The following is a 241,455-nucleotide window of genomic DNA, read 5'->3' on the forward strand; positions in this document are numbered from 1 at the left end:
GTGCAAAATCATTATTCACTAAAAGGAGAGGCAGAGCCACACTTTTGCCCTCATAAGCTGGAACATTTTGCTCTTGCAGCATAATCAGATTTTCCAAGCAAAACTCTTGGTTATTTCAGTCACATTTATGCAGCTGTACAAGGCCTTGGCAAAATTCAAGTACTGCAGAGCATGTTAACATTTCAAAGTATAAAATTTAGATCAATATCATATAGTTAAATTTTAAAAGCCAAATTAAAGAATACGTATGTTGTGCCCACAAAACATGCATACAGGTTTGATTGCATTTTCCATGCACTGAGTGTACAATCTACAATACTGTAGGGAGAACCTGCAACAGTGATATCCAGAATTGAAATGGATCTATTTGGCATGCCTTCATTTCCTGGCAGGTTTTGGCTTGTGTTTTGGACGTGCAAAGGTTTTAGATCAAATCTTTAAAAGAAGGGAGAATAATTTAGAAACAAAAGACTCCAGAAAAATTTGTACCAGAGATGTTATTTTCCAACACACATTTTTTTCCAATATTGTTTGGGACTTGATGTTAAAATAATTGATTAAATGAAACGATGGAACTGCATATGTTGTTGTGAAGTGTAACTGCAGGCTCAGAGCACAAGGGTGAATGCAGTACAGTCCTTGGGAGCCTGGCTCAGTTAAAGGATAAAAGCCTAATTATATGAACTGAATGTCAAATTCATGCCATCTTGGTACCACGTTCAGAATTTCTCCATGCATCTTTACCTTTCACACCAGCTCTCCTGCCTGTCCATTGCTTGTTCTGCTTTATGGGCTGGAACAGTGTGTGCCTGTGCTGTGCAGGATCTGAGTAAAAACCTGAGGTATAATCACATTTCTGCCACTCATTTCCTCAGACATTTAACTCCTTACTGTCCCCACCTGTAAAATGGGGAGAGATGTCTATATGCATGGTTGTGTCTTTCCTAGGGCTAATCACCACAGCGTCTCCATGAATGTTTGTAAAACACTCTGAAGATGAAAATTGCCAAAGAAGTGCTAGGGATGATTATTATAAGTTAATGAACAAATTTCAACTTGTATTAAATTGCCAGGTAATTCAAATGGGAACCACCAGCCCTTCCCTCTCTTCGAAGAAAAGTTGACAGTCAGCTAGTTGCTAATTAGCACTCAACTGAAATGCCTCCAAAGCTGAGTGCTCCCAGTTGAGTCCTTTAAAAAGTAAGCTTTCAACTAATTGAAATATGCTGAAAGTTGAACAGTGGGTGAGGTGGGTAACAGGTAAATCAGGACTGTGGAATTAGGGACGTTTAAAAAATATTCAGCTTCTCCAGGTAGAGACTTCTAGGGAAACACTGGCCAGAATGAGCAGCATGCTCATGTTCACACACCTGTTCCCTTTCTCAGGCCTAGTTTGTAATCTGCAAGACGTGTTATCCTGCCATGTGGTTGTGAGAGCAAGTTAGGGTTGCTTAAAAATGGTGCTGAAGTATGGTGCTGCTTATCTATTAGAATATATGGAGGGGTGGTTATAGTGATTCTTGCTTGGGGCTGGAGCAGACTTAGGAAATTGTGAAAAACACATCGCTTAATATGCTAGATCTGAGTTGAACATGCCACTGGGAGGTGGCTGCAAGAGGCAAACGACAGGAGTTTCATCCTTTTCTTTTTCCTTCCTGACTGCTCTGGATTCACCATCCTCAAACAAGCTCCTCAACCTTTCCTCAGGGAAAACACACTCCTACTTGTTGAGCACTTTGGATGAAGAGCACCAATTGCTTCAAATAGCATTTGGTAGCATCAGCCTCCAGTATGATCCTACACCAATCTTCAGTAAGGATATGGGAGGTAAGAGTGAAAGATTAGGTGGAGTGAGAAACTGAAGGCAGTTGTTTAGACATTCAGAGAAAAGGAACTCTGGAAAGGGGCTCTGGGCAGGTATGAATGAAGGAAAATGAGAGAAATGGAGTTAACATTGAAACAGGAGCAAGTAGAACAAAACAAGACAGAAGTGTTGTTGAAGCTGCTGGCTTCTGGAGAGCAGACTGTGGTATGCTCAGAGATGCAGCATACCAAGGTAAATAAATTCTCTTTGGTGTTTCACCAGTCTGGAAGATGATCTGGTTCTGTCAAGTGGCAGAAGTTCTGTGGTACCCTGGATGTCAAGGACTCAATCACAGAATCACAGAATACTCTGAGTTGGAAGGGACACATAAAGATTACTGAGCCCAACTCTTGGCTCCACGCAGGAGCACCCAAAACCCTGTGTCTGAGAGCACTGTCCAAACACTCCATTAACTCTGGCAGCTCGGGTCCATGCCCACTGCCCTGGGCAGCCGCTCCATGCCCACCGCCTGCTGGTGCAGACCCTTTCCCTCACCCCCAGCTGCCCCTCCCCTGACACAGCTCCATGCCGTTCCCTCGGGCCCTGTGAGGAAGCTGAGAGATGGGCTGACTCCTCAAAGACTGTGTTCAATTGAGCATTCAGAAAATTCAAAGACAAAATTGAAAATCTTTTTTGATTAGGGACAAAGACCTTGTGTGTACTGCAGAACTGAGAAATATTTAAAATCTCTTCTGTGTTCTGATCTGTTCAGAGGTACTTCCAGCATCATTGGTGCGTGCTGCGGCTATAACTTAAAATCATATTTACTAGCATTAAGCAGATGAAGAGAATCCTTAGAAATGTCATATGTAAAGAATTATCATTATATGTAATTTATGCAAGTTAGACTTGAGTTTGTGAACAGCCTGAAGCATTTAAAAGAGGTGAACCCTTCATGCTGCACCGTAAACTTTGAAACATGCTGGTTTTGGTGGGCTCTACTAAGGGAATTATGAAAGATATTTATGAAAAAAGCATTGTGTCATTTATTAATGACAGAAAAGGACATTAGCCATGACCAGAAGAAAAAAAGCCTACATGGAAAAAGACAAGAAGTGGCTATGGAGCCTGGCAAATAGTTTTAGTGATAGATTCAAGAAATGTATTTATTTTCCTGTCCACAAATTGTCTGTGAAGGGCCAGTATTTTCCCATATATGTTTTTTATTTCAATATATTAATATTTAATGCAAACAAATTACAGCTTCTAGATTTCTTATAAATTGCAAGCATCTGCTATATTACATCCTATGGCTGTAGAAATTAAAGGCAGCACACAGCTCTGAAACTTGCCAAAATCCTGTGTTTGAGCTCGGTGATACTGTGCTGCGTGTGATGGGCTGTTGTTGGTGATTCTCTCTCGAACATCCCAAATTTTGATGAGCACGTTTCATTTGAGTCACTCATGAGCACTCCAGGAAAAACAGCTTTGTTCTCTTACCTAAGGTCACTCTGCAAATATAAAGTCTTTACTGCCATCTGTATAAGCAAAGGACAATCTGAAATTTGGTCAGTTTTTTCCTGAAATTCATATTTATTTGAGTGTTCTCAAGAAACCTCATTTCAAATACCCCTTATAATTAGTTATTCACTTTCTGTGTATCTCTAGCTGAGATCATTCTCTCCTTTTCCAGTCTTCTCAGCAGCTACAAAGCATCTTAAATGTATCCTCACAAACCCGATTACTGAGGGAGGCCAACAACCAATGCATACCAGGGATAAATACAGCAATTACACCTATTTACAGCTGTATCTCTTTTCTGCATTATTATTATTACTAAGTGGTTATTAAAAATAGTGCAGCCTCCAGAGCTGCTTGTCAGCCCTGCACAGCAGGGGCTGTGCCTTGGTTGCGCAGTGCGGGGCCATGGGTGTTGTCTGGTGCCAAAAGGATCCTTGGGCTCCAGCCACGGTCACAGTCAGAAGGCAGCACCCGGCCCCATGAGGGCACAAGCAGGGGGACAGATGAAGGAGCTGTCCCACTTTACCCCTTCTGGCTTTCTGCTTGCATCCTGGGAAAAGTTTCCACCATTGGTTTTTTTGAGTGCTTGAACAGTCCTGCTGTTGTCGCACATCATGGCTATGTGGAGGCACTGAGGGTTCCATATTGGTGGGTACAGATGAAGAAAAAATCCCAAATCAGCCACACTTCTACCTGTAATGAAGGGAAATTGTTCTCAAAAGCTGACAGAGTGGAGGAGTCCTTGACTCCTGTGGGTCCTTCTGCTTCTGCCCAGGAGAGGGCAATATGGCACCCAGACATCAGCCAGCACCCAGTTCCACCCCTTTATGTGACCGAGGCCAGTAGAATTCTGGGCAGAGGGACACGAAACATGGCTTCATCTTCACTTCAGTGAGCTAATGCCCACTGTGTCCTCGGCGGGCATGGCTCATATGTTAGGTGCCACGTGAGTGTTTGCTGTATGGAGCTTTGAGGATGGGGAGACCAAGATGCTGTAGCCCTCCCTTCTGGTAAGGATCTCTGCTTGGAGGTGCAGAGGTATCCACATGTGTATACACCCATGTAAATGCAACCTGCACACACATTTGTTCTCTTGGATATGTAGCCATGCATAGACAGGCACATGAATGCACTCATTTTCTGGTTTGGGAAGACCAACTAATTCCTTCCTCTTGCTTTCCTCCACCTCCTTTTCACTAAACTCATTTTCCAGACTAAGCAGCCCAATTTAGGTTACCCTAAATCTCAGGCCAGGTGTCTGTCTTGGATCCCAGCTCCACTTGCAGAACAGCTCCTTCCCCAGCCCAGGCAGCACTGAGCTGCGCTCCTGCAGAGCTGCTGGGCTTTAAAGGCAGCAGATCCAAGCGGGAACTGAGCTGACACTGCCAGGGTCCCTGTAACTTTATTTCCCTTTGATTTCACCTTCTGTTTTTCTGTTCCATGCATCACGCTGGTCTAGATGATAACAGGTAACTGGAAGTGCTGCTGGAGCCTGTAATTAGCCAGCCCCTACCCTGGGACTTGGTTCTTGCCGGTGGGCTTTAGGTGTACGATAATTTGCCAGTTAATCAATGGGAATTATTAAAATCTCACTGCTTTTTTTTTTTTTTTTTTTTTTTTTTTTTTGGCTTAGCAGAAGAGCTGAACACATAGGCTCCTGTGTGGGGGACTATCTGGGGTTGCAAATCACGAAAGTGAATCGTCCTTCTCATCCAATATTTGGAGTTTGTTGTGGTTTTTATCTTTCTTAAAGCAAGCTCTTCCCCTCCGTTCCCCCCCAAAAGGAAACTATACTAATTTAATTGCCAGGTTTAACTTCTCAAGACAGTGGAATTTCAGCATGGTCAAAAAGTCCTTTAAGCAGACACCATTCTGCAACTGTGCAAAATTTCACCATCTTAATTACAAAAAAAAAAAAAAAAAAAAGCAACAACAACACAATGCATCCTGTCTTTGGAAAATATATTTGACTGCAAGCTTGCTTTGCAAACAAAACAGAATCCACAGTTTGGTAGGTTTTTGTTTTTATATTAAGTAGGTGATATTCAAAATAATTTTTAAAATGTGCATATTGGTTCTGTAATTCTGTAATTTCCCCATTATTTTGGTTTCAGTCTCAAAGGTAGCTGGGCGGGGTTTGTAGGAACACAGGCGGGAAGCCCCAGGGCAGCCCTCTCGCAGGCATGCAGCCACGTTGCAGGCTGCTGAGCTGCCAGCAAACACTGGCAGGACATTGGCAGTGGCACTGCAGCACCACGGGGCTGGGTGTGCTGTTTGTTAGGCTCCGCTGTGGCTGGAACAGGCCTGGAGCAACCATACATCATTGCTGCATAGCTAGGGCACGTAGGATCTGCTGGCTCCGTGTTCAGTGGCAGGCAGAAACTGTGGGAAGGCTATGAAACAGCTCAGTACGTCACTTCTTCTGAAAGCTGTTGCTCCGCAAGAGTGTATGGAAAGAGTTCTACTAAGCAGCAATGGGTACTTCGAAGATAAATTGTGATTGTGATCAGCGGTCAGTGGAAGAAAGTGATTTAGCTCAGTATGGAAATGGAGAAAGCCAATGGAAATTGGGATTTTTCAAATCTGTCTCTAAATATTCCTACTTTCAGTAGGATTGACATTAAGTTTTTTGGCAGTGGGTGAAGCCATACAGGGCTGCTGAATGTTTGGGGATCAGTCAATGTAGAGCACGATACATATGGGCCGTGTTGTGGCTCCCCACCCGCGGGACGGGCTGCACGCAGCCCCACAGCCATTCCGTTTGTCACATCAGCTAACGGAATCCGTTCCTAGAGTGGCTCCATTTGCTTGAATGAACGTACTTAAGAGATGAATTCAGCGCTGTTCATGGTCTGTACGCCAGTTCGGGGGCTGCTCCCCCTCGGAGCCCGCACACTGAGCAGCCCCGTGCCGTACCCTCACGCCTCAGCGCCGTGAGGAGCCCCGTGCTGTCCCCGTGCCGTCCGGGGCTCCTCGTGCACGTGACGAGCACTTCCACGCCGCTCTGATCCGACCGATAAAGTTCCCCCCGCACCTCCGTGGGCCCCGTGCGGTTCTGGGTCCCGCGTTGTTTCACCCCAACAGAGGCAGGACGGGCGCACGGGCTGCTGCTGACGGCCGCGGCCGGCCCCTCGCGCTGAGCCGCCCCGGGGACGGCGGGGCCCCGCGGGCAGCCACGCACCCCGCGGCTCCGCGCCAGTCCCGCCGGGGCTCCGTGCCGGGGAGGCCCCGCGCTCCCCTCGGCGCCCCACGCGCGGAGAGGCCCCGCGCCCTCCGCCCCCGGCCCCGCGCGGACTCAGGCAGCGTTAAAACCAGCTATATGCTAACGAGCCCCGCCGCCGGGCTCCTCAGGGGTCCTGGCGGGGAGACGCCGAGCGGAGCCCCGCACCTCCGCGGGGCCGCCAGAGGAAAATGCCGCCGGCGAGGCGCTCCCACGGCGCGAACAGGAAATGACCCCCTCGGCAGCCGCCGCTTTAAAGCGGAGCGGCGCTGCCCGCGGCCCCCCGCTCCCCGCGCCCACTGCCGCCCGCCCCGGCGCGCCCCGCGCCCCCCCCGCCGCCGCCCGCGCTGAGGGCTCGCAGGCAGCTCCCCGGCAGCTCCCCGCCCGCATGTGTGCGTGTGCGCCTGCCGCTACTTTGTGCCGCGGAGAGCGCGCAGCCCATGTGCTCTGCATGGAGGTTGGCGGTACTCTGTGTCGCTTGAACCTCCGCGAGCAGGCAAGATGTCCAGCGCACCACATGACCCTTTCTATTCTTCTCCTTTTGGCCCGTTCTACAGGAGGCACACGCCGTACATGGTGCAGCCGGAGTACCGAATCTACGAAATGAACAAGCGGCTGCAGGCGCGGAGTGAGGTGAGTCCGCGCGGCTCCGTCCCGCTCGGCGGCGCGGGTGCGCGGCGCAGCCCTCGTTAACCGGGCACTTTAATTGGGCGATCCCTCGTTATGTCTCCGTGCGGAGCAACTCTCGGGGTCGGCGCCCGCTCGGGCTGAGCGGCGGCGTTGCGGCGCGGCACTTCGGGAGGCACTGCGGGGCTCTCCAGCCCCAGCCGCGCGCTGGGGGTCCGTCCGGCTGCTCCGGGGCGAGGCGCCGCCACGGAACCCGCGGGGAAAGGTGCGGGGGGGAGCTGAGCCTCGATCCGCTCCGCACCTGGAAACTCGTTACAAAGGGAAAGGAATGGCAGCGGCGAACAGGCGCGGAGTTTTGCAAACTTGCGCCCCGGCTGCGCTCGCGGAACGCGTGTCCGGGGGACGGACAGCCGCGCTCACGCCGGGTGCCGCGGGCGGGCGATGCCTCCCCGCCCCGCCGCGCGCTGTCAAAGTGCCGCGGGACGGGAACTCCGCGGGTGCTGCCCGCGCTGGGCGCAGTGTGGGCGCCGTGCGGCCGGCCCGGCGCGGGGCAGCTGCCACGGAGCGGAGTGCTGCACGGAGAGGGGACGTTCGGCCGCTCGGGGGAAGAGCGGGGGAGGCTGCAGCCTGTTGTTCGCGTGGTTAACACGGCGCGCTTCTGCCTGCCGAAGTGCAGCGTGGCCGGGATCGGGCTGCAGTGCTGCCATGTGGCTGTGTTTGGGCAGCAGACCGTCCTGGCGCTGGGATTTTTGCGATACTTTGCCGGCGGTGCCGCGCAAACACTTTTACAAAGTACCCATCTTGTGTAATTAAGAGCTTCGTACAGACACCCGTGTCTGCTCAATCGGTGGCGAAGGATTTTGGACCGACCCGTTTGTTATAATGTAGTTCCTGGAAAGAACCAGAGGTCACAACAAAATAAAGCACGCATGCATGCCCGACTGTCAGCCGAGCCATGGAGGCAGTGCCGCTCAGTGTACACAGTGCACACACGAGCGGTGACCTGCTTTCTGATTGGCCGCCGCTCCCGGCGCTGGGCTCTGCCACTGCTGCTCCCGCTCGCTGCTGTGGGGTTCGGTGCCTCTCAGTGCTGGCGGGGAGCTTGCAGCAGCCCCCAGAACCACGGGGACTGCTCTGCACTTCTGCCCCAGCTATTGGTGCCCCTTGGTCTCGGCCGTTTGGGTGTCGGTGGAGTGGTTCTATGTGTTTTTTTTCTATTCTGCAACTGTTTGTCAGTGTCTCGCAACTCTGTTCTTACATTCCTGTACATACCGGCATTGTAGTTTCTAGACTTTGTCAAGCAGCAGAAATCTGTATTGTTCAGAGATTCCTTTAGGATTCTATTATCGAAGCCACTCCGACATGCAGTCAGTGTTCATTTTGCTATTTTACATATTATTTCAGCAACACTTTTAAAATTGGGCCACAGCTTCTAATTGCAACCCCCTTACAGATGTTCCACTCAAAAAGTTTTGGAGGGACTCATAAAGCAGCCCCTCCTGCACCGTGCTGAGAGCCCACTGTGTTGGAGGGCACCTACTATGAGATGGTGGGTGGGGGACAAGCAGGAGCCCCCCTGTAGTGCTGCCATGGGTTCCAGCACGATCTGACTGACAGATAGTGCTCTGTTAATAAAGGACTTATGCTCAAGCATTTATTATTATTATTATTTTTTAATTTGCTCGGAGTTTTGCATTGTGGTCGTTCAGTGTTTCCATTCTGGTTGTCTGTTTTTTAATTTCTCTGCTCCGTGCTGTAAGTATTGTTGTTTGTTGACATGCATTTTCTAGCTAGCTTCATGTCGTCTCTTTTATACCCCACTTTAAACCCCTTCCCTAATAAAGAAAATAATAATATTAAAAAAAACAGATGAGTTTCCCGGGCCACTCACAGATGCAGACACCCTGCGAGGAATCCTGCTGCCTCCTCAGGCAGGTGGGGAGCAGAAGTTTCACATTAATGTCCCCTTCTTTCAAGTGTGTTTGTGCTCAGGAGCTGAAGACTTCTGGAGCATATGTGAGTGGCTCTGAATTTCTCCAATCCAGCCCCATGGAGTCCCACATGCCACGGGAGGTGCTTGTGCTTTGGGTGATGCTGGCGTGCCATGTTAGCATTTCTCTTTGGGCAGCCTTTGGGATAATGTAGACACTGCTCTCTAGAGGAGCCCCAGGGGGTAGGTGAGTGCAAGGAAAGCAGCTTAAGGGGAAAGGAGTAACAAAGAAACTGCCCAAAGGCTGGGGTAGCATGATGTCAGATTCTGCTCATACCCAACTTCTGGAGAGCTAGTGAGCATTTGTTCTAAAAAAAGAAGGAGAATCCTACAGCTCTTATTCCTTCTCCCATCTCAAATGTGTGCCTGGAAGCCTCAGGGATTGTGTCGCTTTCTTAAAAAATTAAAGTGTTTCTAATAATCTTCTAGAGTTGGGTCCTCTGCCATCCCTCACAGCAGTGGAAGTTCTAAGGCAGAGCGTGTGTGTAATGAATGAAGTTGTGCACAGGATGGAAGGAGTGTCTGTATGTCATGTCTGTCCCTTTCCTTCCCTCCATCTGCAGAGCCTCCCTTTGCAGTGAACTCCTGCAACTTCTGAATGAAGCTTGCAGGTGGGAGAAAGTGATTATAACGAAGCTCAGGGCTGGTAGGGCTGCAGTTGGGGCAGGTGCATGCTACGTCTGCTGCCATCAGGGTGAGTGCAGGGTGAGTGGTGCACAGGGGCAGTGGTGCCCTCAGAGCTGCTCTGCTTTCAAGGACCCTCCCTGAGAGCTGTGCCAGCATTGGGTGGGAAGGGGTACATAGGCCCTATAAGGGCTGTGCTGACCAGACAGAGTACCCAGTGGTAAATAAATAAAGGTCATTTAGATGCAGTGTGGATGTCTTCGTCACTCCTGTTTTCTTTAGGAAGAAAAGGTAGCGAGGAAAGTAAGGAATTAACAGCTGCAGCCTGTGCTGGATGTGCAAACTTGTGCTCTCCGAACTTGTTACAACTTTCTGGGGAGAAACTACAGCTCCTGTTTGAATCCAGGGTCAGACCTGGGCGAGGAATTCCAATCACACCCAGGCAGGAGGTGGCTGTGTGATGTAAGGACTGGCAGGAGGCCACCACCCAGCTAATTCTTGTGTCATCTGAAGTAACGCGGGGAGCCTGCCTTGTGAGCTGGCGGACAGGAACACCTCAGCTTCCTTACAAGTGGTTCGAAGAAACCTCATCTCGTAGTGCTTTTCTCTAGTGGAAATAAATACATGATTTCTTAATAATTCTTGGGCTTGCCTAGTGCCAGTTTGTAATGTATCAACAGTCCGGACTTGAAATGTTTAATAATCTCCGGCAGATATAAAAATAAACCTTATGCACTTCTCTCACAGTTAGCTAACTTTCTGGGTAACTGCAATACAGATGTTCCCTTGCTGTGTTTGTGGTTTAAGGATTTCATGATCGCTCACTCAAGCTCAGTTTATCTTAATATTTTTGTATCTGCATTGTTTGAACATTTCAGGAGAGCGGGGCTGTTGTGGTGTATTCAGCAGTTTCTCAAGTCCTAGGTAGTACGCAGTGCAGGCAAATTAGCTTCAGTATTTTCTCTGTTCTTTATTAAACCCTATGTTAAAAAAATAAAAAAAAAAAAAGCACCTCTTTTCCTCTTTGATGTTTTGATGTTGTAAATCCTTTTCCATTGTAATATTCAATCATTTGAAATTGCTCACTCTTAAAAGAAAACAAAAGGTGATTATATCTTGTAGATAATTATTTTTCAGCAGCAGTGCGCTGTGGATGGAGCACTTAAAGTTGCTGACAGTTTAAAGTTTGAGGCGTTGCTTTATTGCCAATAATCAGAGCAACATATCGAGCCTCTCACGGGTTTGTTTAGTTCCCTGTATTTGCAAAACTTCTGTCTGTCACAGTGTATGGAATTTGCCTGTGTCTTTCTGCTGCAGGAGAGCAGAGCCCTCCTGGCTGGGAGGGCAGTGTTGTAAGGGTGACTACAGAACTTGATTAGCAGCGTGTTTGTTTTAATGACAGTTAGCTTAATCAAACCATATTAAACCCCTTTGAAACGTGATAGTGAATTTTCAAAAGCAGAGATTTCACGATGGAAGAAAATTTAAAGAAAATTAAAAGGAAAAATAAAGGAGGATGTTACGATCATTTAGAAGGTACCAAATGAGCTGGAAGCTCACACAGACATTGGGATCCAAGCAAATATTTAAAGTGAAGCAAATCACAGCAAAGCAAAACAAAATTCTGCAGTTAAATGAAAGTCTCTTATTTTACTTCCCCGCATTGCTATCTGATGAAATAAGCTTTTCCTCTTCTTCTGAAAGCGTTTTTAATAGATTAGTCATAAAAATATCTGTTGTGACATCACGTTTGTTCACATAGCAACTTCGTATCGCAAACAGATCTCTGATGTTGTATACATAGATTTGGGCTCGTCTGATGAGTTTGTTTTGTTGGGAGAAAACATAAACTTCTGTCTCAGAGTAGTTTTGAGGAAATAGCCATTCGTCCACAACCACACCAATAGTACGCAGCAATTCTAGGAACATCAGTAAAGGATTTTCAGTAACTACTTCTAAAATCCTGCTTTGCTGAAGTTGAGGTCAGTTTTAAAAGAACCCCTTGAACTCATTTTGGCAGACATGGTCTTCAGGATGAATTCAGGACTCATTTTCCTGATTGTCTTTTATTTCATAGAATCTTTTTCATCCCTTAGAAAAAAAAAAGCACACAAAAACGTTGCAGCTGTTTTCAATTAAAATTTTTACAAACTAACAATACTTATGAGGCTGGGAAAGAAATAAAAGACAGCTTCCTTTCCGTGCTGATCCATAGCTTACAGTTGGAGATGTCTTGCTGCATTTTTTTTTTTCTTCCCTTGTAGTTATAACATAAACTCCGTGCTTAAGAGACAGGGAGCTTTTGGGGCAGGGGTTGGTGAGTGGGGAAGGGGAGAGTCAATAAGAAATACAGAGGCTGGTTCCCCCTGTAAGTTATTGTGATGCTTGCTAGATCATTTTCTATAAATAAATCTTTTCAATCCTTTCTTTTTTTCTTTTTTTGTTCTTTATTCTTTAAACCACAAATCCACTTTAAAAAAAAATCCCTTAAACTCAGTCTTTCTCTGATATAAACAAGATTTACTGTGCAGATCCAGTCTAACAAATAGCAGCCTCTGGATGGTGAAGGCAACAAAGCAGGGACCTTGACAAGGTCCCAGCCCTGTGTCTCACTTCAGCTAGAGTTCTGCCTGATGTTGGATTGCAAGATCAGATTTAAAAAATAATTTGGTTTTGGTGTATATACTTCCTTTGTTTATAGAAAAAGTATATGGATGGATTGCTAAACACATTGCAATATTTTTTAGCTGGACTTTTTGCTTCAAATGATATTTGTTCATATCTTTTTGCCAAAAGTTGCATATCTGCTGTAAACAGGCATTCCGACCAAGCTGATACTTTGTGTGTTTGCTTCCTCCCGAGCAAGGCTTGCTTTCCTGGCTGCACTGTGTAAACAAGCCGGCGTACATCCTCCGTCTGCTGAGTGCTCTTTTCCAAAAGTGGCTCCTGGTCTGCTCAGGGCCTCGGGGTGACCCTGGTGGGACACAGTGGCAGATGGTTTGTGGCTTCCAGAAATGGCTGGGGTAGGATAGTGCCTGTTGGCTTCATATAATAGCCAGAAATAATGGAAGAAACCTCTCTGAGACCCTGGCTGAAATCTCCTTAGGACTGTGTGTTTATTTCCCAGTATGTTCTTGCTGGCCTTGGTTGTCGTCTAAGTTCAGGGCAGACAGAAAATGCTTCATAGCCAGAATACTATTTCCATTTCTGTTACATTCTGAAGGACAGCTGTGTCCTCCTACACTCAAACCCAGTTACTCATCTGAGTCAAAGGGTACTCTTGGTGTTTCTGAGGTAAGTGGGGATCAGCTAGAGTCACCTGTGGGCAACAAACATTGGGGTGGGATCAGCTGATGCTTCTGAGCCAACTCTGTCTCTTCTGTGCCTATGGGGCTAGTGAAAAATCACTGACCTGGAAATACAAGACCTCTGCAGAAATAAAATGCTTGGTTTTAGTGGCCAAAGTTTGTTGGTGATGTAGAGTCCTTTCAGCAGCTATAAATTTTACAGGGGCAGGCTGTCCTGTCCACAAGACATGGGCTCCCTGGGCACTGCCTTGCTGCTCCATCGACAAGAAGCCACATGGTGAGCCTGCTGGCTGAACTGCTGTTCCTTTCTGCAGCATGCGGCACTGAAGCACAAGGTTGAGTGTAGCTGCTTTGTTTTTTTTTAATAAGTCATCAGTATTTTTCATAACTCTGCAGCCTGTGTAGGTATCAGATGAGACCTGCTCCTTAAGGTCTTTCTGATGTCAGTAGTCATATCCAAGTACTTACCCAGGGTAGTCACAAACTCACAACTGACACACCAAAGCCATAACTTTACATGGGTTTCTAACTGTGCTTAAACTCTGCTGCCTGAGTATCTGCAAACTGAATAGAGGGATTGCTGTATCCTTCCGAGTATTTGATGAATTAGAACATTGCTGCAATAGCTCTCAGGGTGATCTGCAGTACTTGCTGGTAGCCTTTGTGCCACAGTCAGCTTGCCAAGCCTGGTTAGATGAACAGAAAGTAGTTATGATCTATCTGTGCCATTTGTGTGTGTGGTTCAAAATGGAAGGTGGAAATGTGATCTCCGAGTACAGTTTTGTGATCAGGTTGGTCAAGTACAGCAGATTTAATACCTGTCCAGATCCTACCCATGATACAACTGCTGGCTGCAGACTTGAGCATCCTTCATGACTGTGCAAGAGGGTTGCACAGATTAGTTGCATGACCTTGTCTGTTGCATTCATAGAAACATTGAATGTGTATAACAGCGATCATGTTTGGACACCCCTGCTTAATAAGACCCAAGGATGGGCTGAGTCATAAACCCACTGTGCTCATTCTTCAGAAACTTAATAAATGAGTGGACCAAATGTCCTTGTTGGAGTTTTACCACATGCTGTTTTCCAGCATACTTTTTTTCTTTGGACTTTCAAACACTTGTCTTTTCTAATTACTTTTTTTATTAGGTTATTTGGTGAAGTAGTAAATTGATTGGGAGAGTTAAGACTTTCTCAATACATTGCATATTTGCATTATTTCATGTATCTTATTGTGATTCGTGTTCTAGCTGTGTAGTTTTGCTTCAGCCATTAGCAGAACATTGTATCAGAGAAAGACTTGCCATCTGTTCTAGAGCAGGGTACAAAGAGATTTCTGAAATATTAATAACCACATTATACAAAAAGAAACATTCTAAATCTTTAACTACAGCAGTCACATGGAGAGAAGAAAAAGCTCAGAAAACAGAAAAGAGTGAAACTTTCTTGTGTTATTATTTAAGCTGGAGCACTCTCACTTTATCCTTCAGGAAGACAACCAGCAGCACTGGCATTCCTGACATCTTCTTTTCTAAGGAGTAAAGGACCTGCAAGGCAAGTGTGAAACCTGTTTTGCCCTTAGGTTTGCAAGCTGGATATATATATATGTATATGTGTATTTACAACTGATGAAAGGGAATACAAAGTGCTGCGTGCTCAGTCCCTCATGTTCTAACAGTAACGTGCCACTGTTACCGTCTTCATAATTCTTGTTTCTACTTTAAGCGCTGAAAATCTTTTCATGTTATTCCATTTCACATCACAATACTGTTATTGTGGCTGCTAACCATCATTAAGTAAAGTAGTTCCTCTGCAGCAAATGAAAATTCTTCCTGTTGAAGTCACCCAGCATCTTGCAGGACCCTCTTTCCTTTGGTACTTGGCCAACATTTATTCACCATTCTTTTTTGCCATACCACAATGATAAAAACATTCACAGCTTACAGATTCTATATGTGCCTTTGCAACCATATTGCTTGCTTCAGTGGTTAAAGGCAACACAATGGCTCGCTCACTTCTACCTAGACTTAATCACTGGAGTATCAGTTAACCCTTAGGGTAATTGGGTAATAATGTTGTTGATGTGATCTGAAGTATCATTTTAAGCAATTAGAAGTTCATATATAATGTGCTGCAATTATGCATTATATAGCGCATCTATCTGTTTTACAGAGCAAAAATTACCATATGTTTTGTGGGAAGGTTGGCATTTTGCACCGACCGGCGTTCTGCTTGTATTTACGAACAGCATGCCTGTAAACTGTGGTAATAACTCTTTGAAGGCCACACCTATGCACGCTGTCGATTATGTTAAAAAGCAAAGGCTCATTTTAATGAATGTGTTGGCATGAATAATGGGACATGAAAAGCCAGCACACTGGGTAAAGGTTCATTACCTGAGCGCAACAAATGCTTCATGCAGAATTTCCATGACTATGCACTGCAGTTTAGCAGTGAATTTTCTTTGGCTGTGCTTGCGCTCTTTATGTGTTTGTGTGAATGTTTGATCACCGATGTTTTATTCTCACGAATAATTGCAGAATGCAAATTTCAAGTTGTTAAGCAGTCTGGATAGAAGTTGTTTGTTTTACATGGGCTCAGCTGAAAAGCGCTTTTCTGTTTCTAGTTTCCAGAGCCTTCAAGATAGAGCCATGATCTTTAGCAATTTGATACACCAGAGACAAATATCCCATTGCTTTGCAGTGATAACTGACTGGTGTATGCATATAAAGCAAATAAATGTCAATGAGTGGTGGCAATGGGAAAATTGCCACCAGATCAGGAAATATGATGTACTTGCAGATTTTCTTTTTTTAAGGCAAGGTACTATTTACATTTTTAAAGTAACTGCACGGTAATAAGGAAAAATAGGTGAAAAAATGAGAAGCTTCCCAACATTTTCAGCTCCATCTCTGCTCCTCTAGGCGAGGATGAGAAATAGAAACACGTGATGTATGACCACTTGCAGTGTATATATTTAATATAATATTACATGCATACAGCAGACAATCTTATGAAAGACAGGCAAATATATGTCTTAAATTTGAATAATTAATGCATTCAAGTAAGTTGTCATTAATTCCTAGCAACTCTGAGTAAAAAGAAGAGTAGAATTCACAAAAATTGTTCTTTGATATGAATGATTAGCTCAGCTCTTTTCAGTACCTCTTCACACTGTGGCAGGATTAATAATGCAAAGTAAAAAGATCGGTCAAGACACCAGAACACTGAGTACATCTCTCCTGTGGCAGTTCCACAGGATTATTTAACACCCACATCAAGAGCATCCGAGTTACCCCATGACTGATTGTTTCATCCAGAGGATGGTTTTCGTTGAAATATTCAGTGTCACCGACTTCCTCATGCAGGTGGTGTGAACTCTGGTCTGTAACCTGAAGCCACAACTTGCATGTATAGATGGACAAGAGCCCCTCCATTGAGCCACTGTGACACCTGGTGGCATAGGAAGTAGCACAGGCAGCCCCAAACTAACAGGTAGAATCCAGAGATCAGTGGTTATTAATAAATGCCCTCTCTTATGAGTATCAACAGAAGTCTCGTGGCAGGATTACTCTACTCCGTTTCCTTGATATAGTTAAGTTAATCATTACTGGGCTCATTTCTCTTCATGGTCTTCATAACACATATTTGAAGTGTTGTAACATAGGACATCACAAAGTCTATCTGCTTTTATCTCCAGTGCTGTGATGTTTGCATGTCATTCAGATTACATAGAGAAACACAGTAATGGCTGCAGTACAGAGCTGATATTTTATTCATTCGCAGCCATTAATTTGGTTAACCAGGAAAATGCTTGAAAGGGAGTAAGGTACGTTTTGGTGCTGGGTACTTTTGTACAATGAAGTTGAATGGAAAATATGGCAAGCATTTGGCACAGAGCTCTGTAATACCCTGAATTTGAGGTGTTTCATCTGTGGATAATTCAATAACAACAAAGTTATATTTTTATGAGTTATTCTTGATAAACTTAAAATTGGACCAATATGATGTCAAGCTGAGGTGGAGCTCCATAGCTGTAAAAGCTCAGGACTTCACAGTACCTCACTACCTGACTGTGCTCTCTGTTGGTCACTTCTTGCATCTTCAAACAACTACATCCATGGTTGTTTGGGATCATCTATGATGATCCCAAATATTTGAGAGGAGTTCCCAAAAAGTCATACATTAACTCATACAGTACTTTCCTTTACCCCAATACTTGTAAAAAACTTGTCAGGAATTGGGCTGAAATGGCAGGGGGACTCCATCCTTCTGTTCCCCATTACCTTCTGGTATGTCCACAATGCTGTCACTTGAACTGCAGTTAGACAGTACATGCCCAAAGTTGTACTGAACTATCTGCAGTGGGAAGTGAGCAGCTCAGTGCTCAGTGCATGCTATCTATCTTATTTCACATGGAGATATTTGGATTCTTTGCCAAGCACTTGAAGTTGAGGGTGGCTACTGATGTTCATCCACACCCCTGTCTTCATTATATTTATTATAATGTGTATTTATATTATAAATATGTCTATTATAATATTTAATTATAAGATTTTTGGGGCTGGGACCATCTTCTCGGTTCTGGTACAGTGCTAACACAGTGGAATTGTGGTTGTATATTCCATTTCTCTTTGGTGCTTTGTTGTATATTGTAAGTAACTGAAGGCTGAAAGTAGATAGTAGTATTTAAAATTCTTTCAACCCAAATTTAAAAATAGCACATTCATTTTGATTTTATAAATCAAATGCTTTAATTGATATTACATGTATTTATGCACCACAAAGAATTATCTGACTAGAAATGCCATTATACAGCAAGTTCTTGGAAAATGACTGTTTAATGTTATTAACACATTTCATTACTTCTCAAGTAATTCAGCATGCTTGTGCAAACCTACTGGCTTTGCCAAGAAAGTACAAATGTATTTTAGGGTAGTGTTCGGATGGTTGATTTGTACATCCGATACTGTTATTAAATCTATTCCTTTTAAAGTGTGATTCTTCAGTAGTTTTGTGTCAATCAGAGAAGCTCATTCCAAGCCCATTTTTTCGTAACAGTGGAAGAACAACTTATCATGAATTCCTCAAGAAAGGCATATTCTTCTCAGTGAGGACTGGTATTGGGTTATATGTATGTTATTTGAAAAGGATTTGGGGTAGAAATATTATAACGTCTTGTTAGAACCAGAGAGGTTGTTCTATGGAAGAAAGGCAACAATTATTTTTTTTCTTTTATTGTTTGCACTCTACTGATTTAATTAGCCAGTGAGAACAAACCCCCTTTGAATATTAAAAAGACAAAATTAACTTTCCCCTCCCCCTTCCCCACATCTGTTGCCTTTTGGAGGCAGCTCACAGTACCAAAACTACCCAGTGCCTAATGGATTTTGCTGTCTAACAGACATTACCTGTATTTGTTTGCAAATAAGGGAGCTGGTTGTAAATTTTTTATTCCACTTGTGAGGGAAAGAGGCTGTTTAAATTGTCTGTTGGAAAAAGTGGGCTATCTTAAGCAGAACTGGGTCTGTCTTGGTGTGTTAGACAAATGAAGGTAGTTACAGTTACAGATGCATTTCTGGATGGTGATCTAATAGCAATCTTAATGATTACCACACTATAGAAACATAAGTTGTTCCTGAGGCTGCTTCAGGTTGAGAAGAGTCCTGTGAGGAGTTATGTGTTAGTCAGGAGCAGGACAGCATGGGTGGGTAAAAACTGCTGAAATGATCTCTGCTATATTTCATCATGCTCCTGCTTTCTGCAGTGTGAATTAGGAGGAGTGAATTTCAATAAGGAAGGGAAGCAGTGAACTGCACCTCTGCAGGGCGAGGCACAACCTGTGCACAGGAGCCCTCCTGCTATCCAGTCTGGGGTGTGAATATTAATGTCTCATCCTGGGTTGTGGTCCTACAGAGCCAAAAGATGCTACTCCTGCTCAGCCCCCACCCTGGTTTGGGCTCTTTTACCCTCTGCAGACCCGAGAACTCTTTTAGTTTTGTTAACATCTTAAGACAGCAGCGAAAAGAGTGTAATTTTTAATAGTTTTCTTCTCACCGTTTTTTAATGGCAGTATTTTTAATGGCACTGTTTTATTAAAACATTTTTTCCTGTGGAGAGGAAAGAGCCCTCCAGATTTTGCTGAAGGTGGCCTTTTACAAACACAATTACCTATATAATTTTCAAGATTATTATTAGGAAGTATATGACACTATTAGGACCATGGAAAGTTGGACAAACCCACCTGGTGTGCAAATTTTGTTAGCAGAATAGCTAGGCTAAGCTTGAGAACGCCGAGTGTGATTATAAGAGTCAACTGAGAAATATAAATTGAGTGCTCAGCCCAGCAGTCTTTCCCTTCCTTAGAGATTGATGGCACACAGATGCATGATTGCAAATAACGTACTGTTTGTGGGCCAGTGGTACTGGTTTGATTTTTTATTTTGTTTTGCTTTGTGTTTTTGTTTTGTTTTGTTTTTGTTTGTTTTCTTTCTTAATCTGTTTTTCTCTCTCACAAGCTTCCTAGGTTTATTTCAGGCACTTCTTCCTGCTTTGTAACTGTAGTGTCTTATCCCAAGCAAAGTTTTCCTGTTTACAGCAGTGAAACTAGCATTCAGCCCAGTGTCTGGATGTGCCAGATTCATCACTGCCATTTTTTTTCAGGAGCTGATTCAGTAAAAATTTGGGTTTGAGACCTACGTGTTCTAATAGTAAACAATTTTAGGGGACTCAGATATGAGTTTGACGCATCTTAAATGATCAGGAGGGCGTATGCATCTTTTAAGTGTGATCTGTAGTTGTCTGTGTGATAACGTTGTGTGTTCAGGGGCTTAGATTATGTTTGCACTTATCATTTCACAAATGCCAAAGGTATAACAGAAAGTATCGTTAAAAACAGCAGCACTATCAGGGAATATTGAGAAGCAAAGCAAATAACAAGAAAGGGGGGAAGTCTTCAATGAGAAGTTTAACTGGAGAGAGAGATGAATGGCACATAATTCAGCAGAATAACAGATCTGGCAAGCTGTAGAAAATAAATCATTTAGCTGAGCTTATCCGCATTCTTTGAAAGTGGACTCCAAAGTCTACATTGTTAGATGTATTAATAAATAACCAATTTTAAAAGATTTGTTATTAGCCTTCTTCTTCATTTGTTTGGTTTCAGTGCCAGTCAAAAGCAAATCCTGGACATCCATAGTTAATGTTTTTCAGTGTTTTTCTCGAACAGCTGCTTTACTGAGAAGGGGAAAGAAGGCAATTAAATGAAATTCATGGCCTTTTAGGGTCTGATCAGCCTGAAATGGGCAGCATGTGTGGTTTGTGGCTGATGAACTGGCAGACTTGCAGCTTTGTTGTGACGTCAAGTGCACACATCACAGATTTGTGTGAGCTATATGTGGGCTTTCACATCCCATCCCTCTCTTGGTTGCCATTATTTGGGGGCTGTGGAGTTCTCCCTGTAAAAATCAGACTGAAAGAATTCAGCCCCTCATTACTATTACGAACGTGTGCTTGGCAGCATGGCCTTAGTAACTCAATTCAGTAGCTTTTTTTTTGTAGATGCATTTTCTGTACAGTCTTGATTTGTCTGGTACAGTAAACAGTAACTTATTGCTTTAATAAGTGACAAATGGATGCAGCTAGCAAATGTTAGTTCTGCTGAAGTAAACAGCAAATTCTTCATTAGTTTCAACAGCACCAGCACATTATATTTACCTTAGAATATGTGTTCCTTCAGCTTGTTGTTTGTATGAGCCTTTGGAATTATTTTGCTGAAAAAAAAAAAAAAAAAAGAGAGATTGAAATAATTACCTCTATAGGATTTTCTATATGCTGACAGATTGTTACTGTTATCCTATAGTTGCATTTAAAACCTGTGGATGCATTTCAGGTCATAAAGTAAGTTTGCAGAAGTGCAGCCACTTACATTCATGCTTGTCTCCCTTGCATCTACTTTATGATTTATTAATTTGTAGAAATTGCATTTGAAATTTCCAGACATCTGAACCTTTTTCAGCATCAAACTGACCACTGATCTTAAAAAAAATCATCTACCTCAGCACCAACTCAATCATTGACAAGGGCTGGAGGAAATTAAACATCTGGGATCTGTTAAGATTTTTATTTATGCTTTTAAATATTGAAGTGTGTATTGCTGCCTGCCTTTTACACTTCGAGCATGAATCCATTAAAGAATGCTCTCAAAACACCAGCAGTTGTATAGTGAAGTGATTTGGGCTAGAAAGCTGGACACAGCTATGTAGGTGTGGAGGAATCGCAAGGAAGTCAGTGACGGTGGTGAGCACTGATTGATTTATTTATTGCTGGCATTGAAAACATTGCCAGGTTCTTCCCAAATATAGCAGACTTAAATTCCTAAGTGGCTTCTTGCCAAAAAGGCTTTGCACTTGCATTTATCTGTTTTCCATGCTCTGCACCTTTGAGGTGCAAACCTGTTGGAGTTCCCAGTCTTCCATGGAAGAATGATGGCCTCAAACTTTCTCACTATCACAGTTTCAAATAATCCCCTCCTTACACCCTCACCAACAGGCCTCTTGAGACAGTTTCCTTAGCTTTGCCAATTTTCATGCCAAGCTGCCCACGCTTGAGGCAAACTCCACTAAATCCCTTCAGCTCCTCTGTGAGGGCACAGGTTTAGCAAGTTAGGGCCTCTGAGGTGGTTCTGTCACCACAGGAACAGGGAGATAGTAAATATATTGCTGAACACCAACAGGAAATGCTGCTGTTGGGCTTTTGGGAAGCTGAGTTGAGGAAAGGTGTGGAGTACTGTTAGATTTTCAGCAGTAAAGCCTTGCATCTGAACTGGAACTTCCAATGGTAGCATCGCTCAGATGTGTTCTTGTGTTTTGGCCTAAATTTTCCAGATTACAGGCTGTTTGTGTTTTTCTACATCAACTTCTCCGCCTCACTCCTCTTTAAACTGATACTTTCGGAAAGCTATGTAGGCTGTGATTTTGCTAACCAAGTAGTTGAAATGCCCCTGACATAAAAGAGGAAACCCTGGCTAGATTGGTGGATCTGGGAGCCCATTGGCAGCTTCCTTTAGGGTGTTTGAACTGAGCCAAAGCTGTCTATGGGCAGGCACCTCAACCAACAGCATGCTCAACACTGGGATCATCAGCATCAAAACCTTAAGAAATGGCTCATGTTAACTCTCATTAAGTTATTGTAGCTTATTCTCACTGGAAACAGTCACTAGAGGGGAGGGAGATCTTGTGTGTTAACCTGGAGTGCTACAGGTGTTTTCGAGGGAGATTATAAATCCTGTTTGTAGTGATCGATGGAAAAAGGAGCTCATTATCAGGTAGCAATCCTTCTGGAATGTCTGAGTCTCTTCCAACCAATGGAACAACCCTCATAAAATGTATTCAGAATTTAGTAGATGGCTTGCTGGTTATACTGGAAACTTTGAACATACTGACTGCAAGGGATTAATTGGAAACCATGTCCTTTTGTGGGAAGTAAAAGGAAAAAGGATGCATACATGTACATAACTGGTGCATTCAATGTATGCTTCCCATAATAGGTTTCATGAGAATTTTCCATTCTTCACGTTTGTATTCAGGGAAATAGGAGAATACTACAGTAAACGCTGAAAGTTAGCTTTAGGAAGGGAAGGGAAAGTTTTCAGAAATGGCTTGCCAGCAAATGTGGCAGGCTTGATTGCCTCTGAGCAAAATGATTGCTTAAATAATTTGGAGGGTACACCAAAAGGGCTTGCTGATGCAATGTACAGTTCCTTTAAAAGAACATCTTGAATTTTTTGGGGACCTGATTGAAAGTTCAAGATTTTATAAATTCCTGAGAGAAGATGATTTTCTTAGTTAACCTCTACACCCTTAATGAACTTTGTTTAAAACTTGCGTAGGATGTATCTAAAAGAATATAACGAAGAAATAACTCAGTAAAAAGCTAATACATTGTTTACCTACAGTTATTCACTGGGTTACAAGGATTTGAATATTGTTCAGGATTCCCCTTTGGTTGTTGGCTTCACCTATACATGCAAGTGTTAGCCATGTCAGCATAAAAACTTAAAGAAATTAGTTGGAAGTTTCTGCCAGAACCTTCATCACTGATGTAGAGAGTAAATACAAATAATTCCACTACTGATAATCATTCAAAATCTCAGTGTTGCGGGTTTGTTGGTTTTTGTGTTGTTTTTTTTTTTAAAGTGACATTGTGAGATTTTTTTGACAATTGAAATTGGCATTTCTCATTCATGGAAACAGTTGCAGTGTTCTGATAGCTGACAACCTTAATGTATGCTGTGAATGAAAAAGACCTTTTAAAAAATCTTGGAGCCAGATCATAGCACAGAAATTCTGCGAAAGCAGACTTTGCTGAGCAGTTAGTTGCAGCACTCTTACTAAGTGTGCTTCAATTCACTTTTTGTCACGGAGAAATAGAGAAATAGGTGCCTTATTAAAGGAGACTACATCCTTTTATGCAAATTTAATGCTCTTGGCAGATTCATCATGATAAATGGTCAGGATGATATAGTTCATGATGTATCTCTAATCTCTTCTGCGAAGATGTTCGTGTCTTGCAGGAAGCAGCCTCTTGAGGGATCAAATCTTTAGAAGTATGTGGCAGATGGTGATGTCTGCAGAGCCTCATAGATTGCTTTGAAGTCCCTCCAAATGTTGCCCACAGTTAGTGTGTCTGAGCTTTTGCAAGTTCTCTTGCTTCATCTCTCCTTCACTGTCACCTCTCCTCCTTCCTAAACTTGTGTCCTCAAGTTGTTGTATTGGGAACACACACCGCATTCCTACAGTGTCTCTCTTCTCACTCCCCAGTCCTGTCATATCATTGCCTGCAAAGTTGTTCTTCCATTAGGCATCTTGCATATTTTAAGTGCAGTGGTTTACAACAGGAAAACAATAAAACAGAACAAGTGTCTTAGAAAAGCCTATCTATCATTCATGCTTTGTGCTTAGTTTCTAAGTGAATCTTTGGAACCAGCACCAGCATCATGTTAAGTAATCAATTATAATCATTTACCTATATTAATTGGGCTAACTTGTCTTTAAATCAGCAAAAAGAAATGGTTAAGGTTTAGTGCTGCTGCAGTGAATCTGAGCAAATTGACCAATACAATAAAATAAAATAAAAATGCTGCAAAGCTTTGGAAGGTGAAAACGTAATTTAATAGGATACAGCCAAAGAAATGGTCACAGTGTAGAAGTATAAAAATACAGGTTGCGGATCTGAACAGTTGCATATTTTCTGAATATTACTGTTTTATTCCGTGAGTCTTTGCTGATCTGAATGTTGCTGGGCACTCGCTTTTTGTGTGAAATCCAGTGCCGTATTTTGTGTAAAATTTTATACCTGTCATGCTCTCTTGTAAAGTTCACATTTCAGAATCAGTCTCCTGAAGTATTTTTGTTACCTTCTTCACTCAACATAATTTCTGTGTATGAGATTGTAGTATTTTTGTATCTAGGAACTTTCTTGGCATTACTTCTCTCTCAAATGCAATTGCCGCAACTTGATCCTTCTAAAACATCTGCATATTTAATCCTTTTTCCGTCATGGCCTAATGATTTGTGCTAAAAACATCTAAAAATCATGTTTTAATATTTCAAGTAATAATTTCAAATTACTGTGCTATTCCTCAGTCTACTATTTTTTAATGAAAAAGAAGCATTTAGAACTCTACCAAAGGTCCGGCTCAGATGCCGATGATCTAGAAAGGAGTTTTATGGACTTTAAATATTCCTTGTTAAAATTCTGTTAGTGACTTAAGGAAAAGATTGTGGTGCCTTTTCTATCTCTGTAACATTCTGTTTGTTTCTGGGTATTGCTATATCATTTCATCCCACAGGGATTTATGGAATCACTTAGAATGATTCCAGACTTATAAGAATTGATTTGTAGAGTAGGCTTTCTGCCTTTAGAATGGAAAAAGAAGGTATCAATGATAGTTGCAGTTTTTAATTTTTATATTCTCATGCTTAATTGGTACTTTACAACATGGTCTATCAAAATACTTCTCACCCCTCCACAAATCATTCTTGCTGTTCTCATCCAGTCCCAACAAACACTTTAATAGTGATGTATTCTTGTACTATATTTTAATAAATAATGGGGTTGAATACAAAGTTAGATTAACCTGAACTCAGAGTGCTTGGCTGAAATGCTGCCCTTAAGTTTCTTCCCCCTCCCACTGAACTGGCAAACCATTGGAACATGTAAATGAAATCATAAATATTTCCCTGCATCCTGCTTTTTTCATGAGCACAGATTTTTCTGGATGAATATGAGACAGATCTGGCAGTTGATTCCATCCACCTTTGGCACATGTCAAAGAGACTGTCAGTACCAAAGAGTTGCTGTGCTATACCATGGGTGATATAAAAGCTTAATTGACAGGACCACAGGAGGCAGTCAGGCTCCTGAAGAGGCTATTATCAGAAGATTCAATTGTTAAAATTTAACCTGTTTTCCAAACCAGCTGTTAGAAATTTGTCTGGTTCTCCATGTTTTAGGCTTTCTAGAAGAGCACCTCAAAGACCAATTTGACCAATCTGAATTTGCAATTACCTGCAACCTGGTCAAGGGAGCCTGCTTTGTCAGGGGGGTTGGACCAGACAATCTCTAGAGGTCCCTTCCATCACCAACAATTCTATGATTCTGTGAATTTTCCAACTTTGATGTTAATTTTATCATAGATTTTTTTTTAAATAATAGCAGAATAAGAAACTTAGTTCAGTATTAAGCTGATAATCATCATCATATAACCATGCCGCAAACACATATGTAGTAGAGTGGTATCGATCAAGAAACCTGTGTGAGCAGAATGTCCTGAATAGTACATCCAGCACAAACACCTTTTATCTAGGGCATCTTTTAACTTTGCAGGTGCATGAATTGCTCTCTTCTCAGCGATCTTTAGAGGAGAAAAGCTGCTTAATTGAGGGCCAAAAAAAGTAGGAAGATGTGTTGAAAGCAGATCATGACATCACACTAAATGCTTCGCCAGTAGCTAATAGCTGTGTCCACACAGCAGCTGTGTCCACCTAAGGGAGCAGCATGAAGCCACAACACGGGAGGTTCAGGTTGGATATCAGGAAAAGGTTCTTCACCAAGAGATGGTTTGGCATTTAGAACTGCCTCCTCTGAGCAGAGGTCATGGCTCCAAGCTGTGAGAGCTCAGAGTGTATGGATAATGCTGAGAGACATGGTCTGATTTTCAGATGGCGCTGCATGGAGCCAGTAGTTGAGTAGATGATTCTTATGGGCCCCTTTCAATTCAGGATATTCTATGATTCTATGATACTACTTTTTAATCAATAATGTGTACTGATAAGAAGAAGGCTATGTGTTCCACTGTGGAAAACTCAAAATATTTACTCAGATGTCTGTTTTCTTTTATAGTAGCAACCAATCTGGACCTTTATTTGCAAACTGCGAACAAAAACGAAGCACTAAATCAGCTGTGAAATTTCCTTTTTAAAAACAATTTCTTTCTTTTTGGGATATCTTTCCCAAAACTGTTGGTTCAGTAAAGGAACACATTTTTAAACTTTAAGCATCACACATGGTAGCTGTATGTACTATTTAGAGTCATTTTACTTGCAAGAATGCCAAGAAATCTTTGAGGGATAAAGCAGACCCTAAAGCAAGCTTTAGCTGTCCTGGCTGTTTGGGCACAGACATGGAGATCCAGTGCCATCACTTGGCCAGATTGCCTGGGAAGAGAGATCAGCAAAGTGGCAGACTGGCATAGACCATCATGCTCTGTTCCTGGGAACACTGTGGAAAAACAACAACAACAACAACAACAACAACAAAAAACAGATTAAAACCCAATGATACTGTGGGCCAGCTAGAAGAATAAGGAAAATATTGGCAAAACAGTTTTAGAACAAGCCAGAGACTTTTTTTCCCCACTTCCATTAGGCAGTAATATATGCAGTTTGGAATAGTCAGCTTTAATGCTCTCATTCAAATGCTGTGGATCCCTTCGAGTAAATCTCAGTTTCTTATTCATAGAGGAATCTTCTCCAGGACTTAACAGATGAATTAAGAAGGATCACTTAAGAAGGATCCTCCTCTTAAGCAAAAGAGTAATTTTTGGTTTTTCAGGAACATCGTTTAGTCGTGAGTGTGTGCAATTGGCCTTTGAGACCGTCACGTTTATAAAGAGCCCAGAACAGATAAATGACTCCAAATATGTAACTTGACCATTTTCCACGAGCTCTAATACAGGGAGGAGAAGGTGAAGGACTGAATTTACAGATATATCTGTAAAAGGAACGATTCTGTCTCCCCCCCCCCATGTAGGAAAATAGCATATAGATGAAAGAAAGCAAAAGGTCAAAAGCTTCTGGGTTGGTCTGCAGCCAAAAAGTGGCAATTCTAGTTACTGAAATAGAATAGGCAGTGTGTTCTTAAGTGCAGAATTTCACCAAAAGGAGCAACTGAATACATATTCTATAAAAAGTATGCTTTTGAGGTCCTGTGAATTTCTTGCAGTTGAATCCCGTATCGCTTTAGGAGAGCTTATGCAAAACCAAAATCCAGAAAATTCTCGTCACTTCTCCATCCACACTCTCCATCTGATTTTGTCTAAGACTCTTATTTGAAATTTTAGTTAAAAATAATACTGTCAGCTATACAAAAATAAAAAAGTGAGAAACCAGAAATGCTTGTCAGTAGTGCCATAACTAAAATATAGATATATTTTTAATGATCCGATTTACTTAGCACCGTTTTTTATGTAACATTCAATTTGCATAGTGTTTTCTACCTGGTATTGAAAATCTTATTAATTCCGTTTTGTTTTTTTTTGGCCTGTGATTGACAGACTTCTGGGAGGGATTTTCTGGGTCTGATTGACCTGCAGGAGAACTTGTAAGGGTTTCAGGAAAGGTAACCAACTAGGAAGAGCGAACTCCCTGTTGGCAGCCTTTTATTTGCCTTATAGGGGTTGTATGTTGTGTTTAAAATTTGTTAGTGTCTGCACATCAAAAAAGATTGAAAAAATGTTTGGTTTCCTTGTCGTATTTTAAACATGAGCTCCATTGTGTAGTGTCTGGATTACAAAGAAACTCATCGTAGTCCTCCCCTTTTGTCTTAATGCATGGACTCAGAGGTCTTGACAACGACCCATTGAAGTTCATTAGCTCTGACTGCAAGTTCAGTAGTCTGTTTGCTAATTGATTAAAAAATACTAGTCAAAGCCTTAAATGATCATCTTTCCCCTCACTAACAAATAAATAAATAAATGAAAGAGTTAAAAGGAACAGACCTGGATGCCAGAGCCGAACTGCTAGACATTATCTGCTTAAATTCTCAAAGATAGTGAGATGTACAAAGAAACTCAGAAAGAGCATCCATAGACTGAAAATGTTCTCACATGCCAGTGCTCTCGCAGGCTGGCATGTCACAAGAGGTGTTGCAGTTTTGATTTTTAGGGTGTCACGAGCTAACACAAGCATGCAAGACTTCAGCGTTGCATGAGATTTGAAGAAAATCTTATCCTCTCAGATAAGAACGTGAAGGAACCAGGGAAATTCTGCTGTTTCTCCTCCATCTGTCCTGCATCTTGCTCCTGTTCAAAGAGCAATATTTAGATGGAAAGTTCACACCTCAAACATTCTCTCACATATAAAATGTTTTGAAAGATTCATCTGGGGTGGGGTTGTGTGCTGTGTTCTTACAGACCTTCACCTCTAACACTATCTACCCTTGAGAAGCTCTGCACGCACACACAGTCTTTGGGTAGGCTGCCTGACTTTGCTGCAAGTGGTTTTATCAGCACAGATTGACACAGTGAAGATAACTTTTGCAGTTGTTTTTTATTGTGCTTGAGATTTTAGAAGCCTTTCCCTTTTCTGTACCTCTGCGTTCATCCAACTTCATTGTTTCATTTGAAATCAGCTAATATAAGGATGAAGTTTGGTGACTGGACAAATGGAAGAATTGGAGCTCTCAAGACTGCCAGTGAATCTTCAGCATACAAACTACATGCTTCTTCCTTCCACCTTTTCTGCTTTTTAATGCCCCCAAGTGGAGCTCATCAATGGGCTGGCATATCTGTCTTACAGTGAAACAACTTTCTGAGAGCCTCTCCTAGTGTGAATGTCACAAGCATGATATGAACACTACTTGCCATTGCAACCAAGCACTTCCCAGGTGTCAGAAGAACAATGCTATCTCTCTTCCTTCCCTGCCGCCGATGGAAACAGTTAGTTTGTCCTTTTCTAGTACAGGAATGTCAGTGGGGTCAGAGAGCTGGGATGGTTTACAATAAGGTTTTGTACCTCAGCTGACTGGGTGGACTTTGTACCCATTGTTGTTTTCTTCCTGCTTGGTGGTGGCTCCTTGCTTGCCAGCTTCCCTTCGCGGTCATTGGCACCGCTCAGAAAGGAAAAAGGAAAGGAAGGCCACAAGTGGCCGGCTACAGGCATGGGGCTGGGGAGAGGTGAGAAGTTGCATGAAGCAGACTGATAAGGAAGAGGCTTGATGACACAGTCTGATAGAGGAGCTGAAAAAAGTTGTAAGCAGATCTGTTGAGAAGTATTTATCGCCTCACTAAGAGGACATGCAGTTTTCTCTATGTGAAAAGCCTAAAAGCAAGGAATGGCAGTTGGTGCTGTGCCACAGACCAACAGAGACGGTCATATATGGAGCTATGCAGGCAAACATACATGCTGGGTGTTATAGCTGGGAGCAGGCTGCAGTTTTTGCTGCAAATGGGGGCTGTCTAGGATCTCCTCCCAAAGGCAACAAACTTAGCAGGGTCCTTTTAACAGATAGGTCATGCTGCCAGCAAGCAACTCCAAAAACACTGCTGAAAATAAATAAATAGACCCACTGATGATAATTTGCTCCTGGCTGAAGGTTTCATTTATTTATTTAGATCCAAAACATTTAGCAGTGAACTATACCCTTTGCATGGCAGATCTGAGGGATTTCATCCCTGACTCCTTTGGATGGGCTTGATGGCAGAAGGGAATCACCAGCAGGAGAAGATGGTGCTGGCAGTGTATGAAATGCTGATATTTCCATGTGCCATATGCCCACACCAGTCCTCTGTACAGGAAGCTACAATGGCATGAGTTGGTGTAACATCCCAGGATTAGGCCTGGTGTTTCCACATTGTTCACCTATGGTCAGAAATCCTGCAGGATTCTGGACAGAGAGAGCATTTACGGACCACCACCATGCTGTTACTGGAACAGTAAGCAGCAAAGTGCTGACACTACCAAGGGTCAAAGTGTGCTACTGGGCTAAATCTGAGAACTGTCTTAGAGTTAGGGTTGCTCCATCATGCACGACCAGTTTACCGAGATATCTATCTGTGAGCACTTTGTCTTCTCGGTTTTTGTAGTACAGGATTCCCTTAGACCTACCGTATTTCTTTTTGGAATGAAAGTTGCATAGCTTCTGAGATCTCTTCCTTTCCCTCTCATTTCTTCTTTTATTTTCAATCCTTGTTTTTTCTCACCTTTGGTTTGCAGAAGCTGATGTCCTTTGTAGCTGCCAGTGCACAGGATGCCCGGCGATAGCTGGTGATTGATTGGTCCTTTGCTGACCCCATGTTGTCTTTCTACATCCCCTTCCCTTTCCGTGTTTCATTTCTGTTTCCTCTCCACTGCGCAGTAGCTTCCAAACTGGATGTATTTGGAACTGCTTTGTTTTTAAAAATACTTCAAATTTACATGTGTAGGGAGTTTTGGAAAGGAAAGAATGGTGGTTGGTGACTTTTGTGTGCCTCTTATTTCTGCTGGAGTTTGAACTTTCTGGAATTCCCAGAGGAAAGAGAACAACTTTCACAAGGAATAGCTTTGCCAGATGAACTGGGAGTTGGATCTTGGGGATTTGCATACCTACTCACTTGTGATGTGCATCCAGCAGTCAGAGTATCTCCTTTAATCTACTTCGTATTGCAATTCAGAGGTATTCATTCAGACTGCAAAAAACTGTTTAGTGCAGTATCACTGAAGTATCACAGGAGCTACCCACCTCTTAATGGGCTTTTAAAGTTGCCACGTAATGAAAAACTTTCCTTCTTGTAGCTGCTGCTGCAGTGCTGTTATCTCTTGCCTTTGCTGAGAACTGTGCTGTTTAGGAGGGCTCTGCACAGCTTATATGAGGGATATTTTTCAGTAGGCATCTTAAGTGTCAGTTTTGTTTGCTAGACTTTACTCTCTTCTCCCATTTTCTTTTCGACTTTGGATTTGGTTCATATCCTCGTTCTTCCATAAAGTGTAGCCAGAATATCAGATGCAATTCTTTCCACATCACTCCCTGTGACTCTAACTGGTTGGCTGGCAAAATCCTTCATCTGACAATCATTTGCAATTGTTTGGTTTATGCTACACAAATCTCTATAAACAACTTCCACAAACCCAAGGTTTGGATGTTTGCTACATTTTCTGTTGAACTCTGCACTGTTCAAACTTGAAACTCTCATGTGCTGATGAGATGCCCCGGGAATGCAAAAGGTTTTAAGGCAACCCATCTCTGCCTCCATACTTCTAAATGATAGCTTGAAAGGAATGGAAAGCTGATTTATAAAGCTGGAGAAAGATTTACTTTTGTGTAGAAATCTGTGTGTGGCTGTGGTAGTAGAGAATTGGTGCAGGAGCATGCTCTAGCTGTAATGGCCACCTAAGCTGTGTTCTGGGGAAAACTGTAAAAGGCAGAAAAAGAGAAGTGTCTCCTGACCATTGTTATCATGTGGCAGAAAGCCACGTTGCCTGTGACTGTTGACTAAGGTGCTGTCCTGATTCTTTTGGCCTTGGAAAGCAAGAATAGAAGTACCAAGAATTTATCATAGATCCGTTAGAAGCAATTACTTGCAATCCTCAGTAACACAATCTAGACAGCTTTTTCTCCATATCTACATATTAGCTTTGGCTTAATAGTTCAGGAGGATGTTCCAGAAAATAGCTCTCATGCTGTAATAATTTCAGCAAATGTTTATTTATGTTCCAGGAATTGAGTGCAGACTGAAGCTCACTCAAATAATAAATATCATTCCCTTACACATGCGCTTATGTTTTCTAGAATCTATGATATTTATTAGCAAGTGTATTTAAAATAACACTACACAGAAATGCTATTCCAGGCTTTTTGTCTTGGGCACAGTCCAGCTTAACCCTTCTCTCCCACGCCATTCCCACAGGACTTCCTCTCTTGAGAGCTATCATAACCTCTACAACCATCATGGTAAGCTAGCCAGCTCCCCAACAGTTCCTAACATCCTCGAACTATAGACTATCCCAAATTGGAAGGAATCCACAAGGATCATCAAGCCCAACTCCTGGCTCCACACAGGACCACCCAAAACCCAAATCCTATGTCTGGGAGCGTTGTCCAAACACTCCTTGAACTCCAGCAGCCCAGGGCCATGACCATTCAGCATTTTCCATGTGGAACAGCACCTGTTAATGTAGGTGTGGGAATAGGAAACAAAACCACTCCTGCTGGCCTGTGACGATAAATGATGTTTTGTTAGATTTAAGATTAGTCTCCTAAAACATACAACGAACGGAGGAAAAGTCTGGGTATATGGCTACTAAACACGCTTGTCTTAGTCTGCATCAACAGAGCTGATAAATGATGATGTTATGCTTGCATTATTAAATAGAGAATGTGTGTGACCTATTAAGAAAAGAAAAGGACTTGCCACTCAGGAGCATTCAGAATTCAGCTTCCATCTTCAGGACTGAATTTCACTTTTAGGAGACAGAGAGTGTAGATAAGGTGAGGGCTGACCCTCTGTACTCCAGATTTGCATGACATGGGATAGAATACAACAGCAAAGATTTTTCAGTCTAGTTAGCAGTTTCTATAATGTGCCTTACCTTGAATTTGTGTTGGGCTAACAGTAAGCAGGCTGAATGGCAGCAACTCTTTTGGTCTGAGCCTCAGATCATGTAGCAGGAGTGGTCTTTGTTTAGGGACTGGGTTGAAAACAGGGTTTCCTAAGGGCATTTCTTACAATTATTCTGCTTAAGACTCTCTGAGAAAGATTCCTCAATACTGTGGTGAACAGGGGTTAGTTTAAAACAGAAAATAAAAAACATATGTATGAAAAAGTAACATTATCCATTAGATAAAAAGCACAGCTTTGGAGCCTGAGGAAAGAATAAACACGTCTGGCCCTTGTTGCTCTCATGGCCCTATTTTCAATCTTAAAATTCAGTTTGAAAATTCCAGTCCATAATTGATTTTTACAAGTCTAAATAGTATCTCCCCAAATATATTTTTCTTGCATTATTCATATAGTGAAAGTAGAGTTTATTCTTCCTTCATCTGTCTTTGTTGTATTCTTCCTTCACATGAGAAAAATTGGAGAAAACGTAGCATTGCCCACATGATCCTGTGTGTGTTAAGCAATCCAACGAAGAAGCAAGAGGCTGTGTTTTGTACATCTTCTCCCAGGCATTCCTGCTTAAGTCTCGTGCCTGCTGGTCGAGGCAGGGAGATGCCAGGACTGGAGAGCTGTTCCACTCCACGCCAGTTTGCTTTCAGCTTCCTCTGCCTCTGGATCGTGCCAGTTGGTTTTGTTAGTGTACTCTGTTGTTTTGTTTTGTTTTGAAACAGGCCACTTTCATTTAAAGTGTGTAATACAGATTTAGCAACGTAAGAATCGACAGTCAGATTCAAATATCTTGGCCATAATGTTCATACTGCACTGAAATATTGAATCTGTTCTCACTAACGAGGCAGTTTTTCACACATTGAAGGAATATGTCTAATGTTGGATCTGTTATATTCTTGAGGAGTGTTGGATCTCTCTCCTCTCCAAGCAGCAGTCCTCATCATTGCAATTCAACAGTAAAATCTTGAAACAGTATTGAATCAAATGGCTTCTTTCCATGCTTTAGTCTCATAAAATGCTGGAAACAAAGCTCAATTGGTCCCTTGAGCCTGAAATGATAATTCATCAATGCTGCTAAAAGAGAATGTATCTTAAAGTGCTAGCATAATTTTTTAGCATACTATGACCACTGCAAATATTATTGGGAGGAAAAAAAAACCAAACAGCCCAAAATAAGTGTATATAATATGCACTGCCTAATTCTTCCCTTTATCTTTTCAGGTTTACTGTATGGCACTGTCCATGTCTCTGCAGAGAGTTTGTTTAAAAGCAACATGCCTATTAGGTTTCCTTAAACCCTGTTTATACGCCCTCCTGTACCTCTGCAGGAGGAATTGAATTCAGTGATAAATACTAAAGCTATTTTCTAGCTAAATGGTGGAATTCTGTCCTTCAGTAAAACTGAGGTAACAACACAAATCTTGACTAAAAAGTGGGGTAGTTGGTACTTAAACATACCAGGTGGAAAAAATAAGACTACATAAAATAGAATTTCTGGTGAGAAAGCAGACAGTGCTGTAACAGAAATGTTTAAAATGCAGCATTACTGGGTGATGAGCATTTTCCTTTTTGTATAGTTAACAGCACTGTGTTGCACATGTATGTTGATGCAGTTTTCACAGTCAGTAAATAGCACATTGACTCCTGTATGGAAAGAGGATGTTGCAGAAATAATTATGACACGATGCGATAACCCCTTCTTAAAAATAATTTTAAAAAAGAAGGAAAGAAAGCACAGCAGAACAATACTGCAGTGTTCTGGCCATCAGGAAACAACGACAATGCTCCCACCTTTTTCCTGTGACTTACCCAGAGTTCCTTCCAGGCGACACAGATAACTGATAATGCTGTGGACCGAGTCCTGTGCCAAATGAAAATGGAGCAATTTTTTTTTTTTTTTGGTTAAATTTATATCTGATTTAAAATGGATCTAAGCAACACCCTTTCCATGCAGCTTTACAGCTCCTCTGGATAAAATATTTCTTTGTGACTTGAAGCACTGCATCATTTCCTAGTGTGCTATTTCAGCAGTGGGCAAGCATGAAAAATTATTTTACTTTGTAAATTCATATCACAGAAGTTAACTATGTTTGAATAAGAAGGTTGTTCCTCCCTTTGGAGTAACAATTTCTGGTTCTCAGGGACTTGAGTATTGCTGAAGTGGCTGGATTTAGCAGTGATGCTTCTCAAAGTGCACGTGGCATGGGGAAGGTCTCTCACTTCGCAGTAGTTCAAGTGCAGATGCAACCTGTGGTTGTCCATGTGTCTTTTTGGGTACCCTACACCATGTGCAGGCAGGCTGGGTGCTTTGCTATCTCCCCCTACACCTTGCAGGTTCACTTTTTGCCAACTAAAGCAGGGCTGCTTCTCTTCTGCTCAGATTTGGGGTTTAGGTGAAACCATCAGCTCTGCAACCCCAGGAGAGAAGGGGACTTGCTGTGTTGGCTTGGGGTCCATGGGACTCACACTGATTCCCATCAGCATATACCTGTGTGTCTCTCATTCTCTCCATTCTGGTAGGGAACTTTAATCCCTCATTTTGAGCTCTGTTCACTCAGTTAATTTCCTCAGGCAGTTTGCAGGGTTATTCATCCTTCAGCCTGTATGTAGCAGCCAAATTTTCTTCTGGCTGCTTACTAATGAAGAGTAAGTCAATTTATCCTCATCAGTTAAATTACAAATACAGTGAAAACAGAGTAAAAATGTCACCGCAAGGAGATGGCTTCTCCTTTTTCCATTCCCTAAATCCTAGCTTATATAAACTGAGATAAATATTTATAAAAAATGCTGGGCACAGTAACCCTCATTTTCAAACTATTTGGATTAGCTTGTGAGATGGAGCTATTGATAACACAGTTTGGTACCTCTGTAAATAGATTCCTTTTGTACAGTTAGGTCTTCCACCAGGGTTTCAAGCAAGTGCTGTTTTTTACTTGAGCTGTGTAAAAAAGAAGTTTATGAACCACCTAAAGATAAAAGACATCAAAAGAAGTTTCGTTTTCATAGTATATGTTGTGCTTTAAAAAAAAAACAACAAGAGAATGCTTACAGGGCAAAACTTCATCTCAGACCAAATGTAATTAAAGGGGACAGATAGAAGAGACTTCCATGCATGGGTTTTCAGTGCCCCCAAAACACATGCAGGATGCTACAGGTACCTCAAGGGTGCCTTTCTCAGAGAGGCTGATCCTGCTCCTGCTGAAATCACTGCCAGGGCTTCCCCATACTTCAAAGAAATACGCCCTGGAAGCCGTGCTGTAGTTTGATCTCTTTGTGCCATCCCACGTTGCAATTATTGCTTCTGCTGCAGTGAGCGTGCAAAACAGAGGAGTTTGTATGTTTCTTTTCTTTTCCAAAAAATATAGTGAAGAATTTCAGCATTTTTTGAAGTTTTTAATAATTAATTGTCAGAAAAGACAACAAAAATAGATAGAACATTAAAGCAAATTTGCAAGTCATTGAAGTAAAGAGCTGCAAATAGAAGCAATGCCTGTATTCTACCTTCAGCTATCACTATAAAACTCATCAAAGTAAACCACTTTTATTTAGACATCTGGAAAATGTACTTTGACAAACATCCACTTGATGACTGTCAGTGTCTTATAAGGAGACTTTGATATCAAAGATCCTCTGAAACTGTCAGAATAAATCATATATTTTTTTATGACAGAAGAATGTTTCCTAGCTGTGATTTCTATTGTCTGGTTGATATGTTTTTAGTATCTTAATACAAAGGATTATTTTTACAAATGTTTTTGTACCTATTTGTGCAAAATAACATTATATTAAGAAGATGTCTTCAGAAGTTAAGCAAAGTAGAAAAGCAGGCTCTGTATTCGTGCTCCTCCCAGCACTCTTAATTGTTTTGTTCCCGAGGTTAATGGATAGCAACTTTAAGACTTTGTAGTTGCAGTAGACCCATAGATAGGTAATCTGTCAGAAAACCTTTTCAAACAGATGAAGAGAATGAATCATGCACTTCGCATGGTATTGTTTTTTTGCATTTATGCTACTGAAATATATAGGAACAGGGCAAAATACAGTTAGTTCATTCTGTTACAAATTCTACCCTTTCTAGGAATGGCTTTTCATCAGATGTATGCAGCATACCTCATCTTAGATACAAAGAAGATAATTAGTCACTGAACAGTTTAAGGCTGTAGGCATGACTGCAGATACTCTTTTTTTTTTTTTTTTCCTGCAAATAATTATATATATTTTTATTCCAGAAAGGAGGTGTTGCCTCACAGTACTGCTGGAGGTACTGAATACATTAAAAGGGAAGATGAGAGGAATGCCTTGTGGGGACTTCTTGTAAACATGCAGCATGACTGCTTTTTGTTGGGGAAGGCATTTTTGCGACATTCTGTGCAGGGCTGTAGTGCCATATTAAATTGAAAATGCTATGAAAGCCTTAACTATTTAATTCTCATAATCCATCTGCGAGCACTAAGTGATTAGTTGCAGTTTATCCCAGTGTGGAATATGCATAAGGCCCTGCAAGGTCCTGCTGGGGATGGCCCAGCTTTCTTGTTGTTGGCAAAGCTGTGAGAGCAGGATTTGGGCAACCTGGTGAACAGGAAGCTTTGCAAGAGTTCAGCAGTTGAGTCTGCTTGGAGAATTAACTGACAGTAGTGGCTTGATGGCTACAAACATGCTCACACTGCTTCATTTTAAGCACCAAATTCAGTGTAGTTCTCTGCTTTATCAGTAGGGACAGGAGGCTCCTCACATAGGTGAATTGGAGCAAGAGGCAAACTGAAGTTTAGATTAATAGGCACATCTCTAGACTCTGCTTTTCAGCCTCCCTTGGATAGTCTGACTCCTCCTCTGCAGGACTCTACTTGGGAAGTATTCAATAAAATGTAGACTTCTGCACATACCCTTTTCTGGTACCAAAAAGACATGGTAGCATATCTCAGCATCCCTGCCTCGGGAGAATTCTTTGTTTCCAGAAGGGCATTTTACAGGCAGATAAAAGGAATCCAAGGATCTTGAAACAGTTTGTTTTAGGAAGGCAGGCTCCCTTGGGGTGGATATCCTGTATGGAGTCAGGAAGGTATAGGAGGGGACAGGGGACGCTGTGCTTGCAGTGGCTTTAGATCTAGAAATGGATAACGGGGAGGGAAAGGAGGAGCTAATCGCTCCATCTCTCACTTAGGCTATTTTTCTCTAAGAAATATCATTCAATCAGCATTGTAAAGTGGTTCTCCTGAGAAAATGAGGTGTTTTCAAGTTTGTTTTGTTTGCTGCAGAGCTCCAGAAAGTTGGAGCAGCTTTATCACAAAATGAAGTGTCCGTATTATTTCATTATTTACCTGCTAGATGGCTAAACAAGGATTCAGTTCATTTCTGAAACACTGAGCTATTTCAGAATGATTGCTCATGATACAGGCAATTACATGTTACAGCTTCCTTGTAGAAGAATGGCCGTGGAGGGAATCACAGATACCAGCCTTCTGGAACACAGCATTGATGCCACCTGCACATGTTCAGATGTAAATACCAGCAACAGCTATGGCATTGCAAGTTAGAAGGGGATTATTTCTGGTTTTCTTAGATAGCTTTTTGAGTATCCTTCCATGTTTTGGATCAACCTCAGTGTTCCATTGCAACCAACTTCAGCTTGACTTCTGAACCGAAGGATACCTTCCCAGGATCCCCACTGTTACTTACTATGTATGGGTTCTTACAGGTCCACAGAATGGTTAGAATTGCTTGAGGAAATGGAAAGGAATCATCAGAACCTTAGATTTTACTGTAATGTGGCAAAGCATACTTAGCAAGGAGCTACAGAATCACTGCAAATAAGTGTATGCAGCTAAAGTTCATCCTGCAAGGCAGTATCACTAACTGTTTTGACTAGAGGGAAAAGTCTCTAAAGGTGAGGTTCCACAGAAATACCTTGTGTCCTTGTGATAGTTGGGTCCTGATATGTATTCACTGGTGTGTTTCCATGACTATTAGTACTTGAGCTCAGTCCTTGTATTCAAACAAGGAGTTCCTCTTGACTTTGGCTCAGTCACTTCCTTGACCAAAGGATGATGGTCTTCTTCCCTACCTGCATGTGCCTGCCTGGACTTTTCAAGTCATTTTTTTCTCTGAACATGGGAGACAGAGAGCTGGTTTCCTTTCTTATTTGTATTATTTGTTCTTTCCTCCAGAAATGATCCTCAGTTGTTTGTTTTGGCAAATGATTTCTGAGAAGGGATCCGTGAGAGAGATTGCTGATATTAGCTTCCTCTAACTTCTATCTTCTCCCTCTGTCTCCCCTCAACAAAGTCACCTCCTTTTCCTGCTTTTCCTCTTCTTGAATATTCCCCCTTTTATTTCCTTTGTGCATGCTGTTTTGTTGTAGCTACCTGAATATTTCTTTTTGTGGTCCTTTCAGTTACAATTTTTTCTGCCGTCAACTTGGGGCTATTCTAAACCAGGCCAAGAAAGCGAAATAGGTTGCACGTATCCCTGTTTAGCCATGCAGAGACTTAAAATGTTCACGTTTCTCTCTGGTTTGTCAGCCTGTTATCAGCTCTTATTCCGTACTAATAGCCTTTCCAAATTCCAATTCTGGGAGACTTGTTTTCCCACCTTTAGGTTTGATTCCTGGGAGATAGGCTGAATTAGGCAGAATAAAATCTTGGCTTCACTGCATGCTCTTTGCTACAGAGAAGTGCCCACACTTTTCATCCATGACTCATATTGTACAAAATTAGTGCCTGCAGAGCTCTAAGATCAGGGAGAAGCTGCAGTTCCCGTAAACATTCTTAGCAGGCGTAAGCCACTGCTGTCACTGAAGATGGTGACTCTCTTTTTTGGGCTTGTTCCTGTTGCACACTGCCTTTCTTATGCCAGAAGAAGCGTTTGTGTAACTTTCCAAATGGGAGAAAGATCTCAAGTAAAACAAATGCGGAATAGAGAAAGCCAGGTTTGATACTTTTGTGTCAGATTTTTTTAATTATTATTTGATTTGATCCTTCTTTTAAGGAACTTCCATTAATTTTTTTTTTTTCATCTTTTCGTAAGTGCTGTGATGATGGAGAATGCTTAAATCCCCTGTTCACTGTTGCAAAATGCCAGAGAAATTGTGCAACATTTTGCATTATAGATCTCTCCAAGCCTTCCTATGGTAGCCAGAGACCTTAAATAGTTTTTCTTCAGAAAACACAGATTCCCTGGGAATTTCCCCAGCCTTCCATAGACACACAAACTCACACCAGCTGCAAATGTCCTTAAAAAACAAACAAAAAAAAACCAACAAAGTTTTTTTTTCTTTCTGTTTGTTTTTTAGCTTTTACCACAATGTTGTGGAGACAAAAGTTACTATCTTACAAGAATTCTCTGTTGAAAACTGTTTCGATCTCAAGTGGAAAATGAGAAGCTTGACATGCTCAAAGCATTATGTCAGCAGCTATTCCTAAATATTTTTAAAAATACTTTAAGAAGAGAATAGAAGTTAACATAGATTTTTACATCTAAGCCCAAACTGGTCTCCTTATTTGAGTGAACTTTCAGAACAGTTACAGTTTCTAATAACTGTACATCTGATCTGAGTTCTTGTACTAAGTGACTGTCATCCAGAAAGTGGAAACATTACAGTTAGTACAACTAAAAATATTTAGGAATCCAAAGAGGTACATTTTCAGTTTTTGATTGAGCAATATATATACATATGTACATATACACATGTATAACCCTTTCCTGGACATAGTTAACAGCATGATCTAATGCTACGTTAAAAAGCAAAACAACCCAGTAGAACAAAGAGTGTAATCAGGCTGTACTAATCTAAAAGAAATCATCTGAGAAAGCTGAGGTGACCATGTTTCATTCAAATGTGCATAATTCTGCCTATTTTAGAATTATGACATAAGAGAAATATACATTTATCACCACAGTGTGTTGAATTCAGTCATGTTTTTAACACTTGAATCAATGTGTAGCGTTCTCCTTTGTTTAGTGATGTTTTCCTGAAGATTTAAGCATGCTCCTAAATGCTAATGCAAGAGCTAGTTATACTTGAGTTGAATGTTAACAAGTGTTTGATGGCGCATATTTATGAAATAAAATTCAGAGTAACATTCCCGTGTACTTGCTTTGCCATGTTGTATCTGAAGTATATCTTACAGGTTCTAGGGGTAGAGAAGAGCAAGCCGAAATTAGTCAGGCTGGGCGGTGTTGTTTGAAGTTCAGTGCTACATAGGACTGAAGATCTCCATCACTCCTCCTTTCCAGCTGGCACAAACTAAGGCTAGACACGCGGGGATGCCCAGGTTAGCCCTGTCCCGCCTGGAAGCAGCCCCACCTGCAGCTGATCCAGAATAAATGGGTCACGCTTGAGCTCCTCCAGGAGGAGGCCTGTTCATCTCTGCTCGCTCCTTAGTTTTCCCTGAAATGAGGATGGCTTCTGGTGTTGGGGGAATCAGTTCAGAGAAGTGTGTGCCAGGCACTTCTTTTGGTTGTAAGGATTCACTTTAGTCTACAGGGAAGCACTTGTCTATGTTTGGGACTGTTGGCCCGACCCCTTATCTTCTTTACTCACTCTTCTTTGAACACGGTGCTGGTGGTGAGGAAGTTCCTTGGTTCTCTTGCTCCCTATGGTACCAGAGAGCTGTATCCATGCTTACCAGGCAGGACAGAGTTGCACAAGGACTTGAGGCCACCTGCTGGGCTATGGGGTGCTTTTGCCTAGAAGACGAAAATCTGGATTCCAGCCTGGCTGCCAGCACAGCAGCCACCTGGTTGTGGCAGGCTTCCGCAAAAATGAGGGATGGAATTCACCTGACCAAATGTGTATATGTGGCTTGGCTACCTCAAAGTTACATTTCTAGTCTCTGTTTATAATAACGAGAGAAAAACATGTCCTCATAGCAAACAGTTTTTCTCCTTCTAATATAGACATTTAAAACAGATCAGGTGAATTGCAGCCTCAGAGCATCTCTGTCCCTCCACTGACTGCAAGGAATTTACAGAAGAGGCTTATGTGTAGATGGATGGCTACACTGGAGGAGCCTGGTTAGTTGAGATAAATCTTAAGAGATTCAATGGGTATTTTGAAAACAGCACTTTATAATTCTATTGCCTGAATTTTCCTTTTGGCATCTAAGTCATTTAGTGATGTCATGTCACCCTACAGGATGGGACCTTTGTTTCCTGAAATGTGATGTTTTTCATGTCCAAAAGTGCACTACATGTTGCAGAGTCTGGTGGAATTTACAGAAAAAACAAAACCAACAAAACAAAAAAACAACAACAAAACATAAACAACAAAACAGAAAGAGATATTAAATGGCAGAGAATAATTGTCTGCTGACTTAAACAGCGGGCAGATTTTATTTTGTGCAAGTCTTTGTCAACCTTTTCATATCATTAAGATGCATATGTTATTTAGATTGGGAAAAAAAATGCACACAGATCAGTAGTCTTGTAGCCACAAAGCTGGGGTAATATTTGCAGTGTCTATCAAGTCATTATTTCCTTTGAAATACTGCAGCCTGATCTTGTGAATTACAAAAACAATTTTGTTTCCAGACTGGGAAAATAATGGCTGATCATAGTGCACACGCCTTCCCACCAGCAGAAATGTAGCTGTAGCACACTAGGAGCAAGTTCTTCCCTTGCAAGCTGCTGAGCTGCTGCACACTGGGTCATAAAGAGGCGTACTTAGAGAAAAAGGGGAAAAAAATAAGGAAAGAGGAAGAATAACTGCCTGCTATCCAAGCACTTTGGCTGTAACTCTGAAACTAAAGGTGTGGTGAAGTTATTGTGCCATTTTCTTAAATAATACCTGAATTTACTTCTGGCTTTATTTGTGTGTTATAGACCTCGTATGGAAATTATGCTTCTGCTCAAGAAGAAATGAGAGAATTAAAACTATGAAAAAGTGAGCTTGGAAAAATATTTTTACGTTGCTGATTGTAGCTCAGTTCTGTTTCCCTGATATGGCTGTGCCATGTCCTGCGACATTCCTGTACAGAATTCCAAATCATAGAATTTCTCCTATTTCAAATCATAAAATTAGTATTAGGATACTCATTTTTCTAAAATTTGTAAAGTGATGTGAGTCTTGAAGGTCTATAGAGGTTTGTTTTCACTGGAGCCGATCTAATAGATGCTAATTTGGCTGCAGAAAGGCAAACATAAAACATTTCACTGTAGAAAAACATCCCCATATCCATGTAACAGGTGTGATCATAGGATTGGTCCTCTGCAACTTTGTGTCAATGACTTGCATATCAGTAAGCGTTACACAGGGCCAAATAGGACTGGTGATTAGAGACCTCTCTCTTCTCCATAGATTATCAAAAGGCTTTGTTGAAGTGTAGATTGTCACTTCTTTTGTGATATGTGATGGCATTGTTGTGATATGTTATCATTGGTGTCATTCGCAAATTCAGAACTTAGGTCTAAAATCAACATCTTTATTTTTCATTGAAACAGTGATAGCTGAGTAAAAATGGGCTTGCAGTTTTAAGGAAGACAGGTAGCCATTACTACAACCATCTGAATAAAATGGATTTACGATCAATTAATCACATTTCAGTATTCTGTATATGTTTGTCACAGAGTCAAGGACTGCAGTCCCCTTGAATCCAAGAATAGTCCCTTTATTAGGGCTGTAGTACTCATCATATTGAATCAACAGGTGAAAAATATGGTCATTTAATTAATTAAACCTCAAGAATGAATTCTCCCTGTATTTGAGTCATTGTTTTGGGAAAGAATAACAGAAAAGTTCTTTTTGTTATTGGAAGTTGGTCCTGTGTAGTGGCTTTGTTTTATCCTTTTTTTTTTTTTTTTTTTAATTACTATTTTCTAAGCTTCACACAGCGATTTGATTCTGATTTTGTTAATGCTCAGCCTATTCAGAAGGGTAAAATTACCGGGGTGAGCTTTATTGCTGTAATGGAGGTCTTGAGAAATTGAAATTGAGAAGCATTCTAATGCATCTCTGTAGAATATTATCTGCCTCGCTGCCGAATGCTTTGCTACCTTGTGCAGAACATGGCACTTAAGTGGCTTTTGGGGCTTGATGCGTTTATGCAAGTGTTTTTCCTTTCTGTCTCCTAACACAACAAAAAGACACTTGAAGCCTCTTCTTGGGGCTTATTTTTATTGTTAGCTTAAATGCAGAGAGACTAACGTCCACCACAGTGCGCCTGTAGGTGTTTTTTTTCTAATGTAGACCTTTTGATGATTTTCACTGAGAAATTCTCTTGCTGAATAAATAATTGTTGAAATGAAGGTTTGTAAAAATCTATTGTTGTAGATGGAGTCAAGATTAAATTAAACAAAATTAATTTTGCAACTTGTTGTAGATGGAAATTGTGTGTAAGCTTATATTAGTCAGTCAAGGAACATAAATTTGATCGTGTGCTTTAGCCAGCTGATCCAGAGTGCAAATGTTGAACTGCATCTAATGGATAATCTAAGGAATATACTCTGAACAGTTGCAAACTTTGTATGTTGAGATCTGTTCCATGCACTGTTTGTTGAGCAACTCTGAAGAGTAATGGCAATAGTAATTATAGGAGCCTGTTTGCAGATGGTTTCTCAAGCAGGAAAATGGCTAAATGCTCCTGTTAAATTATTCCTTATTTGCCTTGTCATACTGTGTGGTAACAGTTAATAATATAATGCATTTTAGTAATGGGTTGGGTCGGGGGGTTTTGCTGTATTACTTCCTCTGGCCAGACCATTCTCTTCCATTAGCCCATTCTCAGTGGTTTCTTTGTTTGTGAATTCCATCCAGTGATTGTAGGCTGAATTCAAACTCGGCTTTCCTACTACATCCAAGTGATTAAATAATGTCTTTTTGAGGACACTTTTCCAGTAGATCTACTCGTGGAGGGTTTTGTTGCTATTTAGTTGAGTCTTGGCCCAAAAGCTTGGTAAAAAGCTATGCTGAAACTCAAAGTTGGAGATGGATATGGGTATCCATTCCATGTTTTTCAGAGAATTTCTGAGCTCCTTTTCTGACCTTTCAATGCTATAAAACACTTTAACAAATATTGTGATTGAGCTATTCAAATAATCAGATTTAGGATAGTATTAAGACAGTTTAAAAATACATCAGTTTTGTAGTTCAAATATGAGACTTTACACCTCACTAAGCTTTCCTATTTGTATTTAACTCATATATTACTTTCTGCCGAAGAAAATATTTAAGGAAGTTGTAAAAAATTGTATCTGTTCTTAGCTGCTTATTACAAGCTGATTGATGTAACGTATTCCAAATAATGAGATACTCAGGGTTTTTTAAACTAATACCGTCAGTTTGCGTCAGACTTTATAAAAATGCTTGAGACAGAAAGATTATTCAGATATGTCCATCTGAAAGCAGAGAAACAATGTGCATTAGAGTGAAGCAAGAGGAATTTCAGTGTATGCAGTGGATACTGCCGCTTGCATAACAATTCCCTTCCCTCCCTTGCTAGTGAATATTCATATTCCTGTAGTAGGGTTCTTTGTATTTACTGTTCTGTGTGAGATGGCATCCAAGCCCTCTAGCGTTTTAACAGAGTAGACATGTCATTTGAAATGTTTTTCTGAGCCTTCTTAAACAGAACAAGCTGAGATGAGCAATATTCTTGTACACCTCTCCTAAAACTCCTTAAAATGAAAGCGTAACACTACTGACTCATATACAGCTTCCTTATTCTGTAAAATCAATTAGATGAGCTGGACTTTGCATAGAAGTGAAGGCGAGGAGGAAGGGGAGTGTGGTTCTCAGCACGTATTTGTAGTCCAGCAAGCGAACTCCAAGAATGATGTGTATCAGAAGAATAGTTTTCGGTATAATAGCATGCAGAAGGGGAATGTTACACAGAAAGCAAATTATATATTTTATAGGAAATCCCATTTAAGGGTCCTGGTTATAGTATAGCTGGAGCTCAAACTTGCAGTAGCCATCGCTCTCTGCCTGAAGCACAGCCTGTAGCTTTGAGTTATAACTGCTTATAAAATATGTAATCAGTGTGATTCCTAGTAGTCTGTCCTGCTCAGCTCCTGCACCCTTGCCTTCAGGGCACTTTCCTTGCTCCATATGCCTTCCTTCCTACCTCCACTCCTGACTGAGCTTCCTTTCCCTCCTGTTACTGCATGCCAGCAACTCCTCACCTTGGCAGGTGAAACGACACCCAGGAGTTGCATGCAAATTTTGGCACACTTTATATACAGCTGAATTTGCTACATTCCTCTAAGGCAGACTCCACAAGTGATCCGGACCCAAACCAGAGAAGTGCTGGTCTACTCCCTGGCTTTGCAGGGCCACTGGCCACTCTGGCATGGCCAAGCTGCAGTTCTGCAGGCAGAAGTCTGGTCCCTCCTGAACCCAGACCCAGGCTTGAGGCATGTATACAGCAGCCCTGAGTGCTGTGTCTCAGAACAGATGTAAATACCTTCTTCTGCACTGAAGGGGAGGCAAACCCACCTGCATAGCCTTTATCAGCTGCCTCCTTCTTAAGCAGTTAGCTGCAACAATGTTTGTGTGCAAACAGTGCTTTGAAGTGATCAGGCAGCATAATTAAGCAAAACTGTGTTTTCGAAGCACAAAGCAAGTTTCCTCTTAAGCTGGTGGGAAAGGAGGAAGCAGCCATCACACTTGAGCACATCAGAGGCTCATGTCTTCTGCAGCCACTCTACATCAGCCATCTAATCAAGACATTTTCTTTCCATCTCGCAGTTGGTGCAAACCCTTGACAGGCCCCAGTGCACTGCAGGGACAGGAAAAGCAAATAGGGAAGTTATAGGGTGTTCTGATAGGTTTTGTGTGCTCCTGCTGGTGGTGCAACCACCACTGTGAGGTCAGTGAACATATGGGGTCAGAGATGGGCACTGGAAGGTCCACTTCTTAACAGTATGGGAGCTTTCAGGGGGTTTGGAGCACAAAACACTTATCTTGTGCCATGGGGGAAAGCTTCGGAGCTGAGGCAGAGCTGAACCATACAGGACCTTACGATGAGGTCTTCACCAGGATTCAGAGCTTATAGTGGACCCAGCTAGATACTAGGCCACTTTTCTGTGCTGCCTATGTATATTAATTTTCTTTGGTACAGAAAGGCAGAGTTTTTGTTCTCAGTTTAGAATCCCACAGGTGACTTTCAGGCACTGCTTGCCCTTCCAGCAGTCAGTATGTTCAGGCTGCAACACGCCATATGTTTCCTAGGTCATCATCCAGGGCCCATTTCCTGATAAAACCCCATTGCTATGTGTTTCAGTCAGGACAGGGGACATTCAGAGCAACAAATGGGACCTGACCATCTCATTGCTGTTGGATTTCCTTGGCTTTCGAGTATCAGGAACATGGGCATCCTTTTTCTTGGTGTAGTTGACATACAGGGTTGAAAGGATTGACTTTGCTGTGAGTGTTGTCAATAAAGGTAATTTTAACCATTATCTTTCTATAACCTTATCTTAGCTGTTCATTGTGGCAGGATTACATTTGCTATTTATTGCCATCTCTGTTAATTCAAATCTGATTTTTGATGCTTTATTGCAGTATTCAGCAGCCATTGTATTTTACAAATATAAATGACTTATGATTTGAAACACTTGAGTGGGACGTTATAACTTGTTCTGTATTTTAAAAATCACATTTTCATTATTTTGTCAGGCAAACAAACAAAAATTGCCTCTACTGGCAAATGAACAGAATGATTTACCTGGCTGGCAGCTCTGAGGTTATTGAATGAGCCAGCTGAAATGCCTGCTTTGAGCATTTTACACAGGCAGTGCTCCTATCAGAAGTAATCACTCTTAGAAGCACCCTGTCATGGTGCTGTGTTTCTTTTTTCCCCTCAACACATCAGCAGATACAAGAACTTATTTTAGAGATGTATGTGTAGAGGTGGTGTAAGGATAGGGTATGTTTCAGATGGCACCAGCTGTCTCTGATGCAAGAGGAGGGGAATGCAATTACTTCTGTGGAAGTCTGTACATATTTGCCAGAATTTATAAATGTTTACAAGTAACTGGTCTTCACATAAGCAGGGCCCTCAGGGAGTGCTAGGCCCCCATCTGCTGGAGAGTTTTATGTCAATTCTGGTGATTTTTAGGTTATTTTCCCTGCATTTTTCTCTAAGAATTATCATCACTTGGCTTTCTTATTTAAATTTTGATAGTGCCTGAAGAGGCAAAGGCCTGATTGTTCAAAGTACTCTGCGTACATATGGTGAGAGACAGTTACTCTCCCAACAAGTTTTCTATCTAAACAAACAAGGTTAATGGAGCTGGGGAGAAGCAGCAACTAACTCCTCATTTCACAGAGGAAGCACTAGAAAGTGAGAGGAGCTGAGCACTGAGCCCCAATCCTGACAGACTTCGAACGCTCCTAGCGAGGGCAGAGGTTTGTGGAAAACATTTTCAAGTTGAAAACAGTTGAAAACGTACTTCAAGAAAAATAAACATTACGGTCTGCTTGTGTAGCTAAGGAGGAGAGGCACAGAGCTTGGCATCCCAGAGGTTGTAAGGACTTGCAGCTACTTTTTTACTCTTTGGGGGCTATTCTGTGGCTTCCTCAGTAAGTTTGGTCATTTGGGAGCTTAATTTACAGCATTTCCACGTTGTGGTGCTGCGTAGAGCCGTGCTGTTGACTGGAGTCTCACACTGGAACTCAGAACAAATCCTTGCTGTGATGAGGCTATGACCATGAAGTGCTTCATTCCTCAGTGGCTGTGAGAACCCTGAGATGTCTGCCTCCCTGTTACTGGGGCAGCTGGGGCAGGCTTGGTCAAGGAGATTTCCACATGGCTGCAGTAGAACAAGTGGGAACTCCTAGGATGTGGCTTTTCTTCTAGGCACTGTTAGCTGGGATGGAGGAGAATGGTGTAGGAGGAGGTAACTGGGACACACTCAGCAGTCAGGCTGATACAGAATTTTCCTCCTCTGTCCCCTCTTTCTCTCAGTGTCAACACTGCAAAAAACAGCAGTGGAAGTTTTCCTGAGACCTCCTTTGCAGCTTCCATGTGCCAGCTCACTGCAATGTGTTGCAGTGGTAGAAACAAGATTAACTGTACACTTGAATTTTGCACACATCTTCAACAGATTTTGGAATTCTTTATAAAATCTGCTGTTTCTCCGTGACAGTGACATGAATCTAGTCTCAAATTGTCTAATCTAGTACTGTGAAAAGTAGTTAAAGTTCATCACAAAGAGTAGTTTGAACAGCCCATCAGTGCTTTGGATATAACTGCCAGGTTATAATGTTGGACTGATTCGCAAAGTAAATGAATCATATGCAGGTAGAATCCCACTTACTGCTGCAAATCACAGTCACTTTGAAAGTGGCTGGATTCGCCTGGTTCTTCTGAAGTCCTGCTTTTATTTTGTGACCCAGTGTGGTATAGAAAGGATCAAACAATCTCTGTATATTTTGGGGTGGAAAAAAGGAGAGAAACTGTACTCAAACCATGAAAGGGTTTTGGTTTCTTCAAAAGAAGAAAGACAGTCTTGCTGTAAGTTTGGTAAACTGCATTTTTGATGCTTATGCCCACTGGTTTAGCTTGTAACAGGGAAATGTGCTGTGTTTAAATAAATATCCAGGAGTCTGGAAGACAGATCTGTCCTGATAGCTTGTCACTTACCCAAATGGGTAGTGATAATTGGACATAGGAGGCACTGTCAGGCTGGCCTGTAGTGACAGTGCTGATGGTTACTGAAAACATCAAACATCTCATGGTGGAACTTCAGTGCTTTTTCCTCTGATCAGCCTGGATGATATCCCTAGCAAATGCCATATGCACCATTCCTTACTACATTTTATCAAGATATTCTCAGAGTAATCAATTTCTCATTTTTTAATGTATTGTACAACTGTGTGCATATTAAAATGTACAAAATATTAATGAAATTGGAGAGGTATAAGATAGGGATGGATAAACCCATCCTTCAGAGATTGCCTCTAGCTCTGATGTCTCTGGCCAGTGGTGCAGCAGGCATATTAATTACATCCCTGGTTTAAACCTGTTTTTCAAACCTCGCTGCCCTTGATCAGCATTATACCACTAATGTGTAGCTTTTAGCTGCCCCTTTGGTATTCTGCACCATAGGACTGCTCTGGTGGAGTGGAATGAGATGAAGAAGAGAATAACTTCTTCAAAGAGCAAAAAGTCACAACAGAGCATTCAGCTCCAGAAAGCCTCCCAATCTTTATTAATTATAACATTTTCATTTGTATTGCTTCTGGGTGCCACTTGCTGCGACTTTTTTTTTTTTATTTACTTAATGCTTTTAAAAAAAATGTTTAATACAAGGTCTGCTCTGAAAGTATTGCCTCCTGTTATATTATGTCAGCCCATGATGTCTGAGGCCAATGTCTGTGTTAGGGCAGTAGAGATTGTAGCTTTCCACCAATATTCTGTTAGGTGTCATTGCTGTGTGACAGATTGCAGCAGAGGGGCAGTCTGACAAAATGGGCTCTGACATAGAAGTGACAATGGAGCAAAGCTGTGTCACTTCATGTGGAAAAAATGGCACCCAGTGACATTTGTTGATACTTGCTGAACATTTATGGAAACCAAATAGTGGATGCCAGCACTGGGAAGTGGTGGATGGTATATTTCAGCAGTGGCAACAGCAATATAAAAGACAAGCCATGTTCCAGACAGCCATGCACAGCTGTCACCGTGAAATGAAGAGCATCTTGATCAGCTCATTCACACAAATTGCCTGATTATGATCAGAGAACGGTATGGAACCAAATATCAGCTTCAGTGCACTGGAAATGATGGTGGCAATGTTGAAAAACTGCGAAGTTTGTGCCAGGTGAGTTCCAAGAATGCTTACACAGGAACAGAAAGAACACCGTGTTAAAGTTTGCCAGGACCTATGGAACCAATATGAAGCTGAAGGTGACAGTTTCCTGGATCACATCATTACTGGTGACGAGACATGGTGTCACCACTACAAGCCAGAGTCAAAACAGTAGTAGAGTGGCAATACATGAATTCCCATCAAGGATAAAGCTCAAGACGCAGTCCTCAGTGGGTAAAGTGATATGCACTGTCTTTTGGGATAGGAAAGGGGTGACCCTTTGGATTTCCTGGAACCCAAACTAACCTTCAACTCTGGACACTACTGTGATGCTGATTAAGCTGAAAACTTGAACATTCCAAATCAGGCCAGAGAAGATGGCAGCATTTCTCTTGGCAGCACAGTAACACCAGACCCCATATCAGTTTGAAGACCATGGAACACATTGCCAGTCTTGGCTGGACTGTCCTACCAAATTCAGGATATAGTTTGGATTCAATACATTCTGACTTCCATCTTTTTGAGCCAATGAAAGATGGACTGTGTGGATAACATATTCCAAGCAACAATGCCATCATTGCAGCTGTGAAACAGTGGGTCACCTTTGTTGCTGCAGATTTTTAATAGAGCAGCCTGCAGGCTCTTCTTCATTGTTTGCAAAAGTGCATAGCTAATGGTGGTGACTATGTTGAAAAACAATGTTTTGTAGCTGAGAATTGTTGTGTTCTTTGTTGTATTTTCTATGCAAAAAATAAGAAGCATTATTTTTGGAGTGACCTACATATTATTGTAGGGTTCTGCACACAACTACAATAAAACAATAGAAATCTTGGGGAAAAAAAGTCTTACATCATTCTGTCAAGTAACTTATGAGATATTTTTTTCTTCTTTTTTTTTTTTTTTTTTTTTACAGCTTTTGGCGTGGTTGAGTGCCACATCATAGATGCAAGGTTCCCATCTCACCTGCAGTGCCTTTTCTACTATTTGACCTAGTCCTTTCTCTGCTTCTATCACAGGATACGCAAACCTCTGCAATGACTGCCCAGGTTGCTTATTTGTAAAACTAGGAAGCCTAAAGAGCTGCTGAAAGTGATATTCAGATGAAGCTAAGTTGCTGCTAAATATTGAATTGAGCAGTACATGATGAAGTCCCATGTGGTATTTTATTATTAATCACATCAGGAGGTTGTAAAGAACAATACAGATAATTAGTCAGCCTTCTAACCTCACAAAACAGTCTATTCGTTATGCTACTCTTCATAGATAACATAACAATGTTTTGTTAAGAACATCCTGTTGTCTTCATCATATTTTGTGGCATTTGATGTATGGAGTCTGGATCTTAATAGAAGTATGAATTAATTTATACAATTTGACTAAATGGGTACCATGAAGTTTATAGCAATTAAAAATACTAAGGTCTAAATCAGTATTCAGTAGGTTAGTGTGTGTAATGTGAAGGGTAAATTTTTGTTTCAGAAATGAGATCTCGGATTAATGGATGATAGAAAGATTTAAGAACTTACTGCACTTTTGCTTATGTGGTTACCCTAGATATAAGATAATCAGGCTGCATGTTATATTCATATCCACTGCTTCTAAGACAGATGACCTGAATGTAGCAAAAAGGTAATTCTAAAATGTAATGGTAAGAATTTGTGAGACCATTAGCAAGCCTACAGTGAAGGTTCTTTTTGGGAAGGAATCCTTGTACAAAAGAGCTATTAAGATCTGCTGAAGTAAACGGAATTTAGGCATATACATAATATTAAACACATTATTAATCATAATCAGAAAGTTTATCAGAAAGGATCAGCAAGTTAGTAAGTTGAGTCAAGAAAACATGCGTGAATATGTTCCCCTTGACATGCCGTGGCTTCAGTATTTGATATGTTGCAATTGCATCATTTTCCCAAAACTATCTGGGAGTAGAAGAGCCAGGGAAGTTCAGTAATGGAGGCTGGCTCAAATTCTCAAAGCTTAATTTTCCATTTTTTTTTCGAACTCAAGGAGAGAGAGGTTTTTGTTTTCATTGTGGTTTTAGTTTGTTTGCTTTTTTCCTGAGAATGTTTTTTTCTACATCTGCAATGCTGAGCTGTAGTAGAGTCTCTTAGGTGTCTGATAGGCATTCAAAAGGATTGTAAGCTATAGTTATTATTTGTGTAAGACGCAAAGATAATGGAATTAGTCAGTAATGTTCTCTATACACATACTGCATTTCCCTAGTTCTACACAAGTATAAATGGAAATTTTGCTTACTATTTAACTAATATTTAACCCACTGTATTTGTTCTGGGTATTGATTTTATACCAGGAGTAAATTCAGTCAATCTTTTTGTAACTGTTTTTCTCTTTTCTTGTTGGTAGATAATAAAATTATGGCAGGGCCATTCAGCTGCCAGAAATGAGCACACAACATAATGAGAATTCTTTTACCTCCAAATTCCTTGCAGACATTGGATGAGAGTCTGATCTGCATACCTACATGTATATAATAGTTGAATTCTGTACAAGCTGAAAATAAGAATCTTCTGACAGCACAGTCAGGTGTCTGAATGTGGAGTAAGATGCCCACTGAACAGCCCCAACGAGGAATCATCCAGGAGGACAGTGCAACCATCATTAACTACCCTGTGACTTAAATTGAGTTAGAGACGTGTAAAGACACATGAAAGCACTGTAGGGTAAAGGACATGGATGTGAACCTGTGCAAGCTCCATCTGAAGTTATTAAGTCAGAGAGCTGACATTTTCTTCTGCGAGTGAGCATTGTTCCTGGGGTGGAGGGGCAGGAAATGGTAAAGAAAAGCATGCTTGGAGCATTGCTGGTTAGGAGTGATGTCCCGCTGCTCATTTAGATCATTAACTGTTTGTCAATACAACAATTAGTGGGCTAAAGATTCCATTGACCACATGACAAGAATCAATATACACAGTGCTTGTTAGTTATTTACCACAGAGTGTATTAAAGCCTATGGATTCACCATAAATCCTTTAAAGCTATCCTGCTATGATCCTTGCCACAACATGCATTGACACATCAATAAATCCTTTTGACAAGGGCGATATGTGAAAATCAATACCAGTTTATCAGCTATTTCCATGTAGTCTTTTCTACAAAGGTTTAAAGATCTTTTCCCAAAGCTGTGTATCTGACAAGGTGTAGGGACAGATCTTGTACCCAATAGTGACCTTGATTAATGCTGTTCACTGAAGGAATTTTATAAATCCCATACAAAGGACATAAAACTGTTGTGATGAGGTTCACGGATTGGAAAGTGCTTTTCAAAGCTATTTCTAAAACTATTTTTGTTGTAAAAGTGATTGAACTTTCTGTATGCACACAGAATGAATTTGGCTTTTTTTCTTGAAGATTCTTCTGCTGATACATTTTTTTTCCAAGTATTTCCTTTTCACTAAGCCATTTTCTACACGTGAAGGCCATCAGCAAAGGCTGTGCTGTATACTTATTCTGCTATACAAACCCTGTTGAATTATAAAAATAGATTTGAGACATATATGAGTAATGTAAAAGCATACAGTTCAGGCAGAGTAAACCTTTTCAGCTGTTTCTTCTTTAGCATTTAAGGAACTGTGAGCTGATCCATCTGATTTCAGGCGTCAAGCAATCTTTTAAAAATGAGGCTCCATAGTGGTTAGCTTTCCTGTCTAAGTAACAGATTATTTAGATGTGTGCAGTGCTTGTGCCCATGCATGCTTTCCTCCAAACTTATTCAGTTGTTTTATCCTGGAGATGTGCACATGAATTGTTTTGCTACCAAGTTCTAATTGTCCCAGAGAACGTACTGACACTGGATTACTGGAAAAAAGGAATCTCCCTTTAAACAGGGAACAGTACCTACCTTAATAACATTGTAATTCATTTTCAAACTTTCTTTTCCCTCCATTTCTTGCACAAGGAATGAACAGTTTGTATTCCAAAGCAGGAAAAATATTTAATTAGTTCTGTATCTTGCATTCAGGGGCATATAAGTCATGCAGCAGCTTAAAAAGCATCTCAAACCGCACAGAGAGGAAAGGATAAGGAAGCCTATTACATGGCTCTTTGGGAGTACCTCTGCCAAAGTCAGCTTTGATATAAGCAAATCCAACTCCCACTTCAGTCAACGGGAGCTGGCGTTGCTAATGGTAGGGTTCAATTCTGCCCCTGTTGTATAATTTTTTGCTATGAAAGCTGAATGTATTGTGCATTACAACTGGGCGCAAATGTTTCCTGAAAAGTGCTCTGCAGAGATACTGGCCCTGAAGGAAGGAGTGATAATGCCTTAACATAACTTGTGATGATTTTAAACTGATGCAAAAGAGCTGTAACGCTCGTGATGGGAGATGGTGCTCTTTCAGTCTCTGCACTCCATGCTATGCAGCATTTTCTGTAAAAATCTTACCTAAAGCCTCCGCTCTAAAATCTCCATTATTCTGCTACACATATCATATAATAATCTAATACGTTGCATTATCTGCCTTTTTTTCTCCCTTTATTTTCCTGACCTCCTCTTTATTTTTCCTTCATGTTGTTCCCTCTGATGAATCTCTAAGTACTGATGAATGTCTTGTATTAAATGGCAGTAAAGTACAGGGAAAGCTGTGCATTGTGTAACTGCCTTGTTTATTGTGATAAAGCCATTTGAATGGCATCCCCCTCCTGGATTGAATACACGACCTACCCTTAAAAATTACTGCAGAAATTTTTAACTTTTTATGAAGGGTTTGTTAAAACATTCTCTCCTTCTTTCTGTCTTTTAGGGAGGAAAACTGCATTTTAATTCAGGGCTGCTCTATCTCATTAGGGTAGTCAGGATTCCACAGCACACAGCCAGGATGGGCTTCTGGTATGTGCTGTAGGGACTGTGAGCTGGAAAGGGAGCAAAGAATGAAGAAATGGGTGGAATAAAATCCACATAAACAACCGAAGAACAATGATCCCTGAATGAAAAACAAGGTAGAGTAGCCTCAGGCAACAGATAACCCGAGCTGGAGCTGACCTTGGCAGCGTGACAGGGTCTTTACATAAGGACAGAATCCTCCAGCAATTTCATCAAGTTTGCCCCAGTGTAAACCTTGCACGTATTGTTATTTTACATCTTCTTTTCTTTTTTCCTGCTCAAGTGTATTTATTCCTCAAGTGTGTTTATTACGGCTAATGCAAGAAACTCGCTAAGTATGCTTGAGCTCTCACAAGTCTCTCAAACTCCAGAGTACTGATGAAATTCAGGACTTTTTGTTGTTGTTGTTTCAAAACTCTTGAACCAGGGAAAATTAGCTACTAGTTCTGCACCAGCAGGGTTGAATTTTGGGCATGGGAGCGGTCTTGCTTTTCATTTTGGCATAGGAATGGAGTATATCTTTCGCCCTTTCTGCTGTGAAAGTGCAGTGAAACTAACAGCAGAGGGTGGAAAGGCAGCCGTCTCAAGCATGTCAGTTGGCAGCAGCAAGACCTTAAGCATGAACAGATTTGTTGAGGCAGCTTTCCCAGCCTATTCAGTAAAGGCAACCAATTCTGAGCCTTGTGTACTGGGAGCTGATGGAGTCTATTAAATATCCTCGCATGAAACATGCCGTGGCCAGTGTAAGGGAAAGAAAGAAGTATTCATTCACAGACCCATGATCAAAACTGTCAACAGTTGTATCACAACAAGGCTACTTGTTTGACTATTCATTTGCAAAGGGTGCATCTTACTTTAGAATTGTTGAGGCTGCATGAGATTTTTGTATTACAATAACTTCGCTGTTTCTTTGCTTATAAGAAATGATTATGCTGCTTCATCCATGGCTGATTAGTAGAGATGAAATTCTGCCCAGCTAAGAGACAAAGATGGCTTGGTGCTGGCTTTTTACAGAATTCCAGGTACCCTCCACACCTGTGTACTTGTTGCATTAGAAAGACTTTTAAAAGTGACAGTATATTAGCAAAGCCAAATGCTGGTGAACTAAGCTGCAGAGGATAAAAACATGTTACTGCAGTAGAATATCGTTTGATGTTTTAGCAGTTTTAAATGTTAATATCACTGGAGGGAGTGAGTTGTAAATTAATTGTTGGCTGTAGAAGCAGCATTTCTAGCATTTGAAGCATATTGTATACATCACTATTTAAGACAGATTAACCAATTTCCAATATGTTTGTTTCTGAAAGAATGAGTCCTATAGCTTTAAAAAGCAAGCTGGTGAAAATACTATTAATTTGCAATGGTGCTGAAAATAGAGGTCTTTTGGTTGCATCGTTAGAAGGACTGTTGTCATATAGCTAGACTGATGAGTTACTGCATGGAGTGCTGTTTGGTGTTTTCAAGAGCAGAGAGAGATGTTGTCAGTGTTCTGCTGATTGCACCCATCTTGATCAGATGTGTTCCAGATTCTGCAGCACAGGAGGTGCAGTGGCAGAAATCTGTGTGAAAAACAGCTCTAGGAAATATTGCTGCATGAATTCAGGCAGAGAACCACCAGGCCCATTCAGAAAATGATGGTTCCTATAGCCAACAATTTGGGTTAGAAGTTTGAACAAACAAATAAATAGCAAAGAGCAAGAAAGAGGATTTCAGAGGCAGGATTTGTTTGGTAGTGAGGAAGATAGTTTTATTCCTGCCATCCAATCTGACCTACTTTCTTTGCTTTAGTTGTTTCACTCCTTTTGCATGAACAGTGATCTCGCATGTGTGTTAAATAAGTAGCAGTTGTGGCAAGCAGAGGTTATGTTTCAGTAGAAAGACTTGAGAGAGTTTGTAAATCCACTAATAAACATACCTGAAGTTTGAAGTCTGACAAAGCTGCATGGATATTTAACTGGTTTAATGAAAAGGTGTAAAAGCACACCAGTCATGACGTGGGAGGCAAAGTGAGTGTTTTGTTTTCAGCATAACTTCAATTGTTGCACAACAAAAGCAAACCACCATTTTTCAATTTGTGTCGGCACAGTGGGATGACGGAATATTTTGCTTCTTTCCAAATATATGAAGGTAGAGTGCTAAAAAAAAAAAGAAAAAGCCTTTTTCCTCTAGAAGCAATATTTCCTCAGCTTCTAAGATCGTAAAAAAAAACAGATGCGAAAAAAATAAAAACAACCCAGCAAAAATCTTGATGTAGTCTAGGCTCTGTATGCAGTCTGCCCATCACTTGTGTTTGTTCAATGTGTGGGATTGACATATTCCCAGCATCCTGACATCCCTTCCACGCTCTGAGACATAGCAGGTATGTTGGAGAGGGGAAGGGCTGACTTTTAAAGCAAGGTTTGAGGTTCTCTCAGGCATCTAAAGGACTTTGGGAGGTGCCGTTCAGCAGTGTTAGTAAAGCTGTATCCTTGTGTTTAAGCTGCTTGGATGCCAGTGCAGAGGAGGGACAGCCGTCAATCACTCCTAAACTCTTCCCTGCCCTTTCTGGAAGAAACTGATGTCACAATTCGTCCTTGCATGAGGCAGTGCTCGTGTTTCCCTGCTGTTTTATGCCTCGACGCAGGAGGAATTTCTTTGTTTTCTCTCCCCTCATGCTCTCTCCTTGCAGTCCCATGCAGGGCTCAATGCAATCTGGCCCTTGGTGGAGATTTGGAAACCATTTGCTTGCTCTTGTACAGCTTTCAAGGCTTGCCAGCAATACTGTGGGACGCCTGGAAAAAATTAAAGCGTTACTCTATCCTGAAACTTGTCTCTACAGAAATGCTATTCTGGGCTCCCATGTTTATTGTTTCTCCATAATACTCTGTGTGAAATTGGATGAGTTTGAAAAGAGGGGACCAAAAAAAGAAAAGGAATAAAAAAGGAAAAAGAAGAGGCAGAACCCCTAATTACCTGTCCAGCAGCCTCTCAATGAGCAGTGTGCCTTGATAACCGAGCTACAACAGGCTTCAGCGTATCCTTTGATAGCTATTTCAACCACACCACTAAATAAAAATACCTCTGGTAAACACTGGTAGTATGCACTGCTGGTATAAGGAGTCAAAAACAGCTGAGAAGGTCTCTACTGTACCTGAGTTTAAAACTTTTTTCAGCTGAAAAACCTGAAGCTACTTGACAGCACATTCCCAGAGCAAGCCTATTTGTAAAGGTCAGTATATTGACTGGTTCATAGAGGAAAGCTGAGGTCTGTGAAGTGTGGGGCGAGGGGAGTGATCTTGAGTACTTTCTTCAACTGTGTTTCAGCATCATTATCCAGCCTGCAGTAACTTCTCCTGTGCAGACTGCAGAGCAGTTCTCCACTGAGCCCCCTCATGGCAGCCCATGTCACCCCCATGCTTAGTTCATTTGTAGTGAGCCTCTGGAGATTTCAGTGTTTTCTCTCTTTAAAATTCAGTGAAGTTCATCACAAACTTTCCTTTAGAAGCTCTGTATACACTCAGAGAAAATGCATGGCACATAGCTTGGCTTTGTTATTTTGGCACATGGCAGAGAAGTTGTGCCCTGCTGAAGGAGTCCCTGTGCAATCAATGCAGACAGGTACATCCCAGCGCCTGATGTGAGGGATGTGTGCCAGAATTCTTCATTAAGCTCAGCAGATTCATTAATGGTCAGACTTTGCAATGTGCTGAGGAGCCTTTGAATCTCTAGAAAAATGTTCTGATTCTGTTTACAAGCAGAAGTCAAACAAGTGAACTTAATCACTTCTCCTTGATCTGTGGAAAAAAAAAGAACTTCCAACCTACATAACAATGGAGACCTTTGAGGTACTTCCCAGGGAGCTAGGAGTTAGATAGCTTGGGATTGTACTTATCTCCTTAAATATAATTCATAAAAGAGATCAAATTCAATGCACTTAATATTTGTTTTGAGCATGGAAAAGTCAGCAAACTCTGAAGTCACAGAGGTGAGGCACTGGAACAGGTTACCCAGTGATGTGGTTGATGCCCCATCCCTGGAGACTTTCAAGGTGAGACTGGATAAGGCCTTGGGCAGTCTGATCTTGCTGTGGTGTCCCTGTTCATTGCAGGGGAGTTGCACTAGGTGGTCTTTCGAGGTCCCTTCCAACTACAAGGATTCTGTGATCTTTTATTCTTCTGATTGCTCCTGTACAGAGTATGGTAGGCTTCTGGGACAGGACATTTTGTTCCTAGGACCTGGCCTCATGCCTTGGTCTCTGAGCCATGGCAGGGGCTGAGCTGTGGGCATGGAGTGTGTCGGGCAGCCCTGCTACAGCCCTGAAGCTGGAGCTCTCTGTGAGGATGAGGTGTGTGGCTTTGCTCCATGCAGCAGGGAACCTACTGCCTCAGGCCTTGCTCAATCTGAGCTGTGAGCCCCTTTGCCCATCTTGCTGTTAGCAAGGTACCACTGAAATGTGGATCCTTTCCCCATTTTTGAACATCAGTTACAATATAGTCACTGAATTTGTGGCTACTTGCAAATAAACAGAATTACAGGGCATAATTTCTTACAGTCATTGGTAGTGCTGATATGCTCATTACTTCTAGTTTTAAAAGTCTCTTGGCCCCATGTCAAAAGGATTTTTTCAATTTGATGACATACTGCAAAATAAAATAATGCACTCTTAAAATACTGTGCAGTGAGACGACTGAGTCTATCACAGAAGGGTATGCTTTCACAATATCAGAAGCATCCGTAATCATGTTTTGCGCCATGTTTGTGCTCTTTGGTGGTGTAATAGAAGAGATTTTACTAAAATTTCTTGACGTTCTCCATTGTAGCACTGTTTGAAGCTGCCGATACCTTTGCCAGACTTTAACCATTTGGCATCCTCATGAGCTGGACCTTTCCATGTTAGACTTCTCCTTGGTTAAATCTGTTTTGGAAAATCTCAGCAAAAGTAATTCAAATATTTCCAGGCATGAGGCAAGGGGAAAATATATTTGTTTTGACCACACCGAAAAGCTCTGGCAAACCTTGCTCTGAATAGCTGTAGCTTCCCCCCCTCCCTTTGTCCTCATTCTATTGTTTTGGAATAAGGATCTGAAATTTGGCAGGGGAGTAACTTTAGTCTTTTAACACTTTTATGAAAGGCATTACATTGGACAAAGTTATAAATCTTTGAGAAAGTTTAATGAAGGCAGGTGGAGTTAGTTGAGAAAAGAAATAGTGCTATCTATGTTTGCTGCCATTAGGAAACAAAAGGGAAAGGGATATGAGGAGAGAAACAGTTGTTGGGGAATGAGACACTGATATTAAGCTAGAAAAAGAGAGTATGATAAGATTTGGTATTTCCTAAGCAGAAGGCTGGGACTTGGAGTCTTTATTTGTAGAAGAAAAGATCTGGGGAAGGAGATGTCTGCTGTCCTGTCACCAGCAACAGATGCTTTGGGGAAAGACAAATGGGACAAACAAGGAAACAATGAACCACTTTTTACTGATGCATCAGCTCATCCTGAGCTGGAGGTTGCACCTGCAGCACTGTGTTTAGGCACTACCAAGGCACTCTGCCTCCACTGAGATAAGTTTTAAAATTTGTTTATGCTTGTGACTTCTACAAAGCTCACAGCAGTGAGTTCTGCAGTTTGTGCATTGAATGAAAAATTACTTCTTACCGAGTTTAAAACTGAGTGCTAATTTTATTAGGTGTCCTCAGGTTTTTTCAAAAACTTTTTTTTTTTTTTTTTTTGCCATTTATTCATTACAGTGATGATTATTATACTGAAAAAGAATTCACAATCACAGTTAAGAAAGTTCAGAACTTTTAAGTCTTATAAACCTCAGTTGTACCCATCTCCAGTTGTCTCTTTTCCAAGCTGAAAGCATGTGGTTGGCCTTTTTATAACTGCTTATCATTAAGCCAATATTTCCATGGAATTATCCATAATGGCTCCAAGATTTTTGTGCTGAGTGATAATAGCCAAGGTCCGTTGTGGTTTAGATCTAATTAGGATTGTTTTCCCTCATATGCATTACTTTGCATTCATCAATACCCTCTGCTGTTTTATTGTTTTGTATTTCAAAGCTCTCACAACTCCTTGCATTAATATTGACTATCTCTATGCATGGCAAACTTTTTCATGCTAGTATCCATCTTCTCTTCAAAATCCTGAAAGAATACACCTATCATCTCAGGTCTTTGGGAGATCAGTAGATTTCTCTTTTTGTGAAGGTGGGCCAGTTATTTCTACCCTTTGTTTGCAATCTTTTAATGATTTATTAATCTAGTCTTCAGTTTTCCTTTATTAAAACTTAACAGCTTTTCGTAAAGAACTTCAACATTGCCAGTTAGAAACTTGGAGATGCAGTAATTCAATTGGTCTATGAAACTTCAGTGGCACCTTTTAGCTTCTATTAAATTCTTTAGTGAATTATCACACAATATCTTTTAATTCCTGCTTGCTTCAGTGCCTGGCATGACTCTATTAGGAACAAGTCAGGGTAAGAGTGGAAGAGATTGTTGTCTGGATAACTCAATAATCTTATTGTGAATAAAATTAAGAAAAAATGTCCCCCAGCTAAGATGGTTAAACACTAGGCACTCCACACAGGTTTTCATAGTATCCAAGACCTTTGCTGGGTTATAAACTGGCTATAAACTACAACAATTTTACAAGATTCAAGTATTGAATGTTGTGTTGTTCTCCAAGGAGGTCCAAGTGAAAGTAGACACACATAGGTAAATGGACAGATAAATTAATGCATGTGAGATCCTTCTTCTGAGTATTATTCAGAATTGTGTTGTTATTACTATTATTGGAAAATTGCTTCTTTTCCAGGTGGCAGCAGAGCCACTGTCCACTCTAGTACAGAACAATTGCTTGCAAATGATGAGGCTTAAACGTTCACAAAATAATATCTAAACTCTCAAGACAACCCTGGTGTTTATAAATCAACACCAGCTGTGCCTGTTTGTGCAATGCTTTGTAAAAATAAAAGAATAAAGTAGAATCCAGTATGACAGCTCATATACCAAGACTCAGCTTTCTGCAAAAACCAACCAGGCCATTAAAAATGTGGGGTTTATTTTGGATTCTAACAGAGCCAAGTGGTCTCAGGATAATAAATGTAACTATGTTTCACTAATGCCTTTAGGCATATGGCAGCTACTTGGCAAAGAGATTTCTAAAGTTCAGCCATTAGAGATGTTCTCTTCCTGTCCCTCTGGAAAAGCAAGGAGGAGACCCTCTCATACACAGCACCTGTCAAGCATCTCTTAGTCATATCAGGTTCAAAATCGTCCAAAAAGCCAAATTCTGATTTCTGTCACACAGGTTCTGTCACAAAATATGACAAGATTGTGTGAAGTTGCTGAGGTTGCTTTGGTGGAATTGCCCTCAGGACTTAGCCCTCAAATCTCTCTCACGAGCTGGGTGTGCAATTCTGTTGAAATATTACTCCTTGCATAATTGAAAGCTCTTGGGTTACTTATTTTGGTGATTATTTCTCATGTGTGGAGTGACCCAGCTGACACAGTTAGCTGGAATCAGTTAAGTGGAAAAAAGTGTAAGATTTAGTCCTCCCACAGTTAGGTGTCTGGCCCCCGGAACAGGACAAACAAGCTGGGAGGTTCCATATAAAGTGTATGTGAAAGCCCGATGTCTCAGAGCATAGTTTCTAACAACAGATTTGCTAAGCTCACACTGCTAAGCTCATAGTGGGGTGGTCTTTAGCAGGGGGGGGATTATTTCCTGTTTTGTTATGAAAGCTCAGCACTTCTCTAGAGCTGGGCCTCAACCAGGCACAGCTTTCCACCCCTGAGGATGGGAATCTGAAATTCTCTTCTCAGAAACTGAGCAGAGAAGTGAGTGCTAATTTTCCTTTTGAACTTCTGGAAAAGATAATAGGGACTGTGTCATTCCCTCTGCTAGCAGTTTGCACTGGATTGCCTCTGGTGAAGCAAAATACTTGGATGTCTCCACTTAAATGCACGTTGGGTCACATTGCAAAGCAGTCATGGCACTTGTGAGTTGGATTCATGTCCAGATAAATACTCCAGGAGAACATCCAACAGTGTCCTACTGCTCTTCAGCATTCAGTCTGCGAGCTTGTTGAAAATAAACTCTTCTCCCCTCTCACTCCCAGAAATCTCTGTATTGTGGCAATGGATCATCAGCATCAGCTGATTTGCTCCCACTGGAACTTGCTAATGTGGATGTGCCTACAGAGCTTCTGTATCAAAAGCTCTTGGTTAGTGTGGATGAGGGTGTACTTTATTTGACCCAGTCTCATTTAGGTGATAAAGGCATTCTTTGGATCTGGCTTCCTACTCTTTTTAGATAGCATACCTGTGAGTTTTACATTCATGAGTTGTTCAAAAGCAGATCTTAAATTTTGTGACTGCTTTTGGAAATTGTTCACTTAAGTGTTGTATCTTACCATTTATTGTTCATGTTACAAATTTCCTGTCTCTGTTCAGCATTGCTGCCCTAGCTTTATGGTTGGTCACCTTTATTCTTAATCTCCTAGCTTTTTTTAAAGCAAAGAGAAATCCCAACAGAACTCCCATAATGTGGCAGAATAAGTAGTAGCAGTAGTAGGCTATCATGCTGTTTTTCCTAATCCTTAATTCTGCAGTGTCTTTCTTTATAAGCTACCTCTGTCTCTGCTGGAAATAAATTTAACTTAATCAGAAAATGATTTTTTCTTTTGATGATTGCATTCATCTTGGCAAAATGCCCCTAAATTCATTGTTCACAAACATTTGCATGAACTAAACTTTGGTTGCAGAAATATACAGAAACAAATGAAATTGAGACCAGATTTGTAACCTCAGTAATTTCCTACAATAAAATTTCCTACAATAAAATTTTTACATTATTCAGTCACTACTCCTATTGACTATTACACTACAGAAAACTACCTGTAGATCTGCCATCAGCGTGGTGGTTAAACAAGGCATTAAGCTGAATAGTTGATAAGCGGGATATGCCTTCTCTGCCTGAATTTCATGGACCTTGACTTGATTGAACTGTTCTCAGATTATTTATTGTTCAAATGCCACTTTCATTTCTGAATAGTATATAGCAGTAATTGTATACAAAAGAATACCATAATTTTTGGAGGGAAGAGTTTGCTTGATGTTTGTCGAGTGAGTTTAAGTGAAGCAAAAGGGCTGGATAAAATAAAAGTACTGTTCTGTTAGCAGAAGCTTGGTCCCAGGGTGGAACAGAAGAGCTCACCTATGATGGCCCTCCTACTGAGTTATGTGAAATATCTGGAGGGCAAAGACAAAAAAAAAAATTGTGAGATCTCAACTTTGCTGTTTGGAGATTTTCTGGGGCATGATTTTATAGACTAAACAAAACACATTATTTTGGAACTCTATTTTTAGCTTATTTATTTACTACTTGGCAGACTCCTAGTCAAGAGGGGATAACTCTGGCCCTTGTGATAAGTTTTAACAACTGCATGTTTATGCACCAGTAGGTATCAGGAGGTCAGTCATAAAAACCTGTCAGTTTGTATTACTTCTCTGACTTCCTATCAAAACATGAAGGAAGGAGAGCTACCATCTTTCTTTTACTGGGGTTGGGTGGTTTGCATGAATTAGATAAAATAAACTATTTTTTCTCATGTTGTTGTAAAATGTTCCATCTTTGAGAACTGTAGAAAAGAAATTCTCTGTGCTTTGCAGTGAAACAGAGATGTTTTTCAGTGTGAAAGCACTAGAAATAATGTAAGAGACTTACTTCTTCTGGTGCTTTTTAGAAACACATAGAAGTGCTCTGAAATGCTTGTGATGTTTAGCATTGAATTCTGATCAGGTCTCTCTAAAGAAGATCTGTTTGGATATTAATTAGCTGTTAATTTTTAAGTCATATGCAAGAGGGAATACTGGAAATTGCATCGTCTTCAATGTGCTCAGGTCACTTTCTTTTGATACCAATGCTGAAATCAAAGAATCTGTATGAGAAAAAGTGATATCAAAGATGATCACAATTTCTTCTGCTCCAAATGAAAAATCTGTACTCTTTAACACACTGCCTCCAAGTAAGCTTCCATTTTCCTAATTGTCCATGAGAATGAACATCTGCTATCACAACAGGAAAGTCACTCAGTCATTCTACCTAAAGCAAAGCCAAGCTCTGAAGGATCATGTGATTGGCTTAAGTGTCATCCTATTAACAAAGAAAAATAGTCTGGAATTCCCTTTTTTCCTTTGCTTACATTTAAATGCATAGCTACCATTAAGGTAGGCTACAGCTCTCAAGAAAAATAACACACTTTGGTATCTACCGACAGGACCTCAGATCTTAGATTCCAAATTATCTTTTAGATAGGAGAAGCTACAGAGTGCAGATCTACAGAAGAATAGAAGACCTAGTTATTCTGGTCTTGTAGCAAGAGAGCAGATCCTGAAGACCGACTCTTTAAAATGTTAAGCTACAGTGTCTAACCAGTTACTCTTACCATTGTGCCATGCAGGATGGAGACTGCTGCATCTCATGTGGCACCAGTTGATGTGTAGTAATTTCTTTGGAGGTATTTACAGTAGCAGTAGTCAAAGTGAATAACTTGTATCAGTGCTTCTCTTTATTTCATTTTGGGGGATGTTACTTCGGGGTTTTTCTTTCTCAAACTGACAGAATAGAGGCCCTAAGTTTTGACTTACTCAGAAGTACAAAAGTACTTTGATTAAATCGAAGGTCACCTAGCAAGAGGACAGTTTCTGGGAATGAAAGTCTTTCAAGTATGAAAAATCAATTCTGAGAAAGTGGTTACTTCGTCCAGTACCACCTTTTCACCTTACATTTTTAGGAGACGTTTTGTATGCCCAGCTGCTATGCTTATTATCACAGGAACACTGTGGAACATCATGTTCCCATTTATGTTTGCAGGGCACTGCTGCTGCTGGTGTGATAGGTTACATATTTCCATATATGTGAGATTCATCCTGTGTGACTGAAAAAATGCTTCTTCCTTCACATCCCATCCTGAGCACTGGAAATAAATGCTGAGCCTTACTGAGCTAGAACATATTGGGGAGTCTGAACAAGGAGTTTCTTGCTTCATACAAATCACATTTGATCTTCTTACACTCTTCTGCTCTTGGTGATGTGTGCTGGATGCATAGTGGGCTCTGTGTTGCCCCAGCAGTTTTCTGCTGGGCCTCTTGCAGCTCTCAGACATCAACGTTGAGGAGGTTATAAAAAGATCATGTTCGTTCTAGACTGCTCCAGACCTAAAACATGATTTTAAGAGGCAAATATCCTGATCCAGCGGACACTACTGGAAGAGCTAAGAGTATCAGCAGAAATGTGAATGCACGCACGTATCAATGTATCTGCTTGTAGAAAAAAACTTCCAAATCAGAAAGTGGAAGGAGAAAGAAAAAGGAATTTTTTCTGGAGCAGACAGGTGATCCTTTGGTGGGTCTCACAGAAATCAGGTGTGAACATCAAACTGATTGTGGAGAAACCTATGTGGAAAAGGAGAATGCTAAGATTTTTGAACACTGAGCATACAAACCCAGCACCCTCAGAAGGGTCACATGAGATTTTGATAAAGTCTTTTATTGGAGGACCTAGATAGAGCTGTAATTAATTTTATAGGCTCTCAATAAAAAGCACACAGAAACATCTCACAGTGGTTGTCGCTGCAGTGGTAGAAAGCAAGTCTGGATCCTTATGAGATCCCTTCCAACCTTAACCATGCTGTTTTTCTGTGATATTCTATGGGTTGGGCTCCTCTAGTTAAGAAGACATTAGCACTGAATCTTTTCTTTTTTTTTTTCTCACTTTCATATGACAGCTCCTCTGGCAGTTTCACATTCCCAGGAATGGGATGGTGCAGTTTCTTGGCTTTGTCAAGGGTACTGCTGTTTTTTCAGGCTGTTCAGCAGTCTGAACACAAATCTGCCCAGAAAAGCTCTGAAATTGTAAATGCTCTGGGTTTACAGCACTCTTGAGAACCACATAATACTAGGAAAAAAAAAAAAAAAAATAGGGTTCTGAACACAATTATTACTTATTTTAGCTAGAAATACAGAGCTTTAGCAAACCAGACCAAAGCATAGTTAAAAAATAACCTAAAACCAAGCCCCACGCAATATACTTTTGTTAAGAAATTAGGATTTAGATCTTTGAAAATAGGTCTGAGCTGCCTGAGAAGTTCATTCTTATACAAAGCTGCTTTAAATTATTTCACTCTCCTCTGCAGCAATTCTGTGCATGATTCACCATGTTATGCAAAAACGTTTTCTATCTTAAAATAGTTCTCTGTGTGTTTGAGATTTCTCCCAGGTTTCATATTCTTTATGGCTTTAAAATATCAACACTGATATTTTTATTTGGACTAAGATATGCACCATGTCTCTAGATCCTGTTCATTGAAGAAAGTGGAGAGGAAGGGAATTGGTGTTCCCAAAGCTCTGCTTTCTCCTGTCAGAAGATGCTTTCACCTGGAAGGCAACAAGGGTAAAAATCCACATCAACAATCCTATGTGTCACTCACTCGGTTCTCAGATTAATGTGAAAGTTATAAGAAAGAAAGACAGGTTAGTTTTCGCAATCACTTAGTTTATTGGCTGACATAAGTGCACCAAGAGAGTTCATATTCTCAAGGAAATTCAGAAGCTTTCCATAATCAAGGCTTCCAAATTGTCACATGCTGTCATCCTTTTTTATTCTGCTTGATAACCTAGGATTTTAATCAAATAAATTTAAAAAGAATTAGAAAAATAGAGAAGGCCAAACACTGTCTATCAAAAGCTAAGAAATCTCAACTGAATCAGTGTTAGTGGTAATCTAACAGGTCCACAAAGTCGGAGGTGATAAGTTGTAGCTCATACGAGGCTGCTGCCATGATGAAAAGACGTTTAAAATTTCATTAGATGTTTATAGACCCAAAGGTGAGGACCCATTGTATCATAATAAACAGCACAAACAATTTTATTTTTTTAAATAAAGGATTAAATTCTGACCTGTTGTGATCTTTTGACTAAACCATACCAGGTCTCAATTACAAGGATAACCTTAGGGGGTGATTTCCCTGACATACATAGTTCACACTTGGCATTGCTTTCTTAGTTTAAATTTAGATTTATACATTTTTCATATTAAAGAAGTACAGTAGCTAGTAACTCGACATTCTCAGTAAATAACTGCTTGTGTTGCTACTAGTTGACTGACAGCAAATGAAATCCTACAAGGTTTTTCATACATTTTGGTGGTAGTGATACAGCTAAGTGGCCTCTTGGTAGGTAAGAGCTTTGTTTGTCTAGGGTTTTAGCATAATCATTAAATCACAGCTTTCTCTAATTGCTTCAGCAACAGCCAAACTCACTTGGATGGGATTCTACAGCAAATGGAATTCTGTCACATTCAATGTTGGTGTTTGCTTTATTAAATAGCATTTCTCCAGGGACCCACATAGTCTTTTCAGAGTTTTTAATTTGTTACAATATGTAGTAGCTGGCTTCTGTGAAGGAATTGTTCACATACTGAGTTCTCATTATTACTACTGATGCCTTTTTACTTTAAATGAGCTTGACAAGATAAGATACGCCATTTAGAAGAAAGCTGTACTTACTTTGCTCAGTGCAGTTTTGAAGGAGAGCACTTCTTGGTGTGCATAAATTTTGTTTTTTCTTTGAAGTGAAAATTTAAAGTTAATAATTAAAACAAACATACAAAACCACTCTGTTATCTCAGCTCTGAGTTTCCCACCATGTGCTTCATTCTCTCTGTTTTTCTAAACTAAATATCCAGTAGTTCAGCCACCATAACGCTGTGGTCAGTTATCAGTTACACTACTCTTCAGTATTACAACAGCAATAACAGTAAAAGTTTTCATTCTAAGTATTATTTTTATTGTAAGCAGGTGAATCAGATATCTCCGTTTGAATCAGAGTTTTAGTTCATAAACGCAAATGCCAATTTAAAGTTCACTGCCCTGTATTAATGCTTCTCAGGACGGAAACTTTTGAACATGCTGGGAATCTGTGACTGCATGGCACTCCCATCCTTATCTGTGCAACTTGCACTCCTGATTTTTGTTTCTTCATTAACCAGCTGTGACTGTCACGTGCCTGTTGGTGTAATGTGCTTCAGAAGGGTAGTGCTCACAACTAAAGCAAGGAGTGACCAAGTGATCCAGTGGTGGCAGAAAAGTACATGAGATATGGCATTATTTTATTTTTGTTGTCTTGATTAAGGATTTCCTTATATTTCAGGTTTCCAAGACTGTAGAAAGATATATCTGAACAATTCTTCCTCTAACTTAACTGTATTTCATGTAGGAATTTCTAATCCAAAGGCAGGGTAAGATAAAATGCAGGACCTGGGGGCTTTTATTGGCAACTGTGGCTAGCTGGGGAGTGAACTTAGGAAGCCAGGCAAATAATCACATCTTCATTTGAAACATTTCATACTGGCAGAAATCTTTAACCAGTGCTCCAACTTCTGTCTGCCACTCGGAGCTTTTTATATGAAACAGCGGGAGCCTGGCAGCCTGGAGAGCTTTGAGCGTTACAAGCTAAAAACTTGAACATCATTTATAGGTTTGCCTGCCAAGACTCTGAAAACCTAAACAACGTAGATACGGTTGTTTCACCCGCTTTCCACTTACGTTTTGCCTTTGCTTTGTAAGCTCCCAAAACCTCAACTAGTTTTCTTCCTGAATTTCAAATTCTTGGTAGTATGTAGAATAGGATTTGTCTTACCTATCTTTATCCCTGTAAAAGTTACATGGCTAGACTGAACTATTCTCTGCTCCCTCTACAGCCGGTGAACAGACAGATATCTCCAGGAGGCTTTTTGTCTCGTATGAATTTAGACAACCATCTTGGGGTGAAATGAATCCCAGCCCTGCTGTCATCCTCCAGCTTTGATTTAGCTAACAGTAACAAGTTCAATTTCCATGCTGGGATTTTGAGTGCTGCACAGAATGTTCCAACATCTGATTTTCTAATGGAAAATGGGTGCATAAGTCTGAAAATCTCATCTTAATGTTTGAATAAGTTTGAATTCATATACATTTGTACATGTATTTCTCTTTCAAACTTTTTTGGTAATTCCCACAGATTCCCGCAGTGAGTTTTGCTCAAAGAATATGTACTGTTTATGCAGCAAAGATATTCTATATTATTAATATGTAACAACACAATTTTTGTGTTTAGATATTTCTTAAATACGTCTCTTAAATAAGTGTTCTTATTTTTTCTGACTAGTTATTGCTAAATTAGGCTTCTGTGCATGAGATTACACATATGATACACTGGATTTTTGCTATTTCGTCTCTGTTCCAAAGAAATAACAGTTGTTTGGTTAGACAGACCTGTCCAACATAGTGATGTGTTCCTAACTAATTTGCAAAGCTTAATAGGAGGTAATAATTTTTAATTAATTTGACTTACTAGCTAACAAAAGCATACATGGATCCCAGTCCAGCAAACCATTTAAGCATATCCTTAATTTTAAAACTCTTTTGTCTGAGTTTCAGCAAGAGTTTTCTTAAAAACATATATCTCACCACCTGTATGTCTTTTCAACTCATTTAATCTCAACTTAGGATAAATTGCAGCAATTCTTTGCCCTGTCACCACTTGATTCTTCTCCAGTAAAATGGAATGTAATGAAGAAGCATGGCTTGTTCTGGGCTTCTTTACCTGATTTGTAGAAGGCTAAATGCAGTATGTTTTCTTAACTGAAGAACTATTTCTTACATTTCAAAATATAATCTTCTATACTGAGACCTCTGAAGTCCCCCTGTCATATTGCCTGCGGTCTTTGAGGAGCTCCTCCAGAGAGATTTCATAGAACAAAGACAGGGAAGAGTCCAGTCAATAACAGAGGTGCCAAGGACTTGTCTTTGGTGTGTTCCCATTGTGCATCAGTGAAGTAATTAAATGTCATCAGTAATAATTTCACTTTCATTGTAGAACTGATCAAGGCATTTGTGTTCACTAAATTTTAGTGCCTTGGGATTTGGTGTAGTTGAGTAGGTAGACCCAGAGGGACTCTGTTACTAATGTTGCTCAGAATATGACTTCTTCATCTGCCCTCCTGACATATGATGTTTGATGTTCTGTATTCACTGATAGCAATACTAGCTATTGCCTTTTCATTGGGATATATGGCATAGTAGCTTCCATTTACTCACGCAGATGGAAGTAAACAAGGTAAAAAAGAAGCCGTGTCAAAATGTCAGCGTAAAATAAGAACATTTGTACGACTAACAGTAGTACAATAGATAATAGACACATTTAATATTCCATCTCGATAAACCATTCTCAAAGGCTGAGGCTATGGAGCATTCTTCTGCAGAACAGAGAAGTGTAACTGCAGCTCATTTTTGATAAACACAAAACTCAAGCTAGTGATTTGTCTGCAGTGATTGTGGATGGAGAATACTACTAAGAAACTAAATTTCTGTTCTTGGCCAGCTAGAGACATTCACATGTCTATTGAAAAGAGGTCTCAAATTTAAAACGGCTTTAGGAATGGATTTAACATGCAGTATATATATACCAAGGCCAAACAGATACTGCACTGGGGGTAGAAGTGTCTATTTCTGTTAACAACTGCACTACAATCATAATTTGTAATGCCTAGGTTTTTTGTTCGTGCAACCAGAATATAGGTCTTGCCTCTAGGGACCAAGTGCAATCTTATCCCATATACTTAAAAAGGATGAAAGGGCATCCTCTGCTAATTATTGATAATCTTGCTGTGAAATATCAAGGATGATGCCATGGCAGCAATAGGGAATTGGCAGTAGAATATGCCTTCTTGAGCCCAGCTTCATTGCTTTTTCCTTTTCTCCCCCCCTTTTTTTTTTTCTTTTTTCTTTCCTATCCATTCTTATGTGCAGGTTTCAGGAGTAAAAATAATGAATTCAAATTAAAGAAGCAGCGAAATGACATGTAGCATAAATTAACCCTCCTGCTTTGTCCTGCTTACAGTGTATTATTAAACTCTGCAATCTGTGTATTTGCTGCAGTTGAACAGTGAAACATGCACAGAGTGAATATTTAGGGATTCATTTCTCTTTTATCCACAAGCTGCACTAAAACTGAAACAATGATAAATAATAGGTTTCAGACTTGACATTCTTTTTTGATTCTGATATTAGACTGAAGCAGATAGCTTGCTATCTTATCCTTTCCTGATAACTTAAGTTTGAAAATCTCACTAATTTTAAGGACTAATTTTAAGAGGATATTCAACTTGAAATACACATAGCATCTTGTAGATGGAAAAATAGAGTGGCTTAAATGTAATGGGATAATTATACTTTTATAGCTGTGTGTAGACTGGTCTTGCTATTTGCCAGCCTAGCAAGCAGTTGCCACAACCACTCTAACAAAAATTGCTACTTCAGGCATACGTTAATGGCCAAATAAAAAGGAAGAGGACAATCATCCTTCTGAACATAAGGAAAATACTTATTTCTTCATATCAATGTCATCGTATTTTGGTTAGTCTGAACCTCTGGTGTCCTTGTCCAATGTGGACTTGCCATTTTAGAATCTAAGTGAAACTGTCTCAGAGTGGTGTATCTACAAAGCTGAATTGTATGGCCAGAATCAGCGCAGTGTATTTGTTTTGCTGTAGTGACGCCAATTCCCAGATTCCCTGGTTCAGAAGAAAAGTGCTTGAATCACTTTGCATATTTTGCAAAGCTTCCTTGCTCCCTTTTTTGTGTGTGTTTCTCTCACTTTCATCTGGAATCAAATAATTAATGTTTGATTTTCACAGTTCTCCAATAAGAACATAAGCTGTTAGTGCTTTCTTTTTTCCTGTGCTTTGTTGCCTCATAGAGTAGTGATATTGTGAGCCTTCTAGGCAACAAAAGGAGAATCCTAGATGTAGCATGAATTTCCAGTGAATCAGTAAGAATAGCTTTCTGTTACAAGGTTGTTTTTTTGTTTGTTTGTTTGTTTTTCCTGTAATTCTGCTGGATTCTTTAAGTTACTTCGGATTTACATGAGAAGCAGAGACCTTGCCCCCCTTTTGCACAGGAGCCAGTCTCTCTGTGGCAGTGCTGCTGTCTGCTTTTGTTGCAGAACTGTATTCTGTCTTTTCAATAAAACAGAAACTTGGTCTTGTTTCTTTACTGTAAAAACCAAGATAAGTTCCAAAGTGGAATGTAAACAATAATTTAATTAATTAATAAGTAATCTGAAGAAACTGATATGTTTTGAGCACTGAGTAGAATTTTGGCAAAAGCTGCAAATATGTAATGGAACAGAAAAGTACTTGTGACCAAAGCCAAGTCTTAAAATCTTTCTGCCAGTTTTACTACGCATTGTTTGAGAGATGGCATCCAGCCACACTAGTAACTGAAATAAAAGCAAGCAACACCATTAAAACTGTGAGTATGTGTGAAATAACAAATGGAAGTAATAGAGTCGGGCATTTCTGGCTGGGGGAAGGGAGCTGGAGATTCTGTAAGAAAGATCTGGTTAGTTGCAAGATTAATTTAATGCTATTTAAAATCATAGAATCATAGAATTGCTCAGATTGGAAAAGACCTTAAAGATCATCGAGTCCAACCACAACCTAACCATACTACCCTAACTCTAACAACCCTCTGCTAAATCACGTCCCTGAGCACCACATCCAAATGTTTTTTAAACACATCCTGGGATGGTGATTCAAACACCTTCCTGGGGAGCCTATTCCAGTGCTTAACAACCCTTTCTGTAAAGAAGTGTTTTGATATCCAACCTAAACTTACCCTGGCACAACTTGAGGCCATTTCCCCTCATCCTGTCACCTGTCACCAGTGAGAAGAGACCAACCTGCTCTTGCTGTAAGCACCTTTCAGATACTGGAAGAGAGCAATAAGGTCTCCCCTCAGCCTCCCTTTCCCCAGACTGAACAGTCCCAGTTCCTTCAGTCGCTTCTCACAGGACATTAAAACATGCTTTATGTTTAAAATAAGAGAAAAAGATAACAAGTTTCAAAAGCAACAGGAGTAGTCCTTATAAACTAGTTTTGGGCAAGTAGATCAAATCTCTTTTCTCAGGTACTGTCCAAAGTACTACAGACTGCTACGAAGAATGCCCCAGCTGTAAGATAGGCGTGAATCTTCTTGTACCTGCATGATGACAGATGGCCATGTGACTGTATAGGTTTCTCACCTATGTACTGTACATGACTAATGCACTTTCAGTCCGTTCATACCGCTCCTAGAAAATAATTCAAGGCTCAGAATATCAATATTTCACGCAGAATTTATACAAATAGCAAAAAAATAAAAATAAAAATAAAAATAAAATAAAAAAACCCACCCAAACAAACCTATGCCAAATCATAAAAACATTGTGCATCACAGGGATAGACCTCCAGCTCTGTTCTCAGATGGCAAAATCTATAAAATTAAGATACACAGATCCCTGTTAATTTGTTACTCCTGTGAAATTCATATCAGAACCATGAATATGCTGGGTAGACTCAAGGCGAGTCTAATTTAGAGCTAATAGGGAAAGTTACTGGTTTCTTGTATTCTGGCATTCTGTTTTTAATGGTCTGTCAGTGTGCTCTGAGTATAAAAACATTAGTGTCAGAATTTTTATGATACTTTATCTTGTGAGTTTCATAATTTGTAATGGCTGTGCGGCTTTTACAGGTGTATTTAATGGCAAAATTTTATCTTGAACTGCATTTTAAAAGCTCAAGTGTAGTTTGATTTGCTGGGAATGGGGGGAAGGGTGGAATAATATTCTTTCCTTGGAGAGACAGCAGTTTCCTTGTGCAGCATTAACTTGAAAGAATATGAAAAGCGTGCACGTTGCCAACAGGCGTGTGGATGTATAGAGTTCTGAAAATAGTAAGTGTCAATAGGGAAGGGTTGCAGGTGCCAGCAGAAAAATGTAAGCTCCCAGGGGAACTATCTCTTTTTATTTTTGCCTTGTCCAATGCCAAGCCACAGAGGTTGGTGTTTAAAATTCAGTTCTTCCCTGAAAAGTGATTACATAGAAAAAGTCCCACTTCAGAACAGATGTGCTTCCGAGGTGTATTCAGAATCACATTTATTTGTTTTCATGATCATCTTTTCATACACTCTTTACACCTGCTATATGTTGAGCAACCAAAAGCAATGTGAGGGAGAAACCGTAACTCTGCCTGAGACCAGCAGGCAGTGCAGCTCTCCTGGACCTCGACACCCACTTACCTATAAAATTAAGATACACAGATCCCTGTTAATTTGTTATCCTGTGAAATTCATATCAGAACCATGAATATGCTGGGTAGACTCAAGGCGAGTCTAATTTAAAGCTAATAGGGAAAGTTAATGGTTTCTTGTATTCTGGCATTCTGTTTTTAATGGTCTGTCAGTGTGCTCTGAGTATAAACATTAGTGTCAGAATTTTTATGATATGGCAGCACTCTGGGGGTCTTTCCTCTCTGCAACAACAGAAGGCTACGGACCTGTAACGAGATTATATCTCCTAACCCACAGTGGCAGCACACCAAGCCGTATCTCTTCTTCCACCCTTGTTAGCCATAGAGGAGTGATTGGTCTCCTCTTTGCACTAGTCTTTTCACATAGTTGAACACCATCATCATATTCCCTGCGAGCTTCTTTGTGGCACCAAATACAACCACACCCTTCTGACTTGCTTGGTGTGACTCACTTAGGTTGTATTTGATTGTGTCTTTAAACTCTGTGATTCCTCTTGTTCTCAACTAAATTCCTAAAACTAGTCCACAACAAGTAATTGGCCCAGACATGGAAGAGTGTTCCAGAAGTGGATTGACTATTCCAGCTGAAGTCTTTCCAGAGATGTGCTTGTTAGAGTAGAAGAGAATTATGTTTTAGACATTTATCTCATATGCAGGAGCAGTGGATTGCTGACGTATTTCCTTTATGATCTGGACCTTTTTCTACTGTTCTGCTTAGCCTTTTATCCCTTATTTTGTATTTGTGCTTTTATCACTTTGCATTATTGAATGTCATCTTCATTTCACATCATTTCTGCAATTTATCAAAATAATTTTGAATTCCAGTTGTGTTCTGCAAAGTATCTGCATCCTATCCTGAGCATAGTTTCAATTTTTGACTTTTTACACGAACTCTGCCTTCTAAGTCATTAAATGAAAATAAAGGAATTTGGAAAAAATAGGCTCCACTTGCCTTATTTTCCAGTTGCAAGACCAGTTCAGCAATCACCATCACAGGCAAGGAGAAAAGGCTCATTTGGCTTTCAGACTCTTAATCATGTAAGACTGTAAGGTGTAAAGAAGAACCCAGCTTGACTCTCACATCACACAGTGAATATGTGGGACTACTAAATGGAAGGGGGAAAAGAACATCATTGTACTTCAAATGTGATTACTTTTGCCAAAGAAATCAGAGTCAGGAAAAAATATTGAAACCCTAGGACTCCATTTACTTGGAGATCCTATTCAGAGTTGAGCCATGCTTCAAATTACAAATAATACCGAGGGTGGAACTGGGAGGAACAATGACAGTTGTGGCAGAAGGCATTCGCTGCTTGGGTAGCTGGATACATCACTGTGCCTCTTCACTCCTGACCCAACTCTCAGGCTGCCTCTGTCCTTTTCTCTCCTTTGTCCCATTCCTTAAGCTTATTTTAATACAAAATATTTTAAAAGTATTAATTTTTTTTTTTTTTTGTTATGTTTAGGCCATTATTTCAATGTTTGAGCGTGTGAGTGCACTACGTGAAAGGAGGTTGCCATGGTAATTTCTCATTATTGTTGAATAGAAAAATAATTACTCTGGCAAAATCCCCCGTAACCTGTCAGAGCATAAGTTAAAGATGCCTGGGGGCAGCCTTGCCTTCACCATCCCCTTTCTGAAAAAAAAAAAAAAAAAAAAAAAAGGGTGATTTTATTCCTTTTTTTTTTTTTTTTCTTTTTTTTTTAGAGTAACTGGATCCTTTTTCAGTTTGGCTAGGGAGACCTCATTTGTTTTTGTTCACCATTTGGCTGTGAGAGTAGTTGGGCCCACCTGTGATGAGGTGGAGCAGAGAATTAATCAGCAGAGCATAGCCAAGCCCAACAGAGGATTTATATATTTTATTAAGATGGTTTTTTTCTTAAGGGTGGAAAAAAGGTTGGTGGTGTATTTTCTGTTTTTTCTTCTTCTTGAAATAAACTATGCAAAAACATGAGATAAAAACCTTGGACTGTGTTCAAACTGTGACAGGGTCTGGATATTTCATTTATCTGGGGAGAGAATCCACAGTAATTCAGTCTCCACATTTTTCTAGTCCTCAGACTTCTTGGAAGCAAGCAAGAGTGCAAATATGTGTGGTTTTGAGGTGAGGCACCACAGTCTTCCTGTTCTACTCTTGTTTCCTGTGTACATTTGCATCATAAGGATGCTTTGGTTTTCACCCTCACATTGCTGGGTATTGCATGAGTAGCTCAGGTAATGCCAGGCTACCAAGATACCAACAGCTTTTCAACAACAGAGCTGGAACTGTTCTGTGCACTGTTCTTTAAAGCCTTTCCTCCCCTCTTGTTTTGCTGATACAAGAAGTATGTCCCAAAGATCCTGGTGAAATAATGCTGCAGACTCTCTTTTGGCAAGTGGCAGAGTGCAGTAGCTAGTAATTATTGCTTGGGCAGGACATTTGAAAGGTGTTGTTAATCACCCAAATGCCTTGTTCAACCACTGAAGGCAACAACCACCATTGTGATGTATTGGTGTATGCTTTAAGTGGAATACTGTGTTAATATTTGCTATTAATTATTATGTTCCATAACTATTATGTTTTGACTATGCATGTTAATGCATGTCTAAGTATACACAGGCCATTTAAAATATTGTTTTCACTTCATGTATCACATTGATAAGTAAAGATTTCTCACAACAGTTACATTTAAGTAACTAGCTGGTATTTAATTAACCTGGAGTAGCATTGTATTTTATATTAAATGCATTGGAGGGGAATGGCTATTACATTTAGTTTCTAAATAACTTTCTTGTCAACTCATGCTGATAATCGGGTTATGTGGCATTACAGAATTAAGTACTGAGGTTTTCTCATGATTAGGACCAGGAATTTGAGATACGCAGCCCAGAGACAGAGTTGGGAGGCAGGGGGTGGAGTCATAATTGATATATTTGCAACTGATTTATGAAAGTATTTAAGTTTACAGAAGAGCATGTGTTTATGAGAATGAAAGTTGTCACATGCTTAGTATGCTGGACAAAATGGAAGACAGTTTATTGTGTTACAAACTAAATGTTTCAGCTCTTTCCTTAAATTAACACTCAAAACTTATCTAAGAAAAATAGTTTGAAATACCTCAGACATCTAAACCCACAAATTAGGGGAAGACATGCAAACTGTGTGTGATCCTTTGGAATTTCTATTTTAAAAAGATGAAAATATTTTCATTTTGCCTCCTGTTAAGTGAATGATCTGTTACTTCCTAGGATAGTGACAACCTCTGGTGGGATGCCTTTGCAACTGAATTTTTTGAAGATGATGCAACCTTAACCCTTTCCTTTTGTTTGGAAGATGGACCAAAGCGATACAGTAAGAGATACATTTTTTGTTATCAGTTTTAGCCTGAGTTTCTATACATGTTTTATCTGTAGAAACAGATGTAAAGCTGGCAATGAAAAAGCCACTTGTCTGTATTCAGTGACCATCAAGTTCATATAATATAATCTTTATATTTTTGTAAATTAATTTGCTTTGGCTGTGCTTGCATGCTTTGTTAATTTAGTTTCCACAAACATTCAAGTGTTGAATCTTGTGGGTGAAACTGTTCACAGAAAGGGAACTTTGCAGCAGTTGTCAGCACTTTTGCTGGAAGGGCTTCTGGATTTAAACAGGGACCAGAAGAATTACCCAAATAAGTATCCGTGGTGGTGTAGATAATCACTGTTCCATTAGCTACGTGGGTCTATACTGTTTGCACACATTAAGGACCTGCTGTTGTTAGTGTCTGACCAGTCAGAGCTAACCAGAAGTAGCCTAGAATACTCTCAATCAAGCACTAAATGCAAGCTTGAATAAAATGAAGCAGTGAATAAATCTGATGGCATTGGTTATCCATTGCCCACCTATTCTGAGCAGGAGAATAGAGGTAAAATTCATCGAATAAATTGTTTGAAGTGAATAATTCACTCAGCTTTAGCACTAAGCAACAGGGAGATAAGTAAACACTGAGAAACGGCGTCGCCAATTGTTTCACTCCATTCAGAATGACCCCTGCTTCACAGTGACAGCTTGTGCTCTGTGCTTAATGCGCTGAATCTTGCGAGGTTCTTATTTTTCTTGAGAGTGACTGGTTGTCAGTGTATCACTCACATACTTCTAATTCCTTTTATCAATTATCTCAGGTATTTATTTGACAAGTGAAGAAAAAATAACAGCCACTCTGAATGCACGTTCTGGGGTTACTGCTGACAGAATTACAGTTTCTTGCCTTTCAGAGCAAGTGATAAGTCTGTAAAGGTCCTCAAATTACAGCCTATAGCAATGTTGGTAACAGCTGATCTGTCCTGATTAGGTTGAATCAACTTGTCAGATATCAGATTTGCTAGTTGTGTTATCAGTCCAGAAGGCACAGATACATCAGCAAAAAAGCAATTAATGTCCAGTTAGATCTGAGGGAGTTCTGTTACTGGAAAATAGTGGTTCTTATGAAAGAATTTGTCAAGGAGTAAAATATCCCAGTTGTCACAAATGGTTGATAATGGCTGTGCTATCTGGAAGCGGGGCAGTTTGGTACAGGGCAGTACTGTGATTCTTAGCACCGCTGCTGATAAACACAACTGAAAGATTGCATTACTGTGAACACATTTTTTAATGTGACTGGTACACATTACTTTCCCCTGGTTTTAATGTCTGACCTCTGCAAAAATGGTTGTAGAGTTTGGTGTTGATGTTCTCAGAATCTGCAATTAAAGCTTTGCATATAGTGCTCTTTCCACTCATTCACACTTCCTTCGTTAGTAATTATTTATGTAGTTCTGAACCACAAGTATTACTGATTCCAACAGAAGCAGCATTCCAGTTTCTTCACAGTATGAAGAATATGCTTGTGGGTTCTTGTCTGGGACCTTCCTGTGCCATAAGAGCAGGCCATGGGAAAGGCTGCTGAGTGCCAGACCAGCCAAGGCCCTGCTCACACCTCCAGGGCTAAGGAGGGTGTAGAGTGAATTCTGTGTTTAAGGGTTTCTTAGCATCAGGGAAATTTCATGTCCTGAAATGTGTCTGGGAGCTGAGACCAGAGCTGCACTTCTTTGGGCACAAATATGGGCTGATGATAGCTTCCACCTGCAGCAAGCCCTTGCTTAGCACCGCAGCCTGGTGGTCTCCATTTACCCACCCAAACCAAGCACAGGCTACATCGTGGGCATGGAGGGTCTCAGCTCCTCCCCATATCCCTAATGCCATCTATCAACTTCACGAAAAGAGTGAAATTGCTGGCCAGTAAGCTGTGACTCATGTTAGATTTGGTGGGATGTACTGAGCAGCTGCTCCATGCATGGGGTTTCGAGTGGGATGAAACAGAAGCCTGGTCTGCCAGCCCTCCATCCTCAGTGAGACTCCTGCCTCCTCATGCCAGCACACACTCCCTTTTGTATTTAGAGGGTATTAAAAGCATTGGAGCTGGCTGTGGGGAAGAGAGAAGACAAATTGTTGATTGATACTCTTGAAGGCATGAACAGTAATGGAAGGAACCAAGATTAGACCCCAGGAAAGAGAAATAGGCATCCTTTGAGAAGTCATTTATAGAGTTGAAATTGATGAAAGATACTGACCCCTTGCCTTTGCTCCAGAATTCAGATCAAAATTGCCTTCCTTCGTCTTGCTTCAATCTGTGAGGTATTTGCTTACATCTCTGACATCAGTTGTGGCTGGCACCTCATTTTCTTTCCAAATGGGCCATGGTTTCCTGCTTTTGGGAACTTAAACAGTCTCTCCAAGAGCGAAAAAATTCCAACAAAATAAAAAGTTTTTTGGGGAAAGAGGAAATAAATGAGGGAAGAACAAATAGTTGTTCATTGTCCACAGCCACAGTTTTTTTTATAGGTCATGGCAATTCCCAGTCCTATTATCCTTGTTGTAAGGTAATGTCCAGATACTGCCTGAGGCAGACAGAAGAGGAGGAGCATGAGGTGCACTTCCTCTGCCCCAGCTTCTGTCTTCAAAGCTCCCAAAGGTTGTTGTGGGAGACTGAGAAGCTACACAGTCCCTTCTGCATGTCTCCAGTCTCCCCTGCTGTCCCCTTATCCCTCCAGGGTCTTTTACCTGCTTGCCTTAAATGTTTCTATTACATGTAGTCTGTGGGTTTCCTATCACAACTGCTCTGGGTCAGAGCTGAATCTCTCTGCACTCTGCTCATACCTGGACTGCTTGATCCTAAAGCCATGTTCTGAGCATGCAAATCATGACTGTAAATCACTGTATAATGTTACAAGATTTTAACATTATACTTTTCCTTGCCTCCATTTTAATGTTGAACATATGCTTTTGTCCAGGAAAACCTAACTGGTAAACACTTTTTTTTTTTTTTTTTTTTTGTATCAGGAGAATAAGCTACTTTTTAAAATTTCATGGCCCCAAACTGAGACTTTATGAAAATCATGAATATTTTTAGGCTTGCCTTTCAATTACCATGTTTTATAGCACCATTCTCTATACTGAGAAAAGCAATTGTCTTCCCTTTTCTGGTCTCAGTTTGGTGTCTGCAAGGTTTCTCCTCAACTATCAGCCCTATAGTTCTTCAATTTGTAGGGGAAAATAGATATGGGTCAAAGTAGGGATTTTAAGTCACTGGGTTATGTTTACTTTACTTTGCACCAGAGAGCACTGTGTACTGATAACTCCAGATAGCTTTAAATATGCCTGCGTATCTGTATGGCACAGCATGTAAGGAGTCTTCCTTATGCCCTGGGAAGAGTAGAAGTCTGTTAGTTCAGTGATCTATCAGTGCTAATTAATTTGATAGCCAGGTTTGGTAGACCTAGACCAGTTATCTTCACAGAATGTAATCCTGCCTTGTGTAGGTGTGCACTTCAAAGCCCAGCTCAAGTTTTCATGCAAAACTTCTGTATCAGACTCAAAATCGCTGCTTTGCCCATCTTTGCAGTTCCTTTTGTCTTTCTTCAGAATTTTACTTCTGAATGACTTTGCCCTCTCTGATTCCTCCTCCACTATACAGCATTCCAGAAAGAAGCTGCTGAAACAGCTGCTGAAAATGTCTATTCTTCTCCTGCTTCCATGAGCAGGATAACTCTACTGATACGTTATTAAATTCTATCTTGAAATTGAGTTTTAATGGGAAACTCTTCTGAAAATAAAGGTATGTTTTACTGAGAAAAAGGTGCAACTGATATGTGTTGCCCCCAGTCTAGCTTTTGGCTACAGTGAAGCAAAGAGATCACACATTCCGGTGCCTAAAGACAGGGAAAGATTCCAAAGAGATGCTGTTTTAAACTGAATTGAATTATATTCAACAGAAACTTAAGTAGTAAGCCTGTGAAATTCATTTCAGGGAGAGCAAAAAGAAATTTGCATTGATTTATTATGCTCTGGTTTACTGGGTCAAGACTTAAATAGAATTTAAACAAACAAACAAACAAAACAGGAAAGGGAAAAAAAAAAAAAAGAAAATACGCCTAATGTAGCAGATTTTTTTTTTTCCTGGTTGTGGATAAAACATATTCGTTTCCCGTTAAGAGCCTCCTATCCCTGAGCCAGAGTAAATACTAGACTCTGATCCATTGTTGCCCAGGTTCTTTGTTTCTTAGAGACAAAATATTTCCAGAACAGATAAGAGAAACAAGTTTGATTGACAGCTCTTAGCAGAGTCTCATCAGCTGCTGTGCTGACAGCCTGGTGATGCGCACTGTGCTGATGTGGTCGGGACTGACAGCTGATTGACAGCCCAAGACTGTGGAGACAGAAAAGATGAAGCATGCTCAGTAAGAATAATGTGCAGTGTTGATGCAGCACTGCAGAGAATAGGAGCTAGGAAGTTAACTCTTTCATAGCAGGGTGACACTGTAACACATAATGCACATAGCTGCCACTGTACAGAAAATTAGAGCTTGTCTGTGTTTCTGCTCTATTCACTGCAGGCTGTTTGTGGAGAAGCTGTGTGCTGCGAAGAAACAAAAGCACAAGTTATCATGTTTGTAGCTGTAAAAAAAATTCATGTATGGTAGCTCTGATGGATTCTTCCAAAGGATTTACTTAAGCCTGTAGGTATAGAATGTATTGTGCTTTTCAGGCAGTTTTTGTGGGCTTCCATTACCAAATTTTGTATTCCATTGCATAATGTTATACAGCAGAAATTTCAGAAGGAATGATCTGAGTTCTTTTGCTCTGCGTATTCCTAGAAAAACAGTATTTTCAGTTGTAATGTCATTCAGGATCTGTAGATGAGAATTGAATATGTGTTTTGTGTTATAATTGCTACTGCAGATTGGATTTGGAATGTACAATAACATGCTTATCATATTGTGCCCTAAGTGCTCATTTTTCCTATTTGGTGCACGTGCCCTTGATTTTACTTGATTTCTTGACTATTCATAACTGGAAAGCTAGAAGTGGAGTTTCGTAGCACAGTGAACTTGGGGTCAAATGGTGACATCTTTGGCTTTAAGGTGCTCATCTGGGTTTCCCACTGTGTCTGAGGAATATATCATACAGCCACACCTTAGACTTTACTACAGATTACTGAATTCTCAGCAAGTGAGCTGCAACAAATCCATTCTACTTTTGTCACTGCCTATAATGCGTGATGTATGGGCAGCTTGAAGACTGGTGCTGGATAACTTCTGCTGATGTAACTGCAGAAAGGCACATCTAGTGGGCTTTTCTTACACACAGGGAATAGTTTGGGAATAAGTAGTGAAAGTTCACTGCGCATTACCCACTTGCTTAGCTGTTGTCAAAAAGATTGTTTGGAGAAGCTAGCATGTCACATTATCACCCTGGGTTTCTATAAACTTGTTGTCTGGCTTCTCTCACATAACTCTTACAAAGAAAATTAAAGTTGCCGAGAGAAACAGGTTGTAGTTTTTCCAGGTACATGCTCCTTCTTTTACTTTTCTTTTTTTTTTCCAGAGAAATCCCAGTCATTAAACATGATTTGAGCATTCAGGTACAACGCAGTAAATTGACCTAGCTTAGTAAGCGAGACAGATTATTCTGTGTGACTGCCTTGGCTTGATCTGTGTATCCCAGCCTTCTCTTTTTTTTAGTTTTATCTGCAGTTTGTTTGCAGTACTTTTGAGATTCATTTCAGTACGCAGATGAAAAAATTGTTAAAATTGAGTCTAGCATATCCACAAGTGCCAGTGGATCACTACTAATACACTCACCTCCCCAGTTAATGATCTCTAATTGATAACTGCTTCTTAAAATTGATGTTTAAGCATTTCTCAATCCAATCTACATGTGCTCTGCATATTACTTATTTTTGTTTATGATATAATGTAATGCTCTAATAAGTCAAATACGTCACAGGTGTTAAAGTATATTAGCCCTGTGTACTTATCACCTAAACTTCTGTGAGCTCATCAAAGAAAAAAATCATACCTGTTTTACAAGACCTATTTTACATAAAACCATGTTGACTGGCATTAATTATATTCCTTTCACTTCAATCTTTGTTCGTGCAATCATGTACAATTTTTTATCTATTTTGTCTGGATTGATATCAAGGTAGTAATGGCATTACACTACACCATTACCTGGCTGTCTAGTGTTTCTTCTTCAATATCAGCACAACAGTAGTATTTTATTTTATTTTTTTAATTTCCTCAGTAATTCTTTTCTTTTTTTAAATAGCATCAGATAAAAACATGCAGAAGAATCTCTTAGAACTGCTAATCATAAAATATTTTCTCCAAAGAGATGCTGTTTAAGATTCTACTTAGTTGCTTATGGACTAGGAGGCACTTGTCATCTCAAAATCAATGTTCTTTCAACAAGTAGTACAAAAAGGCTTTTCTTTTTATTCGCCATTAACAGAATTCCTGTTTCCAAATGAAGTATTTTTTTTAAATATAATTTTAAAAAGCTATTTTTTATCATTCATGCAATCATAGTTTTTTCATTGCCATCTTCAGCATCCCATTGTAATATTTTACGTGTTAGAGTATATTGTGTTTTCTTTCTGTTTGCTTTTTCTTTCTATACTCATCCTAATTATCGGGCTTTCTTTCCTCCTAATTATTGTCTTCATTTTTTCTACTTATTTAGCCAAAGTTGTTGTCTCTCTCACAGCTTACTCGCAGTCTCTCTTACAGCTTTTGGGTATCTTATCAAATATATTTAACAGACTTTTAAGCTCATGCATACTTTTCCTCCATAATCTGTCCCAGCCAGTTGAGCTTTGGAAAATACTGTATTTTGAAACTCCAACTGTATCTCTCCAACTGGGAATGCCTTTTCTTTGTCTTTCTTGAATGCGTGTTTTGGATGGCATTCATACAGAAACATGTTGTCTGATTGGAGAGCATTTAGAGAAAAACAGAAGTCTTGAAAATAAAATTTATTAAGCAAAGTGAAAGAACTGGAATTGTTCAGTCTGCAAAAGGGGAGTCATGGGGAAAAGAGTGAGGGGAAAATGAGACATAGTGACAGCACCTGTAACAGAAAGGCAAATGGCCTGTTTCCATATCCATGATGAGCAGGAGAAGACATTCTGGCTTTAGTTTGCATGAAGAGGTGCATGGAGATGTTTGTTCCTACTGATAAGGAGCAGGAGGAGATGCCCCAGGGGTGCTGCAGAGCCTTCAGCTGGGCTCTGCATCACCCCATGGGCACTGCTTCCTAAGCCAGTACCAGCCCCCAGCCCGCTCAGCTGCATCTCAGCCCTCATAACAAGCTCTGAAATTATTTTCTCATCTTGGGTGCTAAACTTTTTTGTCATTAACACCACCCTGCTGTTCCTCATTTGTAGCAATATGAATAATGTTTTTCTAATACTGCTAGCTATGCAAGACTTCCCACATGAATCTTCCACTGATTTCTTTCATAACAGACATTTTTCTTTTTCTACGTATTGCTGACAGGCACTGAAGGAACAATTCCTTCCATTTGCTGATTTGCAACGAGCAGGTCTGAAACAGACCTTCACCTCTACCCACTGCAGCCTCATTAGTTAGCACAGTGTTCTTGTGCTCTGAGTTATCAGTACCTTTAAAGTCCAAAAGCACTTATTTGCAGTGACAGTACAGCTGAGCGTGCACAGGCACATGTGTGTACAGACACAACCTCATGTCAGTACTCTGGGGAAACCAGAGTACTTTCCCCTTTCATGGGGAAAGGTTTGTCATGAAAACTCTCCTATCAACCACTGATGACAACTCTGGTTTCACATACCTTACAGTGGGTGTCCTGAATCTCTCTTGCTTGTTGCTAAGCATGTTATACAAACCATGCTACAGACCTGGTGGAAGGGAAGTGCTGAACTCCTGATGTGAATATTTCACATTTCAATTGTATATAGCCTCCAGTTGCAATGACATATGAAAATTCCAGTCAATCAGATTGATTATGTTGTTCTATAAACAGATTAAGTTATCAGGCTTCTTTGGCAGAAATCATAACATAATCTGACACAATATGTTATAGGAATCTATAGGGTCCCTTCAGAGCGTAGAAAGAGTAAAGGCAAAATTGTCATGAGAGAATCACGGTGATTAATGAGTTTTTTTCTTGCCCAATACAAATAAACCCTTTTGTTGTGCTTAGCTTTTGTTCACCTGTTTGGTCCAAACTATGTAGTGTTCAGGTCATTCTCTCTGCTGGAGACAATGCTTATACAAGGCTGGAAATCCATGCAAAATATTGGAAATTGGTATATTTTACATCAAAATACTGAGCAACTTTTCTCTGCTACAAACTCATGATAAATTACTTTTTTATTTGCATAGTGAAAAAGGCAGTTGTGAAGAATTGGTCAGTACTTTTGGGGTTTTGCTGAATAATTGGCAGGCAGCTCAGTGTATGCCTCCAAATGGCATTGGTGCATTATATATAGGCTAACTTTTTCTAAAAATTGTGAAAATTTGCATATTTTTAAAATGTTTTTATATGAAATTGATAACGTTCAGTTGTTATTACTTTAGCTTTTAAAAATAGTGACTTTTTCATTGGTTAGCTAATAGGTATTTACAGGAGAATATTCTAATGTACCTACAGAGTTCCTGTAAGAAACAAAACTGTCTAAATATTTATCCTCATCTAGAATTGTGCATTTTCCCTTAGCAGTAAAAATTTTTTCTTATTCGTTTTTTGTTTTATCTGATGGCATTGCATACTTCCATATTTTTATCTTCTTTCTGGACCAAAGAGAGTATTTGACTAAGCATAGTAGCTTTAGCTGTAACTGCTATTCACTGTAATACATTGGAGCATACACATTGCCTGAAGGTGTTAGAAGTGATTTTTTTTTGCAGAGCATTGAATAACTAAACAGAGGTTCATGAGGCCTTTCTTTTCCCCCATTTTGAATCCTCAGGTGCAGATGAATCACAGTATCAGTCCTACTGGCTCTGGGAGCTTTATGCATGTTATGATAACTGTAATATTTAGAAACTCCTACATTGTGCTTATACACGTAACACTGTGGGTAGTGCAGTTGCATGGCTGTAGGGCATTAGCAGGGCAAGGCTTTTAGGCACTGATGATCTTTCTTTAAGCTCAGATAAATAAAAATTCACCACAAAGTTTGAATGCTACTCATAAATTTAATCCTGCAGAAATGTATACACAAACCGAACACGGTCAAATATCCAAACATGCATCCTAATGCAGCATTGGGTTTCTCATTACAAACGTGCATGTGTTTGTGTTTACCACACAAATGAAACTTTTAATAAATCTTTTACGTTGTATTTCAGTGATGCAGTAGTGCTGTTCCACTTGAGGCACCTTATTTTTAGAAAGTAGGTATTTACTGTAGTGCTGTATATTTTAATGGTTTAGGAGAACACAATATGCAACATCACCAAAAATTATCTTTATAGAAATACATTTAAACTGGGTCAGCTGCAGCACCACGATTAGTAGAAGTAGAGCCAAAAGCTGACTCTGGACACTGAGATACTGTTCCCAATTCCAAATTGGAAGTTTTCTTGAATTAATGTAGTCATGAATTTTGTTAAAGTCTGCTGTGTATGAGTAGTCTGAGATATTATACAGTGGCTATCGTTCTTTATCATATTGAATTCTGCATTCCAAATTATATTACCTTTAAAATGTTGCTGACATTTTGCTATTCCACTATACTGATCCATACAAGTTTTATACCATAGTATTTAAGTCCATTCTGGTGCATATAGCAGCGTAAGCAGCGCCTTCCATTTCTTGTTTCTTCTCCCCTTGCTTTCTCAGAAAAGTGGATTCTGTTGACAGGTTTGTTAGAATTTTTTTAGACAAATTCAGATAGAGACTATTAAAAGTCTGCATCACTTTGTAGTGATGCAAATCTATTGGATTTGAATAGAATGTTCAAGATGTGTGACATTCCTTAGTTTTTGTGGGGTTCAAACTACTCCCCTACTGACCTACTAAGAATGTCCCATCTCCCGAAGGACAGTTTGGTATCCAGCTCTTGCGCAGAAAAAGGCGCTAATCCAGGCCTAGTATTCTGGAGCTGCTCTTTTTGAGGAATCTTGACTCCATGTCACTGAAAATGAAGGTCGTTACCGTGGTGTACTGTGTATGGTAAAACCCAGCAAAGAAGTAAAGGCTAGCTCTTATGCACTAGAGATGTCTTGACTACTGAGGAGATGACTATACAGCACATAGAGAGAAGCACGAGTAGGTGGCTGTACAGCACCAGCTCCAGAATCATCAGCCATTCAATTCCCAGGGTTCCTGGAAGTAGGTGTCGACTATTTTGTTGTATCTTTTAAAAATCCATTACTGCTTCCATCTCCATTTGGCTATGAAAAAAAGAAAAAAAGAAAAAAAAGAAAAAAAGGCTTTTACATATAATTTTTTTCTAGTCCAGAAATATTAGAATACTGTGTAATTCAATTTTATTTTTTTCTTTAATGTCTGGACCTGAATTAATAGGGCATTACTTTTCATCCTGATATCAATCTTGTTCCTTTCATTCAGATCCAAATTCCTTTGTAGTACATGATTTAATTCACTAAAATGAGATAAAATGAAACCCTGGTCGAAGGAGCATTAAATAACACATATTTGGTGGCACATGTGATTACACAGCCTGCTGTGTAACTGTTCTATTTCCTCCCTCTTTGAGTTGGTCACAGACTGGTAAACTTTTTTCACCCTCAGAAGCTGTTGCTGTCTATGGTTGTTCACCTCTTGCCATAAGGAAAATCAGTTCATCCATTATTAAATGAGATTAGAGATTAAAAATACATTTCTCTAAAATGTCCTTAGATTTTTTTTTAAACAATCCTGAACTCAAACTGGCTTGGTATGCCCTAACTGAGGATCAGTGCTGCCTTCTGTGGGAAATTAGCTTCGATTTGACAGCTATTTTTGTTTCAAGATCATATGCATACCAGTTTTTCTGCTAAGGCCTGGCTCTCAGGGACAGTTGCACATGCATGGCTGGCTGTGCATCAAATGCTGTAATCCAAAGGGATGCTCTAGATCATGATTATTTAATTAAAAAAAAAAAAAAAAAAGGGAAGGGAAGGAGAGAGAAGAGAAGAAGAGAAATTTCAGTCCAAAGAGATGCTGTACCAAAATGTGGCCTTGGACCAAACAAATATTTATCAAGTTGGAAAACAAAGGAGTATCTGTCCTTTCCAGACTGCTTCTATTCATATTCTGCTTTTCTTCGTCAAGCATATACAACTAAATTAGTTGAATGGGTTAGATTTAGACTGAAAATGAAACCAGAGGGTATCTTATACTGAAGGAAGGGTTTGAGACAGCTCATTAAAATGTGCTCAGCCCTTGATGTGAACTTGTGTACAACTTGAAAACTGCATTATGTTGGAGGAAAGGTATTTGAGCAAGCGGAAGGGAAAATTCTGGACCAGGCATTCCAACCCGGTGATTCAGCACCTCCAACCACTCTGGCAGAGGCCAGGCTGTCAGCACACGGAGGGGCAGCTTGTTGATTCAAGGCTGCAATCTGTGTGCAAGTAGCTGGAGGCTGTATCTGCATTAGTAAGTAGTGCCGCGCAGTAGGTGAAGATCTGTAGAGCAAAACAGCTGGTGTTGACAACATGATGTCCACGCCGAACATGTTTTGCAGAGGTTCCCTTTGGAGTAGATCCAGTCCAGCTGAGTGAACTAAATGCCTGTTAATGGCTGGCGTGCATTAGGTGTGCTTGTGGAGACCATCTGATTCCTCCCCTGTGCAAGCATTCAGTTTGTGAGCTCAGAGATCACTCTGCAGAGCAGAGCAAGACATGGAAAATGGGATGATTTGGATAGTGCTGTCAGAAGAGCCCTTCTCAACTGAGCCAAAACGTGAGTGTGAATTTGGCCTTATGAGGACTATTCCTTTTGTGATAATAAGTTCTTTAAGAGTCCTGCCAGAAGCTGTGTCTGGCACTGTAGGTAATAAAGGCGGGCTTTGGGTATGTGGATTTTTTTTGTTTGTTTTTAACTTTTGCTATAATTTATAGTCAGTAACCCTTCTCTCTTCTCCTATGCTTTTAAAAGAAGCATGTTAGTTATGGGAGGTGTCTGTTCTATATTTCCAGTTCTGTTCTTGCTGAAGTAATGCTCTTCTCTGCTCTGCTGGCAATTCCTCTTCCCCAAACTCTGTTTAATTTTCTCCTTTTAGAACTGTGAAGGTAGATTACTGATCAAGCTGCCTCCAGCCCTCTTTGTGAAGTCACTTGTAGCCTTGGTCAGGGCTGCAGCCTTGCTCTTCAGCTATGTCTGCTTCTCTGGTGCTGCTGCTGCTCCCTGGTGCACGTGAGACCCAGGTTCTGCAGTCTCTGGGTTTTCTGCTTCAAAACTACTTCTCCATGCTGGGTCAAGCAGTTGGCCACAACTAACAGACCTGGCGTGGCATGGGGAAACCCCATCACTCAGGGAATGAGATCATGCCTTAAAGTCCTAACTGCCACCTTCTGAAGTTTCTTTTCCCCCCATCAATTTTGTTCAAGAATAACAAAGGTACAAATCATATTTAGAATCTGATGTTGTGATTCTACAGTAGAACTCAGCCATAACAGATACAAATTTAATTGTTTTTGGCAATAACTTTTTCAAAATAATGTAACCAAAATGCCAGAAAAATATTATGGACTGCTGTGACTTCAAGTTAATATTAATATACCTGTATATGGAGTAAAAAATGCACACAAAAATCTAAATTGTGGTAAATTTGTGTATTACTAAATTCATTTCTGCAAGTATATGTGATCATGTAGTTACAGTCTGCATTACTGCAAAACAGATGCACAAGGAAGCAGGATTGCGATTGTGCTGTCAGCTTCCATTTGCACATCCCCTGGCATCTGAGCACACTGCAGTACAACATTAGCTCTCAGTGAAGTTTTGGCTGCAACTACAGGAATTAGGATCAGTGCCTGCCACTCTTTGGCAAGTCACTGCTATCCTGAACTGAAGAGTGCTGACCTGGTCATCTTGCTCTGTATATTTGTCAGCCCAGCTCCACTGCAGTACACAAGAAAGTATTTAGAATGAAAGCAATGTCCACATTTGCTAGTGCAGCATCAATTCTGAGTGGAAGTGCTCAGTGAAAGCTGTGACACAAGGAATAGAGCATGCTCTGGATCTTTCCATCTCTAGTGCACTTTGCTTCTGTCACTACAGAACTGCCACTGACCCAGCCTTTAGACGTTGATCTAGAAAGGAAGATAATGTCAGTACTTGGTTTTGCTTGTGTATACAAGGGAGCATGAGGTAGTCATTCAGTTCTGTTTAAGTTATAACACTGCTTACAGACATTAGAGGCTACTGAAAGTGTAGTTAGTACACAGAGACAGTAAAATATTATTTGTAGATTTTATTTATAGGAGCATGCTAAAGCCATTTTTAAGCAAGGCTGTAATGAGGTAATATTGACATGTAAGAGTTTTATGGCTTTTGTGTTTTTTTAATTAACTATTCCATTCCATCATTTCTTTTTTAAAATCAGGGTTATTGCAATTTCACAGCTGTTATAACTTGTCCTTATGAAACTGATACATTGACTCAACAGAACGTGGCACATTTCTTTAGACCTGTCAATAGGATATCAACTATATTTCTTCTGCTTGCTTTGAATTTGGAGTGAAAGCAGGATTGAAAGGAACAACCGTGAGTCCGTTGCCATGAAATTCTGAAATGGTTTAAATCTGAGGAAAAAAAATTACAGCCGGAATCCTGAATCAGACCACTGTGTTATGGTAGCATACGTAGCATATTCAGCTTTTCATGTGCACATCATATGATTTTAATTCTCACAGTTGCCAGCTCTTCAGCTCTTCTTGTCTTTCTTTTTTCTTTATACAATCACAGATATATCCTGATTTTTATTAGTATTTTACTTTATATCTTACTTTTTGAAATGCACTGTGTGATACTTCGAGTCAGTTTAGTTATAAATGAAGCAATGAGAAAATAACATCCCAGTAAACTAATTATAAAAATTTCAAGTCAACAGTGCTTGGGAAAGCTGCTTTTGATTTATACTCATGTGTCTCAACCTGTGCAGCGATGATACAAAGGGGGAAAGAGGAGATTTTTCAGAGATAGTGAGTGCTTACTGTCATTTCTACCGGCGTTCATGTCATCTTCTCAAGCCCATATACATGGGGTTTCCATTGTCTACAGCCATTTGAGAAAAAGAATTATCTTTAAAACAGCACTGTGCTGTGTATTCAGTCTCTCACCGTTTATGAAACTTATTCATGAAGTGTTAACTTTTTCTTTTCATAACATTATTATTAATGTTCCAGTGTTACTTGCACAACAGGCTTGGTGAAATGTCATGCATATATGGCCTTCCTATTCGAAAGGCAGTCTAGGAAAGATAGTATTTGATTGATTACATATGAGTAAATCTACTATTTTGGGCATCATTGCAGAACATACTTTATGCAAAAATATTGAAATACGTGGTTCTTTTAAAACAAAGATAGGCCACAACAACAGTAATTATAGGAGTCTTTGTGCAGGTTCACAGCAGTACAGCGGTTCTCTTTCATTTGATAATTACTTTGTTAAACTAATGTCCAGCCAGCTCTGTATCTTTTTAAGAATAACAATCTGCTCATTAATTCATGGTAGAGCCGCAGCACTCTTCTTCACAATATTGACTTGTAAATTCAACACAGTTTTGTATTTTTTGGACTGTAGTAAGCAGCTCCTTCTCTATTCCCTCTGGACAAACTGTCGCTTTCTTTTTCCATTTTCTTATCTATATTATTGTATTTTAATTTATGCCATACTTAGTTGCCTGTATTTGGATGAGTTCTGCCCATTGCTACATAAATGGCAAGAACTGCCTGCTTCAATACAAGTTGAGAGCATGGGACATTTTCTTCCCTACTAACTTTGTTAAAATTGTGAGGTAGAACAACAAATACTAACTTTTTAATTCCTCACATATTTTCCAGACTTGGCAGAGATGTGGTTCATGTTGCAGAGATGGCAGATAACACAAGAATCTTTTAACAAAACATGCAAAAGTTTTCTTGGATGATGTGAGACAAAGTATAGTAGTTTCCTTGAATGATAGGAGAATGGTTACACATCCTCAAAAGAAAGTTTCTTCCTTTCTTTGGTATTTCAAATGTAGCTCAGACTTGTTTTGTGGTACTGCTGAAAGCTGTTGACAGACTTAGATCAGTGGAAACCTTTTTTAAAAGTTGCATTTTTTTCTTTCTCTTCCTCCAGATGAAATCTAACTTTCAGTTTGAGATCTTAGATGCCTGGTGCTTACTGAGAATAGCAACAGTCAGTTTTATCCTGTTTCTGAACAAGCTTAAATATAGACATCTACAAAGATAGCAATAATGAATCTCAGCTAATATCCTGTTTATTCTTACAGTGCTTTTGTATAGATTCCTTTGCTGTCACCGAAGATGCTTTTATGATTTCTGTAATGTATTTCTCTTTCAAAACAGCACAGAAGCTTTCATCTGTCTGCCATCATTACTATTTACAATTGCAGTGGCACTAAAGATGATCTTTCTCAAGTTTCCAATCCACAGTATTTTCTCAGGCGCTTCAGAACTGCCAGAAGTTATGTCAGGGATAATACATTTAATATAGACTATTAAATCTGATGCCTTGAATTCCTCAAGACATGTCAGGAGTGACTCAAGCTCTTATTTGTTTTCCCACAGACCACATGAGAGCATCCTTTTATTTGAAATGAACCCAATATTATCCATTGCCAAGAGTGCAATGAAAATTAGGATGGCTGAAAGGTCGTAAGACACTTTACTAAAGGTACTGCTCACCAGAGTCCTCCACCCAGTGCTCTAGACATGCTGCCAAGGAGAAAAGTCCAATTTTCTACCTAAAGCAAAAGATGGATGGGGGGAGGTAGAGGTTTTGCAAAGTCCTTCTTTGCTGTTGCTTATTGTGACATCTTAAGTGGTCTATTCTTTTTTGTCCTTGAGTGGTGGTTGAGTACCCAGCTTGCTCACATGCTTTCACATCCTGACCTTGTGCATAGTGTGAGAACATGAAAGTGGGAGAGGGCAGGAAAGGCTTGGCCTGCTGCATCACCCTGGGCAGCCCCAAAGATGTGTCACACATCTGACACCCCAGAGTGCCTCTCTGCAGCATCTGGGGCTGCCTAACTCCCATGTATGGAAGCACCCTGCAGTTTTTCATATTCAGGAACTTCTATGTGAACCCTTCTTCCCCTCCCCACCCACTTTCACACTTACAGCTACAAGGATCCTTGAAATGCTTTGGAAGCACCACTTCATGGAGTCATCCCACCCAGCAGAGCCATCTGTTAAAAGGTGGTTGGATGAGTCTAGTTTTGTGGAGGATTTTTTTGTTTATTTGTTTGTTTTTCTAATTTTTGTCAAAGAAAGAAACCTCCTACATGATTCAGTTAAGCCCTTTCTTCTGTATCCAAACAGCAGTACTTTCCTATGCTGAACTGTATTGAAGATCACTTGCATTTCCTTTGAAATTTGGCGAAACTGCTGTTGAAGCTCAAAGGGATACAGGCATTCATCTCTGTAGGTAGGAAATCTTCATTTGGATTTAGAAGGATGCCACATTTTAGAGTCCAAGAAAATGTCTCAATTTACAAATATGACACAAAATTCAGTTGGGAGCAGCTTTATCATAGAATCATGTGAGATGAAAGGGACCCTCAAAGGCCATGGAGTCCAAATCCCTTGCAATGAACAGGGACACCTACAGCTGGATCAGGTGTTCAGAACCCCATCCAGCTTGACCTTTTATGTCTCTAGAGATGGGGCAGCCACTGCCTCTCTGGGCAACCTGTGTCAGTGCCTCCCTACCTTTATCATAAAAATACTTTTTCTTTATATCCAATCTAAATGTCCCCTATTTTTACCTATTGTCATGTTTGCAATGTTTGGATACCTGAGCTCCTTCAGTCTCTATTACCAGCCACTTGTGGTCCTCTTTTCATAGTCAGTGGGGTCCTTCTACAGGCCATGGGACCTCAAGGAGCACTCATTGATACAGGAAGAGTGAGGGATTCTGATGGGTAGGCAGTGTAGAAGGAGCTTAGAGAAGAACAAATCTCAAATAATTATTTTCTGTGTTCATTTCTAGGATATACTTGAGGCTGAATATTTGGCTTATAACAGATGTGCAAAGAACCTCAGCAAAACCTTGGTACTCCGCAGACCGTTGTGTTTTAAGTAAACATCAAGATGGATTTTTTCTTCATGTCATTCTTGAGGGCTCTGAGGTATTAACTCTGGTGAAAGGTGATACAGTGAGCTGGATGAGTAGTATTCTAAAAGCTCTGAAATAACGAGTCCAAGATGAATTGTCTTGCTCTAGTATGCATTTAGTATGTAGATGCTAAGAAGAAAAAGCAAATCCTCTGAGTCATAACTCCTGAATTTTCACTACAAAATCAATAGTTTTCTTTTGATCAACCTTTGTAAAGCTTTGGACAAGATGCTGCCTGGTTACAAAATTATTTCTGTAGCTCACCTCTTCTTTTACTAGTACTTACTTAAATTATTCCTATGCTGTTGTCACCTTGGCCGCATTTTGCCTGATTTTGGAGTGAAAGCAGTGAAATACCTTGGGAACGGCTGTTTTCTCAGGATCAGCAAAATTGCCAAATACCACGCCAAGTTACTTATTATTCTAAGAGATCCAATCTGATTTTAAGATCAAAGTCAATGAGGTCTCTGTAACCAAAAGCTGGAAAGCATCCATGATCTAAACGGGACCTCTTGGGAGTTATATATCACCATGCAACACAAAGCTGTTATTTTTCTTTTGCTGTAAGTGTTGCTTGAGTTGTAAGAAGAATTCATAGAAATTGCACAGCCAAAAGTCTCTCTTCCACTTTGGCATCATTAATCCCGTGTTTTCTACAGCAAAATACAAATTAATTTTATGTAGCGCAGAGCTAAAAATCAAAGGTAATAAAACCTTGCAAGTTAATTCTCATCTTCTACAGCACGTCTGACTGCATCGCATTATCAATGGTGAAAAGACAATTTCCTTTTCAGCACACAGTCTTTGTCAGCTTTTATCATATAACCTCTTGTTTTTATGAGGAAAATTACCTTGCACTCATTTATTTTGTCTCTGCCACTTTTATCATCTTGTAGGTGAACATTTCTGTACCCAGTGATTCCTGGCCAGTAGTTGTTCTGGGACCCTGTGCTCTAACATACTTTTTGGAGCAAGACTTTTCTTCTTTAATTCACAAACAAAGCACTGCCAGTAATACTGTGCAATGTATTGCATGCACTAAATAAAGATGCTGACTGTTGCTCTTATTTGCAACTGAAGATACACTTCAACAAGCAGAAAAAGTCTAAAGGATGCAGCTGGCAAAGAATCTTATTATTGTCCACTCAAATGTGAATGTTAATTCAGGTAGGATTCCTTGTTCCTTTACTGCCTGTCCTAACCATGATGTTTCCACAAGTCAGTGACAGATACTTGAAGTTACTGGTGTGGTTGAGGGGAGGACTGCTGAAGGCACACAGAGGAGGATGCATAGATGAGATGTGGTGAGGTTAGTGGCGGTGCCACTGCTGCATTCGAATCTCACAGACTGAGAACAAACCTGTGGTGCTGAACAAGCTTGTCGTGCACATGGCCAGTACTTTCACTAGGCATATTTTTAGCACGCAGGATAACTTTGGTCTGTATTTCCACAGCTCTTACAGGTAAGAAAGCCTCTTAGAGGCAGAGAATAATTTAACATCTAATAGAAAAGGGCAGTGCTTTTTCAGCCACGTGGCAATTGTGCATTGGATTTGTGAGGTTAAACTGTTAGTGATCCATAGCTGTCTCATTTTGAAAAGGAGAGGTAACCTGCTAGGTCCTTGTGAAAGACTGAAGATGTTCCATATCGCTCTTTCATTCATATCTTTTTAGGTAGTAGTGACAATCGTTATAGGCTGCATCATCTTGTCTCTGTCTGTCATCTGCCTTGTAACTGGTAGGTATCCATATATATATGGCTAAGGAAATGTAATTGAATAAATTATACAATAATTTTATTAGCTGGCACAAAGACGAACTTCTACACTTTTTCCCCTAGAGAAATACCATGACATTTGTGTAGATGTGAATTAAAAATGCCATATAGATAGGGCCTGGACTTTGAACTCTGTTGAAAATGGAATATATCTAGCTGTCAAAAAGAGTAACAAAAAACTAGACAGTGAGGAGGAAGGTCTGTCATTCAGGCAGATTGAGCTTACATACATTCTCTGTTTTCTGTATCTTGCACTTTGCAGTACTTGGTTGTCGGGACGACTTTTATCAACCATTCAGCTGACAGAAGTCCATTGAAAATTGGCCTAACGGGGTGGGAATTGCTGTGCTGTGATTCTGCAGGCACCAGAGGGCAGCTGGTAAAGGCTGGGTATGGTTCCCCTCTGTGCTCATGTCAGGCTAAGCAGGTGTTACTCCTGTTTTGTGTTATCTGATTATTCACTTAACAGAAATTGCCAAACAGTAAAAAGAAATTGACAGCTTCTTTTATCTAAAAAGAGCAGAATTGACTGGAATGCAGGGTTTACTCCTTCCCTAATGTCATGTTTGTTTCTGGTTATTTAAAATACATATCTATGTTCAATTAAGCTCGGTTTTCTCAAACAGCTAGCTGTGCTGTTTCAGAAGCAAACCAGGCCTGAGTATTTGCTTTATATCTTCTAATGTCCAGAAATGGCAACAAGGGTCAGAGAAAATTGAAATGGGGTACCCTGTTTCCAGGACAATGCTCTACAATGTTCTATAAATGGCTTTGATTAATTAGGTAGATTTTATTTCGATATTTCATCATTTCCAAACTTCTGTTGCTACTTCTGAAGGGCTCTTCTTGTTTACCAGTACTTACAGATTTGCAAAGACTAAATGCTTTTGTGGGCTCATCTCTGTTTTCTGTCCTTTGCTGTTCCCAAGATCAGCTGCTGTGTGGCAGGGAGGGCACGGTGCCTTCCCACTCCTCAACAGCATGTAGGCTGTGTGCTGCCTTTGTGGACCTAGAGGAGTTCTTAATACATGCTAAATTGGTCAAAACTGAATAGCAAGGTGCATTTTGCATGTTGCATGTACTAAAAGTCACGCACAGAGTGAATTGCTCACATTCTTCTGACCCAGGAGCCTCAGCTCTGAGTGCAGGACTGGTTGTGCCCACAGTAAAGCAGCACTGTTTCCATGCAGCAGTCAGACGTCTGTGTAGTATTTTAACTGCTGTATTTTTCTTTCTTATTCTTTGCATGTGTGTACGTGTATATTTTCAAGACATTAAACTCATATTTGTATTTTTATTTTTAAAGCAAAGGCAAAAATTTTAATGTCCACAGTGTGAAGAGGGACTTTGAAATCTCCCTTTCTGCTCTACTAAGTTGTCACTGTAACTTTCTAGTACTTGCCCCCAGTGTGTAACAAATTGAGTTGAAATAAGGGAGTACTGATGATTTAAGCTTTTGAGAGAAGTTTCATTCTGTGGGGGGGGGAAGTCCCCCTCTAAAAGAAGGAACTGTAGTGGTGGGGCCTGAATCTGATCTAACATTTGTTTTCTATTGTTCTTACTCATTGGCTTCAGGTGAGTTGCAAGACTAGTTTTAATAAGAGTCTCTCATTCCTGAATCTAAGCCTGATAGCTGAGTGGCTGAGGAGAACTCATTTGGGTAGGTCTGAATAAGGTAATAAAAATGGCTTTGTTTGCAGAGAGCTGGAACTGAATAGAATCTCAGCCAAGAACCTAAATCCCACCCAGGTCCCAGCAGTTATCATTTGTGACCAGTTTTCTTGTTCTGGGTTACACATGAGGACCTGGGTTCTATACAAAGAAATGACAGAAGCATCTCCGCTCTGTCACCCAGGCACCACAGTTCATTTCACAAGGTCTCTAAAATAGATTATGGGATTGCAAATATTTGTCAGAACTGGTCTTGGCTATTCACTGATTTTAAACAATTGCACGACTGTCACACTGGGTCCCTAGGTGCTAAAAATCAATGATAACGCTGGAGTACTTCGGTCATTGTTATTTTAGAAAATCCCTAATCAAAACAAGTGTAAGTGCTGATGTGTGCTCAGTGGTGGAGTTTTGTGTGTTCCTTGGAAAGATGATATTCCCTGGAGAGAGAGGAAAGGATTAGAAACGATAACCACTTTTTAAATACATCAGCTTGCTCATGTGCGCGGTGTTTTTTATCAGCTTTACAGCAAAAGCTTCATTTGATTTGTGCAGGGATGTGGATAATAAGGAGAGAGGCCAGCGAGCTGATTTTTATAGTCCGTTTGTAGCTTAAACAAAGATCTGGGATTTTGCGGATAAAGACCAACTGAAATACAGCAGATTATGCAGCTTTGGGTTTTTTTTTTCAAAGATTTGTAAATTTTTCCCCCCGCACAGTCTGCTTTTCCTGTGTCCACTCACTCTGCATGAAAACAGGGAGCTGTAAAACAATATTTCTTATAGAACTTCTTTAAATCCCGCTCTTTGACTACGGCTGATCCTTTGTGTTAGGGAATATCAGGGAATATACCACGCTCAGGCACTGGTGCATTTGTGCTGAACATGGTCAGAACTCAGGCCACCATGATAACAGCAGGCACTGTCTCTACTGGGTGGATGTAAGGCAGTGGCATGGTTCCAGGTTTCTGGGACACAGCTGTAAAGCTGGATGAGAGCTGCCCTCATCGATCTTTACGGCAGTGGCATGTCCCTCCCTGCCAGCAGGTTCCCCAGCATGGCAGCTGGATTTTCCCCCTCTTCATTTAATTTCTTGTGAGCGCTGTATGTTTTGTGCTTACATTGGGATCACCTGAATGCAAAGTGACTTCTGATTGCTACGTGCAGACTGCTGCCCAGGTCTTGTGCTGCAGCTCCTGCCTATCTTTGCAGCTCTTGTGTCCTTGTGAAGCCAAGTGAGATGCCTTCATGGCAAAGCTGAGCCTTAGCTGGAATTGTAAAGAACCAGATAAATAAAGGCATCACAGAGGTGCTCTATGAAAGTGTTTGTTATTTCTAAATGCATGGCAGGAATGATGAGAGGTAATGGCTTTAAGTTGCACCAGGGAAGTTTCAGGTTGGGTATTAGGGAAAATTTCTCCTCAGGAAGAGCAGTGATGCATTGGCACAGGCTGCCCAGGTTGGTGGTGGAGTCACCATCCCTGGAGGTGTTCAAGAAACATAGAAATGTGGCACTGAGGGACATGTTCAGTGGGCGTGGTGGGAGTGGGTTTATGGTTGGACCAGGTGATCTTAGTGTTTTTTTCCAGCCTTAATGATTTTATGATTCTATGGTTCCATGAAGACAGACAAGGTGGAGAAGCATACTATTCTTTTGTTTATTCTGATGACGATTTTTGTCTGGTGTTGGAGGAAGTGGATCTTTTAAATTCCTTTTCATCTTAGCGCAGAGTTTAGCTTCATTCAGAACTTGAGAAGGAACTGTTGGTCAGATTTATTTCTAAATTCTGGAGGAAACAAATACAAGAATAGATTCATGTTTCCCTGCAGCACTCGGAAAACAAGCACTATTTCATCCACTGCGTACACGACCAGCTGGAGATTCAGTTGACTAAAAATCCCCCTAACCACAGCTGAATCTGCAGGGAATGTTCCCCTGGCAGAGGGCGGTGTGCGGAGCTGCTCAGCAGAGGGCAGAGCTCTGGTGAGGCTGGGGGGCATCAGGAAACAGGGGGTCAACTGCAGTCATTTCTAAAACAAATAAGGGAATGCTTCTGACTTACACATTTTACTTTTGATACACTTTGCATTTTCAGTGAACCGTCCATTTTAATAATTATTATTGTTTTTTTAAATCTGGGCTTAGCAAATTGAAGGGGATGGTACAGACAAAACAGAGCCTTCTTAAATAAACTACAGCTTCTCATAGGAAGATTGAGGTGGCTGTCACTGAGTTAGAACAGCTCAGGAACTTGAGCTCCGTTTGCTTTTAATAGCAAGACTGTCCCTAGTTTTAGAAGATTGCCACGTATTTTCAGCGGTGGTTGCGAATTTGCCTTCTTTGCCGTAGTCTTATCATATATCATGTGCAGGTGGCACCCTGATGTAAGATCCGTGAGGAAGGCTCAGACTGAGTGATTGGTCACTGCATATTCCATCTGTAAAGCAGTCTGGGTTCCTGGTGAGGTTGAGATGCAGGCTGGATGTCTGAGTACTAAGAGTCAGGCTCTGCTGACCCTGTGCTCTCCTATTAGCTAGCACCTAATCTTGCATCAACTTCAGTGGGATTATCTGTTGCTGAATGAGGTTTATTATTATTAAACAAGAGTTAGGATAGCTGATGTATTCCTCAGAAGAATACACAACAGTATCTAGTAGAAATTGTTTTGAAAATGTATTTTCTAAACTCCTTGACTATATATAAAGAGGAAAATCTCAGAAAAAAAAGTATTCAAAACTTTCATACTCTTAGGATATACACTTCCAAATTATCAGTAAATGTGTTGTGTTTTCTGGTGAGCTTTTGAATGGTACCAAGCTGTGAGTTTAGATCACGTTTAGTTTGCCTGCAGATGCCTGGACACAACAAAGTTCTGAAAGAGCTGCCTTTTTCGTGGCTGACTTTGGAAGCACCAAGGTGGTAGCAGAGCTGCTGCTGAAGGACTGACGGGGAACTGCCATCCTCAGTAGGGTGAAATCACAGAATCACAGAATTATGTTGAACAGCCTTTCTTGTTCTACAGTGCATGTCATGTTTAAGATATAGTGCATCTGTCATGAACTGCTCAGCTGTAGGGCAAAAAATTAGGAATGGGAGTTAATTTTGATCCATGGGAGGCTGATAAAATAGGAAGCAAACGAAGACTCCCTGATATAGATGAAAGAAGTAGTATTGAAAGGATAATCATGGTTGTGTGAGTCAATCCTTGCATTGCTCTGGCTTTCATGCTGCTGGCCATTGAAATGCAGGGTCAGGTGGTGCTGGATACATCTAGGGGATTTGATCCAAGGGGGAGAGCTCCCATTGAGACCAGCCTTAACAGGCTGCAGCCCCAGGCTGGAGAGGGATTTGGAATAATTTGGTGTTGACAGCATCAGATCAGGCAGGAGGTGTATGGCTCAGGCCAATATTTCCTTTCTTTATTTTCTGTGATGAGAAGGTCTGACTGGGGCCTTTAAAGTGTGCCCACCATACAGAGGTTGCCCAAAGCTGTGCAGTGGTGGCAATCTGTGTTCTCCAGTGCTGCTTCCAAGAGTGCCAGCCAGCAGTAAATCATTTCTGCTGTCCTCTCGTGTTGTTTCTTGCATTCCATTGATCTGCTCAGCACTTCAGAAATGGTAGAAACATGACCTTTCCCATGAATTTTTAACATGAGGGCCTTTATCTTGCAAACTCATCTGCCTCTGCAAACCCTAGAGGATGAAAGGCAGAGCAGTGTGATAGGGTAGCGAGGTTTGTTAGCAGAAGGCATCCTGAATCTGGCAGAGATAGAACCTAAGTACTTCTTTATTCTTTTAGAAATGTCTAACAGTGTTAGGATTTTTGTTTTAATTTATTCAATGGAATCAAATTTTTAAGCTGTGCTTTAACTTTCAAACCATAGAGCAGTTATTTCAACCTGTCTTTCTTAGTGTATAATGTTAATTTTTTATGCTTCAGTTTACAATTTGGAATAAGATTTTATGATGATCGGCTACTGTACATCAATTTGACAAGATTCTGCTATGAAAGTTAAATGTTTTAACCCAAACTTATAGCTGGAAACAATCTCTGTTATTGCAAGGTTGTTTTGCAATAAATAGAAGCTGAAATGAGTAAATTTTATCTGTTGTGGAAATAGTCTATTATTGTTAAACTGACCTTCTATTATACAAATATTATTTACTATTATTTGAATTTAAAAGAACAATTTATTTACGTTACAAACTATAAATTGAATTTACTCTTAAACAGTTAAATTACAGCATTTCTGAAGCTAAGCTGCCAGTGATTGCATAAATATATGGATTTCTTCCCGAATGCTTTATACAAAACATTATCAAAATGCATACATTACAGGATCCCAGAGAGGCAGTGCAATTCAACCTCTCCTAATTTTTATCTGAAAATCTAACCATTTTCAGCATTAGAAAGTAAGATACAATAATGTATTCAGAGTGAAAGAACAAGGAATTCTGATGGCTTTCAGTGTCTAACACCCTCCTTAATGCTTTTGGGTTTTTATCCTTTAAGATATCATCTTGAAAATCATTATGAAGAAAAGCTACTATAATGCATGTGATACAATGCATCTGGTGTCTGCCTTTCTGCATTTTTTTTAACTGACCTTTTTTCAAGTGCTTTAAACTCATAGGTATTTTTGATCTGGTTTCCATAGTCAAGTTTACTGACAACAGTCTTCATGTAATTCACCAAGGTCTGGTCCCACAAGGTGTTGACCACTCTGGTACCAATCTCAGAAAGATTTCCTCAGTCTTAACAGGAGCACACCTCTCTGTTCCCACTATCATAGCAAGGAAAAGAGCTTGCTTGTGTACCTTGCTGCTGGATCCAGGCAGGGAGCAGCCCAAGGAGCACAAGATAAAAGGTCTGTCTGAGGCACAACATCCAGCATGTGTGAGCCCCAAAGTAGTGAGTCAGAATAGAGGCTCAAACCTTTTCTCACTGTTTATTCTGACATCCCAATCAGGGTTAAAAATCAGTGGCTGGCATATTCTTCTGGATGACAAAAGGTACTTTTCAGTATTGCATTCTACCATATGAAATCAGCCATGGTGGTATACAGAAGAAAAAGACATAGTAAAACCATTCAGTCTGCTGGCAGGGCTCCTCAGCTGGCAAAATTGGTTTGCAGTGAGTTGTTAATAATTTGCAGGTTCTCAGTGAGACAATGCTGTTGGATGGGATCTTCATCCGTTTTCTTCTACTGTGGAATGTATAGAACATTCATTGATCATCTGCTGCTGTGACACTTCATGTAAGTAGGTTGGCTGATGCTGTGGAGACCTTAAAATTATACCATGGCTGTCAGTTAATGTGGCAGAGATACACAAACCTACTTTAAGTGATCAATTTGCCCTCTCCCAAGCCTAAGCTCTCATTATTTGCATTTACTTGTCTTAGCCATGCATTCCGGGTCTGGCCTTGAGTTTTTCTGTTCCTGGTTGGACCTCTGTCTTTAGCTCTGTCCCTACATCAGGACTGTGGCTTTTCTTCAGCATCTGTATGGTGATACTCCTCCTGCATCTTCTTTGGATCAGAAGTAAGAATCTCAGTTCATCTTACATATAAATGGGCAATAGAAATTCACCCTCTTCCTCCATCAAAACTTGCATGCAGAAGTCTCATCCTGGCTTCCCATTTGCATTAAGGTCTGCTCCCATACCTGTCAGCTCTTACACTGCTCCACACTTGACAAACCAGATCCACACATGTCTGTGCTGTACTGTCATGTGCACGAAGCAAATTAAAGTGTTTGGTGAATCTTTCTGCTCATTTAGTTTTTACATGATGTGGTACAGTGTGTTTGCACAAGCTGTGCTGACAGATAGGGTGGAGAACATATACCTGCCTTGAACAATTAGGGTCTTATCAAACACTAGTTAGCTGCGGTTTGAGTCAGATCTTCTCCTGCAGAGAGAGATTCAGACAGTGATAAACATATTACACATGTTCTTGTAAGTAAACACACCTCTTCTGAGATTTCCATTCAGAGCAGCCCTGGGTGCTGAGAGGCACCAGCCTGGCCAGATGGTAATGCCCGTGGCTGTTATCCCACCTCCTGCCCCCGCTGCCCAATCCTGCAGCTGCCTGCTTCATTTGTTGTTAGCAGATTCACTGGGAAAGCCATGTGAGCACAGCACGGGCAGCTGGCATGAGGCAGCTGTTCCAGATGTGCAAACTTCGTTTTAAAATCTGAGTAAAAAACATCACCTGGAGCAGCAAGAAGTGATTCTGTATCACTTTTAACACCACGAATGCCTCTCATCTGAGTCGTGCAGGCAGATTTGCTTGGTGCGTCTTGCTCTCTTGCTGTTTGCTATTGAGTTGTGCAGTACTGTGCCGTGGGTACATCTGTGAAAGGTCAGTGTATAATGATAGAGCCGTTCCTACCTGATGACAGTTTTCAAACTGGAGTTTTTCTCTCTAAACATTTCTGAAAGAGAAAAGAAAAAGTCACCAAGTTTTTAAGCCTCCCCCTCCCCCCCGGGCTGAATGTGAGCAAGCTGCCAGTAGGAATTGCCGTCACTCTGCTCACCCATCCCTAACCTTGAAATGTTTAAAAATAAATAAATAAATGGATTAGCATAAAATAATATAGTAACCCGCCGAATTTATTTAGTTTAATTTATGCTAATCGTGGCATATTGGTGCTCTGGCAGATAAAATAAAGCTGGTGGAGAAGATTGCATGGCGGAAGCTATGACAATTAACCCTAGAAATTATCACTCTGAAAGTGAGTTCAGCTTTGCCACTGAAAAGAACCAGTCCAGCAAATTCAAATGTTAGCTGTCAATAATGGGATGGATTTACTGTCTTTGGGTGTGTACTTTTATTTCTTTAAGTATATATATATATATATACTTATGTATTTTCTTAGGCAAATCTATATTCCCGTTAGATATTCTAAGTTAAAATATTTGAAAAGATTAAAATACAACTTCTGTGAACTCAGGCTATCATGTTTAGGCTTTTATTTCTGGCATAGAATTCTTGTTTTTTCAGGTTATTTAATCCACATTTCTAATTATAACCGTAAATAATGCAAAATTTAATATTAGTTTAGGATTTCAGTAACATCAGAAGTAATAGAAATGAAAAGCAGAGATGGTTGTAATTGTCTTTAGTGATGTTTGATTAGAGTAGGCTATATGGGCTGTATCAGGCTGCATTTGTCACGGCTGTGCCTTGGCTCTGGCTAGGAGAGGAAGCATACAGCCCACAAAAATAAAGAAAATGATTATCATAAGCAAACAACTGTCTGAGGGCTGCTCATGTGCTCCAGTTCCAGTGTGTGCCGATTTGCTTTTAGATGTAAATGAATTTGGTTATTTTTTTACTTAAAAATTTGTATAGCATTGACTGGATACAGAATTTTAGCTCTAACTTACTGGGGGGAGAAGGGGGAAGGGAAATAGCACTCCCTTATCCACCTCAGACCACACTGTGTAAAATAAATATCAGACAGGATTTAAGTGCAAGCAGTCTTTGAAACGGCAAGATATTTTTGCTGTTTGCTAGGTTGGGGTTAGGATTTTTCTTGTTTTGATTTGCTTTTTAAGTAATAGAACAACAGATTTAGGGGTGATGACCAGGATTTTTCAAAAGAAATGCCTCAATTAGGTTTTGATTTTATATATAACACAAATAGATGGCCTGGTTGTAGCACAGGCAATGAAAATCCCAGGCCCATGAGGACCAAAGGATGTGGTTTTTTTAGAGTGAATCCATTTGTTTTGCTGCTTACTTTTGCAGGTTTAAATCGTATTAACCCAAACCTTAAAACAGTTCTCTTCTTCTGGATACTGCCTGTAATGCCAAAACAAATGGTGGGGGCCGAGCAGACAAGTGCCTCTGCGCAGGGAAGATTATGTACAACTTCTGCCAAGTACACACAGGCATGAAAACAAAGCTCATTTTTTCAAATGCCTTTTGTTTGCTGTTATTATTTGAAGTGAGGGTCACTAGCAAATCGTCAGGCACAATTACAACCTCTTAAGGACTGCATTACATGTTGACCTTGCACAGTTTACGTTTGAACTTCTTGCTTTCAGTCGCTTACAAGTTGCCACCGCGTTCACTTGGTGGGGTTAAAAACACTTGTGCTGTGTGTCTAGGACTCCTGCTTGTCAGTCTGAGCAAGGCTTAAGCCATTTTCTGACGTGGGCTAAGATACAACTCTTCCTCTTCTACAGAGAATATTTGTGGATTGAAGACAACTTTCTTAACTGTAGGTGGAAACTTGAAGTTTGGCATGGAAATAGCTCTCATGAAGAAGTGTTGCTGCTTTTTCTTGAAAAAATTACTTTTGATTGGACTGATCTGTAAGGCTTTGAGCAAGTGGAGAATTGTTTTTTCTTCTCTGAGTTGGCAGGGTGTGCAGCACAGGAAAGACTCCCTGCGCATATGGTTAATTTAGTGCACGTGGAGAGGATAGTGCGGTACACTTCTGAAAATAGGTAAAGGCACCTGAGGCTAGGGCTTTATAAACTATGAAGGACACACTGACAGAACTTTCAATTTGTGTGAAGTGCAGGCACTAAGCCAAAGGCGGCTTCTCCTCAGCTCCTAGAGATCTCCTGACTGACGCTCATAACACAAACAAGTGGGTTTTCCTGCAGACACATTCATGTTTCTCTGCCCCAGAGAAACAAAAGACAAAAAAGACCTTGTACAAATGATTTTAACCTCTTACAGAGTTGAAATGCTGGTTGCACTGTGGAAAATCCAGCAGGCCTCTCATGCTATATACGGAATGATCTGGGTGGCAGGTTGTATATCAGATCTATCTCCGGCCACATCCGTTGCCTCAGTTTTTTTCATTCTTAGCTAATAACAGTCCCACTTCTAAATCTTTAAAAATCCATCTTTGGGTATCTTGCATATTTATACTTTCTTCCAAATTTATTTTTTCCAGCTATCTTTCCAAGGACAACATTTCCTCCCCAGTCCTCTACCAAATGTTTTGGGTTTTTTTTCTGCAGACTTCCCATAGGAACTCTACAGTCCTCTCTTCCCTAAAGTTCAAACTGTTTCACTGTACTTGATTGCACAGAAGGGATCTGTGGTATGTTCCTCCTAGAGCAGCTTTTGCAGCCTCTGCATAAAACCAGCTCTCCTGAGTCCTGGTAGCTTCTGCCCTGGCGCCAGCTCCCTCTGCACCTTCCTGCCTTTCTTGCTGACTGAGCTCCAGGCTTCCTTATATACAGCTGTGTCACCTAGCTGTCACTTCATAAGTAGATTTTTCAATTCCGTCCCCCATGAAGCAGCTAAAATTGTTGAACCCAACAAACACTTAAAAGGCCAGCTCTGTGACAGGCCCATATGCTTTACACTGTGCAATTTTACTACATAAGGCACTAATTATAATTCCTCTGACAGGTGCTGATTGAGCCCCCCAAGAGGGGTCAGTTTCAGTCTCACCATAACACTCCACCATCAACCCTGGCCCTACTCCCTGCCCACAGACAGGAGGACTGACATGTTGGTGCTCCATGAGCAGAGCACTGCCTCACTTCTGTGTGCTGAGGTGAACAGGATGACAGCAGAACATTACTGGAAGAAGAGGGCAGCTAGGAAGACACAACAGGATGAACAGCCTCAAAAGACAAATTATAGTCATCTTTTCTGGCCCTTCTTCCTGGGATATATGTAGGGACTGTCTGAGTCCTTCCCTTTTGTAGCTGTTCTTGAGCAGTAGGGGGTACTGCTCGTTTCCATCCTCCTGTAGTTTTCTTTGGGCTATGTCCTGTTGCTACAAAGAGTACCTCCTTGTGCTGCTAAGGAAAAAGGTCACTGTTACCAATCCTAATGTTCTGTGGTTCAGTGTAGACATTCTTTGTCGTGATGTATGTCACCTACTCTTCCTCATTGGGTTCTCCATCAATCATTGGCATCCATGTTCTCCCCAGTCTGGGTGTTCTATTCAACTCAGTCACCCAACCATCTGTGCTGTGTCCTCCCCTATACGTCCTGTGGTTCCTACTTTCGTGTGCTACATCTCACAATAGCTTCAAGCAATCTATCAGTTCTTGGCACAACAGAAACCTTGTTTTGGGAGTGGATGGTAGATTTTCCTTCCTGTCAAAAACTTTGTTCACCAGAATTTCCTCACAAAAAGCTGCAGCTGAAGATCAAAATTCCATATCAAGGGTAAATCCAACATTGATCTATCTATTACAGAAGGATACAATTACAATTTTTGTATTTCCTTTGTCTTTATTACAAAGTTGTTTCTTCCAGAAATGCTGCCAAATAAACATAACCATTTCTGCTTGCTCAGACCTGTCCATTGGCTGGTTCCAGGCAGGTGCAGCTCTCCTTCCCTCTGTCAGTGCCAGTCACACTCCTGCCCCCATTGGACTTAGTCCCTGCTGAGGTTTCAGAGAAGGGTCGCTTTTCTTCCTGAGGCCTCAACTGCCAGGCTTCCCCAGAACAGACTGACACAATATCAAAGCCAACTTACTCACTGCTAAATTAATTATGTTGCTAATCGGTTAACCAAGACAAACCATATGGAAAAAGTGCTTAATAAGTGTGTGTTGGCAAGAGTGGATGGAGCTGGGCAATAGATGCACAAATTATGACAGTGGGACATTTTCATTGTAAAACATGGAAAGATGATGTACCACTGTATATTGCAAAATGTTGCTAATACTATTTGGAACTACAGCATGCTTTGGAATTAAATCAGAGACTCATAAGGACTGAACTTAGGTAATTTTGCTATTTCATCACTTTTTTTTGTGATGAACTCTATGGTTTTAAGCATTCTGCTAGCTGCCTAGTGCAGAGAACTGCCGTGATCCTTGAAACTGATTCTAGCAAAAGAACCAAATGCCACTGTGAGCGTTTAAAGAAAAAAAAGACAAAACTAGAAAATATTTCCAAAGGTAAAACATCTCCAGCAATGTGCTGCAACAAAAAAGGCCTAATTAAATTACCCAAATCATTTTAGCCCCAGAGCTTGAAGATGTCAGTAAATAAATAATTGGTTATGTGAAGATTACTCTTTTCTGCTAATAGAGCACATAAGAGAAGAAGCAAATCCACTAGGGGTTCCTTCTTTGATCCATAGCAGGTAATAAAAACACAGACAATACCACCAAAATGAAAAAAAAAAATCTCCTTTCTTAGCTGTCAGTCTTCTCCTTTCTTTGGATGGGGAGAAGGCAGGTTATCACCTGTGCATGCATGAAATTCAGCCTTGTTTGCAGTATGATTATATAAATGGCACTTTATTAAAAGCCCACTTTTATTCGCAGACTGTAAACTTAAAACACAGAAAAGTTCAGGGATGGAGGTAAAATCAATATAACTTCAAGTATCCCAGACAACATTTTGAAAGGCCCCATTTAGAGTGTAGTGAGTGATTTACTGATAAGGTTGTTCACCTGATACGTTTGTTGCTGATTTGCTATACCTCGTCCATTAACATGACTGCAATATGGAACAGAGAACTTGGTTTGATTCTGATGTAGGAGTCTTATTTCAGCCTCTGAAAAAGCTCATGAACAGTGTATTTGAGAGAAATTTATACAAGAGGACAGCCAGTACCTAATGTTAAGCCACTGTGCTTTTTCACAAGCAAAACATGCTGTACGTTTGAGGTGATTTTTTAAAATTGTGAACTGTGCTAAAATTCTTGGTTTATTTTGGAACAATTGGCTGCATAGAAAGTAGTGTGTATGCAGAGGCAATGAAATGCTGGGGTACCAATAATGTTAACTACCTCTTATTTTCATTATATGGATTCTGATCAAATCTGATCAAAAGTACTACTAATAATTACAGATTCATAGAATCACAGGGTCCTTAGAGTTGGAAGGGACCTCTGAAGGCCATCTAGTCCAACTGCCCTGCAATGAACAGGGACACCACAGCTAGATCAGGTTGCCCAGGGCCTGATCCAGCCTCACTGTGTAAGTCTTCAGAGACAGGACATCAACCACATCTCTGGGTAACCTGTTCCAGTGCCTCACCACCCTCACTGTAAAAGATTTTTCTCTTGTTTTCCTTGCATTACATGGACTGTAATGAGTCCAGTAGCCACAAAACACAGTGCCAGCATTTCATTGATGGCCCTCTGATGTCTTACTACTTCAGGTTTTCTAGCTTTCCTAGTTTCTGGCTAGTGTTTCTAGTGCTAAAGGCCCCTAAAAGGCAACTGTCATTCATCTCAGTGACATTAGTTTGATGTCAAATGTGACTTAGGCTTTGAGGTTGATGGGATGATAAGTAGCCCATTGTTTTCCCCTGTGGGAGATAGTGTCTAGAGTGAAGCTGCCTTTTTACATTCAAAGGTCTTGTCCAGTTGAAAGAGCATCCTGTACAAATGGGAATTTAGGTACACAGTTACCTTTTGCCCCAGAAAACAAGGAGAATGATGGGGAAGCTGTGACACAATACATACGTAGATTTTTATTCAATCATGCCTATTACTGTGTTTGAGGAATTTTAAAAATGCACACAGCTAGCTTGGCATGCTTTTCTCTTTCATTAGATTCTTTCCCCACACAAATCAGAATAAAACCACTAGCATAAACTGGACAAGGGTCTTTATTTATACAGTCATGAAGAACTCCTGTATGGCAGGATAACAACAGATGGAAGTTCTTTAGAAATTCATTTCTGAAGAGCTTTTTAAGTGTATTCAACAGTAATACAAATTCATCCATAATTTCAATTCAGTATTTTAAGTCTCTCATTTTACTACCTACTCTAGAGAGCTGAAAAAATAAACTAAAATATGAAAAGAGGACATATAAAAACATACTGATATAGTGCTGAAAATGTGATGGAAAAGATTCTTAAGATTTTCTAGTCTGGTTTGTGAAAACACGCTTTTTCAATTGTGCTGCTTGATGCATAAGCATCATGTTTGGGACCAGCTTGAGTCTTAGCAGCAGAGACACAGTTTTCCCCAAGGAAATACTGAGTTTATCGTGGTATTGCTGCTAGACCTTTATTGCTGTTACCATTGCACTTCATGGTGATACTAGTGACCACCTCTGTTATGGATGTAAGATCTCCATGCACTAAGCTATTGTACAAAATTTGATGGGTGATGGAGAGAGGAGAGTGGGGCGACGAGGCTGTACAATGCTTCATGAGTGGCTTAAGGGATATTAAATCGACCTTAAATCCTTGCCAACCAGCTAGATGGATAGTGCGCTGTTTCTGAAATTTGCAAGTCAAAGGGAGACAAGTCTAAATTCTTTCCGCTATGAAACCCCCACAGTCCTCTGCCTTTCAGGCAGAAGCAAAAAGGAATGGAAAATTCCAAACTAACGAGCGCTTCATTTCTTTTCTGCAGTGCTGTGCTTAGAAAAATTGCACTCTTTTTTTTTTTTTTTTTTCTAAGGCAAAGAAGTAAAATTAAAGTTGTATGACTGTTATAAATATTACATGTTCAGGGTATCAAGAGTACCTGGAGTTCTCTGGTTTCTGAGGGTGTTTTCGAATTAACTCTTTTATAGATATCATTATTTTGGAGAAAGGATAACATTCAAGCTTAGTCAAATCTGATACTGTTTGCTAAGGAGAAAGTACCCTTTCTAAAACGTGCACTGATAAGAGTAATAACAGTTGACATTTCTAGTTACATTTGTTTGTATAGATCATATTTGTCTTGTAGAAGAGGACTGTAGAACACTGAGAGAAATAATGACTTGGCCAAGTTTACCTAACAAGTCAGAGGCAAAGGCAGAAACAGAAACCATTGTCTTTGGTCCAGATGCTTTGTAATTCCTTTTACTGAATGTTAGTGGTCAGGCTGTGTAGAAGCTGGTTCCATGTTAAATACATATGTATTCAGCAGCTGAAGGATTCAGGATATGGGGAACTTGTACTGAATTTCTCAATGGCTCAGACAAGCTTGCTGTCCTGTTTCACTGACATGGTTCAGAAGAACTTCTGGCTGGTCCTTTGGGAAAAGACATTAGGCTGTAGCAGCCAAATTCCTTGGCTGAGACTTCCTGAACCTGAAGGATCCATACAAGCAGGAACAGAGGGTGCTCAAGAGGAGGCTGCCTGCTGATGCAGACACGAGCCTGTGAAACTCACTTCATTGTGAACTTCTCCTTGGCTGAACACTGCTTTTGCAGGTGATGAGATGCTGCCAGATAGCTTTCTACGTGGCTGAAGATGGTATCTGGCTTTCTGCTGAGTCTTGTATAAGTGGCAGAGAGACTCTCTATGCTCTCATTTCACATACAACATATTCCTACATAAAATCTGTTTGCAATTTAACCAACACCATCCAGATTACAGTGCTAAAGGATAAATTCCATCATAAGCCAAAGTAAAAAAAGAATACTGCCCAATTTGCTGTATTCCTCTCATAATATTGTGGATAATTTTTAAAGCTGTGTTACTTACACTTCTCCACTGATTCCAGTGGATTTACTCGTTGGATCCAGCTGTTTTACCCGCTCATTATGATACTTATCACACACCTTAGCATCTCTCTGCCTTCCTCCAGTCTTCATTTTGCGGATTGCTTGCATCCAGCAGTGACAATGTCCTTCCATTTTCTCCGTAAGCTGTCTTAGGGCTGGTTGATGTTCCCATAATTTAGGTAAATGCTGCCCTATTTAAATAAATAACCACATTAAATAGGTTGTCAGATAATAACAAAGACGATGCTTAATTATTGTTCTTTGTGTTATGTTTCAGGAGTGAATATTTTCTGTGTACAGTATTATAAGACTATTTTATTGGAAACAAATGTCAACTCTTAAATTCACCATTCTCTCTTCAATGCAGAAAGAGTCAGTGATCTCTGAGGAAATGTACCATTTTGGATAAGCATTAGTCACTTTACCAAATGTCTACAGACAAGAACAATAAGGAAAGATTTTAGATTTTTTATTTAATGCCTGTGGCATTTTGTAAACATTCCCCAACATGCTTTAAAGCTGCTTGCTTGAAAACTATTTTTACCTCTGACCACTATCTGATGAGAAATTCACATGTGCTAAGTACGCCCATGATAATAATCTCATTTTCAGTCCTCCATTGAAGACACTGATGGCCTGAAAGGGATTTGTGTCCTCAGTGCAGCTTCTCTGCCATTATTTTTCCAGTAGATTTCAGTAGAAATAAATGGTTAGAATGTTATGCAACAAGTATTGCTATAGTTTTGTTTACCAACCATTTTGTCAGTGTAACAATAATCTAGCAATAACAGTGGCAGTATATGTAATAATGACAATTTTTGTCTGACAAAGGACTTTTAATAGATAGGTGACTAGAGAAAGAGGCTGGAAGAAATGAATTGATTGACCCTCCTATATATAGTCAGTGCCAGGTGTGAACAGTATAAATTTACCTATATGATAAATTTGGGGCAAAAAGGAATGTTGCAAAGTTGTAGAGCTGTTCAACCCAACATCATTTCGATTTTCAGGTCTCTGGGCTAGCTCTTGCTATACAGCCCATGGAAAACCTCTGATCTGTATGTGCACATAGTTATTAGCTTGAAGACTATTGCTATAATAACATTAGGATTGAATCCAGGTATCTGCTAGAACAGACTTAACTGCCTCTCTCCACTGCTTATTTTGGCCAAATGAAATGTGCCTGTATGACTGCATGTCACATTCTGGTGACGAGAGCACAGCTTGGTTAGAACTCGTGTCATTTCTGTGTTAGTCCTTCAGCTGAAGAAGTAAAATTTTTTAGTTCTTGCTTCTGATTTAGCTCGGGAAATGGCATGCAGGGCTTGGGTACAGCAGTGCAGATAGGTTCTGCTGAGCCCTCTGTTATAGTGCTCTGCAAGAAGAAGGGTCACCCTGCCCCATGGTGCTTTGTTGCCTTGCAAGTATTTATGTAGACTACCAGCAGCAATATTTCCATTTTGTCTGTCCCTGCCTAAACTGGTCCACATAGCAGACAGCAGCATCCTTGGTGTCCACCAAGCATTTCTGTGAACTGAAGCAAATGAAAGCTGCAGTGAGATTCTGAAGGCTGCTGATGCAAACCTTTCGGATTATTAATGAATGATTGAAAAAAGAATAAAAGACACAAAAAAAAAAAAAAAAAAAAAAAAAACCCACAAACTAACAAGATAGAGGAATCTGGACATAACTGATGAAAAAATGTTGGGGGAATCAATATGGATGCCGCTCCAACAGGTGTTTTAATTCTGCATTCTTTCTGGTTAAGGCAGACTGGTAGAGAGGGAGTATTTTTGAGACTGAGAGAAATAGGAAGATCTAAGCAAAGATCTAAGCCAGTGTCTAATGAGAATACAGGACACAGCCTTTGTGAGCTCCAAAAAATCAGAAATTACTTTTCAAGAAAACAGATTCACTGTCAGATTTTAACTGGCATGATCAGAACTAACTGCTTATAAATGATTGATCCGTCTCCAAAACAGCACAAGCATTGAAGAAGACAATATTTTTCCTTTTGTTACTTCAATCCTACTGTTTTGGTCTCATTCTGTTTCAGTCATTAAGGTTTTCTTCAGTAACCACTAAGTCCGTAGTGATTTTCTTCATGTCACACGAAAGCTGATTCCTTTTCCAGGACTTGGTATTTAAGAAAGTCATCAACTATCATTAGACATACAGTAAAATGATTTCTAATGTATTATGGGAGACCACATTCTTCATGGCACTGTAGATGGGGCACAGAGATGCTCTCACCTGCAGGCCACCACTTCTGACTCCCAGGAAACAAAGGCTAATAACGTCACACAGAGCAGGAATTTTACTATAAATCTGAAATGGCAAAACTGTACTTGCTGCATACAAATCAGAGATAAGTGGAGAAAATTAAAAAGCAAAACACTGATCAGGACCTTAACTCCTAATTTAATTTAATTTAATTTAATTTTAGTTTTGAGCTCAGACCTAAGCATTTGTAACTTTCAGACTGGCATATTTGCCATAGTATAATGCCTACAGAATCTTTTTCTCCATGATTACTTCAGAGGTCTGTGAGCAGTTCCCACACCTCTGAGGGTCTCCATATTTGCATGTTTATTCGTGGAAGCAGACAATTTATCTTTTCCTTGAAAATTTGAGTGAACTTTGGTTGGTATTTGCACATTTCCATCCATCAAAGCCATGCCACCAGTAGAGGAAGTTACAGAATAAAGACCTTTATCTGAATATTTAGTGTTGAAGCTAAATAATAATTTCATTTATAAATAAAAAGCTGTTTTATTTAATTACTGTGTCAGAGATGAGGTAGATTAGAAGAGTCTTTTTGATAACATTCTGAATGCATAATGTTAGCAGGTGAACATTTTCTTTTTTCTACCACCAAACTGACAGAAAACTGCAGTGCAAATGTATTCTCATAATTTGAAAACATATTCCTTCAACAAATATTGAACTTAAGGTGAAGAAGTGAGACAGATGATAGCTGTCTTCTGGTATTTTATAATTAACTGATGTTTAGCTACCAGGAAAATCTGGAAACATGGCAAAGAAGTGCAATGAATTCTGCATTACAGAATGCAAGTGCAACGTGTTTAGAAAATCCCATTTTTCTCTAAGATAAGTGAAAACAAAGACATTTATATTTAGCTTCTTTGTAGTACACTCCACTAGCTCACATGTAGGTTTCTCATGATTCAGCAGTAATAACAAATGTATAAGTATGTATTAAATTAATTTGTAACCTAAACTAATGCCAAGTTTTCTTCATCTTGAAGTTTTAGTCATGTATAAGCAGAATTTAGTTATTTATATAAATAAATTCAGATTTTTTTGTCTGACTTCTGGACATAAGAAGTTACTTTGCAGTGACTCCTGTGGACTAATTTAGCCTTCTAGTGTGGGGAGAACCTTCAGTAAAGATGAGGTGGTACTACTGTCCAATAGCTCAGGGTGTGTTCTGGATACAGAAATGGCTAAAATATTTTGGAGTCTGTGTTATTTCCAGCACGTGGAAGAAATACTGAGGACTGTCATGCTTAGGTTGAGGAAAGTGCCCTCACAAACAAAATATCAGTCAAGTGAATCATAGGAGTGTTTCAGTTGGTATGGTTGTTTGAAGGCCTTCTGGTCCTTCTGTTTCAAAGCAGAACTGAAATCAAAGCAGAAGGTATTCTGAAAAGTATAGGTCTTGGATCTAGTCAAGGACAAAATAAATTTTCCATTATTAATTTAATTTAAAAGGTATCTATTTTAGTTTTCCTTTACAAAGAAAACAAGTGATAGTTCTTCCAGAAAATGAAATAATGAGATTTGAGAGTAAGCACAGATTTCTGGATCCCATGGCACACTCTGAATTACCTCAGTCTTTTCTCAGTGAATTCCCATCACTTTGTACGTATAATTTGGTAGACTAGTGGTATGAATAATATTTCAGCTTTCCATGCATTCTAAAAGACCTAGGAGGAAAACAAACCATTCCTTCTCGTTTTATAGATATACAATCTGAAAGGCTGCATGATATCTCTCCATGTAGAGACAGGAATCGAGTAGAGCCAGCTTACAAAACAAACTGTGCTGTTTCTGCTCAGCTGTCCTGCCTATACATACTAACATACATGCTTTTTTTGCAATCTCCCCTCCTCCTTTTTGTTGCCTTGCAGTCTCAGTCTCAAAAATCTCAGATTTTGGTTTACTTTACTGCAGTCTAGTAACTGTAATAGCAGATAGTTGGTCATTTTTCTAACCAGCTCTCTGTTGGCATAGAAGTTCTACAGCTTGTTGAGGCATTAGAAGTCCTATAGGTAGGTCTTGAAAGTCTCCGTAACAAGCAACTAGAGCAAGTTTTTAACAAGACAACACTGGGTTGAAGGAGAAATAAAACTGAGTTTACTGATTTGACAGCATGAGCAAACCTTTTGCAGTAAACACTAATGTTTTGCAGTGAAGATTTATCGTGAACTCTCAGTGGTGTTATGTCATACAGCTGAATAAGAGTACTCAGCCTCTTCTGCCAACGTGCTTCTGAGGAACAGAGCTCCAGTTCATTTGGATTTATTGCCATCAGCTCTGCCAAAACACTGGGGTGAATCTTCCCCTTCCCTGAATATTGAAGGAGAATGGAAGCCTGACATGGACAATGGGCTTGGACAGCTGAGGCCTTTTGCCAATGCATGTGAAAAGTCAAAAACATTTATATCAATCATTTGGAATGGTTTATTACTATTGATAGATACGATCCCCCTGTCTTCTCTCTCCACGAGAAAGAACTTCAGGCTTCACTGAACCCCTAGAGGATTCATCATATGAAAAAGTAGAAAAGCACAGAGAACAGAAAAAGAGCTTAAACAGAGGGGAAAAAAGGAACTGGAAATGTTCCCACAGCAGAATATAAGCACCCCCAAAATGTCTCTGAGTTATTCTCATAAAGCAGCTTAATCTAAGTTTTGCCACTCTTCATCCAGTGTTTATGTGAAAGAGGGCAAGAAAGAAATTCTGATTATACTGGTCATTTTGGTTTGCTTTTTTTAATTGATCATTCCCTGTGGAACATTCAGAATATTTGTTGTCCTTTATCCACACTTGCACAACGTGATGGTTCCTTACTTGTACCTCACAGGAGACATGGGAATGGAGAGTGCTTCCCTCAGTGAACCAGATCTCATCTGGGATCACCTCTCCTTTTCTATTTGTGTCTCTTTGCCTAACTTCTTGGCTGTGCATCTTCATGCATGGTTTTGAGGCCAGGAGGCTCAGCCAGGAGAAGCGTATGTCTGCACGGTTTAAAGGAATTATAGCATGGAATGATTTACAGATATTTTCTAAAAGCAGTATTTTGTGGCATGCACCATCTTTTTTTTTTTTTTCTTCCAGAGAACAAGCAAAGAGCTGTAGTAATTACCTTCAGTCAGCATAACCCTCAGCATTCAATGCTGTCACAGAATAGAAAAATATTTCTTCTTTGTGTTTCTGGATGCAATGTTTTCCACTTTTAACTACAGTATAAAAAGACAATGATTTTCTTCTCCACCCCCAGAACATTGAGAGATGAATGTTTAATTAGAGCCAGAATTTGTAATGTTCACAGAACAATTTTTTCCCCATAAGTGTCTGCACTGATGTGGATACCGTTTGTAGCTCTTCTCCATACATCCTTACTATCTGCTAACAACAGAGCCCTGCTGCAGTTGCTGCATAAGCAGTTTTTGCTTTTTTAATAAGGGGAAGGGAAGTCTTGTGGTTCATCCCAGTGGTGCAGTTTAAGAGAGAAACAAGAAATGAGGCAAACAAGGGCAAAGACAAGATTCTTTTAACCCTATCACTGCTTTTGCCATGTTGCTGGATTTACATTGGTGACAGAAATTTTAACAGAATGTACCTCACTCCTCACTGCCCAAAGACATCAGCTGGATGCTGTCAAGTGACTTTTACCTGGCCATTTTTTTCTTGCATTATTGGTCATTGCTTGTTTGAATGATTAGCTCCCTCAAGTTGCTGCAGGAAGGCAAAAAGGAGGAGGGGAGATTGCAAACTGTGTCCGAATGGGATCAGCTCAGCATGGCAGCAGGGAGGGAAACCCGCTGTAGCGAAAAAATAAAACTGGTGTGGGGGGAAGTGAGGAGAGTGAAGAACAGGGTGCCAAATGCCTCCTTCTTTAAATCATCTGTGGAAATCAGCTATTGGTTTCTGTAACTTTTGCTCATATAAAGCAATTATAACTTAAATCATTGTTTGTGAAGGAGCTCTTTGCTGCTGCTGTGTGTGAAGTGCTTTCCCAGGGTCTCCTGTAGCTTTTAGTACAGGGTGGGACTGCATAGAGTTTTAAGGAAGACTCCTGAGGCAGATGCTGCACTGACCTGCACACTGTGCACCTTAATAGACCATTTAATTGCTTTTCTCTGATTCCAATGAAATGGCTTACGGAAAAGCAGTGCAATGTTGCCAGGCATAAAATCCAAAGCTCACAGAAGGGTAGGATACAGTGAAGGGTGTGATGTTCACGTTAATTCGTTAATTCCAGTAAAAATGTAATACTGGGGAGAGAGGTTTATATGTTCACAAGCATATTCTGGAGTGGAGCTGCTGTAGTATCTCTCGCATTTATGGAGCAGTAAAATGTAGGAATGATAATATAAGCTTGAGCTTATATAGCACCTTTCATCGCAAAGGATCCAGAGGTGATTTACAAACTTAAGCTGTTGTATAGACGACACTTATAAAACAAAACAAAATTGCTGTTTTCTGAGCAATGGTCTGAAACACTACACATTGCATTACTGTTACTGAAATGATTCAGGCCATTATTGGAGAATAGGTAGGATTTTTTATTTTTATATACTGAAAACTGGATCACAGTGTCCAGCTCAGGAATGAACTTCGAAAGCCATTTCAATGTACCAAGAAAAGCAGCACAACTAAGGAGCAAGAAGGTCCCTCTTGTCACAGAACCTGTAGGAGTGGCTCGGTGAAAGCAATAGCATTGCCATCCCATGGAAAACACCAAGGATCAGGGCTTCTGGCCTACAGAGTAGCATGGACCCTTCAAGATGCCTTTGACTTTTAAATTTCCCTCAAAAGTGCTTTGTGACTTAAAATGTTGTAGTGGGTAAGAGGGCCGCAGCATAGGTCCCTGTAGAAAAGCAGGCTCTAGGTGGTTTCCTAACACCTTTTGCTAGGTGTTAGGAAAAGGTTCCTCACCAGAAGTGTTTGGGCATGGAACAGCCTCCCCAGGGCAGTAGGCACTGCCCCAAGCTGCCAGAACACAAGTACTGTTTGGATAACATAGTCGAACTGGATTTGGGTTTTGGGTGGTCCTGTCTTGAGCCAGGACTTTGACTCAGTGATCCAACAGTCTCTTCCATCTTGGGATATTCTATGATTCCAGCATTCTATAATCTTTAACCTGTAGGAACTATTGTATTTTTTTTGTCACTTGCTAGATCTCAGACTGTGATAGCTGAAGAGTTCTGTGCTGGCCCAGCTACAGGAAGGTTCCTGCTAACTGGGAAGGCAGGCAGGAGCCACAGCTGTACCAGCTTACCAGTGTAGATATACACAGTGACTCATCTGCCCAGAAATGAAGGCAGAACACTAACATTTGCTGTGCAGACAGAAGCGAGTGGTGTGGGTAAAGCTGAAAATCAGACATCTTAATTTGGTACAGACTGAAAGCAGATGCAGGTGAAGAGGGTCTCAATTGGCTCCTAATCCTGGCCTAGTGATGCCCAGGAGGAGTGCTGACACTTTGTGCAGACTGTGCTTCTGCACTGTGCCTGCAAGGGAGTCTGCAGCTTTCCTGCTCAGTTATCACCACGTATTAAATGGAGGTTGCTCTCATCAGCACTTTCAGCAAGAATTGCATCTCACAGTCTGTAGAAATGTATAAAATACTCCATTGCAAACTGTCTGCATGAAGTGTGTGGAAATATTTAAGAAAAGGGCAGAGGAGCTGGTGCTTTTTGTTTTAGCAGTAGATAATAGCCCATTTTGATTTGTGTTTTTCTGTTACCCTGACTCATTTCTGACCCACCTAATCCATGCAATTTGTTTTGATGTAAAAAAAAAAAAAACTTCCCAGGTTGTCCCAATGCAATACGTTTTATGTACTTAAGATTGAAGGAATGCATTTAGCTGACTATATGAAGTACTAATAAAGTACTCCACGAAGTAAATATAGACAAATAAATACAAAAAAAAAGCAATTTTTTAAAAAGTCATGTTGATGCTAAATGGAGTCCTGCCAGGTCTCTGCATGGTTCTGCAGTGATGTGATTCCCATACAATTTACCTGAAAACTGTATGCAGGAGTCTGAAAATGAGTCTGTCCTGATCTTACTCCAGTATAATATGAAGAGTAATTCTTAATGCAACTGTAGTAATACAAACTGATCTGCATAATGGGATTTGTAGATTAAAGCCTAATTAGGGTAAGTAGCTCCTGAAAGCCTCCTCCAAAGTGCAGCTGCTCTCCCAAAAATGATCATAGAGTGACTTTTAACAGTCTTTCAACAAACAGTTCTGTATTTGGAACTGGGTAGAATAGGTATCAAAAACATCCTTGGTCTTGACATCATCAATATTTAAACCTTGGTTATTTTAAAAGCTATAGGACCACTGGAGGAGATAAATGTGGGAGGGTTTTTTTGTGTGTTTTTTTTGTTGTTGTTTGTTTGTTTGATTTTGGTTGCTTGTTTATTTGTGTGAGATAGGGAATTTGCTCAAAAAGATAAAAAAAAGTTAAAACAATCAACTGTATGTAATCCTTCTTTACACATGCCTGTACACAACTCAAAGTAGTCTTAATTCTCTCCCAGAAGATCAAATACTCTGCCCTGAACAGGTTGCTTTTTGAGCCAGAATAGAGTAGAATTTTGAGTAGAATAACAGAGGCTGTGCTTCTATTCTGTTTTACCTTAGCTTACAGTTTTCTCTATTCTATTATGATTATTAATATTTTACTGAGTTTGTTTCTTATAAATGGGATATGAATCAACAGGACAAAACAGCTCTTTTCTATTGATGTACTGCAATAGGGCAACCAGCTAAAAACCAGCCTGCCCTGCACTCTTAGCCAGCTCTGTGCCTTATCTCTTATAAAGCCATGAGTGAGTGGGGAAGCTGTGCCTTGATGTTGCAGGGGAGGCTCAGGTTGGATATCAGGAACAATTTCTTTCAGGAAGAGTGGTGAGGCACTGGAACAGGAGTGGTGAAGTCAGTATCCCTGCATGTGTTGAAGAAGAGTGGAAATACAGTACACTAAGGGACATGGTTAGTGGGCATGCAGGGGATCGGCTTGTGGTTGGACTACTTGATCTTGGTAATATTTTCCAGCCTTTATGATTCTTTGAATAGGACAATAGTATATTTCTACATATTCACATTTTTTCAGTTCATCAGATCAGCAGAAGTATGCTTAAGTTTAAGCATTTGGATAATTACTTTGCTTAACTGAGATCTTGGCGTTTGGTTTTTATTCACTATTTAGTAACACTGTTGCTGATATCAGTGGACATTCTGCCTCAGAAAATATTCACTACAGCAAAAATAAAATGTGAAGGTGTGACCCATCCTGTATAGACTTGGATTTGCTTGCCCCAGAAGGGCAGCTACGTGAAGCAGCTTTTGGACAACTGGTGGTAATGGATGGCAGCTCTATGCAGCTGAAATTCCAAGGCAAAGCTACAAAGATGCAATATGACAACCCAAATTAGATTCTGGCAAGTTGAGCAGAACTAGCACCTTACCCAATGTCCCCAAGTAAGTATGGCCTTAGAGTTATTTCTTATAGGAAAACCAACATGTCCAGGAGCAACAGCTGTGAATTAGAAGAGACCAGGAGGAATATAAGTAAAACAGAAAAAGCAAACAAACAAAAAAAACTCTCAAAGCTTTTATATTTATATGAGTAGAGGACAAAGGTGTGCGCCTGGAAAACTAAACCAAGTTCTATATGTAGATCTGAGAAATGTTGTGCTGTTTTATCAAAATTCAGCGCTGATCCAGGAGGGGGAAACAAGCACTTAGCTTCTTTGAATGAATGCTGTGATGTGAGTTTTGGAAGGGTTTCTGATGATTTTCTGAACTCAGTCCCTCTCAGTTCAGTCTGCTGGGGGGACATCTCAGCAGAGGACCCAGAGCTTCAGTCCCAGCACTGAGAGCTTATTTGGAGCAAAATGCTTTGTTGATGCCTGTTTCACTGATGGCCAGTTTTCATGGGAAGGCAGGGCCCTTGGAGACTGCAGGCACTGCTGTGCTGTTACTGACTTACGCTTAGTTAGCAACAGACCGAAGCAGAGCTGAGAGAAAACTCAGCCTTTGCCGGGGGTGGTTCTGGGGGAAGAGCATCAGCTTACTGAAGCAGAAAGTCTCTTCTCGAGTGCAGTCCCCACGGTTCATTCAGCCTTGTTTCCTAACTGACTGGAGGCTCTTTGGTGCTGTTTAGGTCACAGCCAAGGAGGATGCTGTATGGTTCTGCATCACCTGGCTCATGGTGGGACACAGCCTCTGTGTCCCCTCACTAGAGTTTGGCACACCACACAGCACAGCCCTACCACATTGCTGCTAAAAGCCTGTCCCTTTATGTGGATGCTCCCTGCCCTCCACACAGCTAAGAGTAGGAGTGCATTTCTCCTGCCACCTCCGCTGTGGTTGTACAGCACTCAGCTTCTGGGACACACAGAGGCTGCCAAATTGCATCCTACATCTGTTCTTCCCCAAATGCCCTTTTGTTAGGTAGAAGTGGAGGCCTCATTATTGGCTGTAAGTAGGTAGTCACTTAGGAAAACAAGCCCATAAGTAAACATCTGAGTGAACAAATCGGTGATTTGCATCTACTTGTTCCCTGAATGTGTTCGCAAATGCTAAGAAAGAGAGCCAGTGTCTCCAAATACATCCACGTGCACCTCCCCACCATGTACTTTTCCAAATGGGCTTTTGCTGCTAAGTGATAGGCAAAGGCATCTGGAGGGAAGAGCTGAATGTAGTGGATTTAGTAGTATGAAGGGCTAAGTAGTGAGAGCACAAATATTGCTTTCCTTTTGCAGTACTTCCTCCTAAACACTAAGTTGGCCATATGAAGAACTTTTTATGTTAAAAAAAAAAAAAATCAAACCACTAATTCAGGATTTGCAAAGAGAGCTTCTATTTCTTATGACAGGTAATCTCTGAATTCTGCATTTGTACAAACTTTCCATTTTTCTGTTCAGTAGGTGGAAGTTAAGATTCAGGAACAGCATAGAATTAAAGGTGAATAAACTGTTACAGAAACTCTTAAGTAATATTGACTTAAGTGGTGAATTCATGCCAAGGAAGTTAATACAAGCAGCACTAGGGGAATGCTGATCAGCTGATTTATTCACCTCTTGTTTGTTCTAAGCAAAAACATATGTTTAAGGAGGAAGGCTTTCAAAGCAGGACAAGAAGGCTCAGACAACCAAGTTTCCTTAAAACCCTTGTCAAATTCATTTTCTTCACTTTAAGTTTTTCACATAGAGATAAAAGAGTTTGAAGATACAAACACACAGCATAAATGCATTTTAAAGTACATGTTCAATTCTGCATTGATGTTTAGTATGGAAATAACATTGGATTCCAGGTTCTGTGTTCCCCCATCAATGGGACAAAGTGCAACTGTGTTTCTGCTTGCCTTGGTCACTGGTGATCTCCTTCACCCAGTGAGGTTAGATCAGAGGCCACTACCTGTTGTATTCTAATAATTTTCTGTAATTTGTGCTGACCGGTAAGATTACACAAAGATAATTTGACAGCCTATGATCTAAAGTGAGACCTGGTTTTTCTAAACTGTAGATGCATGCACCCTTACAGGCACACATATTGCCATATTAAAAGAATAGGATTTTTCTTTCTCAACCCTCTCTTTTAGGAATCCAGTCTCATCATGACATTTACATTTGCTAAGAGTTTGCTAGTGTTAAAAATAAATGGGGTCTGTTTTTCATTTTTTTAAGAACTCTCCAAAATGGAACTAAGCAAAAATCTCAGAAAATGTACATACACATGGGCTAGTTAGGAACACTTAGGAAAAAGTTCTAGTTCTAGAATATAATTTTTGCCAAAAATTATTAAATATACAACATCTACAGCAAGTCTGTCCTCTGGACTGATTCCATATGGACAATCATACTCTTAGTTGTATAACCAATGAGTATACAGATGCATAATTAACAAGTATACAGAGAAGTTAGGCTAGTCTTTAGAGAGTGCATGGAAAAGATTATCACGCTGGAAAGGGATAACTAGAAGTGAATGAAAAAGTTTACCTGTATCCTGGGCTCACAGGAAAAGACTCCAGGAGAAGCAATCTCCAAAGAGAGATCCTTCCTCAGTGGCAGTCAGCCCTTAAATGGGGTCTAGGAGAGGTGCAGCCAGGCTCCACCCCTTCTGGTCACACAGGTGAATTGCCTTCACCTGTGCTCTCGCGACTGACTCATTGCTTGCCTCAGGTGATCAATCAGAGGTTCAGGCTGTGATTCAATAGTTCCCATACACTTAGTCATCTATTAGAATGAACTATGAAATATTTACATCAAGGCATTGAACAAGCTTTTAAGCATTGTATTCTTAATAATATTTAATAGTGACTTTAGTGGTGATTGACTGTCAAACAAATAATGCACATCTCACACAAACCAGTAGTTATGAGAGCTGCACTGTGTAAATTGAACTCCTTGTTATAATTGTGCCTTGAGTGCATCTGCATATTTCTGTGAGGGAAGGAGGTATTGCCACATCACCAGCTAAAACCCCCACCCATGGGGGAATTCACATCTCTGTTCACTCATGGCTAGAGTTTGAGTCTCTTCTTGTACAAATCCTTTGCATAAATCTGTCTTTATTTGCTGTTGTGCCTGTCGTATGCCTTCACTTACATAAAGGGGAAAAATAAAGGCTATCTTGTCTTCTTTTTACATATAGAAACATTAAGAAACATATTTAGCCATAAACACTGGGAAGCAGGCATGCATTTCTCTCCAAGATTACATTTTCTTCATGTTTCAGAGAGGCATTGTGGTTTTGCCCCAGAATTCATTACTGTAACTCTTTGTCAGTAGAACCGTACAGAGATGCCTGACAAAGTGGGAGCTGGCCTGTGGGAGACTTTGCAGTAACCTTGTAATGGAGTGCATATGGACCAAACACTAGTGTGTGAAAGCATCAGTGCGAAACTAATGAGGGTGGTCAGGACAATAAGTACCGATTACAGTGAAAAGGTTTAGACTAAACGTTATGGAGAATATCACGTGCTTTGTACAGTGCATTTCACTGTGAAGTCATTAAATAAAACTGTTAGTTTTCATTTTTTAAAAAGAGTAAATAATAAGTTGAGAAATCTCGCAGAAAGGTACCTCAGGGAATGATTTTGCATTGTTTCAGGAAATGACTGAATGATATATTTATTCTTATATCAGTCATTCATCTTAATATGAACCAAACACTCTAAAACCTCTGATAAGGCACATGGCAACTCATTTTTCTGTATATATAGATGAACCCAGCAGCATCATACTTTTATTTCTCTCTCTCCTTCCTCCCTCCCTACCTCCTTGCTTTCTCTCTGTGTTCCTTTCTTTCTCTCTCATTTTTCTCTTCTCTCCTTCTTTCTCTCTTTCTTTTCCTTTCTTTCTCTCTTTCTCACTGTTAAACCTGATATACTCCAGAAGAAAAGTCTTTTTCTATTTAGAACAAAAATCCTAGTAGTGGAAGTGCTATCACGGCCTGAACCAGTGATTGAGCACCTGATGAGAAGGCAGGGCCAACCCAGGAGAGCTCAGGTGTATGCAACGCACCTGAGTGACCAGAAGGGGTGGAGCCAGGATGCACCCCTTCCCTGTGCATTTAATGGTTGGCAGTGGAAGCAAGGGTATTTTGCTGGAGTTCTCTGTGTATCTGAGGCCTTGTGAAGGTAAGCAGCTTCTTTCCTTTAGTTCTGTGTTTCTGGCTGCTGCGTTCAGGCTTGTCGTTGTTTGCTGGAGTCAAAGAGTTTGCCACCTTGCTATTACTGCTGTACTTTCCATCCTATTACCATCATATTATAGCATTACACCCAGTGAACATTAAGATTCTCCTATTGGTGCATTAAAGTTATCTGCATTAACTGGTTATCTGAAAGCCATTTGTTGGATGTGCAGCTGCTGATTGTGAACTGGTTAGATCTGTAAATAGGAATTATGGCACCAGCCAATAACGTCTGCATTTGGTAACTCAAGGCAGCATTTCAACAAAGCTTAGTTCTCTTCTGATGTAAATGATGGCAATAGTATATTCAGAACTAGGAATTTTAAATTCCTAGTATTGTTGAAAGAGGTTGTTCTGGTTGATCAAAAGCCATGATTGTAAAAATGTGAGGGAAAGTTCAAAAAAGTCCTTGACAGAAGACAAGTCGAATCATTTTTAAAAAGTAAATACGAGTAAATATAGAATTAATAGTAAATGTGAAAGTAGAAGCAGTGAACTTAAAGTACAGGTTGAAAATGCACGTAGTGGGTAACAGAAGCTAAAGAAATAAATGAGATATAAGTTAAAATAGTAAGAAAGATTTTAAAGCATATTAAGAATAAAAAGTCTAGGTCTATTGCAATATACAGAATGTAAAATGAAGTAATATAGAAAAGTCAGGAATGTTCAATTAATAGTTCTGTTCAGTGATTAAGGAGAAGATTATACAGTGGATGAAAAGAGAAGTTTCACATCTGCGATGAATGTGAATGTGAAACAGTATCTGCTATAATTAAATGCTGTAGAAACAAACAACAACAAAAAAAATACAGAATTAGAAGTCTTAAAGGAATTACCCAAGGAGCAGAAAGAGCTGAATCACTTGATTACTGAGTCGTAACATTAAGACTGGACATGGATAATGACCGGAGGAGGACCACCATGATGAGAGTTCAGGTGTCACAAACAAAGGCACATAGGTGTCCAGTGGATAAAAGTTTAACTTAGACAAATTCAGCCCTGAAGGATGCAGTTTTTCCATGTATTAAGGTAATTTAGCCTTGGAGCAGCTCAATAGGGAAGGTGGCAGTCTCATCATTGGAGACTCTAAAATGAAATGAAAAAGCTCTGTTAGAAGTTTCCACTTGGAAAAATTCCATCCAGTATAAAGTTAAGGTCAGGCTGGATGACCAGAGCAGTTCCTTATGACTACAGAGTGTATAAATTATAAATTAAACTCAGACTAATTTAGAAAATGATGTTTCAACCCAAACTAGAACCTAATTTACTGTCTCCTCCATTAGACTCTTCTCTCTTATGATGTCTCCAGCATAACTGCCATTGATTTTTATTAATTAATGGTACATGTTTCTAATGTGGTCTGTTCTGCAGCCAGTGAGTACTCAGGTTCCCTTTGTGTTTCTGCTATATATGCAAATGTAATAAATAATATGTAAAAAGGACTTGCAGTCAAAATACATCATGACAGCAGATGAATTGAAGGGAGACGAAGGATGGTAAATAGCAGGTAGGACTGGAATGTTTATATTGAATATAGTAAGGATTCCATCTGTCCAGACATGGCTGAGTGTACTGTGGGGGCTTTTTAGCAAGACTGGCTGCTCTAGCAGAAGGCTTAGAAGTACAATTAGAAAGAACAAGAAGAAAATCTTATTTAATTGTGAGAGAGCCAATTCAACATAAGAGATGAGAAGAATTCTGTGAATGCGAAGAGCATATGCACAGAATCCAGGCCTATGTAAATATTTTCAACATCCTTATTGGAGAGGATATTGACCATAAGGATGTTGACACTCTTAGAGAAGCTGAACAGAGTCATTAGAGTTATTCCTCAAAAACCGTGCTTAGAAATGGGTACTCACATTCTGTAACAGATACTTCCAAATATATCTGAGCAATAATGAGTGTTTTATCATCAATTCCAAGAAAAGATGGAGTGCCTCCCCTACCATTTCAAGTAAGTTTAGAATAAATACGTAGTGAGAATGGCTGCTTCTAGTAAGTGCACTTTTAGACTGAGGAGAGTCATATTCCTTCCTTTTCTAGTCACTTGTAAAGGCAGAGTGTTTCTAAACCCAGTGAAAGATGCCTTGCTTTCAAATTCTTAATACCATGTGGACTTCACTGAGTATTTTTTGCATGTTCAGATGATGTTTTTACAAGAATCTGGTTAATTTAAAAAGATAATGGCAGTAAATGACAAATTATTTTAAAAAGATAAAGGTAGTCAAAGACTAAATGATACAGATAAATATCCCTAAGAACAAGTTTTAGCAGTTGGAATATGGGCGTATAATGGGTTTTATACATACTGGATACATACGTACTTTTATACATACTATACATCTCTGTCAATGACAACAGTATATATAAAAATATATAGAATATGCATTATATATTTATAATTTATTTTCTACTCTATAGAACTATCTGAACTGTCTATGCTAGATAACAGTGAACTTAGTATTTCTGGGAAAGAGTCTCTGAGGGACTGGGGAGAGTATAATCTTAGACTATATGCAATAGTTTACAGTCTCAAACATGCATGTTGATGCCTCTAGCTTCATGCAGGACAAGTGTATGAAAGGTAATAGAAAGTTTCAAACTTCTGTGCACCATCCCTATCTCACATGGGACTTACAGTGCACTGTATGTGGTGCGGACTCTTTCTAGCAGTTGTTAAGCATGGGCGGAGTTTACTTATATGCTCATATACGAAGTATTGTGTAGAAGTACGCATGCAAACTGCAGCATGGATCACTTAAAAAGCAGAACTTGTCTGGTGAGTGCACTGTGCAGCACATGAGTCTGATACCGTTCCACGTCAGTCCTGTTAAAGGCCAAGTGGTTATTTTAAGGGGATATTCAAATAGCAGAAGAAAAGCTTTGTATAGCCCAACAAATGGTTAAAAGTCTTTGAGTGAAGTAGTGTGTCTCTCTGGGAGAGAACAAAGGTCCTTCTGCTGCAGTAAGGCAAGACAGGCACCGACGGGAATTTTCCCCATGCTGAAAGCCCAAGCCTGGGCCAACAGCGTAGTTTTCTTCCAGAGGATGCATAAGTCAGTTTGTATTAACATCATGGCTCGTAGTCTTTGGCAAAGGAGGAAGGATTAAAAAAAAGTCTTAATACGTTTCTCAGAGCCCGTAGGTTTTTACATTATCATCTGTATCCCCGCCTGCCTTTCTGTGTGCCTAGTTATCAGTCTTAGTGTGGCCTTCCTGTAATGCTCTGTATTTATAATTTGAGCTGCTTTTTCTGTCTGCTTTTTTTCCAGTAGAAATCTAATGAATGTATAATGCAAGCTGAGGTGTTTGTATCATCCCCACAATTTGGATGCATTAACATACATTGGTGATGCTCTTTCTTGCATTGTCAGGTACTTATTTGGAGTTATTTTATTTGTCCTAAAAAATTGGATAGTTGCAATCCCAATGCAAATGTTATGTGGTTTTAAATTGTAATTATTTACGTAAGCAAAAATATTGATTTGAAAACATAAGTGACTGCAGATTGCTTCCGTTGTTTCTGACTGTGTTTGGCCTCACCATCTCAGCTCTTAGACTGAGGCTCTTTTTATTCCTCTCTATGAGGCACATTTCATATTGTATTACTGAGATGTACAGCTGTGTTTGGTAGCTCCATTCTCACACATTTAAGAATAGCTATGCCTGATTTTTTTGAGATGGTGCCAATATTCCAAATGGCTTCTCTTTTGTTTTTGAGAAGTTAAAGCTTAATTTTGGCATTTATCAGTTCTGAAGCTATGTTTGGTTTCAACAGCTTTTTTGTAAGATTCATCATCTCAAATAACCCGCCGTAATTACGGGAATTTGCCAGGCTGTGGCAGATCACCTCACACACATGGTAGCTGAAGGGCAGGCCATGAGGCGGTGGCTGGGCCCCTATGGGCCATTCCCCCCTGATACGTCCCCTGGCTGCCCCACACTATTTGCAGTGTCAGTGCACCCCACCTCCAAGGCTGGCTGATCCTCAGTCAGTCATTTGGCCCCTCATTGCTTGCTGTTCAAGCTGTGTGTCACAGCCAGTCACAACAGTTACTTCAAGCAAATTTTCACACTCTTTGGCTCAAACTGCTGGCAGCATTCCTAAAGACTCTGAGGAAATAATTCCACAAAGTGGCATAAATTAATGTGACTAATTAACATGATGTTAATTATTTGTAAATTGTATGTTTGGATACACATTACTTGAGAGGCATATGTTACATTCAATGTTTACTGAAACAAGTGACTGCTAATCGCATCTCCTGAGTGTTCCTTTCACAACAGTCAGCAAATAGAGGCTTCTCTAAAAATAAAAATTGTGTCCTGAGGGAACTCATGAACTATAGCACACAAGGAAATGAGTAACTGAAGAAGAGTTACCTTCACATTGGCCTAAGAAACATATTGGAACCAATTTTATAGGTAGTAGCTACTTGCACTAAACATGTTATCGGTGGAAGTATGGACTTATCTATTAGCAGAATGTTTTTAAAAGAAGAAAAAAAACAGAGCTCATGTTATTAAAAGTTGTGGGCCAGGACAAACAATAGCTTTTTTATTCTTGTTCTTTTCAAACTTGGGAGTTTTGGAAATACTGCTGGAAGGACCATCCTGAATCACTAGCAGTAGATGCATGGCACTAATGGGAAGCTCCAGGAAGACAGAAATACAACTCACTCAGCAATTTAATAAAGTGTGGCTTTCTGTGTAAGAACTTTATATGGTGCATTGCAAGCTGTGTGTATTCTGCAACCATGCCTGGTAGCACATTCAGTCTCACATTATGGCAGATCCACGTGGGCTCTTGTGTGCTCTGGATGGCACTGATGGCTCATCCTTGCATCCCTCTTTGCAAACCAGGAATTTGGTCTTGAGGAAAGATGTGGACAATGCTGAAAGAGCTTAAGACAAAATGCAGTAAGTCCAGTGTTGTGGTAGAGCAGGCCACCACATTGTATAATCCCTTTATTACGCTGGTCAAGCTCCATTATTTATTATGTTTTTCTCATCAGTGCTGCTGGAAGGCTGTGTTAAAATACAAGGTGTCGTAATGCTTAGAGACTTTTTTTTGTAATTCATAGATTACATTTCTTCATGATTGCTTAGAGCTATTTTTTTGTCACATCAACTTTCTTTTTAAATTAAATAGTTATTTTACCTCTCCTGTGTTTTCCCCTGATTCCTTTTACATCATATGTTTGAGACTGCAGGTCCATAGAAGCTTAATTATTTTAAATGCTGTGTTACTTTGTTGCCACAGCAGCTCCCAAAAGTCATGTGCTGTCAAACTGCACATGTGGTAGTGCAAAGGGAGGGACCATGTCACTGCAGTAGAAAGACAGACAAAGAAAGAAAGGACAAGCATAATGTATCTGTGAATTACATCAGCATGAGCTACCATGGTGCAACAACTTCAGACTTCTCCAAATTGAAAAATTTAGCTCTTATTTAATATCTTCTCCTGACATGAGCCCACCCAGTCAAGCTTCTTCTTTTCTTCTGTGACAGTTTAAGTTCCAATGTTATGCAGAGTAGAGAGGCTGTGGCTTGCTGTCTCCAAGGATAGTTGCCCACTATGGCCTCCAGCTACTACTGTGAAAGAGTGCACGGTCATTTTATTCCAGCCCTGGGGGAATGTCTCAGATACCATACAGCACCTCACATGGCAATAGACACTTGACATTTGTCCACTTGAATCAAGACTTGCATAACTGGTGGGTTTATGTGCACTGTTTCATCTCCTGCCATGAGGGGTATGTTGTTTCTGAGTCAGCAACCTTGATGTTACTGATGTTGTTGATTTCTTTGAAAATCCTCTTTAAAAACAGTCTTGAGAATTGCTGGACTCTTGCTACACAGAATAGGTCTCCATTTCTCGACCTATGCAGTTGACAGCTACAGGAAGCTCCTTCTGTAAGAGATGTATTTTAGCAGCCAGAACCAAGGGTTCATGGTCAGTACAGCAGAACATGCGGTGACTGATCTAGCAGCATCTGATGTACTTTATGGTGTGAAAAGTACAGATTTTGAGGAATGCATTCTCAGTCACAGTCACATCCTAGATATCAGGAAACCTTTGCGTGTTACTTTTTTCTTCATCCTACCATACTTCCTATTCTTCTTTCAATGCATCAAGGCATTAGAGCTTCTTCACAAGTGAAAAGCTTTGACTTTTTATGTAACACAAGTGAATAACATGTTTCCCCAGCTTTTTTTTATGGAAAGACAGAAATTGCTTTGAAAGTTAAAAAATGAAATCTCATTTGAGGCAAACATCTAGCCTGGAAAACTTAAGCAAAATAATTTCAGCTCGGCAAGACATAAGCAACTGAAACTGAAGTATTATATTAAAAAAAACATTAAGCAAACTTAACTGGCACTCTTGTCTATAATAAAAATGTACGCATGCATACATATGTATATACTGTGCTATTTTCCTATATATGTAATGAATAATGCAGTTCATTATTTTTGGAACTGTGTCATTTTCAGTACTCTTTCAAGCCAGCTCCTGAATTCAATGGAACTCATTGTATATGTAAAGTTTAATACATGCGTAACTCTTTTGCAGGATCATATTCTACAATATTAATGCGGTATTCACATTACGAACTTGCCTGCCTAAAAATCTAGAATATTTTAAAATATGGCTGCATACGTTGTGGCAATTAAATTACAAACCCTACCATTCTCCATTTTCATGCTTTCTTTGTGTAAAATTGTTGCATTATACTGAAAAAAAAAAAAAAAAAAAAGTAATTTCTTTTTCTTTTCAACAATAAGTTGTTGTAGCTTTATAGTTTCTTTTTCTTTTTTTTTTTTTGTTCTTGAAGAGAAAGGTAAGGGAAGATGCATTCAAATGTAAGTTTTGCTTGTTTAGAGTGTATTTTGACAGTTGGGTGCATGAATCCTCCACTGGCAAGGCCAGGTTGGAACATACCTGCTGCTTTAGTTGGACACGTGTTCAGAAGGCTGTTTGGGGTCCTTTGTTAGCTTAGTTGTGCTTGAATAAAGAGCTTTACACAAGCAGGTACCTCAAAAGTCTCTTTTGTGACCAGAGTCTCATCTGTTTGTACTCCTCTGATTGTTAAGTTACAGGGAAAACTGTACATGGATGGGTAGTTGAGGCTGGGATTTGGTGCTGAAGTTATACAGAGTACAATAAAGAAGTTATTTTCAGGAAGTTACAACTTCCAGCCACATTTCAAAAGCAACTAAGAGCTTTATTATACCAGAGTTTGCAGTGACTCAGAGTTCTCCATACAATGCATTTTTAGATAAATGGAAATGAGTAGGTGAGTACTGGGAAAAGTTTTTGTTCTATAGAAACAAAAACTCAATTTTTTGAGGTTTTTCAGTCATGCTGAAACACATATTAAGGTTTTTGAAAAGAGAAACAAACATGAAAGAGGGCTAAGAATTATATAGAAATCATGACTAACATCAGATCTTTAAGTTGTGAAGTCTATTTCAAATAGGAATGTTTATTTATCTCTTCCTTAGCTGACATGTTTCTATTAACATTAGGGTATTTCCTAAATGTCTCTGACATTAGTCAGGCAATGACAGAAAACTATAATAACTCAAAATGTTTTTGCAGGAAAAAAATAGTGTGTTTTTGAGAATTAAAAAATGATCCCTCACTCACTTTCACCTCACTTTCAGGCTGGCAGTTGTTATTTGACTTCAATACTAATTGAATCAATTGCACTGACTAAGCCACCCTTTAAAAATTCAGAAGACATGAAGGTGGATCATGTGTAGTATGGCTGTGCTCTGTCATGTGAAACAGAGCTCCTGCTCACAACAAAACAAAACCAAGTTAAGGTAGGACAGGAGATAAATAACAAATGGCGAGAAGAAATTGCAATCTGCAGGCAGAATTAATCATCAGAACTGGCATATGGAGATATCACGGAAATGCATACAGAGAAGTCCCATAGACTTTTCATTGAGCTTGCATGCTGAGGGCTGTGTGCCTCTGAAGCATCTCCCCAGCTGTGTAAACCTTCACAGCTAACACCTTGTCCAGGCAGTAGGTCAGCTGAAGGGAAGATTGTGCTCGTTTCATGGCTGCTCCATCTGACAGTGCTTGAGTTTCAATAGGAGTTTCAGGCACAACCCAGCTGTGACTGGTCTGAGGAAAGGACAGGCTGAGACACTGAGCAATCAGCCAAACGATGTGCATGTAACTGTGAAAACCTGGCACAGACCCCAGAGATCTGTCAGGAAAAAAATACTTCCATACAACCACGTCTTACTTGTAATTTTCTTTCTCCTGGTGTCTGCACTGATTGTGTTGAAGACCATACATGAAGGACCTCTTGTAAGGAAAGACTGTGATGTAGGCTAAAAGCCAGGATTTGGTAGTCGCACAGATCTCACTGGAGTTTGAGTATGGCTCGGAACACCAAGGCACAACAGGACAATCACTTTTCTTTCTGAATTCCTCCCAGCTCCTCAGTGGTATTAACAGTTTGGTGTCTTTGGAATATCCAAAAGAATCACAATTGAGGAGAAGGGCAAGAATCTTGTAAATTCTTGTCATAGCTTGTAACCAAAGCTAGTGCAATCTCAGACTGTGTTAGGGAGAGATTGTATCAAATGACACTACATTATTTGGCAGCACTGAAATAATTGCAGACAGAATTTCTCCACTGTTTTCTAGAGAATAATTTAAGTTTCAAAATGGTTGTTTTGTTTTATTTTCCTTTTGTTTTATATGATTTAAAACTTCTACGTATTTTTGTACTCTTTAGCATTTGTTAGAAATTTTCAGCCTCTCAACAACTGCAGCCGTGAAGTCATCATGTGTACAGTTGCACACATATGTACAGTTGCATAATGATGCAAATCATCCAAAGAATTCAAGTATTGAATTTCTAGGAAAAAATAGGGTTACATAAATAGGGCTACAATTCTATATCAAGTAAAGTCATCAAAACTGAAGAGTAGTGACTAAAATGTGTATTTTAATATGTACCAAAAATCAATCTGCTTTCTGGAAACACTGCTGCCATCTCAAGTCTAAGAGGTGTTTTCTGCAATGAAAAATGGTAGTATTAGATTTCCACAAGTCTCCCTAGAGTGTCAGCAGAAGGTTGCCTGCAGGTAAAGCTACTGAGAATAGACCCCATGGGAGCATGAAGAAATGAGGACAAACAAGCTGCAGGGGCTGGTGGTTTTTTTTTCCTTCGAGGTTGATTTGTTTTGTGGAATAGTAATGGAAGAATCTCCAACAGATTTCAGTGAATCTTTTTACCAAAGGGTCAGATTAGGCCACTGATGTTATCAGGACCTCTCTGGCTGGGCAAAGTGAACCATTGGAAGGTTCAAGGCAGCACCTTGGGTTCCATATTAATTTTCCACAGTCCACGTATTGGCAAAAATTTTGCCAATATATCAGGATTATAAATAGTCAACTGATGTAAAGTACAAGCATGTAATCTTTTGACTAGATATTACCTTTCTTCTAGGAATGTTTCTGTTAAGAGGTTGTTCTGGTTTCTAAGTTATTTTGGGGAATATATGTGGCCCTTCACACAGAAATAGAAAACCTTCACTTGTTGCATCCATAGGCTTGTTCATCCCTGCTCTGCCTGGTGTGTGACACGTACACATCAAAATACACTTCCCTAGCACAGCTGGTGTCATGAGACAGAGCACTACTCCTGGTTAAGAGCATGTATTTGTGCTGTGCGTAAAAATAAATAAATAAAAGTTCGTGCATGTAACTTTTTCACCACAGAATCATAGAATGGCCTGGGTTGAAAAGGACCTCAAAGATCATCTGGTTTCAACCCCCCTGCCATAGGCAGTGTTGCCAACCACTAAACCTGGCTGCCCAGAGCCACCAAGAACCACCCCATCTGTACATTGAAATATTTGTTCAAAAAGTCACGTGAATGTAAAGTTTAAATCCTAGCTGTTTTCTTATAAAAAATGCAATGATAATGGTCAGTGGTCTATTTTAAGGATTTTAGTATAATACTTGCACAATTTGCCTATCCATTTCTGAGATATTTGTAATTGAGAGATGCCATTTAAAAGTGCTGCAGTGATGCTACTCGCTTGATTTGTAGTCCATTTTTGTCCCTAGATTTTTGGCCTGCAGTGGTTTTTATTTTGTGTTCTATTGTTAAAAACCAGCATAATGGATACCACAGCTGCAGTGGACAGCTGTAATTTTTGCTGACTTCTGTCTTACTGTTAGATTTAGCAGTGCAGTCAGGTATTCAACCCGTGTTTCTTGAAAATGATTAAAAGAAATATAAGTGCATATACTGTTTAATTAACAAGAGGCAGTGTTTGTTCTTTTGAACTTCATACTATTGAAAGAGAAACAGAATATATCTGTTTTGAATTTAACATTGGCACTCCCTATACACATAATGAGAGAACGTATGGGACAGCTGGTTTAAATGTATACAGAATGTAAACCCTCAGTGGAGTGTTTAACTTTTTGAAACTGCATTTAATTTTCAAGTCTCTTGAAAGGTAAAATATTCACAAAACGCTGAAGGAGTCAAGTGATCTTACTACAGAGATTGTAGGAATATGGTATCTGTTAGCCAGGATCCTTAGTACCTTACACAATGTTTTGGGGCTTGAACAAGAAAAATTCTTTCTTGCCATCTTATACTAATGAACCCCATTTTTCTGTTTAGGAAAGCCTGTGAAAATACCTTCAGAATCTGTGAGCTCAAATTCAATTGATAAACTACTTTTTTTCACTAGAATATCCCAAGACATTTCATTTGTCATGTTGTATGTTGGAGCTTATCGAGGGAATGGCACCTGATACTTCATATGATTGAACATGAACTGTGTGCTATTGTTGTGGTTTATACCACAGAATGGTTAATAAGGAAGGTGAAAACATCACCCAGCAGCTTGGCCTCTCTGCTTTGCCCCTGATATGCTGATGAATGTGCCATGATCTCACAAAACAAAGGTAGATTGTTGAATTTTTGGACAGCATTTTGCAGGTTTAAAGCCCAGTGCTAATTACAGTTTAAATATTTAAAGACTAAGTTTTCCATTGCATTAGATACAAATCTGTTTTCTGTCAACCTTCGTTCACTCCTTCCTAGGATTTTAAAGAGAAATATCTGTTAATCTTAAATCCATCTCCAGGCTGCGTGAGGTTCTCTAATGCATGATGGCAGGAGAGTTGCCACGTACATGGCCATGTAGCACATTCTGTCTTCATGCGATTCAGTGAAAGCACAGAGGAAATAAAACCTTCAGTCCTGCCAGGAGGAGGTGCAGTTGTATACTGGGTGGCTACTTTTAATGACGGTAAATCTTGTAACAGTATGTCTGTGTTGAGAATTAGTAGCCTGTTTTTTTATATTGTACCGGGAAGGCAAGCTCTTCCTCAGCTGGAAACTGTTTTTTGCTGGCATCTTTATAAAGAAAAGATAGTAGAGAGCTTTTATCTGATGATAGTAGCTATTTTAAAAGATTCCTTATACCCTTATTGATAATTGATAAGTCAGGAAGGATGTTGGCTATAATCTATTAATGAAATATTGAGGAGTTTGAATTTCCTTGGAAAAATTTTGGTCTGCTGTCAAATGGATGTTGCTGGTTTACAACAGATACTAACAACACTTAATTTTCAGCTTCTCTTACTGTATTTTTTTTAAGAATGTCCTGAATAAAATTTTGACTTAGTTATGATTTGCATGACTAATATGATTAATGTAGTAACATTAAGTAACACTTCTCACGAATGTCCCAGAAACTATATTATTCATTTATTTGTGGTTTTGATATTTACCCTTAGCATATCTATGCTGTTGTCTTTTCCTATTAATAGATCATTTAGTACTCAGCTGTAGAATAAATTCTCATTCCAAGAAGTACTTGGTGTACAAGATCAAATATTGTGTTCCACTCATTAAAGTATCAGCAAGCTGTTTTCTGTATTGTAAGTTGCTCATTCAAAATAGGAACTTGCAAAAATAATAGTGATACACCTCCTATCTGTTTTCTGTTGTTTTGTTTTTTTTTTTTTTCCTGGATATAAAAGGAGCAACTGGGTAGAATCTGCCTGCCATATTAAATAGAATCCCAATAGAACATTCTTCTATCCTAGAGAAAATTTAACACTCACCAGAAAGTGCAAATTGTAGATTCTGCCTTAGTTTTTTATCTTAAATCATTCTGTAATTTCTGTTCAGGTGTGTGTGGCTGCTCTGCTTGATTTTCTGTGCACATGCTTTTGGGCACTTAAAATTTACTAAATGGAGGAGAACATTAGATTTTGTGAGGAAGAATGTAAAATGGAAATCCTGAATTCTGTCTGAGTTTTGAACTCCCCTGGGAGGGATGAAAACCCTATAGAAACCCATCATTTTTGGTGATAATCACAATGTGCATGTTAGCATAATACAAATTAAAGTAAAAACAGTATGTGGTTTTTTCAGCGTTTCTCTTGTTGAGTTTAACTTTGCCTTTGTGCATGTTACAGTGTATCCCAGAAGGTCTTATCTAATTTCAGTAATAAATAATCTGGGAGCAGCAGCATCTCATGGTGTTCTGTAATGATTCTGAGAAATCAGATGAAACTTAGTAGAATGGTGATGTAGGAGCCCTGTAACTGTCATGAAGAGATCATACTTAAATTGCTGAAACATTTTAATATTTTGTGTTTATATTAACGAAGTCCAAAGTGAAGGATATAAATTAAAAACGTGATCTTCAAACCTGGAAGTGTGTCTCAGACTTAGCAGGGGAGGGGAAGAAGCCACTGCAGAAATGAACTTTATTCATAAGATAGCAAGTGACATTGCACCGGAGGAAAAGGGTCATCACTTCTGAGCTTTAAACAGTCTTTTAAACATTCTACATCCAGATCCTTGAGTGATTTGAAGCTAAGGCTGCAACACTGACCTTAATGTAATTTTCTTAAGGGAACTGGCATACCTAGTGGTGACAGGTTTGACGTATTCTTGACAGCATTGCAAACCTTTTGACTGGAGTAGCATGTAGAGACCAGACTAGAGTTTGGTGGCCCTCTGTCCTGTTAACTGACTACACATGTGGTTGTCTCATGATCCAGGCAGCTACAGCATGTCATATCATATCACAGAATGTGTAGGGTTGGAAGGAACCTATAATGATCATTTAGTCCACCCCCACTGCCATGGACAGTGTCACCTCTCGCTGAATTGCTCAGAGCCTCATCCAACCTGGCCTTGAACAATTTCAGTGCCTCCTGGCTGAGTTCTCATGATGTGAGCATGAGTAAATACCTAAAAAATTCCAGGAGGAACTGGGTCAAGTGGTGCAGGATATCTTCCAAAACTCTCCTCGGTCATATGGTAGCTACTGAAATTAAGCTAAAAGCTACCAATCTTCCAACTATGTTGACTTATTTTCTAGCAGTACAAAACTCCATAACCTTACTATAGTGCAGTGCTAATCAGTATCACATCAAATCTCTAACCAGTCTGGAAAATGAATTATCATCCATTTGAAGAATAGAAATTCATAATTTTGTCAATTGGTTTTTCTTCCTAGCTGCATGATAGCTTACACTTTTTCTTACTATCAGCTATTGTTAATAGCTGATTTTTTAGTACTTTAATTTGATTTCTTGCCTGTGAGTTGTTGCCTTTGTTTCATTGGTTGTTCTGAAATAAAATTTCTTTAATAACAATTTTTCTTAGGAGGTAATATACTATGATTTCATTTTGTCTGACCTTTAAATCAGTTTTAAGCAACCACAGTATTAGAACATTTTAACAAATGCAACAGATTTACCAAAGCTGTTATCCAAAACTACACTGATTTCTAGAGGTAGAAAATGTGGTAGGTCTGATATAATTTGGAGTTCAGCATTTTATGGGAAATGACTAGTCCAGTTCAACAAGGTGGATGTTAGTAATGGTTTTGCAGAACAGAATGAAACTGAATAAAAAAGGAGATGGCAACAGGCTGTGTTAAATGGAGAACTGTCACACTGGAAGGAAGATGCCATTAGAATTTTTCAAGGATCAATCTCGAAGACTTGACTTACTTAACATTTTAATTAATGATGTTGGCAGAAAATGTAGAAGTAGAGGAATGGAATTTGATGATGGCAAAATATTGTGAGGCATCATTAATATAAAGGATGATCAGAATGTTATACAGGAAAAAATGTTCTGACCTTGAGGACTAAAGTAATAGAAAAGAGATGATATTTAAGAGTACAGATAGCACTTAAGGGCTGATAAAAAGAATTTCTGCTAGAGACTTATCAGTTGAAAATGACAGAGGAGGCAAAAGACCTGTGTGTAACAATCAGTCACAGAATAACTGTGAGTCACCAATGTGATGCAGCTGTGAAGAAAGCGATCTGATCCTAGAAAGTATCAAATGAGATATTTCCTGTGGAGATAGGGAAATGTTAATGTTGTAGCAGCGCTGGAGAGATCTTATTTGAAAAGAGCCACCCGTTTTTAAGAAAGATGAAATCCAATGGGAACAGCGTTAGAAAGGGCTATAGGGATGATTAAACTGATGTAGGAGCTTATATTGTGCAAAGAAAGTGAAAGACTGTGGTTATTTAGTCCATTAAGGTAAAGGTTGAGAGGAAAATGGCTTGCTCTTCAGGGGACGAAACAGCAGCATGGGAGAAAGCAGCGCTTGACACTAATAAAACAAATGGATATGAGCAAATGTAGGCTGGAAATTAGAAGAGCATTTCTAGTTGTCAGATCAGTGGTGTCTGAGTCAGTAATAACTGTGAAGGAAAAAATGGACCAGTTTTAAGGCAGAGCTCAGTAAACTTGTGGAAAAAAATGATATGGTGTGATTTGCTAACTAAGTAGGGGACTAAACCTTTAGATTTGAGATCTTATGTTCTGTGTTGCATTTAATCACCTGTTTGCACTTCGTATATGACACAGCTTGCCTAGAGCTTGCTAGTGTGTTTGCCCTGAAATTGATACTGAACAGCAAGATGCAGCCTTTCTTTGAGAGATTCTCATTCATATCTAAAACATTACTCAGAAGTACAGAGACTTACAAAATTTCTGTATTTACTAGATAAAGAATTTTCAAAAGCTTGTTTTCATTCTATGTAAAATTATGGAATTATTTATGTTAATGTGTTACATAATTTTGGCAAAGAAAACAGCTTAAAAAGTGCTTCTAGGAGGACATAAAATGCCTTTAATATCACTAAAAATCTGGTCTTCTTTGCTGACAGAAGTGCAAATGTTAAAAAAAAAGAAAAAGAAAAAAAGAAAAAAAAAGAAAAACATGCTCTATCCATTATGACACAGTTCCACAGCTGATTCACTGGAAAACAGTGATAGTAAGTTTTACCAAAGTAACAGGTTGAATTTGTGTCAGAATACAGAAGGACCTCCATAGGATATCCTGCAATGCAAATTTCTCCAGTAGAAGTTCCAGTGTGCATCCCTTCTAGTAGGGTAATCAACACAAAGCTTCTATAAAGCTAAAAATAGATGTTGATCTCCTGGTGCTTCTCAGTACCAATTAACTATATAGGAAAGTTTCCCTATTAAAAATATTTCTAATGGGCTAAATTAATTTCTGAATTTTGAAATAAAAAATAATGAAAAAATGTATACAAGGAAAGAAATGGGCTCCAGGGAACAAAGCAAGTCTGGGTGATGTAATTTCATTTCTGCAGAGGTTCTTCACATTACTCCCCTACAGTAATAGATTCTCTGGGCTATGTCTTAATAGATCACTTTAAATGACAAACATTATTACTGAACTAAAGTAGAAGAAAATTCTGATGGGGAACATCTTAGGTTTGCCTGGCACATGCTGTTGGCGAATACTTGCTTGAAAAGGATTACAATTACAGAACCGTCTGGGCTCTCTTCAGCCCCGACTGTTGCTGCCTTACCATTGTCATGTTGTAGAAGGTTGTGCATAGGGTTCTGCAGAAATTCTGTTCTTCCAATATAAACATACTTTCCACAGAAAGTTGAAACAAAAAGAATGTAGTACACTGGCATGTTGCTAAGCAGCAAAAAGAGGGGTATAAGTCAAGGACCGTATATTTTATATTACCACTACATATCCTATCTTCATTTCTTAATCACACAACTTGTTGTGGTTCTTATGTACCCATAGTATGGAGAGAAAAATGATATAAAGGCTAATTTTTCTTACATTTCTTTTCCATTTCTTTCTTTCCTTTTCTTTCTTTCTTTTTTTTTTAAAAAAGATCTAGCGTTAAAGAGAGATCCCTGGTGGATCTAAGCAAGTTGAGATATTACCAGTTTCAATGCAGTCCAGGGCTTTAGGCATTTCTGGTGTAGCTAATTAGTTCATTAGTTTTTGGGCATCATGTTGAAGTCTTCTGGGCCTGGGTTACTCTCAGAAATGAAAGGAAAATCTCACTGACAAGAGAGAATATTAACCTTAGAAATAAAACTGGCCTCTCTAGGGCATGAGGAGGTCAGCAGTATTCTGCTGCTTTTTGATGGCTGGGTGAGTTCAGCCCAGCAAAACAGGGGAAGCCAGAAAAAAAAAAAAGGTAATTTGAAAACATTACCAAGTAAGAATTTTGAGATGGTTTGCACTGACCATTAGTTTACAGTGCTGACCATGTCGCTTATTCACTGAAGAAAGCATGGATGCAAAAGTATTCAGGTCTCCCTCTTGCTCTCCTGCAAATGCTGATTTGTGTGAGTAGTTTCAGTGACATGTATTTGTAAACTGTCTTGTGCTAATGACCTTTTGCTAATTGATTATGTTGTTGCAAGGATGTAATTTATGGTAATAATGCTCCCTGCATTTAAAAGCATACATTTACTGTGAAACTATCACAGAGTACTTTCAGGATACACAGTCTTCCTGCTAATAAATGCCTCCTGAAATGAAGAAGAGCTCTTCTTAATTTAAAATTTCAATATTGAGATTATTTAATCTTATTACATCTATTTAATAACCTCTTCTGAGTAGTTTCATATTTTCAAGGTCAAAGTTTTTTAAAAGGACTCATGGGACCCAAATTTCTTTTCACTTTTTGTCAGAGCAACTGCAATGAAGCAGTGCTGTTCTGCAAGTTGGCATTAGAACAACAAATTATGCAGCAGCCCGAATTCATCAGCCAGGGCACGTGTCTTTTTCCCTATGTGCCCTATCACTATATGACTAATAAAATGCTTATTTTTATTGTGTGTGGTCCAGCTTCAGAATAATAATCATTCTTGAAGATTGAATTAATGAAAAATCAATTTAGCGATCAAATATTTCAGCCATAGTGGGTGGCTGAGTTAAGAAAGTATTATAAGCAGAATATAATTTGTTCAGTCATACAGGCAGCTGTTGCATTTCTTATTCAGACATCAATTACTACAAAATGGTTAGCTGAAATTAGAATTAAATAATGGTTGCAGACTACACTATTGGAGCATGGTCACTCCTGGAAACAGTTCTAGTCATTTAAAAGCCACCCACCCTGCTGTTTGCATTGGTCACCTGCCTCTTTGCCAGGTCTTCCTTTGGAGCAGGAACCATCACAGGGCTGCAGTGTCTCCCTGTGGGCTTATGCTTCCAGCAGGCTGGCAACAAGCAGCTATGGCTGGCAGTGCTTTGCCTTGCTCCTGCTCCATCTCGTGTCTTGGTCTGTGAGCATGTGCCTTTGTTGGCAATGAAAGCCATCCTTTAGCTGCATGGTTGTACCCCTTTCATGTCAATACATTTATAGGGGCATACCTCTTCCCTGCATACAAAGAAGCACAACTTTCAGCTGAATAATACTCTTTTACCCACCACTACTGTGCCCACTTCTGGAATGGCGCTGCTGTTAATTAGTTCAGCAACCGTAGAATCATTAAGGTTGGAAAAGACCTCAAGGGCCATCAATACAATCATCAAGCTATCCTCACTATGCCCACTGAGCCACATTCCTCCTCAGAGGTTTCTGTTCCAGGTAGGGAACAAAAAACATGTTTGAGTGCAGCAGACCCTATTCAAGAATTAAGATAATGCTGGGGCTTAATCCTTAGTTAATGGCATATCTTACTGCATATGCTGTAGAATCCAGTCATACTTGTAGACCTACAACTACACTTCTTCCAAACTGTGTAGGTTAGGAACTAGACTGCAAGAACAGGATTTCCTGTAAAAGTGTTTGCATTAATTTCCCATTTGTTAAGTACCCATCTAAATGACACAAGTGAAAATAATTTCTTGATTGGTAATTACCTCCAGTTTACTGTGCACCATAGGGCATTGCAGAAGACATAGGAGAGACTTTGAAAATAGTTCTCAAGTTTTTCAAGATAATATAATGATAAATTAGTTGAGACTTTAGGGCCCATCATAAGTGTGTTATTCCATTTTAGACCTCAGCTTATCGGAAAAAAAGCAGGGACGTAGTGACACAGGCCAAGTTTTTCCTTTTTATTCATGGTGCAAAGGTTTTTCAGTACTCACCATCTTACAGTGATTTACCAGTTCACTTAGATATTCAGGGGTAGAGGTTGGTTGTTCTCAGCAGGCTTATCTGTTGCAATATTTCCTGCTATCCTGTTTTGAAACATTGGCTAGTAGCATACAAGTGCAATGCACCACGAGCAAACACCAGAAAAGATCTCATAAAAACTCATTTGGCATTTTGAAAGAGGATGTGGTTCAGGTGTGCTCCAACATTGCACTACTTCTGTCTTTTTAGTAGTTTTACATGTAGGCGTTTGCTATTAGGTGTTTGCTATTGTTAAAAGTGACAGCTACATCCTCCTTCTTAGGCAAGTCTTTTAGAAATAACTGTGATTTGTGTGTTATTTGCATATTTTAATCCATAATTTGCATATGTTAATTCACAGTGCATCACAGCACCAAATTGTGTGGAATGGAGTCAGCCTGAAGTATAAAAAGTTACTGGAAAGTTTGTTTGCTCAAGTGCAGGGTCTGTTTTTGCTGTATCTCAGCAAAGATTCAACTGCTGTTGACTCTCCCTAGTGGTCCTGAGGGGGAGTTTCTGTACTGAAAAATTAGAAAACAGAGGTAAATTTAAAAAATTTCAATATATATCCTCCAACTCTGGAAGAAAATCATCCCTTTTTATTAATGTCTTTCACAGCAGTAACTTTGTGGTAGATCATATTGGGATTTGCTCTTAAAATCAGTCCGTATTTCCAAACCCTTCTCAAGAAGTGAGGTCCTACTCTAGACACAAACCTGTATATGAAGTAAATGTATTTTGTAACCATTGAGGAGGACTCAGGAAGTAGAACTACAGCATAGGGGGAGCCAGGTGAGACACCACTTTGTAGCATGGACTGTTGTGCCGTGGCAAGCTGCAATGCTACATATGATACTTGTTTGTTAGGGTGTTTTTCAAGGGCTGTCAGAATCAGCAGGACGCTCAGAAACAGGCGTTGGAAGTAACAACCATTTTTGTTCCAAAAAAATGTTAGGTGTGAAAGGACACAGTAGGGAATATCTCCTCTCATGATATTTCAGTTGCTGAATATTGCATCAGATGACCCATACTGGAATAGGGTTCTAAAGGGAACCCGCTGGGATCCCTCTCTTCTGCGGCAGGCACGCTGGCATCAGTCCCTGTATTTCTAACAGGAGCAGGTTCATATTACTACTGTCAGTGATACACTGAGAAAAAATAGTGAGAAAGGCAAAAAGAAAACTCATATAATTTTCCATTTCATGGGTACCAGTTTGGTTTCAATGGTATGGATCATCCATCTCACAGTAGTATACCTCAGAGGTTAGCAAATATGCAAGTAGCCAATGATTCTTTCCTTCAACATAGCTGATGCTGCTGGCAGTCCAGTTTTTATTTGGTGTTTCAGCAAAATCCCTGCTCAAGATCACGCTTAATAAAGATAAGGCAGTAATTCCTGGTAAATTGAAGAGAGAAATGAATAGGTAGTTGGAAGAGCTCTCATGATTGTCATCTCAGTATGCCCGTTCATAAACATCCACTGGCAACCACCAAAGCAATGTTTGCTGAAGATATGTCATCTCAAGGTACCATAGGCAGTGTAGTCAGTATGGCTTAGGGTGTCATCTTTCAAATAAAATCCTATAGAATATATGAAAATATTAATAACTTCTGGAATGCCCAGAGAGACAAAAAGGGACATCTCTCTGAAGGAAAAAAAAAAAAAGAATTAGTTTCTGATTGCATTTGAGCTAAAATTTACTAAAGTAAACACTGCTAAGAATGTCCTTCTTCAAGTGTATTTTGTAGCTCTTGCTGCAGTAAACAAGAATGTTGTTTTGTTAGTACTGCCCCTTGCTCTTAAGTCTTATCACAGTTGCATTAAAACCTGTGTTCTGAAATTCAACCATTCTTAAGATTCTGCAATTTTGGGTGCATTTATCACTATCCAGAATGTACAGATCACTGCTAGTGTAACAAATATACAAGTGGCAAACACAAATTCTTCAATGGGAAGGTTTTGGGCGACTTCCATGTGAGTGACTTCCATTTGTGCCCTCATTTGAAGGACACTGAATGGAGCAGACAGCTTATGAAATAGAAGAGTAAAATGTGAATGGAATGATGTACAAGTGATGAAACTTGGGAAATAAAGCAGGCAGAAATACCAGAGGAAGAGCGAAAGTTCAGCTGTGCTCCACAGCTTCCCCACGCAGAGCAAAGACTTCCTGTGAAGTTGTCTCTTGGGGGTGTATCCTGCCATCTGCCTCGGAAATGGCAGCTTTTTAGGAGAAATGAAGGGTGAGAAATGTCACTTAGAGCCCTTACTTGTGAGTATACTGTACATCACCTTGCTGGAACAGCTCCAGGAAATGAAGCACTACTTTGCTGGCACAACATGGATATGGTTGGGAGTTCCTGTTCCACTCCAGTAGGATATTGCATGAATGTGTACGCAAAGAGGATCAGCTAAAGAAATTCAGGATGACTTTGATAAATGTTGATTCCACTGGAAGTGGGCATGTATTCAGGCATGAAGGATGTACTGTAAAATAGGTTGCTACCTTCCACTACCTAAAGGGGGCCTACAGAGACTCTAGCAAGAAGTATAGTGATAGGTGATGACTTTAAACTAAAAAAATTTAAAAAAAGGGAGAGATTTAGGTTAGGCATTAGAAGAAATTCTTCATGGTGAGGATGGTGAGGCACTGGAACAGGCTGCCCAGAGAAGGTGTGGATGCCCTGTCACTGGAAGTATTCAAGGCCAGGCTGGATGGGACCCCGGGCAGTTGATCTGGTGGGAGGTGTCCCTGCCCATGGTAGGAACTGGAACAGGATGGTCTTCAAGATCCCTTCCAACCCAAACAATTCCATGATTCTCTGATTTTCTTTCACGCATATAAGTCCCTGTATGCAGATACTACTGTTTCAGCTGCCGTACCAGGTGAGAGTCAATTGTAAAATGTGGCAAAATCAAAGCTTGCAATTGTGTTGTATCACGCATTCAGTGGGGCACGTACTGGCCACCAAGCCCAAGGAAGAAGAGTCTTTAGTATTGCACTGGTTGCTGTGAATTGTTTTCTACATTCATACAATTGTTTTCTACTCCTTCTCTGGAGATATTCAAGGTACGCTTCGACCCCTTCCTGTGTATCCTACTCTGGGGAACCTGCTTTAGCAGGGTGATTGGACTGAATGAACTGATTTATGCATTCCAAGCTGCAGCTCAGATCATCAATGGCAATTGCTATCCATTTGAAGCCTCTGAGGTTCTCAGAAAGGCAAGAAACAGATAGAATTTTAGACTCAGAAACCTGAGAGAATAAACACTCCCGATTTTTTAGCACTTCCTAACTCTAACCAGATGTGAGGTATGCAAGAGTAACTTTTTTATTTATGTGCTAGCTGTGCTGATTTTAGGAAGAGAGGGATAGGAAGGATGTGGGTAAAGCATTGTATATGCAGGAGTGCTGATCCAAAACAATTAGAAATATCATGTTCAATCCAGGGTTTGTGCAGAGATCTGGGAGCAGCTCTTACTCATGTATATTGCTTTCCTCATGCCTCAATTTGGGCAAATTTTCTTCCCTCTTCTTCTTCCCCCCTCTTCTTCTTCCCCCCTCTTCTTCTTCCCCCCTCTTCTTCTTCCCCCCTCTTCTTCTTCCCCCCTCTTCTTCTTCCCCCCTCTTCTTCTTGCAAAAATTTTTAACTGGCGTTTTCTGGTATTCATTCCAGCTCGTTTTTCATCTGTCTTGTAAAAAAGGTATGAATTGCTTCTTTCCAAGCTTACTATTACATGGTATGGTGCTAGGCTTTGTAAACAAATAAGTCAGCTCACTGTTCACTACAGTAATTAGCACACACAAGACAAGTTTGCAATGCTCCTGTTAAAGGAAAGCTTACCTGTGAAATATGAAGAAATGATTTGAAAGCCAAGGAAATATTTCAGATTTGTACATGCAGAGCACCATTTTTGTATGCTTACATTGCAAGGTGAAGTATTGCTGTTTATTTAATTCACAGAGTAATGTTTGACTATGACTATAACAGTTATAAAAAGATAGCAAATTAAATTTGTTTTCCCACTTTTGGTAAAAGATTTTGGAAAAAAAAAAATAGATTTAACTCATCCAAGGAATATTTTGAATCAGGTAACTATTTTCATGCTAAGATATCAGAACATCAAATTATCAGTCTGGACTGCTCTCACTGACACCAAGACGAACGCTTATTGCCAGCACTGTAACCTTATCTGCATGTCCTATTGCAGAAAATTAAATGTTTCCCCAAAACCTTTGGAGAAGAACTTTATACTTTGATTATTTTAGTTCTGTATGAACTGAAATGTTCCAGGAGACATTTTTGGATGAGTTTCTAGTCTGAGATCACAGAGTTTGCATAGCTTTTTCTGTAATTAAATAAGAGTTGTTAGGCTGATGTTTGGATCCCCGAGATCAAATTGTATGTAGATAGAATTAGGTAGTGGTAGCTATGACTTCCACACCTAATTGAATTCTAGAATCATTGAATCCTTAGAATTGGAAGGGATCACATCTCTGAGCAACCTGTTCCAGTGTCTCACCACCCTTTTTTCTTATATGCACCCTAGATCTATCCTCCTCAAGCTTGAAGCCATTTCCCCTTGTTCTGTCACTACAGACCCTGCTCAAGAATCCGTCTCCTTCTTTCCTGTAGCTCCCCCTAAGGTACTGAAAGGCCGCTATCAGGTCACCTTGCAGCCTTCTCCAGCCCCAGCTCTTTCAGCCTGTCCTTGAATGCAGCCATCACTTTTGTTGCTTTCCACCTGCAGTTTTTTGAAGCAGGTATGGTGGAGCAGGGCAAGGATTGTGTTCCTCTTGTTGTCTTTTTTTGTTGTATCTTCTTTGTTTTATTTATTCGGTTGTTACCAGGCAGAGATTTTGGTGTGGGTGGACATTTGGCATGACTCTGCTTGGTGGCCACATTTTATGTTCAGAAGGTTCCTGGAGCTGTCCTTACAGTGGCAGTTCAGCTTTGTCACAATGCCTGTACATGGAGAGTGGTTCTAGAAATCATAGTCAGTCATTGCAACAACAGTATATCAAGAAGATGGTACAATGGCTCTCCGTGAAATGTGGAAAAAATGTGTCATATAGCTAAAATGACAGAAAACATAGAAAGAGGTTATTGCAGTTTCAGTACAGGTTTGTTGCAGCACTTATTACAGATGTTGCCTTTTTCCAGTTAAGAACATTCCATATTACTTACTGCGTAAAATTTTATTTAAAACCACATATAATGTGTGCTCTAACTGAGGATTATAAACCTGTTACATTGCTTGCCCTTTTCTGAAAGTGGTTATTTATTATTTGACATTATTTTGTCAGACAACTGATTTGTATAGCTGAACACAGGGCACTTGCCTTCTTTTTAAGGATAATAAACAAGCAGCACTTTTAAAACCAACAAAACACTTTTAAATGGTAGAATATTTTCCTAATGATTGTGTCTAACATGTTGAATACCTTTTTACTTTCTCTGCAGTTAGCTTCCATTAGCTTTAAAGTGAAAGAGAGTGGGAAAGCAAGCTTTACTGCAGAAAAAAAGGAAATCAAAGCTAACCACCGACGGCTTTTTGAGAAAGAGTGTTCTGGTTGTTATAAAACATGTATATAACCGACAACTGATATTATCCACTGGTGAGATATTGTTCATACATCTGCAGCATAAAATTACGAGAAAAATCATGCTGGCTATCAATCCACATGTGCTCGGTGCAGTTTCAGGGTTTTGAGAATGCCTCGTGTATCTTTTATCATATTACTGTAACCCCTCACCTCCCACCAGTTGTCCACACATTCTCCCCACCATGCTGTGTCCCCTTTGATGCACAGGTAAACACATTTCACCTCTAGTATTTTTAACTTGAATGCGAGCCGTGCTGCGATGCTTGACCGACTGTGATAAGCATGAAGTCCTGCATACAGGAGAGGGACAATTGTTCTTCAGATCACCTGCCTGTGGGCTTGCGTCTTGCCACGAAGTCTTCCAGTGCTGTGGAGCCCAGCTCTGCTTATATGCAAAGTCCTATGTGAGCCTGTCCACCTCACACACCTAGCTGACCAGAAACCATGTGGCCATATACACCTGGCTCAGAGTCCAAAATAGTATGTCCAGCTTCTTCACAGGGTTAGCTTGTGTGAATGTAGTGGCACACCATGAAGGCATGTAGCTTTTGGATTCCCTGCAGCATTAGCAGCACAAGTTGCTATCTGCTTACAACATGTTTAACAGACACACTCATGGCTAACTAACTTTAAACCAGCTGCTGAAGTGCTGTTAGTAGCTTTCTCTCATGAATAGGAGGCATGCAAGGAGATGCAAATTGCATCCAAGAAGAAAGTAAATCCCGCCTGAGCTGAGCCATGTTTGTCCTTAGGCCTCTCCTCAGGACATCAGTGCTTGGCCTGCAGGGGTGGTGGCACCTGCAGCCTGGACTGACCCCCAAACCATGATTTATCAACTCATGTAAGCTGTATGTTGCTGCTGATTTCACCTGAGCATGTATCAGGAATTTTAGAAGTGAAAAGGCAACATAGAGTGCACTGGCTCAGTCACTCACAACTCTTTTAATGCTTCTGTGGGTTAAAGAGAGATATACATTATTCAGATCAGTACTTTGTCAGTTGTTTATTCTTCATGCAAGCTGTAAATGTTTCATACTATTTTTAGAGCACACGTGAGACTGTTTTTCTTGCTGCTTCAGCTTCCCATCTCAGCTTGATTCAGAGAAAACACTAGAGATCAGGAGCTGGTGGGATTACGTTTGCAGACATCTGCCTTCAGAACAACTTTGTGCCAGTATACATAATACAATAGATATTGTTGCACATTCACATGCAATTTTTAGCAAAAGATCCCCAGCAAAATAGCCAGAATCTTTGTAGGTGGTCGTTGGGGTGGTTCTAGTGCCTTGCTTAATTTTTGCAGAATGATTTGAGTTGAAATCAACAAGAGATTGAGTAGAACTGGACAATGTGTGCAACCAACATGCTGTGGTCAGCCAAAACCCCATTTTCTGCGGCAGCTAAGCTTGGATGTTGAGCTCTAGGTTCTGCCCCAGAGAAGCGTGGTTATCTGTATAAAAGAATTGTGGCAATATGTGAGAGTATGGCCAATATCATTTTATCTTAATGTCATTTTTCCTCTGCTATTATGTGATTTTTTTGTTTAATGCCATGTTTAGTATTCTAGTAGGTCATGTGAAGTCAGGGGTCAGAAGTGTGCTTGATTTAATACAACTGGATGTTTTGCCTGCTTTTTGTCTCTTCCTTTTGGTGTCCTGTCATTTGAATTTTATGTTTTTGCCTTTACTTCTTCAGACGACTTTCCTGGGTATCATTTTCTGTGTTGTGCTGGTCCTTTATGCTGGTACAGATTGCATTTGTTCATCTAAAATGCCTGTCCTGCACAATTTCCATCATTTTTACGGTCTTACATTTTGTCATTTTCTGCTTGAGTTTGGTTGTGGTTTGTTATATTTTGACAGTGGTTTGTCATACAGCTGTGAATAACCTCTTTGCTCTGCCTTTAAAACTTTTTTCATTGCAGTTGTTGAACAAAGTTAACTGAAATGCTTTCTTCAAACAATGATTAGCATAGGCTGTATACAGCAACCAGACAAACTACTTGTTCTGGCTTATTAGCATTCGAAGTCAGATTTTTTATGCAAATATAAATATTCTCTTCACTAAAGTATCTGTGTATGGATTTTTGCTGGAGAATTATGATTTTGATTTATAATATGTGGACATTTTATAGTTAGAAGTAGAGCTTCCTTCTCTAAGATAGATCTTTTGTCTGTGAAATAAGAACATGGGTAACCCCCTCAAACCACTTCCCCTTCAGCCTAAGAAATCAGCATATACTGTGGCTGCCATTAAGAATTTGTGAATTTTTCAGTGTCAGGTAAGGGTCTGCTCTTTATTGCTAGAAACCCAGTTCAGATATCTAATTCAAAACTAAATTAAGCAACAAACTAAACGAGCTCTGAATTTTTATTTTATGATTAGTCTGTATGAAGGCAAATAGTCTAAACTCCCTAGGTTATTAGAGTACTATCCCTGGATGTGGAGCAAAGATTTCAAGCCTGAAGCTGGTCCAGAGTCATGCAAGAGTAGTACTCTGCTGTTTGTGCTGGAGTTCAAGGTTCTGGCTATCATACATCTGCCTTCTGTAGTCAGTCTGCTCAGCAGATACTTTGTGTGTGTTCTCTTGCAGTCAGCCTTGATCCCCAAGCTGGAGACCCTAAGTTCAAGTTAACCATGAGCTGGTAGTGTGCCTGTGTGGCAGAGAATCTTCCAGGTCTGCAATAAGAATGATGCCAGCAGTATAAGGGAGGTGGTTCTTCCTTTGCTGCTGAGGAGACATGTCTGGAGCAGGATATCCAGGCAGCGCTCCTTGGTAGAATAAAGGTACATCTATACTGGAGTGAAGCCAGCAAAGGCACAGTAGTGACTAAAGGTTGGCAGCATGGGCTGGATGGGGAGAAGCTGGGAGAGCTGGGACCATGCAGCCTGGAGAGGGTGGATCTTGTCAATCTAAATGAGTATACAATGGGGGGTAGATAAAGAAGACAGAGACGGAATCTTCTTTGTGTCACTCAGCAAAATTCATGAAGTTCCACTTCAACATAAGAAAAAGCATTTTCCTTGAAAAGTGATGAGACACTGGCATACGCTGCCCAGAGAGGTCATGAAGGCTCCGTCCTTAGGGATGTTTAAAACCCAACTGGACAGTGTTCTGGGCAACCCCTGTGAGTGATCTGCTCTGAGGGGGCTGGAAAAAATGATCACAGAGAGGCCCTTCAAGCCCAGCCATGGGCTGTACTCTGCTAAAAGGGACCTTGGGCTCTGCCATTTGCTTTCCACATCCCCTGGTCCCCAGGTTCTCACTCTTGGACTGCAATACTCTACAGATCTGAAGCCTCTGAATTTTAAAGCGTGCAATTCCTTAAAAACTTTGCTAAGGTGTTTGATAGTATAGCACAGAAAAGGCTGGGAGGCGCTAATAGGTAGGTTGGCTGAGTTCCTTAATGAAAAACTAATCTGTTGCTTTCTTGAGACATACAGCTTTTTATAGTTGTTTTCTGGCTACTTTCACCAAAATGAATTATAGTAAAATATTATCTCTTTTCAGAGAGAAGGATTTAAGTCTCAGTTGCAGATTGTGTATCCCTGAGAATAAGGGTCATAAGGTCTGGAGAATTAAGCTGAGGTCTCATTGACATGAAGTTTCTGTTACCTGTTCTTGAATCAAGTGTGTTTTAGAGGATTGAAGTGCTAGTTACAGACTTACAAGAAAAGGAAATACACTGTCAACTGAATAAAAATTATATAGGCAAATATCAGGATAAAATGGTGTTAGAAAATATTTATTGGAAGAAAAGGAAGAGTCTAATCTAACAATGCTTGAATTACACAGGAACTGTAGAAGAAAAAAATGGACGTTTATAAATGCATATGTTTTAGTACTATTGGTTAAAATTTTTGTCTGTAGGCAGTAGTTTTGACATAAGAATAAATAAGATATTGCAGATATCATGGATCAGAAAAAAAAACTGATAGGATTTGAGTGTGGGAAGGATTCAAGGATTCAAGGCATTCAGTCACAGCACCGAATCCATGTTACTCATCTTTGCAGTTTTGTTTAAAAAAAAAAAAAAAGGAGAACAATGGCAAAATCATCAGAAACATTCATTTTTGCCTAATTGCCACAGAGTACTAAAGAGATCAGTAAAGATAAAAACAAATTTGTATGGACATGGGAGGAATGAATAAGCAGCTGATTTTACTTCTCAGAAATTTGTACTTTACTAGCAGTATGGAGGTAGCACTTGCAAACGGTCCTCCAAACTTCGTGGAGTTTCTGCAGATTACACAGATATTTTCTGAATGTAAAATACTGCTATTACTATTGGTAGAATACTTCTATTAATAGTATACAATAGTGTATTATTTTTATGATTACTGTTGTAATAATTTTAAAATCATACATTTTATTCTACTTAATACTTTATTTGTATTAATTACTGGAATTTTCCCATAAGATCAGTACAGATCAATCATACATTGTAACAGTTATTCTATAAGTAGTCTAAATGATAGGAGCCCAGTCTTACCCACTAGATAGGGAGTAAAAAAGGATGGGTCTGTGTGTGCCAGATTCTGCCTTGGACACATGTGGGTGGTTTAATCAGTGTGGCCCACACACCTCTGAAATGGAATTTGGACTTTAATTAGACTGTCTTTTCATTGCCCTTCATACAGTAGCTTTTCCTGGGAATTGACAGATTCATTTTGTTTGGGTTTGAATCCACTCACCAGAAAAGGTTTTGTAAATGTGGATGGTTGTTCACATGTACGACTTTGGGACTGTTCCCAGCTTCAGCTCTCCCCCTTCCATCCTCCCCAGTTTTAGCAGAGCTGCTGCAAAGTCTAGAGGAAGCGTGCATCCCAACCCCCTCTGCATCCCAACCAGGTGGGCTGCATCTGGGAGAGAACACACCTGATGTGATATTTCACTGAGACAAATCTAGGCAAATTCAATCAAAAGTAGGGGCAGAAGGAGAGCAATGACATCACTGTATAACTCCATAATGTTTTGCTTTTTGTGCATTCATTTATTTTGGTTACAAATGCATGCATAAATGCCTGCGCCAGCCTCTGGTCCACACAGATGTCAATTAGCCAAGACCAGAGATGTCAATTAACAAATAACAGTAAGCTCAGGCTTTCTTCTGTGGTGCTCAGGAAAGCTTATTTGCAGTCAGTGAGAAGTCATCTCCAAACTTCCCTAGCCCTTAGATGTGGCCGAGGGAAAGTTGGTCTTAGCTTCTCCATTTAAGTACTGAACCCCAGCTGTGATAATCTCCCAAGCAAGAGACTTCCATGATCTGCCTGGAGCTGTACAGGCCATCTCAACTTTTTGGTTTGGAAGCCAAAAAACCTGCAGACCCAACCAGTGCTGTTCACCAAACCCATCTATATAATGTGTTGATGAGATAATCAGCTGCAGTCTGCACCACAGCTTCCAGACAGAGCTCATTTAAGCTACAGGCACAGTGTCATTTTTTCATTCTGTTGCTGATTCTTTGGAACTTTAGAAGGCTTTTTATATTTTATGCTTTTATATTTGTGTCTGTTTTATTGCTTATTTTATATCATAGCTCTAATTGAAGACACAGGACTTGACAGGCTGCAAAAAACAGTCTGGATGCAATCAAACCAGTATTTTTATTTCACTGGTTAACACTTCTATTGTTTGACTTTTATACCAATTTGGCAGTTGTCCTACATGCTGTATACATATATGCTAAATTGAAGTCTCTGCTGCTGAGAGCTTGTACTGTAAAGGCAAACCTTGACAAGTGCACTGAGCAAGGAGGGTTTTGCTGTCGAGCCCTGCTTCTGCAACAGAGGCCACGAACCTGCATTCTATAGAGAGGGCATTGAGAATTTGACAGCATATCTTTCACAAAGGGAGGAAGTATTCTTCTATTTCTAGCTCACAAATAATACCCGTTTCCTGTGAACTAGAAAAACATGTTTACTTTCTATTTTATTTGAATCTTCCTTAGGAAAAACAAAACAACAGTACCACCACCACATGGCATGTGGTGGTACCACAATTACATGGATTGGATTAATTGATTTCTGGACCGCTCATATCCAGGGAAGTGTCACATATCTACCCATTATATTTCAATTCTAAAATTGTAGCTAGGTCTCTCGTCCTCTGGAATGTAAATAGAGCCATGTGTAGCCAGGCTGTGACATGAGTGAGCAGGCTGAAGGTATGTCATCCCAGCGAGTGACAGCACTGTAGTTTGTGCAAAATAATCACTTCAGATACACCTTTCTTACAGACACCTTCATATAAATAACCATCATCACCCATTGTTAAATCCAGCTGATCTTTGCCAGTTTGCTTTGCTGTCTGGGGATTTGCTAGCACAAACGAAGCAAGCATTAAGGGGCATTGCCTGCCTCTCTTGGGAAATAGTATGTCCTCAGATACTCAGTTAGGGATGAAGGATGCTGCTCAGGACAAAATGCAAAGTAGCATTATGGGGATCTGGCATTAATGCCTGAGTGCTGAGGGAGGGGCAGGTGAATTTTCTTTCCAGCTCACAGTGTATCCAATTTCTTATAGTGCAGGATGTTGCATTTCACTCAGTGAAACAGCCTGTACTGGATAATGGCACTGTAAGATGCTGCTGGTGTTCTTATAGATGCAGGTGTGCATCTGTGTCTGCTTTCCTAACCCTGAGTGCTGGGCTCAGAGCTTCAACATCTGCAGTCATGGCTACTCTGATCTGTTCTTGCAGGCAGATGATATAGCATCTATTATTAATACTGTTTAATAAATCCTATTAAAATAACTTCCTTCAAGTTACTTATAATTTTGCCAAACTTAAGCCAATAAAACTGAAATTGCGGTTTATTTTGCTTTTAGCTAGTTCTCTCTTATCTAAGCCAAAAATGATTTCTGTTTTTGAAGATGAAAAAAATATATACTATTTTGTCCATGTTACAAAACTATTGCAGCTTTTTATTTTCACATCCATATGATATTATGGAGCAGAATTGCTCACCTTTGTGGCAGGGGTTGCTTTTTGTGTCCTCCTTGTGTAAATCTGACTGAATTTAGTAAATTTATGAAATTTATGGATCTTTGGGGTAAAAGGCACCATTCTGAAATACTCATCTCAAACCTCACTAGAGTTTGACAGCTGAAATTTCCAAGATTTCCCTGCCCATGGAGCCCGGTGGGCTATCTCCACACGTGCTACAAAGAGTAGCTGGACTCAAGGCTCTGTGGACTCCTGGATTTTTCCACTGCAGATTCCATTTCCAGACCCTGATGTAGTCAGCCAGTGCTGCATGCAAAAGCAGGAAGCCCTTCCTTCTCCGGAGCTGCCAGCAGATGCAGTGTGGTCCAGGTGGCCCTGAAAAGGAAGCAGCTTGACCATGGCATTGTCACTGGAAAATCCAGGAAGAAAACCCTCTCACTCCAATGAGGCATTAGAAGCACAGAGAAAAGAGGGGAAAGAAGGCAAAAGAAGAGAGGGACTAAACCAGGAAAGAAATCTGATGGCACTGAAGTGTAAAAGTGGACAGAAGTATTAACTGAAAGGTGAAAGAAAAAGAGGGAGCCTCATTATGAGAGGCTTAGAAGTCAGTAAGAAAAACATGGAAAGTAAATAGGGAGCTGCTTAGCTGCATGGAGGGCACAAAGAGATGCTCTTGCCTTGTCCCTGGCTGGATAGAATGCTGAGCAAAGGGAGGAGGATGGAGTCGGACAAAGCAGAGTGCAGAAAAGTAGGAGACAGAAGATCTTGGGGAAAAGTACACAAAATTGAGAAGCAGAAGAAGGATTTACACTACAGAGGCAAGGAGCTTTGTGCAGCCTGGGTGGCTGGGAAGGGCACTGACAAAGTCTGCATGAAGCTGGCATTTGAGGGAGAGAGGAGGAGAACAGGGAGACTGCAAATAGATAGCATGGCCCCCTTTGGGTAAGGAGAATGAGGGATTTGGAGAGCTGTGGGGGGATTAGTGAGCCTGCCTGAGCAAGGAGAACAGACTGTGTGAGGAGGGGGAGAAGGGACAGGGCAGCACTGAGAGCTGAACTGTGAACATGGAAGATAACCTGTGCATATAAACTGACCATAAGATGGGAAAAAGAAAGACCATGAGGGTAGGGGAGCAGGGAGACTTGGAGGGAGGGGGGAGGGCAGGGGTAATAAAGAGCGGAGCTGAGAGTGCTTGGATATTCATACACACAGTTATGTTCTGGAGGAGAAAACATCAAGGCAAGCCTTTTGCTATTAAGACACAGAAAGTTTGTGGTTACAAGGGCTTGTTCCACAGCCCTTTGTTGTTCTTGGAAACATCTTCTGCACAAGTAAGCTTTGTTACCACTGTACAGAGTCATGTTTATACTAGAAAATAAGTTATCTTTTTAAGCCATGAAATGCTTCAGGAAGAGAGCCCAAGCCTTGGACCTGCTTCAGTCTTCTGTAGCAAAAGCAGCTCAGTGAGCTGAGGACCAGCCTGCTTGTTAGTAGGGTTTTGTGAGTGTTTCTCCTGGAGCTTGTGCTAGTGTATACTAGACACTCACATGAGCAGTTTTCCCTTTTACAGACAGACAGAGTCTGCATGGGCATCTGTAGATGAAAATGAGGTTCTGTGGGGCATCACCTTGTGTGCACCTCTGTTCCTCCTCATCCTTTTGGCTCCCCACTTTGTTATTCACAGTAGCAGATCCCGGTGGCAAGGACAGTGCTTAGTAGGAAAAATAATGAGATATTTAATGTATTTCTAGCCTTCTTTAATGTGTTGTAGCTGCGGTTACAAGGCTAAAACCAGCACCATATGACTATGCTACTTCGGGAATGGTCTATAAATGCAGTTAAAGAAGTTTCAGGATTTTTATGTGGTGCCTAAGTCACGTGAATAGAGGTTTATCACAAGCAGTAGGAATGCTGGATTTTCATATCACACATTTGCTGCCTAGGATGATTAGCAGGAAATTTAATTTGCACTAATTAGCCTTAGGGGAGCAAAAAATTAACATGATGGGAAAGTTTCAAGTTTTGCTATATACCATACCAAGATGGAAAAATTTGAGTTAAAGCTCGAGTCTTATGCTGATACACTGGTCTTCATTTTCTCTGAACTGAATTAAAAGACTGTAGAAAATTAATACATGCACGGTGAGTGGGTGGGTTTTTTAGGAGCTTGAGTTGTAGAATAGTTGTTCAAAGTATTCATTGAACTGACAGCCACATCCAGAGAACACAGTATATTTTAATCCTTAAAATTATGTTGATATCTAATATTGCAGTAAAAGCTTTAAGTCCTTATTTTCTATATTGGTATATTTTCCTTACATAATGTGCATCATAACTGCACATGCAGTATTCCACATTGTAACACACAGAGCAGAAACAGCTTTCACAGAAACCACTTCTGTGAAAACACCATAGTTTTTAATTTACAACACCCACTTGCAAATACATTTTTAGGGTCAAGTGCCCTTGTTTGTATGCTGGCAAAATTCCTATGAAAATAAGTTTTTCAGAAATTACTCTGAAAGGTATAAGAGAGACATGAGTCACCGCATAGTCCTGGTAGATAAATAAGAACTAGGAGCTAATCAACTCTAATTTTGCCTGTTGATGGTGACTTTTCTGTCTCATTGTTCCAGAACGCTTAGTTTAGATCTCTCAGTTTTTCTCTCTGAAGATGGAGGTAATTTTCATGTATCCACCACTCAGAATTACTGTGGATTGATTAATGCATGCAAGGCAATGACTCATTTGATATGGAAGTATTGATCTATTATAAACTAAAGTGTTCTTTCATACAAGCTTGTGGTTGCATCCAAATTTATCTGTAAAAAAAAAAAAAAAAAGGGAGGTGGAAAACATCGGTTGCATATGAGATAATTGCCTTTGATACTGGTTTTCTGCTAGTCTGCACATCCAAAATGCATGCCATGCTCACTATTACCATTACTTACTTGGAGAACTCAGTACTTGAAGTCCATACTCCTGAGAAGTAAGAATGGATATAAGCTACCACAGACCTTCCAGCCTGTAGCACAAATACACTCAGTCTAAAGAGAGATTTCAGGTAGACTCTCTGTTGGCAATCATGTGTTGTATAACATACACTGTATTGCATTCTCAGGTCTTTCTTCACTCTCCAGATCGATAGCCATAGCTGTCCTATTCAGTCAACGCAGTCAACAGTGTGTGTGTGTGGCTGTATATATATATACATGTGCACACATGCAAACATATTTGTGTCCACAACTCCTCTATATAAATGCACTTTGCCTTTTTGAATGTAAAAATGCATTTCTGTAAATGCTCAGCACTTGTATTTATACATTTATGAGTAATATCCAACTTTCAGTCATAATTGACACCATGTGGCTCTCTGTATGATAATTAGTTTGGGACAAAAAATTTGCAGATGGTTTCAAAAGTGACTCTAACTCACCATCAGTGTAAAGAGATTGAATAAGATGAGCTCACTCTGAGTATCAGAATAAGCTGTTTTCATTGATTTCACTGGGAGCAGGCACAACTCCATTTCTACAGCAGACAGAAAACATGTATTATATTACTTAAATGAAGTTTGATTTCATTGCACTTAAATTTATTCATGTTCTGTAAGCAAATGGTTGAAGATTTTATAACTAGAGCATTTGCTGAATTCTGCTTTGTATTTTCCTCACAGCAATTGGAAGGACCCTCATTCCTCGTTATTTTAGCACTGTCTTTGAAGGAGGTGTAACAGACCTGTATTATGTTCTCAAGCACTCAAAAGAGTCATACCACAACTCATCCATCACAGTGGACTGTGATCAATGCACCATGGTCACTCAGCATGGAAAACCCATGTTTACCAAGGTAACAGGGAAGACTCAAAAAAGCATGTTGTTTGCTTTTGTTTTGTTTTTTTTCTTTCTTTCTGGTGTGTCTGAGAGAGAAAAATATTGGCTGTTGCATTTTTCTGGTAGACTGAGATTATTTCTAATACTGAAAACTCTTGAATACCTTTAATTGTAATTTTCTGTATTCGTTACATGACTGGAAAATTCTGTGGGCATCTTCTGCAGTTCTCCCAGAAAGACTGCAAGAGAAGAACATAATGCCAGGTTTCTGGAACTATCAGATGTACATAAATTAAATGCAACCTGCCCATTTCCTTTTCTCTTGACTCAATTTTAAAGCAACAGTGAGGTTTTACATTGCTGGTACCTACCATTTTGGGTGGCTCACTTTACACTTGATACTCAGTCTAAGGACTTTAAATCTATGGGAAAAAGGTGATTTAATACAGTAGGATGCTGGTCCAAAGGCCAGGGAAGTCAATGGAGGAACTCGATTGATTTGAGCACGTTCTGCATCAGGTAGTTAGTACAGTTAGTACATATTGAATATTTGCAACAGATAGTGAATTATGGAATACCGTGAATTATATTATGTTCATACATTGGCTACTTCAGTTCTTTAATTAAAGTGAGTGTTGTGTATTTATAAAAACAGTACCAAAAAGATGGAAAGTCCAAGTTAAAATAAAAATCCTACCTTAAAAACCAGTAAACCGATTTTGAAAATGGAAAGGCAGACTTCATAATTTAACAAAAAATGTTTCGTTTGCATCTTGTACCTGTTCATTTCTGTGAACATCAACTTTCACATGGAAAAAAAAGCACAGAAGAAAAGGTGCATCAGGAGGAGATAATCCATTCATATTGCCCATATCTTGCAAAACTGGGGAGGTTTTTGAGTCTAAAAAGGCACTGATGTTGACAGCATCATACTTAGGGGCTGCATGGCATGTGTAGTTTTAGCATGTGTGTCTTCTCTGACAATTTTATTCCTCATGGTGTGGGACTTAAAGGATAGGGAGAAGAAGCCACCCATGTGCAGTGCTGGTGAGCTGGGAGGTGTGTATTTTACGGTATATTTGTTCCAGCTGTCTCACTCCAGCCCACTGTGGTTTACACAGACACAAACATGGAGATATTTCTGGGTGGCACCTCTTTACCACCTCAGTGCTCAGGAAGAGTTGTCCATGGTTGCCACATGTAGAAAATATGGAGAGGTATAGGGTGGCTGCATCTTTGTGGAGCTGCCTTTAAAGATTGGGGTTTTTTCTGTAATGGCTGTATGTTAAAATGGCTGGATAAGTAATACTGTTGAAATAGAAGACAGCATATAGTGGAATAAAGGAGAAAAGAATACACTGCTGTCAAAAATGAGTTAGAGCCAAATGCTGTCTCAGGTCTCAGCTGTGTATGTGTAACTTCTAGCAGAGATAGTGAGGTCATAGATCTTGAACACAAAGGTAGACTTAACTCCCACAGCATTGCTGGAAGAACAGAACTCCAATAAGCAGCACTCCAGCTGACTGAGTAGCTCCTCACATCATGTCTGAATTTGACCCAGTGAAGGTTTTTTTTAGTGCAAAAACACGAATAAGCTATTCTTGTTAATAGCTATTTCAGTTTCACAAACAACTTGTAAGCTACAAATTCACTAGCATCTAATATAATGGGCTGGAACAGTTCTCATCACATATTGAATCAGGAATCCGCAGCTGCATTTTATTCATTTCGACATTTTCCCAGTTAGAGCTACTCACTGCATACTGCAATATTGGATGAATATATAACACGGCACTTCCAATTCTTTTCAAATGTGGCTAGAACATGCCTACCAGTGAGGATACAAATAGTTCAGCTTGTCTTTAGAAGGCTGTTGTCTACATAAAGTAAGGCACATGCTTAAGAACAGATTTTGTCAAGTTATAAATAAATACAATTCAGTGGCATGAATTAGAGTAGCAAAGAAGAGGCCAAAGCCCTGACTACCGTGTCCGTTTGCCTGGGCAGATGTTTGGATTTTTTTTCTCCAAGCAAAGGAAAGAATTCTGAGTATTTCTAATACTCTGTTTGTGTTTTCCAACACTCCAACTTCATGTATAGCCAAACTGGTTTTCTGCAGTTTGTGGTTTTTACAGTTCCTGATAACATCACCAAGGTTGAGCTTTGCTTCCACCCTGAGATCTAGGAGCACCCACTGGTGGGACAGGCCTTCTCTTGTGCTCCATCAAACTGATTTACAAGCGTGGAACTCAAACACTCCCAGTGATTTGGGCCCTCCAGCACATTCCAGATTTGTAAAGGCATCAGATTTCTTTTAAAGCCAGGTTTGAGAGATGGCCATTAACAAAAGGGGGAAGAGTTTTAAAACGTGCATTGTATCACTCCTGCAAGAATCCAAGCAGAACAGGAATGAATTTATTTCTGAAAGGTGCAGGCAGTTGAATTTCCTACAATTAATAAGTGCAGCGAAGGGGTTAAAAAGCTATTGGTTAGTTTGAGAAACGTTCTTTTTTAGTTTTTTCCTGGCCTAGTCTAGAGCAACCACGTGATATGCTGAATGCCTGCCAGCCTCTTTCTTGTTGATCCTCCGGAGACCATCTGTGCTGGGGGCATTGATTAGAGTGTGTCTGCTGGGATTACATCTTTTCTGTTGCCATGCCAACTAATCAGCTGATTTTGGTTACCACAGAAACAAAATGTCAGAGCTCACAGTACGGTAACATGAATTCAGCACAACAGAAAATGTTTTCTTAATTGGAGACCCTTTTGATTTTTTGGATTCTATGTAAAAGGTAGCATTAAAAAAAAAAAAAAAAAAAGCCCATTTAAAATAAGAACTGCACCAATTTTATTGATTAAAAGCAGTGCGTAAAATTCTGCTCCACATAAGGAAATTAAATTCCTTTATAAGACGTATAAATTTTTACCACTGTGATATGAGGTATGTGTTTCAGTTTTTCTATTAGAATTTGTTAATGCTAGTGCATAAAACAAGTCTGTTAAGAGCTGTGGGTTTTTGAGCCGCAGAAGAAACATTCGAGAAGCCACAGGTATTATTATTAAAAAATATATTAAACCTGAAGTATTTTCATTTATCCGGTCAGTAATCAGAAACTTTGGCCTCAGCACAGTAATGTTAATACAACAGAATGCTTTTCTTCTTGTTTTAATCCTTATCTGCACAAATGTGTATATCTCTGGCTAATTTCTTATCATAATACAAGTGATGTGAAAACCAAGATCAGGGTCAGACAACAGCGTAAGTTACATTAAGAATTTGAAGGTATGCTAAAAGGGGCAGAGGAGAACCTGTTGCAACACTCTTCTTCATAGGTCTACAGTAATATATGTGTATAATATGCCTGTTAAAGTTACCTGTGTATTTTTGTAGAAACAAGCATGAGAAAAAGTCCCAATAACATTAATGAACTGCTAACCGGAAAAGCCACGCATTGCCAAAGCAGGAACTAGTCTGATGGGAGCTAGGGTTGTAAAAAGGCCCAATGGCCTCAACCAAATCTAGGACGGCTAGTTGCTCGATCAAATATCAGTTATTTTAAAATTAAATTTGCAAGAACCTTTTTTTTAAAAAGAATTGTTACGCTATGTCTCCACAGTATCTCTGCACCATGTACTTTGAAATTCTGCTTAGAATAGGAGTTGTAGGTCTAAGCATTCAATTAAAAGAAAACAACAGAGGTAGCTAAATTTTAGATCAGGCGTCATTTATGTTTTCCAGGGTGCCCCAAGGCAGGCATGTATTTTGCACCTACTTCTTTTAAAGAAGATCACAACTAGCATTTATTTTTTTTCCAAATACAGTCACTTAAAAATCTTCAGTAATTTATTTTATTTGTTATTTCCAAGTAGTATCCCCTTGCTGCCTCCCATATGTATCTCTTCCTGAGATAAGAGCTCTGTCACAGTGCTGCAGGAGCCACTGGCCATAGATGCAGCTCCACTGTACGCTCTGGCCCTTCATTGCTGTCCCACCATTCCATGAAAGGGCAGCATTAATAAAAGTAGATAAGAAATAAAAGAAAAGTGAAAATGAGATAAAAAGATAAAAATGCTTTGAAAAAACAAGAATGAGAAGAAAGGAGAGAAAAGAAGAAAAAAAAAAGGATTAACATCAACCGCAGCCATTCAGGCACCCTACATTCCAAGTGGATAGGAAGGGAAAGTTTATGTGCCCATCCACTGTGAGGCAAGATCAACCTAAGAAAAGCTGGGACAGCAGTGAGCAACTTTGCATCAAGTGTGCACACTTGGACCTCAGTCACCTCCATTGCAAGGCTGGGTCATTAATTAGCAGTCCTGAACCAAGACAGAGAGAGAACTGATGCAATAAATAAGATTTAGTGAGTACAATACTACGTGAAATGCTATGAAATCTTTAGCATTATAAGGTACTATCTGCTCTGCAGTAAGGCCAGAGAGTCATTTTCCCACGTTTATTTTTTCCCCCTATGAGAAAGAAAAATAATTAGTCCAGCTCAGGTGAACAATAGAATACTGCTCTGATATTTTTGAATGTTGTTTGGTCAGTGATACAATACTACTGAAAACAAAATTCCTGGGAATTTATGTCATGCATTTTATGTATTCTAGGTATGCACAGAAGGACGTCTTATCTTGGAGTTTACTTTTGATGATCTTATGAGAATAAAAACATGGCACTTTACTATTAGACAATACAGAGAATTAGTCCCACGCAGCATTCTAGCCATGCATGTAAGTAATCCTTTTTTCACTTGACCTAATGCAAAGAGATGAGATTAGGTTTATGAAGAACTCCAGCAAATTTCACACCCAAGGCAATTAACTATAAATATTTTCTTTTGCCTGCAACTACATCCATTATAAGTTCCTTCGTTGCTCCTTCCTATCTCAGTGCTTCATTGTTACCACTGTTGCTATATTTCCATTTTGGTTTAGCACAATTTTGTTTTTAATCCTATTTTGTAGTCTGTATGGTTTGGACTTAAAATCTGTTCATATTGATATCAACTAAACTAACATCAGTGAATTTCCATCATTGTAGATACAGATTTTCTTGGTCTTTAAATTAAGCTAACTAATTTTACCCTTATATAAGACAGAAAATAAATAAATATCACATCTTTACTCAAAATACTTCAGAATTTAACCCAGGTCTTCCCTTCCTAATATTTCAAGACTTTTTTTTTTTAATTTGTAATTGAATGAAAACATACACAATGGAACATTAAAACTTTATATATTCTGCAGGATGAAGTCAAACTATAATAAAGTAAATCACTGAGAGGAAACAAAGAACACAGTATTATTGCTACGTTCAGTTCTGCATTGCAGAAGCATTCAGATTAGTAGCGCTCCATATACAAAATTAATTATAGGGCTATAGTGTTGTAGAGGGTAAGAATACAACCCCAAATATACGTCCTTATTTTGACATCAAGTTACTTGCATATCCAAAGTTAAAGATATATATTTTAGAGAGGAGTTTTAAATAACTTAAGCAGCTCAGACTTAGAAATACTGTTGGAAATATTTTCCTCCATTTCTATCCCTTTTCTAGTTTTTTGTTTGTTTGTTTGCTTGTTGTTTTTTTTTTTTTTAGGAGGGTTCAACTTCTGAACTATTCAACAATATCCCATTAAATAATGATGGCTGTGGGCACAATTTTATATTTAGGGAGGTTGCAATTCAAACTAGCTAACAACCAGCAGGTATTGTAGTAATGAGATCGATCTCATTCTAAAGCAGAGGCTGGTCTCACAGGTAAAGCTCCTGGCTTGGGTCATAGAAGGACTGTGCTCGTGCTTTTCCAGTTTCATCTGAGGTAAAATTACCTAAACCAGAAAGGTTCTCCAGCCTGTGCTTAGTGCCTCTCACATGATTAGGTCTGTTAGAAAGTGCTTTGATGAGTTCTCTGCTTCAATTTCTCATACACAAAGAGAAAGCAATACCTTCTTTACTTCTCCCTTTATCTGCTTACTTTCCTTGCTTTCCAGCCAACACATGAAAGACTGAAGTTCTTACAGGAAGCTCTTTGTGGAGTGGGTGGGTGGGGTGCTCTGCTTGTCTGTGCCCTATGCATGACCAGACCTCCAAGGTATATTACTTGAATGGTTATGGACAGAAGGAAGTATTGGAATACAGTTCCTCATTCTGGTTCAATTCTTTAAGGTTTTGCATTTTCCTGTGCAAACAGAGCTCTGTAGCTTATGGCATAAATTCATTATCAATAGGAATGACATCTCTCTTCAAAGAACCTTCCCCACATTCCACCAAGAGGATAAAGAAAAGCAAATAGATGAAAAAGCAAAGTGAAAATTCTTTTTCTCTCTGTTGTTTAGGCACAAGACCCTCAGGTGCTGGAGCAGCTGTCCAAAAACATCACTCGAATGGGTCTGACAAACTTCACCCTCAACTACCTCAGGGTAAGCATACCATAGCCAACATTTATTGTGAGCATTTTTTAAAAGTTACTGTTAGCATTGAGTCAACGTAATGAGAGCAGAGCCTGTGTCAGACAGGTAAGAGATGGACCTAACTCTTAGCAGGAGTGCAGGAGACTGCAATAAAGATGTAGTTGCTAATAATGCAGCATTAAAAAGGATAAGAAATTTGTCATGGAATTGAGGGAATGTGTGCTCAATGCTATATTTTTGATGGTATTACTTCTCATTTTTGATATAAGGATTGATTTTTTTCAAGCAAAACTGTTTCACTGTTCCTGAGAAAATGGCAGCTTGTTCTCATTAACAACTGCCTGTCTTCTCCACCTCTCCACCTCTGAGCAAACACTCAGCTCCAGTGCTGGCTGCAGCAGTTCCTCAAACTAGTTCTTGCTTCACGTGCTTCTGGGAGTCTGAGCTCCCTCCTCAGCCTTGCATTGAATTGAGTGTATTTTTTTATGATTAAATAATGCATTTGTTCCCATTGCTTTTTGACCCTTGAAGTGCATTCAAAGTTTGTAAGTTTATTTTTATTTTTCAGAGTATTCCCTGGTGTGGGCTTACAATGCATACACTGAAATATGGGTTCGTAGAGTTCATTTTTCAAGGTTAAAATTAAGATTTTTCTTATTCCTAAATATGCCATTAATAAAATAGGGCAGATAACTCAATAATACAACAAGCTAACTTGCCCAAGAAATCTGGTTTTATTCCTTCTAATTGTGTAATAATTCAAGATGCTTCTTGAAGATGACAAGAGCACACTGGAAAATGCAGGGTTTTTTTTTAGCTGAAGGTAGAGCTGAGAGCTTGTATATTGTAGTGTTTTAGCTGTGCTTTTTTCAGGGCTGTGATCCTTGTAAAATATTTCCTATGATGAAGTCCTATCCCAGAGTGTTTTGGACTCCAAGGAGGAAACATGTCAGGATGGAGACATGGTGAGATTTCTCTCACTATATGCCTATGGCTTATAGACAGGCTGTAGTTTTCCTTGCTCTTCCGGGATAATAAGCCTTTGTTGGTAGCTGGTAGTTTATAAGGTGCTGGCTTAGAAGTAACTGTTCAAATTATAGTCTGAGTTACACAGGGCAGATTGGCTGTAACTGAAAGAAGAATTTGTCATAAAACCTCAGAGGAATAAGGCGCTGCATTAGAATTTCCCCTGTAAAGTCGAGGACAGTACGTCTATGTTGTGTATATTGCATTCTCTCCAACATCTCTTATCTCTAACTTGGAGAGCTATGGATTTGAAGAGTTGGCTATTTGCACGTGCCGATAGAGACAGGGCAAAGGGGAGCGGTTTTAAATTAAAAGAGAGGAGATTTAGATTAGATGGTAGGAAGAAATTTTCCACTCAGAGGGCGGTGAGGCCCTGGGCAGCCTGAGCTGGTGGGTGGGAACCCTGCCCATGACACAATTAGATGATGTTTAAGGTTCTTTCCAACCCAAGCCATTCTGTGATTCTATGATCTCACAGCTTGGTGTACTGGAGCTGTCCTCCAGAAATGGCCACCAGGGCTCCCTCCTAAGTCACACCACATTTTGCATTATGGCAAACAGCAGCAGGCAGCTGTCTTCAGTAGACTGTTTCCATGTTTTCTTTCAGAGTTTTCCCAAGCCACAAGACATTGCCTGACTTTTGAGATCTTTGATTCCCTTAGCGTGGCTGGACACAACTGTGAGCGCTTGGGCTGGTTCAGCACATGCTCTCTACAGGGCTCAGAGGGCCAGGCCAAATTTGCAGCATATCCCTGTCCCCAGTCCCTTCCCAGTTCTTTGTGGCATGTTCTGCAACTGCTGCTCATGTTGATGTGCACGAGAAAGGCAGGGGCCCCACTAGGATGCAGCCACGCCGCACACCCACACTGCTCCCATCAGCATCAAAAAAATGGAAAGGAAGAAAGTGGGGGAGGGAGGAAAAAAATCCTCAGGAAAAGAAAACTGGGATCAAGCTAAGCGCTGAGGAGATGAGCACTGAAGTGAAAGGGGATGAAAAGATGAAATCTTACTTTTTTTCTCCTTCCTTACTAGTTTAGTTAGCTTAACAGACAACATTAGGTCTCTGGGTGCAAAGCTTCCTCTGGCTCCTGCTGTGGTGATTCCAAAAGGGTTTTTTTTTTCTTTTTTACAAGCAGTCTTTGTACCTCTCTTGCAGGGAGGAATTGATCATTCTGCTATTTTTTTTTTTTTTTCAGATGTTCAGCTCGAGCTCATATTAGATGAAATATTTCCATTTGATTTACTTCTTTTCCAATCAGTTTCTTCTGTTAATTTTAAAATGAAAATCCTTTCTCAATTCAGGATTGTAAAATTGTGAGCTAGAAGTATCTGGTAAATGTGCTGAGGTTTAAGGTGTTTTCTCCTTTATTTAAGCCAGCATTAAAGGATATTTTATCCAGTCTTCCCAGTATTTAGTAATTAGCACTGTTACATGTTTCTGAATAAGGATTTCACACTAAGCATAAAAATGATTTCCCTTTTTTTTTTTTTCTGCTGCACACAGCAAAGGCTTGCAATACTCATAAGCAAAAACTTCACTGATGGGCAGAATTAATCATTTTTATTCTCCAACGTGCACACAGCAGCAAGCCGCGCTGCAGTCGCTTTAAAGGCAGAATTTAAACTTGGATTTCAGATGGTTGTGATATAAAGGCATAGCCTGTATTTTTTGCACTCTCGACATCACAGAATGCTAAATCATTGCTATTTGGAATAATTGCAGTTGCTGGCATGTTAACCTCCATTCCAGAGTGCCACATGCCTGTGGAGCCACAGCTTTGGATGTGTGCCCTGTTTTGTCTTCATCTATTCAGAATAAAGGTGTTCCACACAGAAGAACATTGATTATTTTTTTTTTAATCATATTTAATGCAAACTTTAAGTATTTTTTCTGGAATGTATTCCAGAACCTGGAAATGAATTATTTTGTCCTATGTCGTTTGCCAAATGCTTTTTCTCTCTGCTTTCTCTGGCACTGTGAAAAACCATAGGTTTCCTTCCCTTTCAGTTACTAGTTTGTTTTGTTCCAGCATAATTGATTACCTCATCAATGGGGTCAGCCGACTTTGCTGTAACTGCTGAATAGGAGCTGAACAGGCTGTCTCAGAAATAATGAGCAAAACCTTGTAGGATTTAAATTAATATCAAGCTTTTTAAAAGGTAATTTTTCATCGAGTCATCAAGTATTACAAGATATTACAAACCATCAGATAATAAGACCAAGACCTATATCCTAGTCTCAGTCAGTACAACTTCGGGAACAAACAGGGATCCTGTACAGAGTTGAAAGATGGAGATAACGTGCAGAAGACCAGTTTTCACCAAGCTACGATGAATTAGTCCACACACATTACCTTCTTATTTTTTGTCTGCGTAGTTTTCTTGCTGCTCTGCTATTTTGTTCTTCAGCGTGTAATGTGTTTGAATGTACTCTAAATAGCAGATATATGCCAGCAGCACTATTCAGTTTGGAGCTCAGAGAATTCATGCTGCCTTCTATAAAATGATTTATTCTCTCAAAATTTCTCACATGATAGAAATGCCGGCCCCTAATGCCAATTAGGCAGGACTGCCTGGCCTGAGTCTTGACATACAGCTGTCTCTTGCCCAGCAGGTTTCCAAAATTTGTTTCTCCTTTCTTGTATTGGGTAAGTTTGAGTGATTTCTTAGAGCTGTTCCCAGGGTGTAGATCCAGCACCCTCCCCACACCGTGGGTCTGCTCCAGCAACTGCTTTGTTTGAGTTAGTGGAGCCCAGCCTGCTTCTGTCCTCTCCAAAGGTAGAGCTGGTGCAGCACTTCCCCTTAATCCCATACGGTGCATTCACCAGGGCTTATCAGAGCTACAAATTATCCAGTTTGTTTTCTGTACAAGCAGTAATGAAGCATTACCATTGCAACATAGAACAATATTTTCTGAATCCTCCTTTTCACTAATTCAGCTTCTCACTAGACGCGCAGATTTCTTCTGCTAGGAGGATAACATGAATTATTTAATGGGACACAATTTTCTGAAGGCAACACTCACATCGCAGTCAATCCATTTGTAACTATATCCAATGCGCATGCAAAATTTTTGTTTGCATGTCCAAAATAGACATACATGCAGCAGTTTTAATGCACTGGGAAATTTGTTTTTCTAAACATGGTTTCATGCATGGAAAGGAAATGAATCCAGATCATTTGAGTGCTAGTTTCCTCCTAATGTGTTTGTGGCAGATATCTGGTCAATACTTAACAGGAGTTTGTGTATTTTCAGTGAAGAAGGAGAAAGATTATGTGCAAGCATTGTTAAGGATGCAAAGTCAGGTGCTCTGGGTAAAGAAATGCTATATTTATAGTCATCCATGCAGCACTAAGCCATTTCCCTGTGTGAGTAACGTGATGTTGCCATCTTTTGACTACAATGTCACACGTGGTGATTTCCTTAGAGCCCCTGGCTCAGGCAGAGCACAGGAATGCTAGCACCCACTCTTTACCAGGCACTCCAGTGCTACTCATTTCATAGAATCATAGAATGGTTTAGGTTAGAAAGAACCTTAAAGCTCATCTAAGTTCCATCCCCCTGCCATGGGCAGGGTTGCAACCCACCAGCTCAGGCTGCCCAAGGCATCCAACCTGGCCTTGAACAGCTGCAGAGATGGGGCACCCACAGCTTCTCTGGGCAGCCTATGCCAGTACCTCACCTCTTCCTGAGAACTTCCTTCTACCATCTAATATACATCTCCTCTTTTAATTTAAAACCACATTTTTTATTTATTTTTTTTTTAATAAGCCCCCTTTAAGAACTGAAAGGATTCCTTATGGACTTTTTTGCAGTGTCATTGTAGCATCTCCTCTGCAGATGTTAATGGCTGTGTAGCACCTACACGTGGAAGAGCACTGTCACCCCTGCTTGCACATATGATGTTGAGGTCACTTGGGATCAGCTAACCAGAGGTAGCCATTCAGAAAGAGCAAGGGCCTGACTTTGCAAGACACTTGCTGTAACAAAACTGTTGGCATTGATCAGTCTGCTGTCACATGCTAGCTCTGTAGTTGAAAGGGGAACAGATGAGTGTTTCTGGGAACACGCTGATAAGAGTGCTTTTCCCATGACTTAGTACCACAGTAGAGCTGGGTGTCAGGGGAATTTTGTTAGAGCAGCATTTGGTTACTCTAAAATCTAAGCTCATCCTTTCTTCTTCTGTTGCTTCCCACTTCGTTCTTCTGCCACATTTTGATGGCTTCAGCAGATAAGCACGAAGCTCTGCACATAGCAACTGCACTGACTTTGTTCTGTGCACATTGTGAGGTGTCAGAGAAGCAGGATGTCTGAGCACATAGCGAGATGCTGTACGCTAATGGATAGGAGTAACAAGTTCTGTTAAGGATTCACAAGCACTCAAAGGACAGGTTTGGGATCATTTAATCATTCTGGGGATATTCCTAATGAAAGCTATCAAAATTTTAAAGACTCCTCAGAACCAGAGACACAACACTGTGTAGACTTCACTCCTACAAATGGTAGAATTTTTTCAATATGAGACAGCTAAGCTTGGGGCAGATCTCGCTGGGAAAACATGGTCAAAATCAGAGGGTCTCACAGAAGGATTCAGATTTCTCTGACTGTGCCAACTATAATTAGCAGATTCTGCCAAGGCTCTCTGGTAATGTAATTTCTTGTGTTTATTTCAGTAATGATCACAGTGGTTTCTTTCCCTCTATTTCGTATTTTTATTTAATACTTTTAAGACAATGTTATATGTTACTTTCAGAATAAAAAATGAGAAGAAATGTGTTCTTTGCAGTAGCACATACAATCAAATGTCAGCTTTTTTTTTAATAAAGACATGACATCACAGAGTATTTATAAAACAAATTATTGTGTCTAAGTAGAAGAGAACAGAGAAAAGTGATAGAGCAGATTGTTTTAGAAAACAAGTGACCAGGATGGAGTGAATGGGATGAGGCAGCAAGGATGGCAGAGATACAGGAAAGTGGAGAATGGGGCACCAACTTGGAAATATTATGAAGGGAAGATGGAATCATAAGTTGCAGAGTTAGGGCATGAGTGATAAAGTAGTACTAATATTGGTGACAGTAGTAGTGTTGTGCCTTTCATCTGTTGATCCCTAAGCATTTTATTGAAACAAATGAAGTGTTTTACAAATGAGAGAGTTGTGACTCATCAAAAGCAAAATAAGATGTAGCAAATCCAATAGCTTTTAAAAAGATCAGATTACAATTTTAAGGCAGACTTTGGACCAGAGAGCAATGATCAGTGCAGTTGTGACTAACTCAGCTTCCTCTGGCTCAGAAACAGATTTTAGTGTCTGTGGATAGCAGAAATTTTGGATGCAAAAACAGGGAATGGAAGCAGAGCATAAGTGATTAGAGAAGATACTGGGACTTAAGCAGAAACAGCAAATTTTACCCATATTCTGGAGATGGTAATGGCCAATCTTCACACAAAGGGCACTAACAGGATCATGAGCTTCAGTTCAGAAAGATGTATTGTGTATGAACACAAGCTAGCTACCATGCCCACTGGATATATAGACCATATGACCTTTGAAATTAAATTAAGCTCTGCAGTAATGAGAATGGAAGGATGATAGCCAGCCATGTGAGTCCTCGAAGCATCCATGAGTGAGAAATCAGAATGAAGTTAGGTTGGAGCATTTTAAAAATAAAATGTTAGAAGGGTAAAAGGGAGAGAAAAAGACAAATCATCAGCCATATAAAAACAAGCCACAAGATTTGAACTAATAATGTTATTTCAGAAAGGAAAAAAGATGAGGGGAAAAAAGTCTAAGAACACAGCTGCAGGCTCTGTTTTTAGAAGACCAAATTAAAGCCTGGACTAATATGCAGTGCAGTCATAAATAATAATAACTATTAATTAAGTTTAGGAATGAGAGCTGCAGAGGTATGATTTGTATGAAGACCTGAAAACACCAAAACCAGCTTCTTGTTCAAAGCAATGAAAACAGCAAAAAATTTTAATTAGTTGTTGAATATTGAACATCCATGGGTGTTCAGTGCAAATTGTTATGCAGGAAGGGGTGAGTGGTTGCAGAGGTCAAAAAATAGGCTTTAATGCAAAGCCTGGGGTTCAAATCTTTGTTCTTGGAAGCGGTTGTCTTAGGGTCTGAAATATTGTTTTCAGAAAACTTATGGCAGCACTATTGTCTGCTCTCTATTTGGAAAGCGAATCCAATGTCTCCCCCATGTTTTTAATTTTCAAAAGGTTTATTTTACAAGTCTGTGTATTCTGATATCACAAGCAACCATGTTACATGATCTTTTCAGTAATTTTCTCCAGGTAGTTAACCTTACTGGTAAGCTTGTTACTTCCCCTTCCCCTTAGAATTTCTCCATAGGTAAAATGGTATGACACATTACCTGTTCCTTTTGACATACCTCAAGGTCAAATTTGACTTTTCCATGTTTACGTGGAGGTTTGCTTTGGGCTCTTGAATTTGATCCTATTTCTAGGATGCTCCTATAAGGCTCTTATCTTTTCTGTGTGATACCCTGATCTTTGTACAGATGATGCCTCCCAACATTCTGAGTCTGTCATTCGGAGTCTGTCCATATCACCCCTCTTTTTTTCTATAAACTCACCATATTTTTATTCATAACAGAAACACTAAAAAAGCAACAACTGACTCTAAGAAGTATAATACAAGCACAACAAAAGAGAACAGTAGTCCAGCATTTCTGTGATTTTTACAGATTGACTTACACAATGCTAAATTTTTCTTCCAGTCCCTTCCTGTGCACTTTGCAGATGCTCAGAGCTGCAGAGTTGGTTGGGTCAGGAGACTGACCTGATGGAGAAACTCATCCAGCCCTTCCACCCAAGTGATGATCATCCTCAGTAGTGCTACTCATGCAGGGCAGGGAACAGAGATTTGTATCATCTGGCTTCTGTCTGGAAGTTAGACCTCATCTGCAAGTTTGTCGCCACTGAAGGGTTGTGTGTGTATGTGTGTGTATAGATATAACTGGAATGCAGTTTTACCATAGGAATCATACTGTAATTTACTAATTAATTGCACTGATTGAAAATACTTTCTGTTTGTGCTCACCTTTTAGAAAATTTTGGTAAACTGTTTCAATACTGTATGTACACGTACATGAATATTAGTGTTTATCTGGTGGTCATAAGTGTGCAAGTCTGTGCATTGCCTTTGATTTGTAAGCATACCTTCTGTTCGTATTAATGGATATATCAGCAGGGATACCTAATTAATAAACAGGAGCCCATGATTTTGCAATTACCTCAACTACATTAGACCCGTAGGATGTAATCTACAGGCAGTGCTGAGCAGAAGTACTGAACCACCAGGTCTGTGCTGCTGCTTACATGAGGCTTGTGAGCAGTGTAAGCAAAATTGGTTTCCATCTGTTTTGCTTCACTTCTAGCATTGTGTTCTGCACAGCTAGAAAATGGTGCTATACTAAATATTTCTCCCTGTCCCAAATGGCTTCTTTAATTCTCTGCATTGTTACCTTTTTCCCGTCAGTGTTTCTACCTCACCACTGCTTCATAATAAAGCAGTTTGTTAATCAAAGAACCAGTCTTAGCATCCATTGAAGTCAATGGGTATCTGTCCTTTGATCCAAATGTCATCTCATAGTTTTTCATTTATTCAGAGGTCTTTTATACCCATAAAATCCAATTTATCAAAATTAATTTCTCCATTCCCTTGGGCAATTTTAGCCATGAAAATGCCATGCTGCATGAACAACAACAACAAATGGTTATTTTTATTGCGTTTTTGTTGTTGTTTTGTTTTGGAGTTTTGTGACAAAAGAAAATTAACTTGATTTAGCCGCAGATTATAGTTCTTAGGTGGGCCCCAAGGAACAAATATCAACTTAGGGATCTGACTTGAAGAAAAGGTTTAGGAATATAAAAGAATGAAGCAAGACAAAAGAATAGTGCTTTCATAGCAAGAGAGGGAGTTTTCTCATTTTATTAATCATTCAGGCAAAACTTAGAGCTAGTTTAATTAAAAGGCTATGCACCATTTCTACGCAAGATAAGATGATTTTACATAAAGTGAGTATGAAGCACACACAAAAAAAGCCCGCGGCATATTCCCTAGCCTGATTGCATAGCATCTCATTTATAAAGCAGGATTTGACCCTGCCAGGTCTGGAGCAAAAGCTCCAAGGAAAACACAAGCACTATCTAAAGAAAATGGTGTTGCAATTAAGCAGAGATCACTGCACTCTGTGGAGCAGATCTAGTCTCATGCTTCGTGGCACCAGCCTCAATACAGGTGCGGTTACTCTGTCTTCCAGAGTGTGTAATAGATCCCAGATCCAGAGGAAGGTGAAGGTCTAGAGACTTCCCATGCAAACTAATGAAATTATAAAATGGAATAATCTTCTGATTGTGATATGCAAATAAAGGAGGTAAACTTTCGATCTGCCACAGCAGAGCTTTCCTTTTTTTAGCTTTTGACAAGATGTGTTAGAGCTACGGTGTGCTGTAAAATATTATAGTCTATTTTAATAGCAAGTATCTTTCCTTTATAACTCTCCATATCCTGGTGGTATTCCAGTGTATCCGTGGGTGCCTTCCTGTTTTTCTTTTCTAGTGTGTGAGGTGAAATGTTCAGACATACAAGGGAGAGAATATCTTATATTCTATTGCTATGACTTTGAAGAATGTAATTTTAAAAATGAATTAATTTTATGAAAATAATTACAATAAGAAACATGAAATACATGAAACATGAAATACAGCTAGCTCATTATTATAGCTAATATTATAAGGAGAACAAAAAATTACTCAGAACAAAAATATATATTCTTAGAGTCAATATTATCACCAAAATCATATTCATACCACTTATTGTTTCTTCTGTGTACCTTCTTGATGGCTAAATGTATCCTGAAGACCATCTGGTCTTTTTATTTGTCAGCTGCTTCAAATTCTTCCTGGGTCAGTATCAGGGTACCTTGGTTCCTATAATCTTACGTTAATATTTTGATTCCTACTGTGGACCACTTTGCAGCCCAGAATAAGCTTCCTGTTGCTGCAATAGATAGTAAGGAAAATCCCTACTTCCAGTGACACAGCCACACAATACTTTTGTGGACTTCACAGCAGCAAAGGACTTATGGATGCTGCCCTTGTCTAACCTCCAAGGCTTGCTCCAAGCTGCTGCAGGTCAGCCCAAATCTGCTGAGATTATGGCAAGAAGCAGTGCACTGCTCAAGGCTCCTCTGAGTCCAAACCTAGAGGGAAAAGGCTGCCTCTCTTTTAGACCACTGAAACAACCACAAAACACAAAAGCCTCACGAGCTTTTCAGTTTTTCATTTTTTAACTGACTAGTGCAGCAGAGACTAGAAACACGAAGCAAGAGGAAAAGTAGCAGAAACAAAGCCTACCCGCGTGTGCCAGTGAACTGTGGCCCCCGGAGCAGGCAGAAGTATGCTGTCTATGAAGATGCTTTCAATTCTCTGCTTATGCTCTCCTCCCACATTTCTTGCACCAAATACTTTTAATGACCATTTCCTTCAAGAGGATGGAAAACCAGAGAGATCATAGGAAGGGTCAAAATATAAAACAAAATACTTTTTTAACACTGATTGGTTTGGAGTGATACTTTAGGCTCTTTTCTTTCTATTTCCTTTAAGTGAAATTAAAGAAGAAAGCAGCCTTTTTTTCACCTGCCATGAAGGCAGTTACTGGTCCTTGATAGCTCTTCCATTTAAATGGATGTTGTGGCTGCTTAGTACTTCTTGAGATGGATGTGTCACACCACCTTTTAACCCTAATTTATATTCTCAAACAAGCCTAAAGGGATCTTACATTTTTTAACTTACAGTGTTTGATTTCATTGTTCAAAGTTTTGTTCTTTCATAGCTTCTTTCTGGACAAGAATTAGATGAGAAAGATCTTCAGAGGATATCAACTACAGTATCATTGTTGATTTTAGGGAAAATCAGGCCAAAACAGGGAAAGAAAAGACTTAGAAGAAAAGTACATGCATTTAATATTCTTAGAGCTTGCTTTGACAAAGCTTTTAAAAGGTGACCTGCATAAAACTTTCCTTAAACCCCTTTCTTTTAGACATGTAAACATATACTTTCCTAAAGCAATTAATACATTTTGTCTTTGCTCAACTTCTTTCTTCTAAGGTTGGAACCAAGTTCTTAAAGCTTCATATGGATACACACCAAAAAGCTATTTGTCACTTTGTGTAATCATGGAAAGTGATGTATACAAAGGTGAAAACACCATTTGTCATCACAATCTAGCCTTGGGAATAAGGCAATACAGGCAGTTTTTCTTCTCATTAGCTACTTTATTCATATCTGCAGTGGCTGTAAGAAACGTGCATTTAATAACACTCAGCAATCTGTGTTAATAAATAAGGCTTCTTGGATCTATAGAATATCTTAGAAGTCATAGTTGTGAAGAAAATGTCTTTGGTGATGAACAATTTGATCTCTCAGTTGGCACTCAAAAAATAAAAAAAAAAAAACAAAAAACCAGAATTAATCTCTGATGACTTCACTGCTTTTTACTTATCACATAGGTATTTTTGCATGAATAGAAAATTTAGTGTTTTCCCCAGTTTTAGTTAGAAAACAAATGAACAACAACACAACAAAATCCACAGCTATAAGTTGTCCAGTTTAGACAGTGTGTTACTGAAGCAGTGGGAAAGTCCAGGGAGTGCATGTGTGGTTGGTTATCAGTGTTAAACACCTTGAATGAATCATCAGAAAAACGAGATGACTTCAGCCACCCAAGTACAAGAACATGCATTGCCTGTAGGCTGTTGCAGCTATTATAAAACAGAAATAATAATGTAGAGAGGAAAAAAGTTCATCCACATACATTTACTAAAATATATATTCATGACATCATTGAAAACATACCTAAAAGTTTTAGGATTGTAAGGCCATTTTGTATTATAAATTGTGTCATGCCTGCTCATATTTTCTGTAGCCTCAGAAAATGTAGGTCTGCATGCACTCTCATTGTCAGTATCTGATCTTTTAAAATAATTTTATTTTTTGTTCTATCAATACTGTTATAAGAGCTATCATCTCTATTGCACATGTGGGGAGCTGTAAGATCCTCAGAAGCACATAGAACTAATCAGAATGAGGGTATTCACTGCAGCCTTCAGTTAAAACTTTCAGGCTTCAGCTGGAGTTCGTGACTTGGGATGCCACAGGCATCTGTGCCATCTTGGTTCAAATGTTTTGTTCTGTTTTGTTTAAGGAACATGCTTTAAACATTTGCTAACTTGATCATGATTTAATAATGGTGGTATAAGCAAGAGAAAGACATCTAGATGAAGATTTAAACACAGTGGGTACCAGTAGTAGATATAAAACACCATTAAACCTCATTCTCATGTTGATGGATTTGATGTTCTTGAAGGTCTCTTGCAAACTAAACTATTCTACAGTTCTATGAATCAGGCAGCTGCTCTTTTGTTTATTTTTGCAGCAGTGTTGGCAGTGACCAGTGTGCTGGCTTCATCGAGCATACAAAACCCTTGCCCAGAAATCTTTGATGTCCTCCTTAGCCTGAGGAAGTTCAGATTCTCATGTGCTGAGGCGCCACGTCCAGGTTCAAAAAATAGCCCTTTGAAGGCAAACAATGTGTTGGAGCCAGAAAAGGGTATGAAGAGGAGGCAGACTGTATCAGCTGATAAGGGAGCATCTCTGACTAAGAATAAGGATTTCTTTTCCAGTTTTGACTCTCAGGATCTCTTTTTTTTATTATTGAAGAGCCATTGAGTGTCATGTTGGAGTAAAAGTATCAGTAGCTGCTCTTTTCTGTGCTCAGCTAGTATTTCTTTGTACTTAAGCCATCCAAATCTGTTAGGCAGACTTAAGATTCCATTTGTTTATTCAAGACCCCCAGGTTACGTCCGTCCTCATCTATTAAACAACATCCAGGAATATTATTAGGCCCCTGAATGCAGTGCCTGTTCTCCCTTAGAGCCGTCCTTGTCCTGCTTTTTACCCATGCTGACTCTCAAATAATGCAGGGGAACAGCTCAGGAGTTAGTGTGACATAAAGCCCATCACTGGAGTGCCTTTGTAGGTAGTGTCTCTTGTTGCATGAGGCTTAACATCATGAATATGGGGCATTCCCCAGTGCTGGCACATTTAGTTTATTAGCATTGATGCAGCTTAAAGGAGTTTAAGCACAGAGGGTGCCTATTCTGTGAATTTTGGACATGTATGAGTACATGCTAGGTTCACCTCATCTGCAGCAGGTGAAATGCAGGTGCCTCAGAAGGACTTTATGGATCATATTCTTGGAGTTGAAGGCTTAAAAGTGCTTTTGGATCTTCCTTCCTTCTGTCCTTCCATCCTTCTGTCCTGTTTCGTTCAGTGGTATGACCAAGGTTACAGACCAAGTATGAGCTTGAAGACCATCTCTCCTAATTTTTTGCCTCGTATCTTTACCATTGTTTCATTCCTGACTTCTGTATTAAGAAAAACACATGATGTGTGTGTTTGTTATTTCTCTGTGTAGGAAAATGCTACTGTTCTCCTGCGAGCTGAGATCTCAGCTATAATAACATTAGCTCTAGAAATGGCAGTCTATTTTTATTCCCATCCCATATACTCTGCTATTAGTGAGAGAAATATCTTTGCTTGTCCCTCTGGAGGGGACCAGCAGCCTTGGCTGGAGACAGGCATGTAGTGGCCAAGCTTCAAAGCACCCAACTGGTGCATTACACATGTTCCAAGATAGGAGGGCTGTGCCCAAGTGCTACGGAAAACCCCAACTCTTGGAAACATATCTGGATCTACAAAACCAATCTAAAATCTGAAAAAATGCCAACTTGAGTTCCTCTGGTTTTTACATGCATATCTGAATAAAGTAAGAATTTATTCTGATTTCTTTTGTTAGTTCAGCAAAGTCGTTCAGCTTGTGAAGTTTAGCAGATTTCCTCCTTTCTGAGGAGAAAGTAGTACTGTGCTACAGAATTGTTAAGCGCAATGTTTTATTGTGGTGATGTATCAGACACAGAACACAGCTTGACTTTCAAACTTCAAGCAGGAGTTTGCGGTGCTAGCAACTAGGAAAAGGATATTTGTGCATGCAAGCTTCGAGTCTTATCTGGGCATCACTGTGAGATAGTAATCTTGGGACCTTATGACGTTATTTTACAGAGATACAAATGAAGGGTAACAGCAGTTGTGTGAAACTTTGCACAAATCTAGTAAAAGATCAGATGGTTTGTTTTTAAAAGGAGGGAAGGAAGACTATTTATTTCCTCCCAGAGGAACTTCTACAAAGCTATTGTCCTTATCAGAAGAACACCTTTTTCCTGAATGTTATCTCTCTGACATTTGTTCTGTATAACCTAATGAGGGCAGGTGGAACACCATGGAAATGAGTTATTGTTGATTTGATACAATTATAACTTTTGTTTCAAAGTTGGCATTTTGAGCTTTCATTTTGCCTGTTGGTGACCTGGGGCTATTTTATAGTCAATAACAAGAAACAAAAAAAATGGCAATACTTTTCATTCTTAGACTGCTAAGTGATTCAGTTATCTGGAAACTGTAGCAGTGTTTCATACATACATAGCTTTTCTTCTCTGAGCAGCAGAGCGTTGCTTGATCTCCCCTCCAGCTGCCTTTTCTGCATAAGGAAGAGTTCCAGGAATCCCCCTACAACATGACATTTTGGCAAGAAGACAGCAACAAGATGGGATATGCTGACATGAAGCAGGAATGGGCTTCCTTCTAACAAATGTTTAGAGGATGTTGCAAACCAGGTTGTTCAATAGTGTTAGCAGTATTGGCATAAGAGTGTGGTCCTTCCAGAACAAAGAGGCTGCAGTGATGTGCTTGCAGTGAAGACCTGGGACTGGGAATGAGCTCAGTTATGCCTCTGCTCCTCCCATGACCAACCTGTCTTTGTTTGTGTTTCCAGCACTAAACAAATAAGTGCAAGGGGACTTGAGGCTTGCAAACATTCACTATAAACAGTGAAGCCTGGAATTTAACCTTGTTTGTATGCAGGGATAGCCTCTTCCCATCTTGGCATTGGAATAGAGGTATGTTAAATTCCAGGTCACACAGAATGTGAGGTTTTTGAGTACCAAGGCTCAGGGAATACTTGACACAATCTCTTGAATCCTAAATGGCTGAACATCCATGCTTTCATGAAGCTGAAAGTTTTGCCACTGCTGATGTTTTTCTGTTGTTGTTTGCTCGGTAACCTGGGAGAAAGCGTTCTCTAAACTCCTAGGAAGTGCTTTGAAGCAAAGATTTGTTTAAAAATACAGTATAAAAAAGAAAACGGAAAATAAAAAAAAAAGCAAACTACATCCACAGAGCCACTCCTTGATACTTTACATGTACGTTTGCTTTAATAGCAAACCCTGAAGGAAGGCGAATCCCCAGTGCTGCTGTTCTGCCAGAATCAGGGGACAGCTTCTATCCCATTAGGAAGAAAAATTGCTTCAGCTCTGCTTATCAGATAAATGATCATTCTTAGGAATTCCATCAGGAAACTGCTTCTTCTAAACCACCTCTTCCTCTTCACCGTACTTGGCTACTGGGAAAACTAGGAGAATCATACACAGAGGAAAAGAAATCTAAGTGTAGTATAGAAAGAAATTTATTTTTCTCTGTTGTCATCTATTCTGGCTTTCAGCCAAGCAGATTTGGTCCCCAGCTGTTATATCAACTTAGTTATTAATCCCCATGCAGTCCAGCCACAGTGTGCTTCTGGAGACTGGGTGGTCCCCAAGAGCTCCTCTGAGTCTGGACCTGAGAGCCACAAGCCTCCACACAACTATCAGGCAGCCAGTCTCTGCTCTAGAGTGACCATTCAGGGGGAGCTGAGATGATCAGCTCTAAGTGCAGCTAAAGATAGCGTGTCTTTAACAAGCCAACGCAGTTCTGGCTCAGAGAAAAGCTCCAATCCTTTTCAGAAGCCAGCACATGGTCTGACAGTCTGTATCAGTGTCTTAAGCAGCATTTGTCCCACATCACCAGTTTCAGCCACATTTCTGCCCACATACTGCCTATAATTTTTTCAGACAGGCCAATTCCTTTGGTTATTTTGTTGTACCACCACACGAACAGCTGAGCTTATGCAGCGCAGGGATCAGCACAGTGCTGACACTGTCACCTAGGAGAGAGCAGTCTTATAGTATGACATCCTTTGGATTTTGACCTTTCATGGAGCTTCCACATGATTTCTTCTAGACTTGCTTTCTGGAGGGAGGGAAGGGAGAGGAGACAGTCAGAATGTTTTAGTGTCTTTGAAACCAGATGTTCCTAAGTAGCAGTTTATTCAGTATTTGATGAGCCATTCAGTCATAGGTTATACGGCTGGGGACAAATGCTTGCAGTCTTCTCAACAAGAGTTCAACTCATTTCTCCACTTAGTCAGGTTGGGGAAACAAGGGCATACCTAGGGAATATTAAAAACACTGCCAGCATTTCTCATGTTCTCCATTCTGTAAATGTTTGCATACTCCATGGTGCAAATACCATATTTCTTCCAGAAGCCAAGGCTAGAGTTCTTTTGTTGTCTACGGTACTAAGAATAAGCTTAAAAACAAGGGCCATTAAAGAGCATATTGTGCCTGCAGAGCAATTGATCCTCATGTCTCGATCAGTTGACTCATGCCATAAGTCTCTCATATTTTCCCCATTCAAACTCAAAATATTTTTAATGTTTGGAAATCCCTGGCTTTGCCTGTACTTTGTACTTGGCCACCTCTTAGACTTCAGGAAATTTCTTAGCAAGAATTTCCACCTTTCAGCAGAGCTGGTTCTCAAAGCTGTAAAATTCTTCATCATCGGCTCCCAAAGTGAACCCATTGTGGAGGAAGATCAAATAACATATCCAAGAAGGACATACTGCAGACAACTCACAATAATAAACTAGTTGTATTAGTCTCAGAACAGCAATTCAGAGGATCCTAGGATTAAGCAAATACTGTATATGCCAGTTCATTTGCACCATCTGCTGAAACAAGTATCAGAAGGGGAAAGGATAGTAGGCACATGGGACTGTGTGTTGAAATACGTTTGGAAAAAGAAAATTGTTTCAGAAAGCTATGAAAACAAAAATCTGGGTGCATACAAGTTTGCAGCCAGGAGAGGTAAGGAAGAATGATGTCATTTCATTGACCTCAGAGATTTGATTTTTTCATTTACCAATTTTTAAGAGTGGGAAGGTTGTGGAACTTAATATTGTTTACTCTGGGCTGTATTTCAGACTCATTAGGAATTTCTGTTTAACTGTGAAAGACAGAAGTACAGGAATTATTGTACACAGAATAGGAAATAAAGATTTTTCAAATGTTTATGGATTCTGTGAGTATACGCAATGGTTTAGATGATGGTTTAGAGGATGCAGTTGCTTACTGAAAATGTGTTGCGTCCATCAGAATGAGTGACAGGCATTTAGATCCTTTAAGCTGATCTTTGGATCAGTAATGTTACTGAGGATGTTTTCATGTAAAATGAGATCAAAAGCTAAGAAACTTGGTTTTTCAGGCACTATTGTGAAATGTGTGTTAATCAAAAGATGATATTGGGTTTATATGATGTCAAACATAGAAACAGTAATATAAGGGAAAAAAGATCCCAGTATTCCAGTAGTCTGGGAAATGCAGGTGCATCTCTCAGGTATGTCATATGGCATATTAGCATATTCCAACCCATTTCAGCCACTGAAAATATGTATTTATTTATTTTCATCAATACTGCTTAAATATTGGAAGTTACATTTTTTCCCTTATAATAAAAATTGCTATAAGAAATGTAATTTAACAATCTGTGCCAAAGATAATGGCTGTGCAAGTCAAAAGGCATTTACAGAGAAGTTTCACTTGGTGATAAATGTCTTTCTCTGTGAGATGGTGCATAAGAGCTGCAGACACAGCCCATTGTTAGGTACTTTCTGATTTAGACTCTAAGTTAGGTGCAAGAAAAAAAATTCTGTGCTCTTTCCTTTAGAGTTGAATTAGGGCTACATTTTAGAGCACGGTTATAGAAGAGTTCCTTAAACGAATGCAGCCAAAAGTAGTAATTGTTTAGACTATTATTAAAAGTTTCATTTGCAGTTCTTATAGTATCAGAACACCTCAAAATTACTGCTAAGTATCACTAATTCATGGCTAGGTGATGTTAAAGGACCTAACGCATCAGCAGAGAATAAAGTCTGGCTTTGTGTATATCATAGGCCATTACATGTTACTGAATTACTGCCAAGCTGAGCCCAGTGGTTTCCATTTTGTAGGGACATAACTGGTGTTTGGCAAGAGCAGGAAGTATCCTCACAGTACACATTTTGAATTATGGAATTATTAGTTTCCTTATTATATAGGTGGGACACAGAGTAGTTCAGGGAACCATTAGAAGGCCTTTCTGGATGCTGCATTCTCTACCACGAGGTTATTTTCTGTGAAAAAACAACATGAACACCACAGGAATCCTAAGGTCCCAGTAATTCCTTCCTCATAAAACTGACTTCTCCTAACATTGGTGGTGATAATGAGAATTTGATGATTGTTCTGTGGATTGTGTGATATTTTCAGTCCTGGCTGAAACACACTTTTTTTTTGAAGTTTTTTTGAAGACAGAGGGTACATGATTGTGATCACACTAGCAGAAAAGTTCAAAATCCGCCCTTGTTCTCTAAAAGCACTGATCTGCCTGAAGAAAATCGATGTGTTAGCATAGGCAGAATTACCCAAGCCATGTACTAGAGGTAAAATTCACATTGCCTTGCTCACATGAGAAGACGTAGATGGTAAATGTTTCTATAAATAAATTATTAAAAGCCAAATCATAATTATTGTTGTAGTCAGAGTTTCCAGGGACATCGTGAGTGCTCTGGAAATTGCAGCTGCACTGCCCCCAGTGGTGCCAGCAACACTGCACACTGCGTGTGAGTAAGTAATGTATGGGTAGTGCTGTCTGCATGCAGTCAAATTTTGGCTTCCCAATCCAGAAACGGAGGCCTGCCCACTAGCCAAGCTCCTCTTCACCTTAGAAAACAAACAAGACTTCCCAATCACTATGGCTCTACACACTCAGCAGTGCTCTGTCATGCACCCTGTGGGCTGCTGGATGGGCCTTGCCCACCTCACCTGAGGGGTAGATGCACCCACAGTAGGGCTGCAGGTTCATTCTCATCAGTACTGAACCTTTGTGCATGGTATCACCAAGCAATATAAATGCAGCCTGGATCAGATTTGAACAAAATCACATTTCTGTCAAATTAGCAGAGCATGTGTTGTGCACTTAGGACTGATTTTGGTGGTAGCTAATCTTGTGCAGGAGTGGAAGTGGTAGGTGATACCTCGTAAAGCAGGAAGCATACCAACACAAAAGTAATCTGTTGGATAGTTTTGAGAAAAACTTGAACTGGTCAAGTTAATTTCTACAAGAAGAGCCCTCTTCTTCAGTGGTGTCCAGGAGCTTTCCTGCTAGCATTGGCGTATTGCTGAGCACAGCTGAGATGCACAGATATCAGCACTGGGAGCAGTGCTGCAGTGCAGTCAGTAACACCAATACACAAGCTGAAGACCTTTTTCAATGTTACTTTTACAGAGAACTTCAAATGAACTGATGAATCTGAAAGACTTCCCAGAAAACACGTTTCCTTTTCAGCTGGCAGCTCAGTTATTCATCTAAGTAGTCTGTGGATTAAGGAATTTGACAATCACTGAAAGGTTTCTTTTTGTGAAACAGTTGTGTGCTATTGCTCTCTGCTTTTTCCATCTCACCTCTACAAGTAGCCCAGAAATTCAGAGCTGGTGAATATCAGGCACAGATCAGACCTGCCATCGGCTGCACCAAAAGCTGGCAGCTGCCTGCGAGGTACCAGTGCACCTCAAGAACTGCAGCATGGCAGGTGTGTGACAGACCAAGGAGTGAAACCAGAAACAGGGAGAGGGTTAACAAGACTGTTTTTTTTTCCCATTTGCTTTGCAGCTTGCTTCTTTACATACGTGTTGGAAAGACGGAGCATGGATCTCTGTCATTGAACATCACAGAAAATTAATGTAGAAGAGGCTATGTGGAGGTACAACACCACGTGCTCTAAGGCAGTTGAACAACCCAGTATCTAATTTATTTAGCTAACAGGCAGGCTGGGACATCTGATTTTTCTAAGCGTGTAGTAGTGGCTATCAGTTCAGTGCTTTGCCACCTTTCCATCTCAGACAGGGCTGACAGGAGGGCCTGCTTGTCCCCATCCGCCTGCAGACACCAGCACTGGTGGCCTCCCCTCCCATACAGGCACTGGGTGCCCGTCTCTAGGGCCTGCATCCCCCTCCCTGCCCAGGGTCAGCAGGGCTGCCAGACAGTGCCAGCACCAAGTGTGATGGCCCCATGAGCTGACGAGATGCAGACATTCAGGGACACAGGGCAGCATGTGCCAGCTTACACCTCCCTGTCACATCCACCCACCTTAAATCCCATCCCTGTTTTTGTACAGACCCTGACAGAACAGCTCCATTACAGTGTGTACAGGCAGAGAAACAGTATTGATTTTGCTGTGCCTGAATGGAATTCTTAACAGGAAAACAAACCTAGTGCTGATTTTTTTTTTTCCCTTTGACTTTTGTGTGTGGGTTTCTGTACTCACCATGTAGGATTTGATCCATGGGAAGTACAGAGATAAAGCTTGATTTTTAAGATGAATACAACCAAGCCTCCAATCAGAGCAGACACAATTTCAGTATCACTAAATAATTTTGCACATGTATTTAAATGAGGTGCAAATTAACACTCTCCTTCCTACCTGCAAATCGGAGAATCAGTGGGCAGTTTTTCTGCATTTTTCTAGGGTAGTTATCAGGAACCATACCATCCTCTTTAAGCATTACTAAAAACATCAAAAACATACCTGATAGGCAATTCACCGGGCCAAGCAACAGCTAGCCTTATCTGAAGCATATCATGATTTCTTGGAGGATGTTGCTGTGGTTGAAGTTTACTAAAATATGATTTTGAATGCAAAGCTTTAGGTATAGTATATGCTAGTTGTGTTACTAATTATATTCTTACAAAGACAGTTTTTAAAGCATCATTAACACAAACAGTATCAATACTTAAAAGTATCAGTGGCTGATTGTGATAATACAACTTCGCTGTAGTGGATGATCTATGAATGTAAGCATTAAATGCTCTCTACTTTAAAGTCATTAATCCCTACTTTCTTTGAATATGTTTAATTAAAAAGTTCAATTTTCCAGTAATTGCTGTGTTTATATAACCCTGAAATGGAATTTTATTGAGGCACAAGGTCTTTTATATAAACATCCATCTGTCCACCGTGTAACTGTGCTGGGGCAAGTTTTGTAGATTGGGCGAGAAGTGGAGAGATTACGATGACTGTGTCCCTGTAAGAACTGTGAACTTTTGTCCTCTGTGTGAAGGCTGTGCAGGATTTTTGCTTTCGTAATTTCGGTACCAAACAAGGCAACTGCAGAGTCAATAGGAGAGAAAATCATGAAACAATGGATTTAGCATCTAGCAGAGTTGCTTATTAGTTTATAAAGAAAAGCTCCTTCCTTAGTCTTTTTTTCCTGTGTCAAGCCTTATACTGTGAAGTATTGTCTGCTTCTTACATTGTTCCTTTCCATTTGAATGCAGAATAAATGAAACCTTAATTGCATGTATAAAATACATATACATGTATGCATATATGTGTGTTTCAGGCTGAGAGATATTGCTAATAAAATAGAAAATATGTTGGTATTAATAAGGTTGGCATTCAGAAAGTATGAAATAAATACATGGAAGTTTGTCAGCTTATTAATCACTCCATTATAAGTGGTGTTTTTACTTTCGTTGCTCTAACATCTAACCACAGTTCATTGGCTAATGGCCAAGCTAGCTTTTGCACTGGCACATTACCATGCGGTGCAGTTCTGTACTTCTCTTCCATTTATTAATGCTGCAGACTTCCTACAATTCAGGCTAAAAATAGAACTGGTTATGTGAAAAACACTGCATTTGTGCTTGAGCTGCAGAATAGAAACAAGAGGATTTTATGTGGATGGGGAACAGATTCATGACACAGAAGAGCTAGCTGCTTATACTCTGGAAAAAGCTTCATTTTTGCATGGTTGTAAATAAGATTAGAGTTGCTACATACAAGTTAGTCGGAAGGATGAATCATATTTGTGGTATTGCTTCAGTATGTATGAATCTTCATGTGTATCTACTGCATGAAGGAAAGCTGATTTCTTGTACAAGAAAACCTGAAACTAGTGCAATGTAAAAAAGCAAATTTACAAAATGAAAGGCATGTTTTGTTTTATAGTATAAAGGGTGTCCTCATGTGTGACACATGTTTTGAAGTGTCCTCAAAAAAATTACATACTAAACTAAAACTTCAGCTGCACCCCTGCATTTTCAGAATTGCGTTTTGGCCAGGCGTAACCTCTCCTATTGTTCTGCTGTCAGTATCTTGAAGGCAGCATTTGCCGTCTGCAGACCATTTCACCGCAAAAACATTTCTAAACTTATTTCCAAGTTGTAATATAGCTGCCTACTAAAAACTGCCAGCATTCAAATGCAGTCCCCATGCTCTTGATCTTTTTTATAATGCTGTGATTTGTTTTGGATCAGCAGCAGTTTGAACAAGACAAACAGCGCACTGGTTTCCATCTGAACCTAAGGGAGCTGCCGGGGACATAGGTGAGGAGTGATAGTGGATGCATTTCATAGTCAAAATGAAAAGCAGCAAAACTGATAAGGTCTCATTGTTGCACAAATAGAAAAAGCTAACAGTTTGCATATCAGAAATATCAGGTGTTAGGATTTGACTCAGAACCGCTGAATACTGCTTGTTTGCCTTTGGAGAAATAGAGAGGAAGGAAATGTCATGCAGCAACATCACACATGATAGTGATGGGAGATGGCAAATGGGGAAATAGACTTTTCCTATGCTGTTTCCTAAAGATACCGTTTGGGCTGACTGTGATGGTGGATTATTAAGGAATTCAGATTATTAAATATCTGCACTTGGCAAATCATGAGAGGAACATCTCTCGAAGATTACAGCAGTCTCAGAATTCACTCTTGTTTTGTCCTTAGTACTGTATAAGAAATAAAACTGGTGATTGTGTTAGGAGAAGAGGCAATAATAATGAAATGAGAATAAATAGTAAGCTGTATCATTTTTGAACTATCTAGAGAAAATGAAATTAAGAAAGCTTTCAAGTGTCACATGCTTTACACCAGGCCACTGAATCAGTGAGGTAGAGCAACAACTATTGGGTAGCTGTGTCAATTCGTAAGCTACAATTGGATGAAGAACAAGAAAGAGATTAGTTCACAGAACAAAGCTCAGGTAAAAAGAGTTTGATCCAAAGTACTCAGCTCAACCCCTTCATTACTGTAGACCAATCTTAACCCTCACACAATTGTGGAACACCATCCGAATACTACATAGGCTGAAATCAATGAATCTGTTCCTATTTACAATAAAATTTATTTTTGTCCTGACAAGCTTTCTGGGATTGATACTCACTGCTATACCAAGTGCAATATAAAGGATCCTGTAATGCAGTCAACATGATGACTTTTGCAATACAGTTTAACACTAATGTGAAATCAAATTACGAATATAAATTTTATGGACACTTAAAACATTTCAGAACTCAGATCTGATCGGAGAAGTGTAAGGTACATATCCTGCCTATTGATCATTTAATATACAAATAGCTGGGAGAGAAGAATCACACAATATGATAGTCTGTACAAGACTTCTTGTTACAATGCAGGTTTGTGATGTGATGTATTGATCCCTTCCTGCAGTTGGGATCTCTGCTCAAGGAGAAGGCTCAGGCAGGTTGACCTCACTGTGAAATACACAAACCAATTTATATAATTTGGGTGAAGCCAGATTCCACCAGGAGGTCCGTAGCAAAGAGGTAATGAATTATTCAAATTCTGGGTTTTCACAGCCTTCAGACTAAGCCTGTCAAGTGGAAGGTGAGACTTCTGCAAGTTCTGTTGTTTTCATTAGCCAGACTACAGCTGGACGCAGTTTGTCTCTGCCATTGGGATTCTGGTAGTACATATTCATGGTGTGGAAACCAGCCGCCCTTACTCAACCTCATTTGCCAGCTAGGAGAAAACAAACTAGATAGCCTCCATTGTTCACTTTGGTGAACAGTGAAGTAAAAAGAGGCATGAGTTTATCTGGCACAAGCAGTATTAAAAATTCACAGGACTGGTATGATGGCATTGAAGAAAAGGTTTTTGAGAATATCTCATTGTATAGAGGGTGAGTAGAAAAAAAAGACATTTACTGAAGGACATTTCATTTTGATAGCTGCATAATGAGAGAAAGGGGGAGTAATTTAAAGTTGCAAAAGTTAGTTGCAAAATATCAAAAAAAAAAATACAGATCTATTAAAATCAGTATTAAAACTTAAAAGAAAGTAGCATAAATATGAATAAGAAAGCCCCCGCTAAACCCACAAACTAAAGATCCACAAATCATAGATCAGAATGGAAAAATTAAGCAAAATATCAAAGAAAGCAATAATGGCTACGTTTACCAATAGTTTGAAGGGAAAAAGCAATGACTGGTAGGCCTTAAACATTTATTTTAGAGCTTAGGAGTATTGCAAAACAGAATTCATTCCAGCACATACTGATAAGGTGATCGTGCTGCCAAAGAGGTAACTAAATAAGGCAGATGTCAAGCTCGTCTCCACAAATGCAGCTTTAGCTGCCGCCACACAGAAGGACAGAATTAATGGCTAGGAGGGCTAGCAGTTACCATAGTCACCTGCACTGCTGTGGGGTGCTTGGAGGAGAGGGCCCTGATGGAAGCTGCTGGCTGATGGATATGTTAAAAAAGAGAGGAAAGGAGAGAGAGAGAAATGAAATTGGGACCCAGCACACTGATGAGAATTAGCTGCAGCGCTGGGCGTAGCTGTGTGCTGTTGCTGTGTGCCACTCGCACACAGTATTTGCCTGGAAAAATACATTTTTTTAAGCTTAGCCTTACCTGAAATGAATGCTGCTTCTTTCTGTTCTCGCTGTTGCTGGGAATTGAAATGGCTGCAGATAAAGAGCAGTGTAAAAACATGATGAGCTATGTAGCTTGGGAGCAATTGAGCAGCTGAACACTGCATTATTGAGAAATCACTCGCTACCTCTGGGTGTTAGTGAGAAACTGGAGAGTCCTAGACTGGCATTCAGGGCAGAGCATAGGATGAATAAACATTGCTGATGCTGAGTATTTACTAGCGAATGCAGCACAGGGCTTCTGGAGTTGCATGTCATCCGACTGCATCTTGCAGAGTTAGCAGGACACAGAGAAACCACAAATTCCAGAAGCTTTGTGGCAAAATTGATCTTATATTGTTTTCTAAATAACTAAATTATCAGTGAAATGAATGACATTTTGCTTAATGTGCAGCAGGTGATCTGCAGAGCAAAACAGCCATATTTTCAAGTGACAACACGTGAGAACCATTTAAATACATATCAGATACATCAGTAGTCCTCAAGGGACTTGTAGATCAGTACGTTAAATTGTTATTTTCATGTGCATACCTTACTGTTGCCAAATTACTCCTGGTTTAGTATTTTCTTTCTTATCTACTTGAGATAGGAATCTCTTCAGAATGAGAGCCTCAGTAGTTTGTAAAATAGCCTTGCATATCTCTGGCTTTTTATAAATAATAAATAATAAGCCCTAGATGCTAATGATCATTAATATTGCAAACGTTAAGCTGGAAATTCTAACTCTACGAAACTCCTAGTTTCGTAGATAATTGCAAGTATAAATATTTCTTGACTCAGCATGGTGAGCAGTCACAAAATATGGAACCTTACCCTGTGTGGAGTGATGGCTATTAAGTATATCCCAGACCCAGTAAATCTCAGGCTATGGAACTTGTCCCAGAATCTGCTCTTGCTACAGAACTGTGCTGCAGAAACTCGTCCCACATTTTTTAAAACTAACACAAAATATCCACTCCATATGGTTTTGGAGTCATATTTAAAATGTGAGCCAAGTTCAAGCTGATGCAGTTCTGTCTTGCCGAGCTCTGAACTAGTATAAAACAATTTCTTTGAGAGGTGCAGTCACATTTATCTCTATGAGTTTTTAAGTCAAAGCCTAAAGAAAGGAATTTCAGAGACAAACCTTTTCATTGCTATCTGTTTAAAGTGTATTTAATTTAGGAGTAAATACAGTATATGTTCCTATACCATATTTACAAGCATTTTTTCACTGCGTGAATATCAAAAATTCATATTATTCCTTACCTATGTAGCAAACCAAGAATTTCCATCTGCTTACACACTGCCAATTTAAGAGTCTTTGGAACAGAAGGATTTGGAAAAATTGAGAGAACAGTAGTCACAATAAACAAGTCAGGGAATAGCCTACAGTATGGGACTGTTTAAGGTGTTGGAGTTGAGAGCTGCCTTTTCATTCGGGCCCCAGGATCGTCTGAGGCATCATCACTAAAATGAATGGATTTTGACTGGATTTTAAGTAGCCAGGTTCAATGAACTACTTTTATAATTTAAATCAAAGTGACTACTGAATTTGCTGCTTGCAATATTAAGTTCTGCAACATCTAAGAATTGGTAATTTATTTAGCAAAGCTGGGTATATACTACATGGTGATCAAACAATGAAAATTTCTTATCCGGTTCCACATCTCAGCAGGAGTGTATCTGGCCTCTTGAAAAAGTGAAAGCAGGTAGCAAGATTGATGGGAATCTCAGAAACACTTACTTTGGCTTAAGATGTATCATGTAGGGAAAGAGCATGCGTGTAGTTGATCCACTGAAATGCTCTGATGGAAGAGACTTAAATTTGTCTTGACATTCTGGGCAGGAGCTTAGAACAAAGCAGAAACAATCCCCTCCAGAAAAACAAGTATGTTAAAAAAGAAAAGAAAAGAAAATACCTCTTTTGGTTCATTAAAAAAAAAATCCAAACATCTCTTTTTTACACCTCCATATTGTTAATGGAAAACAAAGATAGTTTTTAAGATGAAAATGTTCTGTATTCACATGTGATTCTTAAAAAACACAAGCTATTTTTGGCAGTGTGTTGCAAGTCGGCCAGTGAAAGAAGTGGCAATATGTTCCTAGGAAATTTTCATTCCTCCCTCTGTTCTGCAGGAGAATGATGCTTCCATTAATTCTGAAAAGCAAGCACGAGCAGAGAAATTTAAACTCTGCTATAAGCCTCCCCTGTTTCTAACTCCAGAGAATGAACTGTATTCAGGACTGCAGCAAAGCATTATTGTTTCATTGCTATAATGCCAGGAGTGCAAAGCACAGTGCCTTGGCATTGCTCTTGCAAGTCAGACCTTCAGGTACAGCTCTTCTACAGTGGCTGGAAAAATACCTATTCTGTCTCCCTTCCTCACTGCAGCTGTATCAGTAACAGGGCCTCCAAAAGTCTGTATGTATAGTAATCCATAAAACAGTACACAAAGATGTTTCAGTTCTTTTCCAAAGTTCTGTCAAAGTGAAGTCAATGGGACCTTTCCCAGGGAAATACACTGGGGCCAGAATGTCATTGGCAACGTTAACTGGAGCTGTTGTCTTTAGCATATGTATAGGGTATGCAGAGGAAAGGCTGCATCTCAGCATAGAAATAAAATACCATTGTGCTCAGCCTTGTTAGTTAATAATTTTGGATCTCGTGGAGGAGAAAAAACTGAGCTCTGAAAGAAAGTACTGGACCCCTTCAAGGGGCACTTTCACTATCAACATCCTACCTGAACATTAGGCAGTGACTAACACTCCTACTGAAATGTGTTTTGTCACTTTTATGAAGGGTTGTAAATCTCTGTGAGCTCTGGCTATTCAACAGTTTCCATAGTTTTCATGCAGTTTAATGCAGGCATTAAACCAGGAAAAGTTTCAAGCATCAAAGAGTTAAGATTAAATTTCATAAAACTTCGGCGAAGGCTCTCCTTGCCATTACGCTCCTCTCTGGTTTGATTCAAAAATGCTGAGATTAATTCATCATTCATTAATGTTTTTAAGTGTCATCGACATGAAATTTTAGATAATTCTGTTATTTACTTGTGGCTAGTGAAACTTTTGCTTTATATGGACAAAACTGCTAATGATGGGAAGATACAGTTCTCAAAAATGGCTCCTTTTGATAGACTTGGGACTCATTGGCTGTCCTGTGCCAAATGTGTTTCCTTCTTTAAAGAAACTGGCATGGTGATTATGTCAGTCTCACCACGTAAGTATTGCAACACTCAAGTCTGAATTCTATTTAAAATGCAAAAGGCATTGAACGACTGAAACGATGCAGTTCTTTTGTGCTCTGTAGCTTGTGCGGAGGGGGAGAGCTTGTTAGCTGGGTCAGCTCTGCCACCTGCAGCTCAGAGCTGGCAGAACTGCAGCATCCTCACCAGGAGTGTGTCAGACCCTCACTATAACAATTGGGAAAATTCTGGTGTAGACGAGAGGCTTCCCTGAGATTGCACACAGAAATTAAATTAGTGATAGGATATGTAAGCTTATGTATGTGCTAAAGTAAGGTAGAAGAGAGCTTCTATGTGGGCCTTTCTGCTAATCCTCACTGCTATCTGAACAGACATGTCTTCTCAGAATAGAACAGAAAGCCAACATCAGAACAAAATTCACAAAGCTGAATACGTTCTTGGTGTGGCTAGAGTGATCTCTGAGCTGAATCTGACCCCTTACTTACACAGGCAGATTTTGGCTCTGCTGATAACTGAAGCACTACAGGAAATTACGCGTACATCTATATTCTCAGAACCCTCTGACTCCTGTCTGCAGTGCCTCTGGTATCTCCTCATATAACTCCCTTTCTAAAACACACTGGTTTCTGAAACCTATAAATTCTAGTCTTCCCCTCTAAAAAAAAAGTCATTACAAAAATAAAATAAATCAAATCCTTCCAGATGTGTGCTTTACTAATGCAAAAAGCCATGTGCTTTATTATGTTCCCTACTTTCACTTCCCTGAGCCCCAAGGGTATAACATTACCATTTTTTCAAGCTGGATCCAAGCCCTGCAATTGATGAATTGTCCGTAGGATCCATATGGAACTCTACCAAAGTCACTGACACTCCATACAACACCAAAATGTATGCATATACGGTGCCCAGTGTATGCTGGGCACCCAAGAATATAAACTTCCCATGCCAGCAACCTCTCACTGTAAAGTGCTGTGATCCTCTCTAGGACCAAATCCTGCCCACAGCTCTTCACAGTGAAACTGCAGCAATGGTCAGGTATCACGGTGATGAGTTCAAATAGCAAAACCTGACTGGAAAATAACTCTAATCATTTTGGGTTATTAGGAGTCATGTTATTTCAGTATCTTCTAGCGCTCCAGAGGGAAAGCGTATTCTCTACTATGATCTTTGTTCTCACAAATGTATTTCAAAAGCTATTAAGGAGCATATCTTCTCTGTTAACCTTAGACTTAGTTCCATTGCCCAGGCACTAAAGACAGCTTCTAGAGCCTTAAACATTCATGTAGAGCCTTGTGTCTTTCTTGAGCAACAGGAGAGATCAGCTGAATCAAATCCAGCATCACCTGTCATTGTAGCTGGCACTAGACCCTGTGTGCAGGCAAATGAGCCCCACCTTTTGTGTTGTCTAGGTGTGGAGCATGGAAATATCTAACTTCCTCTTGTCAAGCATGGCTATTAAAGGTTCTGGGTCCCTAGAAATGTAGAAATTATTCCCAGGATCATACACTGTCACTGCACTGAAGTCTTCTAAGTCTGTAGAGTATTTTCCTGGGTGACTGGTTTTGAACTGTGCAGAAAATGCTTGCAGAAGAGATTGGTTTTGTTGGTGTTCGAAATATTATTATTATAGTGCTACAGTAAAAGACTGTACATTTTAATATTATCCAGTCCTTGAAAAATGTTGAAATAGATATTTTGAAAAGGAATCTTACAGTGAGATGGGGTGATCTGTGGGGAATAGGCAGTCAAAGCCTCGGGCTTCTTCTGTATGCAGATGAATGTAGGAGTATGTAAAACATTTTGTTAGCTTTGTTTTAAGAAGTCGCTTCGTAAAACGATACAGTCAGAGCTGTCTGCCAGCTGCCCTGCTCACCAGCAGCTGGAGCTGGCAGGCACCAGAGCTCAGATGCAGTCCTGGACAAGTGTCCCTGCTGGATCAGAGCTTGGGCCCGGTGACCCCTCGAGGTCCCTTCCAGTCTTAGCTATTTGATGTTTCTGTGGTCTTGGCCAACCCATATATTAAATGCATCTTCTTCCTGCATTTTTTGTCTATATCTTTGCAAAAAAACAAGACAAAGATGGTCATTGGCAGGTACCTCAGGATAATCGGACCACAGCCTTTTCCTCTTTCAGGGATTTAGTTTTGAGTCATAGTACATTTTGGGCAGGTCTCAAAGGGCATAGAAAAAGACTGTGAGATTTAATATCAATCACTGTTAATCTAGTTCGCTTTACATTTGTGTCCAATTCACATGAGCTAGATGCACTTAAGATGGACTTGTCACTGTAGAGACCAATACACTTCTATCACTCAGGCATCCGAAGCTGACCTTAGAATTTGTAGACTTCGGAGGGAGAAACTGGTTGAGAATTCCCCAGCCCCAGAACCAGAAGAGTAATTCATGCGAGCCTGTGCACCTCTTAAATATCCAGAAGTTGATAAAGTGACCACATCCCAGTGCAGGTGCCACCGTGCTCAACATTTTGAATCCGTGTGTGTGACGTCAGTCAGGTCTTGCTATGTTTTGGGTTTGTATCCAGTTTTAATCTTGTGTTTGAAATGAAAGCAATTGTAGGCAGGCTCCGCCTGCTATCTTAGCCTAGAGATCCACAGACAGCAGTGACTGCGAAGCTCTTCTCAGTGCACATTAGTTTGTACACAATAGGAAACATCATTGCCAGATGATAAAGAAGAAGCGTTCTCTTTGTTGCCGACAATAAATATATATAGAAAAGTAAATGTGTCATGTATAAAGTGTCCCTAAGGAAATCTTGGAAGTCCCTACATGTGTATTTACATTTAGTCCTAGCAGCCTTAGAGCTCTGTGAGTGAGTGCTCTGCCTAGGCTAACTAGTTTGTTAAGTATCACAGCTATCTTTTCCATGCTAGTTAGTATCTGTGCATAATGAGACAATTTAGACAACCCTGCCAGAAACTCAGATTTTTGAAAACCAAAGCAATGGTGTCAATTATGATCACAAATGCCTCTCTCACACACACCCAAAACTTGAGGTGGTGCCTGCAGGTTACAGAATAAATTGAATAAGAACTCAAAATATATCATTTGTTTCACTGCATAAACTGAGTCCCATGTGCATTTTAGAACCTGATACTCTTAATTTTTGGTAGACCGTTGTACCAGAGGAAAGTCTGAGCCCAGTGTGCACAATCTGTTAGCGGCTCTCTGTCTATTACCTTGCAGATGCTTGTGTACAAAAATATATGTAAAATGCCCATGTAAGAAAAAAAAAGTCAATGAAGCAATTGCAGATTCAATTTCTGCAGTTGGAAAATAAGTAATTCCTCATTCTGGCGCTCTTCATTCTGCCTGCTGCTTTATGTTATCTGTTTTAACTGCTGTTAATGAAAGGCTCATCAGGTGATAGTGCCAATACATAACAATATTTAAATGCTGAATTCATCTCTTTATCCTCATGGCAGCTCCCTTTCAGCTATTTTTCCTGCATGCTTGGAATCTCCATCTATACGAATGAGAGTGAGTATGCATGGGAGAATGGGACAAATTTTGATCAGCTATGCATCCCAGAGAAAGGAATTTGCTTCATATCTTACATGTTTGTAAAAGCACAGAAGAAAACCTCGTCTGCTGAAATAAATCCAAGGTTCTCCTTCAGCAAGACCTAGTGAAAGTCAGTAAGGAACTGTTGCACAAAACAACAGTCAAATTATATTATCCTTTTTTGCAGTGGCCATTTTAACCTCTGCTAATTTGACCAACTTGTTGCCCTACTCCTATTGGTAACAAGCCAAACCTTCCCCTGCTCTTAAATGCAGTTTTGCTTTGAAAATGCCTCTGAAAATGACATGTGAGATCCATGTTTATTCTGTGTCAGCTATTTCTTTATCAAATGTGCTCGGTTAACAAGGAAGGAACCTTTTCCTCCTGTGTGTCAGCCTTGCAAACTTCAGGTAGAAGCTAGGGGCCGATACGGGTTTTTTTTTCACATGTAGGATAACCAGAAACCAAGGATTTTGCAAATGAGAGTAAGCCCTCGGTTAGATATGTGCAGTTCTGTTCTCTTCTGTGGCTTTGCATAAGGTTTAACTGACTGAAAATGATTCTGTGGTGATAAACAGGAGGGAATAGAAACCAGCTCACTGTTATTTATGCTAGATCTACTGTGCTAACAGGAGCAAAAAGCAGTGAACAGTGATTTTAATTATTAAGTGAGCAGATAGAAAATGTATAAGAAGCAACTGTTTTTGGAGAGAGGGTTTGCTTCAGGAAATTTTCAGCTTCAACGTAATAGAGCATTCAAGCTGACAAGGAAAATAAAATCCTTTTTTCTTGGAAATGTCATTAATGTGATGGGAAGAGAATGTACGGTCCTCATAACAAGAACAGAGCAAAATTATTTGAATTATTTTGCATGAAACAGAAAGATAAAAGATTGTCTTTACAGCCTTCATTCCTGAGAAAACCTTATTGTGGGGTGCAGGAGGTCAGAATATCACTGTACATTTGCTATACTGAAATGATAACCTGCTGTGGGCATTTTATGATCTATTAATTCATCTTTGTAGCTTTGCCAATCAAGCATGAAAATCTGTGTAGTCTGAAAGACCAGAGTTGAAGTTTATCTGTTTTTGTTTGTTTTTAATACTTGAGATGTCAAATAGTGAGCAAAAGTTTTCTCAGTTCAGAGTTTTGATCCTGCAGTCACAGTGCAGATTGAACTGAGCCATATGAGGCATGCTGTGTTACAAAGGGCAAAACAAACAAACAAACAAAAAAGCCAAGAATGTACCTTCCAGCTATGTAAATACTAATCAACTGAATCTCTCGTCAGATGAAATCGTTCGATTTTGATTTTTTTCTTCCAGTTGTGTGTAATACTGGAGCCAATGCAGGAACTGATGTCAAGACATAAAACTTACAATCTGAGTCCTCGAGACTGCTTGAAGACTTGCTTGTTTCAAAAATGGCAGAGAATGGTGGCCCCACCAGGTATGTTTGATTTCCAGTATTTTATTTATTTTATAATTAAGACAACAGAAGAACAGTGAGAAATTTTGCTCAAATCTACTTGCAGAGGGAAGTAATAGCAATTAGCATTGCTCCAGAAGGATTCTTGAAAATGATTCTGATTTTCCATGATTTCAGTGTGATGCAACATAATGTGAGGCAAGTACTATGGATGTGAACATTCAAATGTGCAGGATATAAATTAGTACAAAAAAACATGTAGATAAATGCAAAATGCTTACTGACTCCATTAGAATTCATAGTTTGTGTAATTTAGCTTCCTGCTGTGAGTCTGAAATTATAGCAACAATTCATAACTAATTGTCTTTGAGACCCATATAATGCTATTTACTGGCCTGGCCCTAGTCTCTTTCCTCTTAAACTTCAAAAAAAAAAACTTCTCCTTTTCTCAGATTATTAAAGTTCTGTGTATTTAAGACCATTCACATGGATGCCAAAGCCAAATTTTGAAAAGTGCAGCTGCCACCTTTATTCTACTCTGATTAAGGAGAAGTTATGTAATTGTCCTGATTCGGTCTAAGTTCGGAAGATTCACAAAGAAATGGCATTCAGCACTCTTTGACATATTGTTTGCAAGTTTCAGTTTTAAAGATTAAGCCCATATCAGAATTAGAAGGAAATTACATGCTACTTGCTCATATACTGTATCAATACAGCCAGCAGGGAAGAAGGCTGCCTTGTCCCTTCCTCTTTGGCTGGGGCAGCTGAGACTGTGACCTACATCAGAACAGGACCTGGATTTTTGGTTAGCAAAACTCTTAGCAAGCTGCACAGCGCCTTTGAATTTCCTGATTGTTACCATGATACTCCCACTAGTAAAATACTTTCAAATATCTTTACAGGTAATCTGGAAAAATGAACTTTGTCTATTATACAAAATTGAAAGCAGAAACCACTGGCTTTGGTTCAAGTATTATTCTAAGGTTCATATCTAAATCTGCTTATTACTACTACTACTATTACTGCTGGTAGTAAACTTGTGAATTTAAAACAAGATAAAAAATATTTCAGCGCTTCTGAAACACTTTAAAATATCTACCATTGGCTTTGCTTCTTACCCTTCTATTGCAGCAGAACCCACAAGACAACCGACAACCAAACGGAGAAAAAGGAAAAACTCTACCAGCAGCACTTCGAACAGCAGTGCTGGGAACAACGCAAATAGTACCAACAGCAAGAAAAAGTCAGCTGCTGCAAACCTGAGTCTATCAAGTCAGGTACCTGTAAGTCTCACTTTCCTTTTAGGCCTGAATCACTTACAGTGCTTAAATTCTTTCTTTGTAAAGAAGGTGCATTCTTGAGCAAAACTGTAACAGGCAAAAAGCAACCTTGCATAGTATGCCATGGAAGCTGGAGAACTAGTGAGGAGGTGTGAAGAAGCCATTCTTCAATGTAGCTTTAATGACCAACCCTCACACAGGGCTATCCTGAGCAGTAGATATGAGTTTTCAGCGCTGGGGCCAACTCATCCATAGGAGTTTTTCCAGTGGTGGTAGGACTCAACTGGGCCTTGTGTTTTCAACTGTAGTATGAGCACCGAGAGTGTCTTGAAGATGTCCACCCACCCACTGCCAAGTGAGAGCGAGCCCCTGTGCAGCAGGGTTACCATACCTGAGCAGATTGCTCATCTTTCTCCATTAGTACCTCATCTCTAATTGGTGATGAGTTCAATTGCTGAAGTAGAACAAGCTTTGAGTAAATTTGCCTGCAGACATTATCTCTATATCAAACCACTCCATTTACAGAAGGTAGATCCCTTTGAATATGGGTCTCAGTTTATTCACCCTGCTAGCTGTAACTGTTGGCATCCTAATTATGTAGGGAAACACCAAGTCATTTCCTGTTGTTTTAATGATATCACATTGATTGCCTTAGTCACAATATAGGGGTAATCTGACCCTGAATTGTGACAAAATGTGGCTTAATCAATAAGAAGATAGCTCATGCATTTTAAAGCTAGGGAGATTAATTTGAAGTATAGGAACTATAAAGTGGTATCTCGGGGATAACATGCAGGGATTTTTATTGGATTTCTGATCAGCAGATAGGAAAGAGCTAGGTCTCTTCTGAAGCTTGACGAAGAATACAGGCCTTTTGTCAGCGTGAAGCAGGCACTTCCTAGAAAACCTGAATACCCAGATGATAAAAAGGACTAGACTAACACTAGTGAGATGAAATGAAGATTTTTGTTTAGCAACCAATTCAGCAATCCACTAGCTTTCAACAGCTTTGAGTTTCAGTACATTAAACTCATAATTTCTCCTTGTCATAATAAAATTTTCACATGGCTCCTATGTCTAGAGTCAGATTCTTTCCCTAACATAGGCAACTCTGGGCTTTTCTGGCAGCACGAAGCAGTCAGAATGTCAGCTACATGATCCCCTCATGGCACAGGCGACTTTGCCTCACTAATTGTCTGCCAGAAATCCCTTTGGATCAATGATCAACCGTATTTACAAGAAAACAGCAATTAGGTGTAAAACTGAGCAACTTCCCTGTTCCCTGCTGTCTCCAAGTTTGAATGTCAGGAAGATCACTTTATCTTGGCTACTCTCTGCCCTGAGCTTCATTCAGCACAAGCAGAGTCTGACCCCTGCTTCTCTGAGCCCTGCTCTCCCAGGAGAGGCATTGTTGACATTTGTTGGCCTCAGTAGCAGCCATGTGTACTCATACATTTGAGTGTAATTGGGCCCTCTGATAGCTGTCTGTCACTCCCATTGATACTCAAGCTGATTCAGGTATTCAGAAGCTACTCCTGACAGATGTAGCAGTCAAGACTACTTGTCCTGATGGGGATGTTAGTTGAGCATCTGATACATCATAATGAAGTTTATCATGGTATGAGGGATGGATTTCCAGTCTTCACTGATTTTTAGGAAGCTGAGTAGCTTTGTTTTTTTCAGTATTGTTTGCTTCCCATAGCAGAAGAGTGAGATGGTCCAAACTCTTCTTTTATGGAGGATCAGGTTCCGTTTTTAGGACTCTTCTGCTTAGCACAGTGGAAAATACTTAGCTGTTTGATTTGACATACCAGCAGTTCTTCCCATCTTCCCCAAGGCAAAGATAGCAAACCAGATGGAAATGATTTTTGGGCAAATCTGTAGGATAGACAGAACTCAAAATAATTTCAGTGGTATGATATTTTGGTGTAAAACTATTCAACACTTTTCAGTTAAACAGGGAGATGTTACTGTGGTTTTTCAAAATTATGCATTCTTTCAAGCGGGCCTTCTTATAGCAGACATGCTATTGCTTTCTGAAGTTAGCAGCAGACAGCATTTACTTGCTTTCTGTTTTATAGAATCACAGAACGGCTTGGAAGGGTTAAAGATCATCTAGTTCTAACCCCCTCCCATGGGCAGAGTTGCTACTCAATAGCTCAGGGCCCCATCCAGCCTGGCTTTGTACTTCTCCAGGAATGGAGCATCCACAGCTTCTCTGGGCAGCCTGCTGCAGTGCCCCACCACTCTCTGAGTAAGGAATTCTTCCTAACAGCTAACCTAAATCCCCTATTTTAGTTTTCTTCTTGTCCAGTCAGTATCAGATGTCCTTCAACCTATCTTCATAAGAGAGATACTCTTTCTTTCTCTTAACTTTACCTCAGTGAATCAGTTAGTTCTTAGTGTTTTATTTTCCTTATATGCAATTGAAGATATCTTGAAACATGGGAAAGCTTTCAACTTCTGGAATCATTTGCTTTCCACATCAAAAAAAATAACACATCAAAATGTTTTGATGTATTATTATTAGGGAAAAGGAATGAAATCACTGCTGCTTCTGTCCACATGCCTCACATGAACTTAGCTAATTCCAGTTCCATTTTTCCCGTCATCTTTTCTGGAGCCCCAGGAATGAGCTCATATTTGTGCCACATCTGCATTAATATAAAATCATGTAGTCCAGATGTAAGCTTTCTCTTTTTCTCCAATGGTTTCTTTCCAGCGAGCAAAGGTAGCCTTTCCACCATGGTAGAATCTAATTTCCTGTCTATTTTATGCATCTATATTGTTTTCTCTTTGATAGTAAATTAATCCTGGTTAGAGAATGTTTCCTTGACCTCTACTCTATCTAATGTTTCTTGATTTAGAACATTAATAATTATTCAGTTTTGCTTCTACAGTAATGCTGTGTACACTCTACGAAGTAGGTGAACATACCATATCTCTCATCCAGTCTTCTCACTCACACCATTAGCTTCTGTTTCTGTAATAATGTTTTCACGTCTGGAAGGGCAAATTGTAAATTTTCACGACAGTGACTTGGAAGCTGCTGCTGAAGTACTGGCTGTGACAAAGTTTGAAGCTGCAGACATTTCTCATTTTCTCCATAGCACCATGCAGATCTTCAGATAAATACATAGTGCTAAGCAAAGTTTGATATGTAGCTGTATTCGTCTTATGTAGCTGCTTCTTCATTAATAGGAGGTTCTGCCATTCCCTCTACCTGTGTATTTTCTGATCTGTTCTTCAAGCAGGGACTGTAATGACAACACAAGTCCAAGCCCAGAAGGAGAAATCATTGCATTGTATTTCCATGTGTGGGTCACTTTAGTGCTTCACCTTGAAGTTCAGCTGCTGAAACCTAATCAATCAGTATAGTTTGTGCCCTTTTTGTTGCCTTAAATTTTTTAGCACTTTGACTGTGCTGACATGTTCTGATACATCTTTAATGACACTGTCCTCAAAATTATCTTAAGGGTCTCTGACAGTGGGTAGATATGCATGTTGCCTCTCATCAGTAATTTCAACAGGGTCACTCTTATACTGTCCTCGTATCTCTAGCTTTTTTATACTTCCTCAGCTCTGCTAAGTAAAATGCAACGTTTTGCCCTTCTGACAGTCACTTCCACTCTATTGTAGTTATTTTTCCTTATAATATGGCTTCTGTGATTATGTTAGTTCTCATGCTACTGGTTGCAGACCTTCAGCATCTTCTCTTTTCAATGGCACTATTTCTTCCCAAATCCCTTGTTTCACACTTTTCCTTCATATTGGGAGCTTTCTTCAGACAAATGTAGTTAGCCAGTGTGCTACATGATTACACTGCAGAACTCATGTGTAGGTTGGCCTTTCAGTTGTTTGGTGATTCTTTTGACTTGAATCCATAGAAGCTGAGGCAATATGCTGCAGCGCATTGGAAGCAAAACCACATGCCACTGAAGTCCATCCAAGAGCATAAGTACTGAGATATTCCTCTCACCAGCAGTTTGCTTCTCTCAGGCTCCTGTTGGTGCAGGCTGGGTACTTCCAGTGTTTCCACAAATTACTGCTTTTTGTTTAGAGTGTAGAGTGAGTTGACAAAACAGGGACCTGGAAACTGTCCACTCATCTGTCTTAGTCTCAGTAGATTCCATTTATTAGAACTGTTCTCAGGTTTGTTCCTGATCTTGATCATATCTAATTTTTGGAAAAATGTCAACCCGTTGTTAGTGGGATTACCTTTTTCCTCCAAACAGAGAGCAAAGATAGGCAAGACTTCTCCTGCAAGGGTCATGTAAAGCTTATCTTTCTAATGTTATCTTTCCTATAATTTCAAAGAAAGCTAATTATCTAATTTGGATGAGTCATTATTTATCATTTACACTTTACGTATGTCCTCTAATATTTGAGGCTAGCTGCAGTGTTCTTCCATGTCTTTGCTCTGTTTTCTTGCCTCTTCACAGGTTGAGATCTGATTTCCTTTTCCTTTTCCTTTTTTTTTTTTTTTTTTTTTTTGGTATTCTTCTGTTTCAAATAAAACTGTCTTTTAAGACCAGACTCATGTATGCAGACAAGTGCCCTGTACACTGTGATTTGTGGATTACAGGTATAAGATGTCCATACAGACGTAACGCTTAAAAATCACTTTCAGTTAAGTTTAATGAAAACAGTTCATATTGATCCATTTTAATCTACTTGAATTTGGAAATTTGACAACAGTCCACAACTCTTGCAGATCGTAGGAACCATTGCTCTAGAATGCTGTAGAACTCATAGGTGGATTTTGGTTTCCTTTACTAATGAAGATCCTGTTGTGTGTAATACTATAATCAAGAACCCAATATCATTTGTGTTGAAAGAATAAAGCATCACTACATGCCGCTAAGTAAATCAAATGTTCTTTGTTAAATCCAGAGTCTTAATTAGAGCCCCCTTGCACTCTTTAAATGAGTTACATACATCTATAATCTCTATTTCTCTTTGTAGTTCTTTGTAAGCTCCTCAGAAAGCCAAATCCATAAATAAACTGCTAACGTGGAAGGCAGCAATACAATCTCTTACGTGTTTCAGAAAAAGGGGGTAGGTTCAGGTGCTTTGTAATGGATATTGTACTACAGAAGCTGCAGTTCTAGGGCTAGAAGATTCGTGTCAGAAATTATACTGTGTCTCAGAACAGTGCAATTCTAAGATTTAGCCTTAAGCAGATGAGAGTGAGCAAATTGGTTTCCAGTTGTTGCACTTTAAGAAAAATGTACCAAACAAGACCAGAATGTCAAGTTAACAGAGAGGACTATGATGAGATATGAAAGATAACCATTTTCCTCTAGAAAGTGTTTACTCTGAAACCTAATTAAAATGTCAGTTCTGTTTCTACAGATCATTTCAACACAAATGGCAGTCTGATGTTTTTATCTTGGAGATAGTGACCATTACTGTGGAGGGCAACAGTGGGGCTCTAAGTAATTAATATTTTTTGTGGCAAGGAGTTACAAAGTCAATTATTAAAATAATCACCACTAACACTAAAAAAATAAGGAGGAGATACCTTTCTTCTTTTGACTTTGCACTTACAGATGTGCTGGCTGCTAAAACTTGTGCAACTTTCAGTCCTTGGAGTATGAGGCTTGTTTAAAACTTCTACTTGATAGTTTCAGGTGTTTTTAGGTATCTCAGGCTTGTGAAGCAGTGTCTCTGTACTTCTGAGGACTGTGACACCTGAGCTGGGTTACATATTAACAAAGCAGATTAACAGCAAAGCAAAGCAAAATAACAAAGCAAAGATTGGCATTATACATCGCTCACAGTAATATTTATTTTTAACCTTCATATACCAGTAAGACATTGATCAGTTACAGGATTATCTTTAAAATCCCAAGTGAAAAAGTCCAGTTATGTAACTGGGTGTCGTGGAGCTAAATGTTGAGGCTAGGTATAAAAAAGTGGAAGCCTGAGAAACGACGGGTCTGTTAAATAGAAGTGCTTGCATTTGAGTTGTGTCTGAAGTGATCTGTGTGTAGCTTATGTGCATCAATTTAAGTTTGGATAGCAATTAGGGATATTGCAGGATGAAAGGTGTGATATAAATGAAAGCTGCTTTGTGGTTATAATATAAAACAATACATTTATATCGGATAATGTAAAACAGCCACTGCGTTATTTACAGTGCTTCACTGAAATCATATTTTACTATCATGAGACATTCCTTGACCAAAAATGTTGTTTCTAATCACAGAGTAAATTAATAAGATTGAGTGACTACAGTCTAAATCTTTTTTTAAACTAATCTAGTCAAATATGTGCTACCATAACTAGGCCATAGCAGTGTTTGCTGCCGTGCAAGAGACTAGGGTTTAATTCTTGGATTCTGCTTCTCACTCCATGAGCAGGAGCTAGGAGCACTCCAGAGCTGCAGCCTCAACCCTGGGAGGGATGGAGCCTTGTGTCATTCAACAGCAGTGACCCCCACTGGCCAATTTAAGGAGAAGCATTGAGGGGCTCTAAAAGGAGTCACTTCCAGTCCTCCTCAGAGGTTGGTGGTCATTGCACGGGAATTAGTGAGTGGAGGTTCAATGGGGTACACTCGGTGGGATCTTCAGCTTTTCAGTCTGAGGAGCAGAATCCTCTCCGGGGAGGAACCAGCATGTGCGCTTCCTGAGAAAGTATTTTTGCCTGACATAGTATAAGCAGCAGGATTGTCAAGAATATACACATATAGAGATATATATATACTTTTAATGTCCTGTAACTAATGCTGTGATATCTGTTTCTTAAATAGAATGAGGGAAAACTCAGCTAACCTCAATATAATTGTAGTTTAATTCCCAGAGAAAAAGAGAGAGAAAGACTCAGTGGCATGGAGAGAAATATAAGTGCAAACTGTCCTCTCAGTGGGTGTCATTAAATTAAGGAATAATGTTTGCAAAGAGCCTGAGAAATTAGAGATGGAAATACTTACAAGGTCACTGAGTATCTCCCCACTGATGCACAGACGTTCCCTACTGCAGATTGAGGTTTTTCCCAGTCCACTGTGAGGAGACCCAAGCAGCGAAGCTAGCACTATTCTACTGGGGTCATTAATCCTCAGTCTGCAGTTCTCAGCAACAGGAATATTGTCTTATCAGTGGGGGTTACATTTTCATTTACTTAATGTCATCTTAGTGCCCTAGTAATTCAGATTGGCCTAAACTGATGATACTCTTCCTTTCAGCACTAGCAGCTATTTACCCCTCCCAGTCATTTGGTCAATGCAATACAGTTAATTCTTTTCCACGGCCTCCCCAGCCAGCTTTTCTAGCCCCATAGTTATTTTTGATGCACTTCTCTAAGTCTCATCCAAGTTGCTGACCTCTTCCTGGTATGGCAACACAGAGAACTTGAGGCAGCATCAGGGTCCATGCTCATGAGCATTGAAGTAAAAGGAGATGTTGCCACCTCAGTCTGTGATTCTGTATCTCAGTCACTGCAGTCCTTTTTGCCTGATGTATCACTGCACGCTCCGATCCAATTTGCTCTCTGCCAGGTCTCTTGTTGTTAATGCTCTCACAATGCATTGAGGTCAGGTCTGCTTCAGCAGTGCACGCTGTACATTCTCTGTTGTTCAGGGGGATGAAATAAATTAGAAGAGACTTTTGCTTATAAACACCTTTGTCTTTTAAACTTCTATGTTGCAAAGCTACGTGTGTTTGATTTAACAAAGGATTTTATGGATAGGTGGAGTAACAAAATGTAGAGATGTAAAAAGATATCATGCAGCAGTATCCATCGACTCACAAATCTGTCACATAGCACAGGCTGAAGATGTGATATAAACATTCTTCTGTAGCATGTCAGCCTTTGCTGAGGGATATCAAGAAGCAGCATAAATAGAGGCAGTAATTTGTATTGTTTTGTGGGGAATTAAGTACATAAAAGATTTTAACAAAAAGCATTGTAAGTAAGCATTTGTCTTCTGTTTCCTTTTTACAAATGCTTTTACATTCATAAGAAGGAACAGATCCTTTAAAATATGAATCTGTTGTTCTCTAGGATTCTGCGAAGGGCTTGTTAAATCAGCAGGTACAAAGCTAAACATCTGGAATGACTGCACTTTAGCCAAATGTTACCTGATGCCCTGCCACCTGAGCTGCATGAAAATATGCATCCCACATACTTCTTGTAGTGGCTAGCACAGCAGCCTAATTTTCAGAGAGAACAAGAGAGCTCTCTGGCTTTGCACCTTTGCTTTCCAATCTCAAGTTTGCACCTTTCTATCCCATGCTGGTTAGGTTTACTGCAGCAAATCTGTGATGCACTGGAGTACAGTAGGCGGTTTACTTGTTTTCATGGAAGGACAATTTGTACCTAAAGCAGTGATTAGATGAATCCTTTCTTTCTTGCATGCTTCAGTTTTTGATGACTACTAGCTTCATCAGTGTAATTATAATTAGCCCTCTTCATCTTCCTTTTACGGTACCAGCTGGACAGATTGGTCCTCTTACTGCACAGATTGGCGGCAGGGTTGCCTACATGGAGTTAGGTGACAGGCACCATGAAATAACAGATGGTAAATTCAGGGCTTGTTGGCAATCAGCAGGTTTTTGCTAATGACTTAATTAGCTATGCAAATTGTCAAATCAGTGTGAACATTGTTTTTATCGAAAACTTTACCTAAATTAATTACCATAATTAAGTAGCAGAATGTCAAGTATATTGGATGCGTAAAAGGGCTTGGCTGGCTAAGGATAAGAGAGTTACCATCTTTATTAGAGTGCCGTGCTCCACATTTGAAAAATCTAAGGATAAGAAATGTGGTTTCTTTAAAACTAGCTTTAAAATATGCGTAGCAACTGAGAAACACCCTGGTGCCTTTCCATATGAAATGGCTCAGGAAAGAAAGACTGGATAAAGTCTCAATTCCTCAAGCAGGACTTTAAGGCAGTTTCATAGCCTCCTGCTTGTTTTCCTAAAAAAAATTGAGTCTATCTGCTTTTCTGTTCTGGGGCTCCTGAGATCCAGAGCCACGAGCATGCAGCTAGAGAGATGTTGTGTTAATGGTATTTCACTTAAACTAGAAAGAAAATGTGAGCCTGTCTCCTGGTTCCTACTGTGCAGGCACTTTTAACTCTGTTGTTCAAATATCACAAAATTAAGAGATGCAAATTCTCTAACATAATTTTTTTAAGTTGATTTTTTCTCTCTCAAGGTTTCCATATAACAAATATTGGGTGCTGTTCACAGGATGTGATGGTGGTGGGAGAACCAACTCTGATGGGAGGCGAATTTGGAGACGAAGACGAAAGGCTTATCACTAGATTAGAGAATACACAGTATGATGCAGCAAACGGCATGGATGATGAAGAAGATTTCAACAATTCACCTGCACTGGGAAATAACAGCCCGTGGAACAGCAAACCTCCTGCTAACCAGGAGACTAAATCTGAAAACCCCACACCACAAGCTTCCCAATAGGTTATTCTGCAGCAGTACCCACTGCCACCTATGGCAGTGGGTTATTAATTACTGTTTCACAGCATCCTTCAAAACAATTTAAAGAAACCTTTCAATGGATACAGTATCTATTTCTAAACTAAATCTATCTGATTTTTTTTTAATTGGAGAAAAGTCTTGTATAAGCTTCCATATGTGTTTCCTGGAAGCTTTCACATACAACATGATACTGGCACTGACCTCAATCAAAATAATTAAAAATTAAATAGCATCTCATGGCAAATTTCTGACAATGCATTCTATTGGAGGGGTTGTTTTTTTCCTCATCAAACAATGGCCATATTTTACCAAATCATCAGTGCTCAGGATCTCATTAACGTAACTATGTAAAACTTTTTACAATTGTAATATATTTTCTGCTTTTCAACTTGCACCTGAAATTTCTTGTTTCAGAAAAAAAAAAACAGCTTTTAAGGAAAAGTAATTTAAAGTAACTTTTGTTCTTTCTTTGACTTTTCTTTCATTGGTTAATCATTTAAAGGATCCAGCATTTTTAATTCACATGTAGCTGATGGCAGTAGATACTCTTTCCATCATTTAATGAAAATACTGAAACAAGAAATGTCTTTTTTCATCAAAGACATGAGAAATATTTTTATGTGGAAAAACACACCCAGTCCTATGAGAGTTTATGCTTTGTAAAATTGCTGTTGATCCAGATATTTTAAAGCCATGTAATCCATTAACTTTGTGGGCAGCTTAATAAATCTAAAACTTTTGTGTTTTTATTATTGTATCTGAGTTGGCTTTGTTGTTATTTCTTTTCATAGTATATTTCTTGTATAATATTTTTGTAAAGCCCTCAAACCTTTTGTTTTGTTTTGTTTTACTTTTTTTGGATTCCAGTGTATTTATGTGAAACTTTATAAAAGAAACTAATTTTTTCATTTACATATTAATATGTTCAACTCATCATGTAAAGACACAGTGAGTCAGTGTGTTATATAATACAACTGTATTTTATGTATGCTTTGCCAATAAGTGTGCCAATAAACTGTGTTAACAAACGCTCTCTTCTATACTGCATTTACAGTTCCTTGCGTGCCAAAGTCATACGCCCGTGTGCATGATCATGCACCAGGAATGTCTGAAATTAGTGTTTCACCAAACCACAATTTTTTCCCAGCAAAAAGGACGGGGTGTAGTTCAGGTGTGAACTGCTTGCAGCTCCATTTCGTTAGCTGCTCTTTTTTTAACATTAATGATGTGTAACAGCACAGGTCAGTCAGTAACAGCAGCGAGAGTCAGGCACGAGGGAGTGCAGGGCATCCAGCAGGAGCACCTCCACCCTGAACTTGGCCTCCCTCGCTTTCCGTGGCTGGAGCTTATCAGAGCAGGGATTTCCACTCTGCTGAATTCTGTCTGATGGTTTTACGATGAGTCCCTTGACTGGGGCTGGGAGGATTTTAAAAATGCTTTCTTTCCTTTGCTATCAAATCAATTGTTCATTGGGAGCAAGGCTCTACAGCAAGATCTCCAGGCAGGGGCAGCCTGCTCTGAGATAGCCTGGTGTGCACGAACCCCTCGGCTGAGGCTGGCAGCAGAGGGGCACGCACCATCATCCCCAGGCAGCTGAGACCTGTGAGGTGCTCCCTGCAGGTGGCCATACTCACAGGGAGAGGAATTCCTGGCACACATCACTGAATATACAAGGTCATACCTTTTGTGCAGGATAGCAATGTTTTGCTTTTAATTTTATGATGCTTTTTATACTACAGGCATTACAAAATCACCTGAACAACTCCTGGTCTTTTTTTGTGATTGTTTTATTTTTCTGACTTTACAGACATTCTCCAGAAATGTATCCCAAATGTACATGCCTATGTTTGTAAGCACACTGTTGAGGATGAGACTCACAGAATCGTTAAGGTTGGAAAGGCCACTTGGTCTAGTGCAGCCACACCACTAAACCACGTCCCTCAGTGCCACATCTCCCCTTTTCTTGAACACCTCCAGGGATGGTTACTCCACTGCTTCTCTGGGCAGCCTGTGCCAGTGCATCACCAGCCTAAGAGACACTCCTGGTTTCTCTAGGATCTAAACTCTCAGCACATAGCTACCTTTAGGGTAGAATTTATAACTGAATAGATAACAAACATGGGCTGGGTATACCAGCATAGATAGCAATGTTCTTCCCATACAACTCTTGCAGGGTGTAGGAAACTGCAGGTCTATCATTCAGGGACTGTATCAGCAGTGATTTTTCTGTGTAAATAATTAAAGTCACACTGTATTCCATTAAGGGATCACTGGCTCCTATATAGCTGCTATAACATTACAATTATACTCTGTAATTCTAATGTTCAGAAACACTAATCATTCATATTACATTTCCATGAGCGCACTCTAAAAGGCGTTCCTTATTATTAATCTTTCAAGGCTGGCACTACTATTTCAATTTTTATAAGATTTATGATGCCGTATTACTCCTGTTGTTTCAGTAAATAAACATAAGAACGTTTGAAAAATGGGTAACAGACTCCTTATAGTGCTGTCCTTGAATTAATCTGGAAGGGCACTTTTTCCATATCTCCTCAAAAACCCACTCTATAAGCTATCAATCCACCCCATTGTGGTTAGAGTGAATAACAGATGGAGCTAGCTGATTTTATTTATTCACTTATTCATAAAACTGGCTTAATGGAGTGCTTGGCTATGCACAGCAGATGACCACATGGTCTCTTCATTGCTGCTTCCTCCATTCCCATGTGTTGGGCACTGCATGGGCTTTTCTTACCATGTTCCAATGGTAAACTCTTCAAGAAAGACCCTCTGGTCCCATGTCTCCCATCTGCTGGTAGCCTCTTCTGGGTAACATTCCTTGTGGGCAGAGGGTTAAGCTATAGCATTTCCATTAAGTATTGGACTTTTTGCCTTTTGGTTGTTGTTTTTTTTCAGTGACATTGTGGTGGTTGTGGCTGTTGTGTGTTCCTTTACTATTTCATGCAGAGAAGGGGGAGAGGTGACTAAAGATCCATACTGAGCTGAAATACCACATCCATGAGAGCCGAGGCTGGGCTCAAAACTGAAAGCTTGACACCAACAATTAATTGTGCTGTAATCTAATCTCACCACCTACAAGAACATTGTATCTCTTTCAGAATTTGGAAGGAAATCATGTTGTTGGCACTTTCCTCTGGGGAGCCTTGCAATTATTGAAAGGAGGAAGGAAACTTATCTCGTGATGCTGAAATACTTTCAAAGAGAAAACTTGTTTGCTTTAGCTAAATGGGGGGAAATGCTGGCTCTGAGAAGTGCTCTCTCAAATCACAGGGAGGAAATTCTGCAAGTTTACTTAGAAAAGCAAGATCATATAATTAGTAAAGTGAGTGAATGAGAACTGATAACTAAACTGGATGCTGTTACAAAAAACTTGGACTGTGTTAGAATCACAAGCACTGGTACATCCTGGTTGTTCTTTGAATTGCTTTGTTCTGCATGCTTTTTTCCTCGGGTCAGCAAAGCCAACTTCCCAGGGAGCTCCCAAGCCACCAGCCACCAACCAGTCTCAGCCGCCCCTCATGAGGACATTTAAGTTCTTAAGGCTTCTTTCTCTCTTTTTGCAATGAGGATAAAGAAGCAGTATTTGCAGCTCTGTGGTATATTTCAGGAAGAAGGCATCTTCACCATCTTTGCATCGGTATGCGTGAATGTAATTCAGTTTGGAAGGGAGCTCAAAAGGTATAATAGTCTTGAAGTATGCAGAAAAGGAAGGGAGAAGGAAACTACTGAATGAAAAGGCAAAATATGGGGCACTGCAGAGTGTTCTCTAGTAGTAGGGTGGACAGTGGTTCCTTACCTTTTGCTGCAGAACACCATTAAAGGAGTCTAAATGATGGAACCAGCTGTAAGAACAGACTAAATTTTGCAATTTCATGGCCTCCATGAAAAATCCCATTTTAGCAAAGACAGGATGAAAGAGAAAGCATGAATGACTGATATTCAAGGAAACCCAGATTGTGCCTAATATATCCTGGAGAAATTGCTAATGGAAATTGAATAGTTCTGAAAATATTTCCTGAGACTGCAACTCTGATCGAGCAGTCCTATGGTGATATATTGCGTGTCCAAATTAAAGCTGCCCTGGGGCACCAGTAACCCCAGTAGCTGGTTTTACTGTGTAGGACTGGATGATATGTTTTTTCTAGCTTTTTGACAGCATATTTCTGTACAAGGCTAAGGCCCAAATCCTCTCCTATGTAAGAGGAGCTACTAAATATTTAATCAGAGGATCCGATGTTACTCCAGCATGTTGTTGTGCTGCTGGTAGGAGTATGGTGGTACCCCAGCATTACAGATTGGCAGATGGTAACTTTAGCTTGAGTCACTTTTGGTGGTCTCCAAATTTATGGTCCATGCTTCTATGTTTCATTAGGAGATATTAATTACCACTGAATAGTCACAGCATTAAAATCTGTTCTAATTTAGTATGTTTTTTTGACAGCAACTAGTACCAGTGCTTTCAAAGGGAGAGGCTTTATTAGGAACAGAGATAGAGCAATCCAACTGCAGGAGCATTTCTTCTCTGACCCTATGATTCACTTTTGAAATAAAAGAATTACACCCCATACATCAAGAAATAATTGTAATGGGTCTATGGGTAGTCTTAATCTATAAGCACATTTTAAAACACCATTATGTACTAAGGATGACATCAGAGGAGAATACACTTGTGCATACAGAGTCAAAAACTTGATAAAAGCACTCAGCCATAACAAAGCACAAACACTTCAGTTCCCCCAAGAAATTGCACTTCCATCAACTTTACAGGGAGCTAGATGAAAACAATGAGCTTCGGTTCGGGTAAGTAACTAAATGTATTCCTGATAACTCAGGTGCAGAATGCAATCACTGCCCATTAGCAGGGGAGCGTGCTTCAGCTGAACCAAATAGATGCCCACCTGGTGCAACTCCATTTCTCTTTGGCACCCAAATTTAGGACCCTCCAGCCTGTGCTCGTAGCTAAGGTCTGTAATTCTTCAGATTCATTTTCTTTCTGAGTTGGGGTTTGGTTTGTTTGTTGAAAATTTGTACTGAAATCTAGGATATAAATATTTCTCGAGTGTCTGGAATCTTACTAGTTAAAAGGTGGCATGCAAAGCAGTCATTAGCTTGTATGGGGGAGCAATATTTTATATTATGCTAAAAGGAATTCTGTCTCTTGAGAGCTTCAAGTTGTGTGTTGCCCTAGTTTAATTAATAGTTCTGTCTCAACAACTCTGAATTCTTCTGAAATAGTATGTACAATTCTGTATTGAACAGTTATAATGTATAAGGTTAGCGTCTCCTTTGTAAGTACATTAGGAGACATTTTGGCAAGTGCTTGATATGAAACAGGCATTTAACACTCCTAATCACATTTGACTGCAATTCTCATTTCATCACATGAAGTTTCATCCTCCCTCAGTGATCTCCTGGGGGTTGGGGAGGGTCTGAGTACTGGAAAAGCTTTTAAGAACTGTGTTTGGTGCTTTCAAATGCTGGTTTGGCTCTTTATTTTTTATTTTTTCCACCAATTCAATTTTCTTTCATGTCTCTTTGATAGCTTATGAAAATTTGTTTGCCCGGAGTTTTTAACCTTCCACCTTCTCCTGGCTATGTGTAAAGGAAAATGCACACAAACCCATCAAAACTAAGGTGGGTTGTTCCTGGACTGCCAAGAGAAATCAAATCAGTAGACAGTAGGTGTGAAATTCAGGAACTGTGATGGATAATGGGGCTTGTGTCTGTCTTCAACAGCAAACTCCATTTTGAAGGGGAATTTTCAGCTGTTTTCATTGAAATCTCCCCTCAGGTTATGCTATCCTTCCAGAGGGTGGTAATAAAATGCAACTGACTGGGACAGCTGTCTTTTCGTAGAGGATTTTCACCAGCTCTATGACAATCTCTGTTCTTAAATCAACAACACCTGCAACATACATTGGGTGCAGTATGACAGAAGCTCTAGGAGTGGGGTTTGCAGCCACTTGTCCCTGGATTGAGATCCAGAAACTGTGCTGTGGTTTCCCAGTCTTGTATCACCAGCATAGAGCCACTGCTGCATCTGACAACTGCTTCCTCCACTCACCTTTCTGTCAACAGGGACAGGGGTGTCAGCTTGGGTTTGTTCAGCACATTTCTAAGGTTTGCTGTTATTTCAGCCTTAGTGCAAAGAGAAATATAACCTAAATGATCCTTCTTTTTCTCAGAAAAATCATAATTTTTAAGTACGTTTCTATTTGTCAAGCCAGAATTGCTTTGAGAACAGCCTAACTCGCAGGTTTCAAACAGTAGTGTTTTGTTTTACTGTAGATGTCAGCTGTGTTCCTGTGAGGGGGAAAAAGTAATTCTAATGACCAATTTATCATGAGTGATGGAACAGTGGCACTCTGCAGGGAATCAACATTTGCAAGCTCAGGATCATGCAACAGAGGGATGTGGACTTTTAAAATGGATACGATTTTCAAAGCCTGTGATGTTATGGTCAGTTCTCAGGCGCAGAGAGGAACTGTTGGGAAGGAAGGAGGGGTCTGTATGGTGACTGCCTTCAGGAAGTAGCAATCTGATTCAGGGCCTTTTCTAACAAAAACCCATGTGAAGTGGAAAAAAATTGCAACCAGTAACAAAGGAAACATCTTGGAGATGGAATCATCAAGGCCCAGGCATGGACATTTATGGGCAGGTCAAGACTCAAAAGGAAAACAGAGAGTTGATAGTTTTTAATCATCCATGATAAGGCAGGTTATCACCTGCAGAACTGTGACAACGTCCTTTAACTCAGTAATGGCAGGATTAATTTGAAACAACCTTTGACGTAAAATAAGCCCAAGCAAAGGCAAGGCCTGTGAAATACACAGATTGCAAACTCTACAGAAATGTGCATGCAGAAGTGGGAGAGATGCACCTTGAAGGACATGTAACAATACAGACCACACAAAGCATCAATTATTCCATCTTTCTCTTCTCCCTTCTCCTCCTGTTCCCTTCAATATAAAAAATAGACTAATCCAGGAGAATAGTGATGAAGAGTTGTAGAGCTCAATCTCTCTGCTTAGAAGCATGCAGCTCTGTGTGATCTGCTGGTAGATGTGACCAGAAGTAGACAGCCTGGGCTGGAGTGTTCCATCTTGTAACTAGGTGGTTTTACTCTGTTTTCAGGTAATATGGCAAGTTAGACCAACTCCTCCCTTTCTGTAATTCCTAATAATAGCTGCTTCCTAAATTTCCGATCAAATATATGTTGTTGTCACACTCTATGTAAAGAAATAAAAGCTTGTCAAAAGCAGGAACAAAGCTGGTTTGACTTGTAACATCACAGCTCTCCCAACAAAGTAGTGAGTTTCTCAGAAAGAGTGGTGAAGAAATGGACTGCCCAGGGAAGTGGTAAAGTCACCATCCCTGGAGGTGTTCAAGAAAAGTGGAGATGTGACACTGAGGGACATACTTTAGTGGTAGGGTGGTGATGGATTGATGGCTGGACTAGACAAGCTTAGTGATCTTTCTAAACTTAATGATTCTGTGGAAGTGCAGCTTATGTTTCTCAAAGCCTGTATGTATTTTTCTCCCTCCCACCCACTTTGTTGAGTGTTCAAACCCTCATGTTGCCATGTTTTGTCACCTGGTGCCACTGTGAGCATCTGCAGCTCTGTGCTGAAGCTCCTCTGCGCTTTACACAACCCAAGGCATCATGAGTTAGTCTTGAGTAAAGCCATGCCAGTTTGTGTCCCTTTGTTAGTGGTATTCAGTGCTGCCATGCAGGAATTTCCACAGCTGTGAGTTATTCAACATAAACTCCTACTGAAGTAGAGAATAGGCTGCAAATAACCCACCAGGGAACGATTTCTTAAGTGCTAGTCATCCAGCAAATTCCTTTATTCTCAGTTTTTATAGCAGGATTATCTGATGTAGAGGATATGTCCAGGTTATAATGTATTTGATTATTTATTGCAATATCTTGTGGAGCGAACTCCATTTTAAAACAGACAGGGATTATTGGAACTAGACAGATGTGATGTTAATTTCCAAAACTAACCTCATTTTCAGTGCAGCCTGTGCTATTGCTTACACTCTTGAGAATATCACTTTTCTGGTAATTTTTCAAACCCCCAATTGTTTTCCTACTAAGCCTGCTTCAGCCTGTAATTTCTGTTTCCTGTGTCTCTTCTTCATGAATATTCCTATTTCATAGTGAAACACTTCCCTCCCTGTAACACCAAATTAATTTCTTCTTATGGGGGGAGGAAGCTCTTCTTTTCTCCCATTCTTCACTCTCCTTTGAGATATGTTTTTAGTTCTAGGAAAATCCCAAAATCAAGTGTTACCTGGTTTAAATCTCATTAAAACACCTTGCACACCATCAAATGGGAAGTCCCCCTTCTTCCCTTCCTCCTGCAGTTTCATGCCTTGTTTCTGTGTCGTGACGCATTTCTGAGCATGTCCTGTGGCGGTTTGGAAAGCCATAGATTGTCTATTTTATTTATTTATTTATTTTGCTACATGGAAATGCCTGGTATTTTGAGCTCCCATAGTGGCTGCTTAATTTATTCCCAGAGCAAGCCATTGCTAGGCATGTCAGAAGCACAGTCCTGCCTGTTCTTTCCAATCCGAGGGACTTGCTGTCCCTTTCTGGCCTGTTTGTTACTCTCTGCCTCCTCACCCCCAGTGGCATCAAACTCCAGGAGCCTTTGGCCATTCAAAAGGCTTCAAACTGCCCCAGGATCTCTATCAAGGGGCTCTACTTCTCGTAGCACAGGGAGATGAGCAGCATCTCTGCATTCAGCTTCCCACTTGCATAGAAACAACCTGTTTTCTGGGACTTCTGCCTGCAGATTTCAGAGAAGTCCACTTGCATGAGGCTAGAGTCAGTGCCACCGTGCGACACGCTCAGCAAGACACACCAGTCAGTGAAACCTCAGCAGATGCTGTATCCCCACATTTGCAGCTCAGCCTGCCTCTTTCCTCTCTGTGATGGAGAGACGTTTTGGAATGTATATTCATGAGGCTATTCCATACTGAGCTTATGCATTAAAGAGCGTTGCCTACAACTAAGGTCTTTTTTTTTAATTAATCCCATGCATTTATGGAGGCACATGGGTGTGGTTTTCAAATGCTGTGTGCAGTTTGTATTTGAATGACTTCCATCCATTTTTTTTTTTTCCTCTATAGAAACTTCATAAATCTTCCAAGTGCCGCTTAACAGTGCTAGGATTTCATTCCTATCATCCCTCTTTTTTTTTCTTTTTTTTTTTTGCATGCTATTCAACCAGCAATATTCAGGGCTTTTCTTAATGCCTTCCATCTCCTCTGCATTGCTGGAAAGAAGCCAGCCATCAGCAAGCAGCAAGTAAATAGACAGCATGCATTTAGTGCAGTGACGGGCACATATGTTTTTAGTGAAGAGTTTATTTGCCAGAAGAAAAGTAGTTTAAGAATTCAGGTCAACTTTTGGTGAATCACTTTGAACTAATAAATATAAGAGGTGAGGACAGAAAGATTTCACAAGTGCAGAAGTTCATATCAATTTTTATGAAACAAATCAGCTCTTTTTAGTTGAACTAGACTGCTCCTGTTGCCAGCAGCAAACAAAAGAAGGAAGTGAAGGGGATTCTCTCACCCCAAACCCAATATCAAAGCCAGAGGTATGAAATTCTTTCCCTTTAGCACCCATCTTCCCCACTGCTTACCCTGTCTCTCTCATGCCCTGTAGACGAGTCCATCCATTACAGACTTTCACAACACTCAGTCCTTCCTACCTTGTGCCCAGGTTCTAGCAGAGCCATTATGCATTCAAGGCCAGGCTGGATGTGGCTCTGGGCAGCCTAGTCTAGTGGTCGGCAACCCCGCACATAGCAGGGAATTGAAACTAGATGATCTTTGAGGTCTTTTTCAACCCAGACCATTCTATGATTCATCCCACACCTCTTTTTCTAAAACTCTGCCTGAAGTGCTCCTTATCCAAACCCACCCAGAACTGCCCAATCTCAGGCACCTCCACAGAAATTCCCAAGCCCTCCTCATTTCAGTCACCAACCTCAGAGCAGGTAACTGGCTCTTCCCTGTTGGCTGCTTGTGGTGGTTTCCTATGGACTGGCTGCGGAATTCCACAACACTGCTCTCTCATTCCCCCTGATCAAAAGAAAAGGAGGAAAAATGTGATGAAAAAGGCTTATGGGCTGAGATATGGTCAGATAGACTCGCCAATTTTATCATCACAGGCAAAACATGCTCAGCATGAGAGTGATTAATTTATATCCAACTTCTAAAAGTCTAGAGCAGTGAGAACTAAAGGCAAACTAAAAGTTCCTTCTACCATCCTTTCCACCCATTGTGTTCTGCCTTCTCCCCCTGAGCAGCAAAGGGCACAGGCAATGGTCACAGAAGTCAGTCCATGAAACATCTCTGCCACTCCTGTATGCTCATAGAATCATGTAATGGCTTGTGTTGGAAGGGACCACAAAGATCGTCTAGTTCCAAACTCCCTGCTGTGAGCAGGGTTGCCAGCCACTATATCAGTCCACCCAGGAACCCATAGAGCCTGGCCTTGAATGCAACCACTCCATCCCTATTCTCCTATTAGGGTCCTTTTTGGAGCAGCTGAACTGGCTTTCTCTGACAGAGGCAGCTTCTGGGCCCTGCTCACGGAGGCCATCCCTGAAGTACCCTGGATACCAATGCTTTTCCATGCAAACTCAATACACTGCTGCAACCTACCATACCCGTCACTGCCTTCCAAAAAAAAGCCTCTGACTTTGCTCCAGTAGTGAGTGAAAGACCCCAAGGAGCTGCTGCTACAGTCACCAAAGGTAGAGTTCCATCCGGACAGGACTCTGAGTGCAGGGAAAGAAATAGCGTGAGGGAAAACCTCATGTCCGTAAACTATGTTTCAGGTTCAATTCACAATAAGCTGAAATATAATTTATATTTTGGCAAAATAAAAAAAAAAATTGCTCTTAACACTAACGGTGTAAAAGAGCTGGATTCAGTCCTTAATCTGTACATTATGCAAGGGTTGCACTGGGGGGAGAGTGATCTCATCTTCTCCTGTTGAGAGGTAAAGATGATTTCAATACCACCAGGGCCAAAAGAGAGCGTATGGCTCCAGGAGATGTTGACACCCTCCACAGAAAATCAATCCATGCTTCTGCCCCAGATGAGTCAGAGGGAGCATTCAAGCTCCAATTTCATACCACATAGAAAATACTACTATCCACTTGCCTTTTCAGGTGTCATTGGGACCACTCTCCTTTCATCTACTGTCTCCTGACAATCTTAAATTTGGCTTTTGTTAAAATAAATAAAGAAGCAAGTCTCTGTGAATTGAATATGTTTCTTTCAAGCATTCCCTGAAACTCTGGTCAAAAGTAAAACTCAAAAATCTATTACTAGATTTAATATATTTTTTTTCATTTTAAAAATTGGAAAATGACATTACTGAGAGCACTCAGTCTTCTGTTCTTGCCATGAAGGGCCATGGTCATTTTAGTGCCAGCAAGCCTGAACCTGCCAGTGAAAGAAGAGTGAGTTCAAGATGCCCTGTAATAAAACAGAATTTTCCCCCTGGTTTAGACAATTTTGGTAAAATGAGAAGCTGTGGTCTATAGGTGTTAATGGCAACTTACTACTACTACACTCAAACGTATCTTTGGCTTTTCATGCTGTGTTCAGCCTGTGCAGGCCCTGGCAGCAGCCAGCAGTGCAGATATTTCAATATTTGCCCCTGCACTTGGCATTGGTGAGGCCTCACCTTGAGTACTGCGTTCAGTTTTGGGAACCTCAGTACAGAAAGGACATTGAGGTGCTGGAGCAGGTCCAAAGAAGGGCAACAAGTGAGGGGCTTGAAGAATGTGCCCTACGAGGAGAGACTGAAGGAACTGGGGCTGTTCAGTCTGGGGAAAAGGAGGGGAGACCTTATTGCTCTCTTCCTGTATCTGAAAAGTGCTTACAGAGAGAGTGGTGCTTCTCACTGGTGACAGGTGACAGGACAAGGGGAAATGGCCTCAAGTTGCGCCAGGATATGTTTAGGTTGGCTATCGAAACACTTCTTTAGAGAAAGGGTTGTTAAGCACTGGAATAGACTCCCCAGGGAGGTGGTTGAGTCACCATCCCTGAATGTGTTTAAAAACTGTTTGTATTTGGTGCTCAGGGACATGATTTAGGGGAGGGTTTTTAGAGTTAGGATAGTATGGTTAGGTTGTGGTTGAACTTGATGATCTCTAAGGTCTTTTCTAACCTGAGCAATTCTATGATTCTGTGATTCTCTTGATAGGCACCACAGAGCTCCTGCCACAGATTTGAAGAGATTTATTGATGTATATATCAAAAAGCATCGCATATTTGAAGACAGTAATGACAAATATTGATGTGATGGACACAGCCTGCTGTTAACAACGTCAGTTAGGATGTGTCTGAGCAGTTCTTATCCTCTGCACTGCCTCCCAGTTAACTTTGCAGGTCCTTGGCCAATTACAAAGCTGCAATCCTCCCCACACCCACTGAAAAACCCCAATTTTTTGCATACCCTCCTTGTTTAAATCTCATCTCCAACTTACCAAATGAACACACCTGTAGTCTAACTGCTGGTCATTTAGCAAACGACCTCATTTAGAAACTAACCCCCTCAGTCCAATTATCCCTTTTCTTCTGCCACATGTCCTTATGTAGCAGCATTGCTCATTTATATGCTAATTTTGCTAAGTCTACTTCAAAGGGGAGAATTGTTTGTTAAAAATCTTACTCTCCAGCCTCAGTTCAGACCATCTCATTATTTACCTGCAAATTTAGGGAGATATGGGTAAAAGCTCTGTTCTTTTATGATCTATTGTCAAGGTGATCAAAGGAAACCATTCAATACGAAGATCAAAAAGAGTCTGGCTCCCAGCAGCCCAGCAGCTGGCTCTGCCAACTCCAGAAGTCCACAACCTCTGTTACAAGTGAAGACTGATTTTACTATTAAATAACTTTTGATTACAAATTGGAGGGAAAAAAAAAATACCCTTCACGATCATAGTCTCTGTACTAAGGTGTTAATGAAACTGGGTTTCAAATCGATATTATCTCAATTATTAGTCAAGGAATAATCACTATGTATGTAGTGTCTCTACTAATAATCCTCAGATAATGAAAAATATCCCACAGACATAACTAATACTGCTTGATAAATTGCTGGTGGCCCACAGCTAACCCAGATTTTCTTTTTTATATAGATACACTGCTCAAAGGATTTTTAAAACAGGAGCTCACACAAAACTGTTTACTATTTAGAGAAGCCAAAAGCACTGACTGTAAGTTGAAGAATCAAACTGGGACACCTCATGTCCCACTCTGTTAAGGAATTATGTCAGCAGTGTAACACAATGTGAATAATGAACCCATGCTTTTCAGGGCTGACATAATTCCTCAGCCTAAGGAATTTCAAGAACCTCAATTTGTAGAAATCCTATTCTTGCAGAAAAGATAACCCACAGAAATTTTTAGCTTTGCCACAAATATATGTTAAATAGTATAGACTTTTCCTTAGAAGAATAATGTGAGAACTAAAAATGTATAAACTTTCAGGCTTTTATCTTCCCTTTAAAGTCAACATGCTGTTATTCAATATAATGTGACTCTTTTCTAGGCTACCAATGGCAACAAGCAAGAGGCTGTTGAACTGCAGTATATCTGGGGGCTCCATATGGGGACATAAGTATGTTTTGTGTTCTGAGATATTAAAATGTGCTTTTTTTTTTTTTTTTTATTAAAGTCATTTGATGCATTTCTGAAAATACACTGAATTCTTCTAAAAATATTGAGATATGTCTAGAGAAGAGCAGCCTCCAATGCTGTTAGGAAAGGTATTTGTCATGTTGTTCTACAGCTGTTCTGTGTGATTTGGTATGTTGTACCCTGTCCTGTCAGTCAATAGTAAATGAATACCTCAGCAGGTCGTAGATGACTTTTAGTGCTGTACTCATTTGGAGCAGATCTAAAGCTGATGTTTTGACCACTTGTTAGTATTAAAGGTCTGATGACACTTTACAGCAGAGTTGGAGTGCAGGTTTTGGTGTCCTGGCCAAGTTCCAGTACAGGTAATTAAATTCTGTCTATCTAAACTTCCCCCTGTGGCTTTCCTTGGCTCAGGTATTCTTAATTTCCTGTCTTAAAATGTTCCATAGTGTTGCAGTGGTGCTGTTAAATAGTTGTCAGGTTTCACCTCAGCAATGTGTGAGATGATTCATACCTTACAGATTTGCAGATATCTGCACGTCACTACAGCCTATGAGACCTGGAGGAAAGGTAGAGTAGAAATGACAAGATGTCATAATGACTATTTCCTCAATTAATTTTCTAATTTCATGATACTTCAGAAAAAAAGCCCTCTCTTCCTTTGTTAATGAAATAAATTGCTCTCTCCATCGAACCTTTCATTTCTTCCATGCCCAGGAGAGAAGATAGCAGCTGAACAGAAGCGTGCAGGGCTAAACGAAAACCCAGATCCCTGATTATGCCAGCACATGGAGAAAACCAAGGCCCATATTTGAACTCCTACCTCACCAAAGAACAGGCAGAAACACATTTTTAACTTTACATACTCAGAGGCTTTGTGAAATTTCAGTTCCAAATGCGATCCTTATGCCCTGAAATCATACTTAGGCTGTTTTTTTTTTTGTTTTTCCTTAAAATGTAACAGCAAAGCACTGAAATAGTGCTGAAGGTGAGACCAAGTGATTGTGTACTTTAATTTGCTCCCTGTTTTGCCATTTCACTGACAGCTTAAAAGCTAAACGAATTCTAAATCACACACACATCATAAAAATGAAATACAGCTTCCTCTAAACCCTTGTTCAGCATGGTCTGTGCAAGTCTCTGTTATTTGACACTCCTTCGTTATCTGCCATGTTTCCTCCTTCTGATAGTTTGGTTCAGCAATGCAAAACTTCTCAAACTTCTGAAGCCAGTCTGGGTGCTTCAGGTATTCAGTCTCTCACCAAAAGAAGTCAGGAGGTGAAGAAGTCTTCATTAGGGAAGAGAGGAAGGTTTTCTACTGGTGGATTCAGCCCACCATACGTCCACAGAACACCCTGGAGATGTCTACCTGAATCCATTGCTCAAATAAGAAAAAATGCAAAGTGAGGCTTTTAACTTCAGCACCGCTGTTTTGTTGCCTATGGTGGAAGGAATCACCCCTCTATTTTAACACAAACAGATGTCTGTCTACCTTGTGGTATGCTTCATTTATTTATCATAACGTGGCAAAAACAGAAGAGTAATAAGACGGAGAGATTTCATTCTAATACAAATTTCTCTGTACTCCTGCTTTTATGGCTTTTTCCTGCAGGCCTTGCTTCAGAACTGGATACCATCCCGGCTCGCAGCGAAAGCTCTGTCTACCTTGTCTGCTCTGTGAGTTACTGGCTCTCCTGTCTGCAGCTGTGTACTGGTGAGGGGTAAAGGACAGACATTTAAACTGTTTTTAAAGAGAAAGCAATGCCAGGTGTTGCTGATGACAAATACAGATCAGAAAAAGTGGGAAACAATGCCATATTGATTTGAGATAGCAGTATTTTGAGGAGATACCTGATCTCTACCTGATCATATCTAAACAACAAAACATACACGTCTCGTGTCCTTGCAGAAAGCAAATCTTTCAAGTCTTAAGATTTCCTGAAATGTGCTCAATTAGGCCCTAATCTGGAAACCTGGAAGGGGTTATGTTCCCAGGAACTGCTTGGTGAAAAAGAGATTTTCTACCCTCTTGAACTAAAGCAAAGTCAAGGACAATCAGTGTTTCTATAAAGCCAAAAAGTGATGGAAAGTATGGTGTAGAAAGTTCCAGTAAGTCGAGATCAGTTTGAAAGTCAAGAGTTTTCACTTTGTCCTCAGTGGATGCAGGCTGAGATCCTTTTTTTCAATTGCTCTGATTCTGCTGCCCTTAAGCATATAAAATTCCCATTTCAATCAATGGGAGCTGTGCATACTTAAGAGCCACTGCGTCAGAGTCATGAATATCTGTCACTGATTGTACAACACATCAGCATTCTTACGGCTCTTTAAAGGAACAGACATCAACAGCAGATGCAACAACCTTTGCACAAACTAGATAACAACACCATGTCAATATTTTCCTAATATGTGAATAAGTGCTTTAAGGAACAGGGCACACAATATTCAAGAAATTGAAGTAAGGGAGATGACTGGGAAATCTTACTGAATTCTTATTTAAACACAAAAAGGAAACATTAAATATTAAATCAAATTATTAATACTAGAATATAATATGTTAATTTGACACTTCACCTTCTCTAAAGCAGCCTGCTACCACTTGCCTTGATATATAATCTTACACTAAACGTGATTTTTTGTTAACGCTTCTTGATGTGGAATAGCAGGGAGGGAAAGGTTTCCTTATTTTCAGAGAGGCAAGTTTCCAGACAGGGATGCACGATGTGGTCTCTGAAGGTAGCCAGCAAATGAAGTGATGCATGGGTGGCTATGTGGTTGCTCACCAGTGAAAAGAGTTCTCCCCCACTGACTTCACTCCCACACTCTTTTAAGCAGTTATGAGATCCCCTCTCAGCCTTCTCTTCTCCAGACTGAAGAGTTCCAGGGCTCTTATCTTTTCCTTGTATAGGAGATGCTCCAGGCCTTTATTAATCTTCGCCACCCTCCACTGAACTCTTTCTAGGAGACCCTTGTTATTTTGGAATTTTGGAGCCCAGAACTGGATACAGCAGAGTAGAGGGCGAGGATCACCTCCCTCGATCTTCTGACCACATTCTTTTTAATGCATCCAAGGGTCCCGTTGGCCTTTTTGGCCACAAGGGCACACCGTTTACTCATGGCCAGCTGTTGTGCACTAGAACACCTAGGTCCCTCTCTGCAAATCTCCTCCCCAGCAGGTCAGTCCCTAACCTATACCTAGGTGTGCTACTATTCGTCCTCAGGTGTAGGACTTGCCCTTGTTGAGTCTTATAATGCTCCTCTCCAACCAAGTACCCAGCCTGTCCAGATCTCACTGAATGGCAGCATATTTCCTGGAGAAATTATCTGTTTTTCTACAATTTAATACAGCAAGAGCAGCCTTTGCTTACATAATTCTTCCTCCTAGCTTGAGATGGATATGTGATGAAGGAATATGAAATCATCACCAACTCTGTGTTCTCATTTCTCATTCCTCTGTACCAGCCATCAGTACGCACACTCTTTATTTTCTGATGAACATTTTGTAACCAATTCTCAGAATATACAGATTCTCTTAAGACAGAACTGGGTAACAGTGGCAGAGAATGAGTTACCTGTTCTCTTGTTTCTAACCATGGCATATACTAATCCATTTTCCGTCCACAGTAAATTGACAATTCGAGGAGTCTTTTTACAACAATTATGTTAGCAACAAGAAAATGAAAACTGATAAAATGAACAAAGCCAGTATTTGAGCCAGACTCATGGAGAAATAATGGGGAGGTGTTCTGGTTGGACCCACTCTGAGCAGAGGATGTGAGAGGTCCCTTCCAGTCTACTGCAGTCTGTGAGTGAAGAAGGCAGGGCGGGGAGAAAATGCACGGACATATTTTGCAATGGATAGGCCTGCCCCAGATGTTCATGAGAGACTTTCGATCTCCCGGAAGACTAGATAGAGCTCAGTAGGTTTAGATGAGTTGCATTAGTTTCAGGATATAAATATATAGGATCAACAATTAAGTAAAAATGCAGAAGGCCTTTGAAGTTCTTCAGATGAGCACCTGATGTCTTAAAATGATAGCCAGGTAGCTCCAGGGAACTTGAAGGTGCCTAGCAGCAATGCAAGGATAGTCCAGTCCTTCCCATTCCATTAACAATGACTTCTGAGAATTCTTTAGTCCTATCAGAAAAACGGTTATGTATCAGCATTGTCTCTAACAAAGGGAGTCTCACATCTGTGTTTTTATAGTAGAATTTATAATTCTGTAAAGCACTTCAGTGCTTGTGGAACACATTGTATGAACTAATAAATAAAAAGAGCTTGGAAACTGCAAGACATTCTGCTTCAAACCTAAGAAGACCCTAATCTTTTCATGCCATTAGGACATCTTTTCTATATTCCCTTTCTTGGGATGTCAATGATATATTTTTCCAAAGCATTTCAACAATTTGACTGAGACCCAAGGGGAAATTCTGGATGCTTTGTGGTAGAATAATGAGTCAGAAAGTTTTCCTGCCAGGAATTGAGAAATGCCTGACCTCATTTCTGAGAACACTGCATGCAAAGAAAAGATTTTGCCCTTAGTGGAATTCTAAATGTTTAGTGTAGCGTTCTGAACAGAGGGCAATAGCATCTCTTTTCAAAAATCAAGAATTTGTGATTATCTTTGTATTAACTTATAGAAATATATGTTTTACATTAAATTTAAAACCTGAACTGCAGAATTAAAATTGTTGGCTTGCATTATTTTAAATGAATGTATTAAAATGAAATAATATCGAAGAGTTTTCAATAATTGTTTAACAAATCCATAGCTTTGACCTAGCTGTATCTTTGTGTACATAGTCTAGTCATCAGTCATAAATTTGGGAAAGCTGCTGGAGGTCCTGCAATTTGCACCAAGGCAGAATGAGCCAAATCTATTGCATTTCTAACAAATATTTATCTGATTCCTTCTTAAGGACCTCCAGTGTTGAAGATGCCCCAGGCAATCTATTCCCAGTGCCTAATCTGAATTGTCCTTGCTCCAAATGTAAACAGAGCATTTCTCATCTGATGTGCTATAGAGGACAATAAGCACATATTAGCCCTGTGGCTACGTGAAACAAGTTTTACTGAACTGGTGGCAATTAAGATTTCATCCTTTTTTGCTTCCTTTGTTTTGCTTATGTTTTTATTGTGCCTATCTCTGTAACCAACAAAGGAAGTATTACTACTGTGCCTAAGTAAAATTCCATACATAGCTTTCAATTTTGTATTGTTTGTTTCTTCTGCAAAAGATCCCTAATTCTTTACTCACACAGGAAACTTCCGTGGCAACTCTTCTTTGGGTGATCGACTAAATTGAAATCCCAAGTGTATAGAATGCAGGCAGCAGGCTGCCTTGCTTTGTTGGTTTGCTTTAAGGTTTAGTTCAGCAACTCCACAAACAATATTATTCACTTAAATTCCATTTATTTGCCACAGAACTGGTTTAATTGGCTCCATCAAGGTTTGACTGCCATGTAATCTTGATATCTGGCCATCAGACAAATATATACAAGTGTGCATAAGAATCTAGAGGAAACTTACCAAAGCTGGTAGCTTACTGACATTTTCTTTATGGTAATTGTATGAGTATATGACATTGTACAAATGAAGCTCCAAAATCCTAATTTTTATATATATATATATATATATTTTAAGGCACTGAGTACGGTCACTGCCTATAATGAAAGTCAGCCTTTTTATCCTGCAGACTAATATAACTCCTGGCCCTGGAGTTTGAACCCTATCTCTCTCGACTGCCAGAGCATTCTCATTTTTCAACCCTGCTGAGAACACAGCTACAGCACATTTCCTAATTTTTATCATATGTCAGTGTGTTTTGCAAAAAGCAATTCCTTTTTTTTTAAATAAAAATAATCAAATAAACCACATAGCAATGAATATATATTTTCCACTTTTTTACCTTACTTGATCAACTCATTTGAGAAGCCAGTAGTTATTTTCACAAGAGTTAGAATTTGTAAGACTTCAGTCAAAAATTTGACTTTTTTATATCTTATTAAATTTCATGTGGGTTATGCAGAAAATAAATTACATACAACTGTACTACATAAGTACCATTGCTGTATTTTTTTTTTCTCTGAGCAATTTCTGAAAGCTGTATAAATCATCGGCTAAATTCTGCCTCCCTACCTCCAACCTCGCTGAGCCAAAATCCCATTAAAGTTAACTTTTAGATTTGGCCCCATGACTGGATCAGTATGGGAAAGCCTGTAATTTATAAGGCCATATCCAGTCTATTATACTTCTGGAAAATGTGCAGAAATATATTTTTAAGAGACATTTCTCTCCAAGTTCCTAAAAAAGCCTGTGTAATTTCAGGGAGGCAGTCTGATGGACAGATTTGTATGAATATTTATACAACTAATAACAGAGCCAATGCTTCTAAATATTTTCTAAGAATATTCACTCGAGTAAAACAGTGAATGTGTTTTGGCTGTTTGTCCTTTTTCTATTTACTTCCTTTGAATTTTCCCTTAGATGAGTTCACAGGCAGGAGTGTTGAAAATTCCTGTGAATAATGACACTGCTCGCATATTGGTTTTAAACTTGTAGCTCTGAACATTTTCATTAGAAATCTCTTTTCATTTGTGAATAGAAATAATGATGCATGGCAAGTGATACTTGGAAAAATCTTATGTTTTAATTTTGTTTCGTTGAGTATTTAGAAGATGAACTATTACAGGTGATCTGAGAGAACCTATTGAACAGTAATTTCCACTAATTCAAGAAAATTATAAAGTGTCTCCAGAAAATATGCAAACAGAGAAAGGTTAAATCAATTAAGTAGGTTATTTACTGCAAAATACTCATTCAGGCATAGAAACTAACCCTGAACAGATGTACACTATTCTGATGTGTTCTTGTGGTCTATTTGAAGATAAATGAAAATGCTTAATGCTTAATATCAAATAAATACTCTTCAGAATGTTCTTTCAGATCTTCAATCATTACCAAGAAGAACATGTGCAGTACAGAATTAAACACTACAAATATATGCATTTTAAAGGTCAAGACCTGAATGAAGTAGTCTGTATTTCCAGCATGGGAATTAATAAAATCCCACATATGCCTAAACTCCAGTTCTCCATTACTTTGAATTCTGATCTCTGGAATAAAAACAGTCCAGTATAATTTTGAGAACTATCCTGGAGGCCATTCCAATTGCAGCTTCAGCCCAGCTCTTTTCTAGGGGGTCATCTTAAACCTGGCAGAGTTCCCATCAGTGGGCAGACACCAGGCAGGTGAGGGCCCCTAGCTTACCTCTGCTCTATGGTGTTGAATAAGGAATGAAAACAGATTGTGAAAAATGTATCAGTGAGGTCTGTTTCTCTTGTTACTGCCTTACAGTGCAATGGGCATGAGACTAAAGTTTTTCTGATGAATGGGAGACAAGGACTCATTTATGGGTCTGGCAGAAAAGCTGGCATTGATTGCAAGAGTCTATTGGATCCATTAACAGTAAAGCATGCTATAGATTTTAGAAGTCACAGGCTGTTCAAGCAATGGACATTTACTGCAAAGTAACTACTTTACTCATGAAAGTTTTACATTCTTATGTTTAAACTGCTTGCATATGTACGTGTAAATCATCTGCTTAAGTATTCACATAGTCTGCAATTGTTTCAATACCCATAACTTGTCAGATGTAGCTGGTTATTACGTTTTACAAGCACTAATATCTATGATTGATGTTTATATGTTCTGATTAAATTTACTACTGATTAGTTGATCATTACTTTGAACAACAAGAAATTATATTTTATTACACCGATTTTATTACCCTGATTGGCATTCAGTTTACAAACTATGGCACCAATGGGAATAATCAGAGCTAATTGATTTCTAAAGAGGATATATTAATTACATAGATGTAAGGAAATGCAATGACTATTATTCTGTTTTAAAACAAACAAATATGAGACTATGAAGAAACATCCAGACCCTACAATAATCCTTAATTTCTACACAAGTGCATTGGCCTTATATTTTAGATTGATCTGCCTTTGTAATGGATCTTTACTTCTGAGGGCTTTTCTTCTGATTCTGACTGAAGATCTGAAGAACTGTGTCTTTTTTGATTTTAAGTTTAACATACTGCTTTTTCATCAAAAAAAGTCTCCTAATGGGAGAAGTAATTGTTTTGGTTTTGTGTTTGTAAAGCTTCATATCTTCTGTGTTAAGAAAAAAACGATTTCAAATAACACTGTTATTAGTTTTAAATACATGAGTAAAAATGAATCAAGGACATAAAACACAAAAGTAGAAGAAAAAAAAAAAAAACTGAAAGCAATTAAAAACCTCTTCAGAGTCCTTACTTAAAATCTCATATATCTGCCTTCCCCTGCCTGTGGGTGCCAAGATGAAACGTTCAACTAATTTTGTAGCTTTTAATACTAGCTTACTGGTTTTTGGTTCGTGATTCTATTACATCCCTACTATCTGGTTCTCACATGTTGATATCATCAGTGCCATTGGCCCTAATTCAACAAAGCACTTACGTATGTGCGTAAATCCCTCTGACATCCATATATGGTTGCACTCTGTAGAATGGGGGGCTGCTGTCATCACAAAATTAAACATGGAAAATAACTAGAGTCAAGATTTTCATATGCGTCCTGGAAACTAGCAGCTGTCTGGGTAGAGTTCTGCATCCATTTTATGCAGTGCTCTCACTGCGATCCTGCAGGTCTCTGCTGCATGCTCAAGCTGCTCTGAGGTGTTGGGATGCAGCATCTTCTCATAGATGCAAACTTGCTTGCCTTTGCTTCACACATTCACTGTCTCTCTCATGTTTTCTCTTTCTTTGAATTTGATGTTTTGCAAGCCACAGACTCAATCCTGCCTTAATGCTTTCTGGAAGCCACTTGTTGCAAGCTCAGGATCATATCTAGCTGATACGTCAGTACTTTCTTTAATGCTCTTGCTCATGTTTAGGTTTGCCAATGAAGGCTGAAGTGTTTCTACTTAATATACACAGAAGGACCTTTTAAAACACACTCCAGTTAGAGTGTAGCTGAGAGTTTCTTATGAGCACATGCTCCAAGAGGAAAGCCATAGGCTCCATCCTTAGAGAACTGCTGGCTGTCTTAACACCTCTTCAACATGATTCATGCAAAAGTACTTAGGAATATCAGTCTGTCCATGTGTTGTTCACCAACTTCCCCAGTTCATGCACAACCAGCAGCAGCAGCCCATTGGTGTGAATAATTTATGTCTGGGGGAAAAGCATTTTTACGTCTTCATATGTTCACCCATTAAGTGCAACTCAAAACCCACAGGAATGCACAGAATGTCCTGGACTTCACTGAGCTCTGATATCCTTAAAGGAATAGAAACTTATTATTGTACTCCAGTGCTGCAAGTAAAAATAGCTCAGGAAAATACTGTTTCTAACAGAGGATCTCAATACACTTAATACTTTTTAATTATTTTAGCACCATAGTACTGACCGTAAGATAGATGCCAACCTGACAGCGCAGTTATTACCTGGAGCTGTACTTTAGCTTCGCAGACAGCTGTGCGTGCAGCATGCATTCATTAAAACGTGCAATTCCAAAGATATTTTATTTTAGATTCTTCTCTTCATAGTATTGCAATACTCACTGTGAATAAAATTAGTTCGTTATACATTGATAAGAAGCTTCTGAAGTAAGGATAATGTTTGTTTGTATGAATCCTTACCTCAACTCACAAAAGTTTCTTTGTCTTTACAGTAAAATTGGAACCTGGCTGGCCTCCTTCCAATGTTTATTAAAACTCTCAAATTCCATATTTCAATAAATTCTTGCTTTTTTGTGGTTGAGATTCAAGTAATGGTGTTTATCCATCAGCCAATACTACATAAGTGATGGCAGAAGATAAAAATACTCTCTCAGTACGTCCACAGGGAGTGTGATATGTCTCCAGATGGACTGTGTTGTTCCACGATGTGGGGAAGGTTAGGCACTCAGGCCTAGCTTGGGTATTTTAAGAGTGATTTCTCAGAGATAAAGCATCAAGTAAACAAAATCAAAAGGAACCATTACACTGAAGAGGAAAGCTCAGTGTTGACTGGCCTTGTCAGACTACAGGAATATGCACAATCTCATAGTTCTTATAAAAGTGGCTTGCTTGGTCTTTTGAAAGATCTCTTGGTCTGCTCCTATTCCAGTTGAACAACTGCTTTCAACAAAGTTACAGAGTTTCTGGAAAGTCTGAGCAGCCCTCAGCTAGTATTCAGTGGTTGTCATGCTGGGAGATGGCTTGTGCACAGAATGGGCAGACAGGAGCTGCGAGAAGATGCAGCCTTCCCAGCTGGATAAAATCTGACAGTTATCTACAAAATCCTTACGTGTCTCAATAGGGCACACAGAGAATTCATACAGGTGAATTTTCATAAGCTTAGAGAAAAGGAACATCATCAACATCAAACCAACCACACAGGTCAGATTTCAACTTCTACTATAGCTACAGGTATGATAGAGGACTTTTTTTGAAGAAAGTGGTTTTAAAATTAGAAAAAAAATCTTTGAATCTTAACTCTGACAAAGCCTGAAATACTGATTCTCAGGCACTCTGGAAAATATCAGTCTGAGGCAGAAGAACAGAGAATTTCAGTCTGGCTGAAGTAATAAGATCACTTAATGGGCCGAGTACTCTGCTGAAGGTGATGGTTATGGGCCTGAAGAACTCACAGTTGCAAAGCCAAACACTGAGCAGTAAGAAAACCCTAGAATTGATGTTAGATGCTGAACTTTAATTTGCATCCCTCTGTGCCATATGTGGGCTTTAAACACATGCGGGCTTTCGTCTCTTTTTTTCCTTGCAGTAGAACTGCCATCTTGCCCAGTGCCCAGCATGAGCAGGGTTCATGAAAATATGATAGGGGTCTGAAACGAGATGTTGTCTTGGAAATGGCTAACTTCTGCTTATTGAAATAAAAAGTTTTCAAAGCAACCTTCTGAGGCAGACATCCATGATAACAAACTGGCAAGGTACAGCAATCTGAAAGGCATCTCTAGATCTTAAAACAGGAAAGTCGGAGGAAGTGTAACAGCAGGGAAGTCAGCAGTAAAAAAAGAACACACTTCTTAAAATCATCTCAAAAAGAAAAACCTACTATATAGGAGTACACATGCACTTTCTAACTGGCAGGTTAGTTGGTAAAGAAAATTTTTATACCATCTTTATTGTCACACTGAATATGTTTTTCAGCCAGAAATAACATTTCGTGAACAGTTTCTATTTAAATAAATGAAAAAAATATTTTTCATGAAATGAAAACGAGTTCAACAATGTCAGCATTTTTTTTTTCAGATAATATTTTGGGTGTAGAAAGAAAGAAAATATTTGGTTCATGATTATTCCACAAACATCTGAAACCCAATGGCTTAGGCTGCTGTTCTTTAAAGGAAATGTACAAGAAAAATCACAGATTTGGAGAGGTATAGATAAGCAATTAAATGTGCCACTTTGGTAGGCTAATGACCATAGGTACTACATCAATAGAATGGCTGCTACCATGCTATTTTCTGTCTTTATTGAAACAAATAGACTGCAGAATGTTCTTGAAAGTAAGCTATCCTACTTTTTTTATGAACAAAAGCTGTTTCCCTGCAGAGGTATTTCTAATTCTTGTTATTTTATTATGAGTGTCTTTTTTCCTCTGTCATGACACAGAAATGGTTAACAGCAAACTTTTGAAATCAGATTTGAAAAGCTTGATGAAAGAGCCCGATGTTTTGCCTGATTTTTCTTTTCTTTTCCTCTGCGGACAAAGGCCTTGAATGCTGAAGGCTGAAAAGCCTATTATCACCAGAAAGAAATGTAAGTAAACAAGGCATTACAATAATGAATTCTACAGTACATGACAGGAAGGCAAGAACCAGCTCTGTGCAGCAAGCAGTGAAAGATTTGGCTGTATCTTGGCAATTTTTCAAAAATGATAACAATAAGAGGTTTTGTCGCTTCAGACGTGTAAATCAAAAGGATATTTCAGCACTAAAAATGATATGGAGAGTTTCTAACCGCTGACCCCAAACCAGCATTCAAAAATAGACATTAAAACTAAGAAGCTATAATCCTACAGGCCATGCACAATCAAACCTGAAGAGCTAAAAAGATTGGATTTTTAAAGGCCATTTGAAATTAGGTTGGCAATAACTACCCTTATCCACAGGAGAAAGATTTTTGGTATTCAAGTTAAGATGTGATAAAAAGGAATAATCCAAAAATTATACCAGGAGTATATTTCAAAACCAGCATTCAAAATGGCCTGAAATTCCCCAATCTTGTTCCGAAATAAACAGCAAATACAGCAGCCATGCACATAGATAGCTTGGACTCTAAGGACTCTATGAATTGTATTTGTAGGTAGTGGAAGTGTGTAAGAGCGAGATGTGAAGATGGAGAAATTTGATATTTAGTCTTGCTATAGTTTTATAGCTTGCTATAGCATTAACAAACTGTGCACGTGTGACTGGTACCACGGTGATTTGGCAGATTAGAAGGAATCTACTCAAAACTTCATCTAGTGATAAAAATTTGCATGTTTAAACTCTCGAAGCAGAGTAGAATGCCTGTATATGTGAACACAGAAATATAGCATAACAACCTCTTGATGGTGACTTGTAGCTTTTGCCCTGTCCACCTGATCTGTGAGCAGGAAGAGCCCTCACTGCCTCCATGCAGTATAGCTCTTAATGCCACTGACAGCAGAGTACTGCTGACTTATCTGGGGCATCCTGTGGGGATGGATATTGTCACTTCAAGAGACATATCAAAGAGCAGACAGGATTGGACTGGGCACTTGTTCTTTCTTTACCTAGGCCCTAACTACACATTCATACCAAAACAAAACCAAACGAAAAAAAAAAAAAAAAAAAGCAGGAAATGGGGCTTTAAGCAAGACGAATAATGCACTCAGGTGAAGTGAAATCCTCCTGCATGTAGGATGTAGGTTTTGCCAGCATGCTGAGGTCAGCACTGTGCTTAACAACCCGCAGTACAGCCAAACAGGCAGACCCTTTTCTCCCACATTAAATTGAGCAACTGTGACAGATTTTCAGCTACTCTGTGACCTCCCCTGTGGGATGTGCTCTTCTGAGAAGTTTGTCAGAGCCATCTTCGGAGAGCTAGAGCACAGTAAGTTCAAGCAGCAAAAACACCATAGATCTCAGTTCCTGACTTCGTGTTCTTCTGCATCAAACTGCCCCACAGAGATGAGCCCCAGAGATTCTTCTTGACAAGCCCAATGCCTAAAAGAGCAGTATGAAAAAGTCAGCAGGTTTAGGTATGACCAAGTCTGTGAACAGTAGTTAAGATGATTTATCTTCAGTGAAGAAGACCTGCAGGAGAAGGAGTGATGCACTGTGATACACACTTCTCTAATGAGGAGTGGAAAGCAGTAACATTCCAAGAAAAGGCTCAAAACCCATCTTTCTTGTAAAAATTTCCACAGGATTCAGCATCCAGGCTGTACTGTGAAGTAAGCAATGTTAAAGAAAGTATCTGGGGCATGGGAAAAGCTTTCCCTCTTGACAGGATCAGATCAGGCTCTGATCCAGGCTTGGATGGATCCCAACCTGGAAGCATTTATGAGCAGCTCAGCCCAATCCCCAAAGCAGAAGCAGCCCAAGCCTGCTCATGGACCAGCAGTGATGACACATTACGACCACAATTATTAGTCCCACCACAAGCTCAGAGATTTCTGTGAGTTCTTGCGTGACATAGCATGTCATGCTTTTATTCAGCTACAGCTAGTTTCAAGCAGAGTAGAAGGGTCTGAACATGTTCTGGATTAGTGCTTACCACTGTTCCCTAAAGAGCCAAGACCATTCAGCAATAAGATTACCTCCAGACCAAAAATAAGAGGAAAGCTTCATTCACTTCTTTAAGATCATGTAAATTTATAAGAACTGTAACATTAGTAACATGAGACTTCGTCAAGGTCTTTGCCATGAACACCCGTTAAGTAATTGATGCCATCAAAACTCTTTAGCCATCTAGATGGTGAACCCAGTGTTTTTATTCAATTACTGTATTTGAGTTAAAATATGGGTGGTGAACTACAGTTCCCAGACACATTCCACAATGTTCATGCTTAGTAGGTCACAGAATCATTAAAGTGTTATTGTAAAACTCAAGAAGGCTGTGGGGTAGGGAGGGGCAGGGAATGGGACAAACCAGAGTGAGAACAACCAGACCATCTTGGACAAATTGCACTACATTCCACTTGCCATTCAGACTTACTAAATGATATTTATCCAGAGAATACAATGTTACACAGGAATGACAAATAGCACAGTATGCTATGGAAAGGAATTCCTCAGCCAGTTAATTTATTTTTCCAGAAAGGGAAGGAGGCTGCAAAAAATTGCCACTGGATAGCTTAGTCCTAATGTAAGAATGTAAGTCTTAGGCACAGTGTTATATGCACCAGGTTGCTTACCTGCAGAAGCTAC

General features: G+C 39.8%; 1 protein-coding gene across 10 annotated transcripts; it reads left to right on the forward strand.

Annotated features, from left to right (window-relative positions):
- The first annotated feature begins 6,840 nt into the window (after window positions 1-6,840).
- Window positions 6,841-214,736, forward strand: LDB2 (LIM domain binding 2). 10 transcript variants are annotated; one of them, XM_031588411.2, is made up of 9 exons: window positions 6,841-7,178; window positions 78,937-79,039; window positions 162,828-163,000; window positions 167,596-167,718; window positions 169,326-169,409; window positions 202,477-202,600; window positions 203,714-203,862; window positions 210,225-210,367; window positions 213,055-213,186. In XM_031588411.2, exons 1-8 carry the CDS (start codon window positions 7,047-7,049, stop codon window positions 210,327-210,329), a joined length of 993 nt encoding a protein of 330 aa, XP_031444271.1. In that variant the 5' UTR covers window positions 6,841-7,046; the 3' UTR covers window positions 210,330-210,367; window positions 213,055-213,186. The 10 variants fall into 10 exon arrangements, with proteins under 10 accessions (XP_031444271.1, XP_089995763.1, XP_031444270.1 ...); XM_090139637.1 differs by having other exon boundaries at window positions 203,711-203,862; window positions 213,020-213,150; XM_031588410.2 differs by having other exon boundaries at window positions 6,842-7,178; window positions 203,711-203,862.
- The last annotated feature ends 26,719 nt before the right edge of the window (window positions 214,737-241,455 follow it).

This window comes from Phasianus colchicus, chromosome 4 (genome assembly GCF_987193195.1).
Source record: "Phasianus colchicus chromosome 4, bPhaCol1.hap1.1, whole genome shotgun sequence".
Lineage (NCBI taxonomy): Eukaryota > Metazoa > Chordata > Aves > Galliformes > Phasianidae > Phasianus > Phasianus colchicus.

Bases quoted from the DNA above. Each gene is read 5' to 3' on its own strand.
- LDB2 (XM_031588406.2), top strand. From the start codon at position 7,047: ATGTCCAGCGCACCACATGACCCTTTCTATTCTTCTCCTTTTGGCCCG. The intron at 167,719-169,325 runs GTAAGTAATCCT...TCTGTTGTTTAG, and splicing joins GCAGCATTCTAGCCATGCAT to GCACAAGACCCTCAGGTGCT. The intron at 203,863-213,054 runs GTAAGTCTCACT...TGCTGTTCACAG, and splicing joins GTCTATCAAGTCAGGTACCT to GATGTGATGGTGGTGGGAGA.